The sequence below is a fragment of the Bos javanicus genome, chromosome 28, assembly GCF_032452875.1.
Source record: "Bos javanicus breed banteng chromosome 28, ARS-OSU_banteng_1.0, whole genome shotgun sequence".
In the NCBI taxonomy this organism is placed as follows: Eukaryota; Metazoa; Chordata; class Mammalia; order Artiodactyla; family Bovidae; genus Bos; species Bos javanicus.
Genome location: NC_083895.1, coordinates 42,910,990 through 43,116,619, shown reverse-complemented (window position 1 = coordinate 43,116,619; position 205,630 = coordinate 42,910,990). Strand labels below are relative to the sequence as shown.

The window sequence follows — 205,630 nt, the reverse complement described above, 5'->3', positions numbered from 1 at the left end:
TGGTTCTCCTTTATAAAGTTTTGCCAAGATACATTCATTTTCTAATAAGGGCATTCTCCCTTCATTGGGGTCCCAGTTTGGTTCAGCTCAGAGTACTGCCAAGTGGGCTTTGAGTATAGACAATCCTCCCTGTTAAGGAAGGTTGCAATCTCTCCAATTAAACAACCCTGAGAAACCCAATGGGCTGATCATTTGCACTTAGGTTCCCTATGAGATTAGGCTTACCTGGTGGCTTTCCCAGTAAAGCATCTGCCTGCAGTGCCAGAGACCTGGGTTCGATCCCTGGATCGGGAAGATCCCCTGGAGAAGGAAATGGCAACCCTGCTCAATTACTCTTGCCTGGAAAATGCCATGGACAGAAGAGCCTGGTAAGCTACAGTCCATGAGGTTGCAGAGTGGGACCTGACTGAGCGACTTCACTTTCACTTTCCCTATGAGATAATGGGGAAGGGAAACTGTCTTCCCCTGGGAGTGGCTTCTGGCCCAAACTGAGTGCCCTGTCAGATCTTACATGATACCAGACCAAGTACTTGTGCCCCAAAACCTAACACGGGATTTTCTAACTGACCTCTATTAGGAAGGGAAGTCTTGAGCCCCAGTGCCAGAAATTGGGGCTGGATAGGAATGATAGGCGCTAGAGGGTTGGATATAATTGGCATAATGGCCAGAATGGCTGGGACTGCTAGCTCAGCCAGAGGAGTTAAGGTTTGAAGCAACATATACTCACTCTCATTTCCACCATTTTCCCGGATGTAACAGCACAAATGCTTGCGCACAAAGGACTTCATCCCTCTTCCCCACTTCTTCACAAAATAGCTATAGAGTCACTCAAAAGTCACTGTGCAGATGAAGTAAGAAATGAGGGTTCAAAGAAGATCCCCTGGATGAGGGTTTGGCAACCAACTCCAGTATTCTTGCCTAGAGAAACCCATGGACTGAGAAGTCTGGTGGGCTACAGTTCACGGTGCCACAAAGAATCAGACACAACTGAAGCGGCTTAGTACACACTCACGCACGCACCAGAATTTTAGGAGCTCCACATAATTTCTACAACATGTATGTTAAGCATCTTTACACATGATGTAACTGTGTTTTTTTTTCCCCAGCATTACCATGCTTATTTATTAAGGGGTTCTGAGAAAAAAAACTGTTCAAAGTACTGCTGTGGACATCATTTACATATGATACACTGCAAGGATTTTTATCACCCCTTATTTGACAATGCTTCCCACGTAATTTAACATACCAAACCAGCCTAATTAGTTTAATATTCCTCTGAGACGGAAAGAAAACAAATAATTTAAGATGTTACAACCCTCAGGAAAACCTCAAATTTAACTAGCTTCAAATGAACTTCCTTCATTTAGAATTTGATATTTGGGAAGTTTATCAAAAGTATCAAAATTTTAACCAGTGATAAAAGACCTAAAAAAAAAGAAAAGATCTCAGTAGCAAATACAGGTCACTTAAAGAAACAATTACCAAAAGCATTTTAATATTTTAAGAAAACTTTGTCCTCTTAGAAAACCAAATTCAGGTTTTGCACCACTTTACCTGTAAACTCTGCTTTCTTAAATTCAATCTTAGCTAATTCCGATCACACACAAAAAACTTTCAGTGTTCTGCCTCCAAAAACCTTACACAATTTCTATATGCATATTAATCTGTCCCTCACTTTTTCCATTCAGAACAAGCTCTAGAACAAAATCACAGTTTTCCCTTTAACAAAATACATTTTCATGTCTCATACCTTCTTTGCTAAAGACACACACACTACATCTTGCATACTGAAATGCTCTCCTTACAATTCTTAACCTCAAAACCTTAATCTCCAGTGAAAACCCAAGAAAGAATTTTAAAACTGTCAAATCAGCATTTCCTGATTGACACACTTATGCTTTATCTTCCTCTTCTAAGAAGGCAAAAGTTGGTAAATTTAGACATGCCTTGCACAGAAGGCAGTGGCACCCCACTCCAGTCCTCTTGCTTGGAAAATGCCGTGGACGGAGGAGCCTGGAGGGCTGCAGTCCATGGGGTCGCTGAGGGTCAGGCACGAATGAGCGACTTCACTTTCACTTTTCACTTTCATGCATTGGAGAAGGAAATGGCAACCCACTCCAGTGCTCTTGCCTGGAGAATCCCAGGGACGGCGGAGCCTGGTGGGCTGCCGTCTATGGGGTCACACAGAGTTGGACACGACTGAAGTGACTTAGCAGCAGCAGCAGCAATTAATGTTCTAATATTTTATCCTATTTGAAGGAAATGGCAACCCACTCCAGTGTTCTTGCCTGGAGAATCCCAGGGATGGGGGAGCCTGGTGGGCTGCCGTCTATGGGGCCGCACAGAGTCGGACACGACTGAAACGACTTAGCAGTAGCAGATAGTCAATAATTCTCTTCATTTAACTTAGTTTCAAGTTAAACAAAAATCTAGAGAAACTATTTCAGATAGACACTCCCCATATATAATTATTCCTATGTGCTGTGCGTGCATACTAAGGCACCTCAGTCTTGTCCGACTCTTTGTGACGCCATGGACTGTAGCTTACCTGGCTCCTCTTCCATGGGATTCTCCAGCAAGAATACTGGAGTGGGTTGCCATGCCCTCTGCCAGAGGATCTTTGCAACCCAGGGATTGAACCCACGTCTCTTATGTCTCCTGCTTTGGCAGGCAGGTTCTTTACCCCTAGTGCCACCTGGGAAGCCCAATTATTCCTATAGAATTTACCTAAAACTTTTACTTCATATACCTCTATTTTATTTACTTAAAAGCTTTGTCATTTGTTATTTTTCTTGCTGACAAACTTTATAGCAAGAACAGGTCTTCTTTGATTTCTAATAAACCTAGGTACAATAAAAGTAATATACTTAATGTTGACGACTCTAAGCACAAACCCATATAAATCAAACCAACAAGCTTACACAAACTTTCATACCAGATATTAATTCAATACTGAATATTTCCTAGATCACATGAACACAAAATTCATTTTAGCTAGAGTCATTAATATTTGAGTATTTATATAAGTGCTTAATTTCCTTTAAGCTAATTCAATAGATGAACTTGCCAGGTCAGTAGGTGCCCAATATGCTAATGGAGATCAGTGGAGAAATAACTTCAGAAAGAATGAAGGGATGGAGCCAAAGCAAAAACAACACCCAGTTGTGGATGGGACTGATGATAGAAGCAAGGTTTGATGCCGTAAAGAGCAATATTGCATAGGAACCTGGAATGTTAGGTCCATGAATCAAGGCAAATTGGAAGTGGTCAAACAGGAAAAGGCAAGAATGAACATCAACATTCTAGGAATCAGTGAACTAAGATGGACTGGAATGGGTGAATTTAACTCAGATGACCATTGTATCTACACTACTGTGGGCAGGAATCCCTCAGAAGAAATGGAGTAGCCATCATGGTCAACAAAAGAGTCCGAAATGCAGTACTTGGATGCAATCTCAAAAACGACAGAATGTCTCTGTTCATTTCCAAGGCAAAGCATTCAATATCATGGTAATCCAAGTCTATGCCCTGACCAGTAATGCTGAAGAAGCTGAAAGGTTCTGTGAAGACCTATAAGACCTTCTAGAACTAATACCCAAAAAAGACATCCTTTTCATTTTAGGGAACTGGAATGCAAAAGTAGGAAGTCAAGAAACACCTGGAGTAACGGGCAAACTGGCCCTGAAGTACAGAATGAAGCAGGGCAGAGGGTAACAGAGTCTTGCCAAGAGAACACACTGGTCATAGCAAACACCATTTTCCAACAACACAAGAGAAGACTCACCACATGGACATCACCAGATGGCCAACACCGAAGTCAGACTGATTATATTCTTTGCAGCCAAAGATGGAGAAGCTCTATAGAGTCAGCAAAAACAAGACCGGAAGCTGACTGTGGCTCAGATCATGAACTCCTTATTGCCAAATTCAGACTTAAATTGAAGAAAGTAGGGGAAATCACTAGACCATTCAGGTATGACCTAAATCAAATCCCTTATGATTATACAGTGGAAGTGAGAAATAGATTTAAGGGACTAGATCTGATAGACAAGAGTACCTGATGAACTATGGAGGGAGGTTCATGATATTGTACAGGAGACAGAAATGAAGACCATCTCCAAGAAAAAGAAATGCAAAAAAGCAAAATGGCTGTCTGAGGAGGCCTTACAAATAGCTGTGAAAAGAAGCAAAGCGAAAAGCAAAGAAGAAAAGGAAAGATATACTATCTGAATGGAGAGTTCCACAGAATAGCAAGGAGAGATGAGAAAGCCTTCCTCAGAGATCAATGCAAAGAAATAGAGGAAAACAGTAGAAGAGGAAAGACTAGAGTTCTCTTCAAGAAAATTAGAGATACCAAGGGAACATTTCATGCAAAGATGGGCTCAATAAAGAAAATAAATGGTATGGACCTAACAGAAGCAGAAGATATTAAGAAGAGGTGGCAAGAATACACAGAAGAACTGTACAAAAAGGATCTTCATGACCCAGATAACCACAATGCTGTGATCACTCACCTAGAGCCAGACATCCTGGAATGTGAAGTCGAGTGGGCCTTAGGAAGCATCACTACGAACAAAGCTAATGGAGGTGATGGAATTCCAGTTGAGCTCTTTCAAATCCTGAAAGATGATGCTGTGAAAGTGCTGCACTCAATATGGCAGCAAATTTGGGAAACTCAGCAGTGGCCACAGGACTGGAAAAAGTCAGTTTTCATTCCAATCCCAAAGAAAGGCAATGCCAAAGAATGCTCAAACTACCGCACAATTGCACTCATCTCACACGCTAGTAAAGTAATGCTCAAAATTCTCCAAGCCAGGCTTCAGCAATACGTGAATCATGAACTTCCTGATGTTCAAGCTGGTTTTAGAAAAGGCAGAGGAACCAGAGATCAAACTGCCAACATCTGCTGGATCATCGAAAAAGCAAGAGAATTCTGGAAAAACATCTATTTCTGCTTTATTGACTATGCCAAAGCCTTTGACTGTGTGGATCACAATCAACTGTGGAAAATTTTGAAAGAGATGGGAATATCAGACCACCTGATCTGCCTCTTAAGAAACCTATATGCAGGTCAGGAAGCAACAGTTAGAACTGGACATGGAACAACAGACTGGTTCCAAATAGGAAAAGGAGTACGTCAAGACTATATATTGCCACCCTGCTTATTTAACTTAAATGCAGAGTACATCATGAGAAATGCTGGGCTGGAAGAAGCACAAGCTGGAATCAAGATTACCAGGAGAAATATCAATAACCTCAGATATGCAGATGACACCACCCTTAGGGCAGAAAGTGAAGAAGAACTAAAGAGCCTCTTGATGAAAGTGAAAGAGGAGAGTGCAAAAGTTGGCTTAAAGCTCAACATTCAGAAAACTAAGATCATGGCATCCGGTCCCATCACTTAATGGCAAGTAGATAGGGAAACAGTGGAAACAGTGGCTGACTTTATTTTTCTGGGCTCCAAAATCACTGCAGATGGTGACTGCAGCCATGCAATTAAAAGACACTTACTGCTTGGAAGGTAAGCTATGACCAACCTAGATAGCATATTCAAAAGCAGAGACATTAATTGTCAACAAAGGTCCATCTAGTCACGGCTATGGTTTTTCCAGTGGTCATGTATGGATGTGAGAGTTGGACTATAAAGAAAGCTGAGTGCTGAAGAATTGATGCTTTTGAACTGTGGTGTTGGAGAAGACTCTTGAGAGTCCCTCAGACTGCAAGGAGATCCAACCAGTCCATCCTAAAGGAGATCAGTCCTGGGTGTTCATTGGAAGGACTGATGTTGAAGCTGAAACTCCAATATTTTGGCCACCTGATGTGAAGAGCTGACTCATTTGAAAAGACCCTGATGCTGGGAAAGACTGGGGGCAGGAGGAGAAAGGGAAGACAGAGGATGAGATGGTTGGATGGCATCACCGACTCAATGGACATGGACTTGGGTGGTTCTGGGAGTTGGTGATGGACAGGGAGGCCTGGTGTGCTGCAATTCATGGGGTCGCAAAGAGTCGGACACGACTGAGCGACTGAACTGAACTGAATTCAATAGAGTTCTTTTACTAAGTAATGCTGGCATTTCTACAATCTATAACATATACAAACACACACACACACATATAAGGACCTCACAGTTCCCACTCCAAAATTTCAGCCCTGAATCAGGTACAACAACGTGAAACCTATCAGTTACAAAAGAGGTTGGGTTTTGGCAAATGGGGAAGATCAAGATCACTGGTCTAGATGGCTAAACGCTTTTTACGATATTTATTTTACTTCTGTTTGAAACTTTTGGTCATTTTAGGAATGAAGTGGAACCTTTTCTTCCTGAGAATGTCCCACTTTTAGACAAGAGGAGACAGGGTGGTTTTTTGTTTTTTTTCTGTTTCTTTCCTCCATTTGACATCATTAAGAGTTTCAAATATCACAAAACTGATTTGGCTGCAAATAGAGAGACAGTACCAAACAAAATGAAATGACAAACCCAAAGGACAAACAGAAAATCCTAAACAAATCCTCAAGTTTGGTCTTGGGGGTGTTACATACGCCAACGACATCAGAGACCATAAACGAAGTACTTAACACAGCAAGGATACAGTACGTGGCCACAGGGTCCCACGATAACCCCGCCTAAATCCCTTTCGGGGATCCTAACAGGTACTGGGCTCACACACTGTCATCAGTAAAATAAAATATCATCCTCCTCTCATCCAGGGGTTCAGAGCTGTAATCAGATGACTTACCCAAAATGAGCTTCAGAGAACTTTCTTTAGGGTTAATTCAAACAGTCCCCAATGTTTTTTTCTTTCAGTCTTGCAATTACATGTTTTTGTATTTATTTATTTTTAAAATCAATCTATTTACTTTAATTGGAGGCTAATTACTTTACAGTATTGTGGTGGGTTTTGCCATACTTCAACATGTGTCAGCCACGGGTGTACATGTGTCCCCTGTCCTGACCCCCACCTCCCCCCACCCCATCCCTCTGGGTTGTTCCAGAGCACCCGCTTTGCATGCCCTGATTCATGCATCGAATTTGCACATCGAAACATCCACATTACCACGTGTGAAATACTCCCCATTTTTAAAGACGGAAACTCACGACAAACAAAACACAAAACTCACGTACAATGCTAGCATCCAAAGGAGCAAAGGAACTGGTTCACGTGTCTAGTAAAAGCCCAACAACTCTACGCTTTCAGCAGGCCACCCCACTCAAATATAAAGCCAGTTGGCTTATTCCCAAGGAAAAGCCCCAAATGAAGAGGAAAGTTTCCGGCTGAACACACCAGAGCAACCTACCCTACTGTGTGGATGGAGCTTGTCAACTCCTAAATGTCGATTTGTTGCTCCAGTTGTCAAGTTCTGGGGAAGCTGGTGCAGCTTCGGGGAATTTTGAAGGCAAGATCTCAGGTTAAGTGGCCCGGCAGTTGCTAGGGCCTTACCCAAAAACTCCCCAACAAGGGCTGGGTAGCCATGAGTAGCAAATCTTGAACTCTAACAAATTTTGGTGCAGCTCATGCCGCTCACCACACTATAGGCCGATAAGTGAAGAAATGAGTTGTTGGGGCAAGGATTAACAACTTTATTCAGAAAGCCAACACATAAGAAAACAGTGGCCTCACATTCCAAAGAACCATTCTGCCTGAGGTTGGGTTCTTTTACACTAAAAGGGGAAGGAGCAAAGTCAAACACTTCCTGGTTCCCATCAGCCTCCAGGAGAGATGTGTTAATTTCTTCCTCCCTGTAGACATTCACAGGTGTGCCTGGTCAGCATGTTTCCTGAGAGCTAAATAAAGGTATTTTAGCTTAATGCTCCAGAGAAGGCAATGGCACCCCACTCCAGTACTCTTGCCTGGAAAATCTCATGGATGGGGGAGCCTGGTGGGCTGCAGTCTATGGGATCGCCAAGAGTCAGGCAGACTGAACGACTTCACTTTCAGTTTTCACTTTCATGCATTGGAGAAGGAAATGGCAACCCACTCCAGTATTCTTGCCTGGAGAATCCCAGGGACAGAGGAGCCTAGTGGGCTGCCATCTATGGGGTCACACAGAGTCGGACACGACTAAAGCGACTTAGCAGCAGCAGCAGCTTAATGCTCCTTACGTGGGAGGCAGGTTTTCCAGAGATGGGCCCTTACCTATAATTTAAGCTTACAGGAAATATCCTTTTAGTGATCAACTTGTAATAGAATACAAAGGTACTTTCCTATTACACTGGTTTTCAAATATGAAACCAGCAAACTTTAAGAAGCACTTAATTAGGAAGCAATCTTCAATAAGCTAGAATGTGGCCTCCATAACCACATTTCAAAATATATCTGTATTGGTTTTCTCTTAAATTCAAGCATCATTTACATTTATATAATAGAAAAAGTGAGGATTCCTCATATTTCCAAAGAAGCGCAGAGTTGAACATGGTTAATATTTTATATACATACAGACATGGTAACATTTGATATATACATACATATATATTCTACCAGTTTTCTTGTTTGCTTTGAAAAAAATGAACTAGTTCTACATGCACGTTTCACATATTACTAACTCATTTGTACATGTTCCCTAATGATATATGTACATTTTTCTCATTCTTAACAGCCACCAGGGAAGCCCAAGAATACTGCAGTGGGTAGCCTATCCGTTCTCCAGAAGATCTCCCCAACCCAGGAATCGAACCAGGGTCTCCTGCGTTGCAGGTGGATTCTTTAGGAGCTGAGATACCAGGGAAGTCCCTTAACAGCCACAGAGTATTCTGCGCACAGGGAAGGAGGAAGGCCATACGTAACACACGTGTATTTTCCTCCTTTATCCATGGGTGTGAGCCTTGAGGTTACTACCGCAGTGGTCCCTAACCTTCCTGGCACCAGGGACCAGTTCCGTGAAGGACAGTTTTCCCGCAGATCGGCAGTGGGGGGGGGGGCGCGGGGGGGCGGGGGGGAGTGGGGTGGGGATGGCTTTGTGATGATCCAAGCACACTACATGTGTTGTGCTTGAATAAATGTCTTGGAAGCCCAAGAACACTGCAGTGGGCAGCCTATCCCTTCTCCAGCGGATCTCCCCAACCCAGAAATCGAACCAGGGTCTCCTGCTTTGTAGGTGGATTCTTTACCAGCTGAGATACCAGGGAAGTCCCTTAACAGCCACAGAGTATTCCATTTCATAGAAATGCAGTAATTGTTATCCAGCCCTTAGATGGCCATCTAAGCAAAAGTCCCATTTTTCATGCTAAGGCATTATAAATACACTAGAGGTAATAAATGTCAACTCGATAGTGTGTGTCAAACCTAACAAGCACAATTAAGCTTGCCAACCAAGTGATTTCTGATTATCACTTTAGGGTGTTTCCAATCTCCTGTTATCACGAATATGTCAGGATGTATCCTCACCCTTTGGGCCTCTGTCTGTGTACCTGAAGAATAAAATAAATGCTGCTAAGAGGAACTGCCGTCCAAAGAGTCTGTTCTGATTGACACTAACACTCACAAGTCACATCCTTTTGAGCTTGGGTTTGGATTGGGAGAATTCAGAAGTCATCAGAAACCAAACCAAGATATAAGGTCCAGACACAGCTGGACAGTAGCAAATGTTTGAAGCCAGGACACTGGACATTCCTGGGCCATTCAGAAACTTGTGAAGCCAGTTCTGAAAGAGCATCAGAAATATGGTGAGCAACTAACTTGTTCCACAAAACACCTTTTATGGCACCGATTCATTCATGGCAGGAAGGAGGGAAGGCCAGGCTTTCTTGCCTACTACAGCCAATTTAAGCCTAACTTACGTCTTTGAGCAGAGACTTGACAGAGGCTCCACAGGGGGCGGATTCAGTTTCTCCATGACAGTCATGATTCTGTGACTGTCCAGAAGAAACAGTTCTCTAAAGCCTCTTTGAGAACCTGAGCAGCTCAATCTGCCTGATCCTGCCCAGCTCAAGTTGGCCTGTTATCTTCCCTGACTCCTGCAAGAACATTTCAAAGAAAACCCAAAGAACACATAAGCTGAACTGCGGTCCTTTCTTGGGGTATCCCTGAAGCACTGAGGTGTTTGAAAGCTTTGTATAGTTTCTGGGGAAATAGTCTTTTAAGAGATGTAGCACAAACACCAACAGTCCTCAAGAGCTCCTCACTGACATGAGAAATCATCAAGTGAGAGCAGCACATCTGATTAATCTCAGGGACTATGTGACCGCAGTGGGAGCCAGGGTGCTGGCCCCTTGTCCCTGCAGAGGGGACACTCGGGACACAGGCAGTGCTTCCATCCAAACAGGAACAAATCCTGGGCTCAGTGCACACAGTTAACCACAGCTTTTTATTGTGATTCAGGAAGAGCCTGCTGCTGGCAGGCAAGCTCACTGTCCCAGCTTGCCCAGGCCTTCTGCTGCATGCGTGACCGCATTCGTGACTGTGTTGGTCACTGTCTCAGTGACTTCCTTCACCACTTTGTCCCCCGACTCGTGGGCCTTCTTTAAAGCATCAGCAATGGCTGTTGGGAAGGAAGAAGAAGAATGTCCAGGTGAGCAAAGAAAGCAATTCAAGTCACTGGCGTGCTGGTGTCACCTGGAGCGTCCTGTGGGACGTGGCAGTCTCGCTGGGCTGCGCCCTGCGCGTGTTGTGGGACAGAGCAGAGCGCAGCTCCCGGATGAAGGCATTCACACTGGGCTTTATTTCTCCAAACAGCCTGCATTTCTCCAACTATCAGTGAGATAGGGCATCTGCTTGTGGGTGTACTGCCTGCTCAGGCTTCATTTTTCTGTGAACTGTCTGTTTATATCTTTTGGTCCTTTTTATCTTGGGTTATCATTTCTACTACAAATATTTTTGTTCACTTTGTGGTTTTTCTTTTGATTTGGCTTATGGTATTTTCTTTTCACTATGGAAATTTTTTAAGTTTTATACTGTCCAATTTAGGAGAAGGAAATGGCAACCCACTCCAGTATTCTTGCCTGAAGAATCCCATGGACAGAGGAGCCTGGTGGGCCATGGTCCATGGGGTCGCAGAAAGTTGGACACGACTGAAGTGACTGAGCACGCACTGTCCAATTTACCTAATATTTCCTTTATGGCCTTTGGATCTCTGTCATCATTAAAAAGATCCTCCATTCTCTGAGACTATGCCAAAATCTATGTTCTTTTCTACGAATTTAATAATTTCATGTATTTATATTTAAGTCCTAATCCATCTGCAAACTATTTTGTTGTAAGGAGCAAGACACACACAGGCTTTGTACACTGTGATACAGAAACATATAAACAAACATATAAACATTTAAATAAATACGTATTTGTACAAATATATAATTTATGTCTCCAATGTTTCGTCCCAGCACACTGCCACCTGGTCTTTGGTGACACCATCCTATTAACATTCCACAGAGAGAACTATCTAGATGGCTCCTGCTGTAGCAAGTACAGTGTGAGATCTCAGACGAGCGCAGATAATTGTACCCCCACTGAAAGGAAGCAACCTCGGGGTCAGGCTTTGGCCTGATTAGGCAAGGAACAGGTTGCTGCCAGCACCCACCTTCCCTCCTTCCCACCCCGAACTTGGCCTTACCTTTCTCTCCAGCCTCCTTGGCATGATCTATCACCTCCTTCACCACTTCCTCCACAACGTGAACTGCAAAGACGAGACAAGCCCAGAGTGAGAGCACAGTGTAAGCTGCCTGTCCTCACGGCAGGGCCCAGACAGCCCTGGGTATCCCAAAAGGGCCTCAGGGATGCTACTCAAGCCAGGACAGGACAAGCTGCTCATCAAGAACCCCCAGCTGGCTTCCTTCAGAGACTGGAGTGGGACCTGGCTGCTAGCAGCCAAGCTGGTAGGGCACAGGGCTCTCTGTGTCCCTCGCCCAGCAAGGCCTGGAATGCTGACTAGCAGGCCTTCCTGTCAGCTAGGGACCTGGAGCCAAGGCTGGGCCCATTTCCTGGGTCACCACACCTCTCAGGTGAGCTGCTCTTCTGTCTATGGCTGAATGGGGGCCGCAGCAGGAGGCTGAATGTCAAAGCTTCACCCCCACCACCACCACTCCCCGCCCACGGCAACACCAAGTCCCCCAAAGCAATTCCTCCAATAAGACAAAACTCTCTGCCCTCCTAGGGTGGTAACACGCTAGAACTGAAAGATGTTGGGTCAGAAGAACTATTTCAGATTCTAACTCCTAGAATTAACTCCACTGCTTGGGTTCCCTTGTCCTGGGAATAACACAGCGTTCAGAGAGCTGGTCAGGATCAAAGTGGACGGTCAACAGCGGTTGCAAAGCTAAAATGAAACGCAGACATGTTTGCAGCCATTTAGAAAGAGAACAGCAAACTTGGGCACAAGCTGTTTTTCACAAAATGTCAAACGGGTAGGGCTTGGATCAGCTTCCCTGTATCCAAGGGCCGATGTACAAAAAAGAGTTTCTGGGGACTTTGAACAAACTGAAAATGTCCTTTGTGTAAACTCTGGGGGCTGACTTTGAACACAATCAGACTTGGGGATTCTTAAGTAAGAAATCTTTGAAGCTTTAAAGTTATGGTAAAAAATTAAAATCCACCTTCCTTTTCCTGTAGCATCTATAGGATACTTAGAATAAGCTCTTTTAACATGAAAGCCTCCCACATGCTGCCGGCTTCCAGAGGCAAGGAGTCAAGTCACCAGCTGCTCACCCAGCACTTTGGCTCCCCTCCTGTCCCCTCCTCTGAGCTGCTGCCTCCGTCCCACAGCCACAGACCCCAGGAATGTCAAGCCTGGGGGGTGGGGGGCGAAACAGGTCTGACCAGGAGGGTTGCTGGGGCAGCAGATGTCTCATGGCTCCAACTGGTTTAGCTTCTACAGTCCCCTACCTCCATCCCAATGGAGCTGATCATCCTTGGTTCCCCGTGGGGCCAAAGCCTGCCCCCATCCTGCTGGGGTCGGCTTTTCACTGGCCCAGTCAAGTCTGTCCTGAGTCCCCCAGTGGGAAGGAACAGTGCAAGGGGAAAGGGGCCCCAGGGTCCTTACCAGCTTCTTCCGTGGCCTTCTCCGTGCGGTGGGCCAGGCCCTCGGCAGCTAGCTTCCCCAGGCCTCCCAGCATTGTGTGGCAACAGGTAGTAATCGAGCAGGATGCTGGGGCCTGGACCAGTCTGCTTTTATAGATGCCTCTGATGCCCGGCCGGGCGCCGGGACACGAGCGCTCACGCTGGTGGTGAGTCAGCACAGGCTCAGGAGGAAGAAGCTGGGTGGGGCCACCCCACTGCTGTGGCTGGGGAAGTGCTCCTCTGGCAGCATGAGACCCCCACACCCCATAACCTGAGACCCCATGAGGGGCAGGGACGGGAGCATGAGGCCGGACAGAGCTTGGTTCTGGGACATACCCCTCTCCCGAGGTAAGAGGCCTTAGTGTCCTGTGGGGTGAGAGGCATTTGGGGACCTCAGCCCTGCCAGTCCCCTGGACTCATGGCAGTCTGGGCACAGTTGTGTATCCAGACAAGGCAGAGAACTTCCAGCCTGCTGCCTACTATCCGTAGGGTGGCCTAGGCAGGGGTGTAGCATTTTGTAAGCCTGGGGACCTGGGCAGCCCCCAGCCAGGAATACAAGTGGAGTGGAGGCCGCTGCCCTTCCTATTCCCAACAACTCAGCTCAGCAGAGTGGCCTTGCAGCCTCCACTGGACAGTCTGGGGGAGTAGGGAAAATGAGGGCCATGCCTGGCCCAAGGCAGAGAAGGTTGCAACGTTGACCAGAAGTCTAGTCATCCCTGACTTGCAGTTACCTGGTTCTCACTCACGGGAGCACCTGGATGGCCCAGCACTGAGGCAGCCTGCAGGTAAGGGAACCCAGTCCTCCTTGCACTTTGGGGCCTGGCCTCTTGGGGAAGCCCTGTGAAGTCAGAAGTGCCCACCCAAGAGGTCCTAGAGGAATAAATGGAGGACCCTGCCACCATTTGGGGATGTACTTCTGGCTCTAGCAAGAGTTGCCAGAAAGAAGCTCTACCAGTCCCTGAAACATCACATGCTTAGGGAGCCAGACTGCCTTCCAAGTTACTCAGGATGGAGAGAGATGCCTCAGGCCACGTATCACATGCTGCTTCCCTTAGTCACTAGCCCAGCTGAGCCTCAGTTTCTTCATCTATAAAATGGGGGCATCCATGCCTTCCTGGCCTTGTCACTGATAGTTGGTGGGGCCAGGCATGCAAACTCTTGGTAAACTTCCATTCCCACCCTCTTATCAGTGATGTGCTAGGGATGCTTGGCAGTGAGCCCTGACCAACCAATGGGTGGAACAAAGAGTGGCAGGGGTATGTATAAGGCTGCCTTGGAGTGAGAGGGCTAGGAGTCCTGGAGGGAAGGCCCTTCAAGGACTTGCTTATCAAGTCCGGGCCTGGGGCAGGAGTTTGAGGCTGCTCCCCCCATACAGGCTCCCTTACCCCTCAGAGGAGTCCAGGAGGGAGTGGCAGGGTCTAATTAGTGTTTACCTGACACAGGCTTAAGGAGTCGAGGCCCTCCCACATTCCTGAGTGGTGCTGGGAGGCCCTGGGCAGTGGCCAGCCGCCCTAGGGCGGGCAGTGGAGAGTATAGCCAGCAGGAACTCTGGGTCACAAGGCCATAGCCCCACACATGCCATAAGCAGGAGCTGATCAGGTCTTAAAAAACTTGGAGAGTCCCTTTAAGAAAAAGAATATTGCTATCCATGTGAATATACACACACACACACACACACACGTTTGACCCTGTAGACTCAGAAGTGGCCATGAAAGTGAGGGGCCCTGGAGTTTAAGCAGGTCCAGATGACTCTGGCCTCCCTGTTACATCCAAATCCCAGAGAGCTCTGCTCATGGTTTTGGACAACGCTGCCAAGGGTGGGGGCCCTTCTGGCACATAGCTGGTGGGAACTGGCCCGAGAGCCCCGCAGGATGCTCCCTGGGCCCATCAAAGCCCCCTGCCTGTTCCCCCTGAGGTTGTGTGTGTCCTCCACCCCGACATGGGTCCTTTCTGCTGCACCCCTTGACAGGATGGCAGTGTCAGCCACCAGCTCTGGGATGGCTTCCAGACCCCATGACCCCACCCCGCCAGTGCCCACCCTCGGGGACTCGTCACTGTGGCCCTCTCCTTGGGAGCTCACCAGCTTGACAGGCCCATTAGGGCTCGGCCACTCAGCAGGACTCTGGCCCCAGTCCCAGCTAGGAGCCCTCGGCTACACTTTTCCTCCTCCCTGTCAGACTGCTGTTCCCTTCACTACATCCCCCGGCCCATGGGACCCTCTCCTCCTTAATGCACGGCCCTGGTGTGAGCACCCAGACTCCAGTGACAACATATCACGGCCCCAGATCTCCTGACAAGGCTGGGTTCAGGTACAGATCCCAAATGCAACAGGGAGAGAGAAGGCCTGGAGAGCTCAAGCTGCCCAAGACTGGATCTGGGCCCCAGCCCTTGGTGCTCTGGCCCACTTCTAGTCCCACCAGCCTTCCCACTGTAGCTCTGACCAGCTCCCTGGCCTCTCAGCTCAGCTCAGCTCAGCCCATCCGGGCTCCCTGACGGTGGACTCCTTTCCAGCCCAAAGAACCTAGGACAGTCTCACACCCTCCTAAGAAGGATTCTGGTCTAAGGGGTTGGGCTTGGGCTACTCCTACCTGGATGAGGTTGGAACCACCCCATCTGGGAAGAAGCCTGTCATGATGGGTCCCCACAGAGCAGCCCTTGAACACGGGCAGCCGAGTCAGCTTGTCCTGAGTCAGAAGGTCAAGTCCTACACTTGGGGCTGTGAGAACTGAGCTTTGACAAGCATCAACTAATTATTCAAATGGAATCTGCTCAACAACCCAGTCTGGCAAAGGACCAGATGACTCCATCATCAAGTCAAGGAGGGCCAATTTTTCACAAGCAATTTGCCAACTGAGCAATGAACAATTCTGGGGGGAAAAAAAGTTAAAGTATGCTTAAATACTTAGGGCTGTCTCACATCTGAAGCATGATAAATTTTTTTTCTCCTGTGACTGCAATTGTCATGAACAGCAAGAGTTTTATAACTGTCAGCCTGCCTATGCTTTCTCCTACTTCTACTGCATGGATTTGAGCTCCCAATACATACAGAGCCCACATATCTTATACATACAGACCCCTTCCAGTCACAGGGGAGCCAAGAAGAGATTCCTGGAGACCTGGTTTGTCAGTCACCTAGCAACCCAGCTCTCATACACCCATGGGCAGAGGGCACATCAGAGGGGTAGCTGAGGAAATGGAGAGTTCACAAAGGTGTGGGCAGAGTTAAGGGAGTCAACGAATGATGGCGAGGCTGCTAGGATTTGGAGCAACGGGGGACCCTCGGCCTGGAGGGGCTGTAGACCCTGATGCGAGCTCCAGTTGTCAGAGAGGGTCAGCAGACAGGAGCTGCCACTGTCAGTGGAGGAACAAGGCCACTGCCCAGCCATGCCCGGCAAGAAGGGAGCAGGAGGAATAAACTCCTCTCTTCTCCATCTCCTACGGATATCCCCTACAGCCAAACCCAACAAGTCTCTAAGGTAAGGGAGCCTGGGAAATGCGGTTCAAGAGGCAAGTTCCCAGGGCGAGGGCAGGAGTAAACGGCACAGAGCATGTGGATTCTCTATAAACAGAGAACAGCAGCTTAGCCTGCCAGACTTCCAGGTCTGGAAGCAGCATGACAGCAGCTTACATCCTAAAGAGCCCCATTTCCCCTTCCTGAAACTCCATGGGGCAACGAGGAACAACACAGCGACAAAGACGCAGCACAGCCTTAAATAAATAAAAAGGAGAAATTCCAGTGAAATAGAAATCAGACTTACAGGAATTATTCAGGCTCCTGTGGCAGAAGGCACTGCAGCCATATCTAGAAGACACTCCAGGAAGAAAGCGTGAGCTGAAAATTTCAAACCCAGTTGAGAATAAAGTATAAAGGCTACAGACTAACATTTCCACACATTTAAGAACACAGAATATGGTTCACATGAGCTCTTCTTTCTTAATTTTTAACTTTTTAACCTTTTTAAAAATAGAAAATGCCACACACAAAAAACAGAACACCATGAACCCTCATGGACACAGTGCTGTAACCCAAGGGGCCAGACGTCTTCTCAGTTCATCTGAAAATATTTCATTCTTGAGGAAACTTCTAGAGGACTAACTCCAACCAACCAAGAGATAATAGAAAACATTTCAACAGACAATGGCAGATTGCTTCTAGTATCTTCAGTTACAGATCTAAGACAAAACAAAGGTGTGACGGAATGGAATGTAAATGCTATGTATTTTCACAAAGTAGAAAAGAGACAACTAACAACAACCAAAAAAAAAGGAGAAAGGGAGAGAAGGTGGAAAGCAGAAAACTCTGCCCTTCTCATCTGTAATTTGATGGGAATCTGAGCTAAAGTCCAAAATGTGATGTTAGTGACTTTGTGCTTGGCTAGTTCAGGGAACTGGGATTTGGAGAATCGGGAACCCCCCAGGAACTGCTACTGCAAGAATCATCTTTGGAGATCTGACCAAGACCCAGCAGGTGCAGTGGCCACAGCCTGCTTCTCCTCAGCCTGTCTGGGATTCACTAACTTCATGAACCTCACGGAGACAGGCCTGGGCTCCTACAGGCTCCCAGGGCTCCCTAGCACCACGTCCACCTTGTCCCAGACATAGAGCCAAAGACAAGTCCAACCTGGCCGCACCCCCAGGGCTCAGTGTTGGGGGAATCGGGGAATGCAGGGAGCATCCCATGCACAGGGGCAGAGAGACGTGCAGGGGCTGCACTGTAGAGAAGGCACTCGAGGGAGCCTAGCATGGCAATTCTGCTATCTGGTAGGAGAACCACCGGACCATCATCCCTGCTTTCATTCGGCGGATGCTGCCAGAGCCCCACGCTAGGCACTGGGCACGCACTAATCAGCACAGGGGACTTGGCTGGGCCTGTGTACAACCATCACAGCAAAACACACAGGAGAGCCCCTCACCACCGGCAGTGGCCGGACCCATTCTGTGTTTGTTGAGGGCCAATCTGGGAAGCTGAGATCTGATGGACGAAAGAGCAGCAGCCACCTAGACAAGGGTGATTTATAAGGAAGGATGGACAGCATTCCAGGTAGAAAAAAACACAGCACACACACAGACTGAGGTGAGTTGAAGCGTGAGGCCAAGGGAAATGAACAAAGGTCAACATGGCTGCAACTGAGAGGGAGGGGGCATTGAGCAAGGAGGCTGAGGAGGTGAGTGAGGCCGGCAAATGAAGGATCTTACTATCATTGAGGCAACATCAGGATTTCAGCTTTCCTTTGTAATAGAAACATACTTCACAGCAGCTTCCTGGCTTCCCTGGTGGCTCACACGGTAAAAGCGTCTGCCTGCAATCCTGGAGACCAAGGTTCGATTCCTGGGTCGGGAAGTTCCCCTGGAGAAGGAAATGGCAATCCACTCCAGCACTCTTGCCTGGAAAATCCCATGGATGGAGGAGCCTGATAGGCTACAGTCCATAGGGTCGAAAAGAGTCGGACAGGACTTCACTTTCACTTTCACAGCAGCTTAAACGATAAGAAAACTGATCCTTTTGCCTAGTGTGCACTGGTTAAGTTAGGGACTCAATAAAATAACTTGGGATATAGGTTCTTTTCATACTTCTGCTCTGCCCTAATCAGCCAGTTGGCTTTTCCTCTGGCTCCTTCCTCCTGAGGTTAGAAGTGGCTGCTTAGAACTAAGCATCATTTCCGGTCACAAAAATGTCCAGTGGAAGAGGAAGAAATGCTTTGTCTTTTTTTTTTGAGGATGAAAAACCCTTTCCTAGAAGTCTCCTGGTCCTCAGACCCGACTCCTCCTCTCTTGGTCTGAGATGGCTCACACACTCATTCCTAAAGCCAACACTCAGAAGGAAAACAGGATTAAGAAAGACTGTTGGGCCAACTGGGATTTCTCCTGAGTCAGTCAGGGGAAGGTTGCCTACCAAAAAGGATCTGAGGGCTCTGACAGTTCAGCCCCACCGGCCTCGGGTGTGGCCCCACGTGATCTCTCCCAACCCTGGCATCCTCTCCTGGGGGCAGGGGCTCCTGGAGATGCTGGATGCACCTCCACATTACTCCAGGTATCTCTTCCAGGACCTTCCCTTTAGGTCTTTGCCCGTTTTGTAGACCAGGTGAAGCCTTCTTTGGGGAAGTCAGAAACAGGAACAAACCATGAAACTGAGCTTGGCCCTGGGGTGAGGGTGACAGATACCAAGGATTAGGGAGAGAACCTATTGCTTCCTTGGGAGGGATCTCGGATTGGAGAAAGGAAAGGTCCCCGGGGCAGATGGCTACACACATAAAGACCTGGGCTGGGGGGTGCGAAGGGGAGGGCTGCGGGGGTGGACACGACACTGCCCCCTGCTGGCAGGTCGCGGAAAGCCTCTAGGAAAGTATGAAGCAAAGACGAAGCTTTTTTTCTATCAGTCTCCCCTGAACTGGAAGTGCCTTGTAGCCAACACCTTGTAGCCAGAGTTGAAACGGCATGGCTATGTATGTACTCGTCCAGAAGAGAACAAGATGATACGGACGGAGGGAACAGTGTGTACAAAGGCGGGGAGGTGGGGAAAGGGAATGGGGCGTTACCAGCCAAGGTGTGCCAAGGGTTCGGATGAAGAGGGCCGCCAGCGCCCGGCGCCAGGGCTGGGCTTATCCTGCGGCAACGATGAGTCACCCACCAGCAGGATTTACCCAGAGCTGGTATCGCGTGCATGAACACGTAGACACGTGCAGGGGAGGTTGGAGGGAATAAAGTTTGCGCCAACTCTAGACCGTCTTGGGGACCTGCCCGACAAAAACGCCAGTCTCCACCCTAGGTCAGAAGATACCGGTGCATCCGGAACGGAAGGGGTGTCAACGGGAGTGGTCTAGCGCGCGCACGCACTCTGCCGGGTGCCTGCGCTTCAGGCTCACGTGCAACACGCTCACGTGCACCGCCCTGTGCGCCGCAGGGCCCTCCCAGGGGGCGTGCCGTGGGCGGAGCTCTTGGCGGCCGCGCCAACCAACTCAATCGGGCGGGGCCTAGGTCTTCGGGGCGTGTCCTCGCCCTCCTGCTGCCGCCCGGTGACTCACCGCTGGGTGCGGCAGTCGCACAAACACCGGACGGGCTGGTTAGAGTGGCTAGGGCCAGAACCACTCCCCTGCGTCCCCTGTCTTCCCCGAGAGTTCCTGCCGCTTGAAGTCCTCGCCGGCGCCCAGCTCTGGATTGCCTCGATGCTCCCAGCCTCCTGGCTCAGCTCACTGGGAGAAGTTCCCGAGGCCGTGGCCGTTGGAACCTGTAGTCCCCCGCCCAGAGCTGAGCTCCTCGAGGATCTGGAGATCGAGTATGCCCTTTCTAGGAAAGCCGGGTTCCTGGAGCTGGGAGAGCGGTTTTGGAATCGGGGGCGGGGAGAGGCACGCACCTAAATGGGGTTTGAACTTAAAATAAGGGAGAGTGGGGATGTGCGGTTGAGAAAAGGAAAATGAGTTCTTGGACGACCGGTCTGTTTCCTCCGAATTTGGAATGCCAGGACTGTCTCTGGACTAGGGGCTGAGTTTCTGGGCTGAGGCTCTACTCTAAGCGAGGGAGAGCTGGGCCCGTGTAGGAGTCATGAAGTGGGCACAGGGTAGGAATATAGGTTTTAATGAGGTGGCCCACCAAGAGCCTGCCAGAGCTCCGGGCCTCGAAGGGAGTCACGCATGTCTCCCTTCTGTCATTTCAGGAGGCCAAGTTTTTTCCCAAAACCCGAGAAAGTCTCAGAGGCCTGGTTAGCAGTCTGGTCGATGGTTTCCTGGGTAGTCTTGGCAACCTGGTCCATGGCTGGGGAAGGAAGGAAAGAGCAGTTGAGGGCGGGACCCTGGGGAACCACAGCCATGCAGGGTTAGCCTCCCCTGGGGCTCCCTCCCCAGGAAGCAATGAGGACAGAGGGTCTGCAGAGGAGACAGTGCTGGGTGGAGTATGGAGGTGTGCTGGGCTATCCACCCTCTTGCCCACCAGCCCCACCAGACCTTTCTGCCCTGCTTCTGTGGCCTGATCCACCACTTGCTGAACCGCTGTTCCGGCCGATGTCACTGGAACAGAGAGATGTGGGCTTTAGCTCTTCAGATACCACTAACCACAGGGGCTCCACCTGCCAACCCCATCTGTTCTCTAGAGTAGACTGTCCTACATGCCCAAGGATGGATGCCATTAAGGTAAAGTCCTTTGACCAAGGCTACTCAGTCAGTGAGGGGCATGAGCCCTTTCCATGACTCCAGGGTATTATTCTTGTTTATTTATAACTCTGGGCTCCTCTCCTCTGGCTTGCTTCCCTTGCGATCTTCAGGACTGCTGAGAAAATATCCAACAGAGGAAGGAAGGCAGGGCAGGGCCAGGCTGGAACTGGCATCTGGGCTGTGGCTGCTGCTGGGCATGGCCCAGGAAGAGCCCTGCCCCCTTTAACAACTTCTCCCCTAGAAGCTTGGCCCAAATGCCTGAATTCCCACCACTGGGACTTCTACTTTGTAAGGCATTCTCACTACCTCCTCTCTCTGTGCCCTTCCCCAGAGGGCACACAAGCAATGACTGCCAGTTGCCTCTGTGGGCAGGCAGCTTAAGGCATTAGGAAATGAAGTGCAGGAAATAGGTGAAACTTCCAAGGTCAGGCCATCTCCTCTATACCAGAGTTTATACCTGTGGAGAACAGGGTTTCCAGGAGCTCAGATGTGTCCCCCCTGCTGGGTAGGCAGACAGGTGCTCTGGCCTTCAGCGATCTGCTCATCTACTGCTAAACAGTGAAAGGCCTACCTTACCCAGACCCTAGGGGCCAGGTGCACAGGGGCCAGGCAGGCCCTGGATATGCTGCTCACAGACGTCCCTGGGCTCCTTGTCTGACATAGCACAGTCAGGACCACAGGGAAGGAGCCTTTGCACTCAGCCTACAGATGGGAAAAGTAAGGGCCAGAAGGAAGGGTGCTGTAAGCAGAGGCTTCCTGCTACCCTTTTAGCCTAGCGGAGCAACTGTTTGCTTTCCTAGGGCACTGATGAAGGATGGGGTGGGTTTAGGTGTTGTCTGCTGACTGGGATATGCATAGGACTGATTGGGAGCTGGAGTCCCAGGGGAGGCTGAGCCGGAACTGGAACAGGTGCTGCTGGCGCACCCAGAGTCTCCTCACATCCCCTACTCCCCGTCCATCTTCACCCCCAAGGTGTGTAAGCTCAGGCCTGAGGAGGAAAGAGCTGGAGCTGGAGACTAACACTAGTGACCTGCCTTGGCCACGTGAGGGTGGGAAGGCCCTCTGGGTGAGGACTTAAGAGGAAATTAGTATTGGGGGGAAGGGAGGAGTGCTCAAAACAAAGCCCAGTGGGAGTCTGGAGCTGCTTCCCTCCGCCCATCCTGGTTCTATGGGCCTCTGGGACCCTGGCGGGCAGAGATCGCCTGGTGGCAGAGTCCGCATTCCCCGCGGGCCTTCACTCTCCCAAGGGCCCGAGCGGGGCCACTCCCCGCCTTCGCAGCCTCCTCGGATTGGCTCTGGCAGTGCCCAGTGCGTCACCCCGCCCAGGCACCGCTGTTCTCCCGCTTGCCTCAAGGCATCATTCCTGGGCTGGTCGGGGTGGGCGTCCTGCCAGGTCCCTGCAACTCCGGAGAGAGCCCTTCCCAGCCGGAGCCACCCCCACCCGCTCGACTTTCCGGCTGCACAGTCCCCTGGCTTGCGCCCCCCAACCCCCGCGTCCATCGGGTGTGCCCGCGTCGAGCTCTGTTCTCACCCGCTTCCTGGGCCGCCCCCTCCACTTGCTTCTTCAGGTCCTGCAAGCCCTTGCTGGCCATGGCTGCGGGGGGTCTGCGAGTGGTTAAGGGTAGCCGCAGAGACGTTGGATCCTGCTCAAAGCGGCTGCGACCCGAGCGCCAGCTCTGGTTTTTAAGGCGCCCCAGGGCCGGCCCCTCCCCACACGAAGGGGGGTTGGAGGGGGCGCGGGGCGGTTCCCAGCACTCAGGGGAGTGACCGGGCCCTGCTCCAGTACCCGCCAGCCCGAAAGCACATCCTGGCCTCAGGCGGGCCGTGATGGGAAAGCGGAGAGTGGTGCCAACTAGCGTCTGAAGAGGGGCTCGGGGCTGCAGAGGGGCTGGATCGGGGATCGGGACAGTGGCTGGGGGCACAAGGGGGCGCACCAATCTTCCTCCACCGGGTGGACGCGAGGATTCCCCAGCCTGGGAGGGGTGAGGGAGGTGGGGATCATCACCAGGTGGAGTTGTAATTAAGAGCAGCTGCTTTTTATTAAGTATTTACTTTGTGCCTGGCGCTGTGCAAACGCTTCCAGCCTCTTGTGTAACCTTTACAACAAGCTCTTGGAATGGGAGTTAGTAGTTTTTAGGAAGAAGATGAGGCACAGAGGGTGATTTAGGTCTCACCAAAATTCACATGGCAGGGACTCAAGTCTGAGTCAGTGGGCTGTAAACCCTAGGGCCCTGACCAATGCCAAACCAGCAGGCCCCACGCACTCAGCCTGGACACTGCAGACTGGCAGATGCCATCTGCCCAACTGCTGCTGGGACAGGGGTAGGATGGGGGGGCGTGCAGTGGAGAGACTGTGGAGTAAGTCCCACCCTCCTTCCGTAGAGGCCAGTCACTGGCGACTCAAGTGACCCTTGAGTGACCGTCAAGTGACTCCTCGTGTGGCCCTGACTGGGGACCACACAGATCCAAGTGGAGGGGGAATAACAGAAAGGGCCGTCCACCTGTGTCCAGCCAAGGCAAGGAAATCGTTGTCGGTCACCAAAGCCCAAGGACTTGGGTGGAAAGTACCCCAGACCACACTGCGAGTAAGGGAGCGGCCCAGCTACAGGTTGCTCAAGTCAGTTTTCCCGGGACTGAGCCTGGGGCTCAAGGATGGCCAGAGGGCCTCGGAGGAGGGAGGGTCATTTAGTGACTTGGGTGTCAGTAGGGCAGCCAGGGATCCCAGGGACAACAAAACAACTCTTGAGGCACAACCTCCTGATGCTCAAGGCTGCAGGTCAGGCCAGCCCAGCGCTCTTCCACTCGAGTTGGCCACTGGAGCCTGGAGGCCACCCCCTCAGCCTGTGACTGGACCCTCTTTAAGGCCGCTCTCTGATTAACCCTTTCTGGGCCTGTCTCTGCATGTCTGTAGGAGTCCCCCCTATTTTGGAGCTCTGGGCAGTCTTCGCTTACTCAGGGCCACTCAACTGGGCCACATCCTGCCTAATAGATAGGGAGGAGTGACTAAGTCATGGAGGGTCGGCCTCTGGTGTGGGGTATCTGGAGAACACGCGCACACACATGAAAAATTGATTAACGGAGGGTTTCTGGGCCAGAGGAAGGGGCAGGCCCTGAGATCTGCTTAGGGGGAAGGAGATCTGGTGGGGGGAACGGAAACCAAACACAGACTAACAAAGCAACTGCCCTGCCCTGCTCGCATCCCTCCCTGCCGGGAGCCTGGTCCAGCCCTGAGCTCTAAGGGCTAAGGCGAGCCCACCTGACTCTTCCTTCAGTATTCCGGAGAGCCCCATCCAGCCCCTGCCCCAGGCCTGCCAGCCCTCCTGAAAAACCGCTGCTACCACTAATCCCTTTAGCCAGGAAGACCTTTTACACTGCTCCAAGTTAGCTCATTGCTGAACTGCTGATGCTGTTTGGCACCAGGCCCTGTGGGCAAAGAATGAGATAGGCAACAGCCTCTGTGGGAGGGACTCCCAGGCCCAAGCAGATGATGAGAGGCAGCTGAATGGTTCTAAAGCAGCAGGCACTGAAGTCAGACCCCTTGAGTTCAGATACCCGCTAGAACAATTTCCTTCATCTCTCTGAGCCTCAAGCCTCAATCCTTCATGGTGGGGAGCACAATAACAGAATCTCCCCCAGGGTGTTATGGTGAGGATTAAATGGGCTGATGGATGCCTGACACAGCTGAGGGTCCATGGTTGGGGATGGTGGGAATGGCGGGCCCCTTAATCTTGCTAATTCTTACTCATCCTTCCAGTTTCATCAAAAATGTCACAACCAGGGAAGGCTTCCCTATCACAGATTGGATGAGGCATCCCAGTCTGGGCCTCGCAGCATTCTGTATTTCCCTACATGACACGTACAGTACTTCAGTGTTATTGCTTTTCAAATTCTCTTTCCTCTGCAGGGAAGCAAGATCTGCCGCTCTAAAATGTCTCTTTGAAATGCAGGCTATTTCAAGCTGAAAACAAGGCCCAAAAGACTCAGGAAGAAACTTTGACCTTTCCCCTTGGTTGCCTAGAGAATTAGGTTAGAGGGTCTATTACAGTAATAGAACTACACCATGGGTAACTAGTACATTAACTAGGTATACAGACAGGCAGAAACTGAGAAAAGTCTATTTGTTAACATTCCTCTCTGTGTCCCATTTTCTGTACATGGCCTGGCAAGCATTTGTTTACCGAACACTTGCTTTCCATCTTCATGTCAACTGCCTTCCTCCCCAAACAACTAGCCCCAACACCCTCTTTTGTCTTTAGCTAAAGATGATATTTCAGGTGACTGTTTCAGCCACTTTGATGAGTTACTCAGCTTCCCTGGGTCTCTCGTGTATACATGCTATTGAACTTTGATTTTCTCCTGTCAATCTGTCTCACATCAGTTTAATTCTCTGACCAGCCAGAAGAACCTAGAAAGGTAAAGGAAAATTTATTCCTCCCCAACACCTCCAAGATTCTGAGCAATGGAAGAAACCATATCTAGTTTGCTTAGTTTGGTTCCTTGGAGTCAAACACCTTGCCTGATACATAGAAGATGATTGAAAAATCTGTTGTAGCAATATCAGAGGAGGTCATCAAGACGATGTAACTACCGGTTGCCTCGTGAGCGGGACCTGAGCAATCAGAGGCTCCCCACCCTCTCTCCTGTCCTTGGAATAGAACACAGCCTTGAGAGAGTAAGATGTTGTTGAAACCCTCTTGAATCGAATATATGACTGCATTCATGTGTGCTAAGTCGCTTCAGTCGTGTCTGACTCTTTGCTACCCTATGGACCACTAGGCTAGCCCACCAGGCTCCCCTGTCCATGGGATTTCCCAGGCAAGAATGCTGCAGTGGGTTGCCATTTCCTTCTCCAGGGGACCTTCCTGACCCAGGGATTGGACCTGTGTCTCTTGCATTGCAGGAAGGTTCTTTACCGATTTAGCCATCAGGGAAGCCCGAATATATGACTGACTCCAGTCAAGCCCTCTGTTAACTTTTAAGATTCTGGTGGGTTGGAACATAGATCTATTCATCTTGCGGCTGCCAAGACAAGTCTCATATGTATGTTCTCTTATTACAATTGCCACCTACCAAAAATAGAAAAGAGGGACGGGTCACCTGGGGCTTCTTGGAGAAAGAGAGGGATGGGAGAGAGCAGTTACTCCTCTAGGGAAGTCAGGTACAGCCCCACAGAGCTCACAGCACATAATAGAGGGCTTAAAAGTAAAGCACACTGCAGGTGCTCATGGGATGGGGAAGAATCTTCCTGGACCAGGCAACTTCGTTGTTGGATCACAGGAACAGGTCTTAAATATGTGTCCGGGGGCAGAGGTGGGAGTTGGGACAAGCAGCAGGGACCCTTCCACGTTCCCTCAATAGAGGAGAGGGTATCAGAACCCCAGAAGCCCAGTAGTATCCTCCTCCTGCAGTTACCTGAGAGGACCTGTCTCCTCCGCTTTCTCTCAGGCACACCCAGCCCCTCGGGCCTTCTTCCTGGGGCATGCACAGGCCTGCTGATGAGCAGTCTGAACCTGGGAGCAGGAACACCCCTGACTGCCCTGTGCCTCTTCAAGACCCTTCACTCCTCCCATGGTAGAGTTTGCACGGCTGGGAGACCAGCAGCTCACTGCTCCTTTCTGCCTCCTCAGCGCTGGATGCCCCTGACTGCAAACTGGGATACAATGAAGCTCGGCTGTTTGGCTTTGCAGCCCCCAGGGCTGCCCTTGACCTCTGCTCTCCACCATGGAGGGAGGATGAGCAAGTGGTCTGGACTCAAGCTTCAGCGCCCCCACCCAGGGCTGGAGACCTGGGGCAAGCCACTTAGGTGCTTTGAGCCCAGACTGGGTGTTAAAGGGAAAGGAACCCTGCTGTCCACTTAGCCACCTCTGAACAAGACTCCAGGGCATGATGCCCATAGCCTTTCATGTAGGAAAACAACCACTCGGGTCCCTGGGTTGTTTTGAAGTCTTGGGGATGGTGGCATCTGCCATAAGGCCACTGCAGCCCACGCAGTCTGGGTGGACATAGCACAGCATGACGCGAATCAGCTGTGTGGCTCTGCGGTCAGGCCACCTGGCCTTCTGCCAGGCCCCAGCTTCTTAGCTCTGTGCCCTTGGGCAAGTTACTTAACCTCTCTGTTTCTTAGTTCAGTTTCGGTGAAACTGGGGACGTACTAACAATTGGTTTTGAGGATTAAAGGAGGTAAAGCACTTAGTGCAGTGTCCCACATCTGGGAGGAGCCCAACAAATATTTTGACTCTTTTTCTCTCTAGGCGGATGCTTCCTCTCCTGCCTCTCAACCGTTGTGTTTTCTAATGATCCTTGACAGGACTCTGCTGAAGGAAGGGAAAGCCCAGCTCCAACCTGGTAGGGAGCTCAAGGCTGGGTGGGGACAGGAGGGAGGAACTCTGGGGTCATGTCCTTCTTTCCCAAGGAGGATGCAAAAAGTCCTCGCTATGAGTTTAGACTTCGCATCTTTCAAAGTTACCATCTGCTTCAGGGATGGGTGCTAGGTGTCCCTGTTCCCAGAAGGACAACTGGCTCCAAGGACACGCCCCAGGGGCCCAGGAGGACCCCTGCCATCAGAGCGGTCCATCCCTGCAGGGTGAGTCAAAGCTCAAAACCTGGGACATCCTGGTCTCATGCTGCAGCAGACAGCATGTTCTCGAGGTTGTTCGCGGGAGCCGAAAAGCAGGGCCGCCACCTGCGCGTTAAAAGGCAATGGTGGGGGCCGGGGCGTCTCTGCAGGCACTGCGTGCTCTCAGAAGGTGCTGGAAATGCCCAGTGCATCCCTGAAGCATACCTGGCCCAGCCCCTGTTCCTGGGAGGGCCCAGGGGGCATCTTCGTGAACAAGGCAGAACAGAGAGAAGAATGAGCAGGTATGCAGTGGGGATTTGAGTTTTATTTGGAATCATTAAAATCATTAAAAAAAAAAAATTCACAGTAGCATCTGTGGGGATCAGAAAGATCAGAGGGTGGTGGACAGGGATAAGGCTAGGGAGCTGAGGGCACAGGGGGACAGCCTGTGGGGGGCTGGATGAGGGTGTGGGGAGCTGGGCAGCTCTGTGGGTCCTACTCCAGGACCAGACACCCCTTGTGCCAAGAGGCGATGGCATGCTCCTCAGGGCCTCTGCAGATCACTGGCAGCCTTCTAATCTCCCCCACTCTTGGTCTGGAAGAAACAGTGACTTTCACACATGGCTCTGGGGCCCCACCCCTCAGTGGTTACCCTGGCTTGGGGAGTGGGGAGGAAGGGTGTCATCTATGCCTCTCTGCCCTGAGGAGGTTATTCATGAGGGGATCTCACACTCAGGCTCAGGAGGCTGCAGGTCAGGAGGCTCCCCTGTGGGTTCTGGGACCCTGAGAGGGAAGCAACTTGCCCAGGGACCCCTGTGTTACCCCAGGGATCCAGCTCCTACCTCCTCAGCCACTTGCTCTTCTGCTTTGGCCGCCTCATCCTCCTGTGAGGGGACAGGTTGCTTCAGGGCCTCCTGTGGAAAAGCAAAGGGGATGTGGGACCAGGTGGAGGGTGCAGAGCTTCACTACTCTGACCTCAAAGAAGGAGGTCCTCATCACTACCTGGGGGGCTGGAAGGGAGGGAGGTGTGAAGGCCAGATTGGCCTTGGAGGTGATGGAACCTCATGTAAGGGTTCCCTGGGGGGCTGGAGGGGAGGGAGGTGTGAAGGCCAGATTGGCCTTGGAGGTGATGGAACCTCATGCAAGGGTTCCCAGTGGGGGCTGTCTGATGATGCCAAGGCCTTCTGGGAGTACCAAGTATCCTTGAGCCCAGCCTCACCCCCAGAAGCCAGCAGTGAGTCCCTGACAGTCCCTGACTGGGCCTCCTCCATGAGCAAGCCTAGTGATGTGGGTGGAGTGGGCAGTGGCCTCTGAAACCCCGGGCCTGACCCCACCCTCAGTGTTCCTGAATCACATGACCACATACCCTTCTCCTACTGTGATCCTCAAAGACCCCTGGAAGGAAGGGCATGTTTCCACTGTTCACATGGGGGCCCCATGGCCAGAGAGGCCAGGTATTCAACTCAAGGCCTCAGAGCTCAAAGCCGTGGGGCTTACAAGGATCAGGTCTGGCTTGCTCCAGGCCTAATCCTATCCCCAGTAGCATGAGTGCTTCCCTCTTTCCTTCTCCCTGCCTCCTCGATGGGCATGGGCTCAGGCTGGTCCCTCAGGTGGGACCAGCAGGGCTTATATAATCCTCTCCCACTTCCTGTCTCCTTCTACCTACCTACACCCAACCAGACCCTTGCCTGAGATGGTGTCCTGCCTTGGGGTGATCACGTGATAACTGATAGCTGGGGCCAGACTGGATGATCAACTTGGATCCTGGGCTCAGCACTGACCTCTGGAGGGTCCTGCCCCCTCAGGGCTACCATGGTGTCCTCCTGCCCTTTGGTGGACTGAGGCAGCCAGAATTGGGGGAGGCTCCTCAGACAAAGTACAGGCGGCCACGTGTCCTGGCCGCCCCAGGGTGGACGCATGAGGCCGGGGCATGAGCAGTCAGACAGGTGGCCAGTGCTGCCTCCTTCTGCAGTTCACTGGACAGCGAGTCATGGATGGTTTGGGGCTGTCACCAAGAAATATCTCCCTTGAGGTAGCCAAGGGCTCACCAGCCCTCCTCCAAAGTCAGCGAGGAGTGTCCAGGCTTCTGCTCAGAGGCCTCAGGGGCAACCTGGCCCCATTCTAAGGCCTCTTTTGCTGGGGGGGTGGGGGAGGGAGGGGCCTGGGGTCTCCTAGGGTACATCTGGGTCCTGCCTGGGGTCACTGATGATAATGATGATACAGTCACCTCCTTTTGTTGGGTATTCACCATAAGCAAGGCGAAGCTGCTTCACAGGGCTCTGTTTTCCTATATCATCACAGCCCAGTGGGATGGATACTCAGCACACACCCCCAACAAGCATTTTACAGCTGAGAATATGCAGGCCCAGGGAAGTTGAGTAGCTTCCCAAGGTCACAGGCTAATAAGAGCTGGGACCTAAGGGAGGGGGCACCTGCCTGCTCCTAGAGTCTGGAGATCCTGTGACCTCGGTGCTGTGCCCAGAGCCAGAGGCAGGGTCACCGCCTACCCTTCCACTAACCCACTCCAGGGATTCTTAGTGCTGGGTACCTAGGACTCCACTGGCCCCTAGGGGCCTGTGCCAGTTAGGGTGGAACTTTCTAAACAACATCTGCTTATACATCTGGGAACAGCTCATCTCTGGAATAGGAAAACCTCCTGCCCCAAAAATGAACTGGCTCCCACCACAATCTCCTCCTGTCTCACTCAGAGTCTCTCTTCAGAGCATAGGTTTTGGAGCCAGGCTCCCCGCCTCCCCACAAATTGCCCCTGTGCTCTCTGCTGCCCAGACACACACGACCAGGCACGTACACAAGTCCACAAAGACAGAGGCAGAGGGTGTGGTCAGAACCTCACTGTTTTCCCGTCACCAGGGGGCGCTGTTTCACTGCACCTCTTTGCAGGAGGAGGCCCAGCCCAGCATGGCTCTGGAGGGAGGCTGGTCACTGGGTAGGCGGTGACTTAGCAGCTCTGATCTGGTGTCCACTGCCTGTGGGAGGCTGCCTGTCACGACGTGGGGCTCACAGGACCCTGCTTTCGCTAGTAAAATGTGGTGTCTCCTAAATGCTGAGCACCACCGAGTGGGCGTGGTTTTGACCTTCACTTTCCAGTCGGGCCCTCCATTGCCCCCCACACAGGGGTGACTGTGAGGTTCCCGGGATGTGGCAACACCAAGCACAAACCAGGGCCCCTAAGTCTCCATTCCCCTGTATGTTGCTGCTGCTGCTAAGTCGCTTCAGTCGTGTCCGACTCTGTGTGACCCCAGAGACGGCAGCCCACCCCGTCCCTGGGATTCTCCAGGCAAGAGTGCTGGAGGGAGTTGCCATTTCCTTCTCCAGTGCATGAAAGTGAAAAGTGAAAGGGAAGTTGCTCAGTCGTGTCCGACTCTTAGCGACCCCATGGACTGCAGCCTACCAGGCTCCTCCATCCATGGGATTCTCCAGGCAAGAGTACTGGAGTGGGGTGCCATTGCCTTCTCCGCCCTGTAAGTTAGTGGGATGATAATGCTTCTTCCCCAGCTGGCCTCCGTGGGCCCAGGAGACAGGACAGGCCCCGAGCTAGGGACTGGATCTCACCTTGTGCACCACTCCAGAGGTGACTGCAATGTTCTCCACCTCCTCCACAGTCTTGGTGGCCACGGTGTTGACACTGGAGACCACGGCCTCACTCACAGCGTTGGCCTGCTCCTTGGTCTTCTCAGCCACTGTGGGAGGAATCTGGCAGGCGTTGGCCCTGATCCCACCCAACCCAGCTCCGGCCTGCCCTGGGCCCTCAAAACTCTGCTCTACTGGAGACCTAGGCTGTCCTCTTTCTGACTCCCTGGAAAGTCTGACGATGATCAGGTGGTCCACCCTGGGCCTACCTCCAGCTTCTGGAGGCCTGGGTCCTAGTACAGCAAGGGGGTAAAGAGGGCCCCAGGCTTGGGTCTTTAGTAGCCAGGTGCAAAAGTCTCCTGATGTCCCACCCTCCATGTCCGCCGGTCCTGGGTCACCTTACCTGAAGTCACACTCTGCACAACACCCTCTTTGGTCTTAGCTCCTGTGGAGGAAAGGGAGGTGTCAGCCCAAGCCCACTCCAGGTGTTGGGAGGGGAGTGGTCAGGGCAAACACACCACAGAACAGCTGGACAAGCTGCAGAGTCGGTGGGGAGTGCGGATGGTGTCCGGGGGCCAGCCATCCTTTCAAAGGCCACTTCCTGCTATGTCTGGAGGAAGGGGATGGATGGGAAGTGGACAGGACAGGATTCAGGGAAGAGAGAGACCAGCCTGAGGTAGGGTCTGGTGGGTGGACCTCGAGTGGGTGTGGCCTGGGCCTCGGAGCTGGGATTGATAGGGTCAACAAGAGCTGAGTCATCAGCTTGGCCTCCTCTTTGGAAGGAGCTGAAGGGGAAGGGGGCTTGGGAGGCTGGCCAGGATGCTGAGGGTCCATCTCATCTCCCCGAGGTAGCCCTTCTTTCTGGGCAGGGTGCGGACCTACGGCCCGGCTGCTGAGTCCCTGCTTGCTCAGCCCAGGGCTCCAGTGTGGCTTCTTCTCTGAGTCGCGGGGCTGTGGGGGATACTGGGGCGGGGTGCTGGTGTGTGGCGGTGTGTGCATTTGTGCTCACACACAGGTGTGTCTGAGGGCTAAGTGCCTCTCCTGCCGTCCTGCCTGAGACCCCTCAACCCCACAGAGGCCCAGACAGGGGTGTACAGGAGAGTGTGGGGCCTCTGGGCCCAGGAGTCCTCATCCCTCCCAAACGTGCCTTCCTGGGGTCAGGGGATAAAGTCCAGTCCAGGAACCTAGCAGCCACCGAGCCGCCCCTCCCTGCCGGCCCTGCCGCGCCCAAACTCACCCACATACATGACACCCTCCTTGGTCTTCTCAGCTGCCTCTGTCACTCCCTGCTTGGTCTTTTCCACGGCACCCACCACACCCTCCTTGGCAATGGAGAAACCCTTCTTGAAGATGTCCATGGCGGTGGGCAGGGATGGGAGTCTGACTCCCCAGATGAGCTGTGACCGGAGCTGGCTTGAGTGCTGCTGCAGCCTCTGTCCCTGCGGCTGCCTCTTACTGACGCCGATGAAATATTGATGATGCAGCGGCGGCTGATGGGAGCCCGGCCAGCCCAGGGGAGGGGGCGGGGAAGGAGGGAGGGAGGGAGCAGAATGCCCCCACCTTCTCCCAGGGTCCCCTGGGCCTCTGCTGGCTCAACCCTTCCCCCGTCCCCTGCCCCCTGACAGACCGTAGCAGGTTGGACACATCCTTATCCATCACTGCCCCGCATTCATTTGCCACCCTGGGCACCTACAGGGGCCACCCTGACTAGGTGCTCCCAGGCCTGGGGCTGTTGAGTCTGTGTACCTCTGGGGCGGAGAGGGGCTGCGGGGGAGTAGACACAGAAAAGAAAGGCGCCTCTGCTACTGGCGTCCCAGGTAGGGCAGGGGTCAAGATCAAGCTGGCCTGTCGGGCAAGAGTGGCCAACCTCCCGGACTGGCCTGCCCAACTTCTCCCCAGCACCGTGAATGCCCCCATCCTGGGGCTCGGGCAAGGCCAGGTGGAAGAACTGGGCCACAAAAGGCTAACCCATGGCCCGGGCCCAGCTACAGACTGTGTGACCCTTTCTCCATCTGGGCCTCCACCCACCTGCTGGCTCCCACAGCCCAGCGGTGAGAGACGCTGAGTAGGCACGAGTGCCCCCGCGTCCCGGCCGCCCACATGGATGGGCAGCAGGTTCCCCGAGGCTCATCTGGCCGCTTCCTCCTGACGCGCTTCCTTCCACCACCATGCTGGTGCCCTTCTGACTCCCACGGGGACATGCTCTGTGGGACCACCTCCCCCTGGGTCTCCCACACCCAGGGTCTCTGACCGAGTCCTCCTTGGCCACAGGAACTGGCCTGCGTGGCTGGCTGCCCCTGTGGGGCCAGGCCGCGGGCGAGCGGGCGGACGGGACTCACTGGGGGGGCCGGCCCAGGCCACTTCCTCTCTTTGTTGTCCCTGTGCTTTTTTTTTCCTTCTGAGACTTAACTTAAAGACGACGTCACCGGCACTTTCGGGAGTCACTACAGAAGCTGAGTCTGCCCCAAGCCAGCATGATCCTGACACTGCTGTTTGGCCTGGGGGGGCCCCTGGGCTGGGGGATGCTGGGGACCTGGGCACAGGCCCCTGGTACCAGTTTCTCTGATCCACACAACCCCCAGCCACCTGGAGTCTGGAGGGCAGAGGTGGAGGACTCCAGCGGGGACCCTGTCAGACGGTAAGGAGGGCCTGGACCTGGGGGAGGATATGGCAGAGGAATCTCAGTCCCAGCTCAGCCAAAGCAGGGGCTCTCGGGACCTCAGCTACTTGTATGTGAAATAGGTTTATATCATCTATCTGCTGAACCAGCTGTGAAGCTGAATGAGGCTCTAGGAGTCAAGCTCGCCTTTAGAAGATCACCCCCAGCCAGTCTGGACTGGACACCCCAGTCCCCCAGGACCTAAGGACCACATGGAGTTCCCTGCCTGACCCATGGCAGGGAATGGGCAGGGCAGGGCAGGAGCACTTTATGCCATCAAACACCAGCATGGGAGATGGTGAGGGGCTGTGGTTCCAGAAGTTTCCAGCTGGCTTGGGAGTGGCTCCTGTTCTCGGAACTCAGTTCTGAAAGCTGAACCCGGCTGAGGCTGGCCTGGCCTAAGCCCTAGAAGACAGATGCTCCTGGGGACCGGACTTGGATCTGAGTGCCTGGGGAGGGGCACAGCTGAGCAGTAGGCAGACAAGGCGCCCTGCTCCATCTCCAGAACAAAAAGGAGGCTGCGGCATCCAGCGGGCTCTGTTTCAGCACCCCTCTGGAGATGGGCAGAATGGACTTAAGACTAGACTGGGACACCGTTTTCTAGTCCTTTTATTTGTCCAGGGTCAGGGATCCTCCGGCTGACAAGGTGTTGGGAATGCGAGTCCCTCCTCGGGGGACCCTCAGTCAGAGCAGCAGGTGCCATTTGTCAAACCCATCTCTGGGCATCTTGCCAAGTGTTATCTCTGTTAATCCCCTCCACCTAAGGGAGCCTGAGGCTCCGAGAGGCTAAGCATCTTGCCAAGGTCACGCAGCCGAGGAGAACTAGAACCAAGATCTGAGTCTGACTCCAGAGATCATACTCTGGTTCTGGTCCCAGGGGTGTCTTTCCCCCTGCACCGCCCCCACTCTTCCCACCTCCACACACAAACCAGACTTGGTTGGGAGCATCCATGTGGATTTGGAGGGTGAGAAGGGCCAATGTACAGTCACCAGAGTCTCCTGGGCTGGCTGAGATTCACTGTCACGTAGGCCTGGCCCATACCTGCCCAGGACAGCTCTCATATAGCTCTGATGGTTGAAGGTGAAAGTGTTTGTTGGACACTTTCCCCAAAGCAGAATGGACAGGGAGAGGCGGGAGGGCCAGATTAAGCGAGCGTGCACTGCCCCTCAGTGATGGAAGGGTGGCCGTGCGGGAGGACAGGGAAGAAGCTGGGCCTTGAGAGACCTCCTTCCTGCCCTGTTCCCGCTTCTGCTCAGAGCTGGGAGTACAGGTGGCTCTTGGCAGGGGAACCCAGGCTCTGATTTCAGGACCAAGAATCCTGCCTTCCCTCCCCAAAGCCGTCAGCCCCTGTTTCTGGGCAGCTTACCTCCCCCTGATGAAAGGGAGTATGAGGGGCCCAAGAGGATGGGAAGGAGGGAGGAGATATCCCCTTTCTCCCCCAGTCTACACCTGCCCCCCTCACCCGCACCGGGGCTGTGGGAAGGTCGGCATTCCTTTAGTTCCTGGGAGGGTGGGTCTCTGGACTGCTCAAGGCCTGAGGCAGTCACTCAGCCTTGGCCTGGGGGTCCCAGTGCATGTGGGTATGTGCACAAGGGCACTCTGGCCCGGGAATGCCCAGGCAGGAGTCTGAGGGCATCCCCGATTCCAAACCCTCCGGGGGCTCCCAGCAGGCCTGCTGGTCTCCTGCCCACAGCTCAGAAGCTGCAGGCCCCACAGGTCAAGCTGAGGTTGTCAAGGCCTCCAGAGGGGCTGGTGAGAAAGGAAGGAAGTACAGCACAGCTTCCTCAGGCTGATTGCTTCCTGTGGTCCCACGAAGGGAGAGGCGGAAACGCAGCCCCAGCCCCTCTCCGGCCACAGGGGAAGGGGAGGCAGAACAGGCTCTCCACACTCAAGCAGGGGCTCCACACCGCCCAGCACAAGCCTGTGGCTCTTCCCTCAAAGCTGCTGGAGCCAGTCTGCCCTGCATTTGTCCCTCCTACCTCTATCTGGGGCCTGGGGGCCAGGGCAGGCATTGAACACAGACCCAGATGAGACCACGTGCAAGGAGAAGCTTGAACAAACCGACCTAGTGCTGGATCCGAGGATGAAGGAGGAACGTGGTTGGTGTTTCCTACATCCCCAGGACCCTGTAGAGCTGGGCCCAGTGAGCCAGCGACATGGGCATTTGGACATTGTGAGGAAGAGGCTCTTTCTTTGCTCCCAGCTTTTTGTAAAGCTGGGGAGAGCAAGAGGTTAGGATATGGGCTCCTCAGATGCAGGGCCACTTCCCAGGCAGGACTAAGTCCACTGTGGGGAGTGAGTGAAGGTCGCCCAGTCGTGTCCAACTCTTTGCGACTTCATGGGCTGTAGCCCACCAGGCTCCTCTGTCCATGGAATTTTCCAGGCAAGAATACTGGAGTGGGGTGACATTCCCTTCTCCCAGGGATCTTCCCAACCCAGGAATCGAACCCACTGCTGTGGGGACTGAGCGAAGACCCAGGAAAGGCATCCTATCTCTCATGGTTATGACAGTACTGCAAGGTGGCCACTGTTCTCTCCACTTTAGACGCTGGGAAGCTCAGAGGCGTGGGGCTGCCACCTAGGGCTATATAACTGTGGTGGCTCAGATGGTAAAGAATCTACCCGCAATGCGGGAGATCCAGGTTTGATCCCTAGGTCAGAAAGATCCCCTAGAGAAGGGAATGGCTTTCCACTCCAGTATTCTTCCATAGGGAAAAAAGAGTCAGACACAAAGTGTTGGACACGTCTGAGCAACTAATACTTTCACTTTCAGGCCTACATTGGCTGGGATGCAAATCCCAGGTGTCCTCAATTTTGTCCTGTTTTGTCTCCCCTAAGAGGGGTGGGAGTCTAGGAGATGCTCCTCGCAGCAGCCTAGCTGGGCTAGTCACCAGTATCAGTGAGACCCCAAGAAGTGTTTCCAACTGTTGCAGCTGGGAGCTTGTGGCCCAGAGAAGTCATGCATATCTCTGGAAGTCACACGGGAGCAGGGTGGAGCCCTGACTCTGGTCTCTGGGCTGTGGCTACACGGTCTGCCCTTGTATCTGTTCTCCAAGGCCCAGGGCCCTGGGCACTAACAGGGAAGAGACTCACTGGCATGAGCTATGCTCAAGGAATCCTGGCTCTGGCTGGACACCAAGTGGGCCTCGGGCTCCCCTGCTCAGGCCCCTCTGTGGCTGAGAGACGAAGTCTGACAAAATTCTCCCCTGGAGTCATCACATTCACAGCTGCATTCAGGGCCTCAGAAAGCAAGAATGTTGAGAACACAACCTCCTTCACAGACAGGCTTAAGGGGCAGTTGGATGTGGGTTTTACTGGCTGGTTAAGAAGCACTTAAGTGCCCCAAAGGGGTACAACAGCAGCACATTCATAATTCAGGAGGCTTTGGCTAACAGCCCTTTCCCTGCTTGACGCTTTCTCTGCCTTCCTCAAAGCCTCCCCCTCACTCCACCCACCCCTGCCCCCAGGGAGGGGCTAGGAGTGGGAATCTTCTCCACATTTCCAGGACAGAGGAAGGGCCTTGCTCAAGGTCACCCCGAGTCCAAAGCAAGGAAGGGAGGAAAGTCTAGGACTCCCAGATCCAATTAAAAGCTCTAAGGGGGCAGCAGACTCTCTCCTGCCTGGCGGGAGGCGTCAGATCAGGCCAGGTCAGAGGCCCAGGACAGGCCCAAACCAGGCTGGAGACCCCCCACACTCATTTCGAGGCTGGCACCTGCCTCTTGGTAGACCACTGGGAGACGAGGGTGCCAAGAGGGCCCGGGCGCCCAGCCAGGAGGCAGGGAGAACAATGGGGCACTTCAGCGGGCAGGGCTGGGGGCTCAGTAGGCCAGCCAGAGACTGCCGAGAGCTGTAGGAAACCAAAGCAAAGGTCAGGAATGTTCCCAGGGCTTCTGGGCCAGCAGCCTGTACGGTGCCAAGGGCATGGAGCTGCCAAGGGAGGGACGTATGTGCAGGGAGAACAGTGGCCACTGGAGCCTGAGGTTTGGGCAGGTCTGGAGAGAAAGTTCCTAGGCAGGAAGGGTGGGCAGCACCACTTCCAGTTCTAGGAACCTGAGGTGGAAAGTCCCGGTCACTCCCAGCAGGCTGGCCCAGACCCGGTGCTCTCAGGGGGCAGGCCCTCTGGATCCTCTGCCGCAGTTCAGAGAGCACGTGAGAAGCACAGCTTTGGTACAGTGGGCGTTTCTTAGCCTCCGCTATCAACATTTGGGGCTAGCTCTCTGTTGTGAGGAAAGGGGCTGTGGCCTCCTCCCACTTGAGGCCGGGAGCCTCCCCATCCCCAGAGCTGTGTCAGCCACGTGTGTGTTCTGCTCAGCTGCTCGGTCACTCAGCCCACCAGGCTCCTCGGTCCAAGGATCTCTAGACGAGAATACTGCAATGGGTTGCCATTCCCTTCTCCTGACGCAGGGGTTGAAGCTGTGTCTCCTGCATTGGCGGGCAGATTCTTTACCATTGTGCCTCGTTGCCAGATTCAAGTGGGGCGGCCCACTTCTCCTCCCAACCCATGTCCCATTGAGAACAGCTGGTTTACAGAAATACTTCTCCCTAGATCTGAGCACGTTCCAGAAATTTCCATGGGGCCTTAAACGGGAGGCTTTGACAGGCGACCACCTTACTTCCCCCCAGGGCCTGACCTCTGGGCCCAGCTCTCTCACAGTACACAGCTTCTGTGTTGAGTGTGTACACTTGCTCCCATCCTGATTTTTGTGTGCCCCTTCTACCATTTAATAGGCCCCTGGGGATGTACAGGCCCCTTCCGGGTCTTTGATGTATCTTGTGCCAACATCCCACTGTTTTCTGGATTGATTTTATTGTATTGGTTGCACTGCAAGGCTTGTGAGACCTTAGTTCCCTGACCAGGGTTCAAACTCCTGGCCTTGGCATTAAAAACATGGAGTCTTAACCACTGGACCACTGGGGAATTCACGTCCCACTGTTTTTATTCCTTGACATTAGCGTCGGTCATGACCGTTAGAGAAGATCCTCCTCACTCGTCTTCCAAGATGTTCTTGCCTGTTCACCTGCATTTTGTCTTCCAGCTGGAAATTATTATTATTTTTTTTTTAGTCGTATACAACCACAAGCAAGACTTAGAAAACTCTGGAACGGTGGGTCAAATCTGGGCGCCCACCTGTTTTGTAAATAAAGTTTTATTGGAATGCAGCCATGCCTGTTTATTTACATACAGTCAATGTCCGCCTTCCCGCTACACCGGGACAATTGAGTAGATGCAACAGAGTCTGCATGTCCCGGAAAGCCTATGCGTCCTTCCCCCCCACCCCCGCACAATTTTCATTGTTCCTGAAATAAGCAATTATCTTCATTTTTGCTTCAGTTCTGTCCTTTTGCTTCGCTTTCTGTGTCGTCGTCACTCAGTTCCAAACCCTTGCCGGCTTCCGCGTCCGCCCTTCACTCATCCCTGCCGGGTGTCTGGCCGCCCGTGTTCTCTTGGGAGCCTCTCTCGGAGCCTCCAACCGTGTTCCCGGCCGGACCACTGCCCACGCGCCCCTGCCTGCCGTCCCGGGGTCTCCCTTCTCGCTTCTGTGCCGGAACTCCTCTCGCCTGCTGCCGTTCTCCGTTTCGCGGCGATCTCTCCCGTTTTGGTGAAGCACTTCTGGCAGAGTGCTCCTCAGTCCGGGACTGTGCCTTAGAATGACCCACAGAGCATTAAAATGGGGATGCCCAGGCCTCCCTGGGCAGGGAGAATTCTCCCAGGCCCAGAGAATTTCCTTTAACTGGCCTGAAGTGGGGCTTGCAGGGTCATTGTTTTAAAGTGCCACAGGATGCTTCTGATGTGAAGATTTGATGGCAAGATTGCAAACTACTGATCTAGTAGCTCCCTGATGAGGGTCCTGGGGCAGCGGGGAATGCTTTAAAATCTGGCTGGTGGAAATTGTCTTCATTTTGTGCTCCTTAAACTGATAGTTAGGCTGAGTATAGGATTCTAAACTGGAGATAATTTTCCTTCAGTATTTTGAGGGTGATTCTTTACTTTTAGTGTCTGGTATTGCTGTTGAGTAGAGAAAGAAATGGCAACCCACTCTAGTATTCTTGCTTAGAGAACCCCATGGACAGAGGAGCCTGGCAGGCAATAGTCCTGGAGTGGATTGCCATTTCCTTCTCCAGGGGAATCTTCCCAACCCTGGGATCGAACCCGAGTCTCCTGCATTGTAGACAGACGCTTTACCGTCTGAGCCACCAGGGAAGTCCAGAGAAGGAAATGGCAACCCACTCCAGTATTCTTGCTTGAAAAATCCCATGGACAGAGGAGCCTGGCAGGCTACAGTCCATGGGGTCGCAAAGAGTCAGATACGACTGAGTGGCTAACACACACACATTGATTGCCGAGAGGTTCAGGGCTGTTCTAATTACTGATGTGTATGGGGGCAGAGTGCAGGGGGGCTTGGAGAGTGTAGAATGGTTCTCAGTCCTAGAGTTCCAAAATTTCACAGATGTGTTTTGCTGTGCATTTATTTTCATTGTGTTGTGGGTAACTGGTGGGCCCTTTGAATTTAAAATTCCAAGTCCTTCTCTTCTGGAATGTTCCTTCGGTTGTTTTTTGTTTTCATCAATGATTCCCTCCTTCTGCTCTCTCTTTCTGGAACTCCTATTGTTTGGATGTTGGGTTCCCAACATAGGTTCTCTATTTTTCTGATCTTTTCTATCCTATTGTCCATATTTTCCATCTCTCTGTTTGCTCTTCTTTTAGGGAAATATCTTTAACTTTATCCTCTAACTTGTCTATCAAATTTCTTTTGCCTTTCTACCATTATAATTTTAACTTCAAGGGTTCTTTTTTTTGGTAGGGGCTCTCAGTGTTCTGCCCCCATTTTTAAAGTAGCTTCCTATTCTTGTTTCTTGGGTGCAATAAGTTCTTTTGTCAATCTGGGAATATTAATGCAGATTTAGGGGAAGTTCTTTTCTCCCTGCACAGTTCTGGTTTTCTTCAAGTTGATTTTCTTCCACTTGCTCGTTTTGAGCTCCCTCTTTTGGAAGAGGTTTTCCTCAGGGGTCATTCTTGGCTGTCTGCCCACTGAAGAGTTAGAGAGGTCAGGTAACTGATTGGAAGCTGGGTGGATGGGTGGGGCTCTGTGATCTGTTTTGATAGAGGATGCTCTGCTGGGCTAGCTCACTGGGGGAAACCCCTGGTGTCAGTCTCTTTAGATCTTTCCCCTCGAGTCGGGGGTCATTTTCCTGACAAGCCTTTTCAGTCTGCAGCCGAGAGAGTACAGGCTGGCTACAAGGCTTCTGAGAGTTAGGTGGGAAATAAGGCTGCGTGGTCTCAGCACTCCAAATCAATATGGTCACCCCATCCCCCTACGCACCAAGACCCCTGATGTAGCCACCTATGTCTCGCCCCCTCCCACCCTTCTGCACCCAGGAACCAGGGTGGCTCTTTAATGTGACTTCCTGTTTAAGCTCCTCCATGGCTCCCCATGCCTTCAGGACAGAGGCCTGTCCTCAGCTGGCACTCAAAGGCTCCCCAGTCAAGCCTCTCCTTAGCAGCCCTTTCTCCATCCCCACAACCAGATCTCCAGTGAGGAACAATGTCAGTGGCAATGGGAATGGGGGCCAGCTACCAGGGCTGCCAGAAGGCGGCAGGACAGCAATGTCCACTACGCAGCTGGGAGGAGGCGGGTACTTGATACTCACTTGGAGGAGGGTATTATCTCCATCCCATGATGGGAAACAAAAACTCCCTAAGTGCCTCACTCAAGTTCACACAACCAGAAAGTGTGAAGGATTGAAACCCAGGAGCAGCACCACACTGCTTCCCTGGCACCAGCAGAAACAGGGAGAGCCCTTCCTGACTCTGGGGGTGACTCTATGATGTGGGGAGAGGCTCCTGTACCTCTCTGTGCAGACCTGGGAATTAGGGTGCTTCTTGGAAGGCAACGGAGCAGGTGCCCTTGCAGGCAGGATCCACAGGGCTTTTGCTCTGAAGCAGGATGAATAATGCAGAGCACTCCCTTCTCAGGCTAATGGGTTTCAGAATCTCTAGGACTGAGTGGGGCACAGAGGCAGGGGCCGGGCGCTCTGCACTGGCTCCCTGCTGACCTCTAGGGAGTGAGGAGACCTGGTTGTGCTCAGCAGCCCTCTCTTCTGGCTTTTTTTTTTTTTTTCCAGTAACTGGTGCCCCTACCAGAAGTCCAGACTGGTCACCTTCATAGCTGCTTGCAAAACCGAGAAATTCCTCGTCCACTCACAGCAGCCATGTCCGCAGGGGGCTCCAAACTGCCAGAAGGTCAAAGTCATGTGAGTGTGGTGTAGCAGGGTGGGCTATCCGTCCAGGTTCTGTGCCGGCTCACCCTGGAGACTCTGAGCTAGCCCTCTTCCCCCAGGTACCGTGTGGCCCACAAGCCGGTGTACCAGGTCAAGCAGAAGGTGCTGGCCTCCGTGGCCTGGAGGTGCTGCCCGGGCTTTGCGGGCCCCGACTGCCAGCATCACGGTAGGGTTCCCTGTGGTCTCCCTCCCCCTCTGACCTCTGACCTAAGAGGTCACGCAGCCCCTCTAACCTCTGGAGTTAATATCTGATGTTTCTCTGCAGATCCCATGGCAATCCCTGAGCCTGAAGATCCAGGTGATAGCCTCCAGGAGCCTTGGGATGGGCCAGTTGACTTTGAATCTGGTATGTTGCTTTCCTGGAAGTGCAGGAGGGACAGGTAGAAAGAACTCATGTGCCCAAGCCCATTGTCCTCTGATAGGGCAGTGCCATTTCAGGGAAGCTTTGTCGCCAAGCTTGGGGTTGGCAGGGGTTCCTCTGTGGCCCTGTGTCACCTCATCCTCACACCAAAGCGGCAAGATTCACAGGGCCCTGAGTTACCTGCCTGCTGGCCAAGCACATGTACCCTTTCCCTTGACCCTATTTTCTGGGACCCTCCTTGCCCTCTGAATTGCATCAGCCCCCGTGGTCTGGAAGAAGCCTCCCTCCAGTCCCCCTAACCAGGACCAGGAGGCCATGTTGTCCCTGGTCTTGAGTCAGCACAGCAGAGCCACCTAGGGACACCATTTGTGAGGCCTTTCAAGGCTGGGCCATGGATGGGAATGTTTCATCCTATGGTGAGCACCTGTCTGTTGACAAGGGCTGCCTAGAATGACGTGGAGACGCCGTGTCCCTGAGACCGAGGAGGAGAGTGTGCCTTGACGGATCAGTCATGTTTGCTGTCGGTGCTGCGGTCTGGGTGAGGGCTCACTGGCCATGCATCTGTCCTTCTAGAGTTAAAGGCTTCTAAGCTCCTGCTCAGAGGATATCAGGACACACCTCCCTGCTTTCAATCCCCTAATTTCCTCTCTGCACCTCATGTTCTGCTCAGGCCAGGGAAGTCTGACACTTATCATGTGTATTCAGGTCATCCAGCTGCAGAGATCCGCAGCACAGTGGAGCGGCAGGAACGCCGACTGGGTGATCTCCAGAATGACATCCATCAGATGGCAGACAGCCTCCCAGGCCTGTGGGAAGCCTGGGCAAGCAACCTCACAGTGGCAACAACTGAGGCAAATCAAACAGAGCTTGGTGAGTGGCAGGTTCCCGGGCCTGAGGAAGAGCCTGGTCATGTCCTAGGGGATGAGTGGATGGGGAGGCAGAGCCCCCCGCCCACTCAGTCAGCCCCTGGGGAGGGTGCCTGCTCCTGCAGGGCATGTATGAACACACACATCTGTTGCAGAGTTTCCAGGCAGATCCTTGGAGCAAGTGCTACTGCCCCACATCAACACCTTCCTGCAAGGACATCTCAGCCCGATGTGGAGAAGCTTCAACCAAAGCCTGCACAGCCTCTCCCAGGTCATAAGAAACTTATCTCTTGACGTGGAGGCCAACCAACAGGCCCTCAAGAGGGTCCAGGAGAGCTCTGTGGCCAGAGCTGACTTCCAGGAGCTTGGTACCAAATTTGAGACCAAGGTCCAGGAGAACGCCCAGAGGGTGGGCCAGCTGAGGCAGGAGGTGGAGGACCGCCTGCACGCCCAACGCCTGTCCCTGCACCAGTCCCTCTCGGAGGTCCAGACCGACGTGGACATCAAGTTGAAGAAGCTCCTTAAAGCCCAGGAGTCTGTGGGGATCAACAGCAGCCTGGTCCTGGCAGCAGCAGGGGCAGCCGCAAGGCCAGAGCCAGAGAGTCTGAACGCCAGGCTGGGCCAGCTGCAGAGGAACCTCTCGGCCCTGCATGTGGCCGCTGCCCACAGGGAGGAGGCGCTACGGAGCACCCTGGCAGACATGAAGGCCACCCTGGCCCGGCACGTGGACGAGATCAAGGAGCTGTACTCGGAATCTGATGACACCTTCGATGAGATCAGCAAGCTGCAGCGGCAGGTGCAGGAGCTGGAGGTGAACCACACGGCGCTGCGAGAGCTGCGGGTGATCCTGATGGAGAAGTCACTGATCATGGAGGAGAACAAGGAGGACATGGAGCGGCAGCTCCTGGAGCTCAACCTGACCCTCCAGCACCTCCAGGGCGCCCACGCGGACCTCATCAAGTACGTCAAGGACTGCAACTGCCAGAAGCTCTACTTCGACCTGGATGTCATCCGGGAGGACCAAAGGGACACCACGCGAGCCCTGGAGGAGACCCAGGTGACTCTGGACGAGCGGCGGCAGCAGGACGGCTCCTCCCTGCAGGCCCTGCGCGACACGGTGGCCTCCCTGTCGCTGGCCGTGGACACGCAGCAGGCAGAGGGTGAGCGGGCGCGCGCTGAGGCGGCTCGGCTCCGGAGCCAGCTGCGTGCCCTGGGCGGCGAGGTGAGCGCGCTGCAGGCCGCTGAGACCGAGATCCGCCGCGACATCCGCCAGCTGCACAGCTCCTTCTCCGCCCTGCTGGAGGACGCGCTGCGGCACGAGGCCGTGCTGGCCGCTCTTTTCGGGGAGGAGGTGATGGAGGAGATGTCCGAGGAGGGGCCCGGCACGCTGCCCCTGCGCTACGAACAGATCCGCGTCGCCCTGATGGACGCGGCCAGCGGGCTGCAGGAGCAGGCTTTAGGCTGGGACGCGCTGGCCGCCAGGGTGACTGCCTTGGAACAGGCCTCGGGGGCCCGCCGGCAAACCGCGCGTTTGGAGCCCAGCCGGGCCGCTTCACCAGAGGAGGTCGGTGGGCTGGCGCAGGAGCTCCAGCGCCTGAGCTCGGACATGGAGCGTGTGGGTCGGTGCTGTGAGGCCTCCTGGGTCTCCTCCCTCAACAGCTCCCTCGAGGGCCTTCGCGGGGAGCTCTCCACAACTGAGCGCGGCTTGGAGAGGCACCAGCGCCTCTTCCACAGCCTCTTTGGGAACTTCCAAGGGCTCGTGGCAGCCAACGTCAGCCTGGACCTGCAGAAGCTGCAGGCCATGCTGAACAGGAAAGGGAAGAAGCAGCAGAAAGGCCTGGAAGCTCCCAAGAGGAGGGATCGGAAGCAAGTGGAATCTTTAGAGGATGCGCGAGTCAAAGGGCCAGCGCTTTGGGAGGCAGGTGAGTTCCTAGGCCTGAGAGGAGAGTGGGGTCTAGGATTGCTATCTGCCAGCAGGTCTTCTGCCTCAGAGGGGGCAGGGGTGAAGGCGGGCAAGATGACCATCAGTCGCCACTACTCAGGGCTGGCTTTGCCTTTGACTTACCTTCCATTCAGGACTAGGGAGTATTAGGAGTATAAGCTACCTGGGGTATCAGGAGGTAGAAGTCACAGGACTGAGCTGTCAGTGAGCAGGCCGAGCCCACCACATAGACATTTGAGGCTCATTAAACAGCAGCGGCTGCTTGCCATTCTAACAGTGGGGCAGGGAGAGGGGGTGCTTCTCTCCTCCATGAGTGAAAGTGAAAGTCGCTCAGTCGTGTCAGACTGTGACCCTGCGGACTGTAGCCTACCAGGCTCCTCTGTTCATGGAATTCTCCAAGCCAGAATACTGGAGTCGGTAGCTGTTCCCGTCTCCAGGTTGATCTTCCCAACCCAGGGATAGAACCCAGGTCTCCTGCACTGCAGGCGGATTCTTTACTGTCTGAGCCACCAGGGAAGCCCTCTCCTCCATAACCACACCCTCAAATCCCTCAATCTCAGCCTTTCGCCCCATCCCACTGCACCCACCACATGTCTTTAAGCTTTCTCCTATGCACAAGTGAGTGAGTGGATAAGGTATGGTGTCATCTGCCAGGGGCAGCACCCCACAAGTACAGGAGAAACCCTTGGGACCCAAAAGGAGCTCGTTCTGCTAACATAGTGGACCCATGTTACAGCTCTGAGACAGGTCCCCTGTGTTGCCTTTCTTGGGCTTTGCCATGTTGAATCATCACAACAGCTCAACGATGCATCATCACTGCTATCTTACCTGAAACTGAAGCTTAGTCAGGAAAGTGTCCTGTTCACACAGCTTGTAAGTGGCTCAGAGAAACCCAGTCCAGCTGTCTCTAGGGAGCTGGGCCTTCCCCTGTGAAAGGCCCTCAGCGGGTCCGTACAGGGCCCTGGGAAACTTGGCTCTGAGGCTGAAGAGATGAGCAGCCAGCCTTCCTAGCCCCGCTGAGTGCGGCCCTGGGAAGTGGACCCCTACTCAAGTGACTCCCTTGCCAGAGAAGATGGCCTTAGGGCCACAGCTACCTCCCCACCTGAACACGAGGGTAAGGACAAAGCTGCCATCTGGGCCGCGTATGCCTGGTGAGGCCGGGCGTGTGGATAGTCTGAGGCTTCGTGGAGGGTCGTTCCACAAGCCTGCCCCCCTCCCGCGCACCCTCCACTTTGGCCCCTGGGAGCAGTGGATATGTACAGGTTGTAGCACCGCTTAGTGCGTCTCAGCTTCTTCCTCTGGAAGAGGGAGAAGCACTACCTACAACAAAGGGTTGTCGGCAGGACCAGCAGATACATTGCCCAAAACCCAGCACACGGCTTAACATTTAGTAGAAACACGTCGGCTTTCCCATTTCTCCGGGATTCTCATGGCTGTGGCTGAGGCCACCCACCCTCCTGTGAGCAGTGCAAGGCCTCAAGTTGCCTGATAGTTTAGGTATCTTGAGTTTACCACTGAAATATTTTGTTAAATTTTTTTTCCTTAAAATTAAAAATTTCATATGGGGAGGCCACAGAGCTTGACCCTCCGCTCTGCAGGGAAGCGCACTGAGTTCACTTGCTGGCCGGCAGTGAAGCACAGCCCTTCCTCTTTTAAGGAGCACATCCAGCCACTGGCTGGCTCGGCCTCCGGCAGAGGCCACGCTAGGCTGGCCTTCCTTCAGCGGGGCGAGTGCGCCACCTCCTGGGTGCTGGGAGAACTGCAGAGCCGCCGGCAGCACACAGGAAAACTCTTCCCAACTAATCTCAGAAAACCTTCCAGAACTGGAGAAAAGCAGAATTTTGTCATTTTGTCGCTGTTAGACCTAGAGGCTAAGTGCAGGGGCTGTTGTTCTGGGACTCAAGTCTTCTATGCAAATTCCTCCTGTTGGGCCTCGGTTTCATCCCAAGAAATGGGGAGCTTGGTCTCCACAGAGGGGTGGAGAGGGCAGAGAGCCCTTAGCTTAAGGGAACAGCCATGGAGCATGTGAGGAACATGACCTTATCAGTGCGGAGGCCAGGATGGGGGAGTCGAGGGGTACTGGGAAAATGAACACATTTTCAATAGGTTTCCCATATTTTTCTACATTTGCTTCTTTTTGTCCCCCTTCTCTATAAGGATGGTGTTTAAAAAAATTAATGCACATTTAAAGCCCCCATCCACCGAGGCTTCCTCTGGCTCCAGGCCTCTTGTGTGTATCTTACCCTCCTTAGACTTACTAACTTGGGTCTTCAAGTGGGAGAGACCCAGAAGTCAGGAGACCCACAGCTAGGTCCTCCCAGTTTGGCCATTTATTAGCGTGTCATCTGGAGCAAGCCTTGCCTTTCTGGGCCTGTTTACCCTCCTCTGGGTTCGGGTGCAACATTTTGAAAATATTAACATGATTAGCTTGAAAGGACTTTTCTTGCCTGGACCCGCCTGCTCTTTCCTTCTCTGTGCTACACATCTAGTAAGAACCACTCTTCATTCCTTAATGATCTCACCAGGGTTAGCATTTGAGGAGAGAGAGTATTTTCTCTTTCCCCTGGGTATCTCAAGATCCCTTGAAGGTTGCAGGAATCCGGCAGTCAGAGACCTCGGTTCCAGATCCAGTCTGTCATTGACAAAGCTGCTGCCTTAGATGCTACTTACTCAGCTTCCTCATTCAGGGCACTTTTCTCTCATGTAGTTGGGAAGAAGGATCAAACAAGAGCTTTGTGAAAATACACACCAGTACAGACAACAGGCTCGTGTTTTCCTGTCAACTAGTGAAATGCTGAGAATTAGCTGGTTAACTCCCAAGATACATTGCTACTGGGAATATCCAGATTATCTAGAAATTGTGATCTCTTTCTCATGTCAAGAAGGTGAGGAAGGTAGGGCTCGGTGTAATTTCCCATTTGAGGGAGCAAGGGGCTGAATTACTGATGCTTTCCTCCTGTATTTCCAGGCTCCCCTGTGGCCTTCTACGCCAGCTTTTCAGAAGGGACCACTGCTCTGCAGACAGTGAAGTTCAACACTGCTTACGTCAACGTCGGCAGCAGCTACTTCCCTGAACACGGCTACTTCCGAGCCCCTGAGCGTGGGGTCTATCTGTTTGCAGTGAGCATTGAATTTGGCCCAGGGCCAGGCACCGGGCAGCTGGTGTTTGGAGGTCACCATCGGACCCCTGTCTATACCACTGAGGAGCAGAGGGGTGGGAGCCCAGCAACAACCTTTGCTATGGCTGAGCTGCAAAAGGGTGAGAGAGTGTGGTTTGAGCTAACCCAGGGATCGATAATGAAGAGAAGCCCGCCAGGCACTGCATTTGGGGGCTTCCTGATGTTCAAGACCTGAGTACCAAGCACAGCTCTGACCAGACACTGTGGACTTGTCCAGCTCTCCTTGGCCTGGGGCTCAGGCCAGGGTTGGTCTGGAGATCATCCAGTTGGTCTAGCTTTTCCCTGGAAACCTTCTGCAAAGACAGCATGGTATTTGTGGCCTCTCTAGACGCACCGGGTCTGAGGAAGGCTGGCATGTCCCTCTCCGGGCAGCCTGGGCCGGGGCGCGTGCATCTCGGCTCGGTCTGCCCTCTGAGGCAGCACGGCTTGGACTCCAGTTCTTGGCCCTACCCTGGGTTCGGCAGCGTTTTGGTGTCTTGCTCCTCCTGTGGTTGGAAACTTACGTACAACACTTTAAACCTTTCTCCTGCTTGCTCTTCATCTTATGCTAGAAAATCATTCTTTCCCAAAAAGAATATGTTAAAGTGGAAGTGACACTTGGGACAATACAGGAAGCTACTGTCTACCTACTGTGGGGCAGCAGGGGGAAACCAGCTGTTTGGTGACAGAAGACCTGGCTGAGTCAACCAAGGGAAACACAAATTAGTCTTTCCTTAGTTCCAGTCCTTCCTTGAATTTACCTGGTAACTTTACTCCCGTTTCTCCCTGCCTCCCACGGGGTGAAGGCCAAGCCAGGACAAACGTGAGCTAAGTGTAGAGCCTCTGCTAATGTTTCTCCAACAGCTCATGACCACCCCGGTTCTTATCATTTCTCAACAGGAAGGTAGCTGAGAGAAGAGAAGGAAGCTGGTAAAATCTCCCTCAATGAATTGTCAACTTTGGAATACAGTGATGCCCTTCAGATCTGGCTGGTTTGCAAAGCAAACCAGTATGGAGAACAAAAAATTTGGTGAAGTAGGTAGAGATATGGGGCAAAGTCAAACTACTTGGGATGTGACTTCACAATTTCAGTTGTGAACACCACCTGAGGCCGCTGCAGTATCCGCAGAATACTGAATTACACCGTGCCACTGAGAGCTGTAATCATTCCTACAGTAGCAATGCATGGTTTTCAGAAAGTTACAGACCCTGAAGAGAACAGGCTTGAGGAAGCAGTCATCTGCGTGTCAGAACACAGTTTGACTTTGGTAGTAGGTGTTTGTCATTTGTTGGATATACCTTTGTCCATAAGAAAACCAGACTGGTCTGGGTGATGAGAAAGGACAGAGTTGCCTGGGAGAGTTAACAAGGTTCCTGGCCCCGCTCATTGTTTCCCAGGGCCCCTGAATTCAAATAACTTGCCCCTCAGAATTTATTTGCCACTAAGCTTGGTGTGCTCAATGTGCTAAAATACCAGTGTTAAAAGGAACAATATGCCAGGCTACATTGCCATGGACAGTTTGACGTTGGGGTAAATCACAACCACTCTTGAACTTTTCCACCTGTGTGTGAGGCGGTCAGTCTACCAACTCCAAACATGCTGGTGTTTTATTATCTTGACCACAGATTCGACTCTCGACTCCTCTGCCCTTCCTTCTGGCCAGGGCCTCCTGCCTCCTGCAGCTCAGCTGTAAGAGTAATCCCAACACCAGACATGACATGCTCGGGCCACTCCTGACCACAGCCTGGGAAGCCAGTCCCGGGTCACCCTTGCTGCTGGAAGACCATTGCAGTGTCTTCTCTTTGCTCAGTCCTGCTATTACGGGTCAGGCTGTGCTGATGATGAAGTGAGACATTTAGGGTAATACAGCCTTATCATTTAAGACTTTCATTTGGAATTTACTGCATATAATAAGCAGAGTGAACTGATATCCTCCATAAGGGGCACATGTCCTTCAACCTGCCTATGGCTGGTGCTGTTTAACAGGGAGGTTAAAAATGAAAAGTGCTAACGGGTAAACTCTTCCAGAATCATGGATAAATCACTCCTGGTTTCTGGGGTAAGAACTGGAGACAATGGTTCTTTCAAATAGAGTGATTTCCATGCAGATTTCACAAAATCTTAATATCAAGCATAAATTTTCTGTTTAAATACTTCGGTAACTAGGCCCTCAGACTATCAAGAATTCTGAAGTTCAATGGATCTATTTTCTTGTTATGATTTTTTTTTTTTTTTTACTGTGGACCGTCTTTAAGGTCTTTATTGAATTTGTTACAATACTGTTTCTGTTTTGGGGTTTTTCTTTTCTTTTTTGTTTTTTTGGCCATGAGGCATGTGGGATCTTAGCTCCTCAAGGGGCTGAACCTATACTCCTTGCTTCGGAAGGCGAAGTCTTAATCACTAGACTGCCAGGGAAGTCCCTGATGGCTTTCTTATTTCTTCCATTAATGTCTCTGGGTGGAGTCTGTTTGAGTGCCCCAAAGGAGATCCCGTTACCCAGGCAAGTGTTAAAACACCCTTCACTTGTGGCATCCAGAACAAGACAATGACTCACACACAGAGTGGTATCAGAATTCCCTAAACCCGATGGTAAAAAAAATACCCCAAAATACTCAAAACCATCATTGAAAAACAAGAATGGTACCATACGCAGATCAGGAAATTTTAGTTAACTCCTATAAAACAGCAAGTACAAGGGAGCAACTACAAAATGAAATAGCAATAGGAAGTCGTAACTCAAAACATTTGAGAGATGGGAGTGATTTCAGGGGATCCCTGAACTCAAACTCAGCCCTCCTCGGTCTGTGGAGGGGCAGTTACGGCAGCCGGAGCTAAATAAGCAGCCGGCAGCAGTGGCCTCCGTCTCGATCTAGAGCTGCTGCTGCTAAGTCGCTTCAGTCGTGTCCGACTCTGAGCGACCCCACAGACAGCAGCTAGAGCAGTGCCTGTCAGTCCCGAGCCCAGTCACAGGGCAGCTACTGACACTTAGAGGCAAGAACCTCCCACACCCAGAGGACACGTGTGACTTTATCACAGTCAAGACTTCTGGAGAGAATCCCGAGCTGTGTCTCCACAAACCACATGTCAAAATAACTCATTTCAGAAACATCGTCAAGAGGATATATGGTCTATTAAAAATGTTTATTAAAACTCCCTTTAACTCTCATACTCTGAAGCTCCTCTCCTCTCCCATGATGTTTATCTCAAAAACTCCTCTCCCAGCTTCAGATTGAGCATCATTCCTCCATGAAGAACGCCCCCCAAACCTGGCCTGACAATGACAAAACGTTTCTGCTTGTCGAGGCAAACACGCAGAGCGGGGAAAGCCCGGGTCCTCTTGAGGGGATTAAGGAGAGGGAAGGATTCCTTACTTTTGTTCTAACAGAAAGTTCCATCACTCCTGGATAAAAGCAGGAACCCAAGGAACACAGAACTGGGTTTAGCAGGGATTCACAAACACACCGATGAGCAACTACCCCAAAACTGCTAAACATCTGTGGATTCACAAACACACTGATGAGCAACTACCCCAAACTGCTAAACGTTTGTGGAAACCCAGTGTCCTGAACGAAAGGTTCCAGACTCAACAAACCGAAAACTTTGGAATATATAAATCTCTAGAAACAATACAGGAAATTGGAAATTCAAATTGATCATCTGCTACCTAGATCCTGGTTTCTAAATATCCTCCTCCCTAAAAGGAAGCAAAGAGAAATGGCTAACTCAACGGCAGGGGCAAGGAGAACACCAGATAAGCCTGGAACGTCTTCACACGCCCCAAAGTAAAAAGTGCTCAGGAACGATGGGTGCGTGTCGCAAGGACTCAGCGCCACCTTGATGAACTCACAGTAGCCAAGTCTGGGTCAATTTGAGCATCGAAACAAAAAATGACCTAACAGACGATAACTTATTGAATGAGAGTCCATACTGACAATAAAAAATAAACAAAAACAGAGATTTATTCCTTGTAGCAGAATGCCAATTAATAAGTATAAATGTAAAAATGGAATCAGAAAATCACCAGTCTGTAATCACTGATTCACGTAGAAGTTATCAATGGATGTTAAAATGCAGTCTCAAAGTCTCTCTCCTAACATACCAAGTACAAAAGGAAAACAGGGACTTAACAGCTGGGAAACTACGAGCAGCACCTTAAAAAGGGCTCACCAATGACACCATCAACGAAACACCGATGCCACGGCATCCTGGTGGGATGCCCTGAGGACACAAGCATCATGTCCACAAAATCGCTGACCTTTATTCTAGAAAATCTTGGTGTCGCAAGACAAAGAAGCTAGAGAACTATTTCAGATTGAAGGAGAATAAGGAGACAGGACATTTAAATGCAATGCAAGATCTTAGGCAGCCTCTGGACCAGGAAAATGTGCCCAAGGACTTCACTGGAACAACTAGCAAAACCTGAATGAGGTCTGCAGACTGCGGTATTGCTGATAATCATTATGGTATAAATGTTAACTTTCCTGATTTTGAAAATTGTACATAACTGGCTATGTAACAGAGTTATCTCTGAAGGATTCAGGGCTAAAGAGCCATGAGCTCTGTAATTTACTCCAAATAGTTCAGAAAAAAGTACGTGTATGTGGGAGTCTGTACAGACACTCCAAGATGAGCCTTTGCAATTCTTGTATACATAAAGAATGGCAAAGCAGCCGTGACAAAATGTAAGTTTATAAATCTGGATGAAGTGTAAATGGCAACTTTACTTTGCAAAGTTACTTTTGCAACTTTTCTTGAAGTTTGAAATTTTTTCAAAATACGAATAAAGTTGAAATAAAATTTGGTTGTTGAAATAAAAACACTCAGTAGCTAGGCAGCAAAGCAAAAGGCAGGATGAAACATATGAAACACACGTAAGAAATACAGAAGCAACATCCATGGGAGATGGGAATACCAGACCACCTGACCTGCCTCTTGAGAAACCTGTATGCAGGTCAGGAAGCAACGGTTAGAACTGGACATGGAACAACAGACTGGTTCCAAATAGGAAAAGGAGTACGTCAAGGCTGTATATTGTCACCCTGTTTATTTAACTTATATGCAGAGTACATCGTGAGAAATGCTGGACTGGAAGAAAACACAAGCTGGAATCAAGATTGCCGGGAGAATTATCAATAACCTCAGATATGCAGATGACACCACCCTTATGACAGAAAGTGAAGAGGAACTCAAAAGCCTCTTGATGAAAGTGGAGAGTGAAAGAGTTGGCTTAAAGCTCAACATTCAGAAAATGAAAATCATGGCATCCAGTCCCACCACTTCATGGGAAATAGATGGGGAAACAGTGGAAACAGTGTCAGACTTTATTTTTCTGGGCTCCAACATCACTGCAGATGGTGACCGCAGCCATGAAATTAAAAGACGCTTACTCCTTGGAAGGAAAGTTATGACCAACCTAGATAGCATATTCAAAAGCACAGACATTACTTTGCCAACAAAGGTCCATCTAGTCAAGGCTATGGTTTTTCCTGTGGTCATGTATGGATGTGAGAGTTGGACTGTGAAGGCTGAGCGCCGAAGAATTGATGCTTTTGAACTGTGGTGTTGGAGAAGACTCTTGAGAGTCCCTTGGACTGCAAGGAGATCCAACCAGTCCATTCTGAAGGAGATCAGCCCTGGGATTTCTTTGGAAGGAATGATGCTAAAGCTGAAACTCCAGTACTTTGGCCACCTCATGCAAAGAGTTGACTCACTGGAAAAGACTCTGATGCTGGGAGGGATTGGGAGCAGGAGAGAGAAGGGGACGACAGAGGATGAGATGGCTGGATGGCATCACTGACTCGATGGGCGTTCTCAGTGAACTCCGGGAGTTGGTGTTGGACAGGGAGGCCTGGCGTGCTGTGATTCATGGGGTCGCAAAGAGTCGGATACGACTGAGCTACTGATCTGACCTAATCTGATTTGTGCAAAGCAGTTCCAGAAACAGGAAAGTGAAAGGGGAGGGAGAGCAGAGAAGTGATGGAAGAAAAGCTCCTAAGGGAAGATTAACAGGACCCAATTAGCACCGAGAAACAGAATGAATGGATCTAGACACGGCAAGTTTAAATTTCCAGACATCAAAAATTAAATTAAATTGTGTTCCCTGAATGAAAGCGGTTAAGTTAAACCAAAAAAGACTGAATCAGACACGTATCAGACTTCTTACTGGCCACAGGGATGCTTGAAGACCATGCAGCGGAATCTTGCGAGGCAGAATCTCTCTTCAACAACACTTCTAGCCGAGTGTGAAGACAGTCAATTATCAATAATAGAAGCTGCTTTTAAAGTGCTTGATTGCAATGCTTCCCCCTACAGTGGTGGCCCTTTTCCTGCCACAGCTTTTCCATTCTTTCCTTTAGTGGTTTTCAACACTTCCTTGGACTTTAGTCGCATATGAGAGCAACAGAGAATGGAGCAACAGCTGTGCTTCAACTTGATTCTAAAGTTGCTTTCAAAAAAGGCTTTCCCTACCTTTAAAAAAAAAAAGAGGCCCAAGTTCCTTCTTCCTCTTGCTTAAAAATACTTTGAATGTTAAGAACTTCATATTGACTTTTAAAACAATGGTAACATTTCAGGTTCCGGGTATAAAATCTAGGTCATTAGTGAGGTGGGGGTAGGGAGCACTGGGGCATCTGGAATCATTCTGAATTTCACTCTGAGCAAGTAACTGGACGACAAGCAGGAAGATCAAGTTTAGAGCAGCAGTAGGCAGGCCACGCGTGTCACATCTACCAAAGAGAATAACAATCAACAGCAACTCAAAAGGTCATTATGGATTAGCCTTTCAGCTCTAGTCTCTGCTTCCATCTGAAATACTTTTTTTCACGTACCTTTGTACTTGAACCAAGTTCTTGCTTCCTGATTCCCAGCTTCAGGGCGACCTGCCCACCTGCTCTTACCGTGAGCTCAGTGTTTAACTCCCCATGACTGCTGCCACCAGATGGCCTCTGCCTATACTTCTGGCCAGTCACCTGCAGTGAACTGTGTCCACTTTGGCTGTACTGCTCCAAGGGCTGGAGTCAGGCTTTTTTTAGGAATATGCATCCAACTGAAGTACGAAGTGCCAGAAATGGTTCATGTACTAGCAATAGGCAGGTAAATATTTCTCCCAGAAAATGAAAACTTAACGACTGAATTTGTGTCTGCTTTAACCTACCCATAAGGATTAGGCTCTTCCAGAAGAACAATGTCTAAAAAAATCTGGCTGAGCAGGATCTAAGTTGAAGCACACAAGCTCTTAGTTGCAGCGTGTGGGATCTAGTTCCCTAACCAGGGATCGAACCCAGGGCCCCTGCACTGGGAGCACAGTTGTGGCAACCGGACCAGCAGGGAAGTGCATCCAAGTCAGCTTTTCAGAGACGGAAAAAAAGCTGGCATGTACTTGATAGGCCCCAGAAATCCCTGATTCTTCTTCATCAAGCTGCACAACATGCCATTATTTCAAGTTACTGTCTTCCATTGACACTACATGAGGATAAAGAGTCTATAATAGGGTACCTCCCAACATGTCGCCCCCCACCTATATATATATATAGGTGGGGGGCGACACCAACTAGTCCCAAACCTCTTCTGAGGATTTAACATGTTCAAAGGCCTAAGAAAAGGCATCGCGAGGCACACTGACTGAATTTACACACAACTGAGAACAGCTCTCACAGGCCGTGAGACCAAGTGCAGGAGGGAAAATAGTGTTACTACAGAGGAGAAGGAAAGCACCCTTTACTTCCCTGAAGTTTAAGCTTTAAAAAAAGCATTTGCTGCAGCAGGAACACTAGGGTCAGATAAATGGAATCCACTACTCTTAAAAGAAGCTAGCTTCAGGCAAGAAATCAGGCACTCTATTAGCAGAAAGAGAAAAAACTTGCAAGAAATTACCTGGCTAGGTAGTGAAACGAGCACTCTTACACTGCTCTTGGGAGTGTAAATGAGAAACCTTTTTGGACAGCAAGGTAGCAGTATTTATCAAGAATCTCAGATTTTTTTTTTTTTCCACCTTGAAGAACTTTTGAAAGTTCACATCCATTGTTTCCACTTTTAAGAGTGTAACCTAAGAAAATAAGTCTATGAAGATATTTATACAAGGATGTTCACGACATTGATTATATTTTCTCAAACAATGAAAATAACCCAAATATTCAGCAGGGAATTATAAAGAACAAATTGTTCCATCTACTTAGTGGAATGCTATGTAGTCAATTTTTTAAAAGACTATATTTTCAATTGATACATAACAACACACTGCGATCTTAACATTGTAAACAATATGCAGCAGCAAAGACTGAAAAGAAGCATTCAAATGTAAGTAGTGGCACTATCTGGCAACAGGATTTTGAATGATTTCATTTGTTTCTTTATTCTTACCTAGGTTTTCTTAAATTTCTGTAATGTGTACATATTTTTAGAATTAGAAAATAAATTTTAAGGAAAATAACTCTCAGCTGTAATAGGCTTGTAATTTATAATTTATCTACATAAGGGAAAGAGTGTGTGGTCACTTACCTGCCTGTGTCCCAAACTGGGTTTCTGGTGGATGAAATGTGCATCTCAGGGACATCAGTATGTACACTAACTTATTTGTTATTTCACCAGACACGTGACTTCTGACACACAATATAGTCACAGTAGAGTTTCACAAAACACATCACTAGAGTATACTAAAATAAGGTTATTTACTTAGAAATGATACACTGTATGTAATCTATATATAGAACAAAGCAATCAATGGTAAACTTAATAAGGCACCTTTTAAACCAGATGCTGTACAAAATACATTTAGTGAATTACATATCAAAGATGAATCTATATTTTTGGTGTTTTACAATTGCATAATAAAACTGCCTGTTTTTAACCCTTTTCAGTGTTTCTGTACAACTTTCCTAATTAAGCTATAATGACACTTTCATTTTATACAATATATACCACACTTTAGTTTTTAAAATGGGCAAGGACTAGTCACTAAACGGGCTTAAATAATTCCATTGAAAGCACAGGACAGAGCACAAGCTAAAATTACAGTATATTTAAGCCTTTGCAAAAGCAGTGTTCACACGCTTTCCTTGCGGACGATCATTACACGTAACTTCATGTGACGCTGCCCTAGATTTAACTTGACTTTTACGAATATGTCAGCTCTCTCTGCAGTTTTCGCTGTGACTCTCATAACAGCGCTAAGGCAAGAAGATGAACTGCTGCACCACTATTTTAACATCTGACCCAAGCAAACAATAAATGTTACCACTTTTATACAGTACAAGAGCGGCAACAATGTTTAAAAATTAATTCATATTTCTGTCAAAATTATCTTAGATATTTAGAAACATTTCAAGACAACATGAAACACAGGTAATTTAATTTATAAAATCTTGCCTGGAATAAATTATTCAAATTTGATCTTGGGCCAACTTAGAGATGCATGATTCTTCAAACACTGAATTGCAATTTTTGTTCTAAACAAAAGCAAAGCATCTGGGGGAAAACAGATATCAAATATTTTTTTATACAGTGAATAAATAAAAAATCTGGCACATTCTAGGAAAACATCATTTCCAAAAACCTTAAGTCACTTTCTAAGGTCAACAACACTCCTGAAATTGGAAAGGCAATTTAAAATGGTGATTGCAGTATCTTTTGTGAAAACAATTCCAGAGAAACCAGATTCAAATTTTATGCTTCAGAAACTTGTCCAATAAGAAACACAGGGAAAGCTTCGAATAGACGCACTGAAGTCAATGCTAGTATGCCTTTGATTCTAGAGATATTTACCAGCAGAAAGAGAACTCAAAAGGAGACTTTTCTTTGAGGGAAGATGAAGTTTTCAGGTTGCTTTGGTTTTTTGATTGTTTTTATGCTTCACTTAAAGGGATGAGAGACAGAAGCCACAAACTTTTAAGATGCTAAGCTGTAAGCAGGACAAGTAACGGCTTCAAGGGTTTTACCAATTACCTAAGGTGCTGTGAGACCCTTCCTCTTTTACTCTTTAAGTTTCTGACTTCATATTTAAGAATAAGAGTAAAAGAAGGAGAGGAAAAAAATAGGTTTCATGCAGCTTTTTTGTAGACTTTAGAATTTCAAATATGATGTCATTTGCTCTTTAAAGACCATTAATATTAAAAAACATCTTTTGTTAGAAAATATGTTTATTGAACAAGTTTCTACAGTTAGTCCTTGATATCATTTTTAATAGATCAATTTAATTAAAAAATTATAATGGTCGTCTATTACCTGGAATTTTTGCTTCCACATAGTATTTTAATATTTTAACATTTCTAAGAATAGTTCACCTTTCTTTACATTTTCCTTTATTAGGATGACAAATTATTTTCAAGATTTATAGTTATCAAATAAAAAATAAATCAAGGTTAACTTTAACTAGATCAGAGCTCATAATTATTCTTAAATTACATGGCAAGTTAGATTAAAACACCTATATTTCTCAGTATAGTGATGGGGAAAACATTCTCAAAGAGCAAGTTATTGGGTACTATCAATATATCAATTTACTTATCTTGATGAACACTCAAAACTTTAGTTATGTCAGATGCAAACTACTAAACTTGGTCAAAACTGTTAGAGCAAATTTCAAATTTGTGAATATAGAGTTTCATCCTTAAATGTCAATCACATTTTTGGTAATGGACAGATACGGGCTCTGATTCCTCCACTTTGAAGTTTTTTTTTCACTATGTTGTTATAATAACCACATTTATTTTATGCTGTACGCAAGAAGATTCTCACTTTATGCATCCATGAGTTGTTTGTTCAGAGTAAGACAGTAATATTTAAAAGGCATTACAGAAATATAATAAGTAGGCCAGAATTACTCCTTGGGAAAACAAGGCATCCATCAAATATGTATTATATTTAAATATGTTATTGGATAATAGCTGTATGGTATAGATGTAGGTATGACTAGATATGGAACTTTTTGCCTGACTCTTCACTGTCTTCACAAACTTATGAAACCGAAATCATAAAACTAAAAATTTTAAATGATTTAAGTGTCTAAAATAGTTGATGATAAATGTGTATTAACTTTGAGATAGAAATTTCTAATTTGAGGATCCCTTCATAAACAGAACTGAGATGATGGCATCTTAATGAAAGTGTATACCTGAAGTTAAACAAAGTCCTAGATTTGATACACTGTTTTGAATTAATTGTGAAGATTTTACATATAGTTTCTACTTTATATATTTTTCTGATGATCTTTTAATTTTTTTCCCTTAAGGATGGGATATGAGGTACGCATGAGCTGGTTTCTATAGTGTGAATATATGTACATGTATAAAATACGGTTGTAAAGAAGCAGGTATTTTGCAAGTAAAGCATATTACACACAAAATATAAATAACTTCCCTTTTAAAAGTTACTGAGAATAAAGAATACAGAACATGGTTATAGGCACTTACATTGCTATCAAATTCATTAATTAGTATTTACTTCAATAAGAAGTGTTTTCTTTAGAAGGTTCATGGCATTGGAAGTTCCAACTTTGGACAGGATGCTTTTCATGACAATAATAACAATTAACAAAAAAAAGTTTGTGGTGGGAGGAAAACAGTCCAAATTTACATACACTTTTTACTCCTTTTGGCCTTTATATTAACTTTAATGTTAAAAAATAAAGTTGGTGGAGAAGCTAGCTCACTTGCAAGGTAAATGGCTTTTATGCGATTGGCAAATCTCGGTCAGATAATGCATTTTTAAAGCACAAAACCAACAGCCACCAGTATCTTCCTGTGCATTCACAAATAATTTTCTTCTAATTCAAATGGCAGCAGAGGAACTCTGGTATGCACGTATGCACACACACACCCCATCATCAAGGCATGGCACACTATCGTAAACCAAGCAGCACTGTGTCCCGAACAGGTCGCAATCCATAGGCTGTTTACAAAGGCAGAATACAAATAGATTAACGTGTTTTCAGGTAGAAGGCAAACGTGTCCATTTCTCCATCTCTGCTGAATTCATTTATCTTCTCAAGGCTTTCACAGAAAGCACCATTTTATGAACAGGTAATTCAGTACCCAGAGTTTGACTGGAGACTTATTAATCAGGATTGAAGTCTTGATGCAGTTCATAAAAATCCAATAAAAAAAAGGCATCAAAAACCAAATTTAAAATAAAGTTGTCCATATATAAAGAATGAAGTGTTTAGAAGTTCCCAGCTTGTATTCTACAGAGTACTGAAAGGTTTAGTATTAGCAGCCTGTGAAGGTGTAGTGAGGAGAGTCTGAGAACCAAGTTAACACCCTCATTCTATTCTAATTCCACCCATTCCTTGGGTGAAAACAGTTCTTGCAGTCTAGAATCTCTCCTCATGATTTTTTATCTGTCAAATCTTTACATCTTGGGATTCAACCATCTTGGCAAGTGTCTTCTTGATTCTCAGAGCTGTAAGTCTGGAGGCTGGATTGTGAGCCCAGCATTCTGACATCAGCTTCAAAACTGCTCGTAGACACTGAAAAGTAAAGAGAATGTCATGAGTGGCCACGTGTCTTTGGCAGCACTCAGCAATCAGTTCCTGAGAGGACTGAACCCCACTTACTTCATCACTGTTCCATCGATTAGACACAATTGGCCGCAAACGTTTAACACACACCACCTCACGCATATCCTCGTATGATGGATCATTGGGTACCATGTTGTAATACGGCAGCTGGTACTCTTCGACTATTCCTGCAGTGAGTGAGAAAACACAGTGGACACAAAAATGGTGGCTGGAAAAATACATCAATCTGCTCAGCGCTTGTTACTCAGCCAAGGGACTAAAATTGATTCCCCCATAAAGAAGAAGAGACTACTGAGTAGATGATTCACGTTTCATACTAAATGTATGTTCTACTTTTCTTTTTAAATATCTGATTATTTTCTATATCCCCACCATAGTTGTCCATATTGAACATGCCAACATCCCTTAAAATAAGCAAAGTGAACCATTCAACCGAAATTTTTAGTCTTATTTTTTATGTACACAGTTGCTTCTACTAATAAATGAGTAGAGTCTTTTTTCTGCAGTAGAAAGACAATGTATATGTAGAAATGAGTTAACAAAGCAGACCCGAAATTGCTATCTGTATAAAAGGCCTGCTTGAAAGATTGACACTTAGCTGGTATCTGGGAACTTGCCTGGTAAACAGCTCTCTCTACTCATATAAATGAAAAGGGTGGCCTTTGTAACTAGAGTATTTGTGCAAACAATATAATTTGTGCTGACGACCTGCTTTCTTTCTAGAAGTTTGGAATTTTTATACATGCCAGGCAGAGGATGCCCATGTGACCAGCCTCCAAAAAAATCTCTGGGTACTAAATCTCTAATGAACTTCCCTAGATGACAATATTTCACATTTTTACAATTCACTGCTAGGGGAATTAAGCACATCCTGAGTGACTCCACTGGGAAAGGACTTTCAGAAACTTGTGCCTGATTTCCTCTGAACTTTCGCCCCATAGGCCTTTTCTTTTCCCTTTGCTGATTTTGACGTGTATCCTTTCAGTGTAACAAATCTTTGCTATGAAGACAACTATACATTGAATCCTGGGAGTCCTAACGCAATTACAGAACCAGTGAGTGATCTTGGAGATCCCTGACATAGATGACATCTAACTTATACAGCTGAAGCTGTTATTTTTTGAATGATGAGTATACAGACATAACCAGAAACATGCTACCGAAACTCCTACCTCCTGTGATACAACGACGAGCCATTTCCCAAATGATCAAGCCAAAGCTATAGATGTCAGCCATTATGTAGGGCTGGAAATGGTTTTTATTCAGGCTTTCATCTAGCACTTCTGGAGCCATGTAGCGTTTGGTACCCACCCTAGTATTCAAAGGTACATCAACTTCATTTGTGTCACTGAAACAGAAGACAGAAAATGCCCAGGCTGAGAGAAAAGAAAATCGTTTCTTCTCTATTTTCACTGCATTGTGTAACAGTCAGAATTTGTCTCTCTCTCTCTCTCTGTGTATGTGTGTGTGTTTTGTATACACAACTAAATAAAATCTAATAAGTCTACATTTCCTTATCAGTATCCTTGGGGCTAGGTGTATTTTGAAATTTAACATCTTTCAGATTTTAAACACATATTATACCCTTTAAATATATGCTATATATTATATAACATCTCCAGCAGGGTCTGTAGCAGTACTGAATCAAAATCATTACTAAGTCCACAGAAAAAAACTAAGTATGAATATTCACAGTTAACTGAATAAATAAAGACAGTAAATACCTCAAATCACTTCAGGTCAAGTTTTGTTACCAAATAAGTTCTGTGTCTCTCTAAGAAAGAGAACAGTACTGAATATAAAATGTGGTAGAAAATTATGTCCTGCTGCTGCTGCTGCTACGTCACTTCAGTCGTGTCCAACTCTGTTCGACCCCACAGACGGCAGCCCACCAGGCTCCCCCAGTCCCTGGGATTCTCCAGGCAAGAGCACTGGAGTGGGTTGCCATTTCCTTCTCCAATGCATGAAAGTGAAAAGTGAGAGTGAAGTTGCTCAGTTGTGTTCGACTCCTAGCGACCCCATGGACTGCAGCCCACCAGGCTCCTCCGTCCATGGGATTCTCCAGGCAAGAGTGCTGGAGTGGGGTGCCATTGCCTTCTCAGAATCATGTCCTAGGATCAGTAAATGTGAAAACTGAGAGGTGTCATTTGCTTTTCTTTCTCATGTGATCCTCTGTGATTTAGGATTACATTTTTTTCTTTATGGGTCCAACCAACTTAGTTCTATTGTGAGTCTCGTTTACATACTCATACTGCAATATTTATCTTTTTTTTTTTTAATTTTGGGAGTATATTTTAGAGTTTGAAGACATGAATGACTTTTTTTTAGGTTCCCAGATCTGTTAAAATTCTGGAAACTATTCTGAAATGGAGGTCAATATAATGTACTTTATATTGTCTTAAATAGCATCTGATGAATACTTGAGCCAATAAAAACTCAATAGGATAGAAAACTGTAATAATGACAGAAGAAGATTAAACTTTTTGATGTTTGCTTTATTATATACTTTAATTTTATGGCCTGAAATGAATTTTGAAATGTGAAATGGCTGCTGTACTCTAGAGTTATAACATTAAAACAATTTCAATGTTTTCCTAAAAATGTGATATTCTCATTGTTTAAAAATATTGACAATATCAAGTAGTGATGAAGCAATGGCATACATAAATCTTGTTTATGGGAGTATAAACTGATGCACACTTTCTAAAGGGACAACCTATTAATATGGTTTAATATACACATACTCTCTGTCTAGCCCCTTCTCCAGAAATCCACTATGAGGAAATACTTGTACAAGAACTCTGGAATATTATATATGGATAAAATACAATATTCATTGAAGCACTTTTTAAATAACAGAACCTGGAGGCAACTTTAATGTCCACCAATTGGGTCACAGATGGGATAAATTATAGTAATCTATAAAATGGAAAAGTTTCCATACTGCTCTTAAAAAGAGTAAAGATCTATATAAACTGAAGTAGATGTCTAAGACAATAAAAATTAGGAAACCAAGAATATGTAGAGTAGGATGTAATTTTTGTAAAAAACAAAAACCACAATGAGAACAAAACACTAAGACGAACCTCCCCCCAAATCCTAATTTATAATCACAGGAGCACAGATGTGTGTTTGCAGGGCCTCCCTGGTGGCTCAGATGGTAAAGAATTTGCCTGCAATGCAGGAGACCCAGGTTCAATCCCTGGGTCGGGAAGATCCCCTGGAGAATGGAATGGCAACCCACTCCAGTATTCTTGTCTGGAGAATTCCATGGACAGAGGAGCCTGGTGGGCCACAGTCCACGGGGTCGCGAACAGCTGGATACGACTGAGCGACGAGCACTGTCACTGCACTTTTTTTCACGCGTTTGGAGCCCCACTGTCCTGAATACAAACAGGGAAAGAGACGGAAATACCAGACCACCTGACCTGCCTCTTGAGAAATCTGTATGCAGGTCAGGAAGCAACAGTTAGAACTGGACATGGAACAACAAACTTGTTCCAAATAGGAAAAGGAGTACATGAAGGCTGTATGTTGTCACCCTGCTTATTTAACTTCTATGCAGAGTACATCATGAGAAACACTGGGCTGGAAGAAACACAAGCTGGAATCAAGACTGCTGGGAGAAATATCAATAACCTCAGATATGCAGATGACACCACCCTTATGGCAGAAAGTGAAGAGGAACTAAAAAGCCTCTTGATGAAAGTGAAAGAGGAGAGTGAAAAAGTTGGCTTAAAGTTCAACATTCAGAAAACGAAGATCATGGCATCTGGTCCCATCACTTCATGGGAAACAGATGGGGAAATAGTGGAAATAGTGTCAGACTTTATTTTTCTGGGCTCCAAAATCACTGGAGACGGTGACTGCAGCCATGAAATTAAAAGACGCTTACTCCTTGGAAGGAAAGTTATGACCAACCTAGATAGCATATTCAAAAGCAGAGACATTACTTTGCCAACAAAGGTCCGTCTAGTCAAGGCTATGGATTTTCCAGTGGTCATGTATGGATGTGAGAGATGGACTGTGAAGAAAGCTGAGCGCCAAAGAATTGATGCTTTTGAACTGTGGTGTTGGAGAACACTCTTGAGAGTCCCTTGGACTGCAAGGAGATCCAACCAGTCCATTCTAAAGGAGATCAGCCCTGAGTGTTCTTTGGAAGGAATGATGCTAAAGCTGAAACTCCAGTACTTTGGCCACCTCATGCGAAGAGTTGACTCATTGGAAAAGACTCTGATGCTAGGAGGGACTCGGGCAGGAGGAGAAGGGGACGAGAGGATGAGATGGCTGGATGGCATCACCGACTTGATGGACTTGAGTTTGAGTGAACTCTGGGAGTTAGTGATGGACAGGGAGGCCTGGCATGCTGCTATTCATGGGGTCAGAAAGAGTTGGACATGACTGAGTGACTGAACTGAACTGAACTATCTTTAGAAGATTAAAATAATTCCAAACACCAGGCAAAGAACCACTCACCTGTTGAACTTAACAGCAAGGCCCAGGTCAGCAATACAGCAACTTCCATTTTTCTTGATGAGTATGTTTTTGCTCTTTAGGTCTCGATGAGCAATTGCAGGCTTTCCTTGAGTGCCATAAATTTCTGTGTGGAGATGGCACAGACCACAGGCAGCCGAATAAGCCAACTTAAGCAGGGCTCTGGTGTCTAGTGTAGCACATTTCAGGAAATCATAGAGAGATCCGTTTTCATGGTAATCAGTAATCAAATAGAGCTGAGTCCAGGAACCTGTACCTTTAATGTCTGCTGCTATAAAACCTGTTTAATTAATGAGTTTAAAAGGTTAGTTATCAGAGGTGGCTAGGAAGAATAAAAGATGTTCATTCAGGATACTGAGAATAACTTGGGTATCATCTATAGATAATATAAATTTAACTTAGCTGACAACATCTCTTGAATGTATTACTCAAATTTTCATCTGTCATTTACACGTAAGTCTATACTTTTGTAATTAATCTTAATCATAGAAATGATAATATGACTAAGAAAAAGATCACATATGTAATAACCTGAGGGAATGTTGTTAATCTACATGATTCCCTAAGCACCAAGAACTATGAAGAAGGAATATAGAAAAGGCTCTTCATTTCAAACTGAAAAGCGGACACATTAAAAGTTCCGTTCAGTCACTCAGTCGTGTCAGACTCTTTGCGACCCCATGGACTGCAGCACTCCAGGCCTCCCTGTCCATTGCCAACTCCTGGAGCTTGCTCAAACTCATGTCCGTCGAGTCAGTGATGCCATCCAACCATCTCATCCTCTGTCCCCTTCTCCTTCTGCCTTCAATCTTTTCCAGCATCAGGGTCTTTTCCAATGAGTCAGTTCTCCACATCAGGTGGCCGAAGTGCTGGTTAGGTTAACTATGCTCTATGCTGGTAGGTCTCTCCCCTCACCCCATTTATACAGGAGCAAAATAACCTAGGTATGATCTGATCAGTACGGTGCATAAACTCATCTACCTTCCCGGGCTTTCTTTTCAGCTACAATTTCCTTGCCCTTTACTTTAAAGAGTTAAAAATTAAGTTAAGTATATTCAACTAAGAGTTTGATCCTAACTAAGCTAACGCCCACTTGCCCATCAATGGCTCATCACATCTGCCTTTTCGGCCGGGTTCACTGACAAGCAAGTTCACGATACTGGCTTTCTTTCCTTCTCCTCTTGTCTGTCCTCTCTTCAAAAGAAGGTCAGAGAGTGCTGAGTTGAGTAATAGCCCTCCCCCTGCAACCAATTCATGTCCACCAGGTCTCTATAAATGTGACCTTATTTGGAGACAGGTCTTTGTAGATATAATCAAGTCCTGGTGATTACAGTAGGTACCTACTCAATGACTAGTATCCTCACAAGAAGAGGGAAGTCTGGACACAGACACAACGGGCGAAAGGTCATGTGCCAACAGAGAGTGTGAAATGCTGACGACAGTTAGCTGGTGATCACCAGAGTCTGGAAGAGGCAGGAAGAGTCCTCCCCTAAAGCCTTCAGAGAGCCTGGACTTGCCAACACCTTGCTTTTAAACGTCTGGCCTCCAGAACTCTGGAGAGGATTAAGCTTCTATTGTTTTAAGCCACACAGTTTGTGGTCATCTGCAATAAGCAGTTCCTGGAAACTAACACGGTTAGTGTAGGAAACTATTAGCAACATGCTATGCACTCTCTAAAGGAAAGGGCAAGGAAATAGCCACTGAAAAGAAAGCCAGGGAAGGCAGATGAGTTTCTGTGCCATACCGATCAAATCATACCAGGTTATTTTGGTATTGTGTAAATGGGGGTGAGGGGAGAGCCCTACTGGCACAGACCGTAAATGAGGCTGCATCTCACAGAGGTGGGGGGTGATTCCATTCACAGGAGGCAAAGGTGCACATAGTTAAAGTGACCTAGAAAACTGTTTCAATTACCTTTTAGAGACTCTTTTTGGGTTACTATATGAGTATGTCCAATAAACTACATTATTTCCAATTTACAACTCACTGCTGCTTCTCTTCCTCCGGGTAATAAATTTGGACACACCTAGTTTAATTGAGCTTCACACTGTGTTTGTTTTTTTTTTAAAACAAACTAAAGGTCTCTGACAACTCCGACCACAAGTCTTATAGAAGCTGCTTTTCAAACAGTATTTGCTCACTTCATGTGTCACGTTTTGGTAATTCTCAAAAAACTTCAAACTTTTCCATTATTATTATACTTATTATGGTGATCTATGATGAGTGATGTTTGATGTTACTATTGTAGTTTTGGCATTTTTTAGCAGTAAAGTATTTTTACACTAAGGTATGTACATTGTTTATTAGACATAATGCAACTACACATTTAGACTACAGTACGGTATAAACAACTTTTAAATGCACTTGGAAACCAAAATATTTGTGTCATTTGCTTTATTGCTGTATCTGATTTATTGCAGTGGTTTGGAACCCAAGCCCAAAACACCTTTGAGGTATGTATAGAGACTGGCTGGCTGCATTCAGGCCTGGGTTGTATTTAAAGCAGATATTCCACCAGGTTTCCTTACCCAAATGCACACAGCTGAGCTCACATGTTTTCAAGCCCTTGAGCTAGGCTTCCACCGGCACCCCATTAACCTTCTAGAACATGGGACTAAAATAAAATGTGTACTCACCAAGTATATTTTCATGGCGCATTAGCACAGTTTGATAGATTTCTGTTTCTCGAAACCAGCTAGCCTCTTCAGTGGTAAAGAACACTTTGACTGCCACCTTCTCCCCACGCCATTTACCCATCCACACTTCTCCATATCGGCCTTTACCAACCTGCCGAACCATCTGAATCTGTTTGGCAATAGTTCGCTGAACCTTCATAGGAAAAAGTAAAATGAGAAGTATTAAGACTGAGAAAGTGGTTTAATAGGCTAACCCATCAAAAAGAATGGTATACACAACCAACCAACTCCAATATTAATGTTTATACAGTTGGCCTCTGTATCCGTTCTGCATCCTTGGATATGGAAGGCTAGCTGTAAGAGACCTGAGCATCTGTACATTTTCGTATCTTCAGGGGATCCTGGAACCAATCCCTCAAGTAAATCCCAAGGGAAGACTGTACTGTATTCAGAAGGAGAGGCAACAATGTACAATATATTCTAAAACCACAAAGTAACAGTCTGTCAGTGTGACAGACAGTTTGCAAAAATGGTCAATATAATTCCCCTTCTAGTACATACAGTCTTGGGTAGTCTCCGTGCCCAGACTCTGGGCTTGGCTACATGAATTGCTTCGGGCAAAAGAAAAACAGCTAAAGTATTAACAGAACAAGGGAAAAGTCTTTGTGCACTGGGATTTACCCTTTCTTGCCATTTTAGGGCACTCTGTAACCAAAACGAGCAAAACCATACCAACCATTGGCCATGTACATAAACTTTACCATTTGGGTCTAGCTGAACAAATTCAGAAAAAGAACTGCCAAGAAGACCCACAGAATCATGAAAAATAATCAACGTTAGTTGTTTCAAGTCACTGGCGTGTGGGGTGGTTTATCATGTCACAAAATCCAAAATGACAGTTAGAAACGTTCAGCTCAGTCTGTATGTAGGACCCCACATGGCCTGGCCCTTGCCTAACTCTTCCGCCTGACCTTTCACTCTAATCCCCCACACGCATCCCTCTTATTTACCTTGTTTCAATTTTTAGAATTCAGTCAAGCTCATTCCTCTCTCAGTCTTTTTGTATGTATAGTTTCCTTAAGAGTATTATTTCTCTCTCAAAAACTTCATAGCACATATATATTTCTCAGTTGCTGCACTTACCACAATTGTAACTATTGGTGTATATATTTGTTTGAATTCCATCCCCCACGACTCACAGAACACAGATATTTATACAGGACAACATCTTTAGTACACCACTGCTTTCATCAGTATTTGTTGGATGAAAGAAGCACATAAATTGCAACCTTTCATTTTCAGAAACATTATCAGCCAATCTAAACCAATACAGTGACTCTGACACCACAGTCCAGGCTGGAAACACAGTTAAACGGGCTCGATTTATGAGTGTCTAAACTGACTCACTTTATGTATCACTTGTTACACGATCCTTTTGTGATTTCTTTTTAGAAAGTCAGAATTACTGAGGTCTAATTTATATATAATAAAACTCACTCTTTTTGAAAACGTGTTTTGACATATGTACACAGTCATGTAACCACAACCAAACATCACAATTAAGATGTAGAGAATCGAAGTCAATTCCCTCTCCACTACCTTCAGTCTCTGGCCTCACTGATCTCTCTTCTGTCCCTACAGCTTTGAGTATGACATAAATGGAAACACGCAGTGAGCAGCCTGTGTCCAGCTCCTTTCGTTCAGCATAAAATACCCTGAAACGCACTTCGCTGCTGTTGCGCGTATCAGCAGTTTGCTCCTTTTTACTGCCAAGCGGTACTCCACTCTAAGAATGTACTGTAATTTATTCATTTAGCAACTGATGGATTTTTGGGTTGTTTACAATTTTTTTTTTTAATTGAAAACATTTACTTGTTTGTTTATTAGGCCACATGGCATGTGGAATGTTCCCTGACCAGGGATTGAATCTGTACCTCTCCCCAGCTCCTGCCTTCCTGGTGGTGGAAGCACGGAGTCTCAACCACTGGACCCCGCCAGGAAAGTCCCCAGGCTGTCTACAACTTATAAATAAAGCTGCTGTGAACTTCCATAGTCTTTTTATGGGACATGTCTGCATATCTTTTCTTTTTTAAAATTCATTTATTTGGCTGCGTCGTGTCTTAGCTGTGGCATGCAGGCTCCTGACTGCTGTGCACAGGTTCCGTAGTTGCAGCTCACGGGCTTAGCTGCCCCTCAGCATATGGGATCTCAGATAACCAACCAGGGATTGAACCCATGTCCCCTGCACTGCAAGGCAGATTCTCAACTACCGGAGCACCAGGGAAGCCCCTGCGTACCTTTCCTGCAAACACTTAGCAGGGGGGCTGCTTCACTGGATTAAAGCCAACCATCCACCTGTTTCCCAAAGTAGCTGTATTTTACATATCAATCAGTGTTGCATGGGATTTCCAGGTGATCTATCTTCTTTTCCACACTTAATGCTCTCTCAGTTTTCATCAAACTAGTGGATGTGCAGTAGTATCTCACTGTGTTTAATCTGCATCTCCCTGATGACGCTGAGCATCTCTTCATGTGCCGTTCATATCTATCATCCTTATATTTTCTTTGGGCAAGCGACTGTTCAAATCTTTTGTCCATTTAAAAGACTGGGTTTTTTGACTCATTACTGAGTTGTAAAAATTCTTCATATATTCTGCAACACAAATTCTTTAGCAAAACTCTTCTGCCAGTTTGTGACTTTATTTTTTCGTCTTCTTAATAGTATCTTCTGAATAGGAAAAGTTTTAAATTTTAAGAAAGACCAATTTATCATTTTTTAAAATGACTTTTCCTTTTGTGTCCTAAGAAATCTTCACTCAAAGTTATAATAATTTCCTAAAATATTTTCTTTTAAAGGTTTTGTACTTTTATATTTAATCCATTTCAAGGTGATTCTGTATTGTATATGGAGTGAGGTACGGGTCAAGATTCACCTTTTGGCAAATGGATACCCAATTTTTCCCGCACCATTTGCTGAATAGACTCTCTTCCTCCTGAATTACCGTGGTATCCAAATCAACCGATCACATACTTATATGTTCATCTTCAGACTCTGTTCTGTTCCCGACACACACATTTATCCTGACGCCAGGATTAAACAGTGTTGACCACTACAGTTTCACAATGAGCCCAGAAATCAGGTAGTGAATCCTCTTTACTCTTTTTCACAACTTTTTGGCTCTTCTAGGTCCTCTGCATTTCCAAACAGTCATTAGAATAAACTCATCAATTTCTATAAGTTTGCTCTGATTATGATTTGGACTGAATTGAAATTATAAATCAATTTTAGGCTAATTGAAATCTTAATATCGAGTCTTCTGATACAAAAACAGGCTATATCTACATCTCCTTATGAATGGTTTTGTTCATTTCTTTTGGCAATGTTTTCTGATTATAAGTGTACAGGTCATACATAAATACTGTCATGCTTATTCCAAAATATTTCGCATTTGTAATGCTATTTTAAATGATACTGCCTTTAAAATTTTAATCCCTGTTTGTCGACAGCGTATATAAATTCAATGATTTTTGTACAAAGACCTTATTATGCAATCTTGATAAACTCACTTATTGGTTGCTGTCGTTTTACATTATCATTCTTGACATTTTCTATGTAGACAATCATGCTGTTCACATATGAAGACAGTTTTACTTTTACCTTTCCAATTTAATGACAGAATTACCTGATTCAATGAATTTTAAAATTAGACATCAATGATTTAAACACATCCAACTAAACAAAGCCTTTAAAATCTGAATGTCTAGTGTTTATTATAAGTATCCCCTTCACCCTTAAATCCAAATATTTCTATACATATAACTCTCTGAGAATTACCTACATCTCCCTTTAACATTATTTTTATGAACTGTATTTCCGTAATATAGTTTTGTACTGAAGTATAAGAAGTATAGTTCTTCTTATTAAGATGATCTGTGGGAGTAACTTCTCTTTGATTTCAGAATCTGAAATAGTTATATTTCTCCCAATCGATCAATTTAACCTTACAAATGCAAAGAATTTTATACCTGATTCCTCAAGATGGTTGTTAAAAATGTGTGAGCTAATGCTGACACTTATACAGCACTTCATGACCACACTTTGTCTCTTAACCTTGCTTGCGGCTCTTCCTTACCTGCCTATCCTTTCTTATTTCATATTTCTTATTTCAACTAATTTAATCTTCTAACCATCTCTCTTGTGACTCAGCTGGTAAAGAATTTGCCTGCAACGTGGGAGAGCTGGGTTCGATCCCTGGGTTGGGAAGACCCCCTGGAGAAGGGAAAGGCTACCCAGCCCAGTATTCTGGCCTGGAGAATTCCATGGGGTCACAAAGAGTCGGACACAACTGAGCGGCTTTCACACCAGCGTATGGCAATACATTCTGTGTCAGTGGGCCATTGGCGCCTACACGGCAGCCCAGCTTACCAGTAAGGGCAATCCAGACCCACTGCCAGAGCTCTGTGACTGGTCAATGAGGTCTCTTAATGACTCTCCAGCTGGAATAAATGCTTCATCTTGCTCCAGATCACGATTGTAACGGCGTCTGCTTGAGATGCTCTTGCAATAGTGTCTTTTATTTTAAAAGAGCAGAAGATAACTACATTAAAATTCTAAAGCAATAAAAGTCTAAGGTAAGAAAAGTCTCGAGACTGTTGACACTATCAGCATTCCTTCATCACGTGGGTTCATAACCAAATGAGTCTTATCACAGATAATATATTCTCTGTTAAAATAATGTCCAGAGAGAGAGTTTCTGAAATAGAGAGCTATATACTACCTTAAAATGGAAAGACGTCCATGGTACGTTGGCAAGTGAAAAAAACTGATTAAAAAACAGCATGTAAAGTTTCACCCTCACTATAAACAGTTTAAAATTATATGTATCTATACTTGTCTGAAAGGATTAGAAAGGATATCTAGCAAGTTAAATAATAGCTATTGTTGGGGATGTAAGAATATCCCTTCTCTGCTTTACATATGTTTTTTCATTTGAATTTATAAATGTAGTTTTACATCATAATGAACAATAAATATACTACCATTTTTAAAAAGGGAAAAGGAGTTTATGGAAAAGAAGTCAAACAAGTTCATTCTGATATTTTTAAAGGTTTTTGAAAAAAACTTCAAATTATGAGATGTTTCAAACATTTAAACAGTTAGAGATTAATTTAATTAGCACCCATGTGTGAACCATTTAAATTTAATAAATATTAAGCTATAATTTTATGATATATTTAAAATAACATTAAAATATCTGAAATTTCCCTGATAATTTCATTTTCTTCTTTTAATCCTAAGAGACAAACACTGTCTTGAAGGTGGCTATAGCCTTCCTATCTATGTATTTATACCTTTACCATAAAAAGTATATACTCACACACAAAATTTTTCCTCTGGATACTAATTTCTATAAATGGCATATGTTGTATTAATATTTTACATCTTGTATAAAAAAACTTATGTATTACATATTTATCCATGTGGATACATACAGCTCATTTTTATTGATGTTCAGTGTGTCAGGCACTGTTCTGTGACTTACTTCAACTTTATTAAACTCCTAAGAGGTAAGTTGTAGTGTTTCCTTTTTACAAAAGAGGAAACCATAGGCCTAGGGCCCACCATTTGTCCCAAGTCAGACAGGTGGCTAATTATTCTCCAATACTGAGGCAAGACCCTTCTGAGTGCTATAACCAGAGCCCCGTGAATTATGAGGTTTTCAGGTTACATAGCTGGTGAGAAGAGACGCTGCTCACAGCCTTGTGTGAGCACTGAATATCGGTCCTTCGACCTTTTCAAGTGGTCTTTCTCAGCTTTGGGGGGTTTGCTCACTTGAAATCACTGACCAAGATCAGCTGAATATTCTGTGGGACCATTCTGAAGACATCTATAGAGTTCTTTCTCTATGAAAACTCTCTCCTTTCCAGCACTCTGTACCTGTGAACCATAGCTGCTGCTCTCTCCCCAGACTCTCGGCTATACCTCCTTGACTCAGAGTGCCTGCTGGGCTCTGCGTGAGCTCTTCCTGTGTCCCGCAATCAGACATTCTTTTCAGGGAGTGAGCTGGGCAATAACAGGACTCGCCGCGTTTGTTTCCTGTCTCTCGGGGGTCAGTGTCCTTAGTAAGTGAATGGCTTACTGACTACAGGTTTCACTGTAAGCTAATCTGCTTGGGCCACTTCACTGGGCTTACTGGAGGCAGAATATTTAGGTCTTTTGTTCTTGGGCCAGAGGGATGTTCCCTAAGAATAATCTTCTTATACATTATCTAGAGGGAACAAGCTTGGCTAGCACAGTTCTGGATGGCTGAGGAGCCCACAGATTATTATGTAAATATTCACTTTACCTCCTTATTTTTACTATACCATTTACCTCACCCTCAGTAATGGGACACCACAGATGAGAACATTTTTGCTCTTTCCCTGAGACAACACTTCTAGCCTTTTGTTCATGATCAAAGTCACATGATCATTCAGAATAAGAACAGGGATCTCAACATCACTGGTATCTGGCAACCAAAATGGCCCACAACATTTCTCACCTCCTGGCACACCTGTCCTTGTTTAATTCCCTTCCATAATGCACCAGGGCTGACCTGGGTGACCAACAGAATACGGACGGCAGAAGAGATGGTGCGACTTCTGAGTCTAGATCACATACAGCATGCATCTTTCACCTTGGTCTCTGGACCGTTCACTCTGCACTGGAAGCCAGGCTTCCTGCTGTGAGTAAGCTCATGCAGGCAGTGCTGTAGAGAGGTTCATATCGGAGGAACTAAGATCTCCTGCCAACCTGTGAGCCTTGCAAGTGAGCTACCCTGGAAGAGGATCTACCAGTTCCAGTCAAGCCTCCAGGTGAGTGCAGCATCTGCTGACATCTGGCTGAATGTCATGAAAGATCCTGAGCCACCCAGTCAGGTCACTCCTGAAGTCCTGACCCACAGAAACCGTGAGAGGTAATAATAACTGCTGTTTCAAGTCACTAAGTTTGGGAGTGATTTCTTAATATAGGATTGCACAACCAATACAGCATCTGACCTTCTGAAAATAGACTTTCAGGCAGCCACCCTCAACCTAACTTCCAGAGGTTAGTACTGCCAATTCTTGAACTTCTTGGGGAATTTTGTAGTACAGATTGGTTGCTGTTTGTCTTTCTCAATTTCTAGCCTGGGATTCAGATTTTTTAGGTCTATATTCATCCATAAGCTTCACAGATTCCACAGCTTTTTGCTGTCATCTTGTCTCCCTGCCCTAGCTGAACAAAAAATTTTAATCTCTGCCAGTGTAACAGATAAAAAATAATACCTCAGTATGATTTTAACTTACATTTTTCATATTATGAGTATTCTTGAGTCATCTTTTTCTTTTAAGAGCCATATGTATTTCTATTTAAACAAACCATTATGTTCATTTTTTGGGGGCCTAATTACTGAATTGATTTTTTTTCTTTTTGATTTATAGAAGCTCTTTATATTTGAGAAATTAGCTCTTTGTAATATAAGCAGGGGATATTTTTCATGTTATACTGTCGTCTCTCCATTTATAGTGGTTTCTACCATAGAGTAAAGTTTTATCTTTATGTAGTTGACATCATCAATCTTTTCCTTTTTAATTTTAAGGTTTTTTTTTTTTTGGCTTGTAAGATTTGTGTCAGATTCAGATTATTTTTAAAAACTATTCCAAGGTTTGTTCTAGTATTTTAATCATTTTACTTTATATATGTAAATGTGTATATATATATATATATATATATACACATGAATTTTATATCCACATGGCTAAATCTGGTTCAAACTTATTTCAGTGTACAGAACTGACTCAACTTCAGTTTTCTCCATATAGCTATCTACTCCCAAATCCATTTACTGAATAAGCCAACTTTTCCTCAGTAATCTGAAATGTCACCTTTATCACATACTAACTAACTTTATATACTTGGGTCTACCTATAGGTCTAGTAACCAGTCCCACTGATCTCTCAGTTTATTCACATATCAGTCAGATAATGTTTTATTATGAAGTTTATGCCCTCCTCTTATCACTTTTCTCTTCTGGCAACTGTCTTCTGAAATCATGACTAAATGCAAATAGCTCTGAACCACCAAATAACTCAAGAATGGTAATATATAAAGTTGATTTCCTGGGACAGGTTTTAAACATTCAGATATAAGAAAGTTCAGTATTCTATAAATAAGGAAATCTAAGTATTCATGAACATAACAAGAAGTACAATGTTGTGTCCAATTAACTGACTGATAGTAAGGTCCTCTGTTCACTTAAGAAAACTATAATACCGTTAATTAAAGGAAATATAACCAGAGACTACAAATTAACGGTTTCTGAAATACATTCAGTGTCAATGGTTTCTGCCTACTGGCTTTAAGAACAACTGTTTATATCTACTACTCAACAAAATACTTCGCATCAAAATAATTATCTTACTTGTAACAAAAGCAGCTGGAGAAAATGATCATAGCAATTATGCAGACAGCCATAGAAATGAGCAAAGCCAGCCATCGAATGCTGCCATCGAAAAACGGACCTGACAATGGAAATAAACAATAAAAAAGATGTATTATCTTTCTATTACATCTTAAAAGGAAAAAATAACTTGTAGTGCTGAACTCTAGAAAGCCTGCTTATTGTTAAAACCACAGAAAATAGTTCACTGAGATTTACGATGAGTGCACTTCTCTCTGCTAACCTACCTATAACAACAGGGGGCAGTGTAGGTTGTAAATACTGGTTACATAAGTTGGTCCGACAACATTCTATTGTCCGGCGTAGCTGGGCTTTTGGTGAATCCTAAAGGAAGAAAATTAGAAATAATTTGATAAATGAAACTGATAAATAACTTTTAAAATATTCATAAAATATAATTTCTAATTCAGTGAGTGAAAAGGACCTGCCAAGTTTATGTGTGAAAAATGATATGGAAAAAATTTGAATCTGTGGTGAAATAGTATTGTGAAGACTCTAAATTTTTTTTTTCTGAAGAAGAATGTATTATGTGGTGTCTGAGAACACTAGACTATAACTTAATTACAAATAAACAAAAGTTTATATATATTTTTAACCCAAAGTTTGGCATTTCTTAAGATATTACTATTTGTTTTTAATAAAATGGCAAAGTCATGAGATCTTTTCTTATAAAAGATGGGGTAATACATTTCATTACAATGACAAATTAGTAGGGTAAATATGAACTCGTGGTAGTACTGAGACTTAGATGGATGAGACTAAAGATCTGACTAAAACTTGGAGTGTGTCCTAGGCCAAATAAATTGCATATTATAAAAGGTAGTCAAATAGGCAGAAGATAGATGATTTTGCATATAACAACTATGTTGAAACTAATGAACTTAATACAGAAGAAAATAAGTGTTTGTGGTGAGGGTAAGGGCAAAATATAGAAACAGTACTTCTGATAGTTAGAGACCACTAACCAGATATGTGTCCCTAACAGATCAGAAAATGAGCCGAGGGAAAGACTGCAGTCATGGGAACAGATGTCAACAATTATATGTGAAGTTTTATTTAACCAAAAATATAGTATTTGAGAAGTTCTTAATTTGAATGCTGACATTTCAGCACTGCCTGAAAGAAGTGACATTCTAGACCAAAACAGCAACAGAAAGGAGCTGTCTGTCATTATGAAAGTAACAAGAAGATAAGCAGAAATTAACCGTGTTAGTCTTAAATATCAGAGGGCCAGAAAGGGGGACCTCAGCATAATCGGGTATTCCTTTTAAAAAGGCGAATATGAGATTCCGTAAGGGAATCTATATGGGATTCTATGAGGGACTTGAGAGCCCCCGTAAGATAAGACGGGTCAAGAGTATTTGGAAACCTCCAAAAGCACACGTTTTACACTTGAACTGAATTTTAAACTTTCTAACAAACTGTTACTTTTAAATTATCATAAAAATAGAAAAGGAAGACGCGTCAGAAGTTACACAAGTGACTCTAGGAAAAAAAAAAATCCCAGATCTAGAGAAAACTTACATGAAGGATGGAATGAAGTATAATCAAAGATGGATAAAAATAAGTGTAAAGCATCCAAGAATAGTCCCAGTATGCTAAAGTTCAAAATGAGCTTAGCCTTGCAGGACCAAAAATGTAAGGAAAAATCAGCAAAGGGTTTTTAGCAGCGCCAGAAGAAGGACTACCAGGCGACAGGCGCAATGCGACGGAGGACAAAGAGAAGAGGCCTTTCCTGAACACTGGCTCCTCAGTCTCCCCCTCAGGGATGACTGCAGGTAGGAAGAACGCAGACCGAACCCCGGTAAGCACGTCTGGGATCCCAGAGGTACGCAGAGACCCTGCAATGCTTCTGCGTTCTGTCTGAATTCCTATCTTCTAAGCTCCAATGCTTTGGCCACTCGATGCAAAGAGTCAACTCATTGGAAAAGACCCTGATGCTGGGAAAAATTAAAGGCAGGAAGAGAAGAGGGTGGTGGAGGATGAGATGGTTAGATAGCATCAACTACTCAATGGACATGAATTGGAACAAACTCTGGGAGATAGTGGAGGATAGACGAGCCTGGCATGCTACAGTCTGTGAGGTTGCAGAGAGTTGGACATAACTTAGTGACTGAAGAACACAACACAAAGCTAGATGAATTACCACAGGAAGATGAGAGCACTGGGAAGAGGGCTGAGACAGGTACAATTCAAAGATTTTAGAAAGAGGAGTGTTGTAAACTAGATAGCTAAATGTTGTATTACTTTTAAAAGGGAAAGAAAGTGTTTGCCAACAACAGATTGGAGGCAGCATAGTATTACGAAAACAAGGATTCTGCAATCAAACAGCTTAAATGCTAGCTTTGCCACTTATTATATTTGTGACCCTGAGCAATGATCTTACTTCTCTCTGGGCTTTAGCTTCCTCTCCTGTAAGATGGAGGATAAAAAATACCTACCTTATAGGATAATTGGGAGAAAATGAGATAAACTGTACCAAGCACTTAACATATTAAAGTAAACAGTAAAATGTTCAAGAAATTAATTCTTCTTCCTCTAGTGAACGTGACATGGATCCCAGTCAAGATTCTAGAATAAGTCAAAAATGCCTGCAGTCTCTGGGAGGACTCACTGTGGCTTCGCTGAGAATAAGCAACATGAGACTCATGTCTTCTTTACACAGGTTAAAAATATATCTGGGAAGGCGAAAGTTAAGTGTGTCTAGATTGCGATGTCGGTCGACACAACCTTTCTGGTTCCTGCACTCCCCACTGCCACGCCCGACCTAAGCCCATTTGTATCTCTGATTTTATGTGGGCAATAAAAATTCCTGTGGGGTAAAAAACTTACTTGGCATTCATGAAATAGAGGAGATTATAACTTATTTAGTGAACATGAATGGGGGTGGTGGGTTAGGAGGAGTGCCACAAGAGAAAGTAACTGAAACCAAACTAAGGAATGGCAATGCTTCTTCTGAGGAAAAACTCACCCTACAGGAAGAGACAATACGCTGTATCTACCCACAGAGGCTGGACGGTATGAGGGGAAATCAAGGCCTGGGATGGCAATGCTTCTTCTGAGGAATAACTCACCCTACAGGAAGAGACAATACGCTGTATCTATCCACAGAGGCTGGATGGTATGAGGGGATATTGAGGCCTGGGATGGCAATGCTTCTTCTGAGGAATAACTCACCCTTAAGGAAGAGAAAATACGCTGTATCTACCTACAGAGGCTGGATGGTATGAGGGGAAATCGAGGCCTGGGACGGCAATGCTTCTTCTGAGGAATAACTCACCCTACAGGAAGAGACAATACGCTGTATCTACCCACAGAGGCTGGATGGTATGAGGGGAAATCGAGGCCTGGGATGGCAATGCTTCTTCTGCGGAATAACTCACCCTACAGGAAGAGACAATACGCTGTATCTATCCACAGAGGCTGGATGGTATGAGGGGAAATCGAGGCCTGGGATGGCAATGCTTCTTCTGAGGAATAACTCACCCTACAGGAAGAGACAATACGCTGTATCTACCCACAGAGGCTGGATGGTATGAGGGAAAACCGAGGCCTGGGATGGCAATGCTTCTTCTGAGGAATAACTCACCCTACAGGAAGAGACAGTACGCTGTATCTACCCACAGAGGCTGGATGGTATGAGGGAAACCGAGGCCTGGGATGGCAATGGTTCTTCTGAGGAATAACTCACACTACAGGAAGAGATAATACGCTGTATCTACCCACAGAGGCTGGATGGTATGAGGGAAATGGACGCCTGGGATGGCAATGCTTCTTCTGAGGAATAACTCACCCTACAGGAAGAGACAATATGCTGTATCTACCCACAGAGGCTGGATGGTATGAGGGGAAATCGAGGCCTGGGATGGCAATGCTTCTTCTGAGGAATAACTCACCCTACAGGAAGAGACAATACGCTGTATCTACCCACAGAGGCTGGATGGTATGAGGGAAAACCGAGGCCTGGGATGGCAATGCTTCTTCTGAGGAATAACTCACCCTACAGGAAGAGACAGTACGCTGTATCTACCCACAGAGGCTGGATGGTATGAGGGGAAACCGAGGCCTGGGATGGCAATGGTTCTTCTGAGGAATAACTCACACTACAGGAAGAGATAATACGCTGTATCTACCCACAGAGGCTGGATGGTATGAGGGAAATGGACGCCTGGGATGGCAATGCTTCTTCTGAGGAATAACTCACCCTACAGGAAGAGACAATATGCTGTATCTACCCACAGAGGCTGGATGGTATGAGGGGAAATCGAGGCCTGGGATGGCAATGCTTCTTCTGAGGAATAACTCACCCTACAGGAAGAGACAATACGCTGTATCTACCCACAGAGGCTGGATGGTATGAGGGGAAATGGAGGCCTGGGATGGCAATGCTTCTCTGAGGAATAACTCACCCTACAGGAAGAGACAGTACGCTGTATCTACCCACAGAGGCTGGATGGTATGAGGGAAAACCGAGGCCTGGGATGGCAATGCTTCTTCTGAGGAATAACTCACCCTACAGGAAGAGACAGTACGCTGTATCTACCCACAGAGGCTGGATGGTATGAGGGAAACCGAGGCCTGGGATGGCAATGCTTCTTCTGAGGAATAACTCACCCTACAGGAAGAGTTAATACGCTGTATCTACCCACAGAGGCTGGATGGTATGAGGGAAATGGACGCCTGGGATGGCAATGCTTCTTCTGAGGAATAACTCACCCTACAGGAAGAGACAATATGCTGTATCTACCCACAGAGGCTGGATGGTATGAGGGGAAATCGAGGCCTGGGATGGCAATGCTTCTTCTGAGGAATAACTCACCCTACAGGAAGAGACAATACGCTGTATCTACCCACAGAGGCTGGATGGTATGAGGGGAAATCGAGGCCTGGGATGGCAATGCTTCTTCTGAGGAATAACTCACCCTTAAGGAAGAGACAATACGCTGTATCTACCCACAGAGGCTGGATGGTATGAGGGGAAATCGAGGCCTGGGATGGTAATGCTTCTTCTGAGGAATAACTCACCCTACAGGAATAGACAATACGCTGTATCTACCCACAGAGGCTGGATGGTATGAGGGAAATCGAGGCCTGGGATGGCAATGCTTCTTCTGAGGAATAACTCACCCTACAGGAAGAGACAATATGCTGTATCTACCCACAGAGGCTGGATGGTATGAGGGAAATCGAGGCCTGGGATGGCAATGCTTCTTCTGAGGAATAACTCACCCTACAGGAAGAGACAATACACTGTATCTACCCACAGAGGCTGGATGGGCAAAGAACGGTGAGTAGCACTTGAGTCTGTTTTGACCCAAACCCAACAGCATGTGGAAGCACCGGGAGGGAAGGGTGAGGTGCCCGCGGAAGAGCTGTTCTGCTCAGGTGAGGTGCCAGGTAAGTTAACAGTGATTTGTAGCAAGATACACAGAAGGTAACCCAAGTGGTCGTCAACATTTTCGTCTGTGTAACCCCTAGATCAGTGGACATGAACTCAGGCAGACTCCGGGAGATAGTGAGGAACATGGAGGCCTGGTGTGTTGCATGGGGCTGCAAAGTCGGACACGACTTAGCGACTGAACAACCACCCCTCTAAATGAATTCCGAAACACGATGTATTCCCTTACATATTTTTAGGCTAACATCTAAAATTTTTCATTATAAATAGGTGCAAAGAATGTATTGATAATAGCTTACTTATTGTACTTTTTAAAACAAAGTTAAAATAACTCAAATCTATTCAGGAGCATCTAAATAAAATACCAATTCAATACCCATTATCACTATTTTAAAAAATAAATGGACAAATCGGAAAATGTTATAGTATTCCTTTTTCTCCTTATGCTATTTCCTTTCCACATTTTCCACAATCATTATGCCCTAATGTAATATATCATGATATAATTCTCTCCCTCAAAAATAAACATATATAAATATAAATTAATCTCTTTATTTCCTGTGATAGGATATCTTTAAGTCTTAAAAAATTATTCTGGCTTGACTTATCATCACAATTATTAGTATAAAATTAATCAAAATTACATGTACATTATAACCTCTACATAAAAAGAAAATTTTATTGGAAAGGTATGAGATGGACAGGACTTAAATAAAACTAGTTTATAAATTCATGTACAATTACTTATTGCTAGAATGAGAAGAGTCTGGCATTTAACTTTATTCCTATTTCTCTCTTTTCCTCTTTTTGGGTGAGTACTAAGATTTTTTGATAAACAAAAAGATGGTAATGGAAGGATTTGTTGTACCACTGCCCCATAATTCTTTGAAGACCTTCCAATCGTACGACAAAGATCTGTAATAATCCTACTATGAAAAGTTATTTTAAATGAAGCAATTTGGTTGAAAGCAAAAAATGACGAACTACCAAACATGCAAATATATTTGCTATCCCCATGTTCCCCACACTGGTACTAAGATTTTGAATTATAACAGCATTCAGGAACTTGAGGATTTACATTCCAGGCCACTAATCAGGAAACCGTGAGAAGGCTGATTGTGGAGAGGGAGGAACAGAGAAACTGCTTGAGAAGCTCTGGTCTCAGGCAGATACATATGAAGCAACAGGCTCTATGGAAGCTCAGATCTGTGAACCGATTCCCTTAAAACCATCCGTGTGCCCAGCGGTGCTCAGGCACTGTGGTCAGCGTGTGCTCAGGGGCATGTGTGATTCAGCTGAAAGCCTGCTCTCAACTACATTTTCAATATGGTAAAAGCTAACATTTATTAAGTCCTTACTATGTGCCAGTTGTGCTAAACTCTGCATATGTGCTGTCTCCTATTGATTCTTACAGGAACTCTTTGGCTAATAAGAAAACAACAGGAGAGTAAAGTTTCTTGCTCACAGTTCCACAGCTAGTTAAGAGGCGGCACTTCCATCTGAACACACTGTCAAGCTTCATAACTAAACTAGACTGACATATTCATTTGGGACAGGCCTGGTTGAGGGGCCTGTGAGGCACTGGTTGTTACTGCCCAGCTCAGTGCTCTAACCATAGAGAGGTCTTTCATCAACATTTTTAAGTGATTAAAAAGTACACTGAAGTGTGGTTGATAAACAGAACCGGAAGAGACAAAAACAAATGAGCATCTCCTGAATCTTGACAGGTAAGGGCAAAGGGTTAATTTTAATGCAACGAAATTTAACTTTGACAACTATGTGACAACCATGTAACAAAATTCATTCCATGCTCATTTAGTTATTTGTGTCAAGAAACCCACAGCACCAATGAAGAATGGAGATGGCTGAGCAGTTGCATGGGTGAAAGATCCTGGGATTTCAGCTGACAGAAAACTCAGTATCTTATTTAAGAATAAGGCAGGATAAACCTCGACCATGAAATTTTGCTGCATTCAGGAGGAGTTACTAACTCTTTGCTTGTTTTTCCTCGCCAGACCAGAGTCAATTCTGCATATTACACTGAGAAACTGAACAGTGAGTAACTCTAAAGCTGATCCTATATAAGGAGTAGTTGAAGTTATTTTGAACTATTATTTTCATTGGGTAAAAACTATAGTGTATGAGGAGTGAAGTAATACAAAAAGATTTCTTCACATAGTAAAGGGTGACCATATTAAAAAGGGATTCAATTTGTTCTCTATGATCCAAAAAAGGACAAAGGAAGAGAGATGTGGAAGAAAAACTTTCTAAGGATAAGGTGAGGTCATTACTACAAAAGGAACAGGTGGGCTTGGGAGGTAATGAGCCCCTTATTGCTACAGGTGAAGCAAATAGAAAATAGGATGCCGTGTATGTGACTGTCTGCATGTGTGCATTTGTGTGTGTGCCTAAGTTTCTACCAATCCTGAGAGTTTCTCACTGATTTGAATAATTTTCTAAAACAGTTGAGGCTTAAGTTTGTTAATAAACAGTTCTCTCTGGAGCAGTTTTCAAAAACAGTGGAAAGATCACCTGGGGCAAAATTATTATACAAGATTTTGAAGACATTAGGCTTATAACCCAAAGCCATCAATATGTTCATAAACTATTACTAATCCTCTGACTCCTTTGCTGGAGGAGTAACTCCACTGAGATCTTACAAGGGCTTAACATTTCTACGTTATCTTGGGGAGTTATAAAGGTTATTACTCGTCATTTTGAAGTCTTTCTAGTCCATTTTATAATGTACAAATAAGTGTGACAGCATTATTTTTTTTTTTTACAGGTTTGACAATTTAAAAACAGATAATTTAAAACTTTTTAAAAAAGTAAAATAATCTGTAATTTCAATTGACACAATCATATAACCTGAAGTAAGAGCTAAGCTTCCTCCAATATATTTGTTCCCAGAACACACAGCAATATGCAGACCAGGCACACTTCTCCTTGAGGAGTCAATGTTTTTCCTGTGGCCCCTCCCTTCTTAATTTCATAGGCCTCAAATTAGATATTACCTTGCACTGAAAATCAGATCCTTCATATTTCATACACCCTGAAGCTAATGTGGTTTCTCCCTGGTCATCTTCTTCTATGATGGCAAAGCAATGCCCATTAGTTCTAAAAGAAAAAAAGCCAAAAAGACAAAAGATCAACTCCAAATCGGAAGGTACTAATTAAATCTCAGTTTGAATGTGACCAGTTAATGATGGCTTTTAGTTTTGAGTAAGAATTACATTCAGAGTGATTTACTGGCAAATCCACATGCATTTTAAGGCAAATAAAAGTTGTCGTATTTGAACTAAAATCTACAGGTCGAATAAAATTCCAGTGTCAGGCAGTAAAGGATTTCTTTTAAACAAGTCCCCCCAAATATGAAATACTATTTAACTTTTCTTTGCTAATCACAGTCATGTGATCACAGAAAAACTATAAAACTTTATAAAGTAGATAATCTTTAATGCTTACAAATATACTTAAAAATAACTTTGTCTCTTTTCATCCATAAGATTTTCTGTATTCTCATACTATACACAGTATTATGAATAAAAAAACCTTCTCGGTGAACCATAAAAATAGATTCAATGACAAAGAAAAGTATATTTGGGAAGATCTGACTAACAAAGATTCTGAGGCACTTTTTATTTAATGTGATAAGGAAAAAAGGAGAACTTCTGAATAGCTGAATTTTCAAGAAATGTATATAAATGTATTTGTATTAAATTAAATGTTACTTAGGTATTAGTATGCCAGATTTTCTCCTAATACATTCAAGCTTTAATGAGTAGAAGAAATATCTAAAAGATTATTTTGTGTTCCTCCTTACTATTCACATCAATAAGTGTACTGTTACAGTTAAGATTCTCGTAGAATTTTTCATTTTCTGAAATGAGAAAATGTTAAGTGTGACAGGATGAAATTCTGTTAAAACTGATCACTAAGTTTTACTCTGGGTTACCCAAGCCTCTAACAAATAGCTCACATGGACCAAGTAGGAACTACAGACAAGAAGTCTGGCAGGAAGTCACTTGGTAATGTAACAGGGAGCACCTCCTAACACAGACCAACCAGTCTGTTACAGTAAAGTCAACCACTATGAGAACAAACAACAAATCTAAGACATGGTGAACGATCATACAATTTCAATATTTTATATGTATACTTTTTCACTATATATCTGTTCACATTCAAAGAGCATAAAAGTATTAGGAAAGTACAAAACAAGTTACTGATTACTATATCTTAGTAACAAGAAGATAACTGATGGAGTCCTTCAGGGTGGTTTTTTTTTTGACTAGTAAGACAATTAATTCTTCATTGTCCCCTAGGAATATGGAACAGAATTAGATGATCATATATAAATATTAAATAGTTAACATAAAATTAAGTAGAAAAATTAAAGTGGTTACATAAAGCAGATTTAGACTGGGGGTTCACTTATAAGAAAATAAAATTATTTAACTATCACAATGTCATTCTTGTAGACCTGTAAAATATTTCAACCAATTTAGAATTACAAAGTTTACGTGAGTTTTCAATAATTCATGTTTCTTTTTAATAATCTCTAAGTTATCTACAATGAGCATCAAGAACTTTCCGATAAAAAGATCACTAAATAAACCTAAAATGACAAATACCAGATTCCTTTTACCTCTTTTAAAAGCTATATTACAATGTTACTCTAAGAAAATAACCATCAATCACTTAATAAATGTTCCTATATAAAGAACAAGAAGCTTTTGGCTCTTTGGAGAGATACCATATAAAGTTAGAGAAAAAAATTTAGACAAAGTAAACGATTCTTAAAATAGCACTAAATGCAACCCTATTCTTATAACTTTAAGAAGCATAAAATACTTACATGCATGTGTTATTAATAGCATCATCTGGGCAGTGTCCTGAGCAGTAGCACTTTAAAAAAGGCAAGGTGTCCTCTGGTGCTAAGGTTACTCCATTTTCTGACTTTTTTGGATCGGAGTCTGATTTCATCCCAGTACCATGGAGCACGCTGTCTAGATTCTGCCCTGTATTCAAATGTGAAAGTGTAAATGAACCATTTCTGAAAATCTAATTCTTTTATTCCAATTTTTCAGTTAGGAGAAGTTTCTATGCTTTCTTAATTGCATTAATCGTAGTTGTGTGCTTTTAATTAAAAATAAGCTTTATTTATATGATTATGTTTATTAACAGCCTAAAATGCACAGAAAAACTATCTCCGCTCTCATGGGATATACGGAGATGACTACGTCACAATTTTTGCACTAGTGAAAGACAAGAGTGGCACAAGGTAGAAAATGGTCGTAACTTGTAAGAAAGGTACAAAGTGGAAAGCAATTTCAGAACAGTGAGATTATTTCCAATGATTAAAAAATTGACAAATTATGGTTCCTTTTAAAGACACTTTGGTTCAAAACTTGTGACCAGCTTACAAAAAGTAAGCCCTTTATTTGTACGTACCTCTATGCGAAAGTGAAGTTACTAAGCATTTCGCTCTGGGTTTTAATTGCTTAAGTAAGGGAATTCTGAGAGTTTGGGGACTAATCATATTATCTGGTGCCTTTTATTCTCAAGGTCATTGGTTCAAACCCAGACTGTGCTGCCCGAAACTGAAGGTTGCTTGTAGGGCGGTAGTTAGAGCATGGACACAGAACTGTGTTCTCGCATTAGAGTATCGTAGCCGCAAATGACACTTACAGGCATATTTGGCACTGATTCTTTCAGACTGAAAGCAGAAGGGAACGCAAGCAACGTTTTAGTAATTTCTCCCTCTGAAAAGTGAAATCAGCTAGGCTACCCCTTGTGGGGGTAGATCTCCAGAGAATAAAATGTAGAGCCAAACAGGTATAAAATATTAAGAGAATTATGTATGTGTTTCATTATAAATGTTAAACGAGTTATTCAAGGCATAATGTGAACTTGACTTAAAATTTAGCTATTCTGGTGAGAACTACTGAAAAAAGAAAAAATAACGCACACACCCATGAATAACCAGAAAAGAATGTGCTGCTAAATAAACTTTAGTGATTCCATGCCTTAAATTTTAATAATCCTCACTTAATCCTTTAAACTGCTACAAAACATAGACTTCATTTATGTTAACATCAAGAGAAAAAAAAGGGTGTGTGTGGGGTGGGGCGGGGGGAAGAGTTTCAAGAAGGGAAGAGATACGCTGGCATGAAACAGGAAACCTGGAGCCTGGTCTTCGACGCCCCTGCACCACTGACTGAGCTGATTACAGACAACGCATGTCACTTCACCCTCATTTACTCAGTAAGAGCACAGGACCGCAACACACCTGAGGCCTCTTAACCGGCTTTAAAACCCTATTACAGTTACAGAAGGAAGCATCAATGCAACTATGGAGACCAAATGGCAAGTAATATGCGCACATAGCTGGTTTTTTTCCAAAAATCTAGTGGTACACAGAAAAAGCAGTATAGTATGGCAGAAGTAACACTGAAATAACAGTGAGAAGTCAAAGGTTCAAGTCTTGAATATCTCAACTGATAAGTTACTCTCTCAACTTCAGGCTTTTATCTATAAAAAATGATGATAATAATTTCCAATTAAGAGATTATATATAGATCAAATGAATGCATAATAAAGGGCTTAAATATAAAAGTGAATAAATGAAGATAGTACTAAGAACAAAAAAATTACCAAAAGATCACCAATACCTGGAAAATTCACTTACATGATGGTTAATACACATAACTTTCTAGAACACTGAATTTAAGAGCTAAAAATACTTTAATTGCAATAATTTGCATCTGGGGTTTATATGATCTCAAATATTTAATTAACAAAACAGCAGCTAATTAGAGGCTACTACGTGCAGGCAAGTTACTGAATGCTGGAAACTGATCTGGTTCTTGAGAAACCTGGAAGAAGGCAAAGATGTATGTGTGTGGAGAGGATAAGCACATAAATACATTCAGAGCGCGATATAATACAAAGGTGCTATGTAAACGAAGGGGCCGGTAACACAGACTCACTCTAGGGGTCAAGAGCAAAGAAACCCGAGCTACACCTTCAAGTTGCAAAGCTTCACCGCGCACAGGTGCAGGCACCAAGTACAGCCTCTCCGCACCCTCCCCGGGTGACAGCACCTCTTCCTCTCCACACCCTCCCCTCCCCGGGTGCTTAAGTATCTCAAAACAAACTCATCTAAAACGGAGTGCTTGACTTTGCTCCTCAAGCCTGGCCCTCCCCGGGCTCAGCCTTCGAAATGTACCTCACTTTTTCTCACTTTGGTCCAACTCCACTGCCATTTCCCGGGTGCATTATGTCACTTCCGAAATACAAGAATCCGACATTGACCTCCCGACCTCTGCGCTTGCCCATCCAGTCCGTCTCCTACAGAGCAGCCAGAGTTACCCTATAAACCTAAATCTGATCTCATCACTCATCTGCTTAAAACGGCTGAATGGCTTCATATACACTCAGAATACAGTTCAACTTCCTTCACCGTGCCTACTGACACCCCACAGGATTTGGGCCCTGTGGGCGTCTCCATCGTCCACTCACAGCACTTCCTGTCCGTCACACCCAGACATAAAGACCTGTGTCAGTTCCTACAACATGCCAGTTTCTTTCTACCCACAAGTCCTGTGTTTACAAAGCATAAAATTGTAAGTCGGAGGGTGGGCTGAAGCTACAGGTTATATATGTAATACCACTCTAGCAATCTTTAGTAATTGCTAAGAAATAATTTTTGCACATTGGTTTTAGTTCTTTTCATTAAGAGCAAATATTTTCATCTTATTATTTGAAGGCAAATAAGGCAAATAATAAGTTATCAAAGACTAACCTTCTTTGAAAGGAAATGTAATAAATTTTGCTCTTTGTCAGAGAAATATAGTGTTAAGACTTTTCATTTAAATTTGTTAACTAAAACCCAATTTATTTCATCTAATAAAAGCTTATTGGGACTTCCCTGGCAGTCTAGTAGTGAAGATTCCAAGCTTCCACTGCAGGGGAAGCAGGTCTGATCCCTGGTTGGGAGACTAAGGTATCACATGCCACATGGCATGGTCAAAAAAAAAAAAAAAAGCTTATTATGTAACAACTTAAGACGGGGAATGAGAATTTTGTATCATACTGTGGAGATTAAAAAAATTTAATACCAAATAGTGATTACCTGGGAGTAAGGTAGCAAATGCTATACTAATGTTACTATTAATTTAACTCATCTTAAAACTATGACAGCTTTGATTGGTACTGATCAACAAGGCATGTAATAACAGAATTAAAATAAAGATGTTTTATTAAATAATGTAATGTCTCACACAAAAACGCAGCTTTTGCAAGAGCACTCTCGTACTCAGGCATGGAATAAGGGTGCTAAGCCCAAGACAAAATATAAAGAAGCTAAGGTTTCACTGTGACATTCATTCTTTAAAATGAAAATGTAAAGGTTCATGCTGTTAATCCTAATTCTTACCAGCAGATATTAATTGTCACTGTGAACAAAACATGAAGAAAAATCTTTACAGACACAAACTTAAGAGAACAAAGATGTTCAGTACGTTCTACAAAACCATTTTGTCAAACAGCACTTTCTTTAGTTGAAAATACTGTCCTAATTAAACCACAGGAAGAAGCTCATGTGGAAATATCTAGCCCACTCGATCCTAAGAATCATCACAATAACTTCCTGTCTGGGAGTTCTATGCTGTAAATGCACAATGCAGAATTACAATACTGGTCATAAATAAAACTTTGGAGTACTCAATTTTAATATTTGGCACATAGACATAATATGTATCTTTTTAAACTCTTTTAACAACAATGCTTTAAAAAAAAAAACTGTTTATTCCTTATTGTAATTTAAAGGAGAGGAATTTTAAAACCAAGTCCTGAGTATCTATTATCCTGTGTGTCAGGCACTAAGTCAGCTACTTTACTTTATATTTTACCTCATTTAATCCTCCTAAAACCTGATGTTGCATATCATAATGCCTATGTTGCAGATAACAGAATAGGTTCAAAGAGGCTGAGATTTTATTATAGAGACTTGGAAATGTTTTTGTCATAGTAAAGTTCAAAAATTACTTAGCATGTGTCTATCCTTTGCCTCTATACTTTTAAAAGCTATTGGCATACTGGGCCTAACTGTTCAAAGTGGGACATGAGTTGAAAGAGCAGTCCTAATAATGAGTCTTTTTTTTATATACAGAAATAAATGACTAACAAAAGAGATAAGATTGCTTAAATGAATTTACCTTGAACATGAGAAATGACGAACAGATAGGCTCCCAATAACCTGATGTAAATGTATAGCTGAGTCATTGTTCAATTTTAACGTTTCCTGTACAGTGTTACCTTTAAAAACTGGTCTTGTATGGTCACTAATTTAAAAGACTTTTATTCAATCAGATTTTCTTGTAAAAAGTCTCAATCAGGTAACAATGACTCCAACTTCCACTGCTTTCTTCCTGACTCCTAAAAGATAAAAATATTAAAAAGGAAATGAATATAACTGAATTCTAGAAGATTTCTAACAAACTAAGAGAGGAAAACAAATGCCCAAACATATCTTTAAACAATAGAGTACATTTTCAAAGATTAAAGCTATCTTTGTTAAAAGAAAAAAAAAAGGCACTATAATTCAAAAGCTTAAAATAATTTAGTAATAAGGTTGCCACTTCTCCTGATCTTAAATTAACCTTAGGTAAAAAAAGATAAGAACACTAATAATCTCAATAGTCTTTTCTGGTTGCTCTAAATAAAACACTTTTAACACCATTAAGAAAATTTCTAAATATATTAAGAATAAAGCAGGAAGAATTGAATTTAAAACACTAAACAATTAATAATCTCTCAGTAGATGTGATAAAACACTTTGAGTCTTCTAATAACTTATTCTATAGATAGAAGAGAAAGTCTATCTAGAAAAACATTTAAATATGCAGTGTGCTTCATCATTAAAGGAAAAACAATAGAAATATGCCTTAAATAAAATTATTTCCATAAAATATTTCAAATCTGACTTCATTAGGAGAAAACTGAGCTTTTAATACGGATGACATGAAACATAACCTCTCCAATTAAGGTTTGACAATTATAAAATAGTTAAATAGTTAACAGAAAAAAAGGCTAGTGTGTATAAAAATGAATATGATTCTATTTCTCCCTCATTCTACTGGTCCAGGCAACTGATTTTACTGACTTAAACCTGAACTATTCCTAAGTGAAAATGGTTTTATTTGTAAAATAATTACCCTGGCATGAACTCTCCCATAAATAAATCAAGATTTCTATTTTAGCTAATAATTTTTCACTCTAACTAGCTCTCCAAAGGCACTTTGAGAATTGAGGAAATAAGGTTTAGAGTGAGATGTCATTTATATTTTGCATTTTATATATATGGTTTATTCTAAAATCTCTGCAATTTCTCACTTCTCTACTATGACGTTAAACTGCTTTTCATTGACACAGTGCTGAGAAAGTAAGATGTAAAGTCTAAAATTATTACAGAATAGCATCTATAATGATGACTTTAACAGTATTTTTAAGAAAACTCACTTCTTCAAATTATGGGATTGTGATTCTAGGGATACCTCTTCCATGATTCAAATTCAAAGGAATTTTCCAGTATATTTCCAACCCTGATCTCTCTCCTTATTCTATGTGTCTATTAAATACTCGGCTAGGATTGCATTCCATCTGCCCAAATCAAACTTACTAACTTTTCTTCCCATTCCTCTAGACATGCCTTCTTCTCTTCCTCCTCCATCTGCTATCACAGAGGATGGTGGTGCCATCTCTCCAGTCACCCTTGCCCAAAACCCTGGCATCATTCCTGCCTCTCTTATTAGTAGCTCTCACTCTCTCCTTATACCTTCATACATTTATTACTTTACTCACTTATTCACCAACAGTGTTTTCTGAGTATGTACTACACATTAATGCAAGGGGCTACAAATAAAAATATGACAGATTCTGCTTCAAGGACCTCAGAGTCTTGGCCAGAAAACTGACTGACGTGACTGATTCCATCTTTCCGTGTCACTGCTTCTTCATCAGTTTATTTACTGAATATGTGGTCTTGTCTCATTAGAAGTACAGGCAAGGCATTCTGCAGTCAGTGAGACCCTAGGCATCTGTACACGTACAGTCCCTTTCAAAGCAAAGGGATCATGTGTGATTCCTTCCACACAAACATCTGCAACTCTACCACTCTTGGCACAAGTTTAAATCTTGGATCTGCCTTAAAGAAGTAACCTCACCTCTCTGGATGAGTTTCCTCATCTGTAAAACTGGAATTATATTCTGAGAATATTTATTCTGAGAACTAAATGAGGTAATACCTAACATATATTCACCTCTAAGTAGCAGAACTATTATGAATGCTTTGAATATATTAATTTACAGAACCATTACAACCATCTTACAAGATAGGCTTGTTATTTTCAATAATAATTTTACAGATGAGGAAACTAAGGCACGTGGAGTTTAAGGAATTTATCAAAGATGACACAGTTGCTAAGAGCCATCATTCTAATCAACAATATCTAATGTGGGTGTCCATGTGTTAAATGCTACCCTAAGTTGCCGTCCTGGATATTTTATGTACATTACTTCATAAAGTATTTAGAAAAGCCTGCTACAGAGCAGGTGCTTAAAAAAAGTTTCTTCTCAAACATGTTTATGGCATACTTGCAAACCCTGCACAGGGAATGGTAGGTGCCACCATGACGATCCCAGCTGTGCTCCTGTGACGATCCCAGCTGCGAGGCATTTTTATACTAAAAACTCTCCCACAACTTATGGAGAACAGCGTTAGCTAAGAGAGGGCTGAGGGTAAACAGCTTCAAGAGCTTCATTGTAATCTAACAAAGAGAGCCCCTAATCTTTAAAAGAAAAATGTTAGGTTTTAGCTGACTACAAGCTCAAAAAGCATCAGTGCTTAAGACCAACTGCTAAGAAAAGATAATCTAATCAAGCGCTGATAGAGGAACACTGCCACAGTCAAAGGAGTAACCATCTCACTTTATTCCACCTGGTCAGGACTCTTAAATACTTTAGAAAATGACAAGAATGCAAAGGACAGAGAAATGACTACCCTTGAGATACAACGGAAAGGACCAGTGACCCTTGCTCACAGAATATCAAAGGAATAAAGTATCAATGCACCTCTGTCAAGGACATGACAGGAATGATGGAAACAAGACTAGACCAATAAATGATTCATCAGATTCCTTCCAACTCTTAAGTCCTGAGTGAACAGCGTTCTTGCCAATGAATATTAATTTACTTCCCAAACGTTTATTAAGAGCCTATTATATACACGATCCTGTATATAACAGTAATATAGTGACAGAGCAAAACAGATCGAACCTTCATGGAGCTCACAATCAATAAGACAATTAAAACATCAAACAAGACAATACAAATGACACACAATCACAATCTGAGGAAGTGCAAAGAAAGAAAAGCGCCAGGTCCTAGAGGATAGACAGGTCAAGGGAAGCAATGTTGAAAAGTGACATTTCAGGTGTGATCTGATGAATAAAAGAATTATTTACTCAGGTAAAGCAACAAGGCTGGGGAGAGGGGATTGGAGGCAGCAGAACAGCCTGCACAAAGATTATGAGGCCAAGAAGAACAATGATTCTGAAATGTTGGGAAAGAGGGGTAATATGGTCAATGCTGAGGCTGAAGAGGCAGAAAAGTCAAGGACCAGGTCAGGCAAGACCATGTGTGAATTTGGGATTGAAACGTAAGTGGGATAGGAACGTAGTTATCTGGTTTCTGTGCAATGGACTGGAGAGAACAAAAGGAGAAGCAAACAGACCACTAAGAAGGTACTGTAGCAGTTCAGGAGAGGGACAGTGGTGGTTAGGATTAGGGCAGGAGTGCCACAGTGGATGGATGCAAGACACACTTCACAAACAGACCCAGTAGGCCTTGGTAATGGATTAGACACGGGGGTAAGGGAGAGTGAGGAGTCAAAAAAAAAAATCCCTACGTTTCTGGCACGAGCAATTACTGAAATGGGGACAAACGGACTTTGAAAGGAGTGGGAAGAAGAGATCAATGGTTCAACTTTAGACATTTGAAATTACTCAAAGGGAATGTCTAATGGGCATCTGGTTCTGAAACTTAAAGAAAATTTCTGAGACTGAAGATATAAATCTGTTGTGTCAACAACATAGAGATATTTAAAGCTATGGTCCTATATGAGACAGCCTTCTAAGAATGGAAAGAGAAAACAGTGCCAGAACACCAATGTTCATTCAAAAACTCTACTAATAAAAGCATTAACATCACATATATTTATTTGGCATTCACCAATAAAATAAATTCATGATCCAGGCTCTGTCATGTACAGTATTAATGTAGTGTGTATTACCACAGCTGGGATATAAACTACTATTCGTAAGTGTTATTTTTCAGTTAAAAAAACCCCACCAATCTACCAAAAGATAACTACGGTGATCCACAAATGCTCTGACACTGTCTTCAAAAGATGAAGCCTAATTCCCTCTCTTGAATTCCCAGTGGGCTTAAAGACTCATTTCTAACAAACTAAAATAAAATGGAAACAACAGATTTTGTCTTCTGAAACTAGATCATAAAAGGCATTTCAGATTCCTCCCTACTCACTATTGAAATACTCTGAGGGAAGAAGCTAGCTGCCATGTAGTAAGGACACCCACACCCACACAGCCTTATGGAGAGGTCCCTGTGGACAAGAACTGGGGCCTCCTGCCAACAATTACGGAGAAGGCAGTGGCACCCCACTCCAGTACTCTTGCCTAGAAAATCCCATGAATGGAGAAGCCTGGTGGGCTGCAGTCCGTGGGGTGGAGAAGAGTCGGACTCACTTTCACTTTTCACTTTCATGCACTGGAGAAGGAAATGGCAACCCACTCCAGTATTCCTGCCTAGAGAATCCCAGGGATGGCGGAGCCTGGTGGGCTGCCGTCTATGGGGTCGCACAGAGTCGGACACGACTGAAGCGACTTAGCACACAAGCAAGCAAGCCAACAACTATGTGAGTGAGCCACCTTGGCGGTGGATCGGTCAGTGCCAGGGAAGCTTTCCAGTAACTGCAGCTTCACAGATATCTTAACTACAATTTATGAGACCTTAAACTAGAGCCATCCAACTAAGCCTTTGGTAGACTCCTAATGGTTAGAAAATGTATGAAATGATGATAAATGCTGGATGTTTTAAGCTGCTAAGATTTTTGGTAATTTGCTGGGCAGCAGTAGATAACATCCGTTGCTATAATACAGTCATTCTGAGAAATTTGTTGAAATAATAAAAGCCTGATCACTCTAAGTTATTACGCAGTCAACCAAAAGGCAAACGTCTGAAAAGCGTAGTTGAGTCAGAGTATAACAATAAAAGCATAACATAAATAGAGGGTTCCCTCACAGGCCAGCGGTCAGGGCTCTGTGCTTTACCTGCCAAGGGCCTGGGTTGGATCCCGGTCAGGGAACTAAGATCCCACAAGCCTCATGGTGCAACCAAAAAAGAAAAAAAAGAAAAAAAAAGGTATAACATAAACAGTCACAACGCCCAAAGAACTAACTGGATAACATTCTAACATCTTTCTTTCAAAGGAGTAATCAAAAATATGTTCTTTATATTTAAATGACCTCAGCAAGTAAGGTTTATTTTTTGTGGGGGAAAAAACTGTCCCTAGTTCCACACTATACACTGTTACATCTGCCTTTTTAAACTATGGAGTCCATAAAGATAACATTAGTTTTGTGTTCTATATAAAGGCACTTATTTCACATAATATCCTGGCAAACTGAAGAAAGTAAATTCTGATGTCTGTCTACTGGTTTCAAAAACCAGCTCCACTATTTATTTGCTATGTAATTTGGGGAAGTTACTCAAGCTATCTAGGTCTCAGTTTCCTCAGCCACAAAATGGGAGCAGTGTTACTAACCCAAATGAGTCAGTGCCTTGGGTCTAAGGATTAAGCATTCAGTAAATACATGCCAGCTGTTACTGTTGTAATTAATAATAAAAATACGGATGACTTTCCCTTTATTTGTCCCAGCATATTTGACTCACTGGAAAAGACTCTGATGCTGGGAGGGATTGGGGGCAGGAGGAGAAGGGGACGACAGAGGATGAGATGGCTGGATGGCATCACTGACTCGATGGACGTGAGTCTGGGTGAACTCTGGGAGTTGGTGTTGGACAGAAAGGCCTGGCGTGCTGCGATTCATGGGGTCGCAAAGAGTCGGACACGACTGAGCGACTGATCTGATCTAACTTTTTCTATAATCATAATATAACAAAAATAGTAAACTTATTTTGCAACCATTCCTGAAACTGAGTATTTTATAATCCTAATACCTGAAAATATAAGTATTTTTAAATTCCTAGAATAGTTCATTGGAATTTTTATATTAAAATTAAAAATATCTGATCATACAATGTTAAGAATATAAGGAAATGACATTTGAAATGCCACATGATCAAAATTTTTAAATGATGCTAGTGTTTAAAAGCTATTATTAGTTAGTCCAAATAGGAATCTAAATAGATTTACTTTCCTTTCCTGTATACATAGATTGGTGGCTTCTTCTTCAGGAAAATAAGACTATGACAACATTACTCAATAAAATATAAATTATTCTTAAATAAAAAAAATTAAAGCTTCGCAAATAGCAAGAAAGCTAAACCAATAGTTCTATCAGGATTAAAAAAAAAAAAAAAAAAACAGGAAAAGGCCAAAGTCAGCTGAAAAAACAGACTAAAGTCATTCTTTCCGCTTCCCGTTAAGCCCTCCACCCTTAATTTTTACTTTCTAGTAGTGAGGTTTGGGAATTTTCAACAAGCTGGCCAACTGCCAACTCCATAAAGTAGTAAGGAGAAAACTCTCCCTTCCAGGGGTCCCTCCCCCTGGGCAGCTCCAGGCGCCTGGTCTGACAAGCTTTCTGAGAAGGACTAGACTCACTGCAGACTTTCTGGCTCCACAGCCATTGTTTGCATGGCTGCTTTGCTCCTGATCCAGAGCTTGGATTAGCATAAGAATATTGTCTTTTCCCTTAACAAGCAACTCATCCATCTTTTCCCGTTTCCAACTTCCACCCCATCAATCCCTAAACTAATAAATACATATACAAATGGAGCAACACTACTCAGGTTATTTTTATATTAGTGTAAAAAACAGTCACTCATATTTAAACACAAAACCTTAACAAAATAACATGCTTAAATAAAGTTCTGTGAGTTATCTGTGGTAATACACAGGCATCTCATCAAAAAGCCTGCCTTAGCGTCCATGCTGTGAAAACTTGTGATGGGTAAGACATTCACATGAGGTCTTTTGGGAAGTCTGAAAAAGAAGCAAAGAGAACCAATCACAAAGCTAACTTCTGACCTACAGTAGGATTAGGGGAGTCCCACTTTATAAACATGTGTCTAATTGTTGTGTCTCCATCCACCCTGAGGTCACCAATTTTATCAACACCCCTGAAACTACCTTCTCACTATACCTTCCCTTTTCCCAATGTTCAATTATTTATTCAAAATAAATTTAACATATTTAAACCTTTGTTTTTCTGCTTAACTACCCTCTCTTCATTCAAAATCTTTTACTTTCCTTCTGTGCCAAGAAACTGTTCTCCCCAACACAAGTAAAATTCTTCCCGGAACAGAGATGCAAGACAAACTAGTGTGGCATTATCATAGTTGATGTGCTTAGAGGATGTGTATCCCTCACTAACCTCAGACATGCAGACGACACCACCTTTATGGCAGAAAGTGAAGAGGAACTAAAAAGCCTCTTGATGAGAGTGAAAGTGGAGAGTGAAAAAGCTGGCTTAAAGCTCAACATTCAAAAAACAAAGATCATGGCATCTGGTCCCATCACTTCATGGCAAATAGATGGGGAAACAGTGGAAATAGTGTCAGACTTTATTTTGGGGGGCTCCAAAATCACTGCAGATGGTGACTGCAGCCATGAAATTGAAAGACGCTTACTCCTTGGAAGGAAAGTTATGACCAACCTAGATAGCATATTCAAAAGCAGAGACATTACTTTGCCAACAAAGGTCCATCTAGTCAAGGTTATGGTTTTTCCTGTGGTCATGTATGGATGTGAGAGTTGGACTGTGAAGAAAGCTGAGTGCCAAAGAATTGATGCTTTTGACCTGTGGTGTTGGAGAAGACTCTTGAGAGTCCCTTGGACTGCAAGGAGATCCAACCAGTCCATTCTGAAGGAGATCGGCCCTGGGATTTCTTTGGAAGGAATGATGCTAAAGCTGAAACTCCAGTACTTTGGCCACCTCATGCAAAGAGTTGACTCATTGGAAAAGACTCTGATGCTGGGAGGGATTGGGGGCAAGAGGAGAAGGGGACGACAGAGGATGAGATGGCTGGATGGCATCACTGACTCGATGGACGTGAGTCTGAGTAAACTTCAGGAGTTGGTGATGGACAGGGAGGCCTGGCATGCTGTGATTCATGGGGTCGCAAAGCGTCAGACACGACTGAGTAACTGAACTGAACTAAACTGAGGGGCCTCAATATTAGATGTACAAATAAATGCTTCTTGGTTTATGAACTATTTTAAAAAACAGGAGACAATCTATTTTTAAAATACCATTTCTTCAAAGTTTGTTTGTTTAATCATATTTAACAAAAAAACCTCACAAGTAACTAGAACTAGTTTATGCTGTCTACCCATTGGTACATCAGTGGTCAGAAGAGATTCTTGATGCCAGCAGTTAACTGAAGGGGTCTGGGTGTTATTCTTCTGTGTCTCCTCTAGAGCAAGCACAAATGACAAAGAAATAAACAGCAACAAAACAGGTAGAGTGGTTGCAGAAATGCCTCAGAGGGATCCGAATCTGGTCACCCCAACAGGGCTTTCCCAGTGGCTCAGTGGTGAAGAATCTGCCTGCAATGCAGAAGCCACAGGTTCAATCCCTGGGCTGGAAGATCCCCTGAAGGAGGGTATGGGCAACTCACTCTAGTACTGATGCCTGGAAAATTCCATGGACAGAGGAGCCCGGCAGGCTATGGTCCATATGGTCGCAAAGAGTCGGACCAGACCGAAGTGACAGCATGCACGCACGCAGCTATGTTATGGGCAATGGTAAACAATACTGTGTTAGTTTCTGCACAGTATTTTTACAGAGATAAAATCAGTGTTACGTGGTTAGTGACTGGTTCAAGGTAGAGCATAAGATAGATCTAAGTCTTTCACGTCAATTAAATGAGAGAAACTCATATATAGTATTTAGTGGCAACTTTATGTCGTTAGCATATCACCATTTTTATAATGTGCAAGTTGGTTTTACATGCATTACACCATATATTGGGCTTCCCTGGTGGCTCAGATGGTAAAGTGTCTGCCTACAATGCGGGAGACCCAGGTTCAATCCCTAGGTCAAGAAAATTTCCTGGAGAAGGAAACAGCAACCCATTCTAGTATTCTTGCCTGGAAAATCCTATGGATGGAGGAGCCTGGTGAGCTGCAGTCCATGGGGTCTCAAAGAGTTGGACACGACTGAGCGACTTCACTTTCACACCATATATAGATGACCCTTGTGGTAAGTAAAATTATTCCTACTTTTAAAGAGAAGACAAGTTCAAGAAGCTAAAGTGACTTGCTGAATTCTACATAGTTAGTAACCTGAAGGAAAAACTACAAACTCAGGTCTTTTATTCCCAAGGGCAGTGTTTTATCCAATAAGCACACAAGTAAGTACATCAAACCTGGTGGCTCAGTCGGCAAAGAATCCACCTGCAATTCAGGAGACCTCCAGTTCAATCCCTGGGTCAGGAAGATCCCCTGGAGGAGGGCATGGCAACCCACTCCAGGATTCTTGCCTGGAGAATCCCCATGGACAAAGGAGCCTGGAGCCTGGCGGGCTACAGGCCACAGGGTTGCAAAGAGTCGGTCACGACTGAGCGACTGAGCACAAGCACATCCAAAGGGAAACAGGGAGCGATTTTCTACTGAGCCGTGTAAGATCGACACACGTAAGATTTTATTTCATCATCACAGAAGAGAGTGACGCTCAGCAAAATTAAGACACTTGCTCAAGTTCACAAAACCAGTAAGTGGCAAGTCTGCTGCTGAGAAGGCCCAAATTCCACTCAGTCAAGAGAGACAGATACTGAGGGAAAAAAAAAAAAAAAAAAAAACTACACTGCGCTCCTTACACTGCTGCTTTTCAGCGACAACAAAATAACACCCCCCCCACCCCCCCCACTCCAAAAAAAGAAACGACCAAACAACCTAACCACTGCTGTGCTGACCTGGGACAAGTTTTTTATCTGACAACAAGTCTTTTACCAGCTGGCTCCAATGGGAACTAGAGAAGGCTGCAGGAAGGAAGAAGGAACTTCCATCTTCCTGATTTTGTTTGTTGTTCCGGTCAGTTACCTGAACGACATCCTCTGCCGTGGCTGCAGCAGCAGATTCAGTTTTCAGCTTCCTTCTATACTCCCAGAACCAGCCTTGTGGGCCCTGTTCAGATCCAGATATGCCCACACACCAGGGTCCGAGCGCCAGTGCTTCAAGACCCCAGAGCAGGTTCTTGGGGCCAGCACAGCTGGGCTCTGAGCTCCCTTCATAGAGGACCGGGTCAGGGCTCCACAAGGGCAGTTTTTCTCCAAGCTTTTAGGTTCTGAAACCTCAACCTTTAGGGGTGTATTTGTTTCCCACAATTAGTATTTCTGTTTTAATTCCAATGTTTCTTTGGCTTTTCAATCCTCCAGTACCTGTGTAGTTAATTCCTTACACCAAATTCTCTCTGTTAAAATAACCAGTGTGGTTTCAACATTCTTGACTGGGCCCTGATCGATACAACTATTTTCAGAAAACAGATCTCAGAGAGCAAGTGACTGACTATATCCACACATACCACATCGATATTTTTATATACATTTATTTCATCAAAGATGTCTAACATTTCCTAAGTGCTTATAAAGTGAGCTTTAACAGATATTCAGAGAGTATTCTAAGATATTCTGACTTTAGGAATGAGTTCTTCTAGACTCAGTGCATTTCATTTTTCTGACCACAAATAATTTTTACCTATTAAAGTTAGAAATTTGTTCAAGACTGGTTGGTCCTTCTATTCTAACCCATGTGACCCAAGTCAAAATGCTTGAATTTGGCTATCAAAACAGATTTCTCTTCTCCTTAGCAACATTATATTTAATTTTAAAACTTTTGTAATTAACGTAGTAAAACCCTGTGGCCAAAAAAGTTTAATTCAAATGCTAAATCAAATTTTAAGGAGAATATATCTAATCTCTAGAACTAGGGAGAAAAAAAATGAAAGCAGAACTTCAAGAATAACAAAGAGCAAACCCGTATCTCACTCAGGAAACCAAATCAAAGTATATCTGTATTTACGCTCTCCATACGAAACACTTTTCCAGAAAGTCACAAGTTTTTTCAATTTTGTACCTCCCTACGAAAACCTGGAAATACACAGGTGACTTTGGTTGGACCAGTAACTAGGGCGCGACAGGACACATGGTAACCAGAGGCCAAAGCGGAAAACGCAGCGCCCTGAGCGAGGACAGTCCCTCAGAGCAGAGGACTGTCCCAGCCAGAGGCCAGCAGGGTCTCCTTGCTGAGAAACACCTATTCTACTAGAACGGCCGGTCAGATTGCTTTTTCTTGGCTGGGGGGAGCACGGCAGCCCTGCGAGGCTCGCGGGGTTTTGGTCCCCTGACCAGGGACTGAGCCTGCCCTAGGCAGTGACACGTGCAGAATTCCAACTGCCGGACTGCCGGGGAGTTTCCCAGATCCCACCATTATCTGAAGGCTCCTCTGGGGTTCTAGATGTTCACAAAGCAATAGTTTTAAGCCTCTTAGAAGCAAAATTATCTTAAACTAATGTCTGAATGCAACTTTATTTTTGCTTTACTTTTTTTTCTTCTCGTTCGACCTCTTTACCAGAACAATCATATTCTTGCTGTGCTAACCAAAGAGACTGTACAATGCAAAAGGAATTTAAAAATCAAGCGTTTTCCTCCACTTTTTTTTCTACCTACAGCTTTCAAAAATGCCGTGTATATAGGGTTTCCCTGAAGCTCCAGGAGTAGAGGCCCCATCCTAGGCCAAGCCAATTAGCATCTTCTATCTTCTATGCCACAATGAAAAGTTCAGTGGTAAACTGTTCTTACATGGTGTCTAAGGGGGCCTGTAGAGACAAAGTCTTTCTTTCAGATTGAATATGAATAAGAAAACTGCAGCTCCTGGCAGAGTGTCGGGACCTGAAGGGAAACCAGACGTAGAGCCAGGAGACTGAAAGCAGCCAGGTCCTCGGAGCTACCAATGAGCTGCCTAAGCAACTCTGCCTGATGTCTGAATTACTCAGGGACTTTTCAGTTAACAGCCAATAAATTCTCTCTATTTTCTAGGTCAGAGAGAGTCAGTTCTTCTGTTATAACAGAAGATTAAAGGAGAAAGTATACTTGAATATTCTGAGTTAGGTCAGTAGAAAAGATACTGGATAACACATATGCCAAAAAGAGAGAGACTGGTACAAGGTAGAATTACTTTCAAGAGATAGCTCAAACAGCGTAAAAATGTACTTAATATAATTAGCAGCTTATAATTTATTGCTCTGGTCTTTCTCCTTTTATCCCCCAAGTCTGCTAGACCCTCAGTCTTTCCCAACAACAGCTTCTCTACTCCTACTTTCCCAGACCTAAAACCTTGGAGTCATTCTTAACAACTCCCTTCTTCCTTCTCATACTCCACAATCCATGAGGTCAACAAATCCCGTTGGTTCTTCCTTCAAAATATATCAAGAATCTATGCACTCCTCATGACATCCACTGTTATCTCTCTGGTCCATGCCGCTAACACCTTTTGCCTAGATTACCGAAAAAGCCTCCTAGAACTGGACTCCCTGCTTCAACCCGTATCCATGCACAGTATATTCTCAACATGGCAGCCAAAGTGGTGACAGAAAGCATATTTTCATACCTCCCAATGGTTTCCCAACTTACTCAAGAGTAAAAACTGACGTCTACAATGGCCAGTAAGACTCCAACTCCTCTACCTCAGCAGCAAGGGCCTCCTGGTTCTTCAAACACGTCCTGCTTTGCACTAGCAAGGTCCTCTTCCTATTACATTCCTCCCCAAGACATCTACCTGTATGACTTGCTACCTGACCTCTTCTAAGTGCTTACTCAACATCCCTTTCTTATTTAGTGCTCCTGCTCATCCTATTTAAAACTGTAATGCCATCTGCAGCCCTGGCATTCCCATACTCCATCCCTGATATTTTTCTCTCTAGCACTTGTCACCCTGTAATTTAATATATAATTTATTATTTGTTTCATTGCCTGCCACCTGCTCCAGAATGTACACTCTGTAAGGGCAGGGGTATAATTCTACTTTTTCACTGTGTATTTCTAGCAACTAGAACAGTGCTTGGCACATAGTTGGTACTAAATAAATATTTGCTGAGGGAATGACTGAATACAACAAAAGGAATTAAAACGTTATGCCAATTCCTTTTACTTTCATATACAAACCAGACTTTCCCATAAGGGCTTCGCTGTGGATAAACTATTCCATTTCCTTATCTCAACACAATTGAAATGATACAAAAACCACACCACTTCCTTTGGTTCACTTTGAGTCCTGACTTGTGTCAAGATCCAGTAAAAAAAAAAAACAACACAATTTTTTCCCACTGTTTTCGGTGGATATACTCAAGTTTAAGATACAAATTAAAAGGTCTTAAGAAAGACGTGTTTAAGTAAACACTGTTTTCCAAGATCTAAAATATTGCTTAAGGCAAACAATGGCTTGGGTTATAATCTGACAATACCCAATAGTTTTAGCAAGTTAAATAATTGTGGAAATAACCACAGACAAAAAGAAAATACAGTCCTTTTTTGGGAACAAACAATGTGGTCTGATGAAGGGGACTTCAAAGCATCGTCTACACTCAACTGCAGAGACACGATCTGCACTTACAGCAGACAGAGGAAGAGTTCAAAGGTAATATTTATATTAAATTGAAACTCACCAAAGGCCTCGAATAAGACTAGAAGGTGTTAAAATCAGGTTGCTAACAGTTCTTCCCTGACAAGCATGAACCACAAACTATAGGAAACGAAACCTTGCAAACCTATAGGTCTAAGAAACAACACTCAAGATTACAAATTTGGGCGTATTATTGCAAAACGCTTGGAAATCTAGGAGGTTTTCCGCCTTTTAGATGAAACATCTCCCTTTTCTTTACACTGTCAGAACATTTTTTAGGTTAAAATGTGCTAGTTTAGAATGTTTTTACAAAGGAGTTCTGTGGCAGACTTGACATTAATGTCCCTTTTTTCCCTTCTAGTATCTTTCTTTCAGCTCTAAGATATCTAGTTTAACTACTTATCAACTTACACTTTTATTAAAGAAAGGACTGTAAGGAACATAGTCTTAAGAGTCAGGAGACCTAGGATGCAGTTGCAAATTCTGTCTAATTGGTGAGTTGATCCTGGACAACTCACTTCCCTCTGTAGACCTTAGTTTCCTCATCTGAAATAAAATAACCATTTTATTAAATTCACTTATTAAAATACCTAATACCATGAAGACTTCTATCTCTCATATCCTATGAGTCTATGAACTATACTCACTGAATATCGTGCCTTAAAGACATCACCTAAGAATTATCCAGGCGCTGACTAAAGCGGGGCAAGGATCACTGAGACTGCACGCTTTCTCCGGAACTGAGGGAACCGTTATTCTGACTGTGGCATCTAACAGTGCTGTCTTTATATATCTTTATTTTACGTGGTATATATCCCAAGCAATACTGTTTTACATACTGTTAAATTTGCTATAGATGTATAAAAATTGAATCATTCCATGACTATGTGTGTATTTTAATATTTTGCTTGTTTTTCACTCAACATTGTGGTTCCCATCAGAGCCACACACAGTTCTTTTTAATTCACTTTCACTGTTGCACAGTGTTCCACTTTTTGAATATTTTACAGCTGTACTTAACCCTTCTCACGCTGATGGACATTTAGGCTGTCCCCATGTTCTGATACAATAAACGCTGCAATAAATAAACCGGAATAGATGCTTTGGTTATTGTTGTCTGGGTAAATAATTCTGACGGACAGATTTCTTGAAGTGGGATTCTGGGTCTAATGGCAGTCAGGTAGAGATTTTGGTAGTCCCCTCGGGATTTTGTACTTTTCCATTTTGTACTTCCAAATGGCATTTAAGAACAATTTAAAAATACTGCTGAAGGATGGAGAATAAACTTAACACATGGAAAAATACACCACATGATACACAGAAAACCTCAAGATCATGTATATCCATTCTTCCTAAATTAATCATAAATTTAATCGTATTCTTTCTCACATTACAGTCCCCTTTTATTCTTTATTTGCTAAGAGTTTTCATCATAAATGGGGCTGAATTTCATCAAGAGTTTTTTCTCCACCCAATGACATTATCACAGTGGCTTCCTCCTTCAATGTGCTAATGCATAAATTAATTAGCAATAATCCATATTAAGAGCTCTCTTAAAGAGTAACCCATCTATGGTAGTTCTGGGATTCCCAACTTCATTCATATTCCTCTTTTCAAGAGATGGAATCTAATTACTTCTAAAGTGGGCTGGACTGAGTGACTCCCTACTAACAAACAGAATAAAGTCAAAGTGACACAGCATGACTTCTGAGACTAAGTCTCAAAAGGCAGTGCAGCTCTCTCCTTGCTCTCCTTCTTGGACCATTTATTCTGGGGAAAGCCAGATGTCATTGTGCAAAGATATTCAAAGAATCTGTAGAGAGGCTCATGCAGTGAGGAACAGAGGCTCCTGCCTACTGCCAAGAGAAGGTGCCATCTTTAAGTGGATTCTCCTCCAGTCAAGCTTTCAGATGAAAGCAGCCCCTGCTGACATAACTACAGTTTCACAAAATATCCTGAACCAAAACCACCCAGTAAATTGCTCCTGAATTCCTGTCAGTTAATTTAAGCTTTCATTACCTCAAGTCTCTAGGTTTTAGGATGAACTGTTATGCAGCAATAATAATTAACACACTAACATTCTTGGATTTCTGGGACAAACTCTGTTTTGTCATTATTAAATAATAATTGTCTGGTCTCTGTGCCTGGTTCCTGGGTAACAGGACTGTCTTGGTTATTTACAAGCCTCATGGATCACACTTGAGTTTATGCTAATGAATGACTCAGGATGGGGGCTGGTCACCAAAATGACCAGTGATATGATTAGAGGGTTCGGGCTTTGAGCCAGTCCAATCTTCAGGGAGTTTGGATAGGGCTAAAGATTGAGTTCAATCATGTGGCCAATTGTTCAATCATGGCTATCTAATGAAACTTCGATAAGAACAGCACACCGTGGCTCAGATAACCTTCCTGGCTAGTGACCTATTGACACACAGTCAGGATGACATACCCTGATTCCAGGGGAAACGGGCATGTGAGCTCCACATCTGGAACCCTCCCCAAACTCACTTTGTGTGTCTCTTTCATTTGGCTGGTCCCAATTTGTATCTTTATAATACTAAGTTCTGTGAGTCATATAAATGAACTGTCAAATTGCAGGGCCGGGGTTGGGGGTGGGAGGGTGGTCACGGGATCCTCCTGGATTTGCAGCCAGTTAGTCAGAAGTGTGAGTAGCCTGGGGACACCCAAACTTGTGACTGGCATCTCAAGCGAGCACGGTTTTGTTGGGGACTGTGCCCTTAAATCTGTGGAGTCCAACACATAACAGCAAGTAGGCAGTATCAGAATTGTATTGCAGGATTTTAGACATGATCATGTTTCAATAACACCACTGGATTTGTTTTGCTAACATTTTGTTAGGTTTTATATCCATGTTCCTAAGAAAGACTGACCTGTAATTATTTTCTCATATTATCCATGCCTACTTTTAGTATCAAGGTTATACTACTCACATAGAATAAGCTGAGGAACCTTATTTTGCTATTCTCTTAAATAGTCTGTGTAAATCTGGACATATCTACTACATGAATAGTTTGATAGAACTCACCTTTAAAATTATCTGAGCCATGGGCTTATCAGTGAGTGTATGGGAGGAGGCAGATCTTTCACTACAAATTAAAATTCTCTAATAATAAAAGAAATATCTAGGTTTCTTGTTTAGCCACAATCAATTTTATTAAGTAACATTTTTTAAACTGTTGTTTTATTTAAATTGTAAAATGAAAAAAAGAAGAAATATTGTTAAAATGTTTAGGCCTAAAGCTATTCAAGGTATCACTTATTTTTAAAAAATCTCTTTTATATTTGAAGGTAGGTCCTCCTTTTCATTCCCAATACTACTTGTGCTTCCTGGGTTTTTCTTGATCTGTCATTCAAATGGTTTGTCCATTTTATTAGTCTTTTCAAGAAACCAACTTTTAGCTATGTTAATTCTATCGTATCATAAAAGTCTTTTCCCCATTAATTTCAAACCCACTTCTATCACTCATTAGCTAGAAGCCCTCAGTTTTCTCATCTGTAAAGTGGGAATAATAATAGTGCCTACACCTCACAGTGTTGTTATAAATGAGATAATCCTTGTAAGGCACATCCATGTAACAAATGTTCTACAAGTGTTAGCTTTTATCTTTATTATCTACTTCACTTCACTTCACTTCAGTTTATATTGCCGTTCTTTTCCTAGTTTAAATTAGGGGCTTACTTTATTAATGTTCTCATCTTTTAATACATCTACTTCTGCTTTATTGACTATGCCAAAGCCTTTGTGTGGATCACAACAAACTGCAGAAAATTCCTAAAGAGATGGGAATACCAGACCACCTGATCTGCCTCTTGAGAAATCTGTATGCCAGTCAGGAAGCAATAGTTAGAATTGGACATGGAACAACAGACTGGTTCCAAATTGGGAAAAGAGTACGTCAAGGCTGTATATTGTGACCTTGCTTATTTAACTTATATGCAGAGTACATCATGAGAAATGCCAGGCTGGATGAAGCACAAGCTGGAATCAAGATTGCTGGGAGAAATATCAATAACCTCAGATATGCAGATGACACCACCCTTATGGCAGAAAGCAAAGAAGAACTAAAGAATCTCTTGATGAAAGTGAAAAGAGTAGAGTGAAAAAGTTGGCTTAAAGCTCAACATTCAGAGAACTAAGATCATGGCATCTGGTCCCATCACTTCACGGCAAATAGATGGGGAAACAGTGGCTGAAGGTCTGTCTAGTCAAAGCTATGGTTTTTCCAGTAGTCATGTATGGATGTAAGAGTTGGACTATAAAGAAAGCTGAGTGCCAAAGAACTGATGCTTTTGAACTGTGGTTTTGGAGAAGACTCTTGAGAGTCCCTTGGACTGCAAGATTAAACCAGTCAATCCTAAAGGAAATCAGTCCAGAATATTCACTGGAAGGACTGATGCTGAAACTGAAACTCCAATACTTTGGCCACCTGATGTGAAGAACTGACTCATCTGAAAAGACCCTGATGGTGGGAAAGACTGAAGGCAGGAGGAGAAGGGGACGTCAGAGGATGAGATGGTTGGATGATACTACCACCTCGATGGACATGAGTCTGAGTGAACTCCAGGAGCTGGTGATGGACAGGGAGGCCTGGTGTGCTGCAGTCCATGGGGTTCCACACAGTCGAACACGACTGAGTGACTGAACTGAGCGGAGCTGAATGCAAGCTTCAGCATGCCACACGAGCTTGATACGCCCTGATTCTCTTTACTCTTTAGGCCCAGGTGTTTTCTGACTTGCGTTACGGTTTCAGCTTTGACCTGTGGGACTTATAGAGGTAGGCTTTTAAGTTTCCAGATGTGTGTCTGTATGTCCTGTTTGTCATGCAGTTTTAACTGAAAGGTATTGGTTGACAAATAATCTGGCTATGATCATTTGAACTGTACAGCCTAGAGAATGTAACTTAATAGAATGCTAACTTCTAAACCAGACCTAACCTTTAAAAAGGGCTTCCCTGGTGGCTCAGTCGGTAAAGAGTCTGCCTGCAATGCGGGAGACCTGGGTTCAATCCCTGGGTCGGTCAGATTCCCTGGAGAAGGGAATGGCAACTCACTCTAGTATTCTGGCCTGGAGAATTCCATGGACAGAGGAGCCTAGCGGGCTGTAGTCCATGGGGTCAAACAGAGTCAGACGTGACTGAGTGACTAACATTTCAATTTACAACTTTTAAAACTAAATGACCTTGTCATGGTCTCTGCTTTTAAAAAAAATCTATGAATATTCTCATTTCATAGAATGAAATTACCAAGACATAAGAACTGTTATGATCTGGCCTCTGCCAGGCTTTCTAACGCCATCCTCCCCCTCACTTCTCATACCCTGACAATGATCCAACTCTAGTGAAGTCACTGAAGCCTCTATGTTTACAGGCATCCCTTTCAGACTCCCTTGCACATTCTTTTTGTTCCTTCCTTTGTTTCCCACCAGGTTAACTACGGTTCACTCTTCAGACCTGTTCTACTCCCCTCTGCGTAAGCAGTCCTGACTCCTGTGTATCAGGTGAGTGAGCCGGCCTATCTGCACTAGGGCACCCAGAGCATGCAGCAGAGCTGCACCACAGCTCTCAACAAACACTCATTCATGAAGTTTTATTAATTATTTGGTACTTGCTTCACACCGATTATACAACAGTAAATCAAAAGACATGGTCCCTCCTCTCATAACACTTATTTTATCAGGAGATGTTTTTTGACTTATCTTGCAGCACTTGTAATCTCTACTTTCTAGCACGTTACTGACCAAAACAGTAAGTGTTCAATAAGTGAATGAAAGGAATAAAAATATTAGTATCTTAAGGGAAACATAACTGGGGAGTTAAATCAACTATAAAATCACATAATAAACTCTAGAAGTTCTTTATAAGTATACTGACATGTACCAATGCATCTCCAAACCTATTGCCAGCTACTAAAGCCAACAATCCTAAGTACTAGCTCAGGAACTTTGCTCCCCATATCATCATCTTCTGGTGATTTCTACATGGTACAGAGAAGAAATTTAGATTCAAGTCACAAAACGGGGAACCTCAGTATACTCAAAAGCCCCCCTTTTCCCAATATTTCTGGTTTATTTCATATTTTGAACTATCTTTGCTCTAAGTTTACTTTTTCTTACAATACTGTTTTTATACTATCAAGTAAGAAATCTAACATGTCATACATACTTGACATGTACTAATTCATTTAATCCTCACACGGACTTTAGGCAAGTATTCTCATTATGTATAATCTCATAAAAATATATCCTAAAAGTCAACAGCCTGATGGTAACGTAAAGGTCAGTGAGATGCCAGCTGGGTGGAGGGGAGCGTGGTAAGGAGGGAATGGGACGAGGACAGTGACGAGGGCCTTAGGCTTTGGTGCACTCTATTCAGAACTGCATGTAAGAGCTTATGCAGGTCTCATTTATGTGATCTTTTAAAAATTTTTTAAAACTGTTCTGAAAAGAGATAATTAGACCTACTCTGACACTTAATCACAAAAAAATAGATGGGAAAGTGGAAAAGAGGGAGGAAAGGAAGGAAGTAGATGAACTCAGAAGTTAAACTAGAATTTCTATCTGAGAAACCTAGATTGGAAATTACCTTATAAACCATTAAAAATATAAAACAGTGGAACAGAAGAGAAGTATTAGGATGGAGGATAAAGCCAGGAATTGAAATGTCACTATGACAGTGAAAGTGTTAGTCAGTCATGTCTGACTCTTTGCAACCCCATGGACCTTGTCTCACCAGGATCCTCTGTCCATGGAATTCTCCAGGCAAGAATACTAGAATGGGAGGGGAACAAAAGGGAATATACTAGAGCGGGTAGCCATTCACTTCTCCAGGGGATCTTCCTGATCCAGGGGTCAAACCCAGGTCTCTCACATTGCAGGCAGGCAGATTCTTCACACTCTGAGCCACCATAAAAAGACGCGACTGGAAATCTTGTGGCAGGCTCTTCCCACAATACCATATGCAGCTGCAGGAATACAAACCAACCTAAAAGCATCCAAACTGTAGAATGATCAGGTAAGTGAGCAAGGAGAATATAAGCCAAACTTAAATTAAGCAAAGAACAAAGGTGTCTTCATTATGAGGAGGCAGTCTGAACTGAAGAGAATGAGAAGAAACTGTCTCTGTCTCCCTTTCAGGAGGAGCACAATAACCAAAGAGCCTGAGGGCAAGGCCTGTGGGACGTTTCTGAGACTATGAGTTGTAGGTTTCTCTAAAGAAAACAGTAGGTGTGGGAAAACATTTTCAATGGAGTCCAAGGAGAGACCAACAGGAAGGATGAAGCTCAATTCCAAGCTGGGAATGGCAACCGCTTTGTGCAATGCAGGGCCTCTAAAGGCTGCTCCATCTAAACAATAAATCTCTAGCAGACCTACAAGCAACTGGCACCTGCCACACTGCTGACAGACCTTGCAGTTGGGAGGGCTTAGAAGCCCTGAGGACGCCTCCCAGAGCTTCAAGGAATGGGTGACAATTTGTCGGTCCCTTTGTTATCGGTCCACAGGACAGAAACAACTGTCCTTCACATCTACTAGTTTGTCTCTGAACAACAGGTCCCTACAGCCAGAACCCAAAATTTTGGAATGGGCCTAAAAAAATACAGTGCATTTAAAGGGAATTCAGGTAACAGAGGAAAGGCTAACGCTGAAAATCAGAATAGGCAGCTTCTAGTTAAGCGTAACTTTTAGAGAAGACTGGGTGACAGTGAACATCCAAGACACCAAGATGGTGCTGGCTGTGCCAGTGAAGAAGAAACGCACAGATGCCAAGACAAGGAGCTGCCACACTGGACACTGATGCAGGATTTTACCTCCAAAAGAACCCTCAGAGCATTTCCTGATGAGCGCCAGGGTGAAGGGGGCACTCTGAATTTTTTACCATGACCATCTTTGCCCTGTACCTCTCTTTGAGGAACTTGGTATCTGCTGAATCCTTTTACATCCTAATTGAGAATTAATGGCCAATGAAAGATGACTGGTACATTTTTTAAAATTTAAAGATTAAAAAAAAAAAAAAGAAGAGACTGGGCAACTGAGACTGACTACTTTATTTTCAATATACCATGTTGAAATATTTTGAATATTGCAAAGTCCTAAATCAACCATCAATTAAGAGTTGAAAAGAACTTTAATAAAAGCATTAAAACTAGTCAGTTTAATATTTATTATGAGGTAGCATTATCTCATTATAAGGTATTTCTCTAAGTATATAATCATACTAACATTTATTTATTAATAAGGAACCATCAAGTTCTGCTTAATGAGTATCTTCACAGGTCTCCATTCATTTAGGAATAAATTCTAATAAATGAGATGCCATCTTTCAGTAAGAGCGTCAGAATTAGACCTGCAGAAATACTTCAAACATTTTTATATTTTACTAAATCTTACACAGCACTAAAGTGTAACAGAAGATAAACATGTGCAGAATACTATTTATCTCTCTTCAAACTACTCTTGTAAAGAGGCAATACTTTCTTTTTTAAATAGTATCTCCTTTTCAGTATGCTAAGGCTTGAAACAATGTGCAAAAGCAACACCAAAGAATGCTCAAACTACTGCACAATTGCACTCATCTCACACGCTAGTAAAGTCATGCTCAAAATTCTCCAAGTCAGGCTTCAGCAATATGTGAACCGTGAACTTCCTGATGTTCAAGCTGGTTTTAGAAAAGGCAGAGGAACCAGAGATCAAATTGCCAACATCCACTGGATCATGGAAAAAGCAAGAGAGTTCCAGAAAAACATCTATTTCTGCTTTATTGACTATGCCAAAGCCTTTGATGGTGTGGATCACAGTAAACTGTGGAAAATTCTGGAAGAGATGGGAATACCAGACCACCTGACCTGCCTCTTGAGGAATTTGTATGCAGGTCAGGAAGCAACAGTTAGAACTGGACATGGAACAACAGACTGGTTCCAAATAGGAAAAGGAATATGTCAAGGCTGTATATTGTCACCCTGCTTATTTAACTTATATGCAGAGTACATCATGAGAAATGCTGGACTGGAAGAAACACAAGCTGGAATCAAGATTGCTGGGAGAAATATCAATAACCTCAGATATACAGATGATACCACCCTTATGGCAGAAAGTGAAGAGGAACTCAAAAGCCTCTTGATGAAAGTGAAAGTGGAGAGTGAAAAAGTTGGCTTAAAGCTCAACATTCAGAAAACGAAGATCATGGCATCTGGTCCCATCACTTCATGGGAAATAGATGGGGAAACAGTGGAAACAGTGTCAGACTTTATTTTTCTGGGCTCCAAAATCACTGCAGATGGTGACTGCAGCCATGAAATTGAAAGATGCTTACTCCTTGGAAGGAAAGTTTTGACCAACCTAGATAGCATATTCAAAAGCAGAGACATTACTTTGCCAACAAAGGTTCGTCTAGTCAAGGCTATGGTTTTTCCTGTGGTCATGTATGGATGTGAGAGTTGGACTGTGAAGAAAGCTGAGCGCTGAAGAATTGATGCTTTTGAACTGTGGTGTTGGAGAAGACTCTTGAGAGTCCCTTGGACTGCAAGGAGATCCAACCAGTCCATTCTGAAGGAGATCAGCCCTGGGATTTCTTTGGATCTGATCTGAAACAAATGAAGAGACCAGCAATACAGCAGAACATCACTGTTAATGTTTCTTTAAACTTAGGAAACTTGGATTCAACCAGATTCAAAGAATTACTTCTGTTTGCTCTTCATTATGCCCAACATTATTATCCCTGCTATCCAGATAAAAAACGTGGGCATCATTATCTCTTTTCAACATCCAGTCACAAATCAGTGTCCCTTCTTCCTTCACAACATACCTCCTCCAGTTTTCCTTTTCTATTTCCACTATCATCACTCTGACTGAATTCTATTACCTCAAGCTTAGCGACTCCCACAACCTTACGAGCTCCCTGAGTCCTCACTGCATTCCTCTAACGTGAGGACCTTGTTCTTTATTTTTTGATTTCTCCTTTGTGACTGTTGTTACACAGATCAACAGGAATCCCCAAAAAGCAATATTCTGTAGAACAAAAATTAATGCTCTGGGGCCTTAAACTAGAAGAATAGGGAAAAACAAGCCTGGAAAGAAATATTAGCAGAAGGAGGAAAAACACGGGTCAATTTAAAATCATCAGCTGAAGAGTATCATATATGCAAAGCAGTATGAAGAAGAAAATTAAATATTTGCTGAATAATCAATACTTAAAGGTTTTTGCAACTTCAGATAAGTTGATCCCTACCTTAAAATTCTCATTACCTCTTGACTGAAACAATTAAGAGTATCCTAATTGTCTCTCGGCTTTTGGTAGCTCCCCCTTCCAAACTATCACTCACATCAGATCAGATCAGATCAGATCAGTTGCTCAGTCGTGTCCGACTCTTTGCGACCCCATGAATCGCAGCACGCCAGGCCTCCCTGTCCAACACCAACTCCCGGAGTTCACTGAGACTCACATCCATCGAGTCAGTGATGCCATCCAGCCATCTCATCCTCTGTCGTCCCCTTCTCCTCTTGCCCTCAATCCCTCCCAGCATCAGAGTCTTTTCCAATGAGTCAACTCTTCGCATGAGGTGGCCAAAGTACTGGAGTTTCCGCTTTAGCATCATTCCTTCCAAAGAAATCCCAGGGCTGATCTCCGTATTAATTGTTACAAAACACAATTATGATTCAAACTTTCTAGAGACTGCCAACTACTCACAAAATGAAGTCTAAACTCCCTACCATGGCATCCAGAGTTCTTCACAAACAAGCTCTTTCAGCTTTGTCATTCAAACCCTCTCTCATATCCTGAATTCAAATCACACAAAATTACTTCCTCTGCTTCCCCTGTCCATGGGATTCCCCAGGTAAGAATACTGGAATGGGTTGTCATTTCCTTCTCAATGGGATCTTCCTGACCCAGGGATCAAACCTGCATCTCCTACATCACAGCAGGTGGATTCTTTACCACTGAGCCAACTGGTAAGGCAATTCTTTTCCAAGATTGCTGGGAAGTCCCAGCAATCTTCTACTCATCCTTTAAGACTGCACTCAAACACCATTTCCTATGTGAAGCCACTTTGACAGTTCTCTCCTCTAACAATACTGGTGGAGCCCTTCTAGATGACACCAACATACTTTCCCAATCTCACACAACACTTTTCAAACTGTATTAACTTCGTGTACTCATCTCTAAACAGATTATTCTTTGAGAGTAAAGTAAGGAACTCATTTTTACTGAACATCTCGTATTCTCAGCACCTAATGCCTGGTGCAGAACAGGTGTTTGGTTAAGTGTTTAAGAGAGAAGGAAGTGGCTAGACGTAAGCAAAGCTTCACTTAATGCTATGCTGTTGAGAGACTTCATTAGAGGAATCTGTCCTTACTTTGACAGGCTAACTACGAGTCACTGACAGTACAGGCACAATTATACCTTTCAGAAAACATAAGCTGGTAGCAATCGGTAGATGGAAAAAAAGAGTGAGGAGACACAATAAGTGGGGGAGTCCTTCAATATTTCAGGTGAAATGCTGAAGAACTTAAACGTGGATGGTGATGGGAGAATTAGGAGAGATGATGAAAACATTCATGATACAGAGGTAAAGCTGAAAGGACCTGATCTCTGACTAAGAGTAGCAAGGAAAAGATAAAGAATCCGATTCTGCACTGAGGCTGTGAGCACAGGTGACAAAGAGGTCTAGTAACAGAAGTGGGAGCACCATGCGTGCAGCAAGCAGTCGAAAACAAAGTGGGAGCACCATGCGTGCAGCAAGCAGTCGAAAACAAAGTGGGAGCACCATGCGTGCAGCAAGCAGTCGAAAACAAAGTGGGAGCACCATGCGTGAAGCAAGCAGTCGAAAACACGTGCTGAAGCTTAGAATACTGTCATAGCAGAGACATGCGGCTGAGAGAGATCATTTTAGAGGTAACTGCTGAAATCAAGAAGTCAGGAGAGACATTAAAAAAAGAATTTCAGAGATAAGAATCTTAGGGAAGGTCATTATTTAGTAATAGGACAACTATTCTTCAAACAAAAATAGGAAAAAAAAATTTGAAGGAGTATTTAAAGAAGTAGAAATAGAAAAGCTCAGGGTTATAGAAGCTACCAGTATTTCATGAAAGGAAAAATGGCAACAAGCGCAGTGATCACAGAGCGAAACCTAACAAAAGACAAAAGACAGTTAGAACATCATGACTATTCCTCAAGAGAGCAAACAGACCGGCTTACAAGGGACAGGAGGATGAATGAATACTGCAAGGAAGCAAAGCAGTGAGCAAAACCTACTACTTAAAGAGGAAAAAGTATACTAGCAAACAGTAGCGAACTCTACTATTTAAAGAGGAAAAAGTAAAACATATGTATTCTACCTGTTTGTTTTTAATACAGATTCCTAAAGGATTAAACCTTTTATTGATAATCTGAGTCTCTATGGATTTGAAAACAATGAACTTGATTTCTCTATCCACATTGTCTTAGAATGGCTTCTCCCCTGTCCCTGATGTTACTGCAGTTTCCACTTCTTTCAATAAATTCTATCTCCAAAGATCTATTATTCAAAGTAACAATTTTATCCTAAATTCTAAATATGTGTAAGCTTCAGAATAATGTAAACATTCATTTTAATATAATCTTCTATTCTAACCTGTTTTGTCATCGTCAGAGGAAAGAAGTAATTATATACATCATTTAATGCTTATTTTCTCCAATTAGAATAAAGAAAGCTATATTAATAATAAATACTTTTTACTCCTGAAGAGGTTCAACATTTATAAAGAGATAAAATCCTGTAACTACTTAAGAACTCATAAGGAAGGTGATTCAAGAATAAAGAAGATAACAAAGTTGCAGTGATAAAATAGGATGATTTTTAATTGCTAAGAAATGAGAAATTTCAAATTAATTATATTCTTAAGTCTTTTTCTTACCTCAGAGATGTGGCTAGATAAAACTGTACTTCCAATTTTCTCCAAACAGCTTTGACCTATGCTTCCATCTCATGAATTCCAAGACAGTATTAAACTGATGCATATTTTCATAAATCTGTTTAGAAAAAAAGAATATATTTAAGACTGAAAGAATGTTTGTTTATCAGAATAACACATGTAGAAGAAATGATAAAATTTTATCATGCATAAAACTATACATTTTTAATGTAAAGTTCTATGGCACTTTAGAAACTATCACTTTACAAACCTTTACTCAAAGACGTTCTAAATTTTGAGTATTTTCAACTTTATAACATAACAGTTCTGTGGAAAAAATTACTCACATGTGAAGTTCTGTATCAGCCTAATAAGCTTTTGTGGGGGAAAAAAATCAGATTTCAAATTGAAAAACAAGAACATCAGAAGCAGCACTAAAATTTACAACTCTACAATATTAGGATTCCTACTTGAGAAAAAATATATTTGATCACCCAGCTAGTATTTCAATTTGATCACAAAGGCTCAGTTAGCAGTTTTAATTCCAGGCAGACTTCAACCTAGAACATTAGGAACAGCGAGGGCCAAGAGTTGACTGCGCTGCTGGCTCTGCGTCCAGGGCACAGGCTTCCAGTGCTACTGCTGTCATCAGTGACCTGCTGCTCTAAGAGACAACGTTCATAAATACAGAAGAAGGAAGCCATCAAAACCTGTAATTTAGTTAAAGACAGGTGTACTGCTTATTTAGGGATCACAAAAATAATTTCATTGAATGTATCTTTTAACTGAAACTTCAAATAGCACAGTGTTCTGTTTCCTATTGTAAAAAGAAAAATTTTAAGCTGTATGAACATTACTCATGTCCCACTGCAAGGTCAAAACGCCTTTGTCTTCAAGTCCATTTAGAAGTACCATTTGTGTCACACTGAGGTTTAGTAGTCTTGGCAATAATGACTAAATTCATGTAAACTGGGGCAACCTGAAACGGTCCAGCGTATCAGATAGCCTTTCTTAAAGACAACAGTCTCCACTCAGCAGACAGGCTGCCATAGGGCCATGCTAAATCTTTCATGGTCCAACTAAAGACAGACCGACCCTGAAAGCAATTAGTAATGCTTTGTCTGCATTTAGAAGCCTTTAACAGTCTTCCCAATGCACGAGTTACCTATAACCTCACCAGGTCCCTGATATTTTTCAGGGTTCTCATATGACCAAAACTTAGACCATCATTCATAGTAACAAAGGAGGGTAGTAATGGAGACCTGGTATCTAGCATTTCCCCCCCACCTTCTCTGAGATGATCATAGTCTTAAAAAATTTACCTTATAACAATAATAGTAAAAAAAAAAAAAAAAGGCATTGTTTCCACTTTAGAAAAGGCATAAAGATTTTCCTCTAAAGCCATTCTTTGCCAATTCTTCCCTAAGGGCATATGGAAGAAGAGAGGGGAGGAAATCATTACATTAAACAAAGCTCAAATTAACCTATTCTCATAAAGTTTTAAAGTCCCATCAAAGTGACTATGTTTAAAAATATATGGCCTGATTCTAGTTCTACCAGATATTTCCAATGGATCAAATAATAATAAAATTAGCAGGAAAACCACTTACCAATCATTGTTTATTATAGCACTATTTATTACAACACTTTTTCCTTGGTGTGAAAAAAAAGTTACAAGCTTTAGGCTAAATCTAAAAATAATTTAAAAAAGGAAAATACATAATCAAAAAAGACTCTTCAAATATACCATCTGCAAAGTCTAAGACTCTGATCTATCTTCCCTCTATCCTCTCACATGTACAAAGACATGACAAATCATAAACTTCAGAAAAGCGTTTCCAAGGACTGAATTTAAGACCGGCTAAGGAAAACCACGCAAGATTTGACTTTACTCCTAACAGGAAAATAAAAGACAACCAAAGGCCAGGATGCGATTCACGATGCAGGTCTGCAAGCCGCTCTTTATATACTAGAAACTGTGAGTAAAAGCAAAGCCTTTTCTAGCTTTGGCGATTACAGTCCTTTAAGCAGAGATCTATACCGTACAGGCACAGAAACAGAATTCACACAGGCAGAACGCTTGTATCGACTTTAATCACTCAATTTATAAGACAACGTGCCACAGGCTTTTAGCACTATGAACTGTGTTTAATAGTGACTGGATCCAGTCAAGACCAAACACGGAACAATTTTAAGTATTAATTTCACCAAAGACTTTGTGCCTGAAATTTTCAAGTTTCTTAGGTTTGGAAGATCCATTAAGGAAAAGGTAATTCTTTTAAAAACACATTTGAACTTCTTAATGACTCAGAATAAATGAAAATCAAATCCTTCTGGATATATTATAATACTTTCTAATTCAGAGCGAACAAAGGTATTTCCTCAAAGTTAATAAGTATTTGCAAACATAGGAAAAGTTCATTTTGATCCCATATTGCCTTTACAAAAATCTTTTTCTTTTTTGCCATCAAAATGAACACATCCCTCTCAGTTTTGAAGCCCTTCAAAATTATCAAAGTGGTTAAATCTTAAAGCACTGGGATAGTTTAAAGATCACTAACCACACAGAATCCATCAGTGACAAACATCAATTATGGATATCATATTGAAGTATGAAGTATGAAGAATATTGAAGTATTAGAACATTACCCATTAACACCTATATTAATAAGATTTGAAAAAAAAACTAGTATAAACATGGTTTTGATACTCAGTCTAAGACAAAATTTAAGACTGTTTTTCAACTTGTGAAAGTGAAAGTCGCTCAGCTGTGTCCGACTCTTTGAAACCCAATGGACTATACAGTCCATGGAATTCTCCAGGCCAGAACACTGGAGTGGGTAGCCTATACCTTCTCCAGCAGATCTTCCCGACCCAGGAATTGAACCGGGCTCTCCTGCATCGCAAGCAGATTCTTTACTAACTGAGCTATCAGGGAAGCTGATAGCTTTTCAATGTGTAACAGATGTCAAAAACTAGTAGCTTCTTAGTATTCACAAAATTAGATATTGCTTATACATTTTTCCTTCCACCACTTCAAATTTCCTCTTTCTTCATTTCCCTCTCTTAGCATTCATAAAAAGCATCCCACATACTGTACAAGTACTATTATAAACATCACAGCTGCAATTAAAAAACTATTTTCAAAAATTGAAAATTATACAATAATCATTTTATGAAATACCTCAGAAGGGCTCCTAAACTAAAGGTATTATTACTATTAAAACCTCTGATATAGTAACTGAAAAACTCAAACATTATGCTTCAGAAAACCATTATATAGTTTTACTGTAACTCTAACAGTATAATCTAGATAAGTTTGGAATGCATTTCTATAATAAAGAATGTAATCCACTTAATACAGAAAGGGAAAGTCAACTTTTAAATAGATTCTGTTCCAAAAGTTCATTTATAAATTGAATATTAGCTTGATTTTGAAACTTAAGATGCCTTTTCTCATAAAACTAAAGATTAAAAACAATGGCATTAAACCCCAAATACAAATGAACTTTAGTGTATATTCTATGGTAGCACTCTTCTGCCTAAGCATATTTTCATATCAAGCTCAAAGCTTCTTATTTTTCGTTGTATCCTAGAATTTAGCGCAGTTAATGATATAGAGTATGATTTCAACAAATATTAGCTGCTCTGAAGTACTGAATAGGAACAACTCAGTGATATGAAACTAAGCTGTCCAGAAAAACTTACCTATCTAATCCACAGCAGAGAACCAAAAGACATGCAGAAAAAAGCTTCTTCCAAAAGAGATAAGACAAAAGGATATTTAACACCAGGGTTAAAAAGTTCTAGTCTGAACCAATTGTGGCAATTTTCATTCCTCCTGCCAATGAACGCTTTAGCAATAAGCATCTGATGCAGTTCTGGCCAGTAAGACAAGAGACTAAGTTTGCTGAAGAGATCCTGGGGAAAGGTTTTCCTGGGCTGATGAAAAAAGACACCCAAGTGAAAATACGTATTTTTTTCAGGCAACTTTGGGTTTGAATTGTTAAGCAGAACTATGACAGCCATCTTAGGACCACGAGGAAAGAGAAAGTCTAAGAGGACAACCCAGCAGAACAGGAGCGACCGCACCAACCGACGGAAGACCTGGGTCTGAGGTGATGCTACTTCAGTTCAGTGCAGTCGCTCAGCCGTGTCCAACTCTGCAGCCCCATGGACTGCAGCCCGTCAGGCTCCTCTGTCCATGGGATTCTCCAGGCAAGAGTACTGCAGCGGGTTGCCATGCCCTCCTCCAGGGGATCTTTCCAACCCAGGGATTGAACCCAGGTCTCCTGCATTGCAGGAGGATTCTTTGCCAGCTGAGACAGCAGGGAAGCCATAAGGGTGGTATAATCTGCATATGTGAGGTTATTATTCCATCTTGTGCTTCATCCAGCCCAGCATTTCTCATGATGTACTCTGCATATAAGTTAAATAAGCAGGGTGACAATATAGAGCCTTGACGTGCTCCTTTCCTGATTTGGAACCAGTCCATTGTTCCATGTCCAGTTCTCACTGTTGCTTTTTGACCTGCATACAGGTTTCTCAGGAGGCAGGTCAGGTGGTCTGGTATTCCCATCTCTTTAAGAATTTTCCAGTTTGTTGTGATCCACAGAGTCAAAGGCTTTGGTGTAGTCAATAAAGCCGAAGCAGATGTTTTTCTGAAATTCTCTTGCTTTTTCTACGATCCAACAGATGCTGGCAATTTGTTCTCTGGTTCCTCTGCCTTTCCTAAATCCAGCTTGAGCATCTGGAAGTTCTCAGTTCACATACTTTTGAAGCCGAGCTTGGAGAATTTTGATTCTCTAAAATTTTGATGATTCTATTTTTTGGGGGGCTCCAAAATCACGGCAGATGGTGATTGCAGCCATGAAAATAAAAGATGCTTACTCCTTGGAAGGAAAGTTATGACCAACCTAGATAGCATATTAAAAAGCAGAGACACTACTTTGCCAACAAAGGTCTGTCTAGTCAAGGTTATGGTTTTTCCAGTAGTCATGTATGGATGTGAGAGTTGGACTGTGAAGAGAGCTGAGCGCCAAAGAATTGATGCTTTTGAACTGTGGTGTTAGAGAAGACTCTTGAGAGTCCCATGGACTGCAAGGAGATCCAACCAGTCCAACCTAAAGGAGATCAGTCCTGGGTGTTCTTTGGAAGGAATGATGCTAAAGCTGAAACTCCAATACTTTGGCCACCTCATGCGAAGAGTTGACTCACTGGAAAAGACTCCAATGCTGGGAGGGATTGGGGGCAGGAGGAAAAGGGGATGACAGAGGATGAGATGGCTGGATGGCATCATGGACTCGATGGACGTGAGTCTGAGTGAACTCGGGGAGCTGGTGATGGACAGGGAGGCCTGGCGTGCTGCAATTCATGTGGTCACAAAGAGTCGGACGTGACTGAGCGACTAAACTGAACTGAACTGATACCTGAATGAAATAATCCTAGAATCATTTTATTAACTTGGATCTTAAGGAGATCAAACCAGTCAATCCTAAAGGAAACCAACCCTGAAGATTCATTGGAAGGACTGTTGCTGAAGCTGTAGCTCCAGTACTTCAGTCACCTGACCTGAAGAACCATCTCACTGGGAAAAAGCCTGATGCTGGGAAAGACTGAAGGCAAAAGGTGAACAGCGTGGCAGGGACAAGACGGTTAGATAGCTGACTCATGGACATGAATTTGAGCAAACTCCGGGAGACAGTAGAAGAGCTTGGAGTGCTCCAGCCCATGGGGTCACGGAGTCACACATGACTTAGCGACTGAACAACAACAAAAATTACCCTTTTATTATGTATGCAGTTTTCAATGATCAAAAGTAACACAGTGGATACAGCCATTTAGGAATAGATACACTATTTACTTCAATGAATTCAACTGTTATTTATACAGTGGTAACTCTCCCAAATTTATATTTCAATCCAGATCTTTCTTTTGAACTAGATACGTATTTCTAAACTACTAAACAGCTGTATTAAATATTTATTCCAGTGATACATGAAAAGAACAGAATATAAAAACGATCGTCTACCCGCAAAAAAAAAAAGTTTATGCATCCATACTCGATTTTCTGGCTAATGACAACACCATCTACCTAACTGTCAATGATGAAAATCTTTGGGTCACTAGTCCCACATCCCTCTGCTTTATTTATTATACAAGGCAGTTATTACATGCCGCCTGTTCTCATTCTGATATATCTTTGAAATCTGTCTCCCTCCGCTCTCCACACGTCTAATGCAGTCTTTCCTCTTTTGTGGAGCACATCTCCATTCTTACCTCTTGCACTGCACTCACATTTGTAAAATACAACCGTGCTTCATGAAAAGATTATAAACATCCTAAGTCATTAGGAAACACAAATGAAATCTATAATGAGCTATCACTACACACCCACTATAATGGCTATTCTCAAAAAGACAGACGTTAGACGTTGGTAACAACATGGAGAAATTGGAACTCTCATACATTGCTGCAAAATGCTGCTGCCACTTTGGAGAACAGCTTGCCAATTTCTTAAAAAGTTAAATGTAAGCATAAATTAACCACAAGATCCAAAATTCCCTCCATAGGAACCTACCCAAGAGAAATGAAAATAAGTGTCTGTATAAAGACTTACATAGGGCTTCGCTGGTGGTTCAGACAGTAAAGAATCCATCTGCTATGCAGGAGACCTGGTTTGATCCCTGAGTTGGGAAGATCCCCTGGAGAAGGGAGCGGCTACCTACTCCAATATTCTGGCCTGGAGAATTCCATGGACAGAGGAGCCTGGAGGGCTACAATCTGAGGAGTTACACAACTGAGCAACTTTCACTTTAAAGACTTGTATACAGGGTCTTCGGAGAAGGCAATGGCAACCCACTCCAGTACTCTTGCCTGGAAAATCCCATGGACGGAGGAGCCTGGTAGGCTCCAGTCCATGGGGTTGCTAAGAATCGGGAACGACCAAGCGACTTCACTTTGACTTTTCACTTTCATGCATTAGAGAAGGAAATGGCAACCTGCTCCAGTGTTCTTGCCTGGAGAATCCCAGGGATGGTGGAGCCTGATGGGCTTCCGTCTATGGGGTCGCACAGAGTCGGACACGACTGAAGCGACTTAGCAGCAGCAGCATACAGGGTCTTCCCTGGCAGTCCAGTGGTTGAGACTCTGAGCTACCACTGCAGGTGCTGTGGGTTCCATTCCTGGCCAGGGAACTAAGATCCCACATGCCATGGGCCACCTCTCCCCATAGAGACATCACAGATGTTCTCAGCAGGTTCCTCACAATGGCAAAGAACTGGAAATGATCCCAGTGCCCACCAGCTGGTGAATGGATAAACAAAAGGTGGCATCATCAAGCATGGAATATTATCAGGTAATAAAAAGGGACAAAATGCGATACACGTTACAACATGAATGCACTTCCAAATATGCTCAATAGAAGAAGCCAGATGCCAAATGCTACATACTGTATGATCCCATATACGCAAAATATTCAGAAAAGGCAAACTGAGATACCAAGAAAGCAAAGCAGTAGCTGCCTCCAGCAAGGAGCAGGAGTGGTAAATTTGGGGTGGTGATGAAATGTTCTAAAATATTCATAGCACAACCCTAAAAACTTACTAAAATAATAAAAATATAAGTACATTTAAAAATTTTTCAATGATTTCCACTTATGTACAAAATGAAGTCCAAATTCTTTAGGAAGACATTCACAGACTGCTATAATCTGCTTTCAATGTATTTAATCTGCTGTCTTCAGCTACAATCTCTGCCATGTGGCACAGCCAAAAAAACAGGAAAAAAAAGACTATGCTGAGATACTACCAACACAGCTACTGGAACAGCCAGAATAAAAACCAGTGACAATACCAAGTGCTGACGAGAATGTGAAGAAAACAGGTCTTTCACACACTGCCACTGAGGATATAAACTGGCATAATCACTTTGGAAAATGGTTTGAAAATTTCTTCAGAAACTAAATATACCCTCACATGTAACAAACTGCATTCCTGGGCATCTGTCCCAAAGAAATGAACATGAATGTTCATAGCAGCCTTATTCTGACAATGAAGCATAAAAACCACTTCCATATTTTCATTTTAATAAATCCAATTCAGTCAGTAGAACAATCTACACCACCCTTTTTCCTGTAGAATTTTGAGAGATTATCAATAGATCATTTTTTCAGGTGATAGGTAAACATACCACACTACATATAAACAATAAAATTTCTATTAGGAATCATCAGGAATTGATTCTAGAGTACTAAGGGTTCACCACTTCTAAATGTGCGTTGTTGCACCTTCTCAAATGAAGAATAAAGATCATTTAGAATTAACATTATGAACACCAATTACAGAGTTATGCTACAATACAGTGAAATCATCAGGGGCTATTAATACATAATGCTATTTGCTTCATAATGCTACTTACTAAATGGTCCCAAAAGAGAGTCGTGTTTATTTACTCATTTACTTGCTTGTCCGCTTGTTTTAGCTTGCATGCCCAGTTTTTCTTATTTTCTTCCCCTTGCTAACAGCTACCTGGAATGCACGTTTGCTCGTATAATAACAGTACCCTCTCTTTACTTCTCCTTTACATCATCCCCATACTAGCTTAACACAGCTCTGCTTTGAAGTCTATAAAAATAAAAAGCTCCATATGACCGCATGAGACTGAAGGTATAAAAACTGAACACATCTACCATTATGATCAAATAACCTTTATGCTGTGATAATGTAACACTTTTTATAAGATCACTTCAAGGAGAAGGTAAAGACGAGACACCTGAATGAGTCAACTCAGGAAAAAACAAAGATGAGTGGAGCTACAAACTATAAACACGTTTCAGATGGCTGCTCAACATTTCTAACAAATTGCTAAGCTCAAAATACTGAAACTGAACTTACTCTTTTGTTCTTCCATCTTCTCACAAACCTGTTCCTCTTGAATTCTTTATTTGGCGTAATGTACAACTGTTCAGGAGATTTACTTTTTTTTTTGCCATTACCAAGTAAAACTGACAGTGTATATACCCAAGACCCCAAAATCCTGCCTCAAAGTGTATACATAACCTGGGAAACCTTTTGCACATCTGCCAGAAAGCATGTACAGAATATTTACAGCAGCATTTTCTTAACAGCAAACCTAAGTGTCCAACAGCAGTAAAATGGATAAATTCTAGTATGTTCATATAAAATTACCACATAGTAGTAAAAATGAATATACCCCAGATAACAGTATCAATATGAATGAAATCTCGAAACCATAATGTTGAACACAAAAAAACAAGTCTAAGAATAAATATATACAATATGACTCCATTCACATAAAACTCAAAAACAGGAAACACTAGGAAAATGTATCCTAAAGGAAAAATAAAAAAGTGGAAAACCTTAAGGAAAAGTAACAGAATAGTATTTAATAATTTAGGATGATGGTTTCCTCTGGGAGGGAAAAGCCATGGGCATCTCAGGAGCTGCCATCACATTTCTTGAGATAGGAGATTGGGACAGACATTCATTTTTTATTAAAACTCTGTAAAATGTACATCTACACCATACGTACCTTTGTATACAGGACAGATTTTAGAGTAAAAATTTTAGTTTAATCTGAAGTAAGTATGGTTAACTGTGCAGTAGTTTGAACATTCTTTGGCACTACCTTTCTTTGGGACTGAAATGAAAACTGAGCCAAGTTAAAAAAAACAAACAAAACAATACTGGGGAAAAACAGGGACTTCATACATTACAAGTTGTAATTTTACACATAGGTTTCAGTTTTCACTGTCAGTAGGACAGACATGACTAAAATCAAATATTGACAGATCTCCAAGGAAGTCCCAGAGATCTTACTTTCATTAGTACATTTTAAAACTTTTTTTCCTATAAATTGTAAGCTGTTCAACAAGATGAAAAATTACACTTAGCTTAACAGACCAGAGAATTACAGCTGTGCTTCATAAACAGAGTATTATAATCAATTCAAAGGCATATGGGCTTTAAAAAATTTGTTTAGTAACTCAGTTATACTCTAAGTTGCAAAGTTTCTGATACTGCTGAAATATATATAGTAATACCAACAGGATTTTAAAGCATCCTACTTAGCCAATAGAAGAATGTTATACTGTATCAACCTGGAGGGGTGGGATGGGGAGGAAGACAGGAGGGAGGTTCAAAAGGGAGGGGATATATGTATACCTATGGCTGATTCAAGTTGAGGTTTGACAGAAAACAAAATTCTGTAAAGCAATTATCCTTCAATTAAAAAAGAATGTTTTAAATCTGTTTCTCAGATCTTCTTCCCAATGAATGTACACCCATATTTTTCAGGATTACTAAGACAAGGAAGTAAGGATGGAATGAATTCCTTTAAAACATAGATAGTTTCCTTAAAAAAATAATTACATATCATGAAAATGGATAACCATCCTATTACCTAAGATGTACTGGTCGTCAGAATTTAATCCTATTAACCTGTGTTCAATATTTGGCTTTATTATTATTTACTAAAAACTTGAAACTACCTTTATTAAATATTCAATTGTCATTCATCCAAATGTGTGCATCAATGAAACTAAATAAATGACATTCTAGAAACTATAGAAAACAAAATTTTCAATTAAGAGAATTTAACATCATATAAAATTCATCACTTGTACAGGCATATGCAAACTAATCATTTCCAACAGGGGTGGGAAGTGGACTACAGATATTTCCTTCAAAAGGGACAGTGTTGCTACATGTTCACGGGTGGGTAAACATACAGAGAAGAAAGTTTTAGCTGGGAAGCTTGCATTTAAGTTCTCATCTCTATGTGATGAGAGGTACAGAGCTAATTACCAGACAACACTGTCTTTTAAATCATGAGTCACATACCTAAGGAAGGGGGTTATAAGCAGGATAAGCAACAACCAGGGCAATCAAGATTTTAAAAAGAAGCAACAGCAGGTTTTGAACTTTCAGACAGAAAATCAGAAGCAATTATCTCAATATAATGCATATAATCCAACAGCCTGACTATGACTATCCACCCTCTTGCAAAACACACCTATACTTTAGGGACTAAGTTTGTGAAGCTAGGTATGTTTGAACTTCAGAGAACAGCTCTATTATCAACAGGCAAGTGAGGTTGAAAGAGAGAAATAAAAGATTACTTGATAATATAATACTTTCTGAGGGCACTATAGTAAATTTTAAAACATTCAAGACACAGTTCCCTGCTGGCAAGCAATATTTCATCAACTTCAGAAGTCAAGCCATTATATATTAAATCTTAAACAATAGTACCAGATGACAATACTACCATACATGACGATTAACTGAGAAGTAAAAAAAAAAATCAAACTTGCTTCAGAGGTGGAAAGATCACTGTGGGCTGAATTTAAAGTGGTCCTTCTGAAGACTGGTCAGGTTTGATAGTGGGCAAGGAGGGAGGGGTACAGGTTCAGAAGGCCGTATTACTGGGAGAGCTGGGGTGCTCGGGGCTGGGAGGCTGCACTGTGCCTGGCCACTGTGCCACCTGGGGCCCAGATTCTAGAGTGATGGAGCTTAATGATCAACGCATGGTCGGAACCAGGCATCTATGAAGCCAATGTCCACAGCAGATATCATACTAGTTTTAGTTCTCACAACCAAGCATCAAAGATTCCAGTCCTTCTTAATACAGAAATCCCAACAGCCAAGATTTCTGAACTCAATCTATCATTCTTGTAAGAAGCAGAGGATAAAGAGAAGAACACATGGTTAAGGACAAGGACTCTGCAGCCAAACTAAGTACCCAGGTTAGAAACCTGGCTCCAACACTTTGCTGTTGCTGTCGCTCAGTCGTGTCCAGCTCTTTGCAACCCCATGGACTGGAGCACACCATGCTGCCCTATCCATCACCATCTCCTGGAGCTTGCTCACACTCATGTCCATCGAGTCACTGATGCCATCCAACCATCTCATCTTCTGTTGCCGGTTCTCCTCCTGCCTACAATTTTTCCCAGCATCAGGGTCTTTTATAGTGAGTCAGCTCTTCACATCAGGTGGTCAAAGTATTGGAGCTTCAGCATCAGTCCTTTCAATGAGTATTCAGGATTGATTTCCTTTAGGATTGACTGGTTTGATCTTCTTGCAGTCCAAGGGACTCCCAAGAGTCTTCTCTAATACCATAGTTCAAAAGCATTAATTCTTAGGCGCTCAGCCTTCTTTAAGGTCCAACTCTCCTATCTGTACATAACTACCCTATAGCTTTGACTATACAGACCTTTGTTGGCAAAGTAATCTCTCTGCTTTCTAATATGCTTTCGAGGTTTGCTCCTTTCTTCCAAGGAGCAAGCGTTTTTCTAATATCACGGCTGCAAGTCACCATCTGCAGTGATTTTGGAGCCCAAGAAAATAAAGTCTGGGCCAAGTGGCTCAACCTCCCTGGTACCGAATATGTAAAACAGAATAATTACATGTATCTGAATGGAGACTCAAAGGAATCAATGTAGGTACAGTACTTAGAATGTGTGTGCATGTGTGTGCGCAATTGTGTTGACTCTCTGCAAACCCATGGACTGTAGCCTGCAAGGCTCCTCTGTCTATGGAGTTTTCCAGGCAAGAATACTGGAGCAGGTTGCCACTTCCTACTTGAGGGGACTTTACAGACCAGGGATGGAATTCATGTCTCTTGCATTAGCAGGCAGATTTCTTACCACTGTGCCATCTGGGATTCAATTCAGTTTAGTAACTCAGTCATGTCTGACTCTTTGAACACATGGACTATCGCAGGCCAGGATTCCCTGTCCATCACCAACTCCTGGAGCTTGCTCAAACTCATGTCCATCGAGTCAGTGATGCCATCCAACCATCTCATCCTCTGTCGTCCCCTTCTCCTCCCACCTTCAGTCTTTCCCAGCATCAGGGTCTTTTCAAATGAATCAGTTCTTCACATCGTGGCCAAAGTACTGGACCTTCAGCTTCAGCATAATCCCTTCCAATGAATATACAGGACTGATTTCCTTTGGGACTGACTGGTTTGACCAGCCCAAGGGACTCACAAGAGTCTTTTCCAAAACCACAGTTCAAAAGCATCAGTTCTTCGGCACTCAGCTATCTTTAAGCTTCCCTGGTGGCTCAGACGGTAAAGCGTCTGCCTACAATGAGGGAGACCCACGTTTGATCCCTGGGTCGGGAAGATCCACTGGAGAAGAAAATGGCAACTCACTCCAGTACTCTTGCCTGGAAAATCCCATGGATGGAGGAGCCTGGTAGGCTACAGTCCACAGGGTTACACAGAGTCTAACACGACTGAACCACTTTCAATTTCAGCTATCTTTATGGTCCAACTCTCACACTGATCCATGAATTCTGGAAGAACCAAAACTTTGACTATACAGACCTTTGTTGGCAAAGTAACCTCTCTGCTTTTTATATGCTGTCTAGGTTGGTCATAACTTTTCTTCCAAGGAGCAAGTGTCTTTTAATTTTGTGGTTGCAGTTACCACCCAGTGTTTGGAGCTCAAGAAAATCAAGTCTGTCACTGTTTCCATTGTTTCCCCATCTATTTGCCATGAATTGATGGGAACAGATGCCATGATCTTAGTTTTTTGAATGTTGAGTTTTAAGCCAAATCTTTCCTCTCCTCTTTCACTTTCATTAAGAGGTTCTTTAGTTCTTCTTCATTTTTTGCCATAAGGGTGGTGTCATCAAACCTGCGTATCTGAGGTTATTGATATTTCTCCCAGCAATCTTGACACCACTTTGTGCTTCATCCAGCCCAGCATTCCCCATAGTGTACTCTGCATATAAGTTAAATAAGCAGGGTGACTATTTACAACCTTGACGTACTCCCTTCCCAGTTTGCTCCAGTTGCTCCATGTCCAGTTCTAACTACTGCTTCTTGACCTGCATATAGATTTCTCAGGAGGCAGGTCAGGTGGTCTGGTATTCCCATCTCTTTCAGAATTTTCCAGATTATGGTGATCCACAGAGTCAAAGGCTTTTGTGTAGTCAATAAAGCAGAAGTAGATGTTTTTCTGGAACTGTCTTGCGTTTTTGATGATCTAACAGATGTTGGCAATTTGATCTCTGGTTCTCTGCCTTTTCTAAAACCAGCTTGAACATCTGGAAGTTCACGGTTCATATATTGCTGAAGCCTGGCTTGGAGAATTTTGAGCATCACTTTACTAGTGTGTGAGATGAGTGCAATTGTGTGGTAGTTTGAGCATTTTTTGGCATTGCCTTTCTTTGGAATTGGAATGAAAACTGACCTTTTCCAGTCCTGTGGCCACTGCTGCGTTTTCCAAATTTGCTGGCATATTGAGTGCAGCACTTTCACAGGATCAGCTTTTAGGATCTGAAATAGCTCAACTGGAATTCTATCACCTCCACTAACTCTGTTTGTAGTGATGCTTCCAAAGGCTGACTTGACTTCAATTCCAGGATGTCTGGCTCTAGGTGAGTGATCACATACCATGGTGATTAACTGGGTCATGAAGATCTTTTTTGCACAGTTCTTCTGTGTATTCCTGCCACCTCTTCTTAATATCTTCTGCCTTTGTTAAGTCCATACCATTTCTGTTCTTTATTGTGCCCATCTTTGTATGAATGTTCCCTTGATATCTCTAATTTCCCTGAAGAGATCTCTAGTCTTTCCCTTTCTCTTGTTTTCCTTTATTTCTTTGCAATGATCACTGAGGAAGGCTTTCTTATGTATCCTTGCTATTCTGTGGAACTCTCCATTCAGATGGCATATCTTCCCTTTTCTCCTTTCCCTTTCACTTCTCTTCTTTTCTCAACTATTTGTATGGCCTCCTCAGACAACCATTTTGCCTTTTTGCATTTCTTTTTCTTGGGGATGGTCTTGATCCCTGTCTCCTGTACAATGTCCATAGTTCTTCAGGCACTCTATCAGATCTAATCCCTTGAATCTATTTGTCACTGATATAATCGTAAGGGATTTGATTTAGGTCATACCTGCATGATCTAATGGTTTCCCTACTTTCTTCAAAATACATCTGAATTTTGCAATAAGGAGTTCATGACCTGAGTCACAGTCAGCTCCTGGTCTTGTTTTTGCTACCTGTATAGAGCTTCTGCATCTTTGGCTGCAAAGAATATAATCATTCTGATTTCGGTATTGACCACCTGGAGATGTCCATGTGTAGAGCCATCTCGGTGTTATTGGAAGAGGGTATTTGCTACAACCAGTGCATTCTCTCCAAAAAACTCTGTTAGCCTTTGTCTGCCTTCATTTTGTACTCCAAGGCCAAATTTGCCTATTACTCCAGGTATCTCTTGACTTCCTACTTTTGCATTCAAATCCCCTATGAAGAAAAGGACATCTTTGGGGGTGTTAGTTCTAGGCAGTCTTGTAGGTCTTCATAGAACCGTTCAACTTCAGCTTCTTCAGCATTTGTGGTTGGGGCATAGACTTGGATTACTGTGATACTGAATGGTTTGCCTTGGAAACAAACAGAGATCAATCTGTTGCTTTTGAGATTGCACCCAAGTACTGCATTTCGGACTGCTCTGTTGACTGTGAGGGCCACTCCATTTCTTCTAAGGATTCTTGCCCACAGTAGCAGATACAATGGTGATCTGAATTAAATTCACCCATTTCCGTCCATTATAGTTCACCTACTCCTAAAATGTCGATGTTCACTCTTGCCATCTCCTGCTTGACCACTTCCAACTTACCTTGATTCATGAACCTAACATTTCAGGCTCCTATGCAATACTGTTCTTTATAGAATTGGACTTTACTTCCATCACCAGTCACATCCACAACTGGGCATTGCTTTCACTTTGGCTAAGCAAAGAAGAACTAAAGAGTCTCTTGATGAAAGTGAAAGAGAGTGAAAAAGTTGGCTTAAAACTCAACATTCAGAAAACTAAGATCATGGAATCTGGTCCCATCACTTCATGGCAAATAGATGGGGAAACAGTGGAAACAGTGACAGACTTTATTTTTATGGGCTCCAAAATCAGTGCAGATGGTGACTGCAGCCACAAAATTAAAAGATGTTTGCTCCTTGGAAGAAAAGTTATGACCAACCTAGACAGCATATTAAAAAGCAGAGACATTACTTTGCCAACAAGATCCATCTAGTCAAAGCTATGGTTTTTCCAGTAGTCATGTATGGATGTGAGAGTTGGACTATAAAGAAAGCTGAGTGCCGAAGAATTGATGCTTTTGAACTATGGTGTTGGAGAAGGCCCTTGATAGTCCCTTGGACTGCAAGGAGATCCAACCAGTCAATCCTAAAGGAAATCAGTCCTGAATATTCATTGAAAGGACTGATGCCGAAGCCAAAACTCCAGTACTTTGGCCACCTGATGCTAAGAGCTGACTCGTTCGAAAAGACCTGATGCTGGGAAAGATTGAAGGTGGGAGGAGAAGGGGACGACAGAGCATGAGATGGTTGGATGGCATCACTGACTCAATGGACATGAGTTTGAGTGAACTCCGGGAGTCGGTGATGGACAGGGAGGCCTGGTATGCTGCAGTCCAAGAAGTTGCAAAGAGTTGGACACGACTGAGCGACTGAACTGAACTGAACTCTTCTTTATTCTTTCTGGAGTTATTTCTCCACTCTTCTTCAGTAGCGTATTGGGCACCCGTAGACCTGGGGAGTTCATCTTTCAGTGTTACACCTTTTTGCCTTTTCATACTGTTCATGAGGTTCTCAAGGCAGGAATACTGAATCCCGTCTAAAGCAGACCATGTTTTGTCAGAATTGATTTTTTTTTTTTTTGGTAGATTTTTATCAGTGAAATACGAAAATCTCTCTTACTAAAATTGCTGGGCTAGTGGGAACAATCATGAAATATGAAAGATTTCATATTTCACTAATAAAAATCTACCCAAAAAATCATGACATGTATTTAGCTTTATGAATGGTCTAATAATAATCTTAATGATAGCAAAAGAAATAAAACAGAAATAATTTAAATAAAGTATAGTAAATTCACATATTATTATGACTGTCAACGTTTATTAAGTGCCAAGAATTCTTTTTTATATACTGTCTCATTTATTAGACTGCCTGATGGCTCACTGGGCAAAGAATCTGCCTGCAACACAGGAGATACAGGAGATATGGGTTTGATCCCTGAGTTGGGGTGATCCCCTGGAGAAGGAAATGGTAACATACTCCATATTTCTTGCCTGAAAAATCCCATGTGCAGAAGAGCCTGGTAGGCTACAGTCCAAAGGGTCACAATGAGTAAGGCAGAACTGAGCAATTAAGCATGCATGTGCACACACACACCTACACCTCATTTATTACTTACAGCAACCCCAGGCCATAGATAAGAATTAGATAAGAATGCTATCTTCATTTTCCAGATGAGGAAATTGAAACCCAGAGTAGCAACTTGCTCAAGATCACACAGCTAGTGAGTATCTAGAGCCAGGATTTCTACCTGGGCAGTTTAACACTGTCAATCTGTGTGGTTACTATATTGTACTACAGAAGAATAAGGACAGTAACAATATATTAAAACAGAAAAAAATCAGATATCAAAACAACAGACACAGTATGATCCTTCTTTTATTTAATGCATTTAAACAACGGAATAGATATGGTCCCAAATTTAACACTGGGTATCTCTGAGAGATGACATTACAGTGGATGATCACCTTCTTTATATTTTTCTGTATTTTCCACATTTTGCATTGCAAGGTAAATTTTTTAAAGTGAGGTTCTTAAAAAAAGTAAAAAGATAGTGACAATTTCAAATACTCCAGAAAGCACCAGTAATTAAAAAAAAACATGCAAGAAGCTGTTAAGTTTGCTAAATGGGTCGCTGACAAATTCAAGGGAAGTGGTGCAGGCAAATGGCAATGGAAAGGAAGAAGTACGTTTAAACAAAGTGACAGAAGCCATGCGGGTTTAAGCTATCATTTTGAGAAGTTCAGAGATGAGAAGAACGGTCTATAGCTTCAAGGTACTAACAGTGTCAAGGGAAGATTTTGCTGGTGTATTTTCAATTTCAAGGAAATTTGATCAGCATTTTAATCTAATTGGAAATAGTCTGTGAAGGGTGGATGTCAAAATAGACAAGGGGTGGGAGGTCTCCGAGGACAAAGATTTAAAAGGGGAAATCTTTGTGAGACAGGAGAGGAGAGAAAGAGAAGAGGAGATCTCATAAAAAGAGATCTCTGAGGTCAGGAGAAGAAATTTACAGAACTTGTATTTGGCACCTTCGAACCCTCCAAGAAACAGAGTGCGGTCATTTTTAATAAGTGAAAGGGCGGGGGTTAGGCATCGGGAGAGAAGTGAGGAGTAGTGGGGAAAAAACCACTGGAAAGCAACTGGGTTGACTAATTTTCCAGAACAAGCAGAAATCATCTACCTAATTATCACAAGACCATAAAAGAAATTACTGGGGAAAAAAAATAAAACAATTTCTTCACAGTTAGGAGGCACATTAAACCGCACCATTCAAAATGAGGAGAATCTGTGGTATACCTAGAGACAACACTGTCTCCAGATTTTGTTTTAACCAATGGATCCACAATGTTATTTCAGTATAATAAATGTAAAAATTACTAACAAGATATTTTACTTTCTTTTTTCATAGATAAAACTTCCAAACTTGACATATACTTTCAATTAAAGCACATCTCAAACAGGACTAGCCATATGTTAAGTGCTCAGTAGCTACATGTGGCTCAGTTCAGTGTAGTCGCTCAGTCATGTCCGACTCTTTGTGACCCCATGAATCGCAGCACGCCAGGCCTCCCTGTCCATCACCAACTCCCGGAGTTCACCCAAACCCATGTCCATCGAGTCAATGATGCCATCCAGCCATCTCATCCTCTGTCGTCCCCTTCTCCTCCTGCCTGCAATCCCTCCCAGCATCAGAGTCTTGTCCATTGAGTCAACTCTTCGCTTGAGGTGGCCAAAGTCTTGGAGTTTCAGCTAGCATCATTTCCTTCCAAAGAATACCCAGGGCTGATCTCCTTCAGAACGGACTGGTTGGATCTCCTTGCAGTCCAAGGGACTCTCAAGAGTCTTCTCCAACACCACAGTTCAAAAGCATCAATTCTTCGGCGCTCAGCTTTCTTCACAGTCCAACTCTCACATCCATACATGACTACTGGAAAAACCACAGCCTTGACTAGACGGACCTTTGTTGGCAAAGTAATGTCTCTGCTTTTGAATATGCTATCTAGGTTGGTCATAACTTTCCTTCCAAGGAGTAAGCTAGTGGCTACCATATTAGAATAGTACAGTCTAAGTTATGCTCCATATTAGAAGAGTACAGTTATGCTGTGAAACAAATAATTCCAAAATTTCAATGACTCAGCACGACAAATGTCTACTTCTATTTCATGTAAAATGTCCAACATAGGAAGCTGGATCTATTTCACAGTCAGCCAAGGACCCAAGCTGACCATTGTTCTTGTATTAAATGAAACACATGGCTAGATATTTACTTCCAGATAAAGAGAAGCCAGAGACTCTCTCATGGACTTTTCACTATGTCAATACAGAAATAACACACTTCCCCTCAAAGTCCACTGGCCAGAACCAGTCACATGATACCACCTAACTTCAAGGAAACAAAGGAATTAAATGTTCCCATATGCCTGAAACGAAGGGAGAACTAGAAGTGAAAAAGCACTGATCTTACCACAGGCGCTCAGCTGTGAGGACAAGTGCTGAGCCGATAGCCTGAGCCCTAGACTCTAGGCTGTAACTGCTTTTATGAAGATTTTTAAACCTGTTTTTAAGCCTGAACTCTCACTACAATGTTAGATAAAACCGATGCCTGGAATTCTGGGATCCTGACAGGGATGAAAAATGGTTATCTTGTTAACGTGAACCCCTACAAGCCAAAGAGCAAATACTCACTGGAAAGAACAGTAGGCAAATCTGAAAATACAAGTAAAACTGGGGACAGTGGGAGAGCTGATCAATCCAACTGTAGATGACAGCAAAGGAGCTATACTGCATAAAGTTTGAGGATGATGTGGTAGATAAATCTCTCTGAACTTGGAAAGTAGCCAACCAGGCCTCCCTTGCAGGACAGAGCCTCCCAGTGAAAGGAAAAGTGCTGAGACTGAACACAAATTGAAAAGGAAAAGTACAAAAGAAACAACACAAAGAGAAGGCTCCCATAAAAGGGGTGAGAAGAGAACCAGATCTCAGAAGGCAACTAACCAAATTCTCAAACATCAGAAAAAACAATTCTATCAAGTCCAAAATGCTCTCCTGAATCACTGTATGCCTTCTAAAAAATTCAGGAAAACTGATTCCAAAATGAGCCATGTGTCGTTTTGTGTCCAGAGTCAAATCTCATACAAGTTATTAGAAAAAAAAATACAGAACAAAATGATACCCCTACAGACAACTAAAGCATATCAGAAGAGCAGAAACACAGAAGTGATAAAAAAACACAGACTACTAAAAGGCTAAAATAATAAGAAAATCATAAGGCATGAAACCACATCCAACTGGAGAAACTCAGAAATGAGAATATGACTCAAAGAATCTGAATTCAATTTTTTTTAAATTTTGTACAAACTACTATACGTAAAATAAACAACAAGGTCTTATGTATATAGCACAGGGAACTATATTCAAGATCTTGTAATAAACTACAATGGTAAATAATCTAAAAAGAATATACATGCTGTATAAACATACACATATACATACATATGCATACACCATTGATGCCGTGGTTTGGTCGCTCAGCCATGTCTCTCTTGTGACCCCATACAACTGAGTCACTTTGCTATACACCAGAAACCTACACAACACTGTTAATCAACTATACTTCAATAAAATTGAATTTTTAAAAATAAAAACTTTTATGTTATTAAGTTTTTATAAAGACTAAAAACAAAGGAACATATGAGTGAATAAACACAACAGGTAATGCCACTAAAAAGGAAAAGAAAATGAAAAGGAATCTAATTTTTTAAAAAGTCAAAAAAGAAATGAAATAGAAGGACTCTAGGGAAAGTGACAAAAATTGTTCCAACTTTTTTATATAACAATCATCACTGAAGAAAATCACAAAAAGGGAACTACATACTAAAAACTATACTAAAATACAAAAAAGTAATTGAAGAAAATTTTCTAAAATAAAATTTGAAACAATATGTTCAAGGTATACAATGCATACTAGAGAATACTGACACAAAATAATCAACACCAAGACATATTATGTTAAAATTATTAGATATTTAAAAGAAAAAGAAGTACTATTTGAGCATCTAGGCCAAAATGTCAAATAATTTAAAAGAAAACCACATTACCAACAGATTTTTTTCCTAAAAGCAACACTTTATGCCAAGAAAAGGTAAAATATTCAGGGAAAGAAAATGAGATCCAAGAATTTTATAACCAGTTAAACGAATTTTCAAGTATAAACAATATATATTATCATCATGTAAAAACCCAGGGAATTCTGTTCTCAAGAGTCTAGAGAAATCCAGAGAATGAGCATCAAAGAATTAACAGGATTAGAGGAATATTAACATGAGGACTGGAAGTAAGCACTAATTGTTACTTGTAAGCTAAATGAAGATGAAAAGGAAAAAAGAGTGGTATATAATATTAATAGCTATATGACCTGATAATATATACTGCGTAACTAACTATACAATAGAAATGGAGAGCATATGAAAAAATTGTTTTTAACTCTTTTCAGTAATACTGTTGATCAAACTTTCAGTTTTATTATTATGAAGCTGTCAGATATATAATAGGTGATAAAAGAAATGAGTAATTATGGAATACTCTTATTACTCTTGTAACATTGAAAACCAGAATCCCCAATTTCTATTTCTTGCATGATCCACTGAAAAGACCTGGATGCACAGAACAAGTAAGCAGCAACGAGCACTCCTAGAGTCCAGAAGGCAACTATGAAGTTTCATTCCTACCAAATAAACCAGGCTTCATGGAGATATTCCATGTTTGAGGCAGAAAATTTCAAAGATGTTCTTGGAATGTCTTACTTTAAAAGGTAAAGAAGCAAATCAGTAACTATCTGAGTCACGTCAAAAGGACTCCAGAGCCAAAGTGAAGACTCCTAATGGCCAAAGATGGGATAGCTGAGTCTAAGAATCACAATGGACTGAATGCCATCAAATGTGTTTAGATCCATCCACTGAGTTCCTAACAATAGAAAAGAATGGGGGGTGGGAGGAGGAAAACCACCTTCAGAGAAGACAGGAAGGTAATTCAGAATTTTAAAAACTGTTTTAAGTGACCCAGTCATGGGGGACTCCCACATTTGTGAGTTTTTTAACCTCCAGCTCTATCAGGTCATCACAGTGAACAGTGGAGGAAAAGATGTGATTAAACCAGGGGACAGGAAAAATACCATTCTGAAATATGCCAGAGCATTCTGTACATTCTTAACAAGACTTGCCTTTCAAGAAAAACTATTTGATCAGAGTTGAAACTTGGGTTTCTTCAGTCTAGTGAGCCAAGAAGGGAAACAGCAAATTCTAGCCCAGTCTAGCCCTCCATGTCAGGGAAAGGGGAAATAAAATTTAATTATAAAACAACTAAGAAGCACTTGTGAAGTTCAAAGTCCAAAGACAAAAGCTCACTAGAATAGTGAGCTCTATAGTCCAGAAGCACAGGATCACTGAGAGAGACCTAACCACAGAACTACAGGACACTTCCTCTCACCCCACACCTTAACACAATTGTTGTTTAGTCACCAAGTCATACCTGACTCTTTGGGATCCAACTGATTGCAGTATGCCAGGCTCCTCAGTCCTCCACTATCTTCCAGAATTTGTTCAAATTCATGTCCATTGAGTCAGTGATGCTACCTAATCATCTCATCCTCTGTCCTCCCTTCTCCTTTTGCCTTCAATCTTTCCCAGCATCAGAGTCTTTTCCAATGAGTTGGCTCCTTGCCTCAGGCAGCCAAAGTATTAGAGCTTCAGCTTCAGCATCAGCCCTCCCAGTGAATATTCAGGGTTGGATTAAGTGGTCTGATCTCCCTGCAGTCCAAGGAACTCTCAAGTCTTCTCCAACACCACAATTCAAAAGCATCAGTTCTTTGGCGCTCTGCATTCTTCATAGTCCAACTCTCACATCCATATATGACAACTGGAAAAACCATAACTGTGACTATACAGACATTTTTGGCAAATACTAAAGGCCTGCTGCTGCTGCTAAGTCACTTCAGTCGTGTCCAACTCTGTGTGACCGCATAGACAGCAGCCCACCAGGCTCCCCCGTCCCTGGGATTCTCCAGGCAAGAACACTGGAGTGGGTTGCCATTTCCTTCTCCAATGCTTGAAAGTGAAAAGTGAAAGGGAAGTTGCTCAGTCATGTCCAACTCTTGCGACCCCATGGACTGCATCCTACCAGGTTCCTCCGTCCATGGGATTTTCCAGGCAAGAGTACTGGAGTGGGGTGCCACTGCCTTCTCCTACTAAAGGCCTACTTACAGCAATTCCTTTTACCCAGTATATTACATGTGGTTTAGCAAGAAAAAAATTACAAGGCACACTAAAGGCAAAAAACAGTGAAGATACAGAGTGAACATCAGAAACCAGACTCATATAGCAGAGATGATGGAATTATTAGACTGGGAATTTAAACAACTATTCTTAATAACATGCTGTGGGCCCTGATGGGCAGAGTAAACGATACGCAAGAACAGATGTATCACATAAGCAGAGAGACAGAAATTCTAAGAAAGAAGCAAAACGAAATACTAGAAATCAAAACCACTATAACAAAGAAAAACAAAAACCACTATAACAAAAATAAAGAGTGCCTTGGTTGAACTCATTAGTAGGCTAGACAGGGCTGAGAAAAGCACTTCTGAGCTTGCAGATAAGGTCAGGAAAAATCTCCAGAATTGAAATGTAAACAAACAACCCTCCCCAAAAAAACAGACCAAAAAATAACAAAGAACTATGGAACAACTATAAAAGATGTAACATATGCATAAAAGGAATACAAGCAGGAGAAGAAAAAAAGAAAGGAACAGGAGAACACTTGAAACACTAATGACTGAAAATTTCTCCAAATTAACATCAGACGCCAAACCACAGACCCAGGAAGTTCAAAGAACACCAAGCAGGGTAAGTGGCCAAAAAACTGTATCTACATACATCATTTTCAAACTACAGAAAACAGAGTATTAAGGAAAAAACCTTGAAAGAAAATAGAAGAAAAAAACAATTACCTATAGACGAGCAAAGATAAGAATTACACTGGACTTCACAGAAACCATGCAACCAAGAAGACAGTGCAATGAACTATTATAAATGTCAAAAGAAAAAAAAAAGAAAGAAAACCTGGAGTTCTATCACCTTACATAGAATGTTCACTGAAGCGGGCCACATTCTGGGTCATACCTTAACAAATTTAAAAGAACAGAAATCATACAACTATCTCTTCTCAGACCATCAAGGAATTAAACTAGAATTGAAAACAGAAAGATACTTGAAAAATCTCAAAATACTTGAAGATTTAAACAATGTACTTCTAAACAGGAAATGAGTCAAAGAAGAATTCTCAAGGGACATTTAAGACTAATTCGAACTAAGTGAAATGAAAGGAGACATTTTCAACAATAGATGGGATGCAAGTTGTAAGTTTCTGTGGACACTGTCGCCAGCTGACAGAGGGCTCTAAGAGAAGCCTGGCGGAGCTCCGGGAGTCACGTGCACTTTCCTTGCTCGTAAGCAGGCACACTTCACTCTGCCACCACCATGTGCAATTGGAAACATGCAGGGACACAATCCTTGAAGAAATGCCAACATTTTTTCAGTCGAATTCTAACAAAATAAAATGTAAATGACTGGTGAGAAATAATTTATCTGCATTAACCCACAGAATACAGAAGACTTTGTGTTTCTTTGTTTTGTTGGTAAAATACCAGTAAACTTACTTTGGCTTATGCCTATTCAACTGAAGTGTAAATGAATTTGTGAATGTCACCCAGGACCAATGAAACTAACTAATGCCCGTATCTTGGTTTCTATGTATTTTTTCTCCATTAAGAGAAACCTAGCCTCCTGAGAGACATAGATAAGGGCACAGAAGGTCCAATGTGAGCCTGGAACATCAGTATGTCAGAAAGTAAAGAAGAGCACACAAAAATGACAAGGCCACATCCAAAAGACACCAGAGCCAGGATGAAAATGAAAGTGAAAGTGAAGTTGCTCAGTCATATCCGACTCTTTGTGACCCCGTGGACTGTAGCCTACCAGGCTCCTCCGTCCATGGGATTTTCCAGGCCAGGATGAAGGGACTCCCAGTATCAGAACCTGGAACAATACAAACATCAAAAAAACATAAAGGTTGTAGATGGACGGATAAAGAGGACGTGGTACATACACACAATGGAATACTACTCGGCCATAAAAAAGAACAAAATCTTGCCATTTGTAGCAACATTATGACTTGGAGGGTATTATGTGAAATGAAATAAGTCAGATAGAAGACAAATCCTATATGATATTACTTTTTGTGGAATCTAAAAACATACAACAAACTAGTGAACATGACAAAAAAAGAAGATGACTCACAGATACAGAGAGCAAGCCAGTGGCACCCGCGGCGCTGGGGCAGGGGCAGTATGGGCGTAGGAGACTGGGAGGCACACACCACTGGTGTAAGACAAGCTCCAGGGTGCGTTACACAACACTGAGAATGTAGTCAATGTTTTTTAATAACTGTAAGTGAAAAGTTAACTTTAAAATTGCATTAAATTTTAAAAAATTAAATGCAAATAACAACAAAAGAACATAAGAGTTGTAATGGATTATAACCCACTGAATAAAGTAGAAGTCCATTAGTCCATATTGATATAGCTAGACAGATAAAGACATAAGACAGTGTGGGTTCTTAGAGTATAATGCAGAATGCTTGCTCCTGTTGATTTTAGTCACTCAGTCATGTCTGACTTTCTTGTGACCCCATGAACTGTAACCTGCCAGGCTTCTCTATTCAGGCAAGAATACTGGAATGGGTTGTCATTTCCTTCCTAGGGGATCTTCCCAACCCAGGGATCAAACCCATGTCTCCTGCATTTCAGGCAGATTCTTTACTGCTGAGCCACAGGGAAGCCATGCAAAATGATTAATGTCCAGTAAGTGATGAAATTGGAAAACTTCCATACAACTATAAATAGCAAAGACCAGTTACCTTTAGAGGGGGAGTAGAGAATTTTATGGGAAGTAAGAAACTTGCATGGTATTCAAGTATCTCCCCACAGTTTGTTTATTTGCTGTAAAGAGGGAAATACAACGTCTTGACCAGGTGATTAAAACCAACATTAATGACAAGTAAGGTCAGATATATCACACTTCTGAATGTGGCAGCCTGAGAAAAGAAACATTGTCATTTATGTAGAATTCTGGCCAGAGATGCATCACCTAAATCTAATAATGAGAAAATGTCAGGTTACTCCAAATTGAGGAATACTGTATAAAATAACTGGCTTACATTCTTAAAAAATGTTACTGTGATGGAAGACAAAGGACAACTAAGTAACTGTTCCAGGTTAAAAAAGACATGATAACAAAAACAATATGTGACCCCAGACTGAATCCTGTACTACAGGGAGGGGAGAAAAATTCTAAAATTAAAGACTTGAGATAGAGGTAACAGACAGAAGTGTAACAGATTAAAGTACTGTATCAAGTTAAATTTCCTGAATTCGATAACCTAAGTGTGAACGTATGAAAATATCACTGTTTTTAGAAAACAGAAACTAAAATAGTAAGGGTAAAATATATACAACTTCACTCTCTCAAAGAGCTCATCAAAAACAAACTGTGTACATGTAGACTGGAGCCTAGTGGGCTGCCGTCTATGGCGGGGCACAGAGTCGGACACGACTGAAGCGACTTAGCAGCAGCAGCAGATTAGGTAAAAGAAGGAAGCAGAGAACCAGAGAACAATGCAAATATGGGAAAATTTTAAAACTTGATGAATCTACGTAAATAGTATACAGGAGTTTTACTATGCTATTTGCATCTTTTCTAAGTAAGAAGCAATTTCAAAATAAAAAGTAAAAACATAAATGTATTAAGTTTACATGTTATAATCTTAACCTCCAATACCTCAGAACATGACCTGGTTTGGAGATATTGTCTTTACAGAGGTCATCACTTAAAATGAGGTCATTAGAGTGGACCTGAATCCAGTATGATTTGTGTCCTTATAAATGGGGGAAATTTATATAAAACATGTGAAGAGAGACAAGGAGAAAATGGCCATCTACAACCCAATGAATGCTTGAGGCTACAAGAAGTTAGGCAAGAGCCCTAGAAAAGATCCTTCCCTGGCACCCTCAGAGGGTTCGTGGATCAAGTAACAACTTGATTTTGGCTGCTTAGCCTCCAGAGCTGGGAGAAAATAATTCTCTGTTATCCTAAGCAGAAATAAACAAAAGAATTAAAATAGTAAAACAAACAAAAAACACCTACAAGACATAAGGCTAATATATTTTCACAGACATCTGAGATACACTTTCATCAAATAAAGATGTTTAAAGAACACAAATGTTTGAATTATTCACTGCTATTCACCAAATAAAGACTGAAGAAATCATCAAACATTCATCCTGCACTGTAAAAAAAAATCATGTGATATAAAAAACTAGCCAAACTCAATGCACTACCTTTTAAGTGCTTTTAATGTCAACTAAACCACAAGTAAAGTTGATTTAACAAAGTTATCTTTATTTAAAGATATACTGTTAAAAATTTTCCCATTAGAATTAATGAAGTTATTAAAACTAAGAGTTAAACATATGAATAGCTTAAATATACAACTTTTTCATATATTAACAAAAGCTTACAAAATGAAAAAATAATCTTTAACATCACCTAAAAATAAAGAAGACTAATAAAGAATGTATCATTTTATGAGTTAGAAAACTACAGACTGTACAGATATAAGTTCTACCTAAATCTATCAATAAATGTTAACATGGTTTTGAATGGAATCAGACAGAAAGGACTCTAAAGACATTTGGAAAAATAAACTGTGGAGTATCCTAAACTTCTGGAAAAGTAACAAAGAAGGATTTGTCTTACCAAGTATTAAATTATACTGAAAGCTACATCAATATAAAAGAAGAGTGGAAAATGCTGGCTTAAAACTCAACATTCAAAAAATGAAGATCATGGCAACTGGTCCCATCACTTCCTGGCAAACAAATGGGGAACAATGGAAACAGAGACAGACTTTATTTTCTTGGGCTCCAAAAAAAAAAAAAAAAAATCACTGCAGATGGTGACTACAGCCATGAAACTAAAAGATGCTTACTTCTTGGAAGAAAAGCTATGACAAACGTAGGCAGCATATTAAAAAGCAGAGATGTTACTTTGTCAACAAAGGTCCATAGAGTCTTACAAGTACCTCGCGCTAACCAATTGAGCCACTGGAGCTCGTAAGGGTCCATATAGTCAAAGCTTTGGGTTTTCCGGTAGTCATGTATGGATGTGAGAGTTGGGACTATAAAGAAAGCTAAGTGCCGAATAATTGATTCTTTTGAACTGCGGTGTTGGAGAAGATTCTTGAGAGCCCCTTGGACAGCAAGGAGATCCAATCAATCCATTCTAAAGGAAATCAGTCCTGAATATTCATTTCAAGGACTGCTGCTGAAGCTGAAACCCCAATACTTTGGCCATCTGATGCAAAGAACAGATTCATTAGAAAAGACCCTGATGCTGGGAAGATTGAAGGCAGGAGGAGAAGGGGACAACAGAGGATGAGATGGTTGAATGGCATCACCAACTCAATGGACATGAGTTTGAGCAAGCTCCAGGAGTTGGTGATAGACAAGGAAGCCTGGCGTGCTGCAGTCCATGGGGTTGCAAGAGTCAGACACGGCTGAGCAACTGAACTGAACTGAATAAAAGTAGCATTTGAAATAAATAGGGGTGTTGAGAAAATCTGCTGACCATTTGGGGGGAAACTAAATTGGATCCTTTTACCTCAAGCAACAAAATTAATTTCAGAAAAATGAAAGGTTAAGATGGAAAATGTGAAACTATAAAAGAACTTGAAAATATTGCAATGGGGAAGGAATTTCTAAATTTGACATCAAAAGCAGAAACCATAAAGAAAATGGCTGGTGTAAATTGTTATTAAAGATAACACTGAATATATATTTTTTGTTTTATGTAGCTATTTTAGTAAGTCTATAACATTATTGTAATTATTATTATGCTTTGAGAGTTATGGCTAGGGCAGTAAGATCAGAATAAGTTATTCTACCCATACAATTTCATTTTAAAGAGAACAATTTTCTAACGTGATTGGACAACTGGCTTTTTCTATAACAGTTAGGAGGTTATCTGAGTAAGAAAAAGTACTTAACTGCTTGCCCCCTCCCATTTGTATGTTTATTATCTTCAGTTAAAATGGAAAATATCTAAAATGTGGGTTACTTACTATAATTTGGCATCAAGTTATTAAAATGGTTGTAAGTTTTTAAAATTGATCAAAGTTAATATTCCAGGTGAAGGAATAAATACTTACAAGGACTTTTCTCCTTCAGACCCAGCTGGATATGAGTACTCACTTGTACCTCAACTTATGTTATAAGCAAATATTCATTCTGCAGGGGAAAAAATGCTTATTTAAATATGATAGTTAATGTCAAGTTCCTAGATTCTCCTCCCTTCCCTTTATACCACACTCATTCAAACATCCAGAGAAGGTACTGGCAACCCACTCCAGTACTCTTGCCTGGAAAATCCCATGGACGGAGGAGCCTGGTAGGCTGCAGTCCATGGGGTCATTAAGAGTTGGACACGACTGAGCATCTTCACTTTGACTTTTCACTTTCATGCATTGGAGAAGGAAATGGCAACCCACTCCAATGTTCTTGCCTGGAGAATCCCAGGGACGAGGGAGCCTCGTTGGCTGCGTCTATGGGGTCACACAGAATCGACATGACTGAAATGACTCCGCAGCAGCATTCAAACATCTGCATTTGCAGTATGGCGGAAAGAAGTATTCATAATGGAGTTCAAATTCTTAAACATGATTATTTTTACTTTTGAAATCCTCTTTTGTCCTTTCACAAATTAGACTAAAGTGTCAGATAAAAAGTAGAAAACCTGAGTTACGATACTGTATTTAACATGACTTAAGGGCTTAGATGTAAGGGCTTAAATCAGCAAGAGTTCATTCCTCAGCCCTGACTGAGTATGCTCCTCAGTCACCATTTGGACTTCACTGTAAGACCTGGAAGGCAACAGATTCTTATAACAGCAGATAAGAGTTCATGCAGAGGAGTCAGTTGTGTCAAATACCACTGAGCAGCTGACGATGACGACAGAAAATCTGGCACGTGGAAGCCATCAATGACATTTGCAAAATGGTTTTTGAGACATTACTCATGGTAAACAGGTAGATCGATGACTGAAGTAGGTTAAATAGTCAAGGGAAGGTAAGGGAGAGAAGACACAGCAAGCAGACAACTCCAGGATGCATGTGGCTATGAGGCAGAAGGCTGGAGGACGGCTGTTTCCTAAGTCTACGCCAAGAGATCAGTTGTTGATGGAAATAAGCCAATGAAGATGCAAAGATTTTAGAAAAGAGAGGAGAAACAGTCAAAATTCTCCAAGTCTGAGCCACCAGGGAAGTAATATCAAAATGACTAGACCTTGGAAGGAAAGTTATGACCAACCTAGATAGCATACTCAAAAGCAGAGACGTTACTTTGCCAACAAAGGTCCGTCTAGTCAAGGCTATGGTTTTTCCAGTGGTCATGTATGGATGTGAGAGTTGGACTGTGAAGAAGGCTGAGTGCTGAAGAATTGATACTTTTGAACTGTGGTGTTGGAGAAGACTCTTGAGAGTCCCTTGGACTGCAAGGAGATCCAACCAGTCCATTCTGAAGGAGATCAGTCCTGGGTGTTCTTTGGAAAGACTGATGCTAAAGCTGAAACTCCAGTACTTTGGCCACCACATGCGAAGAGTTGGCTCATTGGAAAAGACTCTGATGCTGAGAGGGATTGGGGGCAAGAGGAGGACAACAGAGGATGAGATGGCTGGATGGCATCACTGACTCAATGGACGTGAGTCTGAGTGAACTCCGAGAGTTGGTGATGGACGTGCTGCGATTCATGGGGTCGCAAAGAGTCGGACACGATTGAGCAACTGAACTGAACTGAACTAGGTGATATTTATCTCTGTGCTTACATCAACCTCAAGAGAAATAATTCAGTGTTTTTGTAGAAGCTGCCCTGTAAATTTCTCGGTCTTATTTTTAACACACACTATTTCCAACTCATATTTCCAAATTACTGCTGCTTAAAACATTCTAATTTCTTTGCTCTCTAAACACTCTAACTCAACATACATAAGAGATTTTAGGCCGAGGAAATTTCTCTTAACAATATATAAGCTTTTTTCTCACAGTAGCATCATTAATTTTATTTTATTCTCATTTTTTAAAAAAGTCCCTGTTGATGTCTGAGTTTGTGTTCTAGTGGAAGTTTTCCATTACACACCTCTTCCACATATATTAACCTCAGTTCTTACACTATGATTGTTTCAGTAGTCCTAAAGTGTGACTTTACAGATACATAAAGAAATGTTCTTTATTTTCACAAAAAATTAGAAGCTTTCTTATTTTTTCTTAAAACACAAATGGCTCTATTTTAGGTTTCCTTTTTGATAAAATCAAAAGAGCACTGTCACTTTAGGATTGGGGAGACAACACAGACAGGCTGTCGGGAGTGTCCTCTCCTTGCCTCCACTGACGGCCGCGATCAGGGAACGTGTAAGTCCAACACAGCCTATCTTCCAGTTTTTAAAAATAAGCCAGAGAGCTGGATTTTATTTTTGTGAAACCTCCCACCTTTGTTTACAACTAATTTAAAAAATATAGTGCAAGCTAAGTATAACATGCTTGTAAGCCAAATCTAACTGACAGGCAACTAGTTGACAACTTCAAGGTTAAAGAATCAGTGGTTCTGCTTGTTTTTGCATTTTTCTTGTTTTTAGGTAATTCTTCCCTCCAAAAAGGGATGTCACAAGTTTTCCTGTAATACACCCATTCAGAGATTCAAAGCAAGGCTAATATTTATTTAATTGCACTAATTGCCATTAAATATCTTTATTACAGTATTATACCAAATTTGCATTTTAACACTGTTTGGGATGGAAAAGAAATTCATCTTTAAATTTACAATTACTCTTGTGAAGGGCAGTGTTCTTACACCTACAAGATAATTAACCTTTACAGTACACCAGTGGTGTGCCAGGCACATTACTATGCACTCACACTTGGATATTTTATTAAAACGTAAATCACCTTGTGAAGCATATTATCTCACTTTACAGACAACGCACAGCAGTTCACAGACTTCTCGGTTTTTGTTTCTCAAATCTCAGAATCCAGGAGAACTAGTTGGTTAGGCTTGCTTTTGACAAGTATCATCAATCAAGAATAATTACAACCATCTTAAATCACAGGAACAAAAATTCAAAGTAAAAGTAGTGAAGGATGATATCCTTTGAAAAAACAGCTGAACCTTAATTTCAACTCCTAATAAATTCTTCAGTTTCATTGATCTTGCAATCATTGAAATAGCCATACTTGTCTTATTTGCAAGACAAGTAAAATTGAAGTCAGCTCTGATTTTTGGTTAATATGTTTCTATACAGGCCCTCTGAAAAGACTAAAATACAAATGAAAGTTTTTTTCATTAATTAAAGACAACTAACACAAAGAACACCGGCTGCTGCCACAAAAGTTATGGCCAACCTAGAGAGCATATTGAAAAGCAGAGACATTACTTTGTCAACAAAGGTCTGTCTAGTCAAGGCTATGGTTTTTCCAGTGGTCATGTATGGATGTGAGAGTTGGACTATGAAGAAAGCTGAGTGCTGAAGAATTGATACTTTTGAACTGTAGTGTTGGAGAAGACTCTTGAGAGTCCCTTGGACTGCAAGGAGATCCAACCAGTCCATCCTAAAGGAAATCAGTCCTGGGTTTTCATTGGAAGGACTGATTTTGAAGCTGAAACTCCAATACTTTGGCCACCTGATGTGAAGAACTGAGTCATTTGAAAAGACCCTGATGCTGGGAAAGATTGGGGGCAGGAGGAGAAGGGGACAACAGAGGATGAGATAGTTGGATGGCATCACCAACTCAATGGACATGGGTCTGGGTGGACTCCGGGAGTTGGTGATGGACAGGGAGGCCTGGCGTGCTGCAGATCATGGGGTCGCAAAGAGTCGGACACAACTGAGCAACGGAACTGAACTGAACAGACTCAGCTTTTCTAGCCCTTTCCAAAAACCATCTTTAAAACGAAGAGGGAACCAAAATATCAGTCATCTAGTCACTCCATATTAAGAATCTAGTATCTTTAAGGTTTCCAGTACGTGTGATAGAAGCAAAAAAGAGAAAAGACATGTGACTTAACTTCCAGCATCTACTTCTGCTTCATTGACTCTGCTAAAGCCTTTGACTGTGTGGATCACAATAAACTGTGGGAAATTCTTAAAGAGATGGGACTGTCAGACCACCTTTTCTGTCTTTAGAAATGTGTATGCAGGTCAAAAAGCAACAGTTAGAACCGGACATGGAACAAAGGACTGGTTCAAAACTGAGAAGGACATCAAGGCTGTATGCTGTCACTACTTATTTAAATTCTATGCAGAATATCTCATGTGAAATGCCGGGCTGGATGAAGTTCAAGTAGGAATCAAGATTGAAGGGAGAAATATCAATAGCCTCAGATATGCAGATGACACCACCCTAATGGCAGACAACAAAGGGAAACTTAAGAGCATTTTGATAAAAGTAAAAGCGGAGAGTGAAAAATCTGGCTTAAAAATCAACATTCAAAAAACTAAGATCATGGCATCCAGGCCCATCACTTCATGACAAAGAGATGGGGAAACAATCACAACAGTGACAGACTTTATTTTCTTGGGCTCCAAAATCACTGTGGACTGCAGCCATGAAATGAAAAGACACTTGCTCCTTAGAAGAAAAGCTATGACAAACCTAGACAGTGTTTTAAAAAACAGAGACATCAAAAAAAAAAAAAGAGAGAGAGAGAGACATCACTTTGCCCAACAAAGGTCTGTATAGTCAAAACCATGGTTTTTCCAGTAGTCATGTATGGATGTGAGAGTTAAATCATAAAGAAAGCTAAGTGCCAAAGAACTGATGCTTTCTAATTATGGTGCAGGAGAAGACTCTTGAGGATCCCTTGGACTGAAAGGAAATCAACCCTGAATATTCACTGAAAAGACTGATGTTAAAGCTGAAGCTCCAATACCTTGGCCACCTGATGGGAAGAGCCGACTCACTGGAACAGACCTTGATGCTGGGGAAGACTGAGGGCAGGAGGAGAAGGGGGTGACAGAGGATGAGGTGGCTGGATAGCACCACTGACTGAATGGACATGAATCTGAGCCAACTCCAGGAGGTATCGAAGGACAGCAGAGTCAGACACACTAAGGGAACAGCAACAACAAACCTGCAGCACAGTCAACCTGCTCACTCTCCTCATGTAAGGAGGCCAATACTTACCAGGCTGTTTTTAAAATTAACAATAATGGCACAGCATACGGTAGAAATACAAGTGGTAGCCAGTATGATTATTTTAAATCCGAGACAGAGAACAAATGCTTTAGGAAGAAAAATAACAGTATAAATCGGCATTAAAAGCTTTATGTTGTTGCTAACCTGTATCGGACTGTGACTTTGTGGACTATATATAGCCTGTCCATGGAATTTCCCAGGCAAGAATACTGCAGTGGGTTGCCATTTCATTCTGCAGGGGATCTTGCTGACCCAGAGATCGAGCTCACATCTCTTGCGACTGACTCCTGCACTGGCAGGCAGATTCTTTACCACTGAGCCACCTGGAAAGCCCCAAAGCCCTACAGAACCACAGAAAAGCAAGAAATGATCAAGAGCCCAGATGAAATTAAGCTTCACAGAGAAGGTAAGATTTAGGCTGAGCCTACCAAGAAGGCTTGGATTTATTAGATATGAAGAGAAAGGGAGTGCATTAACAGAGAAGCAAAGGTAAGACTAGAGAACTAGGGCCACAGAATATCAAGCCAATTTGACATCTTATCATTGAGCAAAAATATGTAAAGAAATTAGAACTAAATCATGAGTAGAACAAAACCTGTATCAACAGGATACAGCAGAATAACTCCCAATGCCCAGTCACAAAGTTTTATCCAGCTGTGTCTTTCCTCTTCTGGAAAAAGTGTGAGGGGACAATAAGTCTTGTTTAGAAAATACAATACCTACTCTCAAAATACTAAAAGACTGATATAGACGAGACTGTATTTCTATGAGATAATCTGATTGCTAGTAATAGCGACTTTTCTGACGAGAAGTAAGCAGATTGATGGACATTATTAATGCTTTAAATGACCCAGATAAGGAAAAACAACACTTTTTAATGGACTGATAATGTTTAACAGAGGTATAAGTAGTTTACAAATAGTGCTTGTTTCTTAAACCTTCAGAAATGGAACCAGTTATATATAAACATGTATTTATGATACATATTCAAATTTTAATAACCAATTTTTTTAAATGATTCCTTAAAGGTTAAAAGAAGTTTATATATACATATACTAACTAAAACTCAGAACTGGAAACATTACAACATAAAACCGTTAAATTAGCATGCAGAATATGACACTGGGGATTTTACAACATTTTTTAATGTGAAAAATATTTTTAGTCTTCATTTATCTAAGAGCAGCAAGAAAATAAAATAACTTCTTCCCATCATATTTGTAAAACACAAGATCAGTACAATTCATGCCATTTTATGCCCGGAAAGCTTTTTTTTTTTCCCTCTCAAAATAAAATGTAAAATACTTTCTAAATTCGACTATATATTAATTTGAGTTAAATTTGTGTTTAACTTCAATCAATATTAAAATATAACTTGCAGGCCTCTTGGAAAACTACCATTTTTAATATGTTTGAATATACAAAGGAGTAATTTTCAGGCAAACCTGAAAGCTAAACTATATAAAAGGCTTTAAAAGAACAAAGTTAAGTAGCAATTTCTACAAACATTTAAGTTAAAATGGTTCTTTCGGGGGCCCTGCTACGTCTCTGGCTCCCTACGTGGGGCAGGGTTGAAAATATTGTGGCAAACGCATGTTCTAACCCTGCCACTGAGGCTCCAAACTCGAAACGGAGTGGTAGGCTCTGCAACAAAGAATGTGTAACCTGATCTCTTTTCCTTCTCTCCTCCTTCACAGCAGCATTTAGAAAGTAATTTAACCTCTCAAAATGGCATCTTTGTGCTACTTAGGGGGAAAACATCTATTCGCTATTACAATGTAAGGGAAAAAAAAAAGAAATCAAATCACTTTAACAAAATGATTTTTGCCTAATATACAGTGATATTTTTATATCAAACACTGAGCACACAGACAACCCAATTATACATGAAGACTTCACTTCCATGATTTGAACGTCTACTTCCCCAGGATTCCCTGGCAGCTCATGTGGTAAAGAATCCACCTGCAATGCAGAAGACCCGAGTTTGATCCCTGGGTTGGGAAGATGCCCTGGAGAAAGGAATGGCTACCCACTCCAGTGTTCTTGCCTCGGAAACCCCATGGACAGAGGAGCCTGGTGGAGTCAGACGTAACTGACTAATACACTCACATCCAAGATTAACAAATGTAGCTCAGATTTTAAGAACAATTAGTTTTACTAATACAAGCATTTATTTTGCTTCTGTAACAGAGATAGTAATTAACTCCTAAGTTTTAAAGAGAAAATAATTTTAAATTAATTCAAATAACCTAGATAAATTTGAGTTTTAAGTCTTAAGTGACAAAAAAAGTCATGCAAGTTAATGTGCTTTTAATTCTCATGTATCTTTTCATTTATCATTACTTAATAAAAAGGAGATAAGTTAAGGCTGAAAATATGGGAAAGAACAATAAAAAAATTTGCTGCACAGGGATCAAAGAACATATTAAACACTTCCAGCACTGATCAAATAAAAATTACGCATTCCAAAATTAATACCAGCAAAATTTTATGTTTTTTATACATCTCATAGAAATTCTACATTCATGAGTTATTTGAGCCTCACAACAATCTTTCGAGTTAGGAAGTCATAAATTTGCTTAGTTGAGACAGTCACAAAAAAATAGGTAAAAGTCTCTTGACTCTAGTCTGTAGCCTTAAACTATTATTTGTATTTCAATATATTTTAGTACACACTATTATCCCCCTTTTTCCAGGTTCAAAAGCAAATAAGTTGCCTAATATCACAATGCTAATACACGGCAGGACTCCAAAGTCTTACCACTTAACCACTATTGCAGTCCTCACGTTTATCAAAATAAACAGATAAGTTTAACGTTATGTATCTAACCAACTGTGACAGCAGAATAATGGTCCTGAAAGACATCCACAGTTTAATCCTTGGAACACGTAATATTACCTTGCATGACAAAAGGGACTTTGCAGATGTGATTAAGAGTACAAGGCTTGAGATGGGGAAATTATTCTTTGAGGCTCAATCTAATCATATGAGTCCCTAAAAGCACAGAGTCTTTCCCAGCTGTGGCCAAAGAGAGAAAGAGAAGACACAGGGTCAGAGGGATGAGCCCTTACTGGCTTTGAAGATGATGATGGAGGAGGGTCGAAGCCAAGGACTGTGATTGGCCTATAGAAGCTGAACAAGGCAAAGAATAGGATTCTCCTCAAGAGCCTCCAGAAAAATTCAGCCCCTCAGACAGCCTGATTTTAGTCTGGTGACACCTGTGTTGGACTTATGACTTACACAAGTATAAGATAATCAATTTTTGCTGTTTAAAACAGTAAGTTTGTGGTAATTTATTACAGCAGCAACAGAAAACTAAAATCCTACTGTATAACTGACATACGGACTGTATGTTCACATCCCTCCAAAATTTACATGTTAAATTCTAATGCCCAGCATGTTGACATTTGAAATAGAACCTTTGGGAAGTAATTTAAAGGCGGACCCCTGGTGAATGGAATCAGAATTCTTATGAGGAAATCCAGAGAGTTCCCTTGAGCCTTCTGCCACATGACGATTCAGAGAAAAGATGGCCGTTTACGAACCAAGAAGGGGACATACGTGATCCCCCATACATTTTAAAGTTGACATCTACAATCTTTCACAAGTCAGATAACTATAAAGAATATGATTTCTGGCACATTGTGAATACTACATTCTACATAAATCTGTAACACCTCTCTTAAGTCTGTTCAATAGAATCCAAATACCACTGTGATCAGACACCCACCATGATTCATTTGAAAATAATTTCACAACCTTGTTTTCCCTCCTTGAACTCATATCATCTTATTCCGTTAGCCCTGCATGTAATAATTTTTATGTTTGAAAGTCTATTATTAATCACTCATCATATGTGCAGTTTGTTCTGTTCAATCAGTAATTTCCTAAGAGTTTAAATAATTATTTGGGATTCAATTACCATTACTATTAGTATATATAAGTGATTTAAATAACAAACATTACAGATTTGATAATGCCTAACAACATTAAATGGCAACCCACTCCAGTACTCTTGCCTGGAAAATCCCATGGACGGAGGAGCCTGGTGGGCTGCAGTCCATGAGATCGCTGAGAGTCGACTGAGCGACTTCACTTTCACTTTTCACTTTCATGCATTGGAGAAGGAAATGGCAACCCACTCCAGTGTTCTTGCCTGGAGAATCTCAGGGACGGGGGAGCCTGGTGGGCTGCCGTCTCTGGGGTCGCACAGAGTCCGACACGACTGAAGCGACTTAGCAGCAGTAGCAGCAGCAACAACATTACAAGTAACAATTTTACTGGAAATGTATCTATGAACGGGCTGCATTGGCCTTTTTTTTTCCCATTAGTTCATTCATCTGTTTGAGTTCTTACTGCTAAAATGAGCTGGTCCAGTGTGTCCCTACTTTCTTTTAAGAAGGCACTGAGGGCTTTCCCGGCGGCACAGGGAGCAAGAGTCCGCCTGCCAGTGCAGAGGACACAAGGCTGATCCCTGGTCTGGGACGACTGCACATGTTGCACAGCAACGAAGCCCACGGCACAGCCTCTGCGTCCAGGCTCTGGGTTCACCAGCTACAGCTGATGAGGCCCCGCGCAGCAACCACTGAGGCCAGCGGGCCTGGAGCCTGTGCTCTGCAGCAAGACAAGCCACTGCAATGAGAGTCTCTGCACAGCAACGAAGACCCAGTACAGCCAAAAACAAAGAAACAAACGTTAAAAAAAAAAAGGCACTGCGAAATTCTATTCATATTAACAGGTGAACAGAATGGAAGGAATTTTACCAGTAGAGTCAATTTTACCAGTTTTTAGAGTTGCACAATGTAAAAAATTCCTTGAGTTATTTATTGAAAAACATTATTGTGATTTACCACCAAAAATATTTTTAATGACTTAGAAGCTAATAAATTGATTATTTTTTAATACTGAAATTGAAAAATCCTTCAAATTTGTTCAAGCGAAAAACTGGAAACCATTAAAGGATTTTTTTCCTTTGGAGTTGCTTACGTTCACTATACAAACACCAATATCTGGAAACTGTCATTTTAGGGGTCCTTGAGGTTTTGTATCACCACACGTGACTTGCACATGAACCTTTCATTCTGTGCACTGTTTAGTCTTTGGAGATATAATTCACATATCATAAAATTCACTGTTTTAAAGTGTGTAACTGTTGCTTGGTTGTTTTAGTTGCTAAATTGTGTCATGGTCTATAGCCCACTAGGCTCCTCTATCCATGGGATTTTCCAGGCAAGAATACTGGAGTGGGACGCCATTTCCTTCTTCAGGGGATCTTCCCGACCCAGGGATTGAACTCATTGGCAGGCAGATTTTTTACCACAGAACCACCGGTGAAGCACATACAATTCAGTAGTTATTAGCATATTCAGAGGTTGTGTAAGTATCACCACTTTGTAACTCCAGAACACTTCATCACCCTATAAAAGAATCTTGCAACCATTAGCAATCTCACACAACCCCTCCCTAATCCTCGAATCTAGATCACTTTCTCTATGAATTTGCCCATTCTGAACATTTCCTATAAATGGAATCATATAATATGATCCTTTAGATTCTTTCACTGAGCATGATGCTTCCCATGTTAATCCATGCTGTATGTAGCATGAGGCACTTCCTTGCATGGGTGAATATTCCACTGTACAGGGAAATGACACTTATCTCTGAACAGACATTTCGGTTATTCCCATTTCTTGGCTATTATGAAGAATGCTATGAACCTTCATATATATATATATATATATATGTGTGTGTGTGTATATATAAAGTTCGTAAGTTAACATATTTTTAATTCTTTCAGGTATATACCTAGGAGCAGAATTACTGGCCAAAATGGTAACTCTATTTTTTAACTTTTGGAGGAACTGTTAATCAATTTTCCAATGCAGTTGTATCATTTTAATTCTCACAACAGCATATAAGAGTTCCCATTTCTCCACATCCTTAACAACACTTATTATTATCTGCTTTTTTGAGTACAGCAACTCTAGTAGGTTTGAAGTGGTATCTCATTATGGATTTGACTTGCATTTCTCTGATGATTAATGCTATTGAGTATCTATTTATTTTCTCATTTTGTTTCTTATTAGCCACTTGTACATCGTATTTGGAAAAATTTCTATTCACATCCTTTGCCCATTTTTAAATTGAACTTGTTGGTTAGTTTGAAGTCTTCTTTACATATCCTGGAAGCAAGTCAATTACCACACATGATTTGCATATCATTCTGTGCACTGTTTACTCAACTCTCATTCTGGGAACTGTTTACTGAACTCTCTAGAAAGCCTCCTTTGATGTACATGGGTTTTTAATGCTGATTAGAGTCCTATCTTTAATGCTAATGAAGTCCTCTTTGATGTCATATCTAAGAAATCACTGCCTAATTCCAGGTCACAAAATTTACACCTATGTTTTCTTCTAAGAGTTTCATGTTCTTATGTTTAGATTTTTACTTTGAGTTATTTTTATACATGCTATCAGGAAGGGCTCACAACAAACTGTGGAAAATTCTTAAAGAGATGGGACTATCAGATCACCTTACCTATCTCCTGAGAAATCTGTATGCTGTCAAGAAGCAACAGTTAGAACCAGACGTGGAACAACAGACTGGTTCAAAACTGGGGAAAGGAGTACGTCAAGGCTGTATAATGTCACCCTGCTTATTTAACTCATATGCAGAGTACATCGTATGAAATGCCGGGCTAGATAAATCACAAGCTGGAATCAAGACTGCCGGGAGAAATATCAACAACCTCAGATATGCAGATGATACCACTCTAATGGCAGAAAGCAAAAAGGAAGTAAAGAGCCTCTTGATTGAGGGTGAAAGAGAAGAGTGAAAAACTTAACATTTAAACTTAACATTCAAAAAACTAAGATCATGGCTTCTGGTCCCATCACTTCATAGCAAATAGAAATAATAAAAGTGGAAACCATGACAGATTTTATTTTCATGGGCTCCAAAAATCACTGCAGATGGTGACAGCAGCCATAAAATTAGAAGACACTTGCTCCTTGGAAGAAAAGCTATGACAAACCTAAACAATGTATTAAAAAGCAGAGACATCACTTTGCCAACAAAGGTCTGTATAGTCAAAGCTAAGGGTTTTCCAGCAGTCATGTATGGATGGGAGAGTTGGACATAAAGAAGGCTGAGTGCCGAAGAACTGATACTTTCTAATTGTGGTGCTGGAGCAGACTCTTGAGGGTCCTTTGGACTGCAAGAAGATGAAACCAGTCAGTTCTTAAGGAAATCAACCCTGAATATTCATTAGAAGGACTGATGGTAAAGCTGAAGCTCCAGTATCTTGGCTACCTGATGGGAAGAGCCGACTCACTGGAACACACCCTGATGCTGGGAAAGTCTTTCCCAGAGCAGAAGGGGCCAACAGAGGATGTGATAGTTAGAGAGCATCACCGACTCAACGAACCTGAGTTTTGAGCAAACTCCAGGAGATCGTGAAGGACAGGGAAGCCTGGCATGCTGCAGTTTATGGGGTGGCAAAGTCAGACACAACTAAGAAACACGAGGTCCGTGCGGGTCCAACTCCCTTCTGCGCTTGCACATCCATTTGTCTCAGAACCACTGTTCTGCTGTCGTGGAACCGTCTTTATTCCCTGATGTATTCACACCGCAGAGCAAACGCACCATGGTAAGAAAGCAAGAACGGGAGAAGAGTTATACCATTCTTTTGCAAAATGGAAAAGGGGAAAGGAAGAAAGCAACGTAGGAAAGAAGAAACCGCTTGAAAGACCGATTCACAGGAAGGTCAACTTTAGGAAGGAGCATGTGTGGAAGCTTAGGGTCTATAAATTAATTCACTTGAAATTATCCATGTGTGTGAGTACCTGGAGGAGTTTCTGTAACCACCCTAGGCCCAAGATCAATGTTTAAATACTGCTCGGTACTCTGTCTCCTAAGCTTCAGGGGGAAACATATAGTTTGTGAACAACTTTTTATATTTTAATGGTGTGAGTAATAAAATGAGATGGGATTAGGATGCAGACAGTGCTACAAGGAGGCCTACAGGCGTTTCACACATTCAGCCAAACAGAAAAGTTCACATTCCCCATTTTACACGAAACATATCTGGCTCAATATGCATCAAGGGGACAGAATTCAAGTTCTATTTGATAAACAAGAAAGCACTAATAAACTTCGCCGAGACCCCACTAGTCTACCCGTCTTATGCCCAGGCTCCCTCAAAACAAACTCCACCTAGACCATGGATGTAGAACGCCATCACTACGTAGAGATTTTAAGGGTCAAACCCTTAGATCCACGGTATACCACTATGTGGAATAAAATTATTTTCCCCTGAGACTGATCTACTTTATAATACTGGCAAAACAGATGTGCTATTTCCTCCTATCACATAACTGCCAGTTTAAAAGACGTATAGTGTATGTAACCTTGGGGCTACTTCATTTCTTGTGCCTTTAATTGGGATTATATATACACAGCATTTTTGCATGTGATGACCTGCTAAGTATTTCTGCCCATGTAAACCAACAGTTCATTGCCTTTCAGTAAGCATTTAACCAACAAATCTGTATTTTTTTATTGTGGATTAAAAGTTTCTGTTCGTTTCTATACTAACTGTTGCCTTCCATTTTAAATTTATTTTATTGGTTTTTATTGTGTAAAAGTGAATTATTTTTCAAATTAAATTTTAAGGATCCAAAAATTAATCAGTGTTTTCTCTACTGTTGTGTTGTTCCTGGATTATTAAATACTACATTTAAAATGTGATTCTATTTCTGTAATCTTGTTCAATTTGCTTAATTATTCTGTTTTTTTTTAACCCAGTACCAGTTATTCTACTTGACATGGTTGTACTCTGATTTGAGCTAACACACATTTTCAAGAGTATAAAATCTATAATGCAAATACTGGATGGTAATTTGTAACTTTTAAACCTGATATCATTCTCAGAGTAATAAAGATGACATCTCAATCAAATAAAAACTGATTATTTAATAAAGAACGTTAAGAACCTAATCAACCATCTGGCTTTAAAAAAGAGATTTCAGCCCTTCATCATTCCTTAGAATGAAAATGAACTGCAGCTAATAAGATATTTAATGTAGAGGAAAACAGTCCTGCTTTTGTTTTATAATATTACTCTCAGACAAGGGGAGGCAATCTAAGACAGACATGTTAAATTATTAGGGAGAGAAAGAAGTTCCTTTCGGGAAAATTTATGTTTCTCATTATATCTGCCTATTAGACTTCCAAGAAAAGTATACATCTGCATTTCCGAGTAGGCGTTCATGTTGGAGATCCAAAGTGGAGCACCACCAATACAGAGATGGTTCCAAAGCTTTGAGGTCAGATAAGCTCAAAAAGGGACCGAGTATGGCTAAAAAAGAAGTACAAGGACTGAGCCCTGGAGGCAATCTATGACAAAAAAGACTGAGATGGAAACTAAAGAAGAGTAAGCAGTCTTAAAAGCCTGTTAAAGAAAGTGTTCCCAGGAGGAGAGAACAAATGACCACTTGTGTCAAATACTGTCAACAGGTCACACAATTCAAGGATGAGACAGCAAAAGTCATGGCTAACCTTCACAAGAGCAACTTAGGCAGGGCGCTAAGAAGGAAAGCCTAATTAGAGCAGGTGGACACCTATGACACTGGGATGAAAAAAACTGGAAGCAAAGTACAAACACTTCTTTTGGGGGAAAAAAAAGGGGGGAGAAGGGAATGGAGAAAAGTTAAAGGGGAAAGTGATGTCAAGAAACTCCACACTGTTGTTGTTTAAGATGAAAGAAGAAAGAGCATGGTGGTATGCTGATGAGAATTATCTTGCATCATGTAAAAGAGAAGGGATGGAATTAGAGCTGAGTGGTGGTTGTGGCACTTCCTAGAAGCGTAGTAAGTTATTACGAAAGAGAGAAATCAGAATACACGAAGCACTGATGAAAAGAGATGGACACATGCAGGGACTTTATGGATGTTTTTCTGTGTGGCATCTATTTTCTCAGTGAGACAAAAAAACAAAGTTGTATAATGAGAGTACAGAATGTGGAAGGTGGTGCTGGAGGTTTCAGGAGAAGTTTAAATGATGACCTAGGTCAGACAAGGTGAGGGAAGTAAACGGATGAAGAACTAGTGCTGAGCAACATTAAGGGCCCATCAACCTTAATGATCATTAACTGGAAGTAACACAAACAGCAAAATTAACTCTGCAGCCACTTTCAGCTGCAAAAATGCAAATGCACAATCAGAGCACCCAAAGAAGCAGCAAATTTTGACAGAACTGAAGATCATGGCATCCGGTCCCATCACTTCATGGCAGATAGATGGGGAAACAGTGGCTGACTTTATTTTTCTGGGCTCCAAAATCACTGCAGATGGCAATTGCAGCAATGAAATTAAAAGACGCTTACTCCTTGGAAGAGAAGTTATGACCAACCTAGACAGCATATTAAAAAGCAGAGACATTATTTTGCCAACAAAGGTCCGTCTAGTCAAGGCTATGGTTTTTCCAATGGTCATGTATGGTTGTGAGAGTTGGACTCTAAAGAAAGCTGAGCACCGAAGAACTGATTCTTTTGAACTGTGGTGTTGGAGAAGACTCTTGAGAGTCCCTTGGACTGCAAGGAAATCCTACCAGTCCATCCTTAAGGAGATCAGTCCTGGGTGTTCATTGGAAGGACTGATGTTGACACTGAAACTCCAATACTTTGGCCACCTGATGTGAAGAGCTGACTCACTGGAAAAGACCCTGATGCTGGGAGGGACTGGGGGCAGGAGGAGAAGGGGACGACAGAGGATGAGATGGCTGGATGGCATTGACTCGATGGACATGGGTTTGGGTGGACTCCGGGAGTTGGTGATGGACAGGGAGGCCTGGTGTGCTGCGGTTCATGGGGTCGCAAAGAGTCAGACACGACTAAGCGACTGAACTGAAGGGAGAAAAACACAGTACTGAAAAATAAAACTACACACCTACCTCACTAATGAATATAGATGTAAAAATCCTCAACCAAATACTAGAAAACAGAATTTAACAGCACAGTTAAAGTATAATACACCATGACCAAGCAGAATTTATCCCTGTAATGCAGCGATTACTCAACATAAGAAAATCAATAAATGTGATACACCACATTAACACAACTTAGAAAAAAAAAAAATCACATGATTATCTCAACAGGAGCAGAAAAAGCATTTGACAGAATTCAACAATCTTTCGTGATAAAAACACTCAAGCTAGCAATGGAAGGAAATTATTTCAACATAATAAAGGTCATAGAGTTGACCCTCGAATAGTGTGGGTTTGAACTGCACAGGTCCACTTATACACGATTTTCTCTTAATAAACATGTACTGGAGAGCTACATAATCCTCAGAAACAGAACCACGAATGCAGAATCCCAGGCTTATTGTGCATTAGCCCCTCAGTTGTGTCTGACTCTTTGCAACCCCGTGAACCGTAGCTCTCCAGGCTGCTTTGTCCATGGAACTCTCTAGGCAAGAACACTGGAGTGGGCTGCCATTTCCTTCTCCCGGGGATCTTCCCAACCCAGGGACTGAGCACAGGTACCCTACACTGCAGGCAGATCCTTGTCTGAGCTACTAGGGAAGCCCACAGACTTGTAAACACTGTTAAAAGGGCCACACTGTCCAAAGTGTCTACAGATTCAATTCAATCCGAATGAAAAACCTAATGCACTTTTTGCACGTATAGGAAAAGTCATCCTAAAATTCTACAGAATCTCAAGGACCCCAAATAGCCAAAATAATCTTGAGAAAGAACAAAGCTAGAGGCCTCTAACTTCCTGATTTAAAAGCATATTACGAAGCTATCGTAATAAACGACCATGGTGCTGTCATATATGCAGATCAAATGAAAAGACAAATATACAGATTGATGGAACAAAACTGATATCCCAGAAAAAAACCCTTCCATGTACAATCAGATAGTCTTCAACAAGGGTGCCAACACTGCACAATGAGAAAGGACAGTGTCCTGAACAAACCCTGCTGGGAAAAGTGGATATCCACATCAATAGAAGGAAGGAGGGTCCTTATCTACACCACACACAAAAATGAACTCAAAATGGATGAAAGATTTAAACATAAGATGAGAAACTATAAAATTCTAGAAGAAAATATAGGGGAAAAACTTCATGACATTGTAATAAACAATGATGTCTTGAATATGACATCAAAAGCACAGGCAACAGAAACACAAACCTCTGGCCAGCCCAGAAGAAGAAAAAACACCCAAATATATGCAGTAAGAAATGAAAGAGGAAAAGGAGCAACCAGTACAAATAACACAGAAACACAAAAAACCATAAGAGAATGTTGTGAACAGTTATATGCCAATAAATTGGACAACCTAGAAGAAATGGACACATTTCTAGAAACATACAGCCTGCCAAAACTGAACCAAGAAGAAACACAATTATTTGAACGACCAATCACTAGAAGTGAAACAGAATCTATAATAAAAATTAATAAATAAATTTTTTTAAAAAACCTTCCTTCAAACAAACATTCAGAATGGCCTTATTGGGGGATTTGACTAAATGTACAAAGAACTTACACTTATCTTTTCATACTCTACCAAAAGACTCATGAGGAGGGAACACTCACAAATTCATTTTATGAAGCCACCATCACGCATACCAAAACCACACAAAGACACTACCAAGAGAAAAAAACTTTACAGGCCAGTATCTCTGATGAATGTAGGTACAAAAATCCTCAACAAAATATTAACAAACCAAATCCAACAATACATAAAAAGGATCATACACCATTATCAAGCTCTATTCACTCCAGAGTCATAAGGATGGTTCAGCATACATAAATCAACTAATACGACACAACAGATCCACAAAAGGAAAGACAAGAACCACATGATCATCCCAATAGGTGCAGAAAAAACATTTGACAAAATTCAACACCCATTTATGATAAACATTCTCACCAAAAAGGGTACAGATGGAACATGTCTCAACATAATAAAACCCATTTACAACAAACCCACAGCCTATGTAACACTTAAAGGTGAAAAGCTGAAAGCCTTCCAGCTAAATTCAGGAACAAGACAAGGATGTTTACTCTTCACCACTTCTATTCAACATAGTATCAATAGTCCTAATCACAGCAATCACACAAGAAAAAGAAGTTAAAGGTATCCAAATTGGAAGGGAAGAGGTAAAACGGTCACCCTTTGCAGAGGACGTGATACTCTATATATAGAACCTGACAGCCTCAACACAAAAACTATTAGAGCTAATAAACGAAGCCAGCAGAGTAGCAGGATGCAAGATGAATATACAGAAATCTTTACACTAACAATAACTCATCACAAAGAGAAACTGAAAAAAAAAAAGCCTCATTTAAAATTATTTAAAAAATAAACACGTAGGGATAAACTTATTAGCCAAGAAGGTAAAGATCTATATGCTGAAAACTATAGAACACTGATAAAGGAAACTGAAGATAATTTAAAGAAATGGAAAGACATCCAACACTCTTAAAACTGGAGCATTAACACTGTCAAAATATCCAAACTATCCAAAGCAATCCACAGAGTCAAGGTAATCCTTATGAAAATACTCATGACATGTTTCATAGAACTAGAACAAAAAAATCCTAAAACTATATGGAACCACAAAAGACTCAGAATTGCCAAAACTATCTTGAGAAAGAACAAAGCTGGAAGTATAACCCTTCCAGATTCAGACAGTATTACAAAGCTACAATAATCAAAACAGCAAGGCATTGGCACAAAAAAAGACATAAAGAACAATGGAACAGAATAGAGAGCCCAGAAATAAAACCAACATCTATAGTCAATCTACAACAAAGGATGCAAGAATATACACTGGAGAAAAGATGGTCTCTTCAACAAGCTGTGCTGGCTAAGCTGGACAACTACATGTAAATCAATGAGATGAAAACACTCCCTCACAATGTATACAAAACTAAACTCAAAATGGTTTCAAAACCTAAATATAAGAATGCATGCATGCCAACAGAGAAGGCGATGGCACCCACTTCAGTACTCTTGCCTGGAAAATCCCATGAATGGAAGAGCCTGGTGGGCTGCAGTCCATGGGGTCACTAAGAGTCAGACACGACTGAGCGACTTCACTTTCACTTTTCACTTTCATGCATTGGAGGAGGAAATGGCAACCCACTCCAGTGTTCTTGCCTGGAGAATCCCAGGGACGGGGGAGCCTTGTGGGCTGCAGTCTATGGGGTCGCACAGAGTCGGACACGACTGAAGTGACTTAGCAGCATGCATGCAAGTCACTTCAGTTGTGTCCAATTCTTTGTGACCCCATGGACTGTAGCCTGCCAGGCTCCTCCGTCCATGGAATCTTCCAGGCAAGAATACTGGAGTGGGCTGCCATTCCCTTTTCCAGGGGTCTTCTCAACCTAGGGATCAAACCCATGTCTCTTATGTCTGCTACCTTGGCAGGCGGGTTCTTTACCACTAGTGCCAGCCAGCAAGCCGGAATATAAGAAAGGACACCATGAAACTCCTACAAGAAAACGCAGGGGAAACATTCTTGACCATAAATTGTAGCCATATTTTCTTAGATCAGTCTCCCAAGGCAAAAGAAATAAAAGCAAAAATAAATAAATGGGACCTAATCAAATTTAAGGGCTTTGGCAAACCAAAGGAAAACACCAAATACAAAAACCTATGGAATGAGAGAGAAGGTATTTGTAAATGATGTGACCAACAAGGGGTTCTCATCCAAAATATACAAATGGCTCATAGAACTCAATATAAAAAAAAAAAATTTTAATGGGCAGCAGATCTAACAGTGAAGTGAAAAGTCGCTCAGTCGTGCGTGCCTCTTTGCGACCCCATGGACTGTAGCCGCCAGGCTCCTCTCTCCCATGGGATTCTCCAGGCCAGAATACTGGAGTGGGTAGCCGTTCCCTTCTCCAGGGGATCTCCCCAACCCAGGGATCAAACCTAGGTTACAGACATTTCTTCAAAGAAGACATACAGATGGTCAAAAAATGCTCAACATCGCTAATCATCACAGAAATGCAAATCAAAACCACAACGAGGTATCACCTCACACTTGTCAAAACGGCTATCGTCAAAAAGCCTAGAAATAATAAATGCTAGAGAGGGTGTGGAGAAAAGGGACCCTGCTGAGATTGTTGGTGGGAATGTAAATTTGTGCACCACTATGGAAAACAATGTGGAAGCTTCTCAAAAAATAAACACAGAACTATTTTATGACCCAGTTATCCCACTTCTGGGTATATATTCAATTGGAAAAAGGACTTTGAAGAGATATTTGCACAGTCGTGTTCATTGCAGCATTATTCACAACAGCCAAGAAGTGGGTGCAACCAAAATGTCCACCAACTGATAAGCAGATAAAGAAAATACGGTATATAAACACAATGGAATATTATACAACCTTTAAAAATAAGGAAATCCTGTTATATGCTACAAACATGAATGAACCACGAGGACATTCAGTTCAGTTCAGTCGCTCAGTCGAGTCTGACTCTTTGCGACCCCATGAACCGCAGCACGCCAGGCCTCCCTGTCCATCACCAACTCCCGGAGTTCACTCAAACTCATGTCCATCAAGTCAGTGATGCCATCCAGCCATCTCATCCTCTGTCGTCCCCTTCTCCTCCTGACCCCAATCCCTCCCAGCATCAGGGTCTTTTCCAATGAGTCAACTCTTTGCATGAGGTGGCCAAAGTACTGGAGTTTCAGCTTTAGCATCAGTCTTTCCAAAGAACACCCAGGACTGATCTCCTTTAGGATGGACTGGTTGGATTTTCTTGCAGTCCATGGGACTCTCAAGAGTCTTCTCCAACATCACAGTTAGGCTAAGTTAAATAAGTTAATCACAAAAAGACAAATACTACATGATTTTAGTGGCATATGGAATCTAAACTAATCAAGCTCATAGAAGCAGAAGGTAGAACGGTGGCTGCCAGGCTGGGGTGAGGAGGAAACAGGGCACTGTTGTTCAAGGGGCAGAGTTTCAGTCAAGCAAGATGAAAAAGTTCTAGTGTAACAATTTATATGTAATTAACAATACTGTACTGAACACTGAATATGTTATTTTTTTTACAACAATAACAAAAAGTTAAGAGTGGGCACAACTGGATTTATCTAGCAGTGAACACGACTGAGCGACTGAACTGAACTGAAGTGAAGTCGCTCAGTCGTGTCTGACTCTTTGTGACCCCATGGACTGTATGTAGCCTACCAGGCTCCTCTGTCCATGGGATTTTCCAGGCAAGAGTACTGGAGTGGGTTGCTACTTCCTTCTCCAGAGGATCTTCCCCACCCAGGGATCGAACCTGGGTCTCCCGCAGCACAGGCAGACACTTTACCGTCTGAGCCACCAGGGAAGTATCTAGCAGTAGAGTTTCTCAACTAAGAAATGTAGCGAGGGCAAGGGTGCTGAGTATTTGCAACTGAACAATTGTGACTGACCACAGAATTTAAAATGACTAAGGAGATGGACTGGGACACAAGGAGGCTGTGGTGAGAAATGATAAAGAAAACTGAAAGGGTCAATGGGGTGTGGGCCCCAGCAAGGTAAAAGGATAGCTTATACCAAAAGACATGGGACTGAGAAGTGAGAGAAGGGATAATCAGAGTACAGCACTTGAAATTGAACTTATAGAGGAGGGTTTCAGTTACTATAATTAAAAGCACATTATTATTGAATAATGGATCTGAGCTATGACCACAGGTGGCTGAAGTAGAGTGGAAGACACTGGAAGAGGTCAATAAACTAAGAGGCCAGCAAAGTAGTCATAGAATCACCCATCTAGATGTTGAGATCATCAAGAACAGAATAAAGTAGTATTGGAGTTAGCGAAACAAGATAAAATCTTCACAGAATAAAGAGGGAGTAATGCCAACAAAAGGCCGTCTAGCCAAGGCTGTGGTTTTTCCAGTGGTCACGTATGGATGTGAAAGTTGGACTATAAAGAAAGCTGAGCACCGAAGAATTGATGCTTTGGAACTGTGGTGTTGTAGAGGACTCTTGAGAGTCCCCTGGACTGCAAGGAGATCCAACCAGTCCATCCTAAAGGAAATCAGTCCTGAATATTCACTGGAAGGACTGATACTGAAGTTGAATCTCCAATACTTTGGCCACCTCATGGGAAGAACTGACTCATTTGAAAAGACCCTGATGCTCGGAAAGATTGAAGATGGGAGGAGAAGCAGACGACAGAGGATGAAATGGCTGGATGGCATCACCAACTCAATGGACATGAGTCTGAGTAAACTCTGGGAGTTGGTGATAGACAGGGAGGCCTGGCGTGCTGCAGTCCATGGGGTCGCAAAGAATTGGACATGACTGAGCGACTGAACTGAACTGAAGCCAAGGTTCAATGGAAAAATGCAAGGAGCAGTAGTAGTAGGTGGTATTACCTGATCCCAAGTAAGGCGAGAGGGAGAGTGGTGCTGAAGTAGCAAAGAGGGGCAAGGAGGGTAACTCATCTCTAGGACCAAAGGGGAGTGGTCTGCAGGAGAATCAGTATCCTCTGGTGTGAACCAAGCTCCACTTGCAAGGGTTCTTAATCAGAGGCCCATAACTCACAAAATTCAGGAGGTCCATGAACTTAGATGAGAAAAAAATTACATCTTTAGTTTTACTAACCCCTAACTGAAATTTAAACATAATTGTTTATGAGAGTAGGCAAAGCCCACAATACCTGTAACTTTGTAACCAAAAGAATCAGATATGCTCATCAAATTATGCTGTTGCAGATAACTCAGAGTATTATTTATGTTCATTATTATTTAAAAATTAGGGCAGTTGTTAAAACCCATCATTTAATGAGTTAATAAAAGAAAATACATATTACTATATCTTAAAATTTTTTATTTAAAGTAGTATTTCAATATAATTGGGTTTCCTCTGTAATCTGCTGTATTTTATTTTACACATTTAAAATGTTATTTTACACATTTAAAAACAGGGGGACACAGACTGTCTTGAAAGCCAGAAAGTGAACAGAAAGGTCAGAAAAAGAGGCACCCTGAAAAGGCTTCCGAGATTGAAAAGCAGAGTAAAGGCTCTGTCAAAGAGATTACACTGAGTCTTACAGAGAATAAAGGTCAACCTGAGGTTAAAAACAATGAGAGAGATTCAGAAAACGTTTTGTGAAAAAGGCAAGCTGCAATACAAAATGCATGATACTACCTGTGTGAAACACATCATATACTGATGGAAATGGAAATCTATTTTTGTAAATGGAGAGAAAATTTTAAGATACATGAAGCAGCAAGAGAGAAGAAGAAATTTCACTTTTCTATATTGTTTGTTTACTACACACATGTATTTTATATTAAAAAAAAAAAAACTTAGTCGTTTTTAGGGGAATCGCTTTTCTGTTTTCTTTATAGTTTCTTTGGTATTCTTGTAGGACACCAGCTAGGCCTCCAGGGAACTCAGTGATATATTCCTGGAAGGAATGTTGTCCAGAAACACTTTTTTAAAGCAGGGTGAGACAGACATCACAGGGAACAGTTTTAGCTATGTGAGGCTGTCATGAAACAATCAGCCTTATGTTATCCCTTCAAACATCTGACTTTTGGACTGAAGCAAGCAGGAAATTGAAAGCTTCATCTCCTGCAGCTCTCTCTTCATGATTCAAAGCATGTCTGGAACAGGTAACTGCCAAGCAGGCAGGACTAACAGGCACCTCTTATCAAAGAAAGCAAACACTGATAGCACTTTCAAGTTGAACTGCTATTGACGGCATATAGTGAAACTGATTTTTTTCATTCAAAATGTATACAGCCACCTTATTGAACTCATTTACTAGTTTTCCAACTTTATCAATGGATTCTCCTGATTTTTCTAGGCAGATTCTATGCTTTGCAAAGGGCACATGCAAACAGTACAAGTTCTGACTTTCCCCCTTTCAAATATTTGCAGGCATAGCTTCATTTTATTGCATTTTGCAGATATTGTGTTTTTTACAAATTAAAGATCTGCGGCAACCCTGTGTCAAGAAAGTCTATTGGTGCCATTTTTCCAACAATATTTTGCTCATTTTGTGACTCTGTGTCACAAAATTATGAAGTTTTTCATTATTATTTTATCTGTTATGGTGATCTGTGACCTCTGATGTTACAACTGTAAGTGTGTGGGGCACCAGGAACCACGCCCACACGGACAGCAAACCTTCTTGACAAACGCTGTGAGTGTTCTCACCGCTCCACCCACCGGCCATCCCCCCACCTCGCTGTCTCCTCGGGCCCCCCTATTCCCTGCTCCACCCACCAGCCATCCCCCCACCTCTCTGTCTCCTCGGGCCCCCCTATTCCCTGCTACACCCACCGGCCATTCCCCCACCTCACTGTCTCCTCGGGCCTCCCTATTCCCTGAGACACAACAGCACTGAAACTGGGCCACTAAATACCATATAATGGCCTCTAAGTGTTCAAGTGAATGAAAAGTCACACATCTCTCCCTTTAAATCAAAAGCTGGAAATGATGAAGCTTAGTGAGGGAGGCCCATCAAAAGCCCAAAACACTAGGCCTCTCGCACCAAACCAAGAATCAAGTCGTGAAACGCAAAGGAAAAGTCCTTGAAGGAAATTAAAAGTGCTGCTCCAATGAACACAGCAATGTTAAGAAAGAAAAACAGCCTTATTGTTAACATGGAGAAAGTTTTAGTGGTCTGAACAGAAGATGAAACCAGTCACAACATTCCCTTAAGCCAAAGCCTAATCCAGTGCAAGGTTCTAACGCTCTTCAAATCTCTTAAGGCTGAGAGATGAGGAAGTTACAGAAAAAACTGTTTGAAAACAAAAGCAGGATCATGAAGTTTAAGGCAAGAAGTCTGCATTGCAAGTGCAGAGTCAACCCCTGGACCACCAGGAAGTACCAAACCTGCCTTATGCTGGAAGAAGGTGCCGTCAGGACTTCCGTAACTAGAGAGAGGAAGTCCGTGCCTGACTTCAAAGCTTAGGCTGACTCTCGTTAGAGGCTAATGCAGCTGATGACTTTAAATTGAAGCCAATGCTCATTTACCATCCCGAAAATCCTAGGGCCTTTAAGAATTGTGCTCCATCTACTCCATCATGCTCCCTAAATGAAACAACAAAGCCTGGGTGACGGCACATCTGTTTACAACATGGTCTTCTGAACGTTTCAAGTATGCTGTTGAGGCCGACAGCTCAGAAAAAGATTCTTTTAAAATATTACTGCTCACTGATGTGACAGATACAGGCTTAATCTCCAAAATATACAAACAGTTCACACAACTCAACAACAACAACAAAAAAAACAAGAAACCCAATCGAAAAATGGGCAGAAGACTTCAATAGACAATTTTCCAAAGACATATAGCTGGCCAGTAGGCACATGAAATGACACTCAACATCACTAGGTATTAGAGAAATCCAATTCAAAACTACAGTGAGGTACCCCCTCACACTGGTCAGAATGGCCATCATCAAAAAGTCTACAAATAATATGCTGTAGAGGGTATGGAGAAAAGGGAATCCTTCTGCACTGTTGGTGGGAATGTAAGTTGGTGCAGTCACTATGGAAAACAGTATGGAGGTTCCTCAGAAAACTGAAGATAGAATCACCATATGATCCAGCAATCCCACTCCTGGGTATATACCTTGACAAAACTATAATCCAAAAAGATAACACGCAACCCTATGTTCATAGCAGCACTACTCACAATAGCCAAAACATGGAAGCAACCTAAATGTCCATCAACAGATAAATGGACAGAAAAGATGTGGTACATACATACAATGTAATAATAATTACATAGTACAATGTAGTTATGTAATTACATAGTACAGTGACTGACTGTAGTTTTGAATTGCATTTCTCTAATAACTAGTGATGTTGAGTGTGCTTCCCTGGTGGCTCAGAGGTTAAAGCGTCTGCCTGCAATGCAGGAGACCTGGGTTCGATCCCTGGGTCGGGAAGATCCCCTGGAGAAGGAAATGGCAACCCACTCCAGTATTCTTGCCTGGAGAATCCCACGGACGGAGGAGCCTGGTGGGCTACAGTCCACAGGGTCACAAAGAATCGGACACGACTGAGCGACTTCACTCCACTCCACTTCACAATGTAATAGTGATTCACGTACAATGAATTGCTCAGCCAGTAAGAAGAACAAAAGCATGCCATCTGCAGCAGTATGGATGCAACCAGAGATGATCATACTAAGTGAAGTAAGTTAGAGAGAGAAAGACAAATACCATATGATCACCACTTATTTGTGAAATCTAAAATGGGGCATAAATGAACCTGTCTACAAAACCCACTCAGAAGACACAGAAAACAGGCCTTTCCAAGGGGAAGGGGAGGGCAGGGGAGGGCTGGGGGCCTGGGAGCAGCAGAGGCGAACTGTTACAGACAGGATGGGTAAACGACAAGGGCCCCGGTGTGGCCAGGGAACTGTATTCAGTGTCCTGTGATAAACGTCATGGAAAAGAGTATCTAACAAATCATGTCTGTATGTGTATAACTGAGTCACTCTGCTATTCAGCAGAAGGTGGCACAACACTGAAAACCATACTTCAACTTAAAAAATTAAAATGTAAAAAAAATAAAATACTATTGCTCACTGACAACGCACCTGGTTACCCAAGAGCTCTGCTGGAAATGTACACTGAGTTTAATGTTTCCACGCCTGCGAACAAAACATCTATTACTCAGCCCATGGATCAAGGAGTAATGTCAACTTTCAAGTCTTATTACTTAAGAAATACATTTCGGAGGCTTCTTTGGTGGCTCAGTGGTGAAAAATCCACCTGCCAATGTGGGAGGCTCCAGTTCAACCCCTGGTCCAGGAAGATCCCACAGACCTCAGAGCAGTTAAGCCCAAGCGTCACAACTCTGAGCCTGCACTCCAGAACCCGTACTCCTTGACGACGGGCCACTGCAATGAGAAGCTTCGCAACAGCTAGTGTGGGCCCCACTCTCCACACCTGGAGGAGAGCCCTCGCAGCAACGAAGACCCAGCAAAGTTAAACATAAAATTTTTTTAAAAACCGGAAATACATTTTGTAAGGCTATAGCTGCCATACACAGTGTTTCCACTGATGAATTTGGGTAAACTGAAAATCTTCTGGGAAATATACACCACTGAGATGCCATTAAGAACATTCATGATTTATGAGAGGAGGTCAAAATATCAACATTAACACAAGTTTGGAAGAAGCTGATTCCAACCCTCATGGATGACTTTGAAAGGTAGAAGACTTCAAGGGAGGAAGCAACTGCAGATGTGGTAGAAACAGCAAGAGAACTAGAATCAGAAGTGCAGCCTGAAGATGTGACTGAATTGCTGCAATCTCACGACAAAACTTTAACAAATGAGGAGTGCTTCTTACGGATGAACAAAAAAAGTGGTTTCTTGAGATGGAATATACTCCTAGTAAAGATGTGGTGAAAACTGTTAAAATGGCAGCAAAAGATTCAGAATATTACATACACTTATTTGATAAAGCAGCAGTAAGGTGTAAGAAGATTGGCTCTAACTTTGAAAGAATTCTACTGTGGGTAAAAAGCTATCAAAAGTATTGTACGCTACAGAGAAGCTGTTCGAAAGGAAAAGTCAAACAACGCAACAAACATCACGCTGTCTTAAGAAACTGCCACAGACACCCCAACCTTCAGCAATCACCACCCTGATTAGTTAATAGCCATCAACATTAAGGTGAGACCCTCCACTGGCAAAAAGACTGACTCAACTGAAGTTGCAGATGTCAGTCAGCAATTTTTAGCAATAAAGTATCTTTAAATTAAGGTACAGATGTTGGTTTTTTTAGACAATGCTATTTCCCATTTAGTAGACAACAGTGTAGTATAAATATAACTTTTATCTGCACTGAGAAAACAAAAATTGTTTGACTTCTTTTATTACGATACATGACTGAACAACAACATGATACCTGCTTTACTGAGGTCGTCTGAAACCAAACCCACAACATCTCCAAGGTATGCTTCTATACCTTTTTTCACACAAAACTCCTCAGGCAGAGATCTCCCGTTAAATGTTTAACAGCAGCATTAAAAATGAGCTCTTAGAGTAACATGGAAATTTACATTACCATATGTAAAATAGATAGCCAATGGGAATTTGGTGAATGGCTCAGGAAACTCAAACAGAGGTTCTGTATCAGTCTAGAGGGGTGGGATGGGGCAGGAGATGGGAGGGTGGTTCAAAAGGGAGGGGATATATGTACACCTCTGGCCGATTCAACCCCACTCCAGTACTCCTGCCTGGAGAATCCCAGGGATGGAGGAGCCTGGTAGGCTGCAGTCCATGGGGTCGCGAAGAGTCAGACACGACTGAGCGACTTCACTTTCATTTTTCACTTTCATGCATTGGAGAAGGAAATGGCAACCCACTCCAATGCTCTTGCCCGGAGAATCCCAGGGACAGGGGAGCCTGGTGGGCTGCCGTCTATGGGGTCGCACAGAGTCAGACACAACTGAAGGGACTTAGCAGCAGCAGCAGCAACAGCATAGCTAATTCATGTTGAGGTTTCACAGAAAAAAACAACAAAATTCTGTAAAGCAATTATCCTTCAATAAAAAAAAATTTTTTTAATGAGCTTAGTATTGTTCTTTTTCTCATGGAAAATATCTTGCCAGTTGTATTTACTGTATGCTTCAGTTAGTTTCATCTCTTATCAGGTTAAGGAAGTTTCCTTCTGTTTCTAAACCTAGTCTATCAGAACTGCTTACTGAACTTTATCTAATAGTTTTTTTGTCATCAATTTGGAAGGAATGATGCTAAAGTTGAAACTCCAGTACTTTGGCTACTTCATGCAAAGAGTTGACTCATTGGAAAAGACTGATGCTGGGAGGCATTGGGGGCAGGAGGAGAAGGGGACAACAGAGGATGAGATGGCTGGATGGTATCACTGACTCGATGGACATGAGTCTGAGTGAACTCCGGGAGTTGGTGATGGACAGGGAGGCCTGGCATGCTGCGATTCATGGGGTCGCAAAGAGTCGGACACGACTGAGCAACTGAACTGAACTGAACTGAAGATGATTATACTGTTATCCTCCTCTGGTTATTAATGTAGTGTTAATGATACAATGTGGCGACTGAATAATAACAACGATACTAACAGATTTCCTAAGGTGAGGTCACCCTTGAATCTACAGCTGTAATATACTTTTGGGTTTGATTTGCTAGTATTTTATTTGGGATTTTACTATTAGGTGATGAGAAGGGCCTACTGCTTTCTTTTCTTATGCTATCCTTTTTGCTGTGAGAATTAATGCTACTTTCAAAGAGTATCTTCCTGCATTTTTTCTTTCCTCTGGAAATGATGTATAACAGGAATTATCAGTTACTTTAAAGTTTTATAAAACATCTGGCCCTTTTAAGGATGTATCTTTTTGACAACTTTTCCTATTTCTCCATCAGCTACTGGATTATCAAGATTTTCCATTTCTTCTGACCATTTCAGTAATTTATATTTTCCTAGGAAATAATCCATTTCATCCAATTTCTAGGCTATGTGGCATAAAGTTGCACATACTATTCCATTACAAGACTTTTATCTTGGTATTTATAGAGTAGTCTATAGCTTTGTTTTAACGTTTGCTTCTAGTTCGTTTTCTTCTTTATCAGACTTGCCCAGAGTCTGCTAATTTTTTATTTTACTCCAATTGTTTTGGTTTCTATTAACTTATAACTTTATTTTATCATTCCTGCATTCTATTTTATCTGACTTTATTTTGTTGTTTTAAATCAGGTGAACTGAATACTTTGTTCACTCAGTTTTAATTTTCCTTATTTACTGATTTTTAATTTTTATGAATTTCCCACAAAATTTCACATTGGCTTTACTGATATTACATTGTGCTCTCAATTTAATTTACTTCTAAATTGTGTGACTTCAGTTATGACTGTCTCTTTAAGCTATTTAAAAGCTATGTCTCTTCCTTCCAAACACACACACACAAATGTAGGTGTTTTGTTTCAAATTTATGTTTTAATTTGTTCTGTTTTTATTTTGGAGGGAGTTAAGGCACCCTATTTCCAGTCATTTCTATGGCACTGTGATCAGAAAACACAACCTGTTTGTTTTTTGCTTTCTGAAAATCTACTGATTTTCTTTGTGGCACAAAACATGTTCACTTTGAGGGACTATTCCATGTACTGGGAAAGTATATATACTCTCAAGAAGTAGACTGAGAAATGGAAAGCCACTGAATACCAACAGCTATTTTTTCTCTCCAAAACTACACTTTATTTCTTCAACACATCTGATTCATTCTTCTCCCCATGCATAAATTTTTTAATACTTAATTATTTGAATCCCACCACCCTGAATGGGAGCAAAGCTTCTGTGTCTACCGGCCTAAGCATTCCAGTCTCCAGTGGCCCAAAAGCAAATTCCTAGGCAAAACAACCCAACCAGCTCCACTTGAACTAGAGGTCCATCTTCAACTACTCACCTATGGCCAGGAAAACCAAGATCGTTTTTAAGATTTTTTAAAGCTCACCCACAGCCAGGTCTCCTCTACTCCAGGGACGTGGAAGAACTATACTTCTTTATTGCCTTGCAGTTAGGTAAAACCAAATGACTAGTTCCCACTACTGCAGCTACGTAACTGCCGGTTACAAGGTCCTCCCACGGTCTCCTCCCTTCCATAGCAACCAAGAAAGCCATGTGTTCTGAGAAACAGCTACAGATGGTAGAACCTCTGTCAGGTTTTCTCTCAACTGCTTATACTTGACCTAATGACTATGGGATGAGAAGCAAACTTCACTCTGTCAAGCCACTGGAATCGGAGAATTGTTTTCATTACTGAGGCATAATTTAGCCTATTCTGATTAATAGTGTCCCCTTGATCACTACCTCCCACAGCTGCAGGGAGGTCAAGTTCTCTGATATATAGTCTATTAATAATAAAATTGACATCTCTAGTACAAATGAAATTTGAAGAAGAGAGTCTTTCTTTTCTATAGTCTCCAAATTTTTTCTAAACATGGCATATACTGTTTCCATAATTAAAGAAAAATACTCTTTAAAGAGCTAATAACAGTTTCAACGGAATGAGTACTTAAGTATTAGAAACTTGGCAATTATCTGGTCTAGTCCTGACCACTTCCATTCTAGAGAACAGAGAACTAAAAAGCATGTCCTGAATGAGGTTATCCAATGCTATATACCAGACTAAGGATAACCACTCAAGCCTCTGGATTAGTCAGTTAAGATAACACATTTTAAAATTTATTTCCCCATTAAAAAATATACTTTCTATGATTTTCCATGGGTCTATTTCTCTACTTTATTCTAATTTTTTAATTTTTACATATCTTACCACATTCTCAACCTACATAAGCTTAGGTCCTCTACTAGCCATTCTACTAGGACTCTAAACTTTTCTTTCCTAGCACCAATACCACACTGTCATGGCAAAACTGGGTGGGTTTGTTTTTTTCTTTTAATGCTAATCTCCCCCATTAAAGCATAAGCTCCATGAAAGCAGAACTCAGGGCTGTTTTCATTCACTACTGTGTAACCAAGTCTGGATAGTCTTTAGTCTATAACAGTTGCTCATTATGTACTTTTCAAGTTGATTTATACTTTACAAGTCTTGGGCTTCCCTGGTGGCTCAGAGGGTAAAGCGTCTGTCTGCAATGCAGGAGACCTGGGTTCGATTCCTGGGTTGGGAAGATCCCCTGGAGAAGGAAATGGCAACCCACTCCAGTACCCTTTCCTGGAAAATCCCATGGACGGAGAAGCCTGGTACAAGTCTTAAAGACTTAGAAATAATTACCAAAACTAAATTGATCATCTCAGAATTGTCTATGCTTCCTCAAAAAGACTTTCTTTCTCCTTAGAAAAGTTAAAGGCTCTATGGAAGGGCCAAGAAAATGAGAGGCTTTCATAAATGGTACTGAAGCCTCCTAGAAATCAAGTAAATTAGGACTCAAGTTTTGGGAGGCAAGGGAAGTGAAGTTAAGTGAAGTCACTCAGTCGTGTCTCTTTGCGACCCCATGCACTGTAGCCTACAAGGCTCCTCTGTCCATGGAATTTTCTAGGCAAAAGTACTGGAGTGGGTTGCCATTTCCTTCTCCAGGGGATCTTCATGACCCAGGGATCGAACCCAGCTCTCCGGCATTGCAGGCAGACGCTTTACCATCTGAGCAGGGAGAGTTAAAATGTACTAGTAAAAAAGTACAACTATTGTGGTCAATCTTACCTTTCCTCCTATAAAGGGATAAAAACATAAACTAAAATTGCTCCCCCCAACCCCACCCAATAAAACTTGAGACAGGAAATCTCATTTTAATTTCTTGAGATGGACCCTTAAGTTGTTTATTTGCAGCCTTTCTACTTTAAAAATATATATTTCTAAAGCTATAACATTTCCTCCAAGTATAGAATTAACTGTATCCCCAAATTTGAAATGACATGTATTTTAATTATTTTTGAATCCAAAATAATTTTGAATTCTTTTGTAATTTCTTATTAGACCCATGTGCGGTTATTTAAAAATGCAATCTAATTTCAAAGGTTTTCTCATTATTTTTTGTTACTGATTTCTAATTTAATCCCACTACCATCAGAGGGCACTGCGAATGATCTCAATCCTTTGATATTTTTTGAGGCTTTTGCTTTAAGGACACAGTGGGTCATACTCTATCCTTACTGGGTGTGATGTTCTCTATTAATTAGGTTATGTATTTTGTTGCAATATCTGACTTTCTGTATCTTTACTAATTTTTTGTTTGCTAGTTTGATCAGCAGTCAGTGTGGTTATGGTCCTTAATCTAAAATTTTAGTTAACTTATACAGTGCTTATAGTGGGTCAGATACTAGTTCTAAGATACAAAATATATATATATATGCTCCATGGAAGCAAAACTATATGTATAAAAATAAACAACCACTCCAGGAAGCAGAAGCCATTAGTCCCATTTTACAGATGAGGAAATAGACGCAGAGATGTTAGTTTACCAAAATGCTGATAGCCCAGCTAGGAAGAAGCAGAGTTGAGATTTAAACCCAACCAGAGTCCACGTTCTTAATACTAGATATTTATAACACATGATCCTAGGATAAAATGTTTTCCCTCAAGTAGAAAAATATTCCATTGAAACAATAACCCCCCCCTCAAATGGTTAAGAACTATGTTTTTATTAGAAATGATTAACATATAAATGTTTAAAAGATATAAATATTACATCCTCCAGTATCAGGGCAAACTATGCAAAAAATATGGACACAAAAACCAGACTGAGAATTACACTAAATGTCAACAATGGTTATTATGAGGCATTGGAGACGCTCCCTTTTTGTTCTACTCTCCCCTGTTTTCTGAATCCTTGACTATGTATCACTCTTACAGTAAGTAAAAGCCAAAGAGCATTCTATAACCACCAACTTGAGTGCTTTGTCTTAATTTTCAAGAGATAAAAATGATGGCAAAACAAATTCATCAGAGATAACTGGATGCTAAACAGTGCTTTGTAAACTATAAAGCCATTCAGATGTTAGTAATTATAAACATTTCGTCTTACCCTTTTCAAATTTCAACTGTTTTTAAGCGCCCGATGATTTTAAAAATTAAATGTTTTGTCTAAACAAATTCATAAGAGTTGATTTTTGAAGGGCAGAACATTAAATTACCACACATCCCTGAATACTAACAAAAACGAAAGCAACCAACAAATTCACAACAGTATCACACTCTTCTAGTGTCACTGAAAATCCCTTGATCCGTAATTTAATAAAATGCTGTTTCAGTGCTGACGATATAAATAGGAAACTCAAATTTAACCCCCCAAAAGTGATCTGCTATTTTTGGAAAAGTATTTTTATAACTCCTTAAGAAAAGGGAATAGTTCATTTAAAGATGATTTAATACACATTGTAACATTATAAATGTCCATATCATAATTAGCTTAGTCTATTTAGGATACATTTCCCTTTCAAAGTTTCTTTTGCTATTTCTGCAGCAGAACCTATGAACAAAGATCGCACAGCTGCCTCGCAGATGTATAATTTCAGTGTTTGGATTCCATTCTTCCTAGCTTCATTCTGCAAGAGGTTTTGGATTTTCTATTTCCATATGGTTTTTGACCTTCCTCAGTTTAGGTTCTACCTCCCCACATCTTACTCTATTTTAGTCAATTACTATAGAAAAACACTTCAAATTTGAAATGTCTTAGTTTTTTTTAAAACTTCCACAGCTGAAAAGAGGAGAATATACAACAAAAAAGATGGACAGATAACTAGAATAGGACAGCCAAATTTCCAAAACTTTGTATTTCTATTTAGGTAACTCCCCTCTCTATCCCCTAAATTCTAAGTTTCCTGTATTTCAGGTTCAGACATACAAGCTTAATGTATGAACAGAATTTCAGCTTTACTCACCTAATTTCATCACATTCTTAAGTTATGGCAGAATCATTAAGCAGTAAGATTTTTTTTTAAAAAACTTATACTATGTATACCAAAATGTTTGCAGATGTCACCTTTGAGTAGTATGAATATAACAGATTTTTACTTTTTTCTCGGGGCTTCTCTGTATTTTACATTTGTTCAGTAAGCACTACTTCTGTAACTAGGAGGCAAAAAAGCCTTGTTTGTTTTAAAGAAAAACCTTCAAGGAAGAAGATTCAAAAAAGTCTACATATCATAACCACTTATACAAAAAATTTTTATGGAGCAACATAAACAATTTAATAATATTCCAGAGGACAGTCTCAGCAACATTAATAGCTAAAAACCAGGTTTCATTTCTCAACCCATTTGACTCCAAAGTCTTCCCCCAGATGAGCTTCTTCACTTTCATTTTCAACTGATGTGGCAGTATTTTTAAATCTTTTTTCTTCCTGTTCTCTCACAAGATAGATTTTAAGTGTATTCTAAGAAACAATACAAATAGCAATTATGTTTTACAAATATCTACCCAATTTCAACTACTTTAGAGTAAAAGCCATGATAAAACTGTGAAAAAAAAGCTTGTATTTTTTTGATCATCATCAACAAAAGCTTGATCATCATCAACAAACTTATGTCTTAGAAATGAGATATACAATAGAGCACTAATTTTAAAAAATGTTTAGAAAAGGGTTCTGGATGTTTAGAAAATAACTGTAATCCGCTGACCTTTTACTATCCTTTTCTCTACAATGCAAAGGAAACATTAGGCCCAGCAAAGAATGCCAATCAAAAATTACCCATGAGAAGTGTCAAACAAATCTTAAATATTAAAAATAGAAGCGGGATCAATTATTCAAAGTCAATCAAATTTAACCCATCAAATATAAATACATTTAGACCTTGAGTGGAGAACATGTTTTACCAGGTACCTCAGGCCAACACTACAGCAAACTCAGGCAAACTGACCTTCTCCTTGTGGAGAACACAGAATACAAACAGGCAAAAATACAGTAAAACACGTACCTGACTGTGTGCAGTTCAGGTCTCCATATTAAAATTACCCTACTCCATCTGAGAACAAATATAACTTTGTGGTCAAGAACACAGATTCTAAAGTCAGACTACTTGCGTTTGAATCCCAGCTCAAACCTTGACAAGTTATATAACTTCTGCGCCTCGTTTTTCTCATGCGTAAAAAGGAATAGAAAAGAATATCTGTATCATATAATACTTATAAGGATAAATGGCTTAACATGTACAAAGTACTTGAAATAGGGCCAAGTACACAGTAATATTAGGTATTATTTAATCTGTCTTGATCTTGTGTTTATTCTATTGTTCTACATTACTGAAACTGAAACCCATTTACCTTTTACATGTGAAAAATGAGTAAAAATTAATTTAAATTTATAAACTGAAAATATCATATACTAAGTAAAATATATTAAACTGATGCTTTTTATCAAGTCATTGTTACTTTAATGGCATCATCGACTCAATGGACGTGAGTCTGAGTGATAGTGAAAGACAGGGAAGTCTGGCGTCCTGCAGTCCATGGGGTCACGAAGAGTTGGACACAACTGAGCAACTGAAAAACAACGTTTCCAAGGTTCAATAAACTCCGACTCCATAACAACTAAGGAATAAGATATTTTAATTAATGTTCCAATTTAAAAGATTACCATATTCAGTTTATAAATCTGAAAGTTACATAAAGCATCCTTAATACTACATTATACTGAGCAGAACTGAAATACATTTGAAAACAGACACATTAGGAAAATCAAACGATTGTGTATATACCCTAACAGCTTTTATGGAGAGAAAAGAATGAGTTCTGGTGTCATGAGGGGCTTTAGTAGGAACTTAAGCTGATATTTGTGTAACTTTAATAAAGGGTCTGAAATTGGTAAAAACACGAGAAAAGGTTTTATTTTTCTCCAGTTTCTACTCCAAACTGTGATTTGCCCAATTTCCTTTTCCTAGTCCTTGATGGCATCTGGAACAATCCCTTCTGTTCAAAAGTCCAGCCCCATTTACTGATATTGAAATCTTTAATCCTCAGTCTTTCAATCACCTCCTTCATCTCCAAATTCAGGCTTCGCCTATGGTCCAAGAGACTTCAACAGAGGAAGGGGTGAGGTCTGGTCTCTTTGTGGGATGGGGCGTAGGGACAGGACAAAATAAACAGCTCCGGACCTGAGCTCCCAGGAGTTTCTGTGGCTGCTGCCGCCTTCCTGGCTGATGGGAACCATACTGTCTGTATCACAGGTAGTCATATGGCGACTGTTCTTCTGGGGACAAGCTGGAACTTTCTGATAACTAAGGAGTGAGAAGCTCTTACCCCTGCACATTCCTAGCTAAAGATCTGCTTCGACTCTCCCCTCTCCAGCAGCCCAAGCCCTGTCAAAATCACTGAAGCCTGGTTCCATTCTGCAGCACCACTTGAACTCAGAGAAATTCAAAACAGACACAGGCTATTCCACTGTCACCGTCTCTGTCCACAGGGAGCTTTCTCTCCAGTTTTCTTTATCCCTTTTTCAAACAGGCACAGATAAACCAATCAGGTGCATAATGACTACTCGTCTAGGTAATGAGATGTTCTGCTCTACTTTTGCTGGTACTCCAGCAAAAAAAAAAAAAAAAGGTGGTGGGGAGAAGAAGGGTATTTATAAGAAAACAGATGACTTTTAAAAGATTCAAGATTCACCTTTAGGGGAATACATGGAAGAAGTGATCTTTCTGTGACAATGGCAGTTCAGGTGTGATATCTGCTTTTCTTCTTTTCCTCTCTAATGAGAAGAGTCAATCTTCCCTGGTTTTGAAACTCGAGGAAAAAAATTAATACCAACTGACTTCTGAGAGCCTCTGCTTCAGGGGGGGCGGAAAAAAAGCCTATTATCAAATGCCTTCAGCTCAAAATAACTGTTATGCTACAGTGGCATAATCTGGACCCACTTCACCATCAACACATACAAACACCTGGACGCTTACTCTGCACAAAGCACTGAACTAGTACTGTTGGTGAAACAAAACTTTTTAGGACAAAATTCAACCAAGGAGCTTATAAAACAGAGCATAAGACAACTTAAACTTTTTATTCTCTTGTTTTTTAATACTTTTACAAAAGCAAATGAGTTTTTATACATCACAAACAACAGTAAAACACAAATGACAAATAAAAAAGCAAATGCAGTGTGCCAAAGAGCGAGCCGACACCCACACAAGAGTCTACAGATGAGCACAAAAGACTGGATTAGAAAAATGAGCCAAGGACAGAGAGATGCAAAGTGCCAAAAAAACTGCTCAACCTTATTCATGAGGTTATGATGATTAGACTATGATTAAAACTATAATGCTGTGTGTGCAGCTGGCAGACTGGCAAAAATGCAAACAGACGGATGTTACTGTGAAGAAGGGAGGGGAGAACATACGCAAACACGTGGTTGCAGAGTGAATTGTTATGAAGATTTCGCAGTGCAGTTTGGCACCATATCAAATCTGTATGGCTTCTCTTACAGTAAATGCATTTCTAAGAATTCATCCTATAAAATAAAAATACTCTCAGAGGATATGTACAAGCACCACAGCATTGTCTGTAATGCCAAAAAATTGGAAACAATCTAAATATTCATCGGTAGCTGATTACTACATTAAATTAAGGTGTATTTGTAAAAGGGAATACTACTCGGCTACTAAAAAGAACAACAAAATTGATATTTACTGACATTAAAGACTCCTGCCACATATTCAGTGAAAACAAAGTTACAAAAATTATGCATAGTATGGCCCCATTTTTTGCAAACAGGGAAAGGGATTAAGAGGAAGAAATGAAGACAGTGGAAAAGAAAAATTATCTTTATATTACTTTTAATAGCAGTAATCTCTGGAGCACAGGGCAGGATTACAGAAGACATTGACTTTCTACTTTCGGGCTGTGACTGTTTGACGTTTCAACACAAATATGTGTAACTTCTTTAAACAGAAGAAACAAAAGTTCTTTAAACAGAAAAAACAAAAGAGGTCGTCTATGGCGCCAGACAGGGAAACGACACTGGAGCTTCACCTGATTAAAAACTGAGAAGGCTTACAGTGAAGAAATTTAACGTAGTTAATGATACACAAGAAACACCAACTCCCTGCAAACAAAAGTACAGAAGAGCCAACTTTTAGCCTTGGACCACTGAGGACAGCTTCACAGAGAGACAGGATTCTCGCTAGACTTTGAAGAACTATGATAAGCAAAGAATGGGGGGAGGAAAGGCAGCACCCTACGATACAATGCATACTTGAGAACTTTTAATAGCCACATTAAAAAAGCAAACAGAATCAAAAATGCATTTATTTAACCCAACATATTCAAACAGTAGCAACAACATGTAATCAAAATGTGTATGTAAAGGTGTTTTACCTTCTTTTTACTGCACCATCTTCAAAATCCGGTGCAGACTTCAGACTGGCCACAGTCTGAATATTCAACCACCACACGCGGCACCACAGTGGACACTGCAGATCTAACGATTCCGAACTCACATCCAGAACTGGACATTTAGGTGACAGAGGCTAATAAAAGAGCACTGGGGAGTGAACGAGGCAGAAAAGGCAGGAGGGGCCAGAGAAGAAGGCCAGTATGGGACAATCTGAATTTTATACTGTAAGCAAATAAGAAACCAGAAAAAAATATTTAACAGGTAGAGATGATCACTAAAGCACTATTTCAGAAAGATTAACTTTTTTCTTTACTCAAGATACACACATATAAATACAGCAAGCAAGTCTTTTTCTCAACATTTTTTTATTATGTGAAAGATTACTGAAATTGACACAATAAAAGTTATCTGTCATCAAGTGATAGCATTTTGTTGACCTGATATATAGACACTGTTCAAATATTTTTATTTCATGACATTTTTAAATGATTTTTTTGAAAAATAAATAAATTCAAGAATCTCACCAAAAGTTAATAGCCTTAACTTTAGTATTCCCCAACAGGACCTCCTTTCAGCTAGAAATCTAAATATTCTTTGTTAAATACAAATTTAAGACATTCAAGATTTTATATTCCTGAAATATATTAAAAAAATTTTAATTTCAAGTAAGAAAGCTACCCACAAATCTCAATATACACAAAACAGCATGACAACCATGAAGTCTCCTCCAGATTTAACTTCAATATTGAGAGCCTATAACATTTCAGATGGTTTAGGTAAATTATTTATCTAAAGAAAAAAAAAAAAAAAGCTCAAAAGAAGAGATAGGAAAGCAGGGCATGGAAGAATACCACTGGTCATATGCCATTTCCTTTGTTACCTGAAATGACCGCCAGGGCAGAAAAGTGACTTTTCAGCTAAAAATCAGAAATCCAGTGATGTCATCAGGACCAAAAGCAATTTCAGTAACTAACCACTCTGCATTACAGTCATGTAACTTTATTCTTTTAAGCAGAAAACAACATTAAAGCTTATCAACTCCTTTCACTTTTTAAGACAAGGAAACAAAGATCCATATAGAGTTAAATACAGTATCCAAGACTGCACAGTTAGCTTAGTGGTAATACCAGTGCTATATAGATGTTAGTTTACAAAACTCAAAAGCCAAGGCTCGAGTGTTTTGCGGCTTCTTGAAAATTTTTCAAATTTCCCAAACTGTCCACAACAGGTATACTATTTTTGTAATTTTTCAAAAAGCAAAAAATGTTTGCTTTAAAAACTACTAAATAGTGATACTTCCAGGAACCCTCTCCTCTCCTTTCCAGTCCAAGGTCTCACTGTACCGGCCACCTTCTCAGGAAAGCCTTCAAAAGCACCTGCACCCTAAACAGACCAACTTCCCTTACTACTCTTGTAAGCCACCGGTCCTTCTGCTTTGTAGATCTTAATGTAACTATAATCAGATAACCATTTGTGAAGTTTTTTAATGTCTATCTTCTCTATCTAGGTCTTAAATTGCTATTTCTCAGGGCTGTTCTAGAGTCTCTGCTGTTATATACCAGGAGTTCCTGACATGAGGTCTGTAAAACAACCATGAAATTATATACTGTTGTTGGTGTTGTATATAACAACAATCATATACTGTTGTTGACTCAGTTGCTAAGTCACGTCTGACTCTTTGAGACACCATGGACTGCAGCAGGCCAGCCTCTGTCCTCCACCATCTCCTGGAGTTTGCTCAAATTCATGTCCATCGAGTTCGTAATGCTATCTAACCATCTCACCCGCTGCCACCCTCTTCTCCTTTTGTCTTTAACCTTTCCCAGCAACAGTCTTTTCCAGTGGCTCTTCCCATCAGGTGGCCAAAGTACTGGAGCTTCAGCTTCAGCATCAGTCCTTCCAATGAATATTCAGGGTTGGTTTCCTTTAGGATTGACTGGCCTGATCTCTTTGCTGTCCAAGGGACTCTCAAGAGTCTCCTCCAGCACCACAATTTGAAAGCATCAGTTCTCTGGCGCTCAGCCTTCTGCATGATCCAACTCTCCCATCTGTACACAACTACTGAAAAAACCACAGGTTTGACCAGACAGACCTTTGTCAGCAAAGTGATGTCTCTGCTTTTTAATATGCCATCTAGGTTTGTCACAGCCTTCCTTCCAAGGAGCAAGCGCTGTTTAATTTCAAGGCACCAGTCACCATCTGCAGTAATTCTGGCTCCCGAGACAATAAAATCTGTCACTATTTCCACTTTTTTCTCCTTCTACTGCCATGAAGTGATGGACGCCATGATTACTGGATGCTGTAATCTTAGTTTTCTTTTTTAATGTTGAGTTTCAAGCCAGTTTTTTCACTATACTTTCACCTTCGTCAAGGTGAATTTATTTACTTAATTACTATATTTGTGTATTTTTCTTCAGATACTCAAAAAATATCCTTGAAAGGGGTTAAGAACCTTTAAAATAGTGGATTTATGTCATTTACCCACCTAGATAGCATCACCAAGTCAACGGACATGAGTTTGAGCAAACTCCCAGAGATAGTGAAGGTCAGGGAAGCCTGGCACACTGCAGTCCAGTGGGTCCCAGAGTCAGACACAACTCAGTGACTCAACAACAGCCTACTCAGAGCCACCTTTCTTTGAGCAAACAACCACTTGCCCACTTCACACGCCTCCAAGAAGGCTGTCAGTCCCTGACTGCTTCCGTGGGCACATAAGCCAGTTCTGGCAATGACCGTACCCTGCATTCCGTGTGGACTCAGTAACAATCTCTCCATGCGACAGAGCACATGCACCTGGGAAAGAAGTGCTTTTCCCTCTCCCGAACCTACGCAGTAAGGACCATGTAACCCTGGAGCTACCAGTGGTCCTCGCTGCAGATCAAAGTACCTACTGAAATCGAGGCAAAAAAAGTGGTAATAAAGCAGAGAAGACAGATTCCCAATTACATCATCTGAACACTTAGATCCAGTCATATTTATTTCTAGTCTTTTCCCAAAAATGGGTTTGGGAGGTGGTTGGGGGGAGCTTTCCCCGCTTTAAGCTAATCTGAGTTAGTTCTGTCACTTGCAAACAAAGGTCACTTTCGAGAGCCACCTAGTTCCCACTGCTGGAATATACAATGTATTCAATTCCAGATGTCTATCTACCTCCAACTCAAACCTCTGTCAAACTCCAGACCTATAAATGCAACTTGCAAGTAGAAATCTCCACCTGGTGTTTCAGAGGATCAAAACTATTTTCCTGCAGAAACCAGGTCTCCCCGTACTTTTTTCATCTCAGTTAACACACATCTACCTTGCCAGGATTCCAATCTAGGAACCTGGGAGTTACTTGACAGCCCCACTCCTCCTCTCCTCCACAGCTAATTACCAAGTCCCATCCATTCTACACCCTAATTACCTGTCACCATCCTAAGTGTGAACAAGGATGAACAGCTTCCCTACACGTTTCAGTGTCTTTGGTCTTCCCTTCTCCAAACTGATTATCCACTATGTAACTTATCTCCAAAATTGTAAATTTGACTATTTTATCCCCGCACTTGACATACCCCTATTCTTCTTAAGTGAAGTGAATGTGTTAGGGGCTCAGTCATGTCCGACCCCATGGACTATAGCTTGCCAGGCTCCTCTGTCCAAAGAATTCTCCAGACAATAATAATGGAGTGGGAAGCCATTCCCTTCTCCAGGGGATCAACCGAGGGATTGAACCCGGATCTCCTGCATTGCAGGCAAATTCTTTACCATCTGAGCCACCAAGAAAGCCCTTCAAGGAACAGCCAATTATATACAGATAGAGCAATAGCCAAGCCCTACAGCTTCAGATGTTATTAGTGGTACGAAAATGTTTACAGTAAGAAAACAAAGTTCATCACAAATATAACAGAAGAGTAACAACGTGCATAATATCAGGCAGGATAGCTCAAATCCACAGGTTATTTTTTTAATTTTAAATTTGTTTTTTAATTGAAAGATAACTGCTTTACAGAACTGTGTTGGTTTCTGCCAAACATCAACATAAATCAGCCATAAGTATACATATGGCTCCTCCCTCCTGAACCTCCCTCCCACCTCCATCCACATCCCACCCCTCAAGGTTCTTACAGAGCCCTGGTTTGAGTTCCTCGTTGTCAGGCAGCAAATTCCCACTGGCTATCTATTTCACATATGGTAATATAAGTGTCCACCCGTTTTCAATAAAAAATACACAAGAATATCTTTCCTTATCTATTTAGCGTCTTTCCTTATCTATTCAGTAATTCATTAGTTCCATATTTAACTGCCCTCGCCGGGCGCACTAAAGCGCAGGCGGCAGCGCCGGGCGCGCTAAAGCGCGGCCAAGAGGAGCTACCCCACGTCCGATGTCAGGGGCAGAAGCCGGGAGGACCCCATGCCCAAAGGGCGGTGGCCAAGAGGAGTTACCCCACGTCCGAGGTGAGGGCAGCGGCTGAGAGTGCCAGACTGCGAGGGCGCAGGAACGGCCGAGAGGAGCTACCCGACGTCGGAGGTCCGGGGCGGCGGGGGGAGGGCAGCCGGCCGAGAGGAGCTACCCAGCGTCCGAGGTCAGTGGCAGTGGCTGGGACGAGATACCCCACGCCCTTAAGCCCGAGGCCAGGGGCGGTGGCCGGGAGGACCAACCCCACGCCGTGGCTGCGCTGGCGCAGGAGGGCCTAGAGGAGCTATCCCACGTTGAAGGTCAGGAAGGGCGGCGGTGAGGAGATACCCCTCGTCCAAGGTAAGGAGCATTGGCTGCGCTTTGCTGGAGCAGCCGTGAAGAGATACCCCATGTCCAAGGTAAGAAAAACCCAAGTAAGACCGTAGGTGTTGCAAGAGGGCATCAGAGGGCAGACACATTGAAACCATACTCACAGAAAACTAGTCAATCTAATCACACTAGGACCACAGCCTTGTCTAACTCAATGAAACTAAGCCATGCCCCTGGGGCCACCCAAGATGTGCGGGTCATGGTGGAAAGATCTGACAGAATGTGGTCCACTGGAGAAGGGAATGGCAAACCACCTAAGTATTCTTGCCTTGAGAACCCCATGAACAGTATGAAAAGGCAAAATGATAGGATACTGAAAGAGAAACTCCCCAGGTCAGTAGGTGCCCAATATGCTACTGGAGTCCATGAATCAGGGCAAATTGGAAGTGGTCAAACGAGATGGCAAGAGTGAATGTCGACATTCTAGGAATCAGCAAACTGAAATGGACTGGAATGGGTGAATTTATTTAACTCAGATGACCATTATATCTACTACTGCAGGCAGGAATCCCTCAGAAGAAAAGGAGTAGCCATCATGGTCAACAAGAGAGTCCGAAATGCAGTACTTGGATGCAATCTCAAAAACGACAGAATGATCTCTGTTCGTTTCCAAGGCAAACCATTCAATATCACAGTAATCCAAGTCTATGCCCCAACCAGTAACGCTGAAGAAGCTGAACGGTTCTATGAAGACCTATAAGACCTTTTAGAACTAACACCCAAAAAAGATGTCCTTTTCGTTATAGGGGACTGGAATGCAAAAGCCGGAAGTCAAGAAACACCTGGAGTGACAGGCAAATTTGGCCTTGGAATACGGAATGAAGCAGGGCAAAGACTAACAGAGTTTTGCTAAGAAAATGCACTGGTCATAACAAACACCCTCTTCCAACAACACAAGAGAAGACTCTATACATGGACATCACCAGATGGTCAACACCGAAATCAGATTGATTATATTCTTTGCAGACAAAGATGGAGAAGCTCTATACAGTCAGCAAAAACAAGACCAGGAGCTGACTGTGGCTCAGACCATGAACTCCTTATTGCCGAATTCAGACTTAAACAAAGTAGGGAAAACCACTAGACCATTCAGGTATGACCTAAATCAAATCCCTTATGATTATACAGTGGAAGTGAGAAATAGATTTAAGGGCCTAGATCTGATAGACAGAGTACCTGATGAGCTATGGAATGAGGTTCGTGACACTGTACAGGAGACAGGGATCAAGACCATCCCCATAGAAAAGAAATGCAAAAAAGCAAAATGGCTGTCTGGGGAGGCCTTACAAATAGCTGTGAAAAGAAGAGAAGCGAAAAGCAAAGGAGAAAAGGAAAGATATAAATATCTAAATGCAGGGTTCCAAAGAATAGCAAGAAGAGATAAGATAGCCTTCTTCAGTGATCAATGCAAAGAAATAGAGGAAAACAACAGAATGGGAAAGACTAGAGATCTCTTCAAGAAAATCAGAGATACCAAAGGAACATTTCATGCAAAGATGGGCTCGATAAAGGACAGAAATGGTATGGACCTAACAGAAGCAGAAAATATTAAGAAGAGATGGCAAGAATACACAGAAGAACTGTACCAAAAAGATCACGACGCAGATAATCACAATGGTGTGATCACTGACCTAGAGTCAGACATCCTGGAACGTGAAGTCAAGTGGGCCTTAGAAAGCATCACTACAAACAAAGCTAGTGGAGGTGATGGAATTCCAGTTGAGCTATTCCAAATCCTGAAACATGATGCTGTGAAAGTGCTGCACTCAATATGCCAGCAAATTTGGAAAACTCAGCAGTGGCCACAGGACTGGAAATGTCAGTTTTCATTCCAATCCCAAAGAAAGGCAATGCCAAAGAATGCTCAAACTACTGCACAATTGCACTCATCTCACACGCTAGTAAAGTAATGCTCAAAATTCTCCAAGCCAGACTTCAGCAATATGTGAACCATGAACTTCCTGATGTTCAAGCTGGTTTTAGAAAAGGCAGAGGAACCAGAGATCAAATTGCCAGCGTCTGCTGGATCATGGAAAAAGCAGGAGAGTTCCAGAAAAACATCTATTTCTGCTTTATTGACTATGCCAAAGCCTTTGACTGTGTGGATCACAATAAACTGCGCAAAATATTGAAAGAGATGGGAATACCAGACCACCTGATCTGCCTCTTGAGAAATTTGCATGCAGGTCAGGAAGCAACAGTTAGAACTGGACATGGAACAACAGACTGGTTCCAAATAGGAAAAGGAGTACATCAAGGCTGTATATTGTCACCCTGCTTATTTAACTTATATGCAGAATACATCATGAGAAACGCTGGACTGGAAGAAACAAAAGCTGGAATCAAGATTTCCAGGAGAAATATCAATAACCTCAGATATGCAGATGACACCACCCTTATGGCAGAAAGTGAAGAGGAACTAAAAAGCCTCTTGATGAAAGTCAAAGTGGAGAGTGAAAAAGCTGGCTTAAAGCTCAACATTCAGAAAATGAAGATCATGGCATCTGGTCCCATCACTTCATGGGAAATAGATGGGGAAACAGTGGAAACAGTGTCAGACTTTATTTTTCTGGGCTCCAAAATCACTGCAGATGGTGACTGCAGCCATGAAATTAAAAGACGCTTACTCCTTAGAAGGAAAGTTTTGACCAACGTAGATAGCATATTCAAAGGCAGAGACGTTACTTTGCCAACAAAGGTTCATCTAGTCAAGGCTATGGTTTTTCCAGTGGTCATGTATGGATGTGAGAGTTGGACTGTGAAGATGGCTGAGCGCCGAAGAATTGATGCTTTTGAACTGTGGTGTTGGAGAAGACTCTTGAGAGTCCCTTGGACTGCAAGGAGATCCAACCAGTCCATTCTAAAGGAGATCAGCCCTGGGATTTCTTTGGAAGGAATGATGCTAAAGCTGAAACTCCAGTACTTTGGCCACCTCATGCAAAGAGTTGACTCATTGGAAAAGACTCTTATGCTGAGAGGGATTGGGGGCAAGAGGAGAAGGGGACGACAGAGGAGATGGCTGGATGGCATCACTGACTCGATGGATGTGAGTCTGAGTGAACTCTGGGAGTTGGTGATGGACACAGAGGCCTGGCGTGCTGTGATTCGTGGGGCGCAAAGAGTCGGACACGACTGAGCGACTGATCTGATCTGAGTCCACCAAAAGATGGATTCCACTAATCATATGATCTCCTTAAGACGATACTCTAGTGCCTTCTTCAAAACACATTACTGGAGATCTTTGAAAACATCCTTTTGTTTCTTTTCAATTTTTAGAACTCATAGCCTTTTAAAGTATTAGCTGTATAGCACTATTCCCAGTAGTTAAGACATGGAAGCAACCTAAACACCCATCCACAGAGGAAAGGACAGGAGTGGTGCGTGTACACAATGAAATACTAGTCAGCCATGAAAAAGAGTGGACTAACGCCATCTGCAGTAACATGGATGGGCCTGGAGGCTATCATACTAAGCGAAGTAAATCAGACAAAGTCAGATAGCATATGATATCACTCACTTGTGGAATCTACAGTAGGACACAAATGAATTTACCTATAAAACAGAAGCAGATTAACAGACTAGAGAATAGCCTTGCTGTTGCCAAGGAGTAGGAGTGTGAGGGAGGGAAGGATTGGAGTTTGGGATTAGCAGATGCAAACGACTATATAGGATAGATAAATAAGATCTTACTGTATAACACAGGGAACTATATTTAGTACCCTGTGATAAATCATAATGGGAAAGAATATGTATGTATAACCAAATCTACACTCTGCTGTAGAGCAGAAATTAACATATTGTAAAGCAACTGTACGTCAATAAAATTTTTTAAATGTTGGCTATAAAACTGACAAACGTAACTATGATTTAGAAAATTATCCAAATATTTACAATTATTTTTATATTTACTTTTTAGAAAACTAAGTATATGATGATTGTTAATGATGATATATAAATACTGGATATTGTCTTTAAAATAATCCACAAAACGGGCTATCACAACTCTACCACAATTCCCCCTTATATAATCTGTGCCATTTTGTGAAAATTATCAGCGCTTTAGAAACCTGTCATTTCAGAAAATGAGCAAAAGAAATGAAGACGAAAATCTGGGGGGAGTGAAAGTACCTCACGATCAGGCTGGCATACCCAGGTGTGAAGAGATCCCATCCAAACACATAAGCGCCTCTCTATGGTGCATGAAACATTCGACCTGCTCAAGAGGTTTAGCGAGCACCCTCTCTATTCACCGTAACAGTAGGGCTATAAACCCTTCCCACGTAAATGTGGTTTAAATTCTTCTTCCCAACATGTTCGCTAAAGGAATAGGAGTTTTGATAAGTAACAGAAATCCTACTCATTAATTCTAAAGCACATATATTTTCCTTATCTTAGCATTTCTGAAATGAAGGTGCAATCCATGGCTTCTTAAAATCAACTAGAAGCATATTTTCTTTATAAGCGGTCTATAAAATGAGGGTGTATCTTAGAGTTGGCATAATTCAACACAATTCAGCATTTAATCTTGTAAGTATTAAAGAGTTGGACTGACCCGGTCAATAATGACCTTGAGGTTTTAAAACAGCGTTCTAAAAGCATAAACACTAATAAAAAGTAGAAGAGGGAAGAAGGAGACACTTTCTAGATCAAAATTTAGCCTGAGAGGAAATTCATTTTCCTTTCTCTCCATGGCTCCCTGCTCCCAAGATCCAAAAGTCCAATCAATACTACTAATAATTGATGTCAAACTGCTGCTAGGCCAGACAGGGGCCTTTTGCAAAGCCAGTTACAGACCCATTCTACAGGCTTAGGAGCAGAGCTAGTATTTGTATAAAAAGTGCTGTAAAAGATCAAATGACGCACAAAATTATACCTTAACATGTGTACATATATAACTATACACGAACTATATTTCAATAATGTTGCTTATTTTAAAAGACAAATGAGTGGCAAAAGCCACAAACTTTCAGTTATAAGACATCTAAGTACTAGGGATGTAATGTACAACAATATGATAAATATAATTAACACTGCTGTATGTTATATATGAAAGTTGACAAGAGTAAATCTGAAGAGTTTTCATCACAGGAATAAAACTTTTTTCCATTCTTTAATTTTGAATCTATATGAAATGATGGATGTTCACTAAACTTACAATGATAATCGTTTCATGATGTATGGAAGTCAAATTGTTATGCTGTACACCCTAAACTTAGTGTTGTATGTCAATTATATCTCAATAAAACTACAAGAAAAAAAAGACAAGTGAGTAAAAATGCAAGAAGAAAATAATAGATTAAAAGACTTCATACCTTTAGAAAACCCTTTCCTTCACAAAGAGTTCATCCAGAAGAAGAAAATGAGGAAGACTTCAAAAAGAGTTGGAATCTGAAATGGGGCTTGAAGAATGGGCAGGACTTGTACACATGACAATCAGCCATTTATTCATCCAAGTAGATGGAACAGTTATAAGCAACAACAGAAGCAGCAGAGAAAGAACATGGGCAGGAAGCAAAAATAGTGGAAGATACATGACGTGAAGTTGCTCAGTCACCTCCGACTCTTTGCAGCCCCATGGACTATAGCCTACCAGGCTCTTCAGTCCATGGAATTTTCCAGACAAGAGTACTGGAGTGGGTTGCCATTCCCTTATAAGAATCTGGCAAATCTGAGGCGAATCCCAAGAAAACAATTTCATTTAACAGAAGACACTGGAAACTTCTGAGTAGGGGAAATGAAAAGGACTCAAGATTAATTTAGGCAGCGATGCCTAAGATAACCTGGATAAGGAAGTAAAGGCAATAAAGTCATAACATTAGTCCAGGTGGGATGGGAATCTGCTTCAGTTAGCAGAGAAAAAAAGACTGAAGAGGGAAAATTATGAAATATACAAAGATATACATAGGACATAATATTGTATACGACTATAGCAAACTAAACAATTTAAAGAAAAATGAACTTTGTGAAAACCAAACAACACTAGATTTGAAAACTTAATAAATACATTTCTGGAAAAATATTAAACACTAAAATTCACACAAGAAATAGAAAACCTACAAAGATCAACTGCTATGTAGTAAGTTGAAATGGTATTCAAATTCCTTTCCAGGGAAAAAAAAAAAATCTAAGCTTGAATGCTCTTATAGGTGAGTTCTGCCAAACTCTCAAATAAAAGATAATCTCAGTCTAAACTGTTTCTGAAAAGAGAAAAAGGACTAAAGTGGTCCAAGTCATTTTATAAATCTATTATAACCTTGATACCAACGTGTATTAAGAACTGAACCAGAGCTGGCATGAAGAGAGAGAAAAGCGGCAATACCATGAAAGGAGAACCAATAGATGCTGACTAGACACGGGTGATGGGACGGGGAAGGGTCTGCGTTTGGGGAAACATCGACAGAAATAAGGAGCACCAGGGAAACAGGTCTGCTAAGAACACGACCTGAATCAGCAGGGAGAGATATTCGTAAAAGGGCAAAAAGAAATAGAGAATTGAGACGAGAATTATTCAGACAGAAGGGTCTGAAATAATAATGTCAAAAGACCAGAGAAGTATGAAAAATGATCTGAAAAGTGAAACTTGGAGAACACTTAGATCAATCAGAAGGACGACCAGAAAGTGGAAAGGGGGCAAAGAATAACAAAGTCAGTATAATGCCAGAGAAGCCCTAGTTTCATCTAGGAAATTCATATTCATCCTTCAGAACTGTTCACAGGGCTCCAAAGTAACAATTTCAAGAAGGCCTTCTAAGATTCTTCCAACATAAACCATCACTAGGTCAGGTCCTCATTTTAAGCTCTTATAAATACTCTGCACTTTAATTATACAATTACATTTAATTACAGAATTCATGTCTGCTTCAGTAGACTCTAAGCTCCATGAGGGAAAGGCACCCTGTCTGTCTTTGCCTTCTGCTGCCTCCTGTGTTATGTTAAAATATAGTATTTGTTGAATAAAATGGGCAGAAGAAGGACAGACAAGGAAAGGCATTCCAAGAATGATGGGTTGAGGCTGAAAGCTACAAAAAGTTCAAGTTGACTTAGAAAGGAGGCCCAAAAGTGTTTATTAGGTTACAGGTGACCTTTGCGAAGGTGAAATTCAGATACCAAGGGTTAAAGAAATGAATAGATGGTCAGGAAGTCAAGGCAGGAAAAGTAAATTACTCTTGGTAATGTCTCGAGTTAATTTTATGGAATGAATTTTAATTTCACTTTAGTTTTGCTCTATTTTTAACGAACATGTACTACTTCTATAAGGACAATTTTTGTTGTTGTTAATATGATTTGAAAAGATAAAGCAGCAACAAGCAGGTGGAGGGAGTAGTGAATAAAAGGGTAAACAAGTACTCAAAGAGAGTAACAAACTCCATTAAGTAGGAAAGAAAAGAAAAAACTGAAATATGGTATTAACTAGGAAGAAGGAAAAACATATTCCTCCACTAAGACGGAAGGAAAAGACGACGATGATAAAAGGAATCCAGTAAATTCTGGAAGGAGCTCCCACTGGAAACCTCAGTGTTCTCAAGAAAGGATGTGAAGTGAAGCGAGTAGAAAAAGTTTCAAATGAGTTCTACAGAGAATGCGCAGGGCGGGGGAACCCAAAACAGAAGCGCCACACAGGTTCTATTAAAAGGGCATTCTAAATTTCAGTTGGCCTTTTGTAAAATTTCATCCCTTTTCTAGCTCAGAACTGCCCTAGTTTAGCTTTAATTTTAAATATTTAAATTCTAGTTCACAAACTATTTCAACAACTGAAAATTGATAGGCATTAATACATTCTACTTTAATTCCGACTTGAACTGCCCTTTTGAAATAAATACAATAAAGGAGTTGTTTTCAACTCAAGCAACAAAATAGCGATCATTTCAATTATGAGTGAACTGAAAAGCGCTCCTAAACTTAAGAGTGTTTGCAGAGAAAGGCTTTTTGTAATTGTTGCTGTTTAACTCTTCGCGTGCCTCACTCTAACAGATTTCGAGTAACAGAGAAAATCTTGGGTTCAAATCTCAGCTCACTTAGTCAAGTTATTCAACCTCTCTCCGTCTCGATTTCCTCTTCTTAAAAAACGAGGAATACAATAACCAGGATTATCCTAAGGATTAAATGACGTAACACAGGTGAACGTGCCAAGTTCGTACTATGTCCTCAGAACAGTTTGCTAACCGTTTGAAAGAGAAAACTCGCAGCACTTAGACCAAATTAAAACATTCGAAAGCCTGAAAAAGCACAAGTCACAAAACGTCAGACCCTAACACACAGCACAGTATTTTTCTTCCCTGACGCAAGTTATTTTTTTCTTGCCAAACCTTTCCACTAGGAGTCTGGAAAGAGAAAAAATGGGTTACAGTCAATCCAGCATAAAGTTTTCAGAAACTGAAGTGCAGAATCACAACAGACATGGCAGCGGAAGCAGCGCAGGACAACAGGTGAACCTCCGAGAACCCTGGCACCTTCCCGCGGGAAAGTTTTGCACGAGGGTTGGCAGTTTCTCCAGGCTCGACCGCCCCATGAAACAGACATTCGTTTTCTTTTTTTCCTTTTAGAAACGTAATAGACAAATCGTGAATATCACTCTCGCCGCTCCCGGGCAAGGGAGGTGAGCGCCTTTCCCATTTAAGGATTCAAGAATCGTCCTTGGTGGCGGCTTTCCCCCACACCGCCTCCCCAAACTCTGCCCGAAACTCGGGGGTGGGGAACAAAGAGGGGCCCGGAGGCGGGGACGTCGCAGGGGGCTGCCGGGGGCCCGGGTCTCCCGCAGGGCTGGGCCCGGGGCGGCAGGGCCCAGTCTGCCGCGGCCTGTCACAGCCTGGGCGGCAGAGACCCCCACGGGGCAGCCGGGCCTGGCGGCCCCCAGCTCGGGCCTCCCGCGCGCGCCTGGCTCCCCCCGAAACTTCGCCTGCGGCCCGCGCCGGCCTCCCCGGCGCAGCCGGCCTCCGCCGCCGCGCACACGCACTCTCCGGGCAAGCCAACTCACCCGAACCCTGGGGAACTCATCCTCCAGCTCTCGGCGCGGAGCGGGGTGGGCGCGGCGAGGCGCGGGGGCGAGGCAGGGGGCCCGGCTCGGCCTCCGCCCGGGGCGTGCAGCGGCCCCAGCCCGGTCGCCCCTCGCGCGGCCGTACAATCCTCGTCTCGCGCGGACGGACACGCCGGAGTCCGATCCTTCCTGCGCCCTCCCCGCCCTCCTCCCTCCTCGCTCCTCCTTCGCCCAGCGCCAGCAGGCGGATTCCAATCTCGGCAGCCGCCGCCGCCGCCGCCGCGGACACTCGCACGGGAGGGAGGGGTGGGGGGCGGCGCGGGCGCGGGGTACGGGGGGAGGGGCGGGCCTCCGCGAGACTCGGCGCAATGCTCGCGCACTGGGAGGGCGCCCGCTCCGCCCGGCCGGGGACGCGAAGAGAGCCGAGCGCGCGGCGGAAGTGCCCGAAGGGTCTGTGGGGCTAGGCGCCCTGCTGCCGGGGAGGAGGGCTGGCCGCCGGCAAGGGGGCGCCGGGCTGCCGTAGGGAGGGGGGCTTCTCCTCCGCGAGGCCCTGCCGGCCCCTCCTCACCGAGACGCCGCATCGCCGCCTTGGCGGGGCCGGCCAGTCTCCGGAAGCCGGGTGGAGAAGACGCCGTGCGCGCGTCGCACAGGACTGAGTGCGGTGGAGCGGCGCAGATACCGCCGCTGCGTGCTGCGCGCTGACCCGGCCCCCCGCACCGCCGGGGCTCCGGGGTTCCTTCGTGTGGCCCCCTCCCCGGACAAACTCTAAAGCTCTACCAAAAACTCTTAACACGTGAGGGCAGGTCAGCGCTGGCGGAGTAAGCCTGGTCGCTGACAATTCACACGCCATGGCGGAGAACTGCCCGACCGTGGTGGTAGTCGTTGCGACAAAGAAACGTACAAACCACAGTCCAACTATTATTTACCCGTAGCTCCCCGGCCTCTCTTTCTGGGCTCTTTGCCAACCTACAGAGGCGCAGGTAGGGGGAGTTGAGGGGAGAGAAGCATTTTCGCGTCGATCCAGGAGCTGTGAGGCCTGGCCCGCCCGGGAACCCTAGGATGGAGCCCGTGAATTCCAAAGGCAGAAGTTGAGCAGCGGTGTTAACCCAACAGAACTGAAGTCAGCGCACTATAAATATTGTTCCCGTCTCTGGTTTCGCTCACTCTAGTGACCTCGGATACCCTCCGAGTCTGAGTCCCTGCATTTGGAAAACGTAAATAGTTGTCAGTCCTTTTTTCTCCCCATTCTTTGGAAAATGCCATTACAAGTATTCAGTGTCCTGTACGTAAAGAGTCTTGGTCTCTTTTTAACAACCAAATGTGACCTTGATCTCTTTGGTAAGTCTTTCAACGAATGCATGGCATTAAATTATCTCTCTACACAAGATACTCTTTTTTTTTTTTTTAAAGTTACCTTTATAAACTATGGGTAAAAAAGAGACAAGGAAAAGAATGTGCCAAGCCCTGATATTTGTTTTCACACACATTCTCCCTTAAGAGATGTTTAGATTCCAGAGTATTCCCTTATATTCCTGTTTAAATGGCTAAAATCCCTTCCATTCTTGTTTAAAGTTTGGGGTTTTGTTTTTTTTTTTTTTTTTTGGGGTCCATCTTTCATTCTGTTCCCCACCAGTCGCTTTTATCCACCTTTGACCTTAATGGTTCAGATACCTTCTGTAATTCCAAATTATCCACCTTTGCCCTTATGCCTCAGACGCCTTCTGTAATGGCAAATTATTTTTTCAATTCTACTTATTCTGTCATTTTTTTTCCTGAACTCTGTACCTGTCTCAGGTTTGAGAGTCATGGATCTTGCTATGCAGGATGAATGTTTGATACATGAGTTTCCCTGCATCACCTAAAATTTGTCACTTTTTCAAGTTTACTACATAGGACACCACTTTTATGTCAAGGGATAGGGTGGCCCTTTTGCTTGAGGAGATTCAGACTAATTAGCCAAAGAACTCATTGATGTAAGCTGAGCAATGGGTCATGGCAGATAAAAACTATGATGAGTGTGTACTCTTTAGAGCCTAGTTCAATTTTCAAATATATGAATCAGTCTATAAAATAGACAACCTCAGGTTAGAAATTTAGTACTTCAAAATGTACAAATCCATGTTGCCTAGTTGTGTTATACGCCACTGTAGAAATTAGAGCAAAACTGAAGCATCAAATTTTAAGTCATCATATCTTTGCTTCTCGAGAAAAGGATCTCCTTTTCAAATTTTCAGGAATTTTATTTCATATCCTTTTGCTTTCCTTGGACAGCCCACCTGAGTGCCCAGGCTGAAATCCTTAGCTTTATCACAGCAGGCAACCTAGGTACTGACAACTGAACAGGGCATGGTGTTTTCTTTGGTTCCTGGCATGTGTATGCATGCCAGCCTGTTTCTCCGGTTTTCCTGCCCACTTAAATGAACAAGAGCAGCCAGGAAGCCCAAAGAGACATCTGAACACGTATGGTCTGGCCCCCAAACTCAAAGGCAACACCTCAAGGTGCAAATTCAACGTTCTCTAATGTGATAGTTTCCCTCTAAGTAGGCTAACAATGCTCTGGAAATGGATCTTTTTTCTCTGCATAGTCTGTTTGAGGTATAAGCCTCAACAGTGGTAGTTGCTGCGCAAATCACATAGCGTTAGTTTGGGATGCAGAATCACCCCTCTTGTACAGTTCTCAGGTCCTCAAGAACACCTTGAGGTGTTCTGATCACCTATCCTAACACCCCGACACAGCCAATTTCGTTTTCTTTATACCACTTTTTACTGTATGAAATTACTTCATTTAGTTATTTGTTTATGGTCTGAGTTTCTCTGACCCACTAGAATGTAAACTCCATGAAAGCAAAAACCTTGTCCATCTTGTTCTCAACTCTTTCTACAGAGCCTAGTACGTAACTAGTGCTCAATATTTGTTAAATGAATGAGATAAAAGACAGAATTTCCTTTAAGCATTTCTGAACCTTGTCATCAAAATCCAGTTGTTTATTTATTTAATTTTCTATTTTCTTTTAGCCACACTGTGCAGTTTGCAGGATCCTAGTTCCCTGACCACAGATGGAATCTGGGCCCCCTGCAGTGTGGAGCCCTAACCACTGGATTGCCAGGGAATCCCTGTATCCAGTTTTAGAGGGTGGCTTAGACTATGTTGAAAAGGTGAGGGTGAGTCAGGGAAGCTATGGGTTATACCATCTTCAGTGAAATGGACATCTCTGCTTTCAGGGATGGTACTAGGTGAATAGACTAAGTTAATCCATCCAAAGTCACTTCCCTGCTATAAAGACTTTATGAGGCAAAGGCAGCCCTAAGCCATCATGGATATGGAGATAATTTAGAATTCAGTAAGGAGGGACTAGTGAAGGGATGCCCTTGGCAGAGCTTTAGTTGTTTTCAAACCCAATATTAAACGCATAAGAGTGCTATGAAGAGTAGAGGAAACAGCTACATTATTCGGATACACACTACTACAACATTTTATTGGTTAAAAATACCCTGGTTAGGGTCATGGTTAAGAAGGACCAAGCCAAAACAGAAATTGTGTTTAAGAAAAAAGATAGTTCTATATATTTAATTGAGTGCACAAAATAAAGTTTAAAAATCTGAATTTGTGTTTTCCTGTGATTGGTATAATATTTTACTTCCCATTTTATCTTTGCTTGTATGTAACTTGATTTTTCCCACTTCTATTTTCATTTCTCTTTGTTTCAAAGGACTTGTTTCCTATGATTAAAAGATGGTTCAGTGAAGCTCTTGCTACAAAGTAGCCACCACTTGGTCCTGCCTAGTCCATGGTCTCAATTGACCTCTCCCTACCATCAGTACACCCTTTACCATAGAACCCAATCCTCTCCTGGCAGGAAGACTCTTCTCAAAGCTCTAGCTCCAAGCCCAGGACTCAGCCACCTGCTGCCTCTGCTACTTACACCAAGGTGTCCTCACCTTGGCCCCCATCTAAGCACTGACTCACAGCCCTTTTCTTGCTCCTGAAGCCCGGGCCTTGTAACCTGTGTGGAACTCGATTTTTTCTGCCTGTGGTCTGGACTCTGCTCTCTGGAGTCTGCCCCAGCCCTACAACACAGACTCTGGTGTGTACCGATTGGTACCCCTAGACTTGTTTGCCTTCTGCTCTGTTTTCCAGAATTTCCCTGTCCATGTTCTATCCATCTCTCAGGCCTCCTTCCCCCCATTCCCATTGCCTCAAGTTGGACATCCTGATGCTTGCTGTTTTCCTGGACGACCCCCTGTTGTTTGCTCACTGTTCTCCAGCTAGCAGGTACTGCCTAGAGGGTCTGACGTCCTCCCACCCAACACCTGGACCTGCGGCCTCCCCACCCCAGCTCCACTCGGCCTACGGTCAATCTGTCCTTCCCTATCCTGTAGCGATTCACCTCGCTGCCTTCCTCTGTCCTGAGAGCAGTGGGTTTATAACCAATTACACTGTATTTTTTAACCAGATATACATAAGAGTGAGTGAGTGAGTGAGTGAAGTCACTCAGTCGTGTCCGACTCTTTGCGACCCCATAGACTGTAGCCTACCAGGCTCCTCTGTCCATGGGATTTTCCAAACAAGAGTACTGGAGTGGGTTGCCATTTCCTTTTCCAAGATAGGTATATATTAGTATATATATGTATATATTAGTATATATATGTATATATTAGTATATATATGTATATATTAGTATATATATGTATATAGTTGCTTTTGTTTTTGCCTGGTTAAAAAATAAAATGTACTAGGTGCTTGCATACATATATATGTATATTTATATATATTGTTAATATGTACAAGTATAAACCATATCCAGTTCTACTTGCTACTCCTAAGCACTGACTCTACTCAAGAATTTTGTTGGTACTAGTAGTCCAGAAGTCCTAGCATCTGGAGCTCAGTATGATCACCTTGTGAATGACCATTCAAAGAAAGACACGGTGTCATCATAAAGATTCAAGCTGAGATAGCTGGGGAGATAATAATTTTGGATCCGGAATGTTGCATTATTACAGCCATGCCGTATCAACTGTCCACGCTCGACATGGTTATCTAAATATGTGAGTGTAGTGGTGCCTCCAGCGTGCATAGACATTCTAGTTTATCTACCACATATTTTGGGGTACCTAACCCTGTGCTAGACAGAAAGTTCTAGAGGACAAGAACTGTCTTTTTCTCACTCCATCATATCCCTAGGATCTAGCCTGCTGCCAGGCACACGAGTATGTGTTCAATATTTACTGAATAAATAAATGTACTATAATGCCCAGTACATTCCTTCTCCTAAAAGCTTAAAATCTCATAAAAATAAGTTGTGCACATAATTTCTTTCCTTGGTGTTTCTGAGTCAAGTTTCATTGTCCTTAAGACAATTGCTAACTCATTTTGTTCTCTATTGATAGATAGCCCTCACTCATTTCTTATATTATTATCAACAAAAGCAGGGTTGAATTTTGGGGTTTTGTTTTTAGTATTTTTGAGGCTTAGTTTTAATGCACTTACCTTGATACAATGGGAGTCTAAGAAATCCTGTAAGGATGACACAGAAGTATCACCGACTATAACTTTTTTTTTGGCCATGCTGCATGGCTTCCAATATCTCCAACCGGGGATCAAACCTGGGACCATGGTAGTAAAAGCCCAGAATCCTAACCACGAGACTAGCAGGGAACTCCCTATCACCGGCTT

At 42.7% G+C, this 205,630-nt stretch overlaps 5 protein-coding genes across 7 annotated transcripts; 1 reads left to right on the top strand and 4 right to left on the bottom strand.

Moving 5' to 3' along the window:
• Window positions 1-10,286: 10,286 nt before the first annotated feature.
• FAM25A (family with sequence similarity 25 member A) lies at window positions 10,287-20,458 on the bottom strand. 2 transcript variants are annotated; one of them, XM_061405567.1, is made up of 6 exons: window positions 19,529-20,458; window positions 16,751-18,339; window positions 14,426-14,614; window positions 12,976-13,153; window positions 11,551-11,613; window positions 10,287-10,479 (listed from the first exon to the last, which is right to left on the bottom strand). In XM_061405567.1, exons 3-6 carry the CDS (start codon window positions 14,459-14,461, stop codon window positions 10,346-10,348), a joined length of 411 nt encoding a protein of 136 aa, XP_061261551.1. In that variant the 5' UTR covers window positions 14,462-14,614; window positions 16,751-18,339; window positions 19,529-20,458; the 3' UTR covers window positions 10,287-10,345. The 2 variants fall into 2 exon arrangements, with proteins under 2 accessions (XP_061261551.1, XP_061261550.1); XM_061405566.1 differs by lacking the exons at window positions 12,976-13,153; window positions 14,426-14,614 and having other exon boundaries at window positions 16,751-16,824; window positions 18,241-20,458.
• A 90-nt stretch (window positions 20,459-20,548) lies between these two features.
• On the bottom strand, window positions 20,549-22,832 carry ADIRF (adipogenesis regulatory factor). The gene is made up of 3 exons (XM_061405568.1): window positions 22,668-22,832; window positions 20,930-20,992; window positions 20,549-20,741 (listed from the first exon to the last, which is right to left on the bottom strand). The coding sequence occupies exons 1-3, from the start codon at window positions 22,726-22,728 to the stop codon at window positions 20,635-20,637; spliced, it is 231 nt and encodes a 76-aa protein (XP_061261552.1). The 5' UTR covers window positions 22,729-22,832; the 3' UTR covers window positions 20,549-20,634.
• Window positions 22,833-27,997: 5,165 nt separating this feature from the next.
• Window positions 27,998-32,851, bottom strand: SNCG (synuclein gamma). Its single transcript, XM_061405565.1, has 5 exons — window positions 32,521-32,851; window positions 31,687-31,728; window positions 31,266-31,393; window positions 28,535-28,606; window positions 27,998-28,287 (listed from the first exon to the last, which is right to left on the bottom strand). The coding sequence occupies exons 1-5, from the start codon at window positions 32,639-32,641 to the stop codon at window positions 28,267-28,269; spliced, it is 384 nt and encodes a 127-aa protein (XP_061261549.1). The 5' UTR covers window positions 32,642-32,851; the 3' UTR covers window positions 27,998-28,266.
• Window positions 32,852-33,084: 233 nt separating this feature from the next.
• Window positions 33,085-49,657, top strand: MMRN2 (multimerin 2). Its single transcript, XM_061405561.1, has 7 exons — window positions 33,085-33,921; window positions 42,068-42,196; window positions 42,283-42,389; window positions 42,489-42,569; window positions 43,290-43,454; window positions 43,606-45,372; window positions 48,361-49,657. Exons 1-7 carry the CDS (start codon window positions 33,758-33,760, stop codon window positions 48,744-48,746), a joined length of 2,799 nt encoding a protein of 932 aa, XP_061261545.1. The 5' UTR covers window positions 33,085-33,757; the 3' UTR covers window positions 48,747-49,657.
• A 7,541-nt stretch (window positions 49,658-57,198) lies between these two features.
• On the bottom strand, window positions 57,199-200,042 carry BMPR1A (bone morphogenetic protein receptor type 1A). Of its 2 annotated transcripts, XM_061405562.1 has the most exons (13): window positions 199,954-200,042; window positions 117,923-118,037; window positions 91,292-91,511; window positions 86,929-87,091; window positions 85,085-85,187; window positions 76,900-76,996; window positions 76,634-76,733; window positions 72,619-72,763; window positions 68,193-68,385; window positions 65,539-65,836; window positions 62,235-62,410; window positions 61,099-61,229; window positions 57,199-61,011 (listed from the first exon to the last, which is right to left on the bottom strand). In XM_061405562.1, exons 3-13 carry the CDS (start codon window positions 91,356-91,358, stop codon window positions 60,886-60,888), a joined length of 1,599 nt encoding a protein of 532 aa, XP_061261546.1. In that variant the 5' UTR covers window positions 91,359-91,511; window positions 117,923-118,037; window positions 199,954-200,042; the 3' UTR covers window positions 57,199-60,885. The 2 variants fall into 2 exon arrangements, with proteins under 2 accessions (XP_061261546.1, XP_061261547.1); XM_061405563.1 differs by lacking the exon at window positions 91,292-91,511.
• Window positions 200,043-205,630: the final 5,588 nt, after the last annotated feature.

What these genes read in the sequence shown, in the direction of transcription:
- FAM25A (XM_061405566.1), bottom strand. Translation starts at nt 18,422, where the DNA reads ATGGACTGTAGCCTATCAGGCTCCTCCATCCATGGGATTTTCCAGGCA. An exon ending in AGCCAGGAAGCTGCTGTGAA is followed by an intron (nt 16,825 to 18,240) that starts GTATGTTTCTAT and finishes TGAAATTTTCAG; the next exon opens with CTCACGCTTTCTTCCTGGAG. An exon ending in CAGGAGCCTGAATAATTCCT is followed by an intron (nt 11,614 to 16,750) that starts GTAAGTCTGATT and finishes TCGTCTTTGCAG; the next exon opens with TTCACGTTGTGGAGGAAGTG.
- ADIRF (XM_061405568.1), bottom strand. Translation starts at nt 22,728, where the DNA reads ATGGCCAGCAAGGGCTTGCAGGACCTGAAGAAGCAAGTGGAGGGGGCG. An exon ending in GGGGGCGGCCCAGGAAGCGG is followed by an intron (nt 20,993 to 22,667) that starts GTGAGAACAGAG and finishes TCTCTGTTCCAG; the next exon opens with TGACATCGGCCGGAACAGCG. An exon ending in CACAGAAGCAGGGCAGAAAG is followed by an intron (nt 20,742 to 20,929) that starts GTCTGGTGGGGC and finishes TTCCTTCCCCAG; the next exon opens with CCATGGACCAGGTTGCCAAG.
- SNCG (XM_061405565.1), bottom strand. Translation starts at nt 32,641, where the DNA reads ATGGACATCTTCAAGAAGGGTTTCTCCATTGCCAAGGAGGGTGTGGTG. An exon ending in GGAGGGTGTCATGTATGTGG is followed by an intron (nt 31,729 to 32,520) that starts GTGAGTTTGGGC and finishes TTTCCTCCACAG; the next exon opens with GAGCTAAGACCAAAGAGGGT. An exon ending in TGTGCAGAGTGTGACTTCAG is followed by an intron (nt 31,394 to 31,686) that starts GTAAGGTGACCC and finishes TTCCTCCCACAG; the next exon opens with TGGCTGAGAAGACCAAGGAG.
- MMRN2 (XM_061405561.1), top strand. Translation starts at nt 33,758, where the DNA reads ATGATCCTGACACTGCTGTTTGGCCTGGGGGGGCCCCTGGGCTGGGGG. An exon ending in AGCGGGGACCCTGTCAGACG is followed by an intron (nt 33,922 to 42,067) that starts GTAAGGAGGGCC and finishes TTTTTTTTCCAG; the next exon opens with TAACTGGTGCCCCTACCAGA. An exon ending in CCCCGACTGCCAGCATCACG is followed by an intron (nt 42,390 to 42,488) that starts GTAGGGTTCCCT and finishes GTTTCTCTGCAG; the next exon opens with ATCCCATGGCAATCCCTGAG.
- BMPR1A (XM_061405562.1), bottom strand. Translation starts at nt 91,358, where the DNA reads ATGACTCAGCTATACATTTACATCAGGTTATTGGGAGCCTATCTGTTC. An exon ending in TCCAGCTGCTTTTGTTACAA is followed by an intron (nt 72,764 to 76,633) that starts GTAAGATAATTA and finishes TTAAAATAAAAG; the next exon opens with ACACTATTGCAAGAGCATCT. An exon ending in ATCGATGGAACAGTGATGAA is followed by an intron (nt 61,012 to 61,098) that starts GTAAGTGGGGTT and finishes TTTACTTTTCAG; the next exon opens with TGTCTACGAGCAGTTTTGAA.